Source organism: Bos indicus x Bos taurus, chromosome 6 (assembly GCF_003369695.1).
Source record: "Bos indicus x Bos taurus breed Angus x Brahman F1 hybrid chromosome 6, Bos_hybrid_MaternalHap_v2.0, whole genome shotgun sequence".
NCBI lineage: Eukaryota > Metazoa > Chordata > Mammalia > Artiodactyla > Bovidae > Bos > Bos indicus x Bos taurus.
The window spans coordinates 24,375,048-24,625,396 of NC_040081.1; the positions used below are offsets into that span (position 1 = coordinate 24,375,048).

The 250,349-nt window shown below is 38.3% G+C and overlaps 1 protein-coding gene and 1 pseudogene across 6 annotated transcripts; both read left to right on the plus strand.

The window, feature by feature from the left end:
* The first annotated feature begins 62,195 nt into the window (after positions 1-62,195).
* Positions 62,196-190,333, plus strand: EMCN (endomucin). Of its 6 annotated transcripts, none has more exons than XM_027543975.1 (12): positions 62,198-62,442; positions 104,759-104,845; positions 120,754-120,831; positions 130,439-130,549; positions 143,952-143,990; positions 166,449-166,541; positions 166,968-167,024; positions 169,358-169,453; positions 173,883-173,907; positions 175,063-175,124; positions 181,027-181,100; positions 189,794-190,333. In XM_027543975.1, exons 1-11 carry the CDS (start codon positions 62,373-62,375, stop codon positions 181,059-181,061), a joined length of 753 nt encoding a protein of 250 aa, XP_027399776.1. In that variant the 5' UTR covers positions 62,198-62,372; the 3' UTR covers positions 181,062-181,100; positions 189,794-190,333. The 6 variants fall into 6 exon arrangements, with proteins under 6 accessions (XP_027399777.1, XP_027399778.1, XP_027399779.1 ...); XM_027543974.1 differs by having other exon boundaries at positions 62,199-62,442; positions 104,759-104,878; XM_027543976.1 differs by lacking the exon at positions 143,952-143,990 and having other exon boundaries at positions 62,196-62,442; positions 104,759-104,878.
* LOC113894830 lies at positions 138,549-138,724 on the plus strand (annotated as a pseudogene).
* Positions 190,334-250,349: the final 60,016 nt, after the last annotated feature.

The following is a 250,349-nucleotide window of genomic DNA, read 5'->3' on the forward strand; positions in this document are numbered from 1 at the left end:
ACCAGGGGTATGAGTATGAAAAATGATGTGTACTTCTAAGCTATCAGCAAGCAATTGAAAATACCTTCTTTTATGAGAGGGTCAGGATGGTTTTATTTTGAGATCCGTACTTACTGATAAAATTGATTGCAGTATATGGAGGGAGAAATATTTCATTCTACTCTATCTCTGAGAGAAAGTGAAAAAAGGAAACACTGAAAATAGGAAAATATGTGTGATATCTATAGAATAGCAGATACGTAACTAGCTGAGCAGCTGAAGAATTAAATCAGAGGTATGTTTTGGCACTTTTTACAGGCGCTACTCACTTCCCTTAGATTCTTTTTCTTTTTTATCATGTAGGCCTTGGATCTAGAGACCCTTTTCTGTCCCTGTGCCTGACAGTTACAGATTGTCACTAGCAAGGCTTTTTCTGATTACAGCAGGAAATCAGATGAACACTCAGAGACCAAAGAGCAGGGAATCTGGGAATCCAGTGTAAGACTGAGCTAGCTGCCCCTGCAGAAGCTCTGAACCTGGTCTGACCCCATAACATTAGGGACTTAACCTGCCAATGTGATTATTTCTTTGCTGTAAAACCTACACCTCTGGATAATAAATCAGTTACATGGGAGGCCTGAAATTCTTATGCCCTTTCCTTCAGGACACTCGGGTCCACTCTCTTTGTTATTGCCAAGGGTAGACATCTGCCATGAGGAATTGCCCTTTGGTCTGTTCTCTATGGTCTTATAGAATCTGATTTCTATTCTTGTAGAGATTGTCTCTTAAGATAACATTGAACATCTTCAGAAGGTTCTAGAAGGAGATGGGTAGCCTATAAGTGAAGCTTTGAAAAATTACATCTCAAAGTCCGCAGAGTAACTATCACTGTGTTTTGGGTGGATGACATAGTTTGGGGGGGCCTAAGGTTTCCCTCTAATTGCCATTCATTACATTGGACCAAGACTCTGTTCCAAGCTCCAGCAAGACCTATAATGCTGTCAGCAATCTGGGACCACCCACTTGCATATCCCAGTGTAACTTAAATAAGACCAGGAGAAGGTCATTGGCTGAATTACATGCTGGTGTTTGACCACAACAGAGGCATGAGTATTAAAAGATTTCTTTATTTCTCATGATCAGATTTCCTTTTCAAATTCTTTTCTTCATAAAGAGAAAAAGAAAAAGAAAATACTAAAACAAACAAAAACAGCTCATGATATTCTATTACATCTTCATAGGAAATAAGCCATGGAGACCCAAGATACCATAGTGGGAATTATAGAATCAATTGAAATAAAAGAAAATAACACAAGTATTTTAAAATATAATTTATTAAGACCTTTCTGAAATAAAATACTATTTCAACATATATATTTAAGAAGGATTCAAGGGAATTGTTCCCATCTGTTCTTGAGGAATCTATCTGTGAGCAAGATTTAACCAACCAAGAAATGATTGGAAAAGCCACAGCAAAGAAGTTTGTGGTGATTACTGAATCTATTTATCTATGAAAACAAATATCGAGGCAAATGTTAAGATTATGAGATTGAGTAAAAATGTATATACTATAATCTGCTGTAATTAGAAAATGAGCTGAAGTTAGATGAGTAAAAGTTCTGATCTCATCTTTAACAAATAGTGAAGATACTGAGTATATTTAACAGTACCAAGGTATAATAGATATACCTGTGTACCACTACTGGATTCTTAAGGAACCTATGAAGTATTTTTAAAGTTGTGAAAAGAAAAAGAAAACTCTAAAACAGTAAAACAGACTCCAATATAAAAAATCTTAACTAAAAGTATAAAAATAAAGTATAATTTTTTAAAAATCCAAATAAATAAAATACTAAAATGGAATAAAATCAGTCATATCAGTAAGTGTAATTAGACTAAACACACGGTAGCACAAAAAAAGACTATTTAGATTTCAAAGCAAATGCTATGCTAAAACAAAAGGGGGAAGTTATGCCGGGCAAACACTAACAGAGGAGAACCGTGTGCCCCACCCAATACGAGACAAGACTTCACTCTGAAAGAAACAGAGAAATATGTGAAAGAATTTCCTTCTTGTCTACCTCTCCTAAGAGCATTGTACCCAGATCATTTCACCAGAGAATTCTAACAAATTGTAATAATGAATCTATTCTAGTGCATTACAAAAAAATGGAAGACCTTAAAAACAGACACACACATTTGTTTACATTTGCAAAATACATTTCTGTAATGCTATCCAGGAACACTAACATTGAAGGGCAGAATTGCAGAGCAGGAGGAGACAAGTGTTGGGGTTTAGAGATCTCTTCATTGTACATCCTTTACTACCAATAGGAAAAATAAATACAATTGGATAAAATTAACGTGGTCCGTGGTAGTAGAGATGCTCATTTTGTCAAAGGGCTGCACCTTCACTAGATAAAAACTAAAGGAGGTCGTATCTTTTTTCAAATCTCAAAAGACCTGCTACAGTCCAGGCTTACCTGTCAGGACCAGTCTTGACAAGGAAGTGAGGGAGAGGAGATGGTGGTCTAAATGGATCGATTCTCTGAATGCTCTCCAGGCACCAACAGGCAGAGGCAGCCTCACCGATGGCTTTACACAAAGCATCCAGACTGTCAGGGCCGAATATTCCTGGCAAAGCCCCTGGTAATCAACAATGCACCCAGAGCTGACACCATCCAAGTGAGGAGTGAATTTATTATGAAGCTAATGGAGTTTCCCTTTTAGGGACTCACCTTTATCCAGAGTATACTTGGGGACCATTTGTATGAACCATTTCTGGAAAATTAGCTAAAGTAAATCTTAAAGAGACCTGAATCTAGTGATTCTGCAACATTTTATGATGTGTTTCCTCACTCAAAAGAAATATTTACCTCTGCACCTAATTATGTATTTAAAACTTATGATTTTTGTATTTAAAAGGACTCTTACATTATGGAAGATTTAATCTCCACACAAACCTTGCCCCTGTGTATAGGCCTGCCCTTGACTGATGACAGAGACCTAGTTTAGGGATCCTCTTTCCTACTACTTTCTTAGCCAAGTGTAACAAAAGGATCACTGAGTTCAGAGAGAAGGTCAAGGTGCAGTGGAGGACAATGTGAGTCCATATGCTGTGGGCTCAGAGATTTCCTGTCCTTGGACAGTGAGAGGCTTATCTGTACACTGATGACTTTGGGGATGACCACCCTGTGGCCCCCATGAGGACTCTCCAGGCCTCTAGGATGAATTTATGACCCATTAGCAAGCAGCTAGGACAGTAAGGACCCATAGGAAGTTTTGACATATCAAATTGGGCTTCCTACTGAATTGAGCAGGTGGGAGCATTGAGTCTGGGCACTCTGTTATATCAATTAAAGAATGAAATGGAGCCCTGGACTGGTGGGAGTTGGCCATCCTAGTTATACTGAATTCTGAAATTCCATTAAGCATGCTAAATTGAGTCAAGGTGCCCCCATGATACCTTTCAGCTTACTAAACATATGGAAGGGAAAGTGGATTTAATGGGATTCCAAACATCCCAGAAACCACTTTTTTATACCAATTTCCTGGCTTTTAAAAAATTCTCATACTGTTTCTCTTTCTTTAAATCCATAATGTTTTTCCAACCAGGACAAAGAGTTGCTCTTCTGTAATGATTATTCCAGTCCTTGACTACCTTTCAGCCTAAGGATACAAAAATGTGAACTACCTACCTATTCTCATTTCACAGTGTTATATAATAGCAGAAAGAGTCCTGAACATATCACTATTTCAAAGAAAAATTAATTGAAGGAAGAAAGAAAACCATGCACAATTTAAGTTCGGTCACTGTTTTATGACAGTGAGTTCAAGTACCAGTGTAATCATGGCAAACCTTTCCCTTATTGATCAGTTAATTATAAAAAGAATGTGTATCATTTCTTCCTATACTTAATCTTCAAACAGGAAATATTTTTAAATAATTGAAAGCTTTAGCAAGATAAATATTTAGTAGGTTATTCTCAGTGACTCATGGCAGGATGGCAGGTAAGAGAAATAGAAAAAGCAATGCCAATTTTTTTTTTTTTCTGATTTTTGAGGAATTTGTGAGAAAGCATCATTTTCTCCAAGCTTCTCCACTTTCAACCCCTGGCTGTCACCTCATGACTGGAGAACTGATAATTTTACCAGGCACTGAATGTCAGAGGAGGCGGCCAGTGCCTTCTCTGGCCATGCAGGCAGGGTAACTCTCAGGTTGCTGTGCTGGGCTTAGTTGCTCAGTCGTGTCCAACTCTTTGCAACCCCATGGACTGTAACAGGCCAGGCTCCTCTGTCCATGGGATTCTCCAGGCGAGAATACTTAAATGGTTTGCCATGCCCTCCTCCAGGGGATCTTCTCAACTGAGGAATCAAACCCATGTCTCCCACATTTCAGGCAGATTCTTTACCATCTGAGCCACCAAGGAAGCCTAAGAATACTGGAATGGGTAACCTATCCCTTCCTCAGAGGATCTTCCTGACCCAGGAATTGAACCAGGGTCTCCTGCTTTGCAAGTGGATTCTTCACCAGCTGGGCTACCAGGGAAGCCCAGCTCTCAGGTTACGTGACATGAAGCACAGGCGTCCCTGCCCTGTCACTCCTTTCCCCAATGACTTGGAGAGAAAATAGCACTACAGGTGGATTCACCAGGTCCCTCCCCTGCATACACATCTTGAAAAACCCAGGAAGGGGCTTCAACAATATGTCACCTGGTTATATGTTGTATGCCAGACTTGAATAAATTTCCAGATTTCCCAATAAATTCCCAAACAATCCTACTCATTTACATAGAATTACTAAGTTGTGACTCTGAAGGAAACTTTTCTTAACTATCAATAATTAAAAATTGATAAATGTTAAAATCATAAAAGATGCACAACTAATTTATCTGTCAATTTTTTTATAGAAAATAGCATTATGAGAACTTTGTCATAGAAAGATGTATTCAAAGATTTTTTGCAGACAAGAAGTGTAGGAAAAATGTTATAGAAATGTTTTCACTTGTTAACCATTAAGAATTATGTTAATTTTCTAGAGTTTTGTGATGTATGTGGTATTGCACAGCTTTTAAAGCATATAACTTGTTATAAATTCTTTTCTCATTTTTAATGTTTACTTCCATATCAAAATTTGTAGCTATAACAGTGTTTCTTTTCTTACAGAAAGTGAAAGTCCCTCAGTTGTGTCCAACTCCTTGTGACCTCATGGACTGTAGCCCACCAGGCTTCTCTGTCCATGGGATTCTCCAGGCAAGAATTCTGGAGTGGGTAGCTATTCCCTTCTCCAGGAGATCTTCCTGACCCAGGGATCAAACCCAGTCTTTTGCAGTGCAGTCAGATTCTTTACTGTCTGAGCCAGCAGGGAAGCTACTCCCCGAGTTGTATATTCTTTAGATACCACAAAACCAGGATCCACTACATCAGGAGGGTTTGTGGCTGTTTGGATGGTGATTGGGAGTTCTTGCTCCTTGGTCAGCCTTGGTCCAAATCTTGCCCTCAAGGCTTTCTACCTATATGACTTTGACATTATCCCTTTACTTCTCTAAGTCTTGCTGGCTAAATTAAAATAATATTAGTATCTATCTCACTGGATCAGTAAGACAGTGTAACCCATGACACAATGCATATGAATGCCGTTGACAGTTCCCAGTACTTCTGTGAATGCTTGAATAGACATCAGCCTTTCTTAAACATATAAAACCCAAATAAAGCTCTTCTTTGCTCCCTCAAACTGACCTCTCTCTTTGCCTTGCCCACCTAGATTAACAATCATCCGATTTTCAGACCAAATACCGATGAGCTTCGTGCTGTATATTTAGTTTCATTAATCAACTCTATTGAATTTATCTTCAAAAAATGACCCTTAGTGACAGTTCCTCATCTCTCTTCCATCTCCACTGCCCTGGTCCAAACCACTTATGTCTCTCTCAGTAGTTCTGCAGTAGCCTGCAACACGGCATCTTGCTCCTGGATTTGACTCGTCCCTCCTATCCCAAGGCCGTTCTCTTAGCTCCCTAATGCCACTTTTAAGTCATTAAGTGGCCACTCTTCTTCTTCTGAGGCTTTAGTTGTCTCTCTATACTACTCCTAATCAACTTTTTCCATCTGCTCTATCGCTCATTCTATTTACTTTTATACATCTATCACCTATAGATTTCTGTCATTTTCACCTTCATGGGGCATATTGAACATGACTCTAGAGTCCACATCTCCAACTCGACTCTTGAAAATTCAACCTAGAGGCTGGTTCTCTATTTTTTGGCCTCTTCCACCCATTCCCCATGCCGCATGAGCCTCAAACAAAGCCATTCTACTTTGTGCTGACATGTTACTTTGGCCTGACATTTTACTTTGGCCTCAGGCGGAATCTCATCACTTAGAAATGGAAATACCTCAATCAAATTTTCAGTATTACAGTCTGTGACAAAATGGATCATGTTTTCAGTCTGTCACTCATCCCACCATTTCTTCTCTCTGAGTCCACTGAGTCTTCTAACTCCTATACGCTTGCCTTCCATCCCAGAAGTGAAGTCACTTTTCTTCTTATCCATTCTATATCCCATGACACATTACAGCAACTTTTGCTAGAGAGAAGATCTGTTATTTCAGAAGGTGGTGGTGTGCTTCCTTGTCCTTGCTAGCGACATGTTGAAAGAAATCATATAATCATGTAGACTGTGTCTCTTTAGTTTCAAAGTTCTTCTGTGGGTCTTTGATTGGCTGCTTTTATAGTTACCCACAATAATACAGATCTTCAGAATTTGTTTAGATCACCTTAACTCCTACTTTCTTTCACTCTTCAATAGTTAACCTTGTCTCCTTCACAAAGAAGGACTAAAGAATATCTTTAATTCATTCAGCAAACAGTTATTAAGAATCTACTCTTCTCTGGGCACTGTTGTAGCCACTCAGATATGTCACTAAATAAATCAGATGAAGTCCTTATTCTCGTCTTTAACTTCCCTCTGTCTATCCAAAACAAATTCAGAAAATATTGAACAAGTATTTTGAGGTATCTATTTCATGCCAGGAATTTCTCTTGGTGAAAAGAATACAACAATGAAGAGAATAAATAAAATAGTCTTTCTTCATAAAGTTTTAATTTTAGTAAGGGGATAGAAAGAAAGAGAGTAAAAAATTAATTTAAAAGGTATGTACCTAAAATGTCAGATGAGCATAGTAAGGGGTAGGAAGTAGTATGACATAGAATGTAAAGTTAATGAAATTATTCATTAAGTTATACAACTTTCAGAATTCATGTGCAATTTGTAAAGAATGAAAACTGAATAACCAACCAAACTTCAGACTCTGTACCCATAAGGTGTGTGTGCATGGTCAATCGATTCAGTTGGAGTCTGACTCTTTGCAATCCCTATGGACTGTAGCCCACCAGGCTCCTCTGTCCATGGGATTCTCCAGGCAAGAATACTGGAATAGATTACCATGCCCTCCTCCAGGGTATCTTCCGAATCCAGGAGTCAAACCCGGGTCTTCTGAGTCTCCTGCATTGCAGGCAGATTCTTTACCCACAGAGCCACCTGGGAAGCCATATACATAAAGAGAGTTGACCTAACTTAATAAACAGATGAAAAATGGGAAAATTGACTGACCCATCTCTCTTCTCTTCTTTATCCTTTCTATAAGGCCAAGGTTGAATAACAGCAGTGATGTTCAAAGGTCAGGGACCATCAGTTTTAAGGTTAACAAATATTCTAAAAGTTTTAGGTTTGCATAAATTTTGTGATCTCTAAAGTTATCATTGGCCTCACACACATTTCTAAAACCTCCCCCATCTGGCCATCTGCACCTCCTTCTCCAGCTTTCTATGCTACCAAGCAAGAGAACACAACCATCTGTGTTCAGCAAGTACACTCAGTTGTGTTACTGACAGATTTCCATGAATTTCAAATAAAAAAAAAGGAAAAAAAAAAAAAAAAAGGAAAGCAATGAACTTAATATGTTTTTCCCAACACCTACTCATCAGCTTTTTACTAAATGTCCTGAGCATATGTTTATTAGTTGCTATGTTTCATTGCACTATTATTCCAATTGAAAATAAAATTTTTCTTTAATTGTACATTTCTAAGTTTAAAAAGCTGTTATTTCTGAATAGAATTAAAACTTAACAAAGTTTTCTATACCTAGTGGAATTATGTAGAAGAATTATATTGATCTTTGGCCTCCTGGAATCCATTCAGCCTTCCTTAATGGTGCCCAGTTTTCCTCTGGGGAACCACTCCATTTTGTCCCAACCCTTAACATATGGGTTATTGTGAAGCTGACTCAAATTTCAGCCTCAACAGTGACCTGTGATACAGGCCTGGGTAAATAGAAGTCCAGTAATGGTTTGGAGAAACCTGTGTGATTCAGGCAGATCAGTAAGGTCTATGAGACTTTTACTTTGACTGCTGAGAGAGAATGAACTGCTCCATCCAACCAAATGTTGGTGAGCATGAATTGCTACTAAAACTATCCTACACTGCTGAATACAAGGTAAAACGGTACAACTTACAACACTTGAGAGAACTCCTCATTTTTAAGAGAGTCAAACAGGAACCTATCGTAAAACCTAGACATTCCATTCCTAATAATTTAGGAATAAAAAGAAATGAAAACATATATCAAAATTAAACATATCTGAATGCCCATCAATATGTGAGTGAATAACCAAAATGTGATACTTGCATTCAATGGAAATTTGCTTGGCAATGAAAAGAGCTGACTTACTGATAAATGTAACACACTTAATGTTCAGTGGGGGGGAAAAAAACTAGATAAAAAGCATGCATGGTATATAATTTAATATATTTAAAAGTATAGAAAAATGCAAGTTAATCTGCAGGGACAAAAGCCTTATCAGTTATGAGTTGTTGTCTACAGCTGGGTATGATAGGAAATATCTGTGGACCAGGGGCAAGAAGAATTTTTGGGGGGTCATGGGAATTTTTTTTTAAATTGATGATGGTGGTAATTCACAGAGTATGCAACTGTTAGCATTTATTGAATTTTGCACTTTGAATATATGCAAATAAGTTATGTCAATCAAGTTGGCTTTAAAAGTAAAAGTTAGCTCAATAATATGGAGAAGGCAATGGCACCCTACTCCAGTACTCTTGCCTGGAAAATCCCATGGATGGAGGAGCCTGGTAGGCTGCAGTCCATGGGGTCACTAAGAGTCGGACATGACTGAGCAACTTCACTTTCACTTTTCACTTTCATGCACTGGAGAAGGAAATGGCAACCCACTCCAGTGTTCTTGCCTGGAGAATCCCAGGGACGGGGGAGCCTGGTGGGCTGCCATCTCTGGGGTCTCACAGAGTCAGACACGACTGAAGCAACTTAGCAGCAGCAGCAGCTCGAAATAAAATACATTTGAGATCAGTCCGTTTTTATCACCATGTGCCAACAATCGAAATCACTTTTTGTCCATCTAAGTTTTAAACAGTTTCTCCAGTTATATTGTTATCTGTGTAAAAATTAATTCAGTGGACTCCTAGTTATACAGTTGGTTCCCAACTCTATGGACTTATTACAGACAATTGTTTGAAAGTAACTTTTCAAAGTTTTGAAATTGTCTGTGCTCACAGTTTGATCTGTGATGTACTGGTAAATGTGTTACAGTTGGATTCCTGAAGAAATAACCTTATTTCTTTGGTATCTACTATACCTTCTGTGACTAATCTCAAGCTGCCAATGTTATGTCAATGACCATGAAATTGGGAAGAGCTGCTCACGGTAGCCTCTGCACCAGTGTGAGCCTCCACAAGCACAGCACTAGGTTGGATTATCCAGTGTCTGTGGTACTCCAATCACTATGTTTAAGCATTATACCTGATAAACATGATCCCACTAACTATTTAGTCAAGGATACAGAACTTCAGTTACTTCAGTTCGTCATTCCATTTGCAAATTATTGTCTTAATTGTGCAGAATTTTCTCTTTGGAAATGCTTATTTTTATGTGTTACTTTTCTATCTTAAAAATGCTTAATGCAATTAAAAGGACTAACTAGTGTTTTCTTTTTATAACATTTAATTACGTTTCCATTTGCATAATTACATATACAAAGTTCAATTAACTAACATTTTTACATTTATGGTTCTCTTTATGCATTATTAAAATTTACTTCATTTCATGAATGTTACTGAAAATAATTTTGTTGCATAGTAGATGGTGTTAAAATATCATCCATTCCAGGTACTCAGTATAAGAAATATAATACTGAGTAGATTGATTATGTAATTCTGGAAATGTCAGATATAAGCCAAATATCATTTTAAATGAAAATTCCAAATGTGGACACAATTTTCTATAAAAATAAAAACCAGACTTCATACTAGATATATAATTTCTAACATGCATAATTATTACGCCACCAAAAATTAAACTTTAATGAAATTTGTTTCTAGTTTCTAATTCATACCGCCATGAAAACTTCTTCAGCTTTTTTTTTTCAGCTTATTTTTCAATAAAATAAATACATTGTAATTGACAACAGTTATCATCTGTTAGATTTAAAATTTTCAGCTACAAATGAATGTTATCATTTCATTTTCAGCCTTGACAAATTTTTGCAAAAAAGTTAAAATGATCTAAGGAACCAAACTAGAAAAGGCAAATTCATGTTGTATATCTCAGTCTCTAATGAAGCTCTAGACAATTTAATCCACAGAATTAACTGAATATTCCAACAATTTTTACAAACTTAAGATGAAGCTGTCTCTTGATTTTCAAAAACCGTATTTTTTCTGGAACCCCATAACAATAGATAATGTAATATAGGTCACTGTGTTAATCATTATATTAAATCACCTCACCTGTTTAATATAACCAAAATCTTTTGATGTCTGCATTTGCAGATGAGGATACTTAAGTATAGAAATTTTAAATAACTTGTTCATAGTCACAATGTTAATTTGTGAAAGCAGAAAGCGAAAATCACTGTCTAACTTTAAAGCTCAAGTTAACATGAATGCTAATAACTCTGGCATTAAATATTAAAGTGCATAGGTTGTTTCTATTTCATTTTAACTTGTGTTTATAAACCCCAAACCTTCCTGGTAAGAGATTCAAAAATTCAGAAATGGAAATTTTAACATGAAAAGGTTTGGAGTTTGCTATGATTCCAGTCAAAATTTCCTGCAAATATTCTTCTGAACTCAGAAGCAAGTAGACTTATAATTAAGGTTACTGTCTTTTTTATTTTTTTATCTCCGTCCAGGTAATCAGTGTATGACAGAAACTTACCCTGAAAATGTCATTATTTTCTAGAGTAAAGAACAGATCTGTCATGGCCATCAATTCAGAATACCATCACAATGATGAAAAGAAACTAAACCATTCATCTACTCAGTCCATTTTTTTTAAGAAAGAAAAAGACCTTGAAGATAGGTTTTCTTGCTAATGCTAGCAACTGCTGTGTGCTTCCAATGTCAATAATGTTCCTAAGTCATTTTGCAGATAGATAAGGAAAACGATGAGGAAGGCAGAGGACTGTGCTTCTGTGTAGAATTAATGTGGTTATGTAAAATTTATGTCACATTTAGGTAGTGTTTTTATGCATAAAATCCTTGAATTCAAAGTAATTTTACAGAAAAGAGGTACGTGCATGGAATATTCATTTCAATGAATTAAGCATGTCTGAAAACCTTTTTTTCCATATGAGTGAAAAATACTAGGCATTAGATGGTGGTCTGCAGTTCTAGTTTATCATTCACTAGCTAGGAAACCTGGACTAATCTCTTAGCTTTGGTTTTTCATCTGAAAAATGGTGATAACATAGAGTTCATAAGCTTAGTTGTCAGCAAAGCACTCCTCAAAGGGCAATAATAAGTATAGCTCATATTCATCGTTTCTTTACATGTTATTCTCTGCTCCTCCAGCTCTGAGTAAGCTCAATAATTTACTCCACGGTTTTGAGATACATGATGGAAATTCTTTATATTCCTCCACTCTTCAACTACTACTTACATTACTTGTTAGTGTTTAGTCATATCTGACTCTTTAGCAACCCCATGAACTGTAGCCCTCCAGGCTTCTCTCCTCCATGGGCTTCCCAGGCAAGAATACTGGAGTGGGTTGCCATTTCCTTCTCCAGGGGATCTTGCTGATCCAGGGGTCAAACCTGTACCTCCTGCATTGGCAGGTGGATTCTTTAACCACTGAGCCACCAGGGAAGTGCACTTATATCAGTTAGTTCCTCCTTAAATGTGTTGACTTATTTAATATATTCTGATATATCTACCTTACCTTATCTATTATATAAATGCTCTTCAATGCACCAACTTTTGTTCATATGCTATTATCGTGGTATACATAGCTATTTATATATTTGCTTCTCCAACTTCACTGAAAACTTCCAAAAGCAAATACTGCATGTGGTTCATTTTTCCATTTTCATCATTTTAACACTGCATCTGTTAGCAAATGTTTGTTGAATTGATGAATAAGTATTTCTTTTTTCTTTATATAGTGGTTGCTACTGTATTCTAAGAGGTATTTAAGCAATTTTGATGCTCACAATAAAATGAAGGCTAAAAATAATAAGTTTGAGCAGTAGGTATATAATAGTATAGTAATAGAGCGTACTCTAGTTGTTAGAAAATAAGTGTAAGTTTTAAGATCAGATCTTTAAATGGCTTCATTGCCAGTGAGGTATATATTTTTCAGCATCTTTCTGTAAAGTCCTCACCAATCCTCTCCAAAAATAAATTCTGTATGTAAAATGATACTGGAGTTTAAAACAGTGAGGATTTCACACTTTACTCATGCAATTTAGTCAACAGATGGTTATTGAACTTAGTCTGAACCTCTTTGTGAGGGGTTCGGGATCTTTTAGTGGGTAAGAAGGAATCTCTGCCCCTACAGAGCTCACAGGCCCCTGGAGAAGAGGGGCAAAGGGAAAAGTTGCTGACAATTACAACCTGCAATGAAGGCTGTGAAAAGGGAGCTGGTATGGCACGGTAAGGCCACAGCAGGCCTTCTAGAAGCTCTAGCAGTCACAGAAGCGCATTGTGACACTGGATTTCTCTCAAAGTGGGATCTCATTGCTTGTAATTTTCACTTTCAATCAATATTATCTATCTTAGCTCTGAATTACATTTTAATGAAATTGAATGCATCTTATGTGTGTGTGTGCTCAGTTGTGTCCAACTCTTTATGACCCCCTGGACTATAGCACGCAGGTTCCTCTGTCCATGGAATTTTCCAGGCAAGAATACTGGAGTGGGTTGCCATTTCTTTCTTCAGGGAATCTTCCTGACCGAGGGATCAAACCAGCATCTCCTGCATTATAGGCAGATTCTTTACCCACTGAGCTACCTGAGAAGGCATCATGGAGGTTCCTAACTTATTAAGATTGCTGATTTACTGATTACTCAATTATAAACTGAAAAAGTAACATTTTTTGAACTGAAGATTTTCTAATCACTAAATCCAGTGTTCTTTAGATGAAACATTTTCATCCTGAATAACTTTAGCATTGAATAGGCCTATTAACTTTTAGGTCTATAACTTTAAGAACTATTGTTGTTATTTAGTCACTAAGTTGTGTCTGACTCTTTGAAATTCCATGGGTGGTAGCCTGCCAGGCTCCTCTATCCTTGGAATTTTCCAGGCAAGGATACAGGAGTGGCTTGCCATTTCCTTCTCTAAGGAATCTTCCCGACCCAGGGACTGAACCTATGTCTCCTGCTTTGGCAGGTGGATTCTTTACCACCAAGCCATCAGGTCACCCCAAATTTAGGATGAGTAAGCTACAAAACAGTGAGAATTGGACATGGAACAATGGACTGGCTCAGAATTGGGAATGGAATACATCAAGGTGGTATATTGTCACCCTGCTTATTTAACTTATATGCAGAATTCATCATGTGAAATGAAACACAAGCGGGAATCAAGATTGCCGGGAGAAATATCAATAACCTCAGATATGCAGATAACACCACCCTTATGGCATAAGCGAAGAGAAACTAAAAAGTCCTTTGATGAAAATGAAAAAGGAGAGTGAGAAATCTGGCTTAAAGCTCAACATTCAAAAAATGAAGATCATGGCATCTGGTCCCATCACTTCATGCTAAATAGATAGGGAAACAATGGAAACAGTGACAGACTTTATTTTTTGGGCTCCAAAATCACTGCAGATGGTGATTGCAGCCATGAAATTCAAAGACGCTTGCTCCTTGGAAGAAAATCTGTGACCAACCTAGACAGCGTATTAAAAAGCAGAGACATTACTTTGCCAACAAAGGTCCATCTAGTCAAACTATGGTTTTTCCAGTCATCATGAATGGACATGAGAGTTGGACCATTAAAAAAGCTGAGCACCAAAGAATTGATGTTTTTGAACTGTGATGCTGGAGAAGACTCTTGAGAGTCCCTTGGACTGCAGGATCAAACTAGTCAATCCTAAAGGAAATCAGTCCTGAATATTCATTGGAAGGACTGATGCTAAAGCTATTGCTCCAATACTTTGGCCACCTGATGTGAAGAAGTGACTCCTTAGAAAAGACCCTGATGCTGGGAAAAATTGAAGGCAGGAGGAGAAGGGGACGACAGAGTATAAGGTGGTTGGATGGCATCACTGACTTGATGGACATGAGTTTGAGCAAGCTCCGGGAGTTGGTGATGGACAGGGAAGTCTGGCGTGCTGTATTCCATGGAGTTCAGAGTCGGACTCAGTGACTGAACTGACTGAAAACACAAAAATAAGAAACATCACAAGACAATAAAGAAAAAAATCCAGCCATATTTTTACATACAGTCAGAAAGATTCCCCATTAGAATTGTTTAAGCAGATACCCATCCACCACTTTCCTTTAACTGAATGAGACTGTATCTTCTTAATACCTTCAACTATAGAGAGCTCACACTCAGAAAGGCTGTTTTGTTGTTCAGTCACTAAGTTGTGTCCAACTCTTTGCGACCCCATGGTCTGCAGATCACCAGGCTTCCCTGTCCTCTGTCCCTCGAAGTTGCTCAAATTCATGTTCATTGAGTTGGTGATGCTATCTAACCATCTCATCCTCTGCTGCCCTCTTCTCCTTTTGCCTTCAGTCTTTCCCAGCATTAGGGTCCTTTCCAATGAGTTGGCTCTTGGCATCAGGAGGCCGTAGTATTAGAGCTTCAGCTTCAGTATCAGTCCTTCCAATGAATATTCAGGGTTGATTTCCATTAGGATTGACTAGCGTGATCTCCTTGCAGTCCAAGGGACTCTCAAAAAGGTTATCATTTCATTTTTGTATACCTTTACTCATTTTAAAGATTTCATCATATTTCAGAAAAAAAAAAATTCTAATTTCCTCTGAAACTACTAGATAAATAATCTCACCCATCTTTTTACATGATAGACCCTCCTTTACTTGCAGGCAGCTGTTATCACTCTCTTAAACCTTCTTTTCTTTAGATGAAACTTTTCGGTTCCTTTAACTATGCCTCATGATACACACTGTCCATGGTTCATCAATTCGTGCATATTGATTGAGAGCCAGACCCACAGTGAGGCAGTAGAGATACAGGAGCAATTAAAATATTCACCAATCTTCTCAGTCTTTGTATCTATCTCTTTTGGGTGAACTTTATTATGGCAATGTCTCACTTAAAATATATTTTGTTTGGTCGTGCCAGTGAATAGAAATGAGGCTGAGATGGCCATATAAAAGTTATTTTATACTGTTTTCTACAATTGGATTTGTGAGAATTAAAATCTTCTGGGACATAATTTTTTTAACATGATGTATTGTTAAGCCACAATCTTTTCTTTGTTAGCAATGAATTTTTTAAACTCAGTGTAATAAGCTTTTATATCTCTGTGAAATTTCATGTTGTGTATTTGGCCTATCAAACTTTGGTTGCATTTTCATTCAGAACCCAATACATCACCTGTTCTTCATAATTTTCTGCATCAAGTTTTTCTCTAAATATGCTTCTATGTCTTCACATATGATGTAGATTGTGCTGTATGCTCAGTTGCTTCAGTCGTGTCCAGCTCTTTGTGACCCCATGAACTGGGGTCCATCAGGTTCCCCTTGTCCATGGGATTTTCCAGGCAAGAATACTGGAGTGGATTGCCATGCCCTTCTCCAGGGGATCTTCCCAACCCATGGATGGAACCCACCCCTCCTGCAGCTGTGCAGTGCAGGCATATTCTTTACCACTGAGCCACCTGGAAAGTTAAAACATATTAAAAGAAGGGCAACAACAGAGCCCCTATGCCATATCACCAAAGACTTTTTTATTTCCCATGATCTTTTGAGATAATTTTCCACCAACAACACATAAATCTACCTGAATCATTAAACAGTAAGATATCAGAAATAGTTGTGTGAAATATTTGAGATATGTGGGCAAATACTTTTCCGAAATCATTTTAAAAATTAAATATGATATATATTTTTGGAAATCACACAGCCACCTCGTGATTACTACTCATTTTTAAGTGTTTATACATCATTGGTGATGGACAGGGAAGCCTGGCATGCTGCAGTCCATGGGGGTCGCAAAAAGTCAGACACAACTGAGTGACTGAACTGACTGACTGACAGATACATCATTGGAGAAAATTCCATTTTTAAATCTACATTGAATTTGCCTATTTATAGTTTCTGAAAAATATGTATAGATATGTTTCCCCTTTGAATGAACAAGGTATTTGTACTTTTGCAGTATCATGCTGCTGCTGCTGCTGCTAAGTCGCTTCAGTCATGTCCGACTCTGTGTGACCCCATGGACTGCAGCCCACCAGGCTCCTCCACCCATGGGATTCTCCAGGCAAGAGTACTGGAGTGGGGTGCCATTTCCTTCTCCAACGCAGGAAAGTGGAAAGTGAAAGTGAAGTTGCTCATCCGTGTCCGACTCTTAGTGACCCCATGGGCTGCAGCCTACCAGGCTCCTCCGCCCATGGGATTTTCCAGGCAAGAGTACGGGAGTGGGGTATCATAGGACTTGCTATATTTCCAATTATGTAGAATGAAAACTGGCATTCTACAACTATGCCTGCAGTTACTATTGCATTCTAGATATAACTTATATGAACTTTCACTCTCTACTTAAGAGAGAGTCATTGGATAGAAAGGTGAAAATACATGACTTCTAATGTCAGACCAGGTTAGATCCTCACCTCAGTGTCTCCATTAAATACATGGGACATCTCTGAACAGCTTAATGACTTTCCCTTAGCCTTAATATTTCCTCTTTTAAAAGTAATGATACCTCTTAAATTTCTAGAAGTACATGAGATGTGTGTGTAAAATTTCACTTGTGATCAAAGCTGTTATGTATTCAATTTACTTATTTCTATATACCCAGAGTCTGTAACAGAATGTGTAGTAAATTTCCAAAATAGTAATTTTTTAGTAAAGTAGTTGTCCATAAACATAGGTTTAATTTCTTCTTCCTTGCCTGCCTTGAGCCTGACTTGTTCTTAGCGAAGTTCTACCCAGTACACTTTGAGGATCATTGTCTTTCATATGGAAAGTAGAAGTAAAATAACTGTTGACTTGTTCTCCTTTCTCCCTTTTAACACCACAGCATGATGGCCAAGACTAATCCTTTCTTTATGATCAGTTTTCATATAAAACAGAAAAACAGACCTTTTTGGTGTCCTCAGTTATATTTCACAAACTCTAACTTATTCTGGGTTTTATTTAATATTTTTTGTAATGAATTTCCTGGCTAGAATACTTCTTTACAGTCTTCCTTTAAGTTGTGCCTTTTCTTGTATAATGTTGCATTCTTAGATAACTCCCTGTAGATCTACTCTGATTTCTTTAGAAGTCACCTCCTTTTCCTTATTTAGGGGATTATTTATGATTGAATTGTCAGAATTTGTTTTCTTACAGATTCATATCCTTTTTGAATTACCCTCTTCTTTTATGTTACTGAACAGAGATTCCTGTTTTTTCGTGAATGTTTTACAGCTACTTTTCTAAAGCCCAGTGCATACATCAGACCATACCCTGTATGTATCCTTCCTTTGATTTTATGCCAATGTTTATACACTAAAAATCAGATCTTCATTTTTTTTGAAATGATTTTCAAAGTAGCAATCCCCATAGTTGTTTCCATCACTGTCTAGAAAATGAATTTGTTAGTGAGAAGAGTCACTGATGTATCAGGTTTTCTACTTTAAATGGAATGATGATTCTAAAAGATGTCTTTATGTATAAGTACTTCAATACACTGCTGTATCTCTTATATGTTAGTTACACTTTTGTATCCCTGTATTTTGATTGCACTGTCCAACTTAACTAGCTCATCTGTTAGCTTCTAAAATAGCAGCTGCTAGTGCTTTTTTCTCCTGTCCTTTATTTTTCACTCAAATACCTTCCAAATGCATGCTAGCACAATAACCTCATGATTTTCCCTACAGTGGAATGCTACCATAACTTGAATGAGACTTGGTTGTGAGCTCTGTGAGATTCTTGTCTAAAAATGTCAGCAAGAAGATGCTGGGTAAGGCTGAAGTGACATCACCATGATCCATCCAAATTTCAGGGCTGGCCGTCAGGTGGCGATCAGATGAGCAGCTGAAGTTCACTATATAGTTTTGCTTGTAATAAACCAAGCTAGCAATGGCACCCCACTCCAGTACTCTTGCCTGGAAAACCCCATGGATGGAGGAGCCTGGTAGGCTGCAGTCCATGGGATCGCTGAGGGTCGGACAAGACTGAACGGTTTCACTTTCACTTTTCACTTTCATGCATTGGAGAAGGAAATGGCAACCCACTCCAGTGTTCTTGCCTGGAGAATCCCAGGGATGGGGGAGCCTGATGGGCTGCCATCTATGGGGTCACACAGAGTCAGACACGACTGAAGTGACTTAGCAGCAGCAGCAGCAGCAGAATTCATCTGGTGGGGAAAATACCACAGTGTTCATTCATACTATAGGTAGAAACTGGAATTCAGATATACACAACAGAGCCCTCTAGTCTAAGACAGCAGTAACGACTGCTGAGCAAGGATGAGAAAATTAGAGGCTGAAACTCTAATACTTTGGCCAGCTGATGTGAAGAGCTGACTCATTGGAAAAGACCCTGATGCTGGGAAAGATTGAGGGCAGGAGAAGGGGACAACAGAGGATGAGATGATTGGATGGCATCACCAACTCAATGGACATGGGTTTGGGTGGACTCTGGGAGTTGGTGATGGACAGGGAGGCCTGGCATGCTGTGGTTCAGGGGGTCCCAAAGAGCCGGACATGACTGAGTGACTGAACTGAACTGAACCGTATCTTCTTACCTGTGCCAGCATGCCACCTTTCTAATCAGCTCAGTTCCACATATAAAGCTTTCTTTTCTGGGAACCTTTGAGCACTGCTGGTGGAATTATAAATTGGTGTTGCCACTAAGGGAAAAAGTTTGGAAGTTTCCCAAAAAATTAAAAATAAAAGTACCATATAATCCAGCAATTCTACTTCTGAGAATGTATCCAAAAAAATGAAAACACTAACTTGAAAATGTATCTGCATCCCTATGTTTATAGCAGCATTATTTACTATAGCCAAGACATGAAAACAATCTGTGTCCACCAGTTCAGTTCAGTCAGTTCAGTCTCTCAGTCATGTCTGACTCTTTGTGACCCCATGAATCGCAGCATGCCAGGCCTCCCTGTCCATCACCAACTCCCGGAGTTCACCTAAACTAATGTGCATCGAGTCGATGATGCCATCCAGCCAACTCATCCTCTGTCTTCCGCTTCTCCTCCTGCCCCCAATCTATCCCAGTATTGGGGACTTTTCCAGTGAGTCAATTCTTCTCATGAGGTGGCCAAAGTATTGGAGTTTCAGCCTCAGCATCAGTCCTTCCAATGAACACCCAGGACTGATCTCCTTTAGGATGGACTGGTTGGATCTCCTTGCAGTCCAAGGACTCGCAAGAGTCTTCTCCAACACCACAGTTCAAAAGCATCAATCCTTTGGCACTCAGCTTTCTTCACAGTCCAACTCTCACATCCATACATGACCACAGGAAAAACCATAGCCTTGACTAAATGCACCTTTGTTGGCAAAGTAATATGTCTGCTTTTTAATGTGCTATCTAGGTTGGTCATAACTTTCCTGCCAAGGAGTAAGCGTCTTTTAATTTCACTGCTGCAGTCACCATCTGCAGTGATTTTGGAGCCCAGAAAAATAAAGTCTGACACTGGTTCCTCTGTTTCCCCATCTATTTGCCATGAAGTGATGGGACCAGATGCCATGATCTTCGTTTTCTGAATGTTGAGCTTTAAGCCAAGTTTTTCACTCTCCACTTTCACTTTCATCAAGAGGCTTTTTAGTTCCTCTTCACTTTCTGTCATAAGGGTGGTGTCATCTGCATATCTGAAGTTATTGATATTTCTCCCGGCAATCTTGATTCCAACTTGTGCTTCTTCCAGTCCAGTGTTTCTCATGAGGTACTCTGCATATAAGTTAAATAAGCAGGGTGACAATATACAGCCTTGATGAACTCCTTTTCCTATTTGGAACCAGTCTGTTGTTCCATGTCTAGTTCTAACTGTTGCTTCCTGACCTGCACACAGATTTCTCAAGAGGCAGGTCAGGTGATCTGGTATTCCCATCTCCTTAAGAATTTTCCACAGTTTTGACTTTGGCATCAGTGATGAATATATATGTATATATATATGTGTGTGTATATATATATATATGTTTGGTGTTCAGTCACTAAGTTCTGTCATACTCTTTGTGATCCCATGGATTGCAGCTCATCAGGCTTCCCTGTCCTTCATTATCTCCCAGAGTTTGCTTAAACTCATGTCCATTGAGTACATTAAGCCATCAAATCATCTCATCCTCTGTCATCTGCTTCTCCTGCCCTCAACTTTCCCAGCATCAGGGACTTTTCTAATGAGTCGGCTCTTCGAATCTGGTAACCAAAACATTGGAACTTCAGCTTCAGCATCAGTCCCTTCCAATGAATATTCAGGGTTGATTTCCTTTAGTATTGACTGGTTTGATCTCCTTGCAGTCCAAGGGACTCTCAAGAGTCTTCTCTAGCACCACAGCACTCAGCCTTCTTTCTGATCCAGCTCTCACATCCGTACATGACTGTTGGAAAAACCATAGCTTTGACTTTATAGACCTTTATTAGGAAAGTGATGTCTCTGCTTTTTAACACCCTGGCAAGATTTGTCATAGCTTTTCTTCCAAGGAGCGTGCATGTGTGTTTGTGCTAAGTTGCTTCAGTTGTGTCCGACTCTTGTGACCCTGTGGACTGCAGCCCGCCAGGATCCTCTGTCCATGAGATTCTCCAGGCATGAATAGTGGAGTGGGTTGTCATGCCCTCCTCCAGGGGACCTTCCTGACCCAGGGATCAAACCCAAGTCCCCTGCAGCTCCTGCATTGCAGGTAGTTTTTTTTTTTTTTTTTTTTTGCAGGTAGATTATTTAATGCTGAACCACCAGGGAAGCCCCTTCCAAGGACCAAGCATCTTTTAATCTCATGGCTGCAGTCACCATCCACAGTGATTTTAGAGCCCAAGATAATAAAGTGTGTCACTGTTTCCATTTTTTCCCCATCTATTTGCCATGAAGTGATGGGACCTGATGCCATGGTCTTAGTATTAATTCACTTTATTTTGTTTTATTTATTTTTTGTTTATCCAATTTTTTTTCCAGTTTCAGTTTAGTTCAGTTCAGTCGCTCAGTCGTGTCCGACTCTTTGCGACCCCATGAATCACAGCACGCCAGGCCTCCCTGTCCATCACCAACTCCTGGAGTTCACTCAGACTCACGTCCATCAAATCAGTGATGCCATCCAGCCATCTCATCCTCTGTCGTCCCCTTTTCCTCCTGCCCCCAATCCCTCCCAGCATCAGAGTCTTTTTCAATGAATCAATTCTTCGCATGAGAAGTTTAAGGTATACAGCATAATGCAATGATTACTGCATTAAGTTTAATGAACATCCATCATCTCATACAGTTAAAAAAGAAAAGAAAAAATGACAATGTGATGAGAACTCTTAGACTTACTGTCTTAATAACTTTCACATATAACATGTAGCCATGTTAATTATATTTATCACACTGCACATTACATCCCTAGTACTAAGTATTATCTGATATCTGAAATTTTGTACGTCTTGACTTCCTCCTCCTGCCCCAAACCTTCACCTAGAGAAACCACAAGTTTTTATCTCTTTTTCTATAAATTTGTTGTTTTTGACATATAATTAACCTATACCATGTTAGTTTTTGGTACACAACATAGTGATTTAATATTTCTATGCACTTCAAAGTCATCACCACAATAAGTCTAGTTATCATCTGTCATCATAAAAAGATATTATGCATTGTTGACTGTATTCCCCACACTCCACATTTCATCCCTGTGACTCATGTATTTTGTAACTGAAAATTTGTGCCTCTTCATCTCCCTCACTCATTTCTTTCTTAGAAGTATCTCTCATGGGAAATAACTGTTTATTTATTGAGAAATAAGAATTGGATGTAAATTCTAATTTATAATGTGTGTGTGTGTTTGAGCCTAATCCTAATTGAAACATTAAAACTTATTTTGCTTTTCTCTACATATTTTTGCTTGAAAAGAACAGGATGAAAACCTTTGGGAATCATTTATAGTCAACTTTTATTTTTTTTTAATTTTATTTTATTTTTAAACTTTACATAATTGTATTAGTTTTGCCAAATATCAAAATGAATCCATCACAGGTATACATGTGCTCCCCATCCTGAACCCTCCTCCCTCCTCCCTCCCCATACCATCCCTCTGGGTCATCCCAGTGCACCAGCCCCAAGCATCCAGTATCGTGCATCGAACCTGGACTGGCATCTCGTTTCATATATGATATTTTACATGTTTCAATGCCATTCTCCCAAGTCTTCCCACCCTCTCCCTCTCCCACAGAGTCCATAAGACTGTTCCATACATCAGTGTCTCTAGATCTAACTCTTTCTAACTAACTGTTCTTTAAGCATTTATGTCACATGTTGACTCTTGAAATTTTGGTTGTGCTATAAAAAATGTGTGCAATAATCAGTTAAGTGAATAGTAATTTTAAATATGATGATTTTTTTTTACATTTAAACATTGTAGCTTTAATATTATAATAATATTTATTTTAAATTGACATTCATTTGTCTAGTTTTTTGAAGTAAGTCTTTCTATAGTCCAAAATGGTAAAATTTAAAGAAATTGAATGTGCAGTCACCGGTATTAAATTTTTATAATCTTAGTTAACATTTCATTATTCCTACTATTAATAAAGAAGAAAAACAAGCCAGTGAAATTTACACAGTGATCTCCACCATGAATTAAAGCTGACAGTTAGAAAAGAGAATAAATATGGAGTGAATGCTGAAATACCCTTGGCTTATCACCTTCCTACACTGCCCGTTAAAGTTGACATAGGCCCAGAAGAATGAGCTCCTTCTGATTAGAGGAAAAAGAAGACAAGATTTGTGTCTGGGTAGATAGTGATTGAATTTTTCAGTGTTCTGGAAAATTAAAGCCTAACCCAAACATACACTTCTGTTTTGTTTCCTTTGAGACAGCCAAGAGTATGAGATAATAATTCCAAGCATTTCAAATACCAAGAGATGCTAAGACTGATGCATTGTTTCCTATTTCATGAGCTCAAGACAGGATGCTCAGCTCATAAACACATTTAAGGAGCTTTATGGGACACAAAATCACTTACACAGCACTGTGAGCCTTCATTTTTAATTCTCTTCCAAATTAATTTTTATGACTTCTCAGGGAGTCTTTCCAATTCCCTATATAGGTCATGAAATCTTGATTAAACATTTAATGAGATTCCTTGCGTAGATCCGTCTTATTTCCCAAGCTTCTTCATTCTACCATGTCTATTCTACTCAGTGGCCCATCCCTAAAATAAACTATTAAAGCAGAGTCACTACTCCTTCAAGGTTTTACAACATACAGTTTTTCAATCGTGGCCTCCATAGTTGCAAGTTGTTTAAAAATATGCCTTTAACTATTGTTGGGAGCCTCAAGGTGATAGTCACTGTGAAAGTGAAAGTGAAGTCGCTTAGTCGTGTCCGACTCTTTTCGACCCCATGGACTGTAGCCCACCAGGCTCCTCGGTCCATGGGATTTTCCAGGCAAGAATACTGAGTGGGTTGCCATTTCCTTCTTCAGGGGATCTTTCCGACCCAGGGATCGAACCCAGGTCTCCCGCATTGCAGGCAGACGCTTTACCGTCTGAACTACAAGGAAAGCCCAGTCACCGTACAGCTCAGTTCAGTCGCTCAGTCATGTGCGACTCTTTGCGACCCCATGAATTGCAGCACGCCAGGCCTCCCTGTCCATTACCAACTCCCGGAGTTGACCCAAACTAATGTGCATCGAGTCAGTGATGCCATCCAGCCATCTCATCCTCTGTCGTCCCCTTCGCCTCCTGCCCCTAATCCCTCCCAGCATCAGAGTCTTTTCCAATGAGTCAACTCTTCACATGAGGTGGCCAAAGTACTGGAGTTTCAGCTTCAGCATCATTCCCTCCAAAGAAATCCCAGGGCTGGCTCCTTCAGAATGGACTGGTTAGATGTCCTTGCAGTCCAAGGGACTCTCAAGAGTCTTCTCCAACACCACAGTTTAAAAGCATCAATTCTTCAGTGCTCAGCTTTCTTCACAGTCCAAATCTCACATCCATACATGACCACAGGAAAAACCATAGCCTTGACTAGATGAACCTTTCTTGGCAAAGTAATGTCTCTGCTTTTGAATATGCTATCTAGGTTGGTCATAACTTTCCTGCCAAGGAGTAAGCATCTTTTAATTTCATGGCTGCAGTCACCATCTGCAGTGATTTTGGAGCCCCCAAAAATAAAGTCTGACACTGTTTGCACTGTTTCCTATTGTATTTCCCATGAAGTGATGGGACCAGATGCCATAATCTTTGTTTTCTGAATGTTGAGCTTTGAGCCCACTTTTTCACTCTCCACTTTCACTTTCATCAAGAGGCTTTTCAGTTCCTCTTTACTTTCTGCCATAAGGGTGGTGTCATCTTCATATCTGAGGTTATTGATATTTCTCCCAGCAATCTGTATTCCAGCTTGAGCTTCTTCCAGTCCAGCATTTCTCATGATGTACTCTGCATAGAAGTTAAATAAACAGGGTGACAATATACAGCCTTGATGAACTCCTTTTCCTATTTGGAACCAGTCTGTTGTTCCATGTCCAGTTCTAACTGTTGCTTCCTGACCTGCATACAGATTTCTCAAGAGGTAGATCAGGTGGTCTGGTATTCCCATCTCTTGAAGAATTTTCCACAGTTTATTGTGATCCACACAGTCAAAGGCTTTGGCATAGTCAATAAAGCAGAAATAGATGTTTTTCTGGAACTCTTTTGCTTTTTCCATGATCCAGCAGATGTTGGCAATTTGATCTCTGGTTCCTCTGCCTTTTCTAAAACCAGCTTGAATGTCAGGAAGTTCATGGTTCACATATTGCTGAAGCCTGGCTTGGAGAATTTTGAGCATTACTTTACTAGCGTGTGAGATGAATGCAATTGTGCGGTAGTTTGAGCATTCTTTGGCATTGCCTTTCTTTGGGATTGGAATGAAAACGGACCTTTTCCAGTCCTGTGGCCCCTGCTGAGTTTTCCAAATTTGCTGGCATATTGAGTGCAGCACCTTCACAGCATCATCTTTCAGGATTTGAAATAGCTCAACTGGAATTCTATCACCTCCACTAGCTTTGTTCATAGCGATGCTTTCTAAGGCCCCCTTGACTTCACATTCTAGGATATCTGGCTCTAGGTCAGTGATCACACCATGGTGATTATCTGGGTCATGAAGATCTGACAGAATGTGGTCCACTGGAGAAGGGAATGGCAAACCACTTCAGTATTCTTGCCTTGAGAACCCCATGAACAGTATGAAAAGGCAAAATGATAGGATACTGAAAGAGGAATTCCCCAGGTCAGTAGGTGCCCAATATGCTACTGGAGATCAGTGGAGAAATAACTCCAGAAAGAATGAAGGGATGGAGCCAAAGCAAAAAGAATACCCAGCTGTGGATGTGACTGGTGATAAAAGCAAGGTCCGATGCTGTAAAGAGCAATATTGCATAGGAACCTGGACTGTCAGGTCCATGAATCAAGGCAAATTGGAAGTGGTCAGACAAGAGATGGCAAGAGTGAATGTCAACACTCTAGGAATCAGCGAACTAAAATGGACTGGAATGCTGCTGCCGCTAAGTCACTTGAGTCGTGTCTGACTCTGTGTGACCACATAGATGGCAGCCCACCAGGATCCCCTGTCCCTGTGGTTCTCCAGGCAAGAACACTGGAGTGGGTTGCCATTTCCATTTCCAATGCATGAAAGTGAAAAGTGAAAGTGAAGTCCATCAGTCCTGTCGGACTCTTAGCGATCCCATGGACTGCAGCCTATGGAATGGGTGAATTTAACTCAGATGACCATTATATCTACTACTGCGGGCAGGAATCTCTCAGAAGAAATGGAGTGGCCATCATGGTCAACAAAAGAGTCTGAAATGCAGTACTTGGATGTAATCTCAAAAATGACAGAATGATCTCTGTTCGTTTCCAAGGCAAACCATTCAGTATCACAGTAATCCAAGTCTATGCCCCAACCAGTAACGCTGAAGAAGCTGAAGTTGAACGGTTCTCTGAAGACCTACAAGACCTTTTAGAACTAACACCCAGAAAAGATGTCCTTTTCATTCTAGGGGACTGGAATGCAAAAGTAGGAAGTCAAGAAACACCTGGAGTAACAGGCAAATTTGGCCTTGGAATACGGAATGAAGCAGGGCAAAGACTAATAGAGTTTTGCCAAGAAAATGCACTGGTCATACCAAACACCCTCTTCCAACAACACAAGAGAAGACTCTATATATGGACATCACCAGATGGTCAACACCGAAATCAGATTGATTATATTCTTTGCAGCCAAAGATGGAGAAGTTCTATACAGTCAAGCAAAAACAAGACCAGGAGCTGACTATGGCTCAGACCATGAACTCATTGCCAAATTCAGACTTAAATTGAAGAAAGTAGGGAAAACCACTAGACCATTCAGGTATGATCTAAATCAAATCCCTTATAATTATACAGTGGAAGTGAGAAATAGATTTAAGGGCCTAGATCTGATAGATAGAGTGCCTGATGAACTATGAAATGAGGTTCGTGACATTGTACAGGAGACAGGGATCAAGACCATCCCCACGGAAACGAAATGCAAAAAAGCAAAATGGCTGTCTGGGGAGGCCTTACAAATAGCTGTGAAAAGAAGAGAAGTGAAAAGCAAAGGAGAAAAGGAAAGATGTAGCATCTGAATGCAGAGTTCCAAAGAATAGCAAGAAGAGATAAGAAAGCCTTCTTCAGCGATCAATGCAAAGAAATAGAGGAAAACAACAGAATGGGAAAGACTAGAGATCTCTTCAAGAAAATTAGAAATACCAAGGGAAGACTTCATGCAAAGATGGGCTCGATAAAGGACAGAAATGGTATGGACCTAACAGAAGCCGAAGATATTAAGAAGAGATGGCAAGAATACACAGAAGAACTGTACAAAAAAGATCTTCATGACCCAGATAATCACGATGGTGTGATCACCCACCTAGAGCCAGTCACTGTACAGGAGGGTAGTAAAGACAAGTATGAATAAAAATGGTGATTTTCTTCTCTCAAATAATTCACAATATAGTTGGTGATGTCAAAAAAGGTATTTGCAGTGTGAAGGTGAGACGAACATAAATTGCTGTGAAATACCTGGTTCACGCGTGAGTTTTGCACATCATTATTAAGTATGGTGTGGATATAAATTCACTCGGAAATGAATCTGGATTTCTCTGTTCAGTGCAGACAATACAATTAGTTAGTGCATGGTCTAATCATCTTCACTCTTCTACCAATAAGTGTGCTTATCACATATCATATATAAAAAGTAACTTTTGTTTTATAATATTATAATGGTGATAGGTATTAATATGGGTCTGGTATTCAGTATCTTGAGCATATACTACAGATATTAATGTTAAAATAAGGTAAAATAATGATGGAAGAAGAAATAAAAGCATCACTGGTATAAGAATTATAACAGGGAACAGTGAGGAGGAAGCAACTAAATCTGCCTGAGGCTGAGGAATTAGGCAAGGCTTGACTGGGCTTCCCAGGTGGCTCAGAGGTTAAAGCATCTGCCTACAATGCGGGAGACCTGGGTTTGATCCCTGGGTCAGGAAGATCCCCTGGAGAAGGAAATGGCAACCCACTCCAGTATTCTTGTCCTGAGCCTGGTGGGCTACAGTTCACGGGGTCGCAAAGAGTCGGACATGACTGAACGACTTGACTTTCACTTTCTTTGACAAGGAAATCATATTTATAGTGAGACTCAAAGAATAGACATATAGATAGACACCTAGCTAGCTCCTTAGCTAGATAATTAGATAGATAGATAGATGGGTAGGAGTTCATGGTCATGAAGAGATCGGAGAGAGAATACCCTAATCAATAAGAAGAGTAAATGTGTGAAACTGTGACAGATGTCAGGGCAAATTGGGGTATGGTGAAAATTGATTTCTGCCAAAGGAAGAGAGTCTTTATCATGCAAACAATGGAGAGTTGAGAATGTGAACTTCTCCTTTCTCTTCTTTTGTCAGAGCTGCAAAAGGATTTAAGATTTGATTGAATGTTGAACAACTCTGGTTATTGCTGTGGTTTTTGAAGGAGAAATGGCTGAAAGTATAAGACCTATTACAACACCCTTGCTAAGTATTTCACAGCCAAGAAGGTGAGATCTAGTGCTTTGGGGAAGCAGGAATGGGTTCAAGAACTATTTTAATTAGAAAGGGGGGAGAAAAAAACCCTTGGTAACTAGATAGAAGGAATAAATAAGAAACAAAAAGGAAGACTTGGTAAGTGGAGAGTCTTGATTTATTCATTCAAAATAAAGAGTAAAAAGACATAGACTTGTCCTTCCTTGGCAGTCCAGCGCTTAAGATCGAATGCTTCCATTGCAGTGGCGCATGGATTTGATCCCTGTTGGGAAACTAAGATCCTGCATGCCTTGTGGCCAACAAAAGACATAGATTTTATGGACCACATGAGATTTTAAGTGTAACTATCTATTTATAATGCCTACAGCGCATCTAAACAGGAATATCCAAAAAGATATTATAAATATTAATTGGAGCACAAAAGATGGTTACAGGTTAAGTATAATGGCTATTTTGCTGTGATAACAGTAAGAATTATAATTGAAGCTGAAGAGAGTAGACTGATAACAGACCACAAAGCATTTTTTCACTAGCCTATCCTATGTCTATTGTTTTAGGCCAAAATCACTTTTGGTAAATCAAGTTGTTTTAGTTATCTTATTCAAATAACACAGTATTAAAAGCCAGAAGATCATTGTTTGAAGAGTAGGACAGATCTTTTAATTTTCTCCATCTCAGTTTCCTGATTCACAGAATGTTTAGAATAATATTTGTTTTACTGAGTTATTGAAAAATTTGAGAAAATATAAGATGAGGGAAAAATACATAATTAAATGTGTCTAAAAGAGATCCAATTTAAATTTAAATCTAGATGTACTGAAAATAAAAGGATAGAAAAAATATACTATACAACCAGTTAGCATACAAAAACTGGAGTGGCTATATTGATAATAGACAAGATAAATGCATGAGAAAATGTACTGTAAATAGAGATATTGCATAATGATAAAATGATGTGTTTTTCATGAAGACATTGCAATCTTATGTACCTACAAAACTGACATTCATAAAGAGAAAAATATAAACAAATTCAAAATCATAGATATTTTAGTATTCAACTCACTAATTGTTAGGATAACAAAAAAATCAGAAAAAAATAGAAGATTTGATAACATTATCAATTATTTTTGAACTAATTGGCATTTATAGAATAACACTTTACCCTAAAATTATGAAACACACATTGTTTTTAAGTGGACTTAAAATGGTCACAAAATTAAATCATACACTGGACCGTGAAATAAATACTAATACATTTCAAAATAATGAAGTCATTAAGAATGTGCTCTCTCCCACACAGCAAAACTAATTTCCAATAATAATACAATTGAATAACGTGATATTTAAACACTCCCCTAAGTATGTTGAATTTAAATACAAATTTCTCAATAACTCAAGGGACAAATTAGAAGTCACAAAGAATTTGAAAATATTGTTCAACAGATAATAATAAACTACACTATATCACAATATGTAGGATGTGGCTTCAGAAATGAAGGGAAGTTTAAAATCAGTGTTGTAAGTGTCCATCTTAAGAAATGAGAAAGAAAAAGTGCATCAAACAAAAGAAGAAAAAGGGAAATAATAAACAGAGGAAATTAATGACTCACAAATATGAAAGTAGTTCTTTAAGAATATAAAAAAAATTAAATAAACACTAGCAGGATTGATTGAGAAGAGGGAAAACACAAATTACCATATGAATTACTGATAAAAGAGAGATTATCCTTCTCTTTAAGTAAGTCCATAGACATTAGACAATTAATAAAGAAATATTGTGAATAACTTAGGTCAATAAAACTGACAACCTAGATAAAATAAATTCCTTGGGAAAAAACCCACAACTTTCAAAACTGATAAAAGGAGAAATAATGTAAACAGCTTGATGCATCTCTTAATACTAATGAGATTAAATTTTTTGTACAAAATTTTAACCATAAGAAATTCAGATCCAGATGGTTTCATTGATGTTTCCTACCAAACATTTATTGAAGAAATAATATCAGTATTATCCAAAGTCTTCTGGAAAATATAAGAAAAGGGAACATATACAAACTTGTTTAATGACACATGCTTAGCTCTATTACCAAAACCTGACAAATACACTAGAAAATCTAGAGTCCATTATATCTTATGAACATAGTGACAAAAATCTTTAAGAGTAGCAAAAATAATTCAGCAATATATAAAATAAATAATTCACAATTCAGAGATGCATGTCAAAAATCAGGGAATGTAATTCACCATATGAAAGAGGATAAAGGGAAAAATATCTAAATAAGTGTAAGGAAAGCATTGAACACAATTTAAAACATATTCATCAAAAGTGAATTCAAATGGAATTTCCTCAACTTGATATTGAGCATCTGCAAAAAATACCTATAACACATCATATTTAATTGTAAAAGAAAAGAATGTTTTCTCATGAAGATAGAGGAAGAGTGTTTGGTCTCACCATTTCCATTCAACACTGTATTGGAGGTTCTAATCAATGCAATAAGATAAAGAAATATTAACCATAAAGTTTAAAGTTATTTCCCTCTTCTCAATCAATCCTGCTAGTGTTTATTAATTTTTTTTATATTCTTAAAGAATTACTTTTCATATTTGTGAGTCATTAATTTCCTCTGTTTATTGTTTCCTTTTTTCTTCTTAATTTTGTTTGATGCACTTTTTTTTTTCTCATTTCTTAAGATGGACACTTACAGCACTGATTTTAAACTTTCCTTCATTTCTGAAGCCATATTCTACATATTTTGATATATTGTAGTTTATTATTATCTTTATGGTTATGGTTTTGGTACTCTTTAACAGGTACCAAAATTGTTTACATGCAAAATCTTAAAAATTAAAAAAACAAACTTACAGAACTCAGAAATAATTTTAATAAAGTCAGTATATAAAATCAACTGTGTTTTTAATACTAGAAGCAATACATTGGAAGGGAAAAGTTAAAAACCCATTTACAGTAACATAAAAATATAAACACTTAGGATTAAATTTAGTGAAAGTTGTTAAACCACTGTACATTGAAAAATATAAAACATGAGAAAAAGTAGAGAAATGAACTATGGTCAGGGACTGAAAAACTGTTGAAAAGTAGCAATTCTCTCCATTGACCTATAGATGTAACTTAATTCCTATCAACATCCCAATAGACACTTTTGCCGAAATTTAACAATTGATTTTAAGTTTACGGAAATACAAAGGATCTTGGATAACCAAAATAATTTTTAAGAAGAACTACATGATAATAACTTCACTATCTGGCTTCAAGACTTTCTACCAGGCCACTTTAATCATGCTAACATGAAAACAAAGTGACCAGTGAAACAGGGAGAGTTATTTGCTTTTTAGCAAAGGTGCCAAGGTAATTCAACTGGGGTAGAAAAATCTTTTTAGCAAATTTTGCTTAAATAGCTGGCTAATGCATGGAAACAAACTTAAACACTTGTCTCATGGAACACATACATGCAAGTGCAATTCAGGTCAGTCATAGACTTAAATGTAAAAGTTTAAACTATTAAATTTCTTAAAAGAATAATAAAAATACTTCACGAACCTGGTGTAGGCACAGCTTCTTTCAAGATAACAGAGAAAGACTACTAATAAAAAAAACAAAATAAATTGTACTACATCAAAATTAAAACCTGGTTGACCAAAATTAGCATTAAAAGAAAGAAAAGGAAAGTCATAGACTGGGAGAAGATATTTTTAGTACATGTATCTAGCAAAGTCTTATATCCTGAATATATAAAAATCTTCTGCAAACCAATTTGCAAAACAGCAAGCAATTCAATTTAAAAATATACTTTGTTCTAGTTTTCTGTCACTGAGTAATGAATCACCCCAAACGTAATGACTTGAAACAAAAACTATTATTTATAATGTTTTGCTCATAAATCTGTAATTTGAGCAAGACGCAGAGGGGACAGCATATAACTGCTTTACAGGGGGACAGCAGAAGTGGCATGAAGACTGAGAGGAACTCAGTGCCTGGAGGTTGGAACAAGTCATCTGAAGACTCTCTTATTTACATATCTGGAAGTTGTTTTTGGATGGAGATTGCTATCTCATCAGAGACTGTTGTGCATAACATGCTGCACATGTCCTGCCCATGTGGCTGCTTGGCTTCCTCATAGCCGAGCAGCTGGGTTCCCAGAGTAAGCATCCTAAGAGAATGTGGAAGCTTCAGGTTATTAAGGTCTATTTGAAAAATTGGCACTGTTGAGCAAGTGGCATCTGTTGCCTATTATCTGGAGTAGAATCTTGAACAATTCTGCCCTCCACATCTTTGTATAGAAGTTGCCAAGGAAAATACAAGACAGTCACGTCATTTGGAGAAGAGACAGAGCTTGCTCCAGAAGTGGGTGTCTGTCTCCCACTGCCTGTGGGTTCCTCCTGGAACCCTGTTCGGGGCAGTTAGCCTGCCCACATCCTTCTTGAGCTGAAGCAGAAGGGAATCCTATACCCTTCTGCTGGGGTCCAGCCCCAGTGGAGTCAGGGGTTTCGAAGGGGAGATGGCATCGGCGATCAGGAAACAACAGCTTATTTAAATGTTAATTAAAGATATAAACAGTGGTTAAATAAGGATAGCTCAGTGAGGAAATTCAGTGGAGAAAAGAGGCTGAATAATTCGGCCAGAAGGTGAGAGAAAGAACGACATGGGGAGACCAAGCTTCCGTGAACAAGGCCCGCACTTTATTTTCCAAAGTAGTTTTTATACCTTAAATTATGCATAGAGGATAATGGGGGAAGGGGTAGAGTCATGCAGTAAGCCAGGCTTTCTTCTTGCAAATTTATCATATGCAAAAGTTTAGGTAATTTGCATCATCTTCTGGCCTGGAGGCCTGTTAACATTTTAAGACCCTTTCTTCAGAAAACTTATTTTTCTCTAAAGGTGATTAGTCAGGCGCCACCCTCCAAAAGCATTAGATAAAGTTGCATTCCTACAGGGCAAAGGTGTAGTGGGCTATAACAAGAAAAAGAATTAACTCAAGGGTCCCAGGTTACAAACATTAAAGCTACTACTTACACCAGTTATATTAATCAATACACTGCCAGAGACACAGCAGGTAAGGGATATGGAAACTTAGCAGCAAACATTGGCCCAACAAGTGAAAAACCCTTCACCAATACAATTTCTAATCAATCTTTTAACTGCTCAAAGGAATCTGTATTTAGACAGTTTAGAACATCTCATGCCTCTCACAGTTGGGAGGCTCTGAACAATCGCATGTGGCCGGAAAAACATATTCAGGCAGCCTAGAGGACTTCCAAAGGAGTTTGTAGGTTGAAACACTGTCACACCCAGGAATTATTAACTGGAGCTGTAAGCTAACTCTTTTTTTCAGAGAGAGGTAGTGGGGGACAGCCCCCTGTAAAGTCAGAGGTGTAGGTGAGAGCACAAAGCAGAAAGTAGGCAGACTCTTGTTTGGGGGGTAGATGCTAGAGAATTTCCAGGGGGACTCCTGAGGCTCGATCCCGCCTTTGCGTATGCCGAGCCTCCTTCCTCATGACCTTTGCCACGGGCGGAGTTCCTCATGCTGGCTCCCGGCACCCTTCGTGCTAGGGGCAGATATTGCAATGGTGTTGACCAGGTGCTGTAAGACATGTTTAAGCAGAAGAAAGGAATACACGTGGAGTCTGAAACAGGGACAGATATTTTCACACAAGTTGAAAAGTGCAGCACAGGCTATGAGGAAGGAGGTGTTTGGTGAGGAGGTATTTTGGTCCCAAGGCCCATTTTTATGTGACTAAGTAAGGGTCGAAAGACTGAAGGTCCAAGACTCTTTCCCAAATGTCACAATGGGTTTGCCACCATATTGGTAAAACTGTCACAGAGCCTGGATTCAATGAAAGGAGCTATAGAACCTAATGAAAGAACTGTTGATGAATTTTGGGATGGTGTATTAAATCTGCCACAGTCAACCCTCTAGACACAAATTACTAGTATTTCTTTCCAACTGAAATACACTCCTGCATACATGTGTGCTAAGTTGCTTCAGTCATGTCCAACTCTTTGTGATCCTCTGGACTGTAGCTTACCAGGCCCCTCTGTCCATGGGATTCTCCAGGCAACCCCAAGAGAAGGTTGCCATACCCTCCTTCACAGAATCGGGAATCTTCCCGATCCAGGAATGGAAGCCGCATCTCTTACATCCCCTGCATTGGCAGGCAGGTTCTTTACCACTAATGCCACCTGGGAAGCCCTTGAAATACACTTATGCCCTTCAAAAAAACCCTTAAATACATATCTCATCCATTACTTCATCAATCTTAATGTGGAAGTCCAGGATTTTAGCATCTAAATGAGATCTTGGTGGAGGCAAGGTGAATTTGTCCTAACTTCTAAATGGGGTTCATTTCAATATGAAAATCTGGGAACTAAAGAAACAAGTTACCCATCCTGTACTCCCATCCCCCGCCCATTCAAAATATACTAGTGAAAGAGGCAAAGAGTAACTGAATAACTGCTCCAGACACTTTCAAAAGGAGAGAAAATTGGAGATAAGCATTAGTTCCAGTCAGTAGGAATTTGGAGATCCAGCTGAGTGTAGGGTCAAATACTGCTCCCTGAAAATGCTTGTCTGTAGCTCATTGTTTCAATCTTTCTTTCTACTTAAAAGATTTTATGAAGCACCACCTTAGGTCTTCTTGAATTCCTAAGAGTGGGGCTTAAGGTATCAACCTGGGTCAGATCTTTGGCTCTGGAATTTTTTTTCTTACTTTGAGTATTTTCTGCCGTCTGGAGAGGCTGGGAATGAGGAACAGTTTTATTTTCAAATCCAGAAAGTCCTGGCTTCTTTACAGTTAATAGGTCATTCTTCAACTCCTTTCTTTCTTCTTACATTTTATCACAAATAAGAATACATAAAAGTGGACCTTTCAATATTTCACCTAGATATTTCTTTAGCTGTATGAGTTACGTACGTTCTATGAGATGATGTCTATTCTTGTTAACAAAGTCTTATTGTAACACAGTCGTGCACACTTGTATATGTATTTTCTATGTTTGCTTTCACACAATAAAGGAATAGTTCAGTAGTTTTGATAGAGCTCCTTGTACATCCAGATAGCTGAAAATATTTACTTGCTGACCCTTTAAGAAAAAGTTTACTGACCCCTGATAAACTGATCATGAAGTTCATTTGGTAAATTTGTCAAATTTTCTTTTTTCTGTGTTGCCTTAATTTCCAGTATTGCCACATATCTCACCAATAAATTATAAGGGTCCCCTTTCTTCCTGGTTCCAATATTGTCATAACTTTCACTGACAGCCTTCTCTTAAGCTTCTGTTTGAGGTCTTTAGGATTTTATAATATCTTTTGGTGTTTTTTCTCACCATTTAATCACAAAGTCATTGTCACATGTTTAATTTTTTTGTTATAAAGCAACTAAAATATATTCCAATGCTGCATAGCATTTCATTCTATAGCTTCGTGGCTCCAAAAAAAACAATCATTTGTTTTCCTCATAAATCTACAATCTCAGTGGAGACAGCTTTTCTCCATTCCACTTGGTGTCGAACCTGGATCTCCTACATTGCAGGCAGTTTCCTTACCATCTGAGCCACAAGGGAAGCTAAGGCAATTCAAACGGGGCTAAATGACCTGCTTCCAATATGGCGCATTCACATGAAGCAACTTGGTGCTGTCTCTTCCTACCCATAGGCATCTCTCCACAAGGTGGTGGTGTGGGTTTTCAAACTGCGCAATGGTTGAGTTTCAAGAGAGAGCATCCCCAGAAACCCAGGTAAGATACATAGCCTTTTATTATCTAACCTCTGAAGTTGAAGAGCAACACTTACACCTTACTCTATCAGCCAGGACAGGTGCTAAGTTTCACCTGTTTTTAAGATGAAATGACATACATGCCCAGTGGCAGAATGTCAAGAATGCATTGTATGAGAAACACGTGTTATGGGAGAGATTATTGTGGCTAATTTTATTTTCATTATTTTAGAAAATGTATCTGCAACGGATTTCAACAGATTCCTCACAAAACAATAGAGATGAGGGGTAAGCACACACAAAAAGAGATACTCAATGTCATTTGTCAACAAGAAAATACATAGTAAGCCACAAGACACCACTGAACAGTTGCAACCGTTTCATGTGACTAAAAACGACTGGTGACACCTCACTAAACACTGACAAACACGTGGAGCAACCCAAACTTTCGTATATTGTTGGTGAGGACATAATATGGTACAACCACTTAGGAAAACTGGCAGTTTCTTAGAAAGTTAATAGAAATTCCACACCTATGTATTTACTCAAGAGAAAGAAAATATTGTCCATAAAAGACTTGTATAAAAATCTTTATAGCTGTTTTATTTATAAAAGCCAAAATACAGGATTCAACCACTGTCCATCAACAGGAGGATGGATGAGCTGTTGTGGTATTGTGGAAGCCCCAAGGTATATTCATACAGGAATGAATAAATAAAAATGTAGTAAGTAACTGATATGTGTGACAATAGAAGTATTGTCAAAAGCATTATGTTAAGGCAAAGGATCTAGATACAAAAAAAGTACACAATGATAGTCAATAATGATAGTGTAATTAAGAACAAGTAAGACTAAGGCAGTAGAGATTAGAACAGTAGTTGCCTTTGGGGATGGAAATTAATTTGGGGTGATGAATACAATCTCTATTTTGGTCAGAGTGGTAATTGCCTGGGTGTATACATTTGTCAAATGTTACCACAGATTTTTTTGCATATAAATGCCTCATTAAAATAGTTTTGAAACTCATTGAGTTGTACACATGATTTGTGCATTTTTCTTTTGTGTTAAAGTAAAAAATATTTTGAAGAAACTTTGAGATTAATCTGTGAGATTTTTTTAAGAAAAAGTATGTAAGGTATCCTCCTACCTATGAACCTGATCACCTCAGCCTCGTCTTTAAGAGCTATATGGTTGTCCCTGAGTTATTCTTGGTAGTTTTATATACCTTGAACTTTCTTTTGGGTTCCCAGTCTCTCTGTGATTCAGAACTCTGAACTCTCAGATTTCAACATCAACTGCATCCCTTGACATGGAAATCCCAGCTCTCACTAGTGTAGCACTCTTCAAACTTTATTGTGCCCAGGAATCTTGTCAAACAACAGGTTCTGACTCAGGAGGTCTGAAGTGGGATTGGAGAGTCTATATTTTTAACAAATTTTCAGATGGTATTTCAGCTACTTATCCGGGGGCTGCCCTTGGAGTAGCAAAGCTCGCGTGCACACTGTTCTGTCTTTACTCTCTGGCTCGCAGTGCCCTGAGCTGTCTCAGGCAGGAACCTTCCTCAGCTTCTAGCACCATAAATACAAATTATGACACTACCCGCCAGACCACTTCCTATGCCAGGCCAGCCCCAGGTCGAATACTAGGGCATTTTTAACCACTATCAGCATGGAAAGTGTGTACGTATCTCATTGATCAGGGATCAACTTTTCCACTTCTGTTAATTTTCCAAATAACTGAAATTTAATCTATTCTACACTCAGTATTATTTTTATGCATCTAACTCTTTGTAAAACTCACTGCACTTCCCAAAGTCATATTCAGAGAACACTAAAAATGATTGAATCTTTCATTAGTAACTCAGAGACATTACAAGTTTGAAATGAGGTGATACTGTCTGGAGCTATTGAGATCTGTTTATCCCTCTTAAAGAGGTCCTAGACTGCCATTCTTTCTGGGCTTTGGTGCACTTTTGGAAATAGTTTTTGTTTTCCTAATTCCCTGACAGACTCTCAGCTGTTAGTTCTTATTATTAGACTTCAGCTTGCCTGACTCTAGTAAGCATCTTTCTCTCTTCCAATTGCTGTTTTGATTGAATTATAAAAATTAAAATAAATTATCAAGCAATAGTATTATTCATTTGTTTAAAACAAAAGTAAAAAGACTTGATGAGGACATAAAGCTTCCTTCTGTTAGAAGTCACTGGAGATTTAGTGTCTAACTTTCACTAATTTGGTAACTTAGAAGCTAATTTTGCCTTCTTTTTGTTATGGGCTCTGTTCTATAAAGATGTTTATTTGTATTTAGTTTGTAGACAACTTGGAATAGAATCAGCTGTGGCACTTACCTAAAATTAAGACTCTAGGGTCCAACCGTAGAGATGCTCACACATTAGATCCGGAGGTGGACCCAGGAGTCTGCATTTAGTAGACACCTTGGAGGCTTCCTGTGGCAAGCAAAATTTGAAAAACACTCTTCCTGTATAAGTGCCACCAATCAGTTGAAGATCATGGTACTTTCTTTAAATTCTCTTTACAGTTTCTCCTTTATCTCCCATCTTCTTGATTATAGCTGAGACTAAAGGCTGCACATTAGAAGACTTGTTTGTCACGATTAGGAAGTTTCTTATCACTTAATGACTCAATCTTCTCCATTTCTTCAGAGTGGAAAATCAGATAGGAATGGACTAACTTGCACATCTGTCCTCTACACCTGGTCTGTGACCCTTCAAAGTTAAACACTGACTGGGAGAACATCTCAGCTGCAAATTCACAGATCTGCCAACAAATACAAGTTTTTCCCAGATGAAAAAATCAGATGTACAACTTAAAGCTTGAACTGAAGCTCACCGTGTGGATGTGGAAACAATTTCCTTCATTCAAAATATTTATCAGATACCTAACAGTTACTAACTCTTGTCCAGTTTTTAAGAAGTCTTCTAAAAGTGACTCATCTTTCATTCTTGTCTGTCTAAAGTTTCATAAGACATCAAAAGAAATCTAAGATGTTGTCTAAAGTACAAAACAGACAAGAAAAGACATCTCTGAGCCAAATTCTGGAGGAAGAAAAGCCCTCGCCCTCTCTGTCTCTCTGTGCCCATCATCCAGAAATTGACAGCTGTAGAAGGAAATGGCATGCTCATGGTCACTACCCTCAACTTGGCTCCTGAATTCATGTGTGCCTGTTCAGTGTGTTCAACTCTTTGTGACCCCGTGGACTGTAGCCGCCAAGGTCCTCTGTCCATGGGATTTCTCAGGCAAGAATACTGGAGTGGGTTACCATTTCCTCCTTAAGGGGATCTTCCCAACCCAAGGATTGAACCAGAGTTTCCTGCATCTCCTGCTTTGCAGGGGAAGTCTTTACCACTGAGCCACCTGGGAAGCCCCCTTAGTACATTTTAATAAGCATCTGACTTCCACTCTCTGTAAAAATTCACTTATTCCACAAATATTTATTGAACTTCTGTGAGCCAGGAACTGTGTTAGCTACTAGCACAGGATACAGGAACAAATAAGCAGATTAAAAGTTCCGCCTTTTTTGCTTTTTTTTTTTACATTTACATTATAGTGGGGAAAGTAGACAGTAGAGTCAAAACAAAAATTAAGTGTATAATATGATATAATATATTATAATTGTAAGTGCTAAGAAGAAAACAAAGAAGTGGAGATAAGAAATGTTGGCAGGATAGGTGATATGTTAGTGTGACTGGGAAAGGCCTTTCTGAGAGGCAAGTTTCAAGCAAATCCTGAAAGATATGAAAAAACTAGCCACTTGAATGTCCAGAGAAAGAGAATCCTAGGTAGAGGAAATAGTGAGTGCAAAGGTCTTGCACTGAGACCATGGCTGTCCTTTCATGGTGGTCAGGAGCTGAGCGAACAAGGGAGAGAGGAGGAGGTCTCACACTGGGAGACTAGGAGGGGCAGATGTAAGTGATGTGGGGGACAACAGGTCTTCATTGTTGCTGGGTTTTTCATCTGAACCAGACAAGTCATTAGTGGGTTTGAGCAGAGTGATGTGATCTGAATTGAGTTTAACAGGACCACCCGGCTGCCACATTGAGAATACATTGGTGAGAGATGAAGGCAGAAGCAGTGTGAATGGATTAGAGGTTTTTGCAATAACCTAGGCTAGAGATGAAATTATTTCTAATTTTTAATACTGTTATCAAATTCCTAACATAGCCATTTCCTGCTCATTCTTGGTGATAATGCAGTCCACTGGTAGATGTAGAGAAAACTGATGGGAACTCCCTTAACTTTCCATCATGAACACCTTCATGTCTGCAATTGTGGTGAACCTCTCTTCCTCTCTTCTAATCACCATGAAGGAAATTATCTTCTAATAAAAGAGAAGTGGTAAAACATACTGAGTGATTACTGGCTCTGGAAATAGATGCTTGTAATATAGTTTTGTCTCCTCCACTTAAATTCTCTGTGACTTGGAAAAATTCCCTGTAGTTCTGTCCCTCAATTTCTTCATCTGCAATCTGAGGACAGTGGTGAAAATTGCTTCAACAGATTGTGTGAGAACTAGAAAAAATTATGATAGTAGATTCCTATCATTGAGAACGGAGCCTGGCACATACCTACAGCTCCATGAAACTCAGTTTCAGCTTCCATGTGTGCTCTGGAGCCCCTGTTGCCTCTGTTCTTGAAAACCACATCCCAACGATGAGTCTCTCTTTCTCCTGCATTTTCAGCATTTTCTTCCCGACAAGATCCTTTTCTTCAGTGATTAAATATGCTCATATCTCCCCTACCTTAAAAAAAAGGCCCACTGGACCCTTTTATTAGCTCGAGTTTAATATTAACCAGGAAGCCTTTTGGGCTCCCCCAGTGGCTCAGTGGTTAAGAATCCATCTGCAATGCCAGAGACCCAGGTTCGATCGCTGGATTGAGACGATCCCCTGAAGGAGGGCATGGCAACCCATTCCAGTATTTTTGCCTAGAGAATCCCATGGACAGAGGAGTCTGGTGGGCTACAGTCCATGGGGTTGCAAAGAGTCTGAGGCGACTGAAATGACTGAGCATGCACACAGCCGGGAAGCCTGTTACGAAAACTGAAGTCTGGATGCCGTTATCTGAAAAGAAAAGTGAGGCAGGGAAGGCATGAAGCAACATAAAATGAGTATTTTCAAACAGCTTCACTATTAGCTCTTTCATCTGCAGAAGGTTATTCATCAGACATGACTGTTTGACTCGTGTACTTTCTCTGGAAAGGCTACAAGAAGAAAATGTGTCCCTAGTAGTCCCGAGGAGGAAGAAAAGCGAGGGAATCCATGTGCCTGAAGGCTGTCTGGCTCTTGTTTCCCACTGTGCAGTGCCTGGTCTTTGAGGAATGAATTTCTCTTCTTTCCTTGTGGTCCAATGCTCTAGGATGCCAGAATCCATCCTGGAATCTGCTAGTGCAGCCGTGATTGTGATCCGTGCAAGTTCAGAAGTGACAGGAGACACCAGAAAATCCTCTGGTGTAACTGCTCAGCTTGGCTGTTTAAAGTAGCTGAGAGAGAGGGCCTGGTGCTCTTAGGGCAAGTGACTGGTCAGGCCCAGACAAGGAACGTATGTTGGTCAGAGTTGTTCAGCTTCCACTGAGGTCGAACATCTGAGAGGCAAGCTGTTTCAAAGGAATATGTCATAAAGTATTTACGGCTGATACAGCCTCATAGCAGCAACTTCTGCTTCTTCAGTTCTTTACAAACATCTTAGAAGAAAGTGTCTAAATACTCTGGTTACATGCTATTAACTCTGAAATCAATCTTCACCCTATATTCAACTGACTCCCATAATAACCATCAATGACTTTTGTGACCCTAAATCCAAATAACATTTTCAGTCCTTATCTTATTTGACTTTTCAGCATCTTTGTCTGCAAATTGATAATTTTCTTCTCTAGTCATTCTCTGCCCTTGGCCTCCAAGGACCTCAATTTAGAGCCCCTCCTATCTTTCTGCTTGCTGCTTTCCTTCTCATCCACTGTGACTCTTTTTTTTTTTTTTAATTTAAATTTATTTATTTTAGGAATTTAGAAAGATGGTAACGATAACCCTGTATGCTGTGACTGTTTTAAGTGGTTGAGTTCCTCGGGTGGCATTCCAGCTTATCTTCTCTCCTCTCTCTACATGCTCTTCCTTGATATCGTACCCATTCCAAGGCTGTAATTACCATGTATAAACCAGAGCTGCTTTCTACGAATCTGTGTCTTTGACCCACTCCTCTCTTCTAGCCCCAGACTAACTATTGACTGTTTATTTTTATTTGGTGTTTTTATAGACACCTCAAACTAAACCTTAATCCATACTCTAAATTTAATACTCAGTGTGCTCAAACTTTAATCCACGCTCAGCCCCACAAAGCCTCTTTTGGTTCATTGTTTTTAGTAAACAACTTGATCACCAATTTGATAATTCAGACCAGAAATCTGGGAATCATCCTCTCCCACTCTCCCTGTGTACAAATAATCACCAAATCTTGCAAATTTTACTTTCAAGATCTTTCTTAAATTTATCTAGTTCTGCCCATTTCTGTCCTAGGTCAAGTCATGTTTGCTGTGTGAAAACAACCTTATTGTTCATTTCCTGTCATGGGCATCTCTAATCTATTTGCCACACTACTGCAGTATAAGTGAGTTTTTCAAAACTGTTTCCTAGGACCTACAGCCACCTCCCAGTAATAGCTTCCATTTCCTTTCTTCTTCCCAGCTGAGCAGAAAAATCTTTCATATGTACTTGCAATCTTCATTTCCTGTTTCCCATCTCCTTATCATAATTGTCCCATTCCAAAAGAGTTTCCACCTCCCAGTAATTCCCTTTCTGTTCTCCAATTCTTTCCAGTTAAACTAAAAAACGTGCTCTTATAATTGCAGTCTACATTTTCTCACGATAGTCCCCAATCTTCTGCTCATGCATTAAACCATTCTAAGATGACTTCCATCGACATTACCTATTGAAATGTTGCTAAATCTGTGGGGCATTGTAAAGGCCTCATTTTACTTAGCTTTGTTGCAGCATTCCAGGGTGTGGGTCTTCTCCACTTTTCTTGAGACACTCTTCTTTTTTCTCTGTCAAGAAGTTTTAAACTTATTTTTTGGAAGTTCCTTTTCTCTTTGTAGACTCCTTATTCTTCACCCAACAATTAAATGTTAGAATTACTGTAGGCCCTTTTTTCCTTTTCAGTTTTATCCATTGCATTTACTTAAAATAACAATGTGTACATAACATACACATAAATTTACATCATCTCTAGGTCATGTTTTTTCTCTTATCTTCAGATAGATATATGCATGTGCTACTTATATCTCTTCTTGAAAACTCCAGAAAACCTAAAACTCAGCATCTTCAAAATCAAACTACGAGCTCCCTCCTGAAACCCTGTGTATTTTTATTGTTCTTTGTCGCTGTGAATGGCACCACTAGTCTTTGAATTCTGCAAGTCAGAGCCTTAGAGAATCATTTTACTATCCTCAATTGTTAATTCAATCCTTCATTGGGCCATCTCAATATAACCTTCTACATATCCCCTTGATTAATGTTTTCTTTCACACAGCATCAGCAACTCACTGATGCTCAATAATTTCCTGAAAACTTTTGACCCTTATGATAAAGTTCAATATCCTTATCATGGCAGACTTTGGCTTGCCCATTTTCCTAATCTCATATTGTGTTACGTCCCTCTTGCTCATTTCTCTAGCCATAATGACCTCTTTTCCTCTGCCTTGAATGCAATAAGATATTTTCGTTTCTGGGCCTTCACAGTTCCCAAAAATCTATCTTTGCTTATCTAAATTGACTCATCTTCTAGGTCTTGAGTTAATGTCTAGTCCTCAGAGAATTCCAAATTACTAGAAGAGAATTTTTTTGTTATATATTTTCATTATATAATTTACATTTCTTTTGGTAACTCTAATTACAATTTTAATTAAATAATAATTGTAATAATTAAATATTTATGATTATGTTTCTGTATTTTTTGTGTTTTTAATTCAATCAGTTCTATGGACTAAATCACACCCCTCTTAAACTCATTTGTTGAAGCTGTAAGCCCCAGTGTAATGGTATTTGGAGATAGGGCCCTTGGGAAATAATTAGGTTTAGATGAGGTCATGGTTAGATAGCATCACTGATTCAAAGGACATGAATTTGAGTAAACTCAGGAAGATAGTAGAGAACAGAGGAACCTGGCATGCTACAGTCCCTGGGGTCACAAAGAGTCGAACACAACTTAGCAACTGAACAACGACAAGGTCATTAGATTCACACCTTGAGAAGAGACACCAGAGAGCTGGCTCTTTCTCTCCTGTCATGTGAGGATGTAGTGAGAAGGAGGACCTCCACAAGCCAGGAAGAGGGTTCCCACCAGGAACTGAATCAGCAGTATCTTCATCCAGTCTCAAAAATTTCCAGCCTCTACAACTGTGAGCAATAAATTTCTATTGTTTAGGCCACCAGTCTGTGGTATTTTTTATGGCTGTTTAATCAAACTAATACAATAAATAAATGAATATTATTAATCAAATAATTTGCAAATAAGATATGCTTTCCCATCATAGATACCATGAGAGCAGGGACTAATCTGTCCTGTTTATTGTTTTATACCTGGCCCCTACACCAGTGATGGGCTCATAATAGGTATTCAATAGATATTTGCTGAACAAATGATTTAATCTTTTACAAACTGTGGCATTTTATTTGTTTGACTCTAGTTACTCTGAGACCTCCAAAACTGTTCACAAGTCTTGACCTCCAACTTGTTTTTAAGTCATGGGTTCATTTTGTGATGTTGAACCTTAATTTTTTCGTATTTTAAACCTACCATCTCTTGCTGGAGTTTTGGATACAGAATAGGAGTGTAATCAGAAAAGCACTGGACCAAGAGCAAGGTGGCTGGTTCAGGGCATGACACTCACCTAGGCAGTTTCTGAGACTTTGTCATTCAGTTACTCAGTCATGTATGATTCCCTGTGACTCCATGGAAGGCAGCATGCCAGACTTCCTTGTCCTTCACCATCTCCTGGAGTGTGCTCAAACTCATATCCATTAAGTCAGTGATGCCATCCAAGCATCTCATCCTCTGTCATGACCTGCTCCTCTTGCCCTCAATTTATCCCAGCATCAGGGTCTTTTCCAGTGAGTCAGCTCTTCGTATCAGGTGGCCAAAGTATTGGAGCTTCAGCTTCAGCATCAGTCCTTCCAATGAATATTCAGTGTTGATTTCCTTTAGGATTGATTGGTTTGATCCCCTCACTGCCCAAGTGATTCTCAAGAGTCTTCTCCAACACCAAAGTTCAAAAGCATCAATTCTTTGGTGCTCAGCTTTCTTTACAGTCCAACTCTCACATCCATACATTACTGGAAAAACTATAGCTTCGACTATATGGACATTTGTTAGCAAAGTGATGTCTCTGCTTTTTAATATGCTGTCTAGGTTTGTCATTGACTTTAGTACAGTGTTATACTAAATGAAGACTTCTCAAGTTTATTAGCATCCAACTGAATGCTTTTCTTTTACTTCAAAGACTGTGTACAAAAAAATAAAATAAAATCCAGTTATTCGGTTTGTAGATTTAGTTATACGATCTATTCATCTGATCAAGGAGTATCTTACTTGTGGTTTTCCCAGAGAGAACAGATCCCTTCTTCTGCATGATCTTGAGTTATGTTCTTAGTTAGCACCTACAGCGTAAGTAACCAAGGACAACCGATTAGACATATAAGAGAAGTTTAAAGATTTCTCTCAGAAACCCAGAGCAGGTAAACATTGTTTAGAGACACAGAGGCTTGAGAAAGAGTTATCTTTCCAAGTAGATTTGGAATCAATAGAAGTATCATTCGGCCTTTTGTGGAAACAAGAAAACAAAGTTACTGTAGAATTCTTTCACTAAGGCTTAATGATTGTCTATGCAAATTACAGTATTGAATGTAGAAAATGTCTGTTCTGCTCTTTGAAGTAGGAAAAGCCTAGGCAGCTTCTGTGTGTGTGATTTTGTGTGTGTGTGTATGTTAGAGAGTGAAATTGAAAACAGAACTGGTAGAGTTTTATGCTACATTGTACAGATTTAGAGACATTTTCCCAGGACCATATTATGTTTTAGTTGCAAATTTTAGACATTTTAACATTCTCCATTTAGCTCCCCCAGGGAGGACAAGAAAAAGATTTTTATGTGGGCTGAAGCTTATAAGAAGTGATGATCATTATTAAGGAAAGGATATAAGGTATGAAGGCAATTATTCATTTAGAATAATTCATTTAGAGAGAGAAAAAGCACAACAGATGATATATTTTAAAAGTGAAAAAGCATTAAAAATGTCACAAAAAACACACTCTGTAGTATGTATTTTCTATATATTTTGGCTTTGTAATACTTGATCACTTCTTAATATGATGAAAAATTTTGTAAGACCATTTATACAGGGAGAAGAGAAAGATAATAAGTCTTTCTCCATCTGGGTTGAACAAAATTTGTTCTAGGTTAATTCCCAGGTAACACTAGTGGGAAAGAATCCACCTGCCAGTACCGGAGACTCAAGAGACATTGGTTCAATCCCTGGGTCAGGAAGATCCCGTGGAATAGGAAATTGGAAACCCAATCCAGTATTCTTGCCTGGAGAATTCCATAGAGAGAGGAACCTGGTGGGTTACAGTCCATGGGGTCACAAAGAGTCAGACACAAATAAGTATGCACACACAGACTATATACCTGTGACTGCACACACATATATGCTTGATGCTTGTAATACTAATCCAAGAAATACTGGCAACAGGATAAATTCTATTTCTTATTATTCCTAAGAGAAAAGGAAAAATTGCATGAATATATGGCATTTATTATCTTCCTGACAGAAGGGAACAAAAGGAACCATGTATTTAGCGTGTGATTTGATGCATTTCATGATTAGAATTATTCACAAATTACTATTTGATGTTATATATTTCAGATATTGTTTTGCTTCCACAGTCCACAAAATTCCAGCACCAAGAGCTATCAAATGCATTCATATCATAGTCAGACATAGGCCTATCCATGCACAACAGAAGGCCAATCAACTCAGTGACCAGTGAAGACATTTCTGAAAGACAGTACATTGAAGCAGCTAGCCATAAATTAATAATACATAAAAGTGACTGCAAACCACACAAAATACATACCACCAACTCCTAACTAAATTCTCAACTCAATTTTCTCCTGAGCCATGTCAGCATAATATATATTCCAATGCTACCCAGCAGAAGAAAAAGGGAGACAAGAGAAAGTAAGGCCATAACCCTAACTGATGCAGTTAAAGCTTCTTCCTTTTATAAATTTTACAGCAAAACCTTAATCACTACATGCAAGCGTTGCTGGGTTTCACCCAGATGACCTTGAAATTGGTATATACAAGTGAAAATCTCTGAAGCATACATTTCATTAGCTTTGTGGTTAATCTTCTTCTGCCCCCAGACCTGTCTCTTGTGGAAGTTTCATCAATCATTCTATGGTGTTTCATGCAGAATGAAGACTGTGGAAAGACAGTAGGTAGAGAGGAAGTCTGACTTCTTGCAGAGTAGAGGTGCCACATGGCCTTTTAAGGTGCCATTAGTCCTGAGCCTCAGATTTTGTCTTCTAGAGCTTTGTCTCCTGGAATGTCATGGGGCCAGTATGCTTAGTAAAGCAAATGCTTCCATTTTTCATTATTTTCACCATGATGAAAATCAACAGAAAGAATAGGCAGTGCTCTTCCAGTAATACTCAGACAGGACTCTCATAGAGGCATGATATGTTTGGGCCACAGTGGATAAGCATCCAGCCACAATAGATCAGCGTTCAGTTTAGTAGACCCAGAAACTCAAATTTGCCAGATCTAAAGAATTAAAACAAGCTAGTTTCATCAAAGAAGCTGGTTGGAGAAAAAACACAAATGCTAATTTACTAATTTAATAGAACATAGTTACTGCTAAGGAACTGAGGCTTGCCATATGGGTCAACTTGATTTTTTTAGTTCCCCCACCCCGCAAGAGAATTCTACTTGGGTGGCAAAGGTGAAGTTAGAAGTCTATTTGGGCAACATAAAACAAAACATGGTGTTATTAAACTGATTAGACAGAATGCCATCCTAATGGAATCACACCTTGTCTCAAATTTGAGTGCTCACCAAAACACTTCTTTGGGCTTCTGGCAGCTGGTAAAGAATCTCCCTGCAATGCAAGAAACCCCAGTTCAATTCCTGGGTCAAGAAGGTCCCCTGGAGAAGAGTTAGGCTACCCACTCCAGTATTCTTGGGCTTCCTGCTGGCTCAGATGGTGAAAGAATCCACCTGCAATGTGGGAGACCTGTATTCAATCCCTGGGTTGGGAAGATGCCCAGGAGGAACAAATAGCAACACATTCCAATAGGGCTTCCCTGGTAGTTCAGAAAGTAAAGTATCTGCCTGCAGTTCGGGAGATCTGGGTTGAATCCCTGGGTTGGGAAGGTCCCCTGGAGAAGGGAATGGCGACCCACTCCAGTATTCTGGCCTGGAGAATTCAATGGAGAGAGGATCCTGGCTGGCTCCATGGGGTTGCAAAGAGTCGGACATGAACCACTTTCACAAAACACTTCAGCCAAATATAAAGGAAAAAAATCTAAACACTTAGAATATAATCATTACTTCAAAAGTTGGTGGCATTTTATTCTTGTTCTATAAATCAGGATGCAAATATAATGAATTTAAAAGGAATCATAAACAACTATTTAATGCAGTTTGAAATGTTTGAGACTGAAGGGTTCAAAATCATGAAAACTAAATATATCTTTTTAATAATCTGAACTCATTGCCCCTTGAAAAGATCAAGATAGGCTTCATTAGCTGGAGGTTTGAAAATATAAATGAAATTAATGGAATTTGCATTTTAAAGTAGCAAAAATTCTGTAAAAATGAGTTTCTGAAATATTGTTGCTGCTTTTTAAATCTTTGTTTTACTGATGTCAAGAAGGCCTACAAGGAGTAAATTAGAAACACAGATTCTTAGAGCGAAGACTGTTGGAGTGGATACTGAGAGTGAGGAGTAGGAAAGGCAGCTGCTTCCTTTTAAGATAGCAAGCACATATTTATTTTAAAAAAAACTTCTTTTTATAATGATCTAAATCAATAATTATTAACTGAGAGTAACCATCAGAATTATTGGTGTATATGTGTGTGTGTGTGTATATATATATATATATACATATATATATATATATTTCCCCCCCCCCCATATATATACCTAGTCCCCACCCTGGACTTCTTAAATAGAAATTTTATGGTTGAAGCCTAAACATATAGGTCTTTGAAAAATTCCTCAGGATGACTCTAATATTAAGATTTATGGATAAACATGGACAAAACTCTCAGTGGTATAGTGTCAGGCCAGTTCAGGATATAAGAATCCCAAACCTCCTAAGGCAGGAAATTTGGGTTCTATGGTTGGAAGTGTGCTCAGATGTAGCACTCATCTGCTTATGAAATTCATTACTATGTCATTTCCTCCGACCAAAGTCTGTGTTTGGAAGAATGGGTCGAATTGTGTCCCAGCTTTGTTGTTCATCCAAGATATTTTTATCTTTAGTTATACAGGATAGGAAAATATTAAGCCAGTATTAGTTTAATGAAGTTGAAAACATTTATAAACAATTTTTATTTTGTGGTGAAATGGAAATAATTTATTTTGAGAAGCTTGGTACAAAATATTTGCATTTTGCTAAAATTGTTTGCATTCTGGCAAGGTAAGGCATTTAATAATGGTTTTGTTCTTAATTACTAACACCCTGGTCTTGTGACTATTTGTATTACTTTTGAAACATATTCTTAATTTTCAGGAAACAAAAAAAACTGTATCTTACTTTCATATAGAAAGTAATAGGTTTTTAAGTACTTCCATTCATATCATCTTTAATTTTTGAAATAACTCTATCAACTGGATAGTTTCAGAACTTAGAACTGGCATTATCATTTTATAGATGAATGAACTAAGATTCAAATAAAAAGTTGTTTCTATCCTAGTGTCATGCAATAGGACTGGATATGAGGAATGCCAACTGCTTTGGGTAATTTACATATGCACATCTCATGTATTATTTTGATACGTGTCCATGCCCAGTCACTCAGTCTTGTTTGACTCTTTGTGACCCCCTGGACTGTAGCCCACCAGGTTCCTCTGTCCATGAGATTTCCCAGGCAAGTATACTGGAGTGAGTAGCCATTCCCTTCTCCAGGGAATCTTCCCTACCCAGGAATTGAACCTTGGTCTCCTGCATTGAAGGCAGATTCTTTACCATCTGAGCCACCAGGGAAGCCAACCAGGAAGCTCACTTTTGAAAATTACTTTTTCTGCATTTTAAGAATGAGCATTAGAGGACTTGTCCTTAGTCATAGAGAAAATGACAGCCCTAAGACTGTCTGGCCCCCCAAAGCCCATGTTCTCATGATATACTAATTCTTTTCAGTAAAATGAGGATATCTATATAATCTCTAAGAACGTATCTGGATGTCTTTCCTTCCCATCCACCTCCTGTGCCAATCAATAAGCCTTAAATTGGATAAAAAAAAGATTCCATTGCATTTTATTGCTGAAGGAAAAATGGAGCAGATAAATGTGGAGGAGAAAATAAGACTCAATATAAGGCCTTCCTGCAAGTTTGGGATCAGAACAGAGAACTCAATCTAGATGATATAAAAAATCACTCTTTGTGCATCAGCCTCTGTGATGATGGATATGAAGAATGCCAACTGCTTTGGGTAATTTACATATGTAAATCTCATGTATTATTTTGATATGTGTCCATGCTCAGCCACTCAGTCATGTTTGACTCTTTGTGACCCCCTGGCTCCTCTATCCATGAGATTTCCCAGGCAAGTATACGGGAGTGGGTGGCCATACACTAGGGTGGGTAGAAGATTTACTATCTAGTGTGAGAGGTTAATGATGTCTAAAAAGTGTGACCATTTTGGTCTTATTAGGTTGATTCAAAAGTGACTGCAGTTTCACACTGCTGAACTTTGCTGTTTGATATTGGAATATATTCTTAAATAAATGTGGTTATGTTATCCATCATTTTAATGAATATTTCACACTTTATGTTTTTTTTGCCAATGACTTATTACTTGCTGTTTATTTTATATTTATTTTAGACTAGGGAAATGATGTTATACAAAAAGCAAATTTGAGTGATTTTCTTACTAGAGTTCAAATTTGGTCATAAAGCAACAGACAACTCACAACATCAACAACAAATCTGGCTAACAAATGTACAGTGCAGTAGTGGTTCAAAAAGTTTTGCAAAGGAGGCAGGAGCCTTGAAGATGAGAAGCTCAGTGGCCAGCCATTGGAAGTTGACAACGACCCTTTGAGAGACATCATCAAAGCTGATCCTCTTACAACTAGAGAAGCTGCCAAAGAACTCAATACTTAACACTCTATGGTCATTTGGCATTTGAAGCAAATTGGAAAGGTGGAAAAGCTCAATAAGTGGGTGCCTCATGCTGTTGTTCAGTCACTAAGTTATGTTCAATGCTTTGTGACCCCATGAACTGGAGCATGCCAGGCTTCTCTGTCCATCACTATCTCCCTGAGTTTTCTCAAACTCATGTCCATTGAGTCAGTGATGCCATCCAACCATCTCATCCTCTGTCACCACCTTCTCTTCTTGCCCTCAACTTTTTCCAGCATCAGGCTCTTTTCCAGTGAGTCAGCTCTTCACATCAGGTGGCCAAAGTACTGGCGCTTTGGCTTCAGCGTTAGTCCTTCCAATGAATGTTCAGGGTTGATTTCCTTTAGGATTCACTCGTTTGATCTCCTTGCTGTCCAAGGGACTCTCAAGAGTCTTCTCCAGCACCACAGTTCAAAAGCGTAAATGCTTCAGGATTCAGCTTTCTTTATAGCCCAACTCTCACATCCATACATGACTACTGGGAAAAACATAGCTTTGACTATATGGACCTTTGTTGGTAAAGTGATGTCTGCTTTTTAAAACACTGTCTGGGTTTGACATAGCTATTCTTCCAAGGAACAAGCGTTTTTTAATTTCATGGTTGCAGTCACCGTCTGCATTGATTTTGAAGCCCAAAAACTTATATCTGATGCTGTTTCCACATTTTCCCCATCTATTTGCCATGAAGTGATAGGACTGGGTGCCGTGATCTTAGTTTTTTGAATGTTGACTTTTAAGCCAGCTTTTTTCACTGCCCTCTTTCACCTTCAAGAGCCTCTTTAGTTCCTCTTCACTTTCTGCCATTTAAGTGGTATCATCTGCATTTCTGAGGTTGTTGATATCTCTGCCAGCAATCTTGGTTCCAGCTTGTGATTCATCTAGCCACCTAGCATTTTTGCATGATGTACTCTGAATATAGTTACATAAGCAGGATGACAATATACAGCCTTGATGAACTCCTCGAGCTGACTGCAAATCAAAAACATTGTTATTTTGAAGTGTCACCTTCTTTTATTCTATGCAACAACAATGAACCATTTCTCAATTGGATTGTGACATGTGACAAAAAGTAGATTTTATACAACAACCAAGAGTGACCAGTTCAGTGGTTAGACCCAGAGGAAGCTCTAAAGTGCTTCTCGAAGCCAAACTTGCACCCCAAAACATTCATGGTCAATGTTTAGTGGTCTGCTACCCGTCTGACTGAAGCGACTTAGCAGCAGCAGCACCCGTCTGATCCATTACAGCTTTCTAAATCCTGGTGAAACCATTACATCTGAGAAGCATGCTCAGAAAATCAATGAGATGCACCAAAAACTGCAATGCCTGCAGCCGGCATTGGTCAACAAAATGGGCCCACTTCTCCACAACAATGCCTGACTACGCATCACACGACCAACGCTTCAAAAGTTGAACGGTTTGGGCTATGAAGTTTTGCCTCCTCTGTCATTTTCATCTACCCTCTCCCCAACTGATTGCCATGTCTTCAAGCATCTCTACAAACTTTTGCAGGGAAAACACTTCCACAATCATTAGGAAACAGGAAATCATTAGCACAGATCTTTATGCTACAGAAATAAACAAACATTTCTCGTTGGCAAAAATGTGTTGATTGTAATGGTTCCTATTTCGATTAATAGTGGTGTATTTGAGCCTAGTTATAATGATTTAAGATTCATGGTCTGAAACTGCAATTACCTTTTCACCAGCCTAATAATTCTATCAAATCAAGATTTTCAAGTGAAGGTAATAAATATAATTCTCCTTTGTTCAAAATAGCCTTCAGTAACAAAATAAACTTGAAATCTAAGTGGCTTAATAAAATAAATATTTATGTAAGACTCATATAAATTCAGAACAGGTCTGTGTTGTTGGAGATGGAGGGCTTTGCTTCACACAATTACCCAGGGACACAGACTGCTCCATCAGGGATACACGGTCTCAAAGGTTGCCATGGAAGGAAAATAAACACATAGAGGACTCATATGGGCTCTTCTATGCATCGTCCTGGAAGTGACATGTTACTTTTGTGTAAAGTCTCTGTCTAAAACTAGTCACATGAGCCTGCGTAATACAGGGGTCTAGATGTTCATTAAAGTCTTGGCTACAAATTTCAGCTGGTTTTGGCTACAGTCAGGGTGGAGGGTATAGAATTTCATAATCTGAGAAATCTCTTCACAGGTTAGTAGAGTGCTGTTCTGAGATACAGCATCCAAGGGAAGACCAAACTGAAACAGCAGGTAGGTAGAGGCCACCCACTGGATACTGGGAGAGAATGACCAAAATGAGAATGAAATAGACACAGAGTAAGCAGCAGTTTCTTGAATTCCTGGGGAATAGCCCCAAAGACATTAGTAAGGTAATTCTTTCACTGAGTTAGTTATGTGTAAAGAGTGCTTTATTAAGAGGAATGAACCAGTACAGACACTATTTCTAATTTTAAGTTTATATGTTTCTATGAATACAAGAGAGCTGTGCCTGTAGCTGGCTTTCTTTATATGGAAAAAAATAAAGGAGAGAAAGAAACAACCCAGATTGTAGAGAATTAATTTCAACTTCCATTTGTCTGGAAGTTTGGAAGGAAGAAGTAAATAAATCACCTCATCATGCTTTTAAATTGTTTCAGATCTGGTCCTATGAAAGATTCCTTTGAGTATTACGAAATGGCCACAGAGATGAACAATGCAAAAGGGATTTGCTAAACTGAAAATAAGAACTAAAATGGGTAGGGAAAAAAAGGAGCAAAATCTGAATAGGTAGCTTAGTTAAGCCGGATGGAACATATATAAACAGTGACAGCACTGAGATGCCATTCACTTTCATCACACTTTTGTATAAATATATCTGTAAAAAATCCTTGGCATATACTGCTCACTCATTTTTATTAGGTGTCATTTGACATAAAAAAAAAGAGTATTTCCCTAAGATACTATTTCCAGCACACCCAAAATAAGACATCAGAGCAGAAATCTTGGACATGGAGTATGTAGTAACAGCTGAGCTAAATGGAAAGTTGAGTAAATAATGAAGTACTTTATATTTGCCTGTTTATTTCTGAGTTCATTTAAATATTCCAGAATTCCAAGGAAGTAGCCATACCTGTGCTTCATTAGATATAACTCGATGATTTATCTTTCATTTATTGCCCAAAAGTTCTGGTAAAAATCTCATTTCTTTGTTAATATGATCTATATAATTAATGGGAAAAGATCCTTAAGTTCAGTTTTGTATACAAAAAGAAATCAATTTATGGCAATGATTTTCAGAGCTCCTTAAGGGACATGAGGATGAAAAATGGTGATTGAACTTTTTAACAAGAGTGATCCAACAGGAGAACATTTTTACAGAATAATGAACTGCAGTCATTTCAACTGTTGGATATGCAAATTCATTCACCATTTGTCAAGGTTACTCCTGAAAAATGATGACTTAAGAATTTGTTCTAAAATAATTTTTTGTAAATCTTATCTATGAGCTACTGTGTTTTTATGATTCCTCCATATTTATGTTCTTGTATATCAAGAATTACGAGATTGAACCCTATCAAGTTGGTGTGAAGTGAAAGAACTGTCTTTATATGTTGAAGTGTAAAATTGTAATGAACCATTGAATAGTTATTGGAAGGACTGATGATGAAGCTGAAGTTCCAATACTTTGGCCACCTGATATGAAGAACCCACTAATCAGAAAAGACCCTGGTGCTGGGAAAGATTGAAAGCAGGAGAAGGAGATAACAGAGGGAGAGATGGTTGGATGGCATCACCAACTCAATAGAGATGAGTTTGAGCAAACTCTGGGAGATAGTGAAAGACAAGGAAGCCTGGTGTGCTGCAGTCCATGGAGTTACAAAGAGTCCAATATGACTGAACAACTGTAAACAACAATTGTAGAATGTAAAAAATATGTTCTTTGCAAGCTTTAAAAATCAGCTTGCCATGTCTCCTTTTTCATTTGAGGAGCAATAATATAGCATTAGCCTTGAGACACTACGAGTTGATTACTAGAAATACAGGAAGTGAGGAAGATATTTTACTGGCATTGTTGTATAATGTGTTAATCATTCAGTCATGTCTGACTCTTTGTGAACCCATGTGCTGTAGCCCTCCAGGCTCCTCTGTCCATAGAATTCTCAAGGCAAGCACACTAGAGTGAGTTGCCATTCCCTTCTCCAGGACCCACTATTGATCCTCATATCCATTTTGGCTTTGCAGGAGAGGGACTTAATATCTTTAGTACGTGAGTCTGTTTATCTTCAGCTCTTTTCTCAATACCTTCAGGAGATACTCCAATTACCATCTTAGATAGTGTTGAAAGTGTTAGCCACGCAGTTGTTTCCAACAATTTTTGATCTCATGGACTGTATAGCCCACGAGGCTCCTCTGTCCATGGAATTCTCCAGGCAAGAATACTGGAGTAGGTTGCCATTCCCTTCTCTAGGGGATCTTCCCAACCCAGGGATTGAACCCAGGTCTTCTGCATTGCAAGCAGATTTTTTACCATCTGAGCCACCAGGGATTTCAGATAGGGAAGTAACAAAAATAATTTGTTAGGTTCTATACCAGAGAACAGACCTGATATTTTTAAAAATCTGAAAAGTGCAACGTGAAATAAAATCCTGAGAAAAAGAGTTGAGACTCTGTTTAATCTGCTCTTGACAATATTTTGGAACTTTCATCATCTGAATACTTTTTTGCAAAGTGGTTATCACTTTGGAATAATACAGCTTATTTAAAAATCTTATTTAAAAATCTTAACAACATGAAAATATACCATTGATCTAAAACAATTTATTTCAGCCTAAATTACAAGTTTAAGGTTTATTTGCTTTAATATACAATTTTAGAAGACCCTGGAATATGACTTAATGAGGCTGAGTAACTCAGTAGAGCCACCGAGGACTAAAGGAAGGAGGTGGGATTTGAACACAAGATCTCACGCTCTTTGCCAGTTCATGATCACTTTTTGGTCTTCCTACTTCTTTAGGTTATTTTATTCAGTGACAAGCTGGCAGAGAGGAAGAATCAAGTATGGAAAGGAAGTTTAATTTGGGGGTTCAATCATGATGACGGCTGAATAAATCTTTTCAGTACCACACAAGTTAACATACACTCATCAGTGTTGGAGTCTTCATTATACAACTTATTCAGTGTCAAAGAAGTCAATGGCTGACTTTAAGAAGTGCTTGTAAAGAGTTCTGAGATTGCTTTTGTGTGACCCCACAACAGCTTATCTTTCTGATTCAGCAAGGAATACAGAGGACAAATTGTGGAAAAAAAGAAAAAAGAAAAAGCATCTTTTCATCTCTCAGGTTAAGGTGGTTTAGGTCTCTTCCCAGGTTTTCTTTTATTAAAGCACTCTTAAGCCATAGATTATTAAGTAATTATCTAGCTTTCAAATAATTAAAGCATTCAAGTAGGTTAGAATACAAAATGTTTTATTAATATTCTGTCAAAATATTAAATTAAACAAAAAGTATCAGATCATACAAAAACTTTGTTTTGTTTAAAGATAGAAATAATGTTTTGCTCTGAGAAACTTTTAAAGAAAAATAAACAATTATGAGATAAAAACCATCTGCAGCTCACTACCAGGAGATAAGCACTATTAATATTTTCTATTATATATATATACATTCATGTGTAGGTATATATGCATATGTACATGTAAATGCACAGGAACATGCAAGAAAATATCATGAATGTGTTTCCATATCCATAACAATTTCTTTGGTATTTTGTGGCAAAATATTCTATCTTATTCCATAATAATTAATGTTGACAAATGTTTATAATAACATAAACTTTAATGAGCATCTTTATTTTTAGATTAAATTCCTAAACATATCATTGCAAGTTCAAAGAGTATGGTTCTTTAATACAGGTGTATGTTGTTTTGGTGAATCAAGAACTTTGATGTATGTTGTCAGGTTACAACCACCTGAAAAATCATATACTAAGAACAAGACAGTAACTTTCCTTAAATTCTTTTAAACTGGGACCTGTCAGAAAATATACCTAATTATATTGGGAAGGCAAAAAATAAAAAATGTTATATCTTGAACATTGTTATATTCTTGAACATCCATTCTTTGTGATTTCTACTGAGATAAATATGCTTTTCCATTTGTTGGCCTTCTGTTTCTTCCATGAAGATGTTATTTTGTCTGTGTTTAAGGTGCAGAGTCATTGTTTTATTATTTATTAGCAAGAGGTCTTTACATATGAAGAATTAAAATATTTATTATGTATTATTTTTTACAGGCATTAAAATTTGCCTTTTCATCTTATTGTGTGTTGAACCAAAAATATTTTACTTTCTATATAAGAAAACAAATCAAAACTTTCTTTTAAGAACACTTCTTTTGGTTTTATGCATAAAATAGCCTCTCTACTCTAGTTACATACACCTATTTCTCTTTCAGAATGTTATAATTTTGATTTTTACATTTAAATTTTAACATATAAGATAGTATTTTGGTATTTGAAGTAAATAGATAACTTTGATTTTTTAAGATGGTTATAACTTGTTCAGTCACTTAGTCGTGTCAGACTCTTTGAGACTCCATGGACTGCAGCACGCCAGACTTCCCTGTCCATCACCGATTCCCAGAGCTTGCTCAAACTCACATACATCTAGTCAGTGATGCCATCCAACCATCTCATCATCTGTCATCCTCTTTTCCTCCTTCCTTCAATCTTTACCAGCATCAGGGTTTTTTCCAAGGAGTCAGTTCTTCACATCAGGTGGCTGAAGTATTGGAGTTTCAGCTTCAGTATCAGTCCTTCCACTGACTATTCAGGACTGATTTCCTTTAAGATTGACTGGTTGGATCTCCTTGCAGTCCAAGGAACTCTCAAGAGTCTTCTCCAACACCACAGTTCAAAAGCACCAATTCCTTGACACTCAGCTTTCTTTATGGTCCAACACTCACATCCATACATGACTGCTGGAAAAACCATAGCTATGACTAGATGGACTTTTGGTGGCAAAGTAATGTCTCTGCTTTTTAATATGCTGTCTATGTTGGTCATAGCTTTTCTTCCAAGAAGCAAGCATCTTTTAATTTCATGGCTGCAGTCACCATCTGCAGTGATTTTTGGAGGCCAAAATAATAAAGTCTGTTACTGTTTCTACTGTTGCCCCATCTATTTGCCATGAAGTGATGGGACCGGATGCCATGATCTTCATTTTTTGAATGTGGAGTTTTAAGCCAGCTTCTTCACTCTCCTCTTTCACTTTCATCAAGAGGCTCTTTAGTTCTTCTTCACTTTCTGCCATAAGGGTGGTGTCATCTGTGTATCTGAGGTTACTGATACTTCTGCCAATCTTGATTCTAGCTTGTGTTTCATCCAGTCCAGCATTTCACATGAGGTAGTCTACATAGAAGTTAAATAAACAGGGTGACAATATACGGTCTTGACATACCCCTTTCCCAATTTGAACCAGTCCATTGTTCCATGTCTGGATCTAACAGTTGCTTTTTAACCTGCATACAGATTTCTCAGGAAGTAGGTAAGGTGGTCTGGTATTCCCAGCTCTAAGAATTTTGCACAGGTTGTTGTGATCCACACAATCAAAGGCTTTGGCATAGTCAATAAAGCAGAAGTGGATGTTTTTTGAATTCTCTTGCTTTTTCTATGATCCAATGAATGTTTGCAATTTGATCTCTGGTTCCTTTGCCCTTTCTAAATCCAGCTTGAACATCTGGAAGTTCATGTACTGTTGAAGCCTGGCTTGGAGAATTTTGAGTATTACTTTGCTTGCGTGTGAGATGAGTGTAATTGTGTGGTAGTATGAACATTCTTTGGCCTTGCCTGTCTTTGGGATTAGAGTTAAAACTGACCTTTTCCACTCCTGTGGCCACTGCTGAGTTTTCCAAATTTGCTGGCATGTTGAGTGCAGCACTTTCACAGCATCATCTTTTAGGATTTGAAATAGCTCAACTGGAATTCCATCACCTCCACTAGCTTTGTTCGTAGTGATGCTTCCTAAAGCCCACTTGACTTCACATTCCAGGATGTCTGGTTCTAGGTGAGTGATCACACCATCATGGTTATCTGGGTCATGAAGATCTTTTTTGCATAGTTTTTCTGTGTATTCTTGCCACCTCTTCTTAATATCTTCTTCTTCTCAGATCCGTACTGTTTCTGTCCTTTATTGTGCCCACTTTTGCATGAAATGTTCCCTTGATATCTCTAATTTTCTTTAAGAAATCTTGAGTCTTTCCCATTCTGTTATTTTCCTCTATTTCTTTGAATTGATCACTTGTAACTTGTAAAAAATTGCTAATGAAATAATCCATTCTACTCATCACGTTTACTGTATGTTAAATTAGCCTATATCTACTCTCGATGCACACACACACATATGGGCAATGTATCTGTGTCTATGTAGATAGCTGTATATAGATTGTGTTTGTGCTTTCTGTTTTATGCCGTTGATCTCTGTAACTTGTTGCAATCACCACTGTTTCAACAAATTGTTTTACCTTAAAAGTACCTTCTCATCAATTAAGATGAAACTGACTCACCATATTACTCCTAGTTTTCCATTTTTTTTGCCAAGCCATTTAAAAAAGTATTTCTCGGGTTTTGTCTTTATTTTTCTCAGCAACAGGACTTATCTTTTAAATATACCTAATTTTCTATTATCAAGCTTTCTTCTAATAGGCATCTAATTTTTTTCACAGAAATGCCTTGCAATCAGACATCAAAATCAAAGAAATAAAAATTTTGTTGCATCCCTGCAACAGTGATTTTAACCAACATCAGAAGTGACCATGAAAAAAAAAAAAAAAAAGAAGTGACCATGAGCGCTAAAAATGCCAGAGTTAAAACAGAACAAGGAGCAGGAAGTGAGGTAATGTGAAGTCTCCACTGTGAGTTCTTGGCCACACCCCAATTTATTTCTGGAAAATGCATGTAACATCTATTCACATACATTGCTATCTTTATACTGTCCAGGATATGCTAAATTGAGTAACAACTCCAAAGGCAGTCTGTTTTAGAAAATTACTTAGAAGGGAGAGTAAAATTAGGTTTTATACACAAAATAGACACTTGGAGGCTCTTCTGGGACTTGGTGTAACTTAGGATAAAACAAGCTAGTGTTTTATGATGTTTTGATCAGTGACTTGTTCTAACCACTCTTGTCATGAGTCCTGCCCAGCACCGTGCAGCCGTGAAATGTGTGTTCTCCTTACGAACAGGTAGAGTTGTAATTTGGGAATAGTTTTCTTGGTGGAGCAGATGAATTAGTATTGATCCATTGACACTCTTTTGTCCACAGGGCTTCATGCCTGAAGGTATATAAAAGGATGATTGGCTGAGATTAGATATGCAGCCTGTGACTGGGGAGAAGTGTAGAATTACTTGGCACACACAGGGATTTTAGCCAGGACTGTGGCTGCATTACATGCTTTAATCAATTGCTGCTAACATCAAAGAGATCCCTGATACACTGAAGATCTTGCCTGATTGGTATTCTGGTCCAAGGACTCCATCTCTCTCAACCTCACTGATTTGTTACAAGAGCATTCTACCCACCCCAGCAGTGCCTTTTCAATCACATTTCCTGGAGAAGAGTATCTGTGGAGTATTATAAGTAATTTTTCCTTTTCCTTCATCAGATTCCAACAATAAGACTAGGAATGACCAGTGGGCATTCACATGATTTTACTTAATTCTATGAGAAATATCCTGAAAAACTTCCTTGGCCATTAAATAAGAGGTCTTTTCCCTTACTCAGAGCATGATCTAATTTCATAAAGTTTTCCACTTATCTCCAAAAGATGGGCTTCCCTGGTGGCTCAGAGGTTAAAGCGTCTGCCTGTAATGCGGGAGACCTGGGTTCGATCCCTGAGTTGGGAAGATCCCTTCGAGAAGGAAATGGCAACCCACTCCAGTATTCTTGCCTGGAGAATCCCATGGATGGAGGAGCCTGGTGGGCTACAGTCCACAGGGTCACAAAGAGTCAGACATAACAGAGCGGCTTCACTTTCTTTCCAGAAGGTGGCCTTTACTAATTTGGCTTTCAAGTTGGAAAAAGAGAAGTCGATTCCTTGTGAATTCTGCTTTAAAATTTAACCCTCGGGCAGTTAAAGCCTCTTTATCCAAACCGAGTCACCCCTTTATAATCACTCCAAAACACACTTTCAAAACAAAAGTTAGAAAGCCTGTATGATCCATTCTCAAGAAAGATCTCTTTCTGTTCAAAACCCATCCTGACCTTTTTGTTGAAGAAGAACAAAATAATGTAGTAACAAAAACACAAGTGGCTGCCAAAGGAAGAGGAAAAAAAAAAAGAGTTCCTGTAAGGGACTGAAACAATAAATCTCCTCTCTGTTGAACTCCCAAAGGGAGTGTGTGCATTTCCTCCCGTTCTTTATCAGAGCCTCCGAAATAAGTAGGAATGGGCAGTGGCTGTTCACATCCAGCACACCTTTTCCATTTGCTGAGGCCCTGCCAGGCTGGGAGGGTGTTGTCCCTGCCTGATTCTGGAGAGAGGAGCCGCTGTGACCATCCTCGGGCACTATGAAGCTGCTTCAAGGCACCATCTTTTGTCTTCTTCTGTCCAGTATTTCTAGCAATGATCAAATCGCAGGTACCGTTTTCTCTGGTTTTTCTGATGGTGTGGATTAGAAACCACCGGTCAGACGCTCTGAGCCTCAGTTTACCTTCAGGGAGTTTGCCCTGAAATGCAGATGCAGCAGTGCATTTGCTGAGTTGAGTGTGTGTGTGTGGCTGGAGAGTGCACGGAAAAGGCTCCACAGAGAGGATGCTTGTTTTCACTGAAGGAAAACGTTTGCTGCAGCAGCGGCCTTCCAGTGTGTTCCATGGCATCCTAAAGGTGCTGAGTATGTACAGTAGCCTTTTTGGGAAGTCACAATCTGAGGATCATATGCTGGTTAAAAATGGGCTATTTCTCAAAAATGTACTTTTTTCAGATGTAAGTCTAGATATAAGAAGGTTATCATGTATGGAGAAAGGCTGTAATAATCAGAAATGTTGTGTTGCAGTTGCTGGCCAATTATTTGTCCTAACTGTTTTCTGGCTCTGATAAATTGAGAGGTTGGATAAAACTCCCTGGGGAAGTGAATCTTAATATCTTGAGAGGGGAGGGTGAGAAAGGAGGAGAGTCACTTGATTAAAGTGTATAGCACATATCTACACATGTATGTACAATATTTTGCATAACATTTCAGGGAATTTATAGACATTAAAACCCTACTGATTGACTGCAGAATCTGAAACTTAGATAAAGGATATATATATATGCACCTATATAAGCCCTGACTATATTAATAACCAGTTGCAAGAAAGGATTACATTTGACTTTTAACCCTTCCAGAGAGATTTACTGTAAGTAATTAAATTTAATCAATATTTATTAGGCTCCCACCATGTACTTGGCAGTAAAAGGTATGCAAAAATGAGGAAGACATTGTCCTTTCCCACAGTGGTAAATACACAACTGGGAGAAATAAACACATAATTCTAACACAAGACAGATTTAATAAGTGCAAAAACCAAAATACAAAATGCTATCATAAAAGAACACAGTTGAGACACATTAATTCTGACTCTGAGGAGCCCTGGAAAAAAAAAAAAAAAAACCTCAATTCTAATTTTATTTTTCCATGCCCTCCTCTAGGGGATCTTCCTAACCCAGGGATCGAACCCAGGTCTCCCACATTGCAGGTGGACTCTTTACCATCTGAGCTACCAGCACAGCCCTTAATTTTATTTTGCATGTGCTCTTTTCAAAAGTCCACTGATTACAAAATTCCAATTTGCAGTGATTATGTAAGAAAAAATAAACAGACTCCTTCTTGAACAATATTTATCTTTAATTTCTCAAAATATGTGTATACATTTAGGACAAATACCCAAACACTACAAAGTCACATACAATTGATTACAGCCCATCTGGGAGCTTCCAGATTTAAGTTGCAATGGGTATTAAGACCAAAAGTTAGCTTAGATGATTTACAAAGTTCTGATTTTTTTCAGAACAAAAATTATTCATGAGGTGACACAGAAATCAGTGCACTAGCTTATAAGTAACTCTGCAGTTTGCATGGGAGAGATTGATCAGAATCGGTGCTATGAGAAACACTGCTTATAAACACATGTCAGGTCAATGTAAATTCTGAACGTCTGAGTTCAGCTTCTTGCCATCCCAGGTCTGCAAACATCAATAAGTACACTACGTCCCTTGCATTGTTAAACTCTGGATTACATGTATTTTTGAACGCAAATTGGAATAGAATCCATAGAAGCAGGCTGCAAAACCTGATTGTAAGGAAGATGGAAATGTGAAGGATAACCCAGAGATGACCTGGCAGGGTTTTTTTTTTTTTTTTTCTGTTATGGTCATGTTAAGAAAATACCAAGGTCTGTTAGCTCACTGGCAATGATACCAACCTCTCTGTTAGTAGTATCTTCTTTCTAAGGAACTTTTAACCCAACTGAAATAATTTTTCATTTGAGCAGAGACAACAGTTACATAATGACTATCTGCTTCAGCCTCTGTCAATGAGTCTTTGTTAATTTAAGGCAAATGTCTGTAAAATCTACCCCATTTATCCTAGAAAAAGAAGCACTAGCTCCAGAGAGCATAAACTGACCAGCTGAGTGCGGTCCAGAAGGAATTGGAAGAGATTTTCCCATCCACGTATATGATTTTGCTGCACCTGGTTCTGCCTGTTTTATGTTTTCCTTCCCAGATATGGTACAGGAAATGAAGCATTTCCTAAGCTGATTTATTAAGTTCTTTTCCTAATCCCCTGTACCGGAAACACATTGATTTCAAAGCTTTATATGTTCCCCAAGCTTAGAATACTTAACATATTTCATCAGCAGGGTTGATTATAGGGGTACAGAGGGAGGCATTTCATCTGCCTTAAATTCACAAATTGTCAAGAAGGTCCATGCTTTTTTTTTTGGCATGGTAATTTATTCCTAAATAATGATCTTTCAGAGAAATTGACTATTTTTCTTTTTCTTTCTAATTTTTTTGTCAGTCTCAGATTTAAATAAATATAGTCTTTTGTACTCTTTGTAAAAATCAAGGAAATCTTTCTGCATGGCAGTGAGTGACTTTTTCTATTACTTCGTTGGTGGTATAATATTTTACAATCTCTAATTTGGAGATCTGTCTATTGAAATATGTATGGGAGCTTCCTGAAAAGGAACTGTCATTCTTTTTCAAGATTTTCTAAATTGTATTTAAAACTGAACAGACCCCTACAGTGGCTTTTAAGCTCCTCTGGCTTTTAAGTCTAGATCGATGAGTTTTTGACTGTCAGGAATGAGAAAAATTAAATGAAGAAGGAGTCCAAGAAAAAGGAGGCCCTGGAAGTAATTTATTTTTCAAGTGTCATTTGCCTCTTTGAACTTTGCATTAACTTAGGAAAGATTAAAATGTTCAAGGCTTTTGCAAGCAGGGTAAACATCACATTATTGGTATCTAAAGATGAATTTAACTGCTTGTTGAAATTTATTTGTTAGGGGTTGAACATTCTATTTCACAGAGAAAAAACAGATTGAATGCACTATAAGACAGATCCTATGCTAGATGCTGGGGCTTATAGAGATCAATAAGACTCAACTCTTGCCCTAGAAGGGGGGAAGAGAAGGATGAGTCACATAGTTGGCTCATCCTGCAACCCTAACTCTAATCCCAATTTATAAGTTTGATTATATTAGAAGTCTTAAGTAGTAAATAATGTTTATGGAGAATTCACAACTAGCTTAGTTTAGAGTGTAGGAATATCAACAAAGGCTTCACACAAAACTTGAAAAACTGGAGATCCTGGATGGGTGAAATTTCTGAGTCAGAACTTTAAAGCACTATGTTCTTGTCTAGAAATATAAGGAGGTGACAGGTTGGACAGAGGTTAAGTGCTGGAAATATAGTCTCAGAATATGTTGAATGCCAAGGTTAGAAACATTGACTCAGATAGTTAACTATTTTAAAGACTCTAAATGTGTTTGAACATGAGAATTATATATTTGGGGCTATCAGTTGAGAAGATTAATCTGTCAGCAGGATAAAAATTAGACTATTATAGTCAGGATAAATAAAAACTAAAGAAAATGGTGCAAATGGTATTAAAATCAATAAAATGAAAAGAAGGGTCAATGAAGAGCTTTAAGGAGGTAGACAGTTTGTGATTTGACATTATTGACTGATTATGAGAGAAAATAACTGAGACGTAAAGAGAAAGTTATTTGAATAACAGAAATAGGGAAATAGATTGGCACCAGGGCTGGGGAAAGATAGGAGGAAATGATTTAGGTGAATTTGATTTTGGGCATGGTGAGTTTGAAATCCTAATAAAATACTCAAATAGAGGTGGCCAAAGATAGATTAAATTTGTCTGGTGGGTAGTTGCCCACCTGTGCCTGGAGGTGATGGTAAGAAATGACTGTTCTTTACACTTGTTTCCCAAGAGTTTTCAGTCTTGTCCTGCGCAGTGGAAGATTAGCAACATAGAGAAGCAATTTACTTCTCTTCTGAATGCTGATATTTATAACTGACTTGTGGCACTTATTTTCATAGTCATTTGTGTGCATATCTCCTCTACCAGACTACAAGCACCTTGAAAGTAAAGGTCATATTTATTATAACTTGTGTAGTAACAGTTCTAAACATAAGGATATAATAAGCTGAATGAATACCTAAATGCATGACATATTACTCTTTTTTTTTTTTCATTTTTAATGTCTTCATCAGATAATCACTTGTTTATGACCTTGTTTTGTGAAAGGGCTTCCCAGTGGCTCAGAGGGTAAAGAATCTGCCTGCAATGCAGGAGACCTAGGTTTGATCCCTGGGTAGGGAACATTCCCTTGGAGGAGGGCATAGCAACCCATTCCAGTATTCTTGCCTGGAGAATCCCCAGGGACAGAGGATATTGGTGGGCTACAGTCTATGGGGTCATATAGTCAGACATGACTGAGCAACTAACCACACATCTTATCCTTGTGAAAAGGTTATGGACAGGTATGAATCACAGAACATAACATGAAAACAAGTGGATTATTTTGATTCCTGGCTATGTAAGTGAGCACCAAATATAAGGAAAGGGGCTTCTTATCAAAGTAAGTCATTTCCAGACTGTAGCGGAGGAGATGATAGGGATAGGTAGGTGACCTAGTACCAGCTGATAGTAATTTACAGCAAATCTGGAAGGATAAGCTACTCTGACCATAATCATTGGGAGAAAGAATATCTAAATAGAGCTGATTCTGTTGGGTAGGCCAAAAACTTCATTTGGATTTTTCTGTAAGACATTATAGAAAAACCCAAATGAATTTTTGGCCAACTGAATGCTTCGTCTCTTTTTTGGATGTCAAATATTTTATGTAATATTTTCTTAGAGTTATAAATATTCTAGGAGAAACCTTGCTCCTCACGTCTCAAAAATACAAAATGGCTTTTTTTCTTAAAGCAAAGTTCACAAAAGAGAATTTGGAAGAAAATCAAATAAATATCATATATCATTAATTCATATGTTATTTTAGGTAACATTTGAGTTACTTCTCAGATTATCTTACAGATTAAGACCAGATTATCTTACTTATTAGTGCTTCTTAGACACTTACCAATAGAACTTACCTGAGATGGGTGACCTATTGTAAAAAGAGTGAACCAATGTGGAAACAAATTCAATGGAAAAAGTATTCAGTTTCCAAGCCATTTATTTTGCATTTTTTCTTTACTCCACTTTTTTTTTTTTTCCATCAATGATCTCTGTCTAAAAATAGAAGTGGTCATTCTAGAATTTTTATTTTCAAGAGATTCATAACAGTTGTTGTCAGCAAACTGTCTGGCAGTTTTATCTTGCTGATCATAATTATTTATATATTGAGGGAAAAAAAATAAGCATCTGAAGGTTTCAGAGAGCTTCTAATTTACTGGATAATTGCCCATCCTTTCCTTTTCATTGATGAAGTTGTATTTCAAGCTTCAGGGAAATACTTCAATTTGCGAGTAATTGTCTAATCCAAGTTCTTTATATTCTTTTTGTCTTGGTCATTACTTTCCAACTTCCTCTTCACCTTTGAGAACAATTTGAGATATGCTTTTCTAAACACTGAATGTCAAAGCAGGAATTTACTCTAAGCGACATTCCATTCAATTCCTGTGTAATGAATGTCTCCTTTCCTGTTACCGAATTCCTGTGGGTCACTATAGCTCTATCAGGTTAGGATAATAATGCCTGTGGAGTGTTTAGAGAAATTCTTTTAGTTGACAAATAAGATCTTTTTGCTACTGTTGCACATCAGCAGTAGCATAGGAAACATTAGTGATGTCAGTTACATTTATAGAGGCCGCTATATGATTCCACAATTTCAGCAACCATAAAAAAGTAGTTTTCTAAACATCAATAGAGATTTTGTGTCTTGTGGCATGACATATCAGTAGGGATAATCATAACAAGTCTCTAAATAGAAGCAGCTACCAACATCCTCCCTGGATGTGTTTAGTCTAACCATTGCTATGGCAACCTGTCAGGTGTAGCTTGACAGTATCTTGTCTCACATGAATGAGTATCTCTTGCTTTCCTGTCTGCTGTTGTTCTGATCCTAAGGCATGCTTCACTTACAGAGCCCTGCCTGGCACGGTTGGGTATCTGAGCTAGACGTATAAGAGCCTTTACACTCTAGCCTTTGCCAAAAAAAAGAATGGGACCAGTGAACGCTTTCCTTTTCTATGGCTGCTCCAGTTTCACCGTTTTAGTTCTCTACTCTTCCTGAGATTACTTTCCTCTACAAACTGTACACAAACCCTTGTTTGGCTCTGCTTTTTGAGGAAGCCAGGATTTATAATTTTTTGATGGGAACATTTTGGTTTGGATGATAATGTATACAAATTATACCAGAATTTCTCTGATACTCTAATTGATATTCACTACCTTTCCTCCTCTTCACTTCAAGAAAAAAAAAATCTAAAAAGCTTTTGTTGAATAAGTTAAACAGTATTCCAAGCAGGTCCTTTTCTAAGGCAATCGTCTGTCTATATAGTCAGTAATGAATTATATTGTAAGGTCGATAGTCAAAATGTCAATGACATTGATTTTTCTCTTAATGTTCTGTTCATCTGAAATGTGGCTACCCACTCCAGTATTCTTGCCTGGAGAATTCCATGGACAGAGGAGCCTGGTGGGCTACAGTCTGTGGGGGTCACAAAGAGTTGGACACGACTGAGTGACTAATACTTTCACTTTCATCTGAAATGTAAAGTGATTTTTATTCTGTTTAGTCAGTCATATTCTGGCCCCAACCTAAATTAGTTGTGTCAAAACCCAGAGAATGGCGATCACACTGGGTCTGGTCTAAGTTAACCCAGATAAATATTGTCACAACATCTACTGACATCTACTGTTTGTGGTGGCTGGCACTTTACATGCCTTCTATCACAACATTTCAAGGCCTGTTTTATCATTTCCATTTTACTGATTATAACACTGAGGCTTGGAGAGAGTTGAAGTTATCATAGAGTGATAGTGCTTAAAATCAGAGAACATTGTTCTTCAAAATTTCCCTTCTAGCTTGCTGTCCTCCAGTGTAGTGCAACTGCAATAAGTTGAGTTTTTCTAACTGAAAAGATTAAGGGTAGAGACTCACTACTTGAGTAATTTAAAAGCACTGCTGCCTCTCATAACACCTTCAGTACTTGTAAATGTTTGCAATGAAAGAATTTCTACTTAGTGATAATTAGCCTCTGAATATCCTGAATTCAATTAATTATTAATGATTGAGTTGAAAGAAATTTTAGGCATTTCCCTACCTACCCACTATTGTGTTGGTTGAAAAAAATGTTCTTTGTTCTAATATAAATATCAGTGAAGCTAATATAGGACTTAAAAGAGAAGGAAAGAAGTGAAAAGGAAATAACTATTAGTAATTAATTACCTAGTGTCACATTTATAATTCTTCTGGAGCCAGACAGTCTGGATTCAAATTCCAGCTCTGCCACTTACTTTCTGTGTGAACTTGGGCAAGTTACTTAACCTTCAACTTTCTCAGCTATAAAACATGGATGAATACAGTCTTACCTCATGGGGACATTAGAAAGATCATGTGAGGTAATATACATAAACACCAAGAATAGTATTCCAGTGTATAGTGACTCTATGTTTTACTGAACTTGAGAACTCAGAATCCTACATTTTATAATATCCCATTCCTTAGATAAACTACTTCATTGCCAAGTTGATTTCAATCTAGGATCAGCAAATATTTAAATATTTACAATGTGGATTCTCACAAAGAGAAAAATCAGCACATAAAAAATTTTCACAATGGAACTGATGTTGGATTGGAATATGATTGCCAGTTATGTTCTTAACCACATTATATACAGGCACAATTTGACATATACAAACTGGTGTATTATCTAGTATGCCTTTAAGATTTGTAAGTTATTTAACTCCATGTATAAACTAATCACTCAAATTAATAAGCAAAATTGTATATGTATTTAATGAAAATTCTAACTTTTCAGACTGAGATTGTCAACTTTCTCAAATATGATTTCCTGTCTTAAAGTATTGAGCATTGATTACTCTGAGAGGTGGGATATGTTGGTGGAAGGAACTTTGGTCTTAATGTGAGAATCAACTTTGGATCCAGCTTCTTAGTATGCTGCTGCTGCTGCTGCTGCTAAGTCACTTCAGTCATGTCCGACTCTGTGCGACCCCATAGACGGCAGCCCACTAGGCTCCTCTGTCCCTGGGATTCTCCAGGCAAGAATACTGGAGTGGGTTGCCATTTCCTTCTCCAATGCATGAAAGTGAAAAGTGAAAGTGAAGTCGCTCAGTCGTGTCCGACTCCTAGCGACCCCATGGACTAGAGCCTACCAGGCTCTTCCGTCTATGGGATTTCCCAGGCAAGAGTACTGGAGTGGGGTGCCATTGCCTTCTCCAATGCATGAAAGTGAAAAGTGAAAAAAAGTGGGCCAAAATCCTATATGCTTGTTATCTTCAGTTTCTATATCTAAAAATGAGAAAAACAATCATTGCTGACAGAATACTGCTGTTAAATGCTAAGTGGAAAACCTATTTTAGATGCTCTGTAGGTCATAAATCACTATTAAAATTTAGTTATTAATATGCAACCTAATATTTAACTCATGAAATCAACAGATGAAGAACACATTTCATAAATTTGAGAATTCTTTCTAACTGGCTGGGCCTTTAACTGCCAACCCATTATAACTGTTTGAATCATATATCTTTAAATATGTTTATGGCTGCTACACATTCAAATTACCATGTGTTGAAATCATACCCGAGTTATAAAAATCACACACACAAAACACAGGAAATCATTTGTATCACACATTGAACTTATTTTTAACTGAAGTGGGAAAAGAAATTATTTTGTGTGTATATGTTTGTGTGTTTGTATATGTGTGGTTCGAACCGTGAAGTCAGACCTCCAGGGAATTTAGAAAGTGTCAGGACATACATACTGAACTCTCAGACACTTACCCTGGGGAGCTGAGGCCACTCCTGCAGTTGTCAGCTCAAGGCTATTGTGACTATCCCTCTATCCCACAATGAGACATCCCCTAATTATCCCTCCTTCCAAAAATCCAGTGGGTTTTTTTTCTTTAATTTTCTTTTAATTAATTTATTTTTTAATAAAGGATAATTGCTTTACAGAATCCTGCTGTTTTCTGTCAAACCTCAACATGAATCAGCCATCAATTCAGTTCAGTTCAGTCGCTCAGTCATGTCTGACTCTTTGTGACCCCAAGAATCACAGCACGCTAGGCCTCCCTGTCCATCACCAGCTCCCGGAGTTCACTCAGACTCACATTCATCGAGTCAGTGATGCCATCCAGCCATCTCATCCTCTGTTGTCCCCTTCTCCTCCATAGGTATACATATATCACCTCCCTTTTGAACCTCCCTCCCATCTTCCTTTCCATTCTACCCCTCTGGTTCATACAGAGCCCCTATTTGAGTTTCTGAGACATACAGCAAATTCCTGTTGGCTATCTATTTTACATATGGTAGTGTAAGTTTCCATGTTACACTTTCCATACATCTCACCCTCTCCTCCCCTCTCCCCATGTCCGTAAGTCTGTTCTCTATGTCAGTTTCTCCATTGTTTCCCTGTAAATAAATTCTTCGGTACTATTTTTCTAAATTCCATATATACGTGTTAGAATACAATATTTATCTTTCTCTTTCTGACTCACTTCACTCGGTATAATAGGTTCCGGGTTCATCTACCTCATCAGAACTGACTCAAATGCATTCCTTTTTATGGCTGAGTAATATTCCATTGTGAATAGGTACCACATTTCTTTATCCATTCATCTGTTGATGGACATCTAGGTTGCTTCCATGTTCTAGCTATTGTAAATAGTTCTTCAGTGAACAATGGGATATGTGTCCTTTTCAGTTTTAGTTTCCTCAGGGTATATGCCTAGAAGTGGGATTGTTGGGTCATATGGTGGTTTTATTCCTAGTTTTTTAAGAGATCTCCATTCTGTCTTCCATAGTGGCTATATCAATTTACATTCCCACCAACAGTGCAAGAGTGTTCTCTTTTCTCCACACCCTCTCCAGTATTTATTATTTGTAGACTTTTTGATGATGGCCATTCTGACTGATACGAGATGATATCTCATTGTAGTTTTGATTTGCATTTCTCTAATAATGAGCACTGTTGAGCATCTTTTCATGTCTTTGTTACCCATCTGTATGTCTTCTTTGGGGAAATGTCTGTTTAGGTCTTTTCCCCACTCTTTGATTGGGTTGTTTGTTTTTCTGGTATTGAGTTGTATGAGCTGCTTGTATATTTTGGAAATTAATCCTTTGTCAGTTGTTTCATTTGCTATTATTTTCTTCTATTCTGAGGGTTGTCTTTTCATCTTGCTTATAGTTTTCTTTGCTGTGCAAAAGCTTTTAAGTTTGATCAGGTCCCACTTGTTTACTTTTGTTTTTATTCCCATAACTCAAAAACTATGAGATGAGTCATAGAGAATCATGCTTTGTTTTATGTCCTCCAGTGTTCTGCCTCTGTTTTCCTCTAAGAGTTTTATAGTTTCTGGTGTTACATTTAGGTCTTTAATCCTAAATTATGAGTTTATTTTTGTGTATGGTGTTAGGAAGTGTTCTAATTTCATTCTTTTACATATGGCTGTCCAGTTTTCCCAGCACCATTTTTTGAAGAGGCTGTCTTTGCCCCATTGCATATTCTTGCCACCTTTGTCAAAAATAAGATACCCATAGGTACATGGGTTTATTTCTGGGCTTTCTATCTTGTTCCATTTGTTTATATTTCTGTCTTTGTGCCAGTACTATACTGTCTTGATGACTGTAGCTTTGTAATACAATCTAAAGTCAGGAAGGCTGATTCCTCCAGCTCCATTCTTCTTTCTCAAGACTGCTTTGGCTATTCGGGATCTTTTATGTTTCTATATGGATTGTGAAATTTTTTGTTATAGTTCTGTGAAAAATGCCATTGGTAATTTGATAGGGGTCACATTGAATCTGTAGATTGCATTTGGTAGTATAGTCATTTTCACAATATTTATTCTTCCTATCCAGGAACATGGAATATATATCTCCCTATTTGTTTATGTCATCTTTGATTTCTTTCATTGGGGTCTGATAATTTTCTATGTACAGTTCTTTTGTTTCCTTAGGTAAGTTTCTTCCTGGATATTTAATTCTTTCTGTTGCAATGTTGAATGATATTTATTTCTTAATTTCTCTGATTTTTCATTGTTAGTATGTAGAAATGCAAGTCATTTATTTGTATTGATTTTTGTATCCTGCAATTTTGCTAATTCACTGATTAGCTCTAGTAATTGTCTGATAGTATCTTTAGGGTTTCCTATGTACTCTATCATGTCATCTGCAAACAGTGAGAGCTTTACTTCTACTTTTCCAACCTGGATTCATTTTATCTCTTTTTCGTCTCTTATTGCTGTAGCTAGGACTTCCAGAGCTATGTTGAATAATAGTGGTGAAAGTGGGCACCATTGACTTGTTCCTGATCTTAGGGGGAATACTTTCAGTTTTTTACCATTGAGAATAATGTTTTCTGTAGGCTTATCATATATGGCCCTTAGTATGTTGAGGTAGGTTCCTTCTATGCTCATTTTTTGAAGAGTTTTAATCATAAATGGGTGCTGAATTTTGTCAACAGCTTTTTCTGCATCTGTTATCATATGGTTTTTTATCTTTCAATTTGTTAATATGGTGTATCACATTGTTTTATTTGTGTATATTGAGTAATCCTTGCATCCCTGGAATAAACTCAACTTGATCATGGTGTATGAGCTTTTTAATGTGTTGCTGAATTGTGTTTGCTGAATGTTTGTTGAGGATTTTTACATCTTTGTTCATCATTGATATTGGCATGCAGTTTTATTTTCTGTTTTTTGGTGTCTTTTTCTGGTTTTGGTATCAGAGTAATGGTGGCCTCTTAGAATGAGTTTGGAAGTGTTCATTCCTCTGCAATTTTTAAAAACAGTTTTAGAAGGATAGGCATTAGCTCTTCTCTAAATGTTTGATACAATTCTCCTGTGAAGCCATCTGATCCTGGGCTTTTGTGTTTTGGGAGATTTTTGATCATAGCTTCAATTTCAGTGCTTGTAAATGGGTTGTTCATAATTTCTATTTTTTCCTGGTTTAGTCTTGGGAATTTGAACTTTTCTAAGAATCTGTCCATTTTTTCCAGGTTATCTATTTTATTGCCATGTAGTTGTTCATAATAGTCTCTTATAATCCTTTGTATTTCTGTATTGTCTGTTGTAGCCTCCCCTTTTTCATTTCTAATTTTGTTGATTTGATTCTTCTCTTTTTTTTCTTGATGAGCCTGGCTAAAGGCTTGTCAATTTTGTTTATCTTCTCAAAGAACCAGCTTTTAGTTTTATTAATCTACTATGCTTCTTTTATTTCTTTTTCATTTATTTCTGCTCAGATCTTTATGAGTTCTTTCCTTCAACTAACTTTTTTTTTCTTATTTTTCCAGTTGTTTTAGATGTAAAGTTAGGTTGTCTATTCAATATTTTTCTTGTTTCTTGAGGTGGGATTGTATTGCTCTTACAACTACCTTTGCTGTATCCCATAGGTTTTGAGTTGTCATGTTTCCATTGTTATTTGTTTCTAGAAATTTTTTAATTCCCTTTTTGATTTCTTCAGTAACCTGTTGATTATTTAGAAATGTGTTATTTAGTCTCCATGTATCTGTTTCTTACAGTTTTTTTTTCTTGTAATTGTTATCTAGTCTCATAGCATTGTGCTCAGAGAAGATGCTTGATATGATTTCAATTTTCTTAAATTTACTTTGTGGTTTGATTTGTGACCCAAGATGTGGTCTATCCTGGAGAATGTTCCATGTGCACTTGAGAAGAAGGTGTATTCTTCTGCATTTAGGTGGAATGTCCTGAAGATATCAATGAGATCCATCTCATCTAAGTATCATTTAAGACTTGTGTTTGTCATTAATTTTCTGTTTTGATGATCTGTCCATTGGTGTGAGTGAGATGTTAAAGTCTCCTACAATTATTATGTTACTGTCAATTTCTCCTTCTATGTCTGTTTCTGTTTGTCTTATGTATTGAGGGTTTCCTATGTTGGTTGCATAAATATTTACAATTGTTATGTCTTCCTCTTGAATTCATTCCTTGATCCTTATGTAGTGTCCTTCCTTATCTCTTGTAATATTCTTTATTTTAAGGTCTATTTTGTCTGATATGAAGATTGCTACTCCAGCTTTCTTTTGCTGTCCATTTGCATGGAATGTATTTTCCATCCTCTCACTTTCGGTCTAAATGTGTCTTTAGGTCTGAAGTGGGTTTCTTGTAGACAGCATACATATTGGTATTGTTTTTGTATCCATTTAGCCAGTCTGTGTCTTTTGATTGGAGCATTTAATCTGTTTACATCTAAAGTAATCATTGATATATATGTTCCTATTGCCATTTTCTTAATTGTTTGGGGTTGATTTTGTAGATCTTTTCCTTTTGTTGTATTTCTTGACTATGTAAGTCCCTTTAACATTTGTTGTAAAGCTGGTTTGGTGGTACTGAATTCTCTTAACTTTTGCTTGTCTGAAAAGCTTTTTATTTCTCCGGCAATTTTGAATGAGATCCTTGCTGGGTATGGTAATCTTGGTTGTAGATTTTTCCCTTTCAGTACTTTAAATATATCCTGCCATTCCCTTCTGGCCTGAAGAGTTTCTGCTGAAAGATCAGCTGTTAAGCATATGGGGTTTCCCTTGTATGTTACTTGTTGCTTCTCCCTTGCTGCTTTTAATAATATTTCTTTGTGTTTAGTCTTTGTTAGTTTGATTAGTATGTGTCTTGGGGTGTTTCTCCTTGGGTTTATCCTGTATGGGACTCTTTGTGCCTCTTGGACTTGATTGACTATTTCCTTTTCCATGTTGGGGATATTTTCATCTATAATCTCTTCAAAAGTTTTCTTGGACCCTTTCTTCTCTTCTTTTTCCAGGACCCCTATAATTCAAATGTTGACATGTTTGATATACTCCCAGAGGTCTCTTAAGACTATCCTCAGTTCTTTTCATTCTTTTTACTTTATTCTGCTCTTCAGAAGTTATTTCCACCATTTATCTTCCAGGCTCACTGATTTGTTCTTCTGCTTCAGATATTCTTCTATTAATTCCTTCTAGAGTATTTTTAATTTCAGTAATTATGTTGTTTTTCTCTGTATGTTTATTATTTAATTCTTCTCAGTTCAGTTCAGTCACTCAGTCGTGTCTGACTCTTTGCGACCCCATGAATCGCAGCACACCAGGCCTCCCTGTCCATCACCAACTCCTGGAGTTCACTCAGACTCACGTCCATCGAGTCAGTGATGCCACCCAGCCATCTCATCTTCTGTCGTCCCCTTCTCCTCCTGCCCCCAATCCCTCCCAGCATCAGAGTCTTTTCCAAAGAGTCAACTCTTCGCATGAGGTGGCCAAAGTACTGGAGTTTCAGCTTTAGCATCATTCCTTCCAAAGAAATCTCAGGGCTGGTCTCCTTCATAATGGACTGGTTGGATCTCCTTGCAGTCCAAGGGACTCTCAAGAGTCTTCTCCAACACCACAGTTCAAAAGCATCAATTATTTTGGTGCTCAGCTTTCTTCACAGTCCAACTCTCTAGGTGGTAATTCTTCTAGGTGTTTGTTAATTGATTCTTGCATTTCTCCATTTTGCTCTCAAGGTTTTTGATCATCTTTACTATCATTATTCTGAACTATTTTTCAGATAGTCTGCCTATTTCCTCTTAATTTATTTGGAGTTCTGTGTTTCTGGTTTGTTCCTTTGTTTGCGTAGTATTTCTCAGTCTTTTCATTATTTGTTTTTTAACTTCTTGTGTTTGAGGTCTCCTTTTCCCAGACTTCAAGGAAAGTTGAATTCTTTCCTTGAAGAAGGTTGAATTCTTTCTTCCTTTTGGTTTCTATCCTCCTAAGGTTAGCACAGTGGTTTGTGTAAGCTTTGCATAGGATGAGATTTGTGTTGAGTTTTTGTTTGTTTGTTTTTCCTCTGATGGGCAAGGCTGAGTGAGGTTGTAATCCTGTCTGCTGAAGATTGGGTTTGCATTTTTGTTTTTTTTGTTGTTTAGGTGAAGCATCCTGCACAGGATGCTACTGGTGGTTGGATGGTGCCAGGTTTTGTATTCAAGCGGTTTCCTTTGTGGGAGTTCTCACTAATTGATACTTCCTAGGGTTAGTTCTCTGGTAGTCTTGGATATTGGAATCAGTGCTCCTACTCCAAAGGCTCAGGCTTGATCTCTGATCAGGAATGAAGATTCCATAAGTGGTTTGTTATGGTATTAAGTGAGATTAAAACAAATATCCAAAAATGAGAAACCAAAGATGAACCCCATACAAATGGCAGTTACAAAATCAGGCAAATGATAATTAAAATAATGGAATATACACATATACATATGCACCTATGAGCAAAGTCAAAATAGTCCAACAAAAATAAAGTACTGTAGGTAGACCAGGCAAAGAAATAAAAAATTATATTTACCAGTTAAGAAGAAAACTAACTAAAGCACAAACTGGAAAAGAAAACTAAACAAGATGCCAAGTGGGGAATAAAACAATGAAAACAACCTAACAAATATGTTGAGAGGAAAGAAAAGAAAGAAAGAATAGATATCCAAAGTTAAATAGAGGTAGATAAAGAAGGTTTATATACATTAAAGATTAGCTGCAAGGGGGAAAGAACAGTAGGAAAGGCAAACAAAGGAATAAATGTAGAAAAAATAGGTTTAAAAAATTTTAAGTTATAAAGAGAAAAGACAAAAAAAAGGGGGGGAGGAGAAAAGAAAAAAGGGGGGGGAAAAAGGAAAACTCCACAGAACTGCAAAGTGCAACACAGAGGCAGAGGTTTATAACAACAATAAAAAGTATGACTGAATGTACACAGATAGATATACACCCATAAACAAAATCAAAACAGTCCAACAAAAATAAAGTACAATGGATTGACCCAGTGAACAAAGGAAACCAAAAATTATATCTACAAGAACAAAACTAACTAAAGCACAAACTGGAAAACAAAACTAAAGCAAGGTGCCAACTGGAGAATAAAACAATGGAAATAAAACTAATAAATATATTGACAGGAAAGAGAGAAAGAAAAGAAAGAATAGATATGCAAAGTTAAATAGAGGTAGATAAAGAAGATTTATATATGTTGAAGATTAACTGCAAGGGGAAAACAACAGTAGGAAAAGAAAACAAAGGAATAAATGCAGAAAAAATAATAGTAGGTTTAAAAAATTAAAATTAAAAAAAAAAAAGAAGAAGAAAGGGAAAACTCCATAGAACTGAAAAATCCAACATAGAGGCAGAGGTTTATAAGAAGTATAAAAATTGTGACTAAGGAAAAAACAAAGCAAGCTCAAAAGCTTAATTGGATTTCTTAGTGCCAATAAAATTGACAACTACAATACAGGGGGGTGGGGAAAGGGGGACAAATCCAAAAGAATCTACAGAATAAGTCAAAAAATAAGAATAATAAATGTTTTTCTTGAGTCAGTGCTGTCAGAGTCCTTTCCCTCGCTGGGAGTCACAGTCCAGCTCACCTCCCTAGGATGCCCTCCAACACTGCGCTGGTCTCTGGACCTGCTGTGGGGGCAGCTCAGATTCTAATCTGGTCCTACTCCTGTGTGTTCTTGCTGCCAATATCCGCAGCTATCAAAACTAGTGCCTTTTCTTTTGTGGGAGTTCTCAATGTCCTTTTATATATTCCATAGACACAGTCTGTCTAGGTGATCATGTGGATTTAGTCTGCAGCTTGTACAGCTGGTAGGAACGTTTGGGGTCTTCTTCCTTAGCCACACTGCCCCTGGTTTTCAATTGTGGTTTTATTTCCACCTCTACATGTGGGTCATCCACTGGAGTCTGCTCCTGAGGCTGCCCTGGAGGACTTGGGTTTGGTCCTGTGAGGGCCAGGTGTGGAGGTGGTGCAGCTGCTTGGGTCTCAGGGGTTCTGGCAGCACCAGGTACTCAGGGGGATTAGAGGCTAGGGCAGCAGGAAATATAGTGCTCTAGAAGAGTATGACAACCAGAATTGGTCAATACACTCCAGTATTCTTGCCTGGAGAACCCCCTCTCTGACAGAGAAGCCTGGCAGGCCACAGTCTACAGGGTCACAAAGAGTTGGACATAACCAAAGCAACCCTGTGCACATATATGCAAGACTTTTTTTTTTTTTCATGTAGCAGCTCTGCCCCAGTGAGAGTTGAGAGTAAAGATGGCACAGCTGCTTGACTTGTGGGGACCCTGGCAGTGCCAAGTGTGCAGGAACACAGACTGACTCTGCCACAGGAGTTATGGCCCTATCAGAGTCTTTTTTTGAGCCTCTTGTAGCTGATGAGCAGAAGGCCTCTTTGGCCAGTCTTTCTCCGTAGCTCTGCCCATTAAGGCACTTAGAGGGCTCCCTTGCCTGAGGTCCTTCTCTGTTGTTCGGCACATCAGGCACATAGAGGGGCCCTCCAGGCTGGGGTCCTATTTTGTAGATCAGTGCTTCAGGCACTTGAAGGGGCACCCTGGGTGGGGTCCTACTCTGTAGTTCAGTGCATCACGTGTTTGATGGGCCAGCCTCTCTGTTGTTCAGCTGCTGATGCTGGCGTGTGGGGAGAGAGTCTATGGTGATGGCTCCACCCTTTACATGTGACTTAGCTGTACTGCCTTGCTTTCATGGCTGCCTGGTTTTCCTCCACTGGCATTTCCCACCACAATCTCCTCCCTCACATCCCCTCAATCTGTCTCTCTGCAGTCAACAGCAGCCCTCACCCTGGGATTGCTCCACAATCCAACTCCAGCTCCCAGCTGCTGTGCCTTCCAGGGGACCAGCGTTCCTGTCCAGTATATGTATGGCTGCAGCAAGGACTGTCTGATTCTCATTCCATTTAGGCTGCCACAGATCAGTTTTTTCACTCTCAGCCTTAAATGTTTCTCCTCTAACTCAGACAGTTGCCCCTTTGTGGGGATCAGACCCCTGCTTCAGTTCCCCCACCCACCAAGGGCAGGTGCAGTCCTACTAACACTCCTGTTTTTCCCCCTAGTTCCTTTATCCTACCGAGTTTTGCATGGTTCTATATACTCTTTTCCACTGGTCAGGTACTCATTTCTGCTCTCAGCTGGTGTTCTGCATGCACTTCTGTGTCTGAAGGTGTATACATCAGGAGATCTATCCATGGAGAGAGATGTACCCCATGTCCACCTATTCCTCCACCATCTTCGTATCTCTGCAAATCCAGGTTTAAAAGTGAGAATCATCTTTTTAAATGAATAGAATCAACTACTTTAAAAGTTTAGTAATAGTAATTGCATTATTGTGATGAAGATAATTAAATTATATGAGTCAATAAGCTTTTCCTTATTTTTCATTTTCTAACAGTCTCATTTGTTGGGTACAAGTTTTATATCAAGGTTTAAAACTCTACAGATTTGCAAAATAGAAGAAAGAAAAATGACAGTGCTATCTATTACTTAAAAACCTGTTCAATTCAGTTCAGTTCAGTCGCTCAGTCGTGTCTGACTCTTTGCAACCCCATGAATTGCAGCACACCAGGCCTCCCTGTCCATCACCAACTCAAACTCATGTGCATAGAGTCAGTGATGCCATCCAGCCATCTCATCCTCTGTCGTCCCTTTCTCCTCCTGCCCCCAATCCCTCCCAGCATCAGGATCTTTTCCAGTGAGTCAACTCTTCACATGAGATGGCCTAAGTATTGGAGTTTCAGCTTTAGCATCAGTCCTTCCAATGAACACCCAAAACTGTAAAAACCTGTTAGTAGACTATTACAACCCAACAGAATATAGATCTCTTGGAAGCAAAGACAGCATCTATTGATTATGGTTTTTTTCTGAATATTTGTCTTTGGGCACACGGGTGATGCTTACTAGTTCTTGCTTTAATTTGAAAACCTATATTTCTTAAAAAATCAGCAGAGTTTAAAATAGCAAGGCATTCCTGGATTTGTTTTCAGTAACTGAAGGACAGTATTTTTTTTATCCAAGGCCTGTGTTGGGGAGAAGCTGTGTGTGTCATTTTGGGATACTCTCTTGATTGGCTCAACTTGTTTGATTTGCTTTATGAAGCTGACCTGCTGTCTTTTTGTTGTATAAATAGCAGAAAGCGCCTGCCTTTAGTTTATATTGACTGTCCAAATCACAAAAGAATGGAGTAATTATCTGAATGCAAGTATTGAATCATTCCTTTGTCTTGCTCACAAGAAAAAATTGATATCCTATTATTCTGGGCACCGTTCATCAGGTACTCCTGAATCATTTAGGTCAGACTTATCCTCACCCCCATTATAAAATTATAGAAATTCAAGACACACTAGTTACAGATTTCACCTTTCCATTTCTGAAGGCATCGTTCAGAATGCTGAATAAATAACTTTGTCCTAACTAATCCATTTTAAAAGTAAAGTCATCCAATAATTCAGTTATTCCTAGGTTTTAAAATTATCACTGATCAATAAATAATCAAAAGCTCTGAGGGCACTTGACATGGGACTAACAGCTTTTTACTTTGTCAAGTAAGACACAGAAATCCTACAATGTATATACTATTTGTGAGTGTATTTCATAAGGAAAGGCTTGTTGTTGTTCCACCCCTCAGTCATGCCTGACTCTTTGGAACCCCATGGACTGAAGCATGCAAGGTTTCCCTATCCTTCACTGTCTCCCAGAATTTACTCAGATTCATGCCCATTGAATTGGTGATACTACCTAGCCATCTCATCCTCTGTTGCCCTCTTCTTCTTTTGCCTTCAATTTTTAGAAAAGAAGCTTTCTTCATTAGAAAAGACCCTGATACTGGGAAAGATTGAAAGCAAAAGAAAGCCTACTTTATACATAGGTCTATATACTTGGAATTTAATACTGTTCTTATCCTTTCTTCTCATTGAACTCTGGCTGGTGTCACAGGCCAACTCTGTGCAGTTGTGAGGGGTGTACTGTCCTCTGAACCAAGACTCATTGGTTTTAGTCACCAGTGACCATGGATTCACTGCGTGACTGAGCCAAGCAATCTTTTAACCTCTCAACACTTTCATTTCTCCATCTATAGAATGATGCAGTTTGACTAAATGGTACTGAAGTTCTCTTTCAGATCTCCAATTGCATTATCTTACTATAACATGCAGTTTCTGTGTATTTAGCCTCAAGTTATCTTGCTTCATTTTCATTCTGTTATTGCCAGATATGTTCATTCTGGAGCAAGATATCCAATTCTGTTCCTTAATGTTTACCTCCTTCGGGAATTTTCAGCTAGGACTATTAGAACAGATCTGCTTTGCATGGAGAAGAGCCAATTCTCTGCCATGAGCAATATTTCTCAGAGTGCACAACATAAAAGACATTATCCCCACCACGTTTTTCTACATGGCATTATTTGTACTTGGTTTGGATGAGGGAGGGATAGAAAAAAAAAAAGGACTGAGAGAAAGAGAGAGGGAAACTCACATCAACAAAAGATTGAGAGTAAAAAGAAGGTTAAAAGAAATTGAGAAAGCGATTGAGAGTGGGAGAGAGAGCCTTTTTGAAAGAGAGCCTCTTCTCCTTGGAATGGAAAAAAGGTCAAGAATGACATGAATGAGACCAAACTTCAAAAGGGAGGAGTTATATGCATACGTGAAAACATCTACTTCTGCTTTATTGACTACACCAAAGCCTTTAAGTGTATTAATCACAACAAACTGTGGGAAATTATTAAAGAGATGGGAATACCAGACCACCTTACCTGCCTCTTGAGGAACCTGTACGTATGTCAAAAAGCAACAGTTAGAATTGCACATGGAAAATGGACTGGTTCCAAACTCGGAAAGGAGTACCTCAAGACTATATTGTCACCATGTTTGTTTAACTTATATGCAGAGTACACCATGAAAAATGCTGAGCTGAATGAAACACAAGCTGGAATCAAGATTTCTGGGAGAAATATCAATAACCTCAGATATGCAGATGACACCACCATTATGGCAGAAAGTGAAGAGGAACTAGAAAGCCTCTTGAGGAAAGTGAAAGAGGAGAGTGAAAGCTGGCTTAAAACTCAACATTCAAAAAACTGAGGTCATGGCATCCGGTCCCATCACTTCACGCCAAAGAGATGGGGAAACAATAGAAACAGTGACAGACTTCATTTTCTTGGGCTCCAAAATCACTGCAGATGGTAGCTGCAGCCATGAAATTAAAAGGTGCCTGCTCCTTGGAAGGAAAGTTATGACCAACCTAGACAGCATATTAAAAAGCAGAGACATTACTTTGCAGACAAAAAAAAACTTAGTTTAAAAAAAAAATGAGAAGGGGAGGGAGATTGATGGACAGATGGAGAGACATTCTAAACACTCTTAATGATTTGGGAAGAACTTCTCCCATAGGCCCTCTATTGACTCTTAAGACCTGAGACTTTGTTCTTTCTTATCATTAAATCTCTGGCCAGGTCCTCATTCATCCATCCATTGCTTCTTTTAAATGCTGAAATTTTTCAAAACCTATCAAATATTTCATTTAATCTTTACCATTACCCAGGGGATTGGACAAAGCTAGTATTATTTGTGCTCATTATCAGAGGAGAAAAGCCTAAGGACATGCATTTTGTGACTCAAACCTCAATGTTTATTACTCATAAGAATCACCCAAAGTATCTATTAAAATATTTTTTTCCTAATGCTCACTCCCAGTGATATCCAGACCACCCCCTTTGAGTAACACCCAGAAAAATATGTTTCCAGTAATTAACTGCAGATAATTGTGGCACACTCATACATTGACACGCACTCCGGGAAATCCTGGAGTAGACTCAAATTGTGACTAGTCATCTGAACTCTTTTCACTGTCGCTTACCAGCAGGATAACCAAAAGTGTTTATCTTTCAGAAAAGTGCTAGGCTGTAGTACCTTCAGGGAAAATTTTGGTTTTAATTCAGTGTAATCTACTTTTTTTTTTTTTGCTCATGCTACTTTAGGATAACAGGAAATTTGACTTGGCCAAGACAAATATTAGTGGAAACATTGAGATCTCCCTGGTCACATAGACTCAAATTTCAGCTTTTTTAGATCATCTCTTTATAAGGAGATACTCTTCACTCTCAATTCATTGTAAGATCTTATTGCTTTCAATGCTACTATTCATTTCCCTTCTTTTTCATTGACACCAAAAGACCATGAGCTTCTGCTGAATAGGCTGCTCAAGAAAATTAGCCTCCTTGACTAATGGTTTGATTACAGAAACAGATAGAGTAATCCTATCGAAGTTTCAAGTGGGGTCAGGATGTGTTTGATAATCCATAGAGCCAGAGGAGTTTGAGAAAGTAGGGAGGATGAAATGACTAGCATTGGAGCATGAAGAAAAATGGAGAAGCTGTGAGGCTACAAATCTGGCCTAATTTTACAGGAAAAATTCTAGCATTAGAAAACGACTAACTGAAATCTGTAAACTGGTCATTATCATGCTCTTACTTTATAAATCAGGATAGGAAGAAGTCAACAGCCTCTGCTCCAGAGTTTCACAAGCTAGAAACATCTAATATCTAACAAGCAGACGTGTGTTGTTTGGCCACAATGTTTTATGGCTGCACGCATGTGTGCTAAATTGCTTCAGTCATGTCCAAATCTTTGTCACATTATGGACTGTAGCCCGCCAGGCTCCTCTGTTCACAGAATTCTCAGGCAAGAATACTGGAGTGGGTTGCCATTCCCTCCTTCAGGGGATCTTCCCAACCCAGGGATCGAACCCACTTCTCTTATGTCTGTGCATTGGCAGGAGTGTTCTCTACCACTAGCACCACTTGGGAAGTCCATTTTATGACCACAGGATACTGTTTAAAAATCAACAAGTTTTACAAAACAACAAAGAAATAAAGAGAAAGTCTTATTTTCAGCTCTTTTGGTAACTCTGGATCTCGTATTTCCTCACAGCAGCATTCGGCTAAACTGGAGTCACAAGTGCCTCCTTTAAGTTGGAAGATGGTCTCATTCTTACATACCTACATGCTCTTACACCCTGAGCCTCTCATTTACTGCTCTGCCAAACTCCTGTGGGCACCAGGTTAATCCCTTCACTTGTTTCCCGAACCTGTAGGATTTCATCTAAGTGCTGGGTGTGCAAAGTTATCACTGTGTGTATGGCTGTTCAATGGATTTTTTCTGGGACAATTTTCTACAACTAACTAGACTTGCCAATTCAGCCTCAGAATTTTAAAGACATTCAGGTCATCATTTTTAAAATTTTCAGTAAGGAATAATGCTTTTATTACTATATGCTGTAAATAGTTAACCTAATGCTGATTGCTATTCATGTTTCATAGTGTTCAGAAAGCATAAAACTTAGAAAATAATTTAAAGAATTTAGAAACCACAAATCATAGAATGTGATTAAAAAGCTACTTTATTTTATTTCCCATCCCATCTTTACAATTTATTTGATGAACATAAAATTCCTGCCCTTGATAAAAATATTGAAGGCCCATGATTTTTTGCAAGTATACAGCTGACATCAAAACCTGCTAGGAATATTATAGGAGAGGAATACTGTACCAGTTTCATTATTTTAAAAAAGATTTTAAAATCCAGTAAAATATTTAAAATCCAGTAAAAATAAAATATTTAAAAGTAAAAAAATCCTTAACTGGCCCCAAGTTGGGATTATATTAACAATATGAAATTGGTTTAGCACTAGGACATCAAACAATATAATTTACCACAATGATAGAGTGTGTAAAAAAATATATCTGAACACGTGCAGGAAAAGCACTTTTAAGAATTCAATATTCATTCTTTATTAAAAAAAAAAACACATTTAGGAAACAAGACTATAGGGGATTTTCTCAATCTGATACGGTAGCTTCAAAAACTACAACAATTACCATGCGCAATGGAGAAATGTTAGCTTTCCCTTTGAGAATGAGAATGAAACAATCTTGTCCAGCAATGCTACTTTTATGAATGTTGTACTAAATATGCTAGCTAGTGCAGTAAAATAAGAAAATAAAAATCAATAATTAGAAAAATAAAGGCAGCTATTAAGTGTGTGTATATATATATATATACACACACACACATATATATTTGAATTACTTTGCTGTACTCTTGAAACTAATTGAATTGAACTGAAAGTCACTCAGTTGTGTCTGAGTCTTTGCAACTCCTTGGAATTCTTCAGGCCAGAATACTGGAGTGGGTAGCCTTTCCCTTCTCTAGGGGATCTTCCCAACCCAGGGATAGAACCCAGGTCTTCCGCATTGCAGGCAGATTCTTTACCAGCTGAGCCACAAGGGAAGCCCATTGAAACTAATACAACATTGTAAATCAATTATAATTTAAATAAATAAACAAAAGAAAGACTATCCTTTGTAAGTCATTCTTTCAAGTAAAAATGGTGATCTGTAGAAAAAACATAAAGTTCAGTTTATAACTCAAATTGCATAAGTGCTTTTCCTTGAGACACCATTTTACTTGGTATTCTGCTGAAGAGTTTTATGAGTACTTCTCATTTTTGTCACAAATAATGATAAAAAAAAGATGTGTATTTAAATAATAATTAATAACTTTTACTGTAAGAGATTCTTAAGTGGGAAAAAAAAAGAGAAAACCTTAAGAAATATTAAGAAAAAAGCTATGGAGAGAAATGTCAGCAAGCTTTTGTAGCATTTTGTGACAAGCACAACCTTGTTTTAGCAAATAAATCTCTGTTGCCATTAATCATACACTATTTGTGGGTTCTCCATTCCCCTGAAACTCTAGAACACATCCCTTTATGAATAGGGAAGACACTGGATACTTGAAGTTCTACTTTAGCTGTTATTGCTTTCCTCTCGGTCTCATTCTGTTACACTCTTAATGCAGGTGTCATTCACCTTTACCTATTTAGGGTCAGAGCCTTCCAAGTAAGACTTGCCTTTGCTCAGGTTTGTCCTCTTGCATTGAAGTAGCTTTTTGTAAAATGTTTTTACCTGGAATTATTAGGTTGGCCAAAAAACTCATTTGGGTTTTTCCCATGATATCTTACAGAAAACCCTGAAGGAATTTTTGGTCAACCGACTATTTAGTAGTCAGAGGCATTCATCATATTTAATTTAATATGAGTTGATTTGTAAATATACCCCACTAGAGTGAAGGCTGACTTGACCCGCATATCAGTGCACCTCAAGATCTCTGGTCTCCCCTGGTCCTCTTTGTGAGGCTAGAACTGCGCTTCTGAAATCTAGATTGAAGCTTGCTGTATATGCTTCTCGGTGATTCAGACAGGCTGTCATGAAAGGAAACAATGTTTAATCCTCTTTAGGACTTGCTGCTGCTGCTAAGTCGCTTCAGTCGTGTCCAACTCTGTGCGACCCCATAGACGGCAGCCCACCAGGCTCCCCGGTCCCTGGGATTCTCCAGGCAAGAACACTGGAGTGGGTTGCCATTTCCTTCTCCAATGCATAAAAGTGAAAAGTGAAAGTGAAGTCGCTTAGTCGTGTCTGACTCTTAGCGACCCCGTGGACTGCAGCCTACCAGGCTCCTTCGTCCATGGGATTTTCCAGGCAAGAGTACTGGAGTGGGGTGCCATTGCCTTCTCCACTTTAGGACTTAATTTCACTCAAATTCAACTTTCTCTTGTATCCTTCTAATTCAGTGTAAGAGAAGTACTTTTAAAAATTTAACCATTTTTAAAAACTAATAAAACATTTAATAAAAGTATTTATGAGTAAAGCCATGTGCTTTGTTTTCTATAAAATCATTTCAGCATGGTACCACATCTGACTATATAACTTAACAACAATAATGCCATATTTGCTTATTAATTAAGATTTTACAAAGTACTTTTTATATACGTTTATCTCTATAAAACCCTAAAAGGCAGGCAAAATGATAGATGTTGTTTTCAATTTATAAACAGAATTTTAAATACTTAAGAGTTTTGTTGTTGTTTGTTGTTGTTTAGTCACTAAGTCTTGTCTGACTCTTTGAGACCCCGTGGACTGTAGCCCACCAGGCTCCTCTGTGCATGGGATTTCCCAGGCAAGAATACTGGAGTGGGTTGCCATTTCCTTCTCCATGGGATCTTCCTGACCCAGGGATCAAACCCGTGTCTCCTGCATTGTAAGCAGATTCTTTACCACTGCATCACTGGGGAAGCCCCTAGTCATCTTTGGACTTGAAAATAATCCAGCAAATTTTGAGCAGTTTGGTAGCCAGCCTCCATGATGGCCTCCAATAATCCTTCCCTTTTGTATTCAAGTACTTGGATGGCTCATTCTCACACTTACTTAAAATTGAATTGTGTGACTCTTGGAAATCAGTGGAAATGTCGTGTAATTTCTAGGACAAGGAAGTAAAAGACATATGACTTCTGCCAAGGTCTCTCAGATTGCTCTCTCAGGGAGAAGCCAGCCATCTTGTTGTGTTGTGGGAACAGCCAGGCAGAAATTCCCAGTGGAGAAAACCTGACCTTCCACTGACAGCCAGCACCAAGTCGTCAGCAAGGGGAGTGAGCCACCATGTAAATGGATCTTCCAGATCCATCAAGCCTCGAGCTGATGGCAGAAACTGTGAAGACAGTAAATAATTGTGGTTTAAGAGCTGTGCTTAGGAATAATTTGTTGCACAGCAATGAATAGCTAATTCAAGTGTTATCCAATAAAATTTGTAATAAATTCAAGCTTTTGATATAAATTTAATTGATATTTACATGAACAGAATGAGCACCCTGTATCAAGTGAATTTTTCCCAATTAGCAAGGTAAATTCTTTTCTCTTAAGCTACATTCACAGTAAATGTTTGATTAATATTGGCTGAATTTATTTATATGATTCATTATTTACTTGCTTCATAAAGCCAGAAACATGTTTAGGATTATATGCCTTGACATATATCTCTTATATGCCTTAATGAATTAAATTCGTTAAGTCAGAGCTTTAAATTTACCATTGAATAAATGGTACAGATAAAATGATGCTTTATGACCATTTTACAATACTATATTACTACTAGCAAAAATAATAGTAGTAAATTTTATAAATATATAGTTTTTTTCTATTCTTCCAACATAGATAAAAAGTTATGCATTATAATTATGGAAGTTATCATGTTTTTTCATGGCAGATATATTTTACTAATTACTTTGGTTTATAGTTATCATTGTGTTTCCTGAGGTACTTATATGAAAATCATTTGTTAATGAACTGCATTTTACTAACTGAGTATTAGTAAAAGAATTACTGATTTTTTTTTCATCTAGTGAAACAAAAAAGTGAAATTTTAAGGTGAAATTCTTTTAACTTTCATTCGCATATTGGGAAATTAAGTTAAAGAGACAAATGATATTAAAGAAATAAATTTGAAAAAGATTAAGTTAGTTTCAGATATTGTTTCCTCAGATTAAACAGTGTATCATTCCAACTCCTTTTTCTTCTCCTCCCGGAATTCAGTTTACCTCTCTACTCACATTAGTTTCTGTTCTTTGATAATTTTGCTCCTACTTGTTGAGACTGCAGAGATGGAAATTGAATTCATGTTGTAATAAGAATCTAACCACTCTTAAGCAAAATAACGATAGTTACTACTTAGTTGTATATAATGATCTCACCATACAGTTTTATCTGCAAGTATAATTTTAAGATAAAATATCATACGAATTATTCACTTCTTGCTTGGGATTTCCTTTGCCTTTACACCTTTTCTTGATGTATTTATTCTGTACTGTTTACTAAATTCGTACATTTTTTGCTTTTGTTGTTTTGTTGTTCACTTTATATTTATTCCTATTAAACTTTGTCCTATAAATGAATAATAATTTATCTAGTTATTTTTCAGTGTATATTTCCTTACTATTATCCAAGATCTTAAAAATGTAGCTCAACACACTATCCTTTAAAAACCTGATTTTGATTTTAACTGGATTATGATAGGCTGTATGGCTCCCTTTTTATATACAGTTGATCCTTAAACAACAAAGGTTTGAGTTATGCAGGTTCACATATATGTGGATTTTTTAAATAGTAAGTACTATAGTCCTACAAGGCTTCTCACATGGCACTAGTGGTAAAGAATCTGCCTGCCAGTGCAGGAGACTTAAGAGATGTGGGTTCGATCCCTGGGTTGGGAAGATTACTTGGAAGAGGGCATGGCAACCCACTCCAGTATTCTTGCCTGGAGAAGCCCATGGAGCCTGGTGCACTTTAGGCTCACAAAGAGTTAGATACAAATGAAGCAACTTAGCACGAACGCTTGCATAGTCCTACACAATTGGAGTTCAGTTGAACTGGTGGCTGCAGAACCTCAAATACAGAGGTTACGGAGGAACTTCAGATCAGGAGGGAAGACTATAAATTATGTGCAGACAGTACAAGGGATCAGGACCGCTAACCCTCTCGTTGTTTAAGGATCAGCTGTACAGCATTTTCTCCACATAGGCTTTCGGGACGTTAATGAATTGTTGATCACCTATTCAGTCCTTCGTTTATACCTATATTATCAGTAATGAGCTTTGGGCTCTTTTGACCTTGATTCTTAAAGAAAGATGGGAATAATACATGGTGGCATGAGGTAAAAAAACGAAGGATAAAAATGGAGTCAAGGTTGACTTTCTGTCATATGGAAAAGCTAAAATTTAGTACATTCAAAATAATTTAAGACTTATTTAGTGGCTTTTACAAACTTTCACCGAGAGCAGTATTTCCAGGTACTTGAGATAATTTTAGGCATCAGTGGAATTAAACAACATTAACTCAAATCTCCATGATACTTATAGTTATCTAGGTGTATGTTTGGTGTTATGTCTTTACTGTCCTGTAACATTCACAAATTTCACTTTTCAATATAAGGAGAGAAGGACTCAAGCATAGAAACATCATAGTCAATGATATCTTTATGGAATATGACTTTTGTCATACTATTTATTTTTATAGTTAAGTTTAAAATGATTTTATTTTAAAGAAAAAGAGTAAAGAAGTAACAGTAGGTAAAGAATATGAATAAACTCATAAAGGTGGCACAGGAGTGAATGAAAGTTTGGACACACTTTCCAAGAGATTGAAACTTAGGAGACTGCTACAGCCAACCATGGCATTTCCTTTTGTCAGTTTCTTTTTCTCCCTTGAAACCTGCTAAAATGGACAAGAGTTTTGAAGATACTTTGATAGTTGGTAAGTGACTCTTCTGAATTTAGCAAAGACATTTCACTTCAACCTTTATCACCCATGAAAATAGGAAGTGTAATACTTTCAAGTGTTACAGAAGTCTCGCTGGAAACAATAAAAATGCCAAGAGCATAGAAAATGCCCCACAAATTTTTCCCAGATTTTGAAGTGACCCTATATTAGAAAAAACTCATAAATCCCAGTTTATGAACCATAAATTCAACACTGTTGAATTCACAAAAAAAAGCAGAGGCATGTTTATTAATAGTAATAAAGCATAAAGGAATGATTTCCCAATAAATTTAAACCCAGAAATTTTATTTCAATATGAAATTTCAATAGTAGATAGTATGTTCAATATAAATACAACCCAAGTTTTACTTTCTTTTTTAGCTAATGATCTATTTAAAGTGATAGATTAATTATAATAGTCTGAAGATTCTGGCTAGTCAGGTAAAACTTAAATTTAGCATATAAAAAACAGCTAATAAGCACCTATTGTCAAGTACGAGTAGCAGGAGATACACAGATGAATGTTAATGTTATCTATTAGAATTGCTTGAAAATTGATTTTTCTGGTATATTTCACATAATAATTCTAAACTAATTAAAAAATGTTTAGTTATACAGAGCACTGTATTTCTTAAGCATGTTGGATAAAAAACTAATTATATGTTTATAATAATGCAACAATACATCTATTGGTTTTCTTTTATTAATATTGCTGTTAGGAAAGTAAAATTTAATTGTTCTGGCATGAATTCCTCTTTAAAACTGGAAAAAATCAGTTTACAATAAATTCAACTGTAATCTAATGGTAACTTTCATGGTTAGAAAACACTTAATATTGGTGATATCTCAAATCTAAGTAATTATCACTGCTGCATTGAAGTGCTTGCTCTATAGCTCCAAAGTCTATTCAAATCCTGCCATATTTGGGAAGCAAACAATTTATAGCCAATTCTGGATTGATTTGCTATAGAACAAATTTACCATTGTCTTCTGCCATAAACATATAATTGTGACTCAGAAAATTTGATTCTGAGTCTAGTAAACAGCACTTAATAAAATGAGAATAATTTTATATAACAAGGATGGCTCCTGGATATATCCACCTTTAATATAAAAACATGCTCAGACTAAAGACTTACTTGCTGCTCTGGGAAAAAGTCCATTGCCTCACATTTCCTCAAATACTTCTGGGTGGAGAGAAGATTAAGTTTCATCTTTATTTCCACCTTCCTGCATCCACTGAATCTTGTCCTCTATTTGGTTCCTTGTGACATTTTCTTCATCTTTGCACTGGCAACAACCAAAATGTAATTCCGCATGCTTTCCTGCATGCCCAGAAAGACCCACTTAACTAGAGTCTTGCTGGATATTTCCAGACTTCATGTGGAGTGCATGCCAGCATGCTGCATGCATAGGTGACTTTATGCGTAGGGAGGGGGGCTTTACAACAGAGAGGTGCAAAGTTAAGGATAAGTTTTAAATACCTCCATTCTTAAAAGGTTTTAGATGCTTCACCTTCTTTCTTGGCCTATTCTCTCTTCTCTTCCTCTAAATCTTCTGCTCTCTCACCCTCAAGGATTAAAAAGAACAAATCATTTCTGCTTTCTTGGAAAGACCAATTAAGTTCTCGCTTACAGCTCTTTCAGTTTTGGGTATCCTTCTGAATTTCCAAAATCACTTCTTACAAGGGGACAGGTGAATATTCGTTCCTGTGCTAGTGCTAAGTCGCTTCAGTCGTGTCTGACTCTTTGTGACCCTATAGACCCATAGCCTGGCAGGCTTCTCTGTCCAGGGGATTCTCCAGGCAAGAATACTGGAGTGGGTTACCATTTCCTCCTCCAGGGGACCTTCTCAACCCAGAGATCGAACCCACCTCCCTTGTGTTTCTTGCATTGGCAGGTGGGTTCCTTACTACTGGTGCCACCTGGCAAGCCCAAATAAGATAGAAAACTTTTCCATCCCAGTCTTCATCTTGGCATTTGGGAAAGGAATTTGGAGAGGTTCATTCTTCTTATTAAATTTTAATGATATTATACAAAAGGGTACTACTTTCAAATTATAAGGCGAATGTGAGTCAACTGAGAAATAAGAATATATACTTTACTTCTTGCTCTCCTTCTCTTTAAATATGGATGTCCTAATTTCTTCCATTGTCAGCAAAGCAGATACTTCCCAACCAAGCTTTGAAAACATATTCTGTAAACGTGTCTGTTGCCCACTATTAAATAACAAAAATCTGTTGCAGTGTTCAGTGTAAGCTCTCTCTCTTTCCAAAGGCTGCATCTGTCCCACAACATGCAGAGTTATTTTTAAATGTGTTAGATTTAATTAGCCCACTACAAGGGACTCTTTTGATGGCATCCTGAAGGAGTGTTCAAATATTTTTAATTTGGAAAAATATACCATATAAAAGCTAGAAGGCTAGTCTCCAAAACAAGGAAGTAGACACCATGACTTCTTCTCTGTTCTTATAGAAATACATGATGGGCATCTACTGGGCATGTGGTTCCATCCGAGCAAACTGAGAAGTTTTTCCATCTCCAGTGTGGAAAACTGTGGAGAAACAGATTCACAGGAGGAAAGATATGCTTTTATTCTAGCACTTGGAACTGGTACATATTGGAAACAAAGGGCTGTAAATCCCCTGCTCTGTTAAGTCTTTGCTTATTTGTTTCTGATTAAAAGTATGTCACGTGTGTTTAAAGACTGTCCTTCACTATTTGCAGGGAATGAATAAGACAAGGTATCAAATTCTGGCTCAGCTTGTAATCCTATATAAAACCATTAGTCAAATGAACAAGATTATACTGTTGTTGATACACCATGATCCACAAAGTAGTGGTCCTCCAATGTTTTGAAAGTAAATCCTTCATTTACATGAAAATTGTGAACTACCTTCCCAATAAGATAATAAATGGCACCCACTAGTTGAGAAAACAGAATGCCGCTAAATATTAGCATGCATGTGTCTGACTCTGCAACCCCATGTATGTGTGCTAAGTTTGCAACCGCAAACATGACATTGCAGTTCTAAGACTAGCCAACGTAAAGGAAAAGAACATGAAAGATGGGATTAGAACATCTGAATATAAACTAGGCTCTAACACCTTCTACTCTGAGTCTTGACAAGTCACAATCAGACCTCGATTTCTTCATCTATAAAATGGAGATAATAGTAGTGTCTGTTCTACTGTTCTATGAAATTGTTAAAATCAAGTGATATGAAAGCAATTATTATTACACATGCTTAATTCTTGGAATGTCTATTATTTAAAGTTGTTTGTCTATTCAGATCATTCTTTTTAGGGCAAGAAAAGATTGTCTTTGAAAAATCAAACAACCTTGATTTTTCTGAAGATAGAAATAAACTTTTGTCCTCTTATTTTACCCCTTAATAACCGAAATTACCATCTCTCAACAGATATAAATTAAAAACATTTAAAATCAGCTAGAGAGTTTTTCTTTACATTTAGAGAAGACAAAAGTAAGAGTTAATGAAATAATAAACATGACATCTCAAATTCAGGCAAATATCATTTTCCAGCTTCAAATGCAATATTGTAGACTTCTTACAAACTCAGCTGTCACTAATCGAAAGTAGACATAAACACACATACAGACCTACACATACACTCTGTTGAGAAGTTGTGTAGCTTATTGTATATGAGCTCTGTTCATTCATGTTGGTATTGGTTTTATCTATGTAAAATATTTCATCATTTGCTCTTCTATGTTAAAAAAGAACATTCCAACACAAAGTAATCCAAATATCTATTTCAAATTTTGTCTTTCACTTTTTCACTATTTCCAGGTAGACTAACACCTGAAGGGAAACATATTTTGACCAGGTAACATTTTCAGATTGCATATCGAGTTAGTCATTTTGTCCCTTGTAATACAGAAATCATTTGGGGACTTAGATTTCTCCCAGGTGATGAGTTTATAACTTCATGAAGCCTTTGTATATAACTTCTGAAGTACAAGCCTCCTTCTTGGTATGTAGAAATGCAACTTACATTTTATTATTTGTCATAATGGATATTTGCATTATAATTTAATCTTAGAAGTAATATAATTTTGTAGCTGAAGAAACTCTATTCAGCAGACACTTTTCATAGAGAGGAAACCAAGGCCCAAAGCGGCGAAGTGGCTCACGCAGCGACATCATTAGCTGATGTCACAACTGCAGAGTCCCTGTGTCCTTCTACTTCCCATGGTGTCATTTCTTGCAAGTCGCTCTTCTAAACTAATGTCACCTGCTGGAGGAGAATGTCTAGCGAGACCTTCCCTGTTGCCGAGGAAATGCCAGGAGGGCCTGTATCAAAGACCCAGGATTTCAGGTGGTGACAGTCTAAGCTCAGAGGAAAGCTGGGGGTTTCCGAATCACAGAATCACGGTTCTTCTCTGGAGTCAGAGCAGAGCACGGCAGGAGGAGTCTCGGGACGGTTGTCTTAGAGCCCAGGAGTATGGCCAGGTCACTTCTTTCCCTGAATACTCCCATTCTTATAAATATTAAAATACAACCTTTGCCTTTTTATACCTCAAAGAGCTGACACACCTCAAACCTGGTACAGCATATAAAAAGTCCCCTTATAATAGAGTCTGCAATCATGGAGCCTGATCTTTAAAGAATCACAGTTGTTTTGTGAAGGAAAAATACCTGCAAACTCCCATAATTTCAAACCTGACACCTGGATGAATGGAGAAAATTTGCCTTGGGAGCCTCCTTCCGTTTGTCAGCCAAAGCACCTTGGATCCGCGGGTCCGTTTTGCAGATATTATTGTTTTCTGTTGAAGAAACTCAACAAGTGCAATGCTGCCTTCCTGTCCTCCCCAGAGGGGCCAGGTGGCTGAGACACCTGTCCATGCCGGCACCTGCCAGGCCTGGCGCTCCCTCCCCACCTCACAGATGGCTGGCCACCTGAGGAGATTCCTCTGTGGGACAGAGCTCTCGCCCACGTATCTGCATGTTTTCTTCCTGTCAGAGATGAGGTTTTCTTCTTAGCCCCCAAATTCATTCCACCTACGAAAGATAAGCATTCTCAAACCTTTTGCGTTCGCTATAGTATTTTGTTAGCTTTAATAGAAAAAATACTTTAAACTTCAAATCCTTTTTTTTTAAGAGTTCCCACTAGTTCTAATGCTTTCATTTAAAATGAAATTTCCCTGTTTTCCTCTCCCAAAAGATTCTACTTTTAAGTGTGTAATATCCTCCATGCCCCATTGCAGGCCTTATATTGTACAGTCTCTTTTTTACTTGACACTATTGACCTTCCCCTTCTTTTTGAATATCCTAACTTCTTTTTCTGCCGTGAAACAATTTTTATTTTTTCTTTCCTTCTCGTGCAAAATTATCTGATTCCTCTTGAAATCTGTTCCACCAGGAGAAGGATTCTGTTTATCCCAGACACATAGAGACATAGCCTTACTTTGATTTCACTGAACTGGCATACAGCAAACTAAACAGTACTGATTATATAGCACCACTAAAAAATAATTTTATTGATTTATTTCATTATTTTAATGAAGGCCGCACAGGCCTCCATTGCTGTGCGGGCTTTTCTCTAGCTGTGGAGGGCAGGGGCTACTCTTGTTGCGGAACACAGGAGCCAGGGCACACAGGCGTCAGTGGTTGTGACTCCCAGGTTCCAGAGCACAGGCTCGGAAGTTGCGGCACATGGGCTTAGCTACTCCATGGCATGTGGGATCGTCCTGGACCGGGGACTGCACCTGTGTCTCCTGCATTGGCAGGTGAATTCTTTACCACTGAGCCACCTGGGAAGCTCCAGCAACATTTTTATACAGCACCTTGACATAACCTTACAGTTGTTTCATATATGTGTAGCTTGGGTATCAAAATAAAGTCTAAATTCTTCTAGGAAAAAGGTATTTTTAATTTTTCTTAAAATAGACAAATGTTTGTTGAGGTAAAAGTCTCATTGGCTAGTAGCTTACTTACGCACTTCATATAGAAAATATTGAAATTATCAGACCAATGCAGATAGAAGAAATCATCATGTAATAATTGTTTTCTTTAAATTGAGGAAAAAAATTAACTGTATTTCATTTGGTTAGAAGTAGGCCAAAGTGACCTTTGCTGTGTCAAAGGGCAATGTGTTGATATGACACTGATAATTAAAAGGAATCAGTCCCTTATCTTTCATGAAGGTTCTGTTTTGATGAGAATATAGAAAGTGGTATCATATTTCATGTATTTATTGTTTCTATATTAATATACAAATATATTTTACTTATCTATGTATAAATTTGTAATATACCGTATTATATAACTAATATTTTAACATATTTTCATGTGTGAGGGAAAACTGAAATTTTCCACTTAAACTTTGTTAATTCTTTGTTACTTCTTTTCAGACAAAGAAGATATAGGGTACAATATTGAGCAAAAATTATGCTAGCTATTACTGACAAAGTACTATGAAAAGGGACCTTCTCACTATTTATAACATCCAGATTTATGCATTGCCATCACATATAAATATAAGAAGTGGATCTGTATTCATTATAAGCTATAATACATAGTGAAGAAGCATCTGCAAGTGATAAATGAAAATTGACAATCATTTTATTTCAATATATAATCTGTAAAAGTTTCCAAAAGTCTAAGGGGTGATATTTATAGGAAGTGGCATTGCATGAAGACAATATGAAATAGTAGAAGCAATACATTCTAAGTTACTGAAATACAAAGTTATCTACTTTACCTTCAGTCCCAGAAAGCAATTAATCTAGTTTATTAAGTTATTACCTAATAATGGTATTTTGAAGGTTTATAAAGAAGCCATTCTGTTTTCTTAAAGAACTTAAAACCTTCTGAAGTTGTCTTTATGGTTAAAACTGGCTAAGAAAAAATATTTTCTCAAATAATTCAAAGGAAAACTTCAGCAGTGTCTCTGCCACAAGTGCATTCCACACACACAAATAGTAGAATTAGAGAAGGAATTTAACTAATTGGTGCCTTGATCTTTGAAACTCCCTTAAATTCATACATTTTCTAAGCTGTAAAATGTATGGATTCTATTACATTAGGATATTTTTCTAAAGTTTTTTCCAGGTTTCAAGTTGTAGAATTTTAAGTTACCATCATTCAGTGTTTGTGTTGATCTAGAAAAAGCGAGATCAGTCTTTAGTAGTGGATTTTCAGTGGACTTTAGACACAGACTTGGTAGGGGAAAAAGTAGATGGGGAAATAGTTTTGAAACAGAGCAGAACCCTATGGTCCTTACTCCCCCACCCCCACCCCCTCGCCTGCCTTTTGTCTGTGGAAAAACTTTAGCCAAACAATAAGTTTAGTCAGAGAAGTGAGAACATGAAGAAACAAAGGAAAACAGTCCAATAAAATGAAATAATAATAGTTTAGTCATTAAGCATAGTTAAGGACCTCTAGTTCCTCCTCAAGGGCCATAGATAATATTCTGAGCCATATCCTGTGAGCTGTCTTATAGATACTGAAACCCCCACCAGGTAGAAGAAAGTTAATTACATTATGACCAGATTGTAACCATGACATGTGGCAAGAGTGTGGCAAGAGGTGCCACACTCTGGAGAACTGGCCTCAAAGAAATGAGAACAAACCAACCCTGGAACTGAAGACTAACTGTACTTAAAACAGCCCCGATGACACTGGTCAGACCATAGATGACCAATTTCAAGATGACTGTCAGAGTCAGCCATACTGTTTCTGCATGTAGTGCCTTTCTTCCGTCTATAAAAGCGCTTGCCCATTGATTGTCAGTGTGCAGGGAACTGGGGGGTGGTAATCGACCTTTGGACAGGAGTCCACCTTCCCCTCACTGTGGATTGTCAGCACCCGAGATAAAGCAAACTTTCCACCAACCTTGCCTCTTTATTGGCTTTTGAGCGGCAGGCAACTGGACCCCCTTACTTTTGATTACAGTTGCTCATTATGAGGATGGATGAAATTCTAACTCTCAGAGATTATTTGTGAGTTACCTATAAATGTAATTACAAAACATGTTAAGAAGATTGGAATCAATGATTTGATCATTTGAAAACAGGAGAAAATAGGATACCTGGTTTCTAGCCATAAACTGAATTCTCAAAGTTCTTATATCATAATTAAAACAGTGATTGTCATTAAAATCCCAATAATACTTCATTCTTTCGTAATGTAGGAAGCTGGTGCTTTGCATCCCTTGCGCTCTCTCAGTGTAAGTGTGTTGGGTAGAGTGGAATGGGGATGGAGCACCATCTGTTTCTCTCAAGAGCAGTACTCTCTGGTTTGGCACAAGCAAAGCCATGAAGCACAGGTCTCCTTGTTAAATTTATCTTTAAACATTTTGGAAGTAAAGAGAGAAAAAATGCTACCTCACTGTGTCCTGTGAAGAGAAAATACTTCAGAAAAAACCATTTCCCTCAATAGTTTAGTATAAGATCAAATCAGACCTAGAATAAATTTACAGATAATAGAGTAAAAGCATAATTGATAGCTATTCATACCCTGGTCAATAAAACTTTAGTAGAAGTGTGTATCAGTCACTCAGTCATGTCCAACTTTTTGTGACCTCATGGACGGCAGCTCACCCAGCTCCTCCATCAGTGGGATTCTCCAGGCAAGAATACAGGAGTGGGCTGCCATTTCCTTCTCCATTAATGGTGGTAGTTAGAATAAATCTTTTCCATCATATCAGGAGAGAAAATTTCTATTTGCAATTTTTTTTTTAACTCAGTAAATCTCTTGTTTTTATTTTTCAATTTTAAACACCTTTAAAAGATTAGAAATATCCTTTGAAGCTTTAAGTCTAATATAGAAACATCTTATATGTTTGTTTATTTATATATACATGACAGTATGAATGCTTGTTATTAAAAAGAAAAAGTGAGATATTTTGTCTCTTTCTTCATCCTAAGCACATGGAGTCAAAACATCAGTGTGTCTAGTCACTTCCACACTTTCAGTATGACATCTTGTCAGAGGCAGAAAGAAGGTAGAGGGGAGTGTGGCTTGGCATGAATCCACCACGCCGTGGCCAGATGTGTGATGGTTAAGAGTATCTTCTCTGGAGTCAAGGGTGTCTGTACTGAAATTCCAACTGTCTTACTTCCCAGGGTGCAATATGAGCAAGCTGCTTACCATGTTTGAGCTTCAGTGTCCTCACCTATAAGATGGTGATCATAAGAGTATGAGCATTGTAGGGTCTTTGTTAGGATTAAATGAGATAATCCACAGAAAGTACTCACATGCTACCTGGAACATAGTGATGCTCCATATTTATATGGGTTATTTGTCAATCCTTGCCAAAAGAAGAAATGCTCTCTGTTGAACAATCTGAAGAACTGGTAATGGAGACAGTAATGAGTGCTGGGAAATCAGTGGCCAAAGGTGTAGAAGGAAGAAGACGAGGAAAAGCCTTACATTATATCTCAGTCTTCCTAAATGAACAGTGAAAAAAGAGAGAAACAATAGAATGGGAAAGGTTAGAGATCTCTTCAAGAAAATTGGAGATCCCAAGGGAACATTTCATGCAAGAATGGGCATAATAAAGGACAGAAACTGTAAGGATTGACAGAAGCAGAAGAGATTAAGAAGAGGTAGCAAGGATACAAAAGAACTATACAGAAGAGGCTTTAATGACCCAGATAACCATGATGGCATAGTCACTCTTCTAGAACTGGACAACTGGAATGTGAGGTCAACCAGCCATGTAATTAAAAGATGCTTGTTCCTTTGAAGGAAAGCTATGACAAACCTTCTGCTGCTTCTAAGTCACTTCAGTCGTGTCCGACTCGGTGCGACCCCATAGACGGCAGCCCACCAGGCTCCCCCGTCCCTGGGATTCTCCAGGCAAGAACACTGGAGTGGGTTGCCATTTTCCTTTAAAGAGCAGAGATAACATTTTGCCAACAAACCTCCATGTAGTCGAAGCTACGGTTTTTCCAGTAATCACGTATAGGTGTGAGAGTTAGACCATAAAGAAAACTGAGGGCTAAAGAATGGATGCTTTTGAATTGTAGTGCTGGAGAAGATTTTTGACAGGAGATCAAACCAGTCAATCCTAAAAGAAATCAACCCTAAATATTCATTGGAAGAACTGATGATGAAGCTCCAGTACTTTGGCCACCTGATGTGAAGAGCTGACTCATTGGAAAACACCCTGATTCTGGGAAAGACTGAGAGCAGGAAGAGAAGGGGGCAGCAGATGATGAGATGGTTACATAGCATCACCGAGTCAATGGACATGAATTTGAGCAAATTCCAGGGGATAGTGGGATGCAGCAGTCCATGGGTTCACAAAGAGTCACTCAGTGACTTAGCAGCAAATATCTCAATCTTACTGTGTTAATTATGTGGTAGAAATTTGTGGCTAGAAATTTCCCTACTAATTTGCTTCAAACTATACATGTGAACTTACTGATTTCACACGACGACTTCAAGAGGGCCAACGACATTGGTAAACACAGAAATGGGAGCTTTTAGTTCAAGTTCAACTAGTGGCTTCTCATTCTCTGCCCTCCTCATTTCCCAATCATGTTTTCTACGGTTGAATTTCCTTTTGGTCTCTTCCCATTGTTCCAAACAGACTTGTAGGTAAAGTCCCATGTCTCTGGGTTGGTATTCACAATCCTTTATAATCTGGTCTCCAGAATTTTACCAGATACATCCACCAAGTCTTCTCATAGCAATAGCAGTTCAGCCAAACAAACCTCTTTGCATGCCCTCAAATCCCTCTCATTCCCCCATTTCACACCTTCACTCATGTTCTTTCCTCTTTCTTTGTGAACATGTTACTCACTCTTCAAGCTCCAGCCCCTGTCAACTCTCCCATGAAGTATTCCTTACTCATGCCAGAAGAGTAGTCATCTTCTATAAATTCTTGCCTCAATTTTTCTTGTCCCAGAGTTTTCCAATTTTTAGCTGGAATCACTGTAAGAAATACATTTTGCACTGGCACACATTTCATTCAGACATACACCACACACACACACACACACACACACTCCTAAGCAAAAGCTTCATGAAACAATACTTACTCTCATTATTTACAAAACTACTCTAATGTTGTCTCTTTTCTCTTTCATTTGGGGGAAAAGCTCTTACTGCAATGCATTTATCTTTAACTGTTTAATAACCCAAAGTTTGAGAAACACTGTTATACACATCTCAAACAGAGTATTCTTTGCAATTTATTGTGTACAGATATACTCCCTACCATATTAAAATCTCCTTAAGTGTGATACTGTTTGGTACAACATAAAGTCTTTCACTGTCTTTAACTATGCTTTTCATATTGGCTACCAGTGTGTGCAGAAGCAAAAAGGAAAGAAGGAAGGAAAGAATGAAGTAAGGAAGAGAAAAAAGAAATATGAAAAATATCTCTGGAGTTGTAGATTATACTCAGAAATTAAGGTTGTTTTATATTTAGCAAGTCAAAGAGAGAAATCATTCAAGCTATTTACAGATGAAATTCCTATCCAAGTAGTATATGCTTCTGTGAATAACTTCTTCTTCAATCTCAATTTAAACTTAGAAATTAGTATTATATCATGGGCTCTAGGGCAAAAAGAAAGATAGCAAAAACAAAATGACTAATTAATAGAGCAAAGGTAACTTCATATGTGCTGTGTTCCTTTTATCTGCTAGATATTGCAAGGTAGGAGGGAAGGGTAGTAAGACCAAGGGTGTGAATGTATCTCCAGAGGTGAAAAAAGCTTTGATTCGGTTTCGGTAAAGCCTGTGAAAAGGCAATGCTGTTGTTCCTGTGTGTACAGAGCATGTCAGTATATGCTCAACATGTCAAGCAATTTCTGTGAGCTCTTTGTAAACAAAGTCAGAGCTAAGCACTAACACTCCCAAGCCCCTCCAATCTATAAAACGAAACAGGAAGAACACTCTTATCTTGTGACATCTCAAATATTACTTTTCACTGACTTTCAAGATTATTGTTTTTTCCTCAAATTCAAAGAGGAAAATTTTGAATGAAATTTAAATTTGACGAGTTATACGAAGGACATGCATTTACTGTAATGACATACCCAATTTGACTGGAGTTTGAACAAAAGTTTTTGTTATTCAGAGTCCACCCTCTTATCAACATGCATTTCTCTGACTCTATATACAACTGACCTTTGAACAACATGTGTTTGAACTACTTGGATCCACTTGTATGACTGTATGTTTGTGTGTATGTGTGCTCACTCGTGTCTGACTCTTTGTGACCCCATGGACTGTAGCCCCACCAGGGTCCTCTGCCCATGGGATTTTCCAGGCAAGAATACTGGAGTGGGTTGCCATTTCCCTCTCCAGGACATCTTCCCAACCCAGGGATCAAACTCGCACCTCTTGTGTCTCCTCCATTGGCAGGCAGATTATTTACCACTGCACCACCTGGGAAACACCATATGCTTTTATAAATGTTAAAAAATTACAGTAATATTGTGTGAAACAAATCTTTCCATAGATCACTGAGAAGCCCTACATGCTTCACTTTAAAAAATAATATTGCAATGGATGTTTTAAGAGTTATTGTAAGACAGTGACTTTCTATTGCCAAAAATAATTATTAAAAATAAATATATAATATATATAACATTGTATTGTCTTCACTTCTGTGCTTTTGATTATTACAGTTGAGAGAAATAAATGATTTTAAAAGGCAGATTTATGGTGGCTCTATTGCCAAGAATTTAGGCTTGTAGCAATTGTTGAACTTTTTAATCTATTGTCTACTAATATATTCCAAATAGACAATAAATTTACATATATAGTTAGACACACACACATCTATCTATCTATATCTATATACGTATATACAGAGAGAGAGAGAAAAAAGGGGGAGAGGAGAGAAAGAAAAGAGAATGCTATGTTCCAGGTAGAAATGAATTACTACTGAGATTTTTTAGTATTTAGTAACAATAACTTGCTATAAAAACACTTGGTGAACACTGCCCAGAGAGTATTTGTTTAATTATTTCACTTGACAATGTTACTTTAGTTGGCTTAATTAAGTGTCAAACTTACACACGTATTCCTCACTGGTTTTGTAAGATATTATTTTCTTTCAGAACAACAGACTGCTCCTGCAATCATCTTAAAAATTCATGCCATTGGTGAGAAGCTGATGGAGTGAATGAATGAATAATGAACTCAAGGTTGAATTCTTTTACAATTAGAAAATTAATTCCAAAACCATACATACAATTTATTTTGTTTAAATATACTAGAATGTTTCTCAGCAAAATAAATGTAAATTTTAATGAAACTACTTTAACACAATTTTTTTTTCAGACACCTCAGCAACAACCACTCCACTATCAACAACTTCTGAAATAAATCCAACTCCACCAACAAGAGATACAAGAACATCACCAAATGATAAGAATTCAACAGGTGAACTATCTATTGAAGGTAGGATTAATTTTTCATGAAATTTACTCTAACTTTAACAATAAAATTATCACCCATATAATTTAATCATAGGAAAATTATTTGGGAATCTTTTATCTTTGGTATGAAAGTCTGGGTTATTCCCCTATTTCAAAATGTATGTGTTATTTTGGATTGAATACAGAGCCCTGAGATCATAGTGGACTTCTTTTTTTGAATCACTTTTTGTTTGAGAATGGTCTTATTGTGAGGGTTATACATACAAAGTTTATTTTTAGAGAAGAAAAATTATCATTCTCAGTCACAAAAATATCTTTCTAACTATTCCAGTTCCCCACGTAAGCAGCACAGCTAACATGGTGGAACTGTATTAATAAGAGACTGATTGTATTAGTTACATTGGGATGATAATTGATATAATCAGTAAATTTCAGTAGCAGTGTCATCATTATGGTTACTGGACTGAGTGACACCTGTATCATGTTTTATGACTCTTGGTATTAAAGAAAATTACCTTATCATCCATGAAAAATAAAATGAGCCATTAGGATCATTCAGTTAAAAACTCAAGAGATCATTAACACAGCACATAATGCCTTGTCTATCCTGAAGAAAACATAAAATGAGGCATATCATTTGGGTCCAGGAAACAGTGGAGCAGAGGAAATAGAAATGTTTGTTGATTACCTATGGGCAGAAATATAGTTAGCATGCTAAGGTAACAGAAAGACCTAAAAATCATGTACCCTAATAAACGGAAATCTCCACTGCTGTCTTTCTTGCCCTCATATTCCTCGTTTAACTTCCATTCTAAGACATACGGAAGATTGATAAGGGCTAGTTCACTGGACTTGAATGTGATGGTGATACTCAAGAGAAAAGGGGTATTATGAATATAGTTCATTGTTTCCAAACTGTCTAATTCTAATGTGAAACCAAACCAACCCTTAGAACTTCTTTACCGAACCAAGAGAAAGTATTACATTACACATTGAGGGCAGCACAGAGGATTTATTCTCAAAATGTGGTACAATCTGCATTACCAACAAAGGGAAACTCCAAATGACAGTCAGGTAGCCAGGGACCATGAGGCCTTCAACCAACACTCCACAGTCTGAATTATTTCATTTTTTTATTTTAATTTTTACAAAGCATATCTCTCTCTCTCCATATATATAGATGTGTATATTTTTATATAAAGATATATATATAATAAAATATAATATTATATATATATACATGCTGCTGCTAAGTCACTTCAGTCGTGTCCGACTCTGTGCGATCCCATAGATGGCAGCCCACCAGGCTCCCCTGTCCCTGGGATTCTCCAGGCAAGAACACTGGAGTGGGTTGCCATTTCCTTCTCCAATGCAGAAAAGTGAAAAGTGAAAGTGAAGTCGTTCAGTCATGTCTGACTCTTAGCGACCCCATGGACTACAGCCTACCAGGCTCCTCCATCCATGGGATTTTCCAGGCAAGAGTACTGGAGTGGGGTGCCATTGCCTTCTCCAATATATATACATATATATATGTATATATATATATATATAAAATCTCTATCTCTATCTCCCTTCAATCTCTCTGAGTTGCCAAATGAGTCCTTGGCTTAAAATTGTTTGATTTTGATTAAACATATTACTTTTGCAAGCAACAGTGTGAAAACATTAGTCACTCAGTCATATCCAACTCTGCAATGCCATGGACTGTACCCCGCCAGGTTCCTCTGTCCATGGAATTCTCCAGGCTAGAATACTGGAGTGGGTAGCCATTCCCTTCTCCAGGGGATCTTCCTGACCCAGGGATCAAACCTGCATCTCTCACACTGCAGACAGATTCTTTACCATCTGAGTCACCAGGAAAGCCCCTGTAATCAATAATATCCCCCCAAAGAACCAGGAAACAGAGAAGATAAGTGCAGATGTTGCATGAAGTCCCAAAGAGTTAAAGTTCCACAGTTTTTCTGTTAACTACTTGGAACATATGCTTTCTAAGTGGGAAGATCCCTAGCCTGCCTACAATGGTCTATGATGAATAACACTGTCTAAATAATATGTAAGTGATCATGGTAAGTGATCATGAAAGGGTGGAGGTGGAGGTTTCACTGAAAGAATCCAGAATTGTAATTTGTGATACCAAGAATACATCTTACCTTTTTCACTTGAAAGGGAAATTCTATACCTACTCATGTGAAACATAATGGGGGAGACCTTTACATCAACTTTACCTTTGGTGGCTCCTGTCGAGGGACACTTGATAGAACAGTTGAAATCATGTGTACACACACACACACACACACACACACACATTTCTCCTATTTCCTTTTGAGGGACATTTTTCAGATGCTTACTCCTTGGAAGAAAAGTTATGACCAACCTAGATAGCATATTCAAAAGCAGAGACATTACTTTGCCAACAAAGGTCCATCTAGTCAAGGCTATGGTTTTTCCAGTGATCATGTATGGATATGAGAGTTGGACTGTGAAGAAGGCTGAGCACCGAAGAATTGATGCTTTTGAACTGTGGTTTTGAAGAAGACTCTTGAGAGTCCCTTGGACTGCAAGAACATCCAACCAGTCCATTCTGAAGGAGATCAGCCCTGGAATTTCTTTGGAAGGAATGATGCTGAAGCTGAAACTCCAGTACTTTGGCCACCTCATGCGAAGAGTTGACTCATTGGAAAAGACTCTGATGCTGGGAGGGATTGAGGGCAGGAGGAGAAGGGGACGACAGAGGATGAGATGGCTGGATGGCATCACTGACTCAATGGACATGAGTCTGAGTGAACTCTGGGAGTTGGTGATGGACAGGGAGGCCTGGCGTGCTGGGATTCATGGGGTTGCAAAGAGTCGGACACGACTGAGCGACTGAACTGAACTGAACTGAACTGATTACCCATGTAATAAAAACTAAACTAATCTGTCTGTTTTTCAAAAGTTGTCCAAGTAAGTTTTAAATTATTCACATCCAATTATAAAAATGGTAATAGACTAGAATAGTTTTACTTTTTTTTTTAATTTTTATTATAAAGATGTCCATATGTACCCACAAATAAAGAATACTGTAATTCATCTCTCAGAATCAATAATCATCAAGCTTTTACCCCATTTGCTTCATTTTTCTTTTTCTTTCTCCTTCTTTCCATCCTCCCACCTTCTTTCCCTCTTCCCTGCTTTGTACCTCCCTCATCCTTCCTTCCTGCTTCTTTTCTTCCATTATTCCCTCTCTCTCTCTCTTTGTATTTTGCTTTTGGATATTTTGAAGGCAATTCAGACTGTATGCCATTTTACCTCTGCACACCAAGAGTGCATCACAAAAAATAAGAACATTTATTACAAAGCTACAGTGGAAAATCCATGGATGGAGGAGCCTGGGTAGGCTGCAGTCCATGGGGTCGCTAAGAGTCGGACACAACTGAGTGACTTCACTTTCACTTTTTACTTTCATGCATTGGAGAAGGAAATGGCAACCCACTCCAGTGTTCTTGCGTGGAGAATCCCAGGGACCGGGGAGCCTGGTGGGCTGCCATCTATGGGGTCACACAGAGTCGGACATGACTGAAGCGACTTAGCAGCAGCAGCAGCAACAGTGTCATCAAATTTCCCAAATTAATAGTAATGAATTAGTATCATTTGAAATCCATTTCAAAGGGCTTTAATGGTTAAAATCTAATAGAACAGTGGGAGAAAAAAGAAAATGAGTACATTCTGGGGTCTCTGAAGAAACCAGCTGAAAGAATGATGGTGGAGAAGAGATGAAAAAGGAAAGACAGATTCTGCTGTCCACAAACTACTGGGATCCAGGATGAGAAACAGAAAGTCTGGCATGGTGGAAGAGATGGGTGAAGACATTGGGCAGCTGGGGATCCACTGCAGTTGAAGGAAAATGAGGGAACAAGAGTGGAGAAGAGAAAGGAACTCCTTCTTATCTGATTTACTTTATCACCACTTGTATATTAAGGGCATAAGTTAGTTGGACTTAATATATTGATACTGCCTGTGTTCCTAAAAACAATGTACTTAGTACACAGACGAAGAACAGACATTGGAAGGACTGATGCTGAAGCTGAAGCACCAATACTTTGGCCACCTGATGTGAAGAGCCAACTCATTGGAAAAGACTCTGATGCTGGGAAAGATTGAAGGCAAATGGAGCAGGGGGCGGCAGAGGATGAGATGGTTAGATAGCATCCCTGACTCGGTGGACATCAATTTGAGCAAACTTTGGTAACTAGGGGAGGACAGAGAAGCCTGGCGTACTACAGTCCATGAAGTCTCAAAGAGCGGGACACAACTTAGTGACTGAACAACAACAAAGAAGACCATGGAAAATTGGCCTCAAATTCTCATATTCTGACCAGTGTATCAGGATATACGGCTTTCTCTTTTCAGGCTTGTGAGGGGTTTTGTATGTTATCTCATTCTTCAAAGTAACCACTTTTAAATTATATAATAGTACCATAAAAAGTATATCTATAGTGAAATCATTTTTATTCCCCATTCCTCATGGCCACCAAGATCATTTTAGACATAAAGGATTTACCAAAAAATACACCATGGAGAAACATTTTTATTTTCATTTTAAGTTGTCCCAATCAAATATTCTTCTTAAAGGTCAAAAGATAGTTGATTTAAGTGTTCACATTTATCTAAAATACATACATTTTCTTCCTTATGACAATGGCAGAAATTCTATCATCAGAAAAATGGAAAATGCGCAGCCAAGATAGGAATCCTTGCAGTGAAGTAGTCAAGGTGGCACAGGTGCTGATAGAGCTTTGCCCAGAGCAGGCTTGTTTTCAGAAGTTTACTCAATTAGAGAGATGGGATTTGATCTATTTCTCGATGTGTATCACATGTTCTGCCCATTTTACTCAAAGGCCAAATGGCCAGGGTTAAAATCAACATTTGGTCAACACTGAATATCATCATTATAAAAGGAAATTTTAAAAATAAACCTGCAATTTCATTATTAAAATGTAACTATTATTCAACATTTTAAAAACACTTTATAGTAAGATATTTTAACAAGCTGAATCATAACGCAGAATAAAAATTCTCAGCACGGATACTTCAAATTTTTGATACTAAATAAACATTCAGTTTCAATTGAGGTCAGTAGAGAGACCAGGGATTTGGGGCCATTTCTTCCCTATAGGAGGCCAGTTGTGGTGGTGTTTAAGATGCACTTATGCTCTAGAAACAAAAATAAAACTATAAAGAAGACTTTTAAAAGGCATTCTTGTAAATTTTCTTGTATGATTAACGGGGGAAAAAATAGGCTTGGGGACCACATTTTTCTCCATATCTTTCCCTTTTATCCATTGTCTTTGTATTCTTTGTGAAGTTTGAATTTAACTTGAACTACTTGGGATATCTCTGTTACTTTTTTTTTTTCCTTTTTATAAAATTTCAAAGTAGTAAAGGTGACATTTTGCTTGTAGTTTATCTTCACAAGTTATGACATGTTCCAAAATTAGACACTTTCTTGAAACACTTGTGTTCTAAATAGAATTAAACACAACTCTAAAAGGTTATTTTGGAAAATATTATGAATGATAGTTTACTAAACCACTTTTCACAGAGTAGAATTATATTCTTATGATTTAATCTTTTATAAACATTTGTTGACTCAAAATAATATATTCCTGAAAGATATATATAGCTATGCATGTTAAGTCATTTCAGTCGTGTCTCTTTGCTACCTTGTGGACTGTAGCTGACCAGGCTCCTCTGTCCATGGAATTCTCCAGGCAAGAATACTGGAGTGGGTTGCCACGTCTTCCTCTAGGGGGATCTTCCAGGGAATCTTCCTGACCCAGGGATCAAACCCATGTCTCCTGCGTCTTCTGCACTGCAGGCAGATTCTTTACCCACTGAGCCATCTGGGAAGCCCCAAATATAGATATAATCTCTTAATGTTCCTATTAAATTCAGTCTATTTCTTTGGTTAACTATTATATAGTATTATTAATTTTGTGCATATAATTGACAGACATAACAATCCTCATTAGATATTGCAGCACTTTAATTTTGCAATAATAAAGATGCATCTGTATTTCAGAATTTTAACATTCTTAGCACATGAAAAAAATTTTACTAAAATGCTTACCCATATTTGAAAATGAATACTTATACATTAATAATAAATCTAAAGTACACTAAGCCTCTTATGTCAAGCATATTGTTACAGTGACTGTATATAGAGATCATCAGCATCATCACAAGATCACTGTTCACACACAAGTCCCGGGAACATCAGAAATGTACAACCACTTAACTCTTCTATTTTCTAAAGACCAAGATGAAACAGAAGCCAAATAGATTTCTGATGAATACTTGAGCCAAAGCTCAAATTTGTTCCATCTCTTCCCACTATCAGACACGATAGGTATAAAAGAAAAAGATCCAGAACTTCAGAAACTCAAAGATGATACACATTTTTTCTGTTTACCATTATGTGTCCTAATTATTTTCTGTAATCATCTCTGTGTCTTCGATTTTCAAGCAGTAAATGAAATATATGCCAATAAAACATAATGACACAATGATAATCATTGTGTAAAAATTAATTATAGGAGTTTACAGATTCCTTTATTATTTATGGTAAGAATTTAATTAAGGTTATTAATGGTACCAAGAATAGGGATGAAGTGAAAACAAAGGCACTGTGTTTGGCTGGAGGGGACACTTAATTTATATTTTTAACATCTTTACCTTAAAAAGCACACAAACAAGAAATCTTTACCTTAAGGTATTGGGATCATGTGAGTGGACAATGCAAAAATCTCAAACCTAACTTTCAGCAATAACATTTCTGTTGTTGGTTTCTTCTTTTACAGTTATAACCACATATTGAGTGTAGAAAAATCTTAGATAGTCTCAATTGCTCTCCACATTATAATGCACAGAATCTGCCTATTACAGTCACTTTCCATTGCTGCTGCTGCTAAGTCTCTTCAGTCGTGTCCGATTCTGTGCCACCCCAGAGACGGCAGCCCACCAGGCTCCCCTGTCCCTGGGATTCTCCAGGCAAGAACACTGGAGTGGGTTGCCATTGCCTACTCCAATGCATGAAAGTGAAAAGTGAAAGTGAAGTCACTCAGTCGTGTCCGACTCTTCACGACCCCGTGGACTGCAACCTACCAGGCTCCTCTGTCCATGGGGTTTTCCAGGCAAGAGTACTGGAGTGGGGTGCCAGGGCCTTCTCCGTTTCCGTTGCTTGAATAACCTATATTCCCTAATAAACAGTGAAGAAAGAGGAGTAAGCAATAAACCAAACTTTCAGCACCTGCTTAGAGGTGTTTGTCCTCAGCAACCCTCCAAAGATCTTATCTTCCTCTTATGGTTCCCTCCTGTATTCCAATATTCAGCTCCAGCCAGCTTACCTTTGAACACTTTCCCTGGACCAGGGTTTTAAAGTATCATGTAAACAGTGCAGAGCTAAATAGTTCCTCCCTCAAACACATCACGCATATGTGTATAAGAACCAAGATTTTATAAATGTCACATAGTAAAAGTACAGCCTGTGCCCTATTCGCAAAAGGACATTCTAACACGCTTTAAGAAAAAAGGGAATGCTATTATGAGTAGTGAATCAGTCAGTTGTGTTCACTACTTAAAGGAGATCTTTATCCTTCGGTTGGTCCCTCTATCCTGTATGAGTGCCATCTTCCCTGAAACAGCATTTACTACATGCCTACTCTGTGCCAGGAAGTTTTCTTCACGGTAACATAGGCGACAAAGATGACTAAGAGCCAGCTGGAGCATGTGGTGGCTGCAGGGAGTGGGAGGAGGAGCAGGGAAAAAAACCGAAATGTCTAAGACTTAGATACTGCCCTCCAAAGCCTTGGAGATGGCCTTGAACACAGTGGGAATTCAACATTTCATAAATGAAAAAAAATTAATTACAAGAGTTTGCAGATTCCTTTATTATTTATGGTTATTAGAAGTTTCAGAGTCATAACTAAGTCAATAAAATTAAATGTTATTTTGGAGAAAAAAATCATATTACTCCTAGGTCCTATTGACCAAGTAGTTTTTCTCACTAGGAAAAATAAAATGATTTTAAAGCATTTACTTTTACAACTTTTTTGCATGTTTCAACATACCCAGGTAACAATCTGCAATAGAAATCTGCTTTGGAGGCCTGTTATACAAAAATGTGTGTGAAATGTGTGTGTGTGTGTGTGTTTACTGGGCCACCTAAGCATTCAGTAATTATATTCCTTAAGGAGGACAAAAATGGGAAATGGAAAAAGTAAAGCTACACAAAAGTTTCAGTTCAGTTCAGTTGCTCAGTCGTGTCCAACTTTTTGTGACCCCATGGTCTGCAGCATGCCAGGCTTCCCTGTCCATCACCAACTCCTGGAGCTTACTCAAACTCATGTACATTGAGTCGGTGATGCCATCCAACCATCTCATCCTCTGTCGTCCTCTTCTCCTCCTGCCTTCAATCTTTCCTAGCATCAGGGTCTTTTCCAAGGAGTCAGTTCTTTGCATCAGGTGGCCAAAGTATTGGAGTTTCAGCTTCAGCATCAGTCCTTCCAATGAATATTCAGGACTGATTTCTTTTAGGATGGACTGGTTGGATCTCCTTGCTGTCCAAGGGACTCTCAAGAGTCTTCTCCAACACTACAGTTCAAAAGCATCAATTCTTCAGTGCTCAGCTTTCTTTATAGTCCAACTTTTACATCCATACACGACTACTGGAAAAACCATAGTTTTGACTAGAGGGACCTTTGTTGGCAAAGTAATATCTCTGCTTTTTAATATGCTGTCTATATTGGTCATAGCTTTTCTTCCAAGGAGGAAGCGTCTTTTAATTTCATGGCTGCAACACCATCTGCAGTGATTTTGGAGCCCCAGATAATAGTCTCACAGTGTTTCCACTGCTTCCCCATCTATTTGCCATGAAGTGATGGGACTGGATGCCATGATCTTAGTTTTCTGAATGTTGAGTTTTAAGCCAACTTTTTCACTCTCCTCTTTCACTTTCACCAAGAGGCTCTTTAGTTCTTCTTCACTTTCTGCCATAAGGGTAGTGCACCTGCTTATCTGAGGTTACTGTTATTTCTCCCGGCAATCTTGATTCCAGCTTGTGCTTCCTCCAGCCCAGAGTTTCTCATGATGTACTCTGCATGTAAGTTAAATAAGCAGGGTGACAATATACGGCCTTGATGTACTCCTTTTCTGATTTGGAACCAGTCTGTTGTTCTACGTCCAGTTCTAACTGTTCCTTCCTGACCTGCATACAGATTTCTCAGGAGGCAGGTAAGGTGGTCTGGTATTCCCATCTCTTGAAGAATTTGTCATAGTTTGTTGTGACTCACACATCCAAAGGCTTTGGTATAATCAATAAAGCAGAAGTAGATGTTTTTCTGGAACTCTCTTGCTTTTTCTATGATCCAATGGATGTTGGCAATTTGATCTCTGGTTCCTCTGCCTTTTCTAAATCCAGCTTGAATGTCTGAAAGTACTCGGTTCACATACTGTTGAAGCCTAGCTTGGAGAATTTTGATCATTACTTTGCTAGCATGTGAGATAAGTGAGTGCAATTGTGTGGTATTTTGAACATTCTTTGGCATTGCCTTTCTTTGGGATTGGAATGAAAACTGACCTTTTCCAGTCCTATGGCCACTGGTGTTCTCCAAATTTGCTGGCACATTGAGTGCAACACTGTCACAGCATCGTCTTTTAGGATTTGAAATAGCTCAACTGGAATTCCATCACCTCCACTAGCTTTGTTTGTAGTGATGCTCCCTAAGGCCCACTTGACTACACATTCCAGGATGTCTGGCTCTAGGTGAGTGATCACACCATCATTATCTGGGTTGTGAATATCTTTTTTGTATAGTTCTGTGTATTTCTTGCCACCTCTTCTTTTATCTTCTGCTTCTGCCTTGAGGAGATACCTCAGGTCCAAGGGCAAAGGAAAAGCTCCAGCAAGATGGTAGGAGTGGTGAAACCGTGATTAGAATCAAACCCCATACCCACCAGAGATGCTCAGAAGGCTCAAACAAACATTGTGCGCACCAGGACCCAGACCCCACAGAGACTGAGACAGAACTGTTTGAATGTCTCCTGCAGAGGTATGGGTCAGCAGTGGACTGTTGCAGGGGCAGGGGCTCTGGGTGCAGCAGACCTGGGTGTGGCATAAGCCCTCTTGGAGGAGGCCACCATTAACCCCACCGTAGAGCTGCCAGAACTTACACAGGACTGGGGAAACAGATTCTTGGAGGACACAAACCTTGTGCGCACCAGGACCCAGGAGAAAGGAGCAGTGACCCTACAAGAGACTGACCCAGACTTGCCTATGAGTGTCCAGGAGTCTCCAGTGGTGGCGTGGGTCGGCAGTGGCCTGCTGCAGGCTGGGGGCACTGAGTGTAGCAATGCATTCATGGGACCTTTTGAAGGAGGTTGCCATTATCACCTCCACCATAGTTTGGCCCAAGGTAAATAACAGGGGGGGAACACAGCCCCACCCATCAACAGAAAATTCGATTAGAGATTTACTGAGCATGGCCCCGCCCATCAGAACAAGACCCAGTTACCCCTCAGTCAGTCTCTGCCTTCAGGAAGCTTCCATAAGCCTCTTACCCTTCTCCATCAAAGGGCAGGCAGACTGAAAACCACAATCACAGAAAACTAATCAATCTGATCACATGGACCATTGCCTTGTTTAACTCAGTGAAACTATGAGCCATGCCATGTAGGGCCACCCAAGATGAACGGGTCATGGTGGAGAGGTCTGCAAAACGTGATCCACTGTAGAAGGGAATGGCAAACCACTTCAGTAGTCTTGCCTTGAGAACCTCATTAACAGTAAGAAAAGGCAAAAAGATAGAACACTGAATGATGAATGCCCCAGGTTGGTAGGTGCCCAATATGCTACTAGAGATCAGTGGAGAAATAACTCCAGAAAGAATGAAGAGAGAGCCAAAGCAAAAACAACACACAGTTGTGGATGTGACTGGTGATGGAAGTAAAGTTCAATGCTGTAAAGAACAATATTGCATAGGAATTTGGAATGTTAGATCAAGGCAAATTGGAAGTGGTCAAATAGGAGATAGCAAGACTGAGCATCGATATTTTAGGAATAAGTGAACTAAAATGGACTGGAATGGGTGAATTTAACTCAGATAACCATTTTATCTACCACTGTGGGCAAGAATCCCTTAGAAGAATTTGAGTAGCCCTCATAATCAACAAAAGAGTCAGAAATGCAGTACTTGGATGCAATCTCAAAAACGACAGAATGATCTCTGTTTGTTTCCAAGGCAAACCATCCAATATCACAATAATCCAAGTCTATGCTCTGACCACTAATGCTGAAGAAGCTGAAGTTGAGCGGTTCTATGAAGACCTATAAGAACTTCTAGAAATAACACCCCCCCAAAAATGTCCGTTTCATTATAGAAGACTGGAATTCAAAAGTAGGAAGTCAAGAAATATCTGGAGTAACAGGTAAATTTGGCTTTGGAATTCAGAATGAAGCGGGGCAAAGGATAATAGAGTTTTGCCAAGAGATTGCACTGGTCATAGCAAACACCCTCTTCCAACAACACAAGAGAAGACTCTACACATGGACATCACCAGATGGTCAACACCGAAATCAAACTGATTATATTCTTCGCAGCCAAAGACGGAGAAGTTCTATACAGTCAGCAAAAACAAGACCAGGAGTTGACTATGGCTCCAATCATGAACTCCTTATTGCCAAATTCAGACTTAAACTGAAGAAACTAGGGAAAACCATTAGACCATTCAGGTATGACATAAATCAAATCCCTTATGATTATACAGTAGAAGTGAAAAATAGATTCAAGGGATTAAATCTGATAGAGTGCCTGAAGAACTATAGACAGAGGTTCGTGACATTGTACAGGAGGCTGGGATCAAGATCATCCCCAAGAAAAAGAAGTGTCAGATCAGATCAGAACAGTCACTCAGTTGTGTTTGACTCTTTGTGACCCCATGAATCGCAGCACGCCAGGCCTCCCTGTCCATCACCAACTCCCGGAGTTCACTTGGACTCATGTCAATTGAGTCAGTGATGCCATCCAGCCATCTCATCCTCTGTCGTCCCCTTCTCCTCCTGCCCCCAATCCCTACCAGCATCAGAGTCTTTTCCAATGAGTCAATTCTTTGCATGAGGTGGCCAAAGTACTGGAGTTTCAGCTTCAGCATCATTCCCTCCAAAGAAATCCCAGGGCTGATGTCCTTCAGAATGGACTGGTTGGATCTCCTTGCAGTCCAAGGGACTCTCAAGAGTCTTCTCCAACACCACAGTTCAAAAGCATCAATTCGTCAGCGCTCAGTCTTCTTCACAGTCCAACTCTCACATCCATACATGACTACACGAAAAACCATAGCCTTGACTAGACGAACCTTTCTTGGCAAAGTAATGTCTCTGCTTTTGAATATGCTATCTAGGTTGGTCATAACTTTCCTGCCAAGGAGTAAGCGTCTTTTAATTTCATGGCTGCAGTCAACATCTGCAGTGATTTTGGAGCCCCCCAAAATAAAGTCTGACACTGTTTCCACTGTTTCCCCATCTATTTCCCATGAAGTGATGGGACTGGATGCCATGATCTTCGTTTTCTGAATGTTGAGCTTTAAGCCAACTTTTTCACTCTCCACTTTCACGTTCATCAAGAGGCTTTTGAGTTCCTCTTCACTTTCTGCCATAAGGGTGGTGTCATCTGCATAGCTGAGGTTATTGATATTTCTCCCGGCAATCTTTATTCCAGCTTGTGTTTCTTCCAGCCCAGCGTTTCTCATGATGTACTCTGCATATAAGTTAAATAAGCAGGGTGACAATATACAGCCTTGATGTACTCCTTTTCCTATTTGGAACCAGTCTGTTGTTCCATGTCCAGTTCTAACTGTTGCTTCCTGACCTGCATATAGGTTTCTCAAGAGGCAGGTCAGGTGGTCTGGGATTCCCATCTCTTTCAGAATTGTCCACAGTTTATTGTGATCCACACAGTCAAAGGCTTTGGCATAGTCAATAAAGCAGAAATAGATGTTTTTATGGAACTCCCTTGCTTTTTCCATGATCCAGCAGATGTTGGCAATTTGATCTCTGGTTCCTCTGCCTTTTCTAAAACCAGCTTGAACATCAGAAAGTTCACAGTTCACATATTGCTGAAGCCTGGCTTGGAGAATTTTGAGCATTACTTTACTAGTGTGTGAGATGAGTGCAATTGTGCAGTAGTTTGAGCATTCTTTGGCATTGCCTTTCTTTGGGATTGGAATGAAAACTGACCTTTTCCAGTCCTGTGGCCACTGCTGAGTTTTCCAAATTTGCTGGCATATTGAGTGCAGCACTTTCACGGCATCATCTTTCAGGATTTGGAATAGCTCAACTGGAATTCCTTCACCTCCACTGACTTTGTTCATAGTGATGCTTTCTAAGGCCCACTTGACTTCACATTCCAGGATGTCTGGCTCTAGGTCAGTGATCACACCATCGTGATTATCAGGGTCGTGAAGATCTTTTTTGTACAGTTCCTCTGTGTATTCTTGCCATCTCTTCTTAATATCTTTTGCTTCTATTAGGTCCATACCATTTCTGTCCTTTATCAAGCCCATCTTTGCATGAAATGTTCCTTTGGTATCTCTGATTTTCTTGAAGAGATCTCTAGTCCTTCCCATTCTGTTGTTTTCCTCTATTTCTTTGCACTGATTGCTGAAGAAGGCTTTCTTATCTCTTCTTGCTATTCTTTGAAACTCTGCATTCAGATGTTTATATCTTTCCTTTTCTCCTTTGCTTTTCGCCTCTCTTCTTTTCACAGCTATTTGTAAGGCCTCCCCAGACAGCCATTTTGCTTTTTTGCATTTCTTGTCCATGGGGATGGTCTTGATCCCTGTCTCCTGTACAATGACATGAACCTCATTCCATAGTTCATCAGGCACTCTATCTATCAGATCTAGGCCCTTAAATCTATTTCTCACTTCCACTGTATAATCATAAGGGATTTGATTTAGGTCATACCTGAATGGTCTAGTGGTTTTCCCTACTTTCTTCAATTTAAGTCTGAATTTGGCAATGAGTTCATGGTCTGAGCCACAGTCAGCTCCTGGTCTTGTTTTTGCTGACTGTATAGAGCTTCTCCATCTTTGGCTGCAAAGAATATAATCAATCTGATTTCGGTGTTGACCATCTGATGATGTCCATGTATAGAGTCTTCTCTTGTGTTGTTGGAAGAGGGTGTTTGTTATGACCAGTGCACTTTCTTGGCAAAACTCTATTAGTCTTTGCCCTGCTTCATTCCGTATGCCAAGGCCAAATTTGTCTGTTACTCCAGGTGTTTCTTGACTTCCTACTTTTGCATTCCAGTCCCCTAGAATGAAAAGGACATCTTTTTTGGGTGTTAGTTCTAAAAGGTCTTGTAGGTCTTCATAGAACCGTTCAACTTCAGCTTCTTCAGTGTTACTGGTTGGGGCATAGACTTGGATTACTGTGATATTGAATGGTTTGCCTTGGAAACGAACAGAGATCATTCTGTCGTTTTTGAGATTGCATCCAAATACTGCATTTTGGACTCTTTTGTTGACCATGATGGCTACTCCATTTCTTCTGAGGGATTCCTGCCCGCAGTAGTAGATATAATGGTCATCTGAGTTAAATTCACCCATTCCAGTCCATTTCAGTTTGCTGATTCTTAGAATGTTGACATTCACTCTTGCCATTTCTTGTTTGACCACTTCCAATTTGCCTTGATTCATGGACCAGACATTCCAGGTTCCTATGCAATATTGCTCTTTACAGCATTGGACCTTGCTTCTATCACCAGTCACATCCACAGCTGGGTATTCTTTTTGCTTTGGCTCCATCCCTTCCTTCTTTCTGGAGTTATTTCTCCACTGATCTCCAGTAGCATACTGGGCACCTACTGACCTGGGGAGTTTCTCTTTCAGTTTCCTATAATTTTGCCTTTTCATGCTATTCATGTGGTTCTCAAGGCAAGAATACTGAAGTGGTTTGCCATTCCCTTCTCCAGTGGACCACATTCTGTCAGATCTCTCCACCATGACCCGCCCATCTTGGGTTGCCCCAAGGGCATGGTTTAGTTTCATTGAGTTAGATAAGGCTGTGGTCCTAGTGTGATTAGATTGACTAGTTTTCTGTGAGTATGGTTTCAATGTGTTTGCCCTCTGATGCCCTCTTGCAACACCTACCGTCTTACTTGGGTTTCTCTTACCTTGGTCGTGGGGTATCTCTTCACGGCTGCTCCAGCAAAGCGCAGCCATTGCTGCTTACCTTGGACGAGGGGTATCTCCTCACCGCCGCCCTTCCTGACCTTCAACGTGGGGTAGCTCCTCTAGGCCCTCCTGCGCCAGCGCAGCCACCGCTCCTTGGATGTGGGGTTGATCCTCCCGGCCGCCGCCCCTGGCCTTGGGCATGGATTGCTCCTCCCGGCCGCCGCCCCTGGCCTCTGGCGTGGAGGCAAAATGGTTGTCTGAGGAGGCCTTACAAATAGCTGTGTAAAGAAGAGAAGCAATAGGAAAGGAGAAAAGGAAAGATATAGCCATTTGACTGCAGAGTTCCAAAGAATAGCAAGGAGAGATAAGAAAGCCTTCCTTAGTGATCAATGCAAAGAAATAGAGGAAAACAATAGAATGGGAAAGACTAGAGATCTCTTCAGAAAATTAGAGATACCAAGGGAAAATTTCATGCAAAGATGGGCTCGATAAAGGACAGAAATGGTATGGACCTAACAGAAGCAGCAGATATTAAGAAGAGGTGGCAAGAATACACAGAAGAACTATACAAATTTTACCCAGTATCTATAGAAAGATTTTCACCTTCAAATTAGACTTATTTTTATTTATTCCTTGACCAGCGAGATGAAATTGTAACTAATAATAATGTCATCTATCTTATCAAATTAGGAACTTCCAGCAAGGAAGCCGCACAAATGCCTCATCCGTTAACACCGTCTCCAGTAACCCCCAACACTAAAGGTGATGGTGAGTAATGGCCATTTGTTTTGCCACAAGTTTTCTTTTATCATTCACATACCATAATATTCAGTGAGTTTTAGTATATTTATAAGCTTGTGTAATCACCTGGAACATTTTCATCACCCCTAAAAAAAACTCGACATCTATCACAATCACTCCCCATTCCACCCTTCCTTTAGTCCCTGGCAACCATTACCCTACTTTCTACTTTTACAGATTTACCTATTCTAGAAATTTCATATAAATGGAATCATATAACACATGATCTTTTGTGTCTGGCTTCTTTCACTTAGTATAATGTTCTTAGGTTCATCCATGCTATAACATGTATCTGTAGTTCATACTTTTTTATGACTAATTAAATGTCATTGTGTAAACAGATCACATTTTCTTTATTTATTAGTTGATGGACATTTGGGTTGTTTCTACATTTTAACCTATTGTAAATAATGATGCTAAGAACATTTATGTACATGTTTTTGTGTGATCATGTGTTTTTATTTCTCGGGTATTGTCCAAATTTTATAAACAAAACTTGAATATTTTAAATAGAGTTGATGGGCCAGAAGAGGGCCCTCTTCTGGGTCAACAGCAGAGCCCAATAGGAAGAATGACCCTCTTCTTTCCTGGCAATGACTCAATGAAAAGCCATACACTTTTGTTTACTATAGCCATTCCCACCTCTTTTTCCCCTCTATAAAACTGTTGTTTCCTTGGTGTGCAGTAACTTGCACGTGGCTCACCATGGTCGAAGACTCTGAATTGTAGCTCTCTTCTGATCCCAAATAAATGCATCTTTGCTGGAGAAATATCTGGCAGTCCATTTGTTTCAGGTCAACAATGAACAGCTTGACGTGTAATTGTGGAGTCACATGGTAACACTATGTATAACTCTGAGGAACTGCTTTCCAGAGCAGCTGCATTATATTAACTCCCACCAGGAATGAATAAGGGTATCAGTTCTTCATTTTCTAGCCAATACTGTTGTCTCTCATTTTTGTCATACCCGTTCTAGTGAGAGTGAAATGCTACCTCACTGTGGCCTTGATTCACACTTTCCTATGGACTGATAATGCTGAGTATCTTGGATGCTCATGGATCATTTATATACCTTGTTTAGAGAAGTATCCGCTCTGTTTGATTCTTCACTATATTTTCCAGCTCTTTATTAAACTTCTCACTGTGATTCACTCCCAAGTTCATTGAGCTTGTCATTCTTCTCCCAAGTTCATTGACCATCTTAATTATCATTACCTTGAGTTCTTTACAATGTAAATTACTTATTTCCACTTAATATCTTTAGTTGTGGAAAATCTTTTCTACTAGTCATTCAGAGATAGTTTCTCTGTAAATAGTTGTAATTTCATTGTACCTGTAGACAGAGGTGAGCTCAGGATCTTCCTAATCCATCATCTTGTTCACACCTTAGGTTGTATTATCATTTTTAAATATTATTTTAAAATTATTATTTAAACAGAATGAGTTTCAGAGAGGTTAAATGACTTAACACAAAAGTTCAGATTCATAATAACAATTTGCAATTTGAAAGTTAGTCTTTTAATTTCAATTTTTTTTCTCCATTGAACTAATCATAATCAAATATTATCTGATGAATAAATATTATTATTTTAACCTCAACCATTACACTTGGATATTAAATAATGAGCCTTTCAGGTATTAACTGCTTATATAGCATATTTTTCTTACAACACAGAATAGTCACATAATTTTATAACTTTTTACCTTTCTTCTGTTTTTGGTACATATTCTGATTATGCTTATAGGATTCTTTTCCCTTTGGGTGAGATTGCCAACCTGCTATGAATGGTTATTTATTTTAGGTTGCTTCTTTAAGTGGATAACATGTATATACATACATAAATACACACAACAAATTTATTAGAATTCTGTTTCTAAAAGGGTAAATAAGTCCAAGTAAAAGGTGATATTCCTGGGCATTGTGTAGAAATAGTATTAGCATATCAATTTCATAATAATGAAAGCTCTTATTATTTCTGCCTACTCTGATCTTGTTCATCTTACTTTTAGTGTGGACAGACAAGGTCTGATTTTCAGTTTAGTTCAGTCACTCAGCCGTGTCCTACTCTTTGCGACCCCATGAATCACAGCACACCAGGCCTCCCTGTCCATCACCAACTCCCGGAGTTCACCCAGACTCACGTCCATCGAGTCAGTGATGCCATCCAGCCATCTCATCCTCTGTCGTCCCCTTCTCCTCCTGCCCCCAATCCCTCCCAGCATCAGAGTCTTTTCCAAAGAGTCAACTCTTCGCATGAGGTGGCCAAAGTATTGGAGTTTCAGCTTTAGCATCATTACTTCCAAAGAAATCCCGGGGCTGATCTCCTTCAGAATGGACTGGTTGGATCTCCTTGCAGTCCAAGGGCCTCTCAAGAGTCTTCTCCAACACCACAGTTCAAAAGCATCAATTCTTCGGTGCTCAGTCTTCTTCACAGTCCAACTCTCACATCCATACATGACCACAGGAAAAACCATAGCCTTGACTAGATGGACCTTTGTTGGCAAAGTAATGTCTCTGCTTTTGAATATGCTATCTAGGTTGGTCATAACTTTCCTGCCAAGGAGTAAGCGTCTTTTAATTTCGTGGCTGCAGTCACCATCTGCAGTGATTTTGGAGCCCCCAAAAATAAAGTCTGACACTGTTTCCACTGTTTCCCCATCTATTTCCCATGAAGTGATGGGACTGGATGCCATGATCTTCGTTTTCTGAATGTTGAGCTTTAAGCCAACTTTTTCACTCTCCACTTTCACGTTCATCAAGAGGCTTTTGAGTTCCTCTTCACTTTCTGCCATAAGGGTGGTGTCATCTGCATAGCTGAGGTTATTGATATTTCTCCCGGCAATCTTTATTCCAGCTTGTGCTTCTTCCAGCCCAGCGTTTCTCATGATGTACTCTGCATATAAGTTAAATAAGCAGGGTGACAATATACAGCCTTGATGAACTCCTTTTCCTATTTGGAACCAGTCTGTTGTTCCATGTCCAGTCTAACTGTTGTTTCCTGACCTGCATACAGATTTCTCAAGAGGCAGATCAGGTGGTCTGGTATTCCCATCTCTTTCAGAATTGTCCACAGTTTATTGTGATCCACACAGTCAAAGGCTTTGGCATAGTCAATAAAGCAGAAATAGATGTTTTTATGGAACTCTCTTGCTTTTTCCATGATCCAGCAGATGTTGGCAATTTGATCTCTGGTACCTCTGCCTTTTGTAAAACCAGCTTGAACATCAGGAAGTTCATGGTTCACATATTGCTGAAGCCTGGCTTGGAGAATTTTGAGCATTACTTTACTAGCGTGTGAGATGGGTGCAATTTAAGACCCTCATTATTAAGGCAATAGTTGTCTAAAATTGTTTGTAATTAGAATCATTTCCTCATAAAATCTTTTGAGAAGTCCAAAACGTGAATATATCAAACAAATAAAAGTTGGGCTGCTGAGTTTGAAGCCGTGTAGTGGTGGAAAGCTCAGAGTGGACTGCTGGCTGTTTCTCTCTTACCATCAAAGACAGCCTGCAAGGCTTCCCTACAGAGCCCTTCAGGCTTTAGTGGTACAGTTAAAATTTACTGAGGTAGTCATTATTTTGTTTACTTAAATTCTATTTATAGTAAAATAAAAAATGAATCTGTTCTACAACTGGAAAGCAAAGCATCTCTTTTTCACCCATCACCTGACCTGGGAATGACCTCATTGGTAATCATGAATTAGAGTTTTCAAAAGGGGCAGCTCAAGTGTTGAGAAATTTTTAATGTCCTCATAAATATGATTGCTGCTTTTCATATGTAACACCTTATGAGTAAATAAGATCAACAGATATGAAAAAATAAATAAGAAACTCCTATCAGTATTTGCTATGGCTCTAAGAAACACGGTTAAAATAGAATTTAAGGGAATAGAAAGTCAACATCCATTTATCAGTGAAGTCTCTAAGAAAGAATGAAGAGATTAGAAAATTACGACATTGCTCCAAGGTCACCAGATATCTCAGCCCACTTGACTTGGGTGGTTGCTGTGTGTGCTTAGTCACTCAGGTGTGTCCGACTCTTGCGACCCCACGGACTGTAGCCCACCAGGCTCTTCTGTCCATGGGATTCTCCAGGCAAGAATACTGGAGTGGGTTGCCACGCCCTCCTCCAGGGGATCTTCCCAACCCAGGGATCCAATCCAGGTCTCCCTCTTTACAGGAGGATTCTTTACCATCTGAGCCACCAAGGAAGCATACAATGCAAAAAGCCACTCTAAGTAAGTACAGATATAAGTTTATTCCTGACCTAGGATCAGTCTCAAATTCCTATAAGCACTTACCTTGGGAAATTGAGTTAGAGAATAGAGAGACTTGGAGACACCTAAACACCCCATTAGGCCAGCCCTAAGCAACAGGGATCTCTCAGCCATCTGCTCAGCCTACTTTTCTAGGGTTACTGTAGGTGGTACTTGACGATTTGGCAAGAGACATGCTAAGCACACCATTCCAATAGACCCTTAAGGCCTACCTTAGTCCAGCCTCTAAATAATATAGACAAGAAAAAGGAAATATAATATTTACATAAAAATAGACATTCTCCTCTTCTTGTATTCCCCTGGAAGCTGTATACATTGCTTCCTTGCCACCATTCTGTGCTTCTCTGGAATCTTTGGGGACCCATCAGAGTCTAGTTTCATTATCTGAGTTCCTCTTCCTTTGGCGTGGGTACTGGAAGACATGTTACCATCTTAGGGTTTTACAGTGTACAATAACATTTATAAAAATTCTTGGTAATCCAAATACATTCATTTGATGTTTTTTAAAAAATCTATGAAGCTCCTAGTAGTTTGACTATGGAAGTATTTTTTAACATAAACAAAACATACCAGAGTATTAGTATTCTATAACATATGTTTCAGTAAATGTTAACTGTCAAAAATTCACTGATCCCATATTCTATTTCTGAAGACAATGTGACCACACAAAAGATTTTGTTATGTGCATTGGATACTGTAAGTCAAATTATGTAATTTCAAAGGAATAAAGCTGCTTAATCCCCTTCCCTGCACAAGTTAACTCCATAAATCCTCTCTCTCAAGTCAGTCTGCTATAAATGCACCTTAAATTCCTAATATAATGTCCACATTTATTGTTTACTCCCCCAGATTTAATCTCCCAAAACATACAAAATGAATCTCACATTGATAATACCAACACAGATTATAAAACAGCCCATATTCCTCACACTGATTCTACTTAGTTCTAATCAGTGGTCTAACATAAGACTCTGGTTGGAGTCAAAGTCTCTCCTCTACGCTTACCCTCTAGTACTGATAAGACTTTCTCAAGTATCTGTTATATTAGATTCTCTTTATCCTTAGTTAATTATTGTATAAAAATTTCTTATATTTTGTCTTCCATGCGTTCCACCTATTGCTGTTGTTGTTCAGTTGCTAAGTCATCTCTGACTCATTGTAACCCTATGGAATGCAGCATGCCAGGCTCCTCTGTCCTCCACTATCTCCTTGAGTTTGCTCAAACTCATGTCCATTGAGTCAATAATGCCATCTAACCATCTCATCTTTTGTCATCCCCATCTCTTCCTCCCCAAAACCTTTCCCAACATCAATATCTTTTCCAATGAGACGGCTCTTCGCATCAGGTGGCCCAAGTTTGGAGCTTAAGCTTCAGCAACAGTTCTCCAATGAATATTCAGGGTTGATTTCCTTTAGGATTAACCGGTTTGATCGTGCTGTCCAAGGGACTCTCAAGAATATTTTCCAGTACCACAATTCAAAAATATCAATTTTTTGGCTCTTGGTCTTCTTTATGGTCCAACTTTCACAGTCGTACATGACTGCTGGGAAAACCATAGCTTTCACTATACGGATCTTTGTCATCAAAGTGATGTCTCTGCTTTTTAATATTCTGTCTAGGTTTGTTATCCTTCCAAGAAGCAAGCGTTTTTAAAATTTCATGGCTGCAGTCACCATCTGCAGTGATTTTGGAACCCAGGAAAATGAAATCTGTCACTGCTTCCACTTTTCCCCCTTGTATTTGCCATGAAGTGGTGGGACCAGAGGCTGTGTTCTTCCTTTTTTACAGTTGAGTTTTAAGCCAGTTTTTTTCATTCTCCTCCTTCACTCTCATCAAGGGGTCCTTTAGTTTCTCCTTGCTTTCTGTCATTAGAGTTATATCATATGCATATCTGAGGTTATTGATATTTCTCCCAGCAATCTTGACTCCAGCTTGTGATTCATCCAGCCTGGCATTTGTAATGATGTACACTGTATATAAGTTAAATAAGCAGCGTGACAATATGCAACCTTGATGTATTCCTTTCCCAGTTTGGAACTAGTCTGTTGTTCCATGTCTGGTTCTAACTATTGCTTCTTGACTTCATACAGGTTTCTCAGGAGACAGGTAAGGTGGTTTGGTATTCCCATCTCTTTCAGAATTTTCAAGTTTGTTGTGACAGACACAGTCAAAAGGCTTTCTCATAGTCAATGAAGTAGAAGTAGCTGTTTTTCTGGAATTCCCTTGCTTTCTCCATCTCCATGATCCAGCAGATGTTGGCAATTTGATCTTCTCTGATTCCTCTCCCTTTTCTAAACCCAATTTTACGTTTGGAAGTTCTTGGTTCTCATACTGCTGAAGCCTAGCTTGAGCATGAATTTGCTAGCATGAGAAATGAGTTCAGATGTATAGTAGTTTAGACATTCTTTGGAATTTCCCTACTTTGGATTGGAATGAAAACTGACTTTTTCTAGTCCTATGGCCACTGCTGAGTTTTCCAAATTTGCTGACATATTGAGTGCAGCACTTTAATAGCATCATCTTTTAGGATTTGAAATAGCTCAGCTAGAATTCCATCACCTCCACTAGCTTCTTAGTGATGCTTCCTAAGACTCATTTGACTTCAGACTCCAGGATGTCTGGCTCTAGGTGAGTGATCACACCATCATGGTTATCTGGGACATCAAGATCTTTTTTGTATAGTTCCTCTGTGTTCTTGCCACCTGTTCTTAATCTATTCTGCTTCTGTTAGGTCCATACCATTTCTTTCCTTATTCATGTCCATCCATGCATGATTGTTCCTTTGATATCTCCAATTTTCTTGAAGAGATCTCTAGTCTTTCCCATTCTTTTGTTTTCCTCTATTTCTTTGCATTATTCATTTATGAAGGCCTTATCTCTCCTTGCTTTCCCCTGGAAATCTGCATTCAGTTGGGTATATCTTTCCCTTTCTCCTTTGTTTTTCACTGTCTTCTTTCCTCAGCTATTCATAAGGCCTCCTCAGACAACCACTTTGCCTTCTTGCATTTCTTTTTCTTGGAGATGGTTATGGTCACTACTTCCTGTACAATGTTATGAACCTCTGTCCATAGTTCTTCAGGCACTCTGTCTACCAGATCTAATCCCTTGAATCTATTTGTCACATTCATTGTATAATTGTAAGGGATTTGATTAGGTCAAACATGAATGGCCTAGTGGTTTTCCCTACTTTCTTCATCTTAAGTCTGAATTTTGCAATAAGGAGCTCATGATCTGGGCCACCGTCAGCTCTAGGTCTTGTTTTTGGTGACTGTATAGAGCTTCTTCATCTTTGGCTGGAAAAAATATAATCAGTCTGATTTCGATGTTGACCTTCTGGTGATGTCCATGTGTAGAGTCTTCTCTTGTGTTGTTGGAAGAGGGTGTTTGCTGTGACCAGTGTGTTCTCTTGGCAAAACTCTGTTAGCCTTTGCTCTGCTTCATTTTGTACTCCAAGGCCAAACTTGCCTGTTATTCCAGGTTATCTCTTGACTTCCTACTTTTGCATTCCAGTCCCCTATGACGAAAGGGACATCTTTTTCTGGTGTTAGTTCTAGATAGTCTTGTAGGTTTTCATAGAACCATTCAACTTCAGCTTCTTTGGCATTAGTGGTTGGTGAGTAGACTTTGATTACTGTGATGTTGAATGGTTTGCCTTGGAAATGAACTGAGATCATCCTGTTGTTTTTGAGATTGCACCCAAGTACTGAATTTCAGATTCTTTTGTTGACTATGAGGGCTATTCCATTTCTTCTAAGGGATTCTTGCCCACAGTAGTAGATATAGTGGTAATTCTCTTAAGTAAAATTTTTGGCATTGTAGCCCAGCTATTCCATTTTCTGCTCTTCTCTTTCTATTTTTATAAACTGGTAGCCCCTCTCATCTTTCTTAGCTACATATTCTTTTTTCCCCCCATCACCAAGACTACTGAATCTGCTTCATATTAGAGAATTTTTTAGGCCATCAGGATAGCTTTTTCATGGTTTCCAATTTTAGCTCAGGAGAAGAATTCTCTGAAGATTTATGAAGAAACCCTGTTCTGATGTTTTTCAAGCATCTTCTCTTGTAGTTCCAGTGAAAAGCAAAATCTTTATCCCCATGTTCCTCCATCCTCAAGTATTGAGTTTCTGTACCTTTCCACTTCCATGCTATTGCAAAGATCAATTTCTGCTTTCCTGCTGTAAGAATAAGACATTTCTTTACTTCCTCAAATATTTCCCTTTTAATTTAATACTTTAAGATTCTTCTGAAGTTTTGCCCATTTTCACTCATTCTTTCTCATATGCAGCATTAATCCTTAGCCTATGTTCAAATTTTTTCACTTTCCTTGACATATCAATTCCTAAAGCCTTTTTCATTGGAAGACACATTTACCCACCATCTGTGAGGTCTTTCTACAAACTATCAGCTTCTCCAGCATGAATCTCTCAAGTGTACTAAGAATCTGCAGTACACTGTAGATGCTTAATGCCACAGAATGAAACCTGATTGGCGCTTCTGGAAGGTACCCACAGTTCAGGCTTCCAGGCCTCTTTGTGATAAAAATCTATTAAACTGCATTCCCCTCATTGCCAACCAACACCATATCTAGCTAACAGTAACACTAGTCCTGTGCTGTACTTTGAAAAGCCTTGAGGTCATCGATCATTTTGTTTTATAATATTCATGCAAATATAGATGATTTAAAATATCCCAATGCTATTTTTGAAAACTCAGCTTATTTTTCTTTGTTTCTTTGTTGTTAAATTTCCTTCCCCCACTCCCCAAAATGAACTAAATATAATTAAAAAGTTTATTCTATTCACTTCCTGTCATCTCTTTCCTCCAAGCTACCCCACGTACCTGAAAATTCTCTCCTAGACAGCATGAGAGCCATGGTACCATTTTCAACTACTACTACTGCCTTACCAACCCCTTTCTAGGGTAGCTGAGAACTAGTTTCACATCGGAAAAATTTGGCTTGCTCCCGTTATGTGACCGTGGGAAAATTCTATAACTTTTCTGAGTCATACACAAAATTATGATCATATTTACTACTTAATTCATAAAATTACTATGTGATCAAATGAAATAACCTATATCAGACAAATAGGAGAGTCTAATCTCCCTTCACTTTAAAAAATGTAATTAACTGACTCACCAAAAGGTAGATATCAAAACACTGAATTTCTATACCTTGATCAGAAGACTTTAAGTAGCTAACCTTCAAGTTGTAACTGGATGTTTATATTAATATTAATGATACAGTCTAGTGATTGATTACACCCCTGATGACTACTCATTCTTTTTTCATAATTAGGAGCTAGCACCGAAAGCATCATGGAGACCAAGTTGAGTACTACAGAAGCAACAGTGATGAGTCAATCACTTTCAAATGCTGTTTCCACATCACAAAGCTCCGACTCCAAGAGTAAGTACAAGAATCTGTGCTGAAATGTTCAGTTCAGTTGCTCAGTCGTGTCTGACTCTTTGCAACTCCACAAACTGCAGCACACCAGGCCTCCCTGTCCATCACCAACTCCTGGAGTCCACCCAAACCCATGTCCATTGAGTCAGTGATGCCATCCAACCATCTCATCCTCTGTCGTCCCCTTCTCCTCCTGCCCTCAATCTTTCCCAGCATCAGGGTCTTTTCCAACGAGTCAGCTCTTCACAACAGGTGGCCAAAGTATTGGAGTTTCACCTTCAACATCAGTCCTTCCAATGAACACCCAGGACTGATCTGCTTTAGGATGAACTGGTTGGATCTCCTTGCAGTCAAAGGGACTCTCAAGAGTCTTCTCCAGCACCACAGTTCAAAAGCATCAATTCTTCGGTGCTCAGCTTTCTTTATAGTCCAACTCTCACATCCATACATGACTACTGGAAAAACCATAGCCTTGACTAGACAGACCTTTGTGGACAAAGTAATGTCTCTGTTTTTTAATATGCTCTCTAGGTTGGTCATAACTTTCCTTCCAAGGAGTAAGTGTCTCTTAATTTAATGGCTGCAATCACCATCTGCAATGATTTTGGAGCCTAAAAAAATAAAGTCAGCCACTGTTTCCACTTGTTTCCCCATCTACATGCCATGATGTGATGGGATTGGATGCCATGATCTTAGTTTTCTGAATGTTGAGCTTTAAGTCAACTTTTTCACTGAAATGTTAAACTAGTATATTGGATAGAACTAAACTCAGAAAGTTTTCCAGCCCACATTTACAAAAGAACCATGTCCCACTTATATTCTTCCTTTGTTGTTATTGCTGTTGTTTAGTTGCTAAGTTGTGTCCAACTCTTTTGTGACCCCGTGGACTGTGGCCAATCAGGTTCCTCTCTCCATGGGATTTCCCAGGCAAGAATACTGGAGTGGTTTGCCATTTCCTTCTTCAGAGAATAATCCTGACCTAGGAGTCAAACCCACATCTGTTGCAATGGCAGGTGGGTTCCTTACCACTGAGCCACCAGGAAAGCCTGTGTTCTCTCCTGATCTCCACAAATAGGACAACGATTTGGCAACTTTGCTTTGTATGGTGACACTCTATCCCTCCATAGCTGCAAATAAGTGGATGCCAAGGAGGATCAGGTCAAGCCTGGGTGATAATCTATGATATCATCTAACAGAAAATGGTAAGATTGGCCAAAGCATCAGACAACTTTGATGAAATAGGAAAAAAAATTAGAAAGGAACAAATTGTTAAAACTGACTCAAGAAGTTAGAAAGACTGAAAAGACCTAAAACAATTTAAGATTCTGCATTAAAATTTTAAATAAAGAAAGTTCCAAGCAGAATGGCAAAAATTCTGAATTCTATAAAAATATTCTCAGAAGTAATACTAATTTTTCTCAAACTCTTTTGTGACATAGAGGAAACTTGGGACAAATAATTATCTGAGGCCAGTATTACCATAACACCAAAGATAGAAAAGGATGAAAAGAAAATGCAAATAAAACTATAGACCAATATCCTTCATGAACACAGACACAAATATCCTTAATACAATATTAGAAAAAATCAGTAACATATGAAAAGTGATAAAAACATGAACAAATAGGATTCACTTAGGAATGCAAAGTTGGTTTAAGATATGAAAATCAAGTAATGTAATATACCATCTTAGTAGAATCAACAAATGTAGAAAAAACATTTGACAAAATAAGATTCCCACTCAATTAAAACTCTCAATTAGCTAGAAATAAATAAAACTTCCTCAAACTGATCAAGGATATATATGAAAAATATATAGTAAATGTTTTACTTAATAATGAAAGACTAAATACTTTCCTTTTAAAATCTGAAACACAACAAAGATGTCTACTCTCACCAGCACTATTCAAAATTATAACTGGAGTTTGTTTATTAAGATTATAAATAGGTAGATAGAGATAGAAACATTCATCCAGATTGGAAAGGAAGAAATAAAAGTGTTTTTCTCAGCAAACTACATCATTATCTATATAGAAAACCTGAAGATTTCACAATAAATCTACTAGAACTAATAAAGAATATTCTATACCATTCATATTATGTTCTATACCACAGGAAATAATTCCATTCATAGTAGCCTCACAAATAATGAAATATTTAAGAGTAAATTTAACAATAGAAATGCAATATTTGTACACTAGACTAGAAAACACTTCTCTGAGAAATTAAATATCTAAATGGAAAAATTTCCGAGCTGGTGAACATGTGAACATTTGTTCACAGGAGAGGACATGGAAGCATCACGTCCTTTCCCCATGCCTTGCCCTGTGCATCTTTCATCTGGCTGTTCCTGAAGTATATCCTTTTATAATTAGTGATCTAATGAGGTAACTGAAAGTGAATCATCAAGAAAGATTGTTTCCATCAGTAGGGCTAGTGGAGACCAGAATTAACAGCTTAGCATTTCTGATTCCTTGCCCTGTGTTCTTTTCTTTATTCCATGCTGCTACCTCCATAGGTTTTTTGTCGTAGGTCAAATAGTCACATGAGCAGAACTGAACTAAGTCAGGCTAGTCAGTGATACCTAGCACATCATCTGGAGGGGCTCTAGTGGGTTCTAGGACTCTAAAATGGACACATGGATCAGTTTCCAGGCAAGAGGAGCAAAAGGACTAAGGGACCCCCAAAACCACAGCAGAGCCGAACCCCTTCTGATCACAATCTCTGAATATTCACACTGTGGAGTCTGGCATCGGAGCACATCTGGGAGACATGGCACATATAAGCCAGCAGGCCAGACACAGCAGGACAGGGAGGGGAAGGCAACTTGTGTGCTTTCACTGTGATGCACACATGATTTAAATAATTCATTTATTTTAGCATTATGTGAAAAGACCACTTGTTAGTTTTCATGATTTAGACAAACCCACTAAGCATCAAAATAGAAAAATTTTCATTAGTACAATTACATCTGCTGCTTGAGCAAAGACATCAGATTTTGAAACATTACCACCAGTGTGAAAGTGCTAATGAGATGGAAAAGTGACATCATTTTGATTCTGACTTTAGCCACACAAAGCCATTTTCAAGGTTCAAAAGAAAGAAGAAATTGTGGTGGGGGTGTGTAAAATGTGATTTCAGTTGCTGCTATATGTTTAAAAAATTTTAAAAGCCTGTGATATGTGTTTTGAACATTTTCTTGTTTTATACTGTAATAATCTACCATCAATTTTCAAAACAAATATATGTTTCTAAGTATATAACCATCAACAAAGACAGAAATAGAAAATCATTAAATGCAAACAGAAGACACTTTACCTAACCATATGTAAATTGTTAATAAAGCACACAAAAAATGCAAAAATAATCCAAGTTCTTTAAACAACATAGTCTTAACTGCACACCCTCCCCAGAAGAATGGATAAAGAGAGGGAGAGAAAAGAAAAACACTGAAAAGAAACCCTGAAATTCACTTGATGAGTTTGTTTTATTGAAATGAATATATTAGCTCTAAATACTTGGTATAAGTGAAAAAACAGATAAATGTGTTCTCAAGATGAAAAGGGGAGATACAAATACAGAATGGGGGAAGGAAAGTTAAACACTGCACTATCAGATTGAAACTTAAGGCATCAGCATAAATTCATGATTAAAATACAAATATGTATGTAAAATTGCAAAGAATATAAAATAAACAGACATTACATGTTCATAGTTTGGAAGACGATGTTTTAAGATGGCAATTCTTCTCAAGTTGATCAGTAACTGATAAAATAGTCAATGCAATTCCTATTAGAATAGCAGACAGTTTTTTTTTTTTCTAGAAATTGATAAGCAAATCCCAAAATATATATGGGCTTCCCCAATAGCTCAGTTGGTAAAGAATCTGCCTGCAATACAGGAGACCCCAGTTTGATTCCTGGGTTGGGAAGATCCACTGGAGAAAGGATAGGCTACCCACTTCAGTATTCTTGGGCTTCCCTTGTGGCTCAGCTGGTAAAGAATCAGCCTGCAATGTGGGAGACCTGGGTTTGATCCCTGGGTTGGGAAGATACCTTGGAGAAGAGCACAGCTACCCACTCCAGTATTCTGGCCTAGAGAAGTCTGTGAACTGTATAACCCATAGGGTCGCAAAGAGTCGGACACAACTGAGCAACTTTCACCTTCACTTTCAAAATATATATGGAAATGAAAGTGACCTAGAATAGCCAAAACACTTTTGGAAAAGAACAATGTTGGAAGACTCAACCACCCCCAACTTCAAAACTTACTCTAAAGCTATAGTAATCAAAACAGGGTATGGAGTTAATGAGTGTTAAGAGTAGCATTATTCATAATTGTCAAATGCTGCGAACAACTCAAATGTCCATTAATTGGTGAAATAGAATATCTCATTGGATTTTCCATTTGAAATGCATTTGGAATGTTCCAAAACATGGGATATCCATATAAGACAGTACCACTCAACAGTTTGAAGATACAAAATACTGATGCATGCTGTAACAGCATGAATCTCAAATACATTATGCAGTGAAAGAAGCCTTTCACAAAATACAACAAATACAATTCCATTTCTGTGAAATATCCAGGATATTTTTTATGGGGACATAAACCAGATAAGTAGTTGCCTACACCTGAGGACCAGCCTGGGGACTGACTGCAGAAAGGCTCAAGGAAGTTTTTTATATTGAAGAAAATGTTCTAAAACTGGATTATAGTGATGGTTCAATGACTCTATAAATTTACAAAATATTATTGGGTTGTATACTTACAATGAGTGGATTAAGTGGTGGGTTTTCAGATAAATATTCATTTAAGAGCAAAAAGAAAATGTTGATCTAGGCCAATCAAATTTCCTTCCTGGGTAATCTGAACTGAACTAGAAAACCCAAACAAACCAAAAAGCAGGGGGGACTGGAGTAGCTCAGGGTTAGTAGAGAATCTGAGATGGCCATGGTGATTTGTGCGCTTGCCTCTGGCTTCAGGAGGCTTGAGTTGGCAGAGTCAGTAGAGAAGGCTACTGACTATAGAGAGACTATGTGGGGAAATGGAGAGATCCCATGAGCAAGGTTAAGTTGTTCAAGAGACATGGAAAAAGTAACAGGACCTGGAGCTCTTCTGATTCCTGACAGATCTTTAGTTGCAGTCCACACGTATCTCCACAAGTACTTCCCTTATCCTGGCCTCCGTGATTTGAAGTGATCTGTGTGTTTAGTAAAAATATCCTAACTAGAAAAGCTACTAATCATCTATAAGAGCCTTATCAAATCCTGCTCATTATACATACTGGATGCATTTTTGGCGTACCCAGAGTCCTTAAATGGAGAAGGGAATGGCTACCCACTCCAGTATCCTTGCTTGGAGAATCCCCATGGACAGAGGAGCCTGGGGGGCTACAGTCCCTGGAGTAGCAAAGAGTCGGCCACCACTGAGCAACTGAGCACATAGTCCTTAAAAAGACATCGCTACAGGTGACTCAGTCTCCAAGTCTCTTCTTAGGAGACCTCTAAGCACTGTGGACACTCAAGGCTCACTCTTGTCTAGAAGCATGTTGGTAATATCCATTTCCCCCCTTTCTATTGTAATCATCTTAGACATGACATGAAGAAGGTTATTTAGGAGAAGTCTGATTCCACACCATAATTGTAAACTAATAATTGTATATAGTTAGTCACCATGTAGAGAAATTTGAAGAGGAGGGTCATTTTTCCTTCATAACAAGAACATTTCTCTGTGGCAGTGTTTTGGGTTCTGATAAGCAGAATTTATATGGTAGACAATATATGTCTGAAAAGTACCTTTGGCAAACCAAAACCTCATGCATTTTATAAGTGCCCCAATACAAACAAGAATAAAAGCGAACTATGCGTCTGCTAAATGTGTAACAGTTGACGATTCATCTCCTTCTTAAGCATATGAGCAGTGGGTGCTTGAATAGTGACCTTCAGAGAAAGGCACTGTGGGGACATTGTCTCAAATTCAGGCTTGATTTTAGAGTAGAGAGGAGTCATGAGGTCTGTTGACAGGGAAAGACAGCCTATTGCTTTCTCCTTCTGGGGATTCTGACTTAGCTAGGGAGAATATGTGTAACAAGATTGTAGGTAGGAGACATTGAGATGGGCAAGTACCAGTACCTAATTCTACTAAAGCAACTGTGGGTAAAATGAAAGTGAAAGTGTTCGTCACGCAGTCATGTCCAACTCTTTGTGACCCCATGGGCTTCTCTGTGGAATTCTCCAGGCAAGAATACTAGAGTGGGTTGCCATTCTCTTCTCCAGGGGATCTTCCCAATTCCAGGATTGAACCCGGGTCTCCCGCATTGCTGGCAGAGGAAGCCTCAAGTGTATGGGTAAAAATACTTCTAAACAATTTGCCATGTCAGAGCCTCTGCTACCGCAGAAGATATAATATTACAGACTTGAACTCTGAAGGGAAAAATCTGACTTTTATTAATTAAAAATAAGTAACATTTATAAGAAATTAGTAGGTTATTTAGTCAAGGGTTAATAACATTTATATGTAACAAATAATTTATCATGTATGTTTTCCTTTTGCATAATCTATCCTAGTTTAGTATAGAGTTTGTTTTTAATACAAAAAGCATATATAATTGTATAAAGATCAAGTAACCACTTCAGATATACTACTGGTTGAACATGAGAATGGCTTCTGCACAAGCCTGTACTTTTCGAGGCACCACACCCTTCTTTAAAGAAATGGTCACCCCAATTATGCCAAGAGGAAGTTGGCTTATTGTATACTAACAATGATTCTGAAATCAGATAAAGAAAGTGGAAGGGTTAGCAAACTTACTTAGTCGTGTTTGACTCTTTGTGAACCCATGGACTGTAGCCCACCAGGCTCCTTTATCCATGGAATTCCCTAGGCAAGAATACTGGAGTGGATAGCCATTTCCTTCTCCAGGGGATCTTCCTGACTTAGGGATTGAACCCAGATCTCCTACATTGCAGGCAGACATTTTACCAACTGAGCCACCAGGGAAGCCCTTGAAATCAAATAGCTTAGATTCAAATAATAGCACAACCATTTATTTGGACTTTGGCCTTTGGTAAGCTGTTTAACTTCTCTGTGCCTCAGTTTCCTCATCTGTAAAATAGTTGTATGACTACACTTTTACAGGATTCTTGTGAAGATTAAAAGAGATAAAATAATATGAAGCTTAAAACAGTGTCTGAAAAGAAAACAATACATTTTAGTTATTAATATTATTTTGGTACTGATAATCCTTACAAAAGCCAAGCAAAGACGGTATTTATGGTATCAGTTTCACAAATAAGGAAACAAGTTCAGAAAGATGAAATGACTCACCCAATGTTAAAAGATGTAATTCAAACCCTGTTTTTCTCGCCTGAAACTCCATAAATATCGATATACCACACTTTCTCTCATTACAAATATTTCACATAAAGGATCTGAAGGAATTAGAAAGCGGGTAGCTTTTAATTGGGTGCATCATATGCTTGACAAACAGAAGTTCAATCAGTATAACACTGACCAACTGACTGAATATAAACCTGGGATTCTCACCAGAAACCTGGGATTCGCACCAGAGTGGTTCTCATGCTGTTGCCAACCATGCCAGATTTATTCCTGACCATGTGATTTGTTCAACCTGTCTTCCTCATCTGTATGGTCATTCTTTCTTCCCCTTGTCCTTCCTCGAACTGATTATTAAAATTCTACGCAACCATAAAGAACCTCTACAAAATATCACCTCAGTATTTCCCACACCTTAATGAGGTTTCCAGATATATGTACCATCTGCACTATTATTCATTTAGTACTTTCTTTAAATGGATGCACTTTTTAATTCTTAAATTTGTTTGAAAAGGAAACCATCATGAATGAAAAACCAGTTTGAATTAGTATAAGCAGAAGCTAGAAAGTCTCTGTGATGTAAGCAAAATAAAATAAAATTCTCGCTAGATTTTGTTGCTTACCAAAGGCTCTGAGTTTTAGCCTTGCTTAATAAATAAATCAAATACTTACCTGGCAGGGGAGATACTGGTATGATGAAGGTGATTTTCACCTCCCCCCACTGCCTCCCCCGCAGCGTGGCTTATCTATCACACTTCGGATGTGCTGACCCCTGCAATTTCCACAAAACTTGACTGCATAATTTGTGGTTGTAGGGGACTGCATTTGCACTTTTCCCTGTGTGGTGGAAAAAAAGATAAGTACATTCTAGGTATTAATGACATATTTGCATCAAATTGAAATTTTGAAACTTCTTCATTGAAATAAACTCACAAAAAAATTGAAAATAATTACTTTCTCACTGAATGTTTCAATCTTATTTAACGCCACTTTCCAGTATAGAATCTCTCATATAATGCTATGCATCTCATGCTTTGGAAAAGTCTAATTTTTCTGATCACTCAGGCTCATTATTTCTTTTGTGAATGGCACCATTTATCTATGACATTTATCAGGGAACTTAATTGCAATGTTTCTTACATGCTATTTAATTAGTTTGTATCATTTCATGTGGGCAGATAAAAGAGGAATTCTCAGGAGAACAAAGTCTTAGTCACACATCACCATTTATCCAAACCAGAACTAATCTTTCGTACGATGACTCAGTCAATGCTTTGTTGGGGGAATGGGGGATGGTATGTATGAGGGGGAATGAGAAGAAAAATTTTAATTGGTCATAGTAAATTATTTTTAAGCAAATCAGTAAAGAATTATATATGGGAACAACTACATTTTTTTCCTGGGACTTTAAATGATAAATCATGTTCTGTAGGTAATTATATACAGCTATATATAGCTGGAAATACAATGGCTTTTGTAAGATAATATTTAGCAAAGTTACTTGTATTATTGCTTAAGCTTTCTATCTTAAAAGCTGATAGTTTAAGCAAGGTTTAGTTTGGGATTAAATTGTGGATTAAAGTTTAGCATTTTGAAGTTCATTTGCATTTCATAAGACTTCAGTTTCAAGCTGAACTCAACTTCAAACTTCAGTTTCAAACTCAACCAAGAGATTTAAGTTGCCGAACACCCTGATTAAGGATTTGGTCTTTACTCAACAACTAAGTTTGAGACTAGGTTAACAGAATGTACTACACTCATTTCTATTTAACTTCCACTTACTCAGCAGATAAAGAATCTGCCTATAATGCAGGAGACATGGGAGATGCAGGTTTGATCCCTGGGTCTGGAAAATCCACTGGAAGAGGAAATGGCAACCCACTCCAGTATTCTTGCCTGGGAAATCCCATGGACAGAGGAGCCATGCAGGCTATAGTCCCAAAAGGTTGCAGAGTCGAACACAACTGAATGACTAAGCACACCTGCTTCCTCTCCAGATCAGAATTTGGCCTTTTCTTAAAGCATATTTGCATTATGAAACTTAAACACACACACACAGGAATAATTACAGATGTCTTCACTTTTCATTAGTTTCCACAACTTTAGCCACATTCCATAGCATTCATCTCTATTCAGATTTTATATTCACAAAACTGAGTCGAAATTTGAAAATAGAATGCCGTATGAAGTTTTATTATCTTCAAAATAATACATCCTTGATTTCAGGATAAAAAGGTATATATTTCCCAGTACTGATTAAGTATTTAAGATTTACAGAATTTCCTTCTCAGAATAACAATATATTCATTCATATAGAAATATCTGGACCTCTGAAGACTCAAGTAAAGGGTTTTGAATTGCTATTTTTTTTTCACTATTGCACTACTTCTTAAGGCATAGTCATTTTTATTTTATGTAATATGTCCCTGAGAAGTCATTATGCATTTTTGAAGGATGAAAAAAATGCAAAAAAGAATAGTCAGGAGGCTTTGTCTGATATGAGTTTAAAATTGTTCATTCTCCATAAAGTCTATCAGCAAGAAAGATTATGACCTTATATTAAAAGCAGGAAGAACAAAGGTTTTGATTTCGTTTATATTCTAATCCTCTGGCAGCTGATAAATATTTTAACTGCATCCTCCAAGTACAGCATTATGCCATGTACAAAATTATTTTAACTAGTTATGAAAAGTAGAAATTAATTACATAAGCTTTCCACTCAGAACAGTTTATTGGAAAAAAAAGCTGTCTCAGTAAAAGAAGATGGACCTTAGAACCAACGGACCTGAATTATAATCACTGTCCTCCCTTTGAGAACATAGTTTCACTTCTTTACTGCAGATGTGCAAAATGAAAATAATAACATCTTTCTCATAGACATCAATGATTAATATATGGAATTGATCAGAAGAGTTGCTTCAAAAATAGTAGCTATCATTATCCAACTAGCAATTTTTAATAACACATTCATTTTGCCTTAAAAATTGAATTCAGTAGGTAAAATTCGTTTTTATTTTTATTATTATTATCAATTATTATTTTATATTATTATTTGTTCATTCCCTATGTTTTTACCAGAGACCTAGTATGGATACTATGGACAGACCTAGTATGAAGAAGGCAATGGCACCCACTCCAGTACTCCTGCCTGGAAAATCCCAGGGACGGAGGGGCCTGGTGGGCTGCAGTCCATGGGGTCGCTAGGAGTCGGGCACGACTGAGCGACTTCAATTTCACTTTTCACTTTCATGCATTGGAGAAGGAAATGGCACCCCACTCCAGTGTTCTTGCCTGGAGAATCCCAGGGACGGGGGAGCCTGGTGGGCTGCCGTCTATGGGGTCACACAGTCAGACACGACTGAAGTGACTTAGCAGCAGTATGGATAGTAGATGCTGAAATTATGACTCTGAGTAAAATAAGAAATCTCTGTCCTCCTGGACTTACATTCTAACAGGAAACAAAGCCATTTAAAAAAAATAAATGTCCCTGGAGTGATAAACTGGTGAGCAAACAAAGAATCATGGTGGGCTGAGATAGAGGGAAATGAGAAGACAGCTTTCAATAAGGTGGTTGGAGAAGACTTCTCTGAGTGGTGACACCTGAACAGCCATGAAGGGTGAGAAGGAGCCAGTGTAGGCCTGAGAGGACAGCCCACAGGCTTAGGGCCAGCAGGCCGTCTGAAGCAAGGGATCCCTGGGACATTTATCTACCATGGAGACACGAAGCAGGCTGTGACAGCGGGAGTGAATTGAGGAGCAAGGCAGAAGCCATGTCCTATGGAGAACCGCTAACTGTAGTGAGGAGAGGAATAAGGAGCCATTGGAGTAGTGAAATGTAAATTTAAAAAAATTTTTCTAGGTGGCTGTTACACATACTAAGGAGAGAGATATAGGTGCTAGATGAATAGTAGTCAATTGAATGGTGAGGCATATGTGGAATATATTTTGAAGCTAGGGCTGATGAGGTGAGAAAAAAAAAAATGAATCAAGAAAAAAAAAAGAAGAAAGGCCACTACTTTTTGGCTCATGCACCTGGGAGGCAATGGTACCATCAGTTCAGTTCAGTTCAGTTCAGTCGCTCAGTCGTGTCTGACTCTTTGTGACCCCATGAATCGCAGCACGCCAGGCCTCCCTGTCCATCACCAACTCCCGGAGTTCACCCAGACTTAAGTCCATTGAGTCAGTGATGCCATCCAGCCATCTCATCCTCTGTCGTCCCCTTCTCCTCCTGCCCCCAATCCCTCCCAGCATCAGAGTCTTTTCCAATGAGTCAGTTCTTCGCATCAGGTGGCCAAAGTACTGGAGTTTCAGCTTTAGCATCATTCCTTCCAAAGAAATCCCAGGGCTCATCTCCTTCAGAATGGACTGGTTGGATCTCCTTGCAGTCCAAGGGACTCTCAAGAGTTCTCCAACACCACAGTTCAAAAGCATCAATTCTTCAGTGCTCAGCCTTATTCACAGTCCAACTCTCACATCCATACATGACCACAGGAAAAACCATAGCCTTGACTAGACGGACCTTTGTTGGCAAAGTAACGTCTCTGCTTTTGAATATGCTATCTAGGTCATAACTTTCCTTCACAGACATAAAAATGAATGAAATAATGCCACTTGCAGCAACATTGATAGACCTAGAATGTATCATGCTAAGTGAAGTCGGACAGAGAAAGACACATGATACTGCTTATATGTGGAATCTAAAACAAAAAGCTACAAATGAACTTATTTACAAAATAGAAATAGACCCCCAGACATAGAAAACAAAGCTGTGGTTACCAAAAGAGGGGAGAAAGGGGAGATAAATTAGGAGTCTGGAATTAAGATATATACACTATTGTATATAAAATAGATAATAATGAGATTTACTGTATAGCACAGGGACTTATGGGCTTCCCTGGTGGCTCATCAGTAAAGACTCCACCTACAATTCAGGAACTACAGGAGACACAGGTTTGATCCCTGGCTCAGGAAGATCCCCTCGAGGGGGCATGGCAACCCACTCCAGTATCTTGCCCGGGAAATCCCATGAACAGAGGAGCTTGACAGGCTACAGTCCTTGGGGTTGCTAAGAGCTGGACACGACTGAAGCAACTTAGCACTCAATATTTTGCAATAACCTATAAGGCAAAAATCTGAAAAAGAGTATATTTAGATATAAAACTGAATCACTGTGCTGTATACCTGCAACTAACGCAGCATTTTATATCATCTCTACTTCAGTTTAAAAAAAAAAAAAGTTCTGTTTGGGGCATGTAAAATTTAAGATGCTGTTAAGACCGTCAGGTGAATATACAAAGGAAGCAAGTGGATGTTTGTATCCACCATCATTATTGGGCTTCTATTTATCTCAAATATTTCTATATTTTTTAATGTGGAAAATCTTGATTCGTGGTGCCAACATTCAAGTTTGTTGAAATGATATTTGATTATAATTCTCTCAAGCGATTTTACTTGTAGAAAGCTCTTCTGAGCTCTATTCCCTTTAGAGGAATTTCTTAAATTTCAAAGGTATCTGTCTGAACCATCCTGAATCTTCCTCAGATCAAGAGATGTGCAATATCTTAGTAGGAGTATGACATATGGCAGTGCCACTCATGAAGCACCCACTGAAGTTTCGGTAGTCTTCTGGATTCTCTTGGCATATTCAGGAAGTGGGGTTGTACCAGATGCCCCAAAGGAGGATGCAGCGAACTTTGGCTCACAGGCCAAATCCAAGCCCCAGTCTATTTTTGTAATTAAAATTTAATGAGAATATTGCCATACCTATTCTTTAGATATTACATATGGCTGTATTCACACTACAATAGCAAAAGCTGAATAGTTAGTAGAGACTTATGGCCCACAAAGCTTAAATGCTATCTGTCCCTTTAAGAAAGAGTTGACTGACCCCTGCTCTGAAGTTTCTTTTATTCAGGAAGCCTCATGATTTGGTGACTTGAGGAAAATAAATCAGAAATGAACTAAAATCTCTATGCATTTACCACCTGAAACAATTGTGAGAGTAGATATTTGATATTCAACGTTTAATTTTAGCAATTTTCTTTCTTTCTTTCTTTCTTTTCTAAAGCTGAGACTCAGAGTTCAATCAAAGCAACAGAAACACCAGGTAAGTTCATTTTCTTTTGTCTGAGAATATTCCTGAGTAAAATCCCAAGAAGGAGACAAAGTAGATCAATCAGTTTGAGGACAGGGTTAAATAGTATAAAAGAAAATATTACATGGCAACTAAAATATTTAGGAAATCTTGTGTTTAAAAAAAAAAATGCAGACAAGGAGAATATGCAACAGTGTGTCTGAGTGCTCTGGGGCTTGGGTTAGCGGAACCAGCTCTGGGAAATGCATAAAGCTTGTGGAATGTTCCTCTCCCAGAACCTAGTGTTCCTGGTCTGTTTGTGTGGTCAGCTTGCCCCCTCCCAGAAGTATAGGGTGTGCTTTTGCTGTCGTCTCTACTTTCTAACAAAGCCTGGTCCTGGCATCCAAAGAGATGATGTTATAAACCACAGTTAACAGTCTAAAATGCTATCACTTTGAGAAGCACTCAAGCTTTGCCATCCTTAGTTTTAAGCTGAAAAAATTTTGGATGATGGAGCAATGGAAATTGGAGAAGATTATTGGCAGAGGAAAATGGTCATGTTGAATCTTCATACTGTTTTGAAATTGTAATTATTTGGAGATTTTTATTTTCCTAACTCCTATCTGGTACATGTATAAGTGACATATCTTTTAGGTTATCAATATTAACCACCTTTGCTATATACTAAATGAGAAATATGTGAAATAAACCTAGGAGATCATGAAACTTGTTTTTTTTTTTTTTTGGACCAGAGAAAGATTTACTGCAGAGCTGAGCAAGGAGAACAGGTGGCTAGGAAATACAGAGATCATGTAACTTTTTTTAAAAAATGGAAAAATAAAGCCATGAAAATTATGAGTGACTCTAATATTTTCACAGCAAACGTCCTAAATAGTCATCATGGTCTACCCTCAAGAATTAGAAATGGGAGTTATATGCTTTTAAATTTGAATTATTTATCTTCTACATAATATATCAAATAACAAAGGAAGTTATTTTTATATTGTTAACTTTCTCTATTTCACCTCATCACGGTATTTTTTATCCTTTATTTCCATCTACACAGTCTAGAAATGCATTGGAAAAAGCCTTGGGAAAAACAAAACATAAAAATAGTTCATCCAGGCAAAGAGGGCAGCTTTGCATTGGCTGATGCTTTGCACTGTTCTGGAGAAATACTGTCCCCTGTTTCATGGATTGGTTATCAAGGAGGAGTTACAGATGGAGGAGAATAGGGAGGCTGCCAAATTGTCAGCTCTTTTTAAGGAGAGACCAAAGCATCTTTTATTTTGTTTAAAAGTTTATTTACAAAATTCCAGCTTTAACTACAATTGATTTTTACATGTAATGAAAAGCACTTTTAGATTTTAATTTTGAATTATAGAAACTAATTCTCCTAAAATAGATAATAGACAAACCATTGATTTGAACAGTGAATTAGAAAGAAATATGGCCGATTCTATCAACTGCAAGAAAGGTCAGTCTTAAATTTCAGATATATGGAGGGCTAAAGCCTAAATCCAGGTTCACTTTAAAAAAATTAACAAATTTCCCCCATCTTCCTTAAAATAATTAGTATTTTTCTTTTAGGTAATGTTGAGGTAAATGTTTAGGTAATGTTGACAGAATGTGGTCCACTGGAGAAGGGAATGGCAAACCACTTCAGTATTCTTGCCTTGAGAACCCCATGAATAGCATGAAAAGGCAAAATTATAGGATACTGAAGAGGAATTCCCCAGGTCAGTAGGTGACCAATATGCTACTGGAGATCACTGGAGAAATAACTCCAGAAAGAATGAGGGGATGGAGCCAAAGCAAAAACAATACACAGTTGTGGATGTGACTGGTCATAGAAGCAAGGTCCGATGCTGTAAAGAGCAATATTGCACAGGAACCAGGAATGTCAGGTCCATGAATCAAGGCAAATTGGAAGTGGTCAAACAAGAGATGGCAGGAGTGAATGTCGACATTCTAGGAATCAGCAAACTAAAATGGACTGGGATGGGTGAATTTAACTCAGATGACCATTATATCTACTACTGCGGGCAGGAATCCCTCAGAAGAAATGGAGTAGCCATCATGGTCAACAAAAGAGTCCAAAATGCAGTATTTGGATGCAATCTCAAAAACAACAGAATGATCTCTGTTCGTTTCTAAGGCAAACCATTCGATATCACAGTAATCCAAATCTATGCCCCAACCAGTAACACTGAAGAAGCTGAAGTTGAACAGTACTATGAAGACCTACAAGACCTTTTAGAACTAACACCCAAAAAAGATGTCCTTTTCATTATAAGGGACTGGAATACAAAAGTAGGCAGCCAAGAAACACCTCGAGTAACAGGCAAATTTGGCCTTGGAATACAGAATGAAGCAGGGCAAAGGCTAATAGAGTTTTGCCAAGAAAATGCACTGGTCATAGCAAACACCCTCTTCCAACAACACACGAGAAGACTCTACACATGGACATCACCAGATGGTCAACACTGAAATCAGATTGATTATATTCTTTGCAGCCAAAGATGGAGAAGCTCTATACAGTCAGCAAAAATAAGACCAGGAGCTGACTATGCCTCAGATCATGAACTCCTTATTGCCAAATTCAGACTTAAATTGAAGAAAGTAGGGAAAACCACTAGACCATTCAGGTATAACCTAAATCAAATCCCTTATGATTATACAGTGGAAGTGAGAAATAGATTTAAGGGCCTAGATCTGATAGATAGAGGGCCTGATGAACTATGGACTGAGGTTCATGACATTGTACAGGAGACAGGGTTCAAGACCATCCCCATGGAAAAGAAATGCAAAAAAGCAAAATAGCTGTCTGGGGAGGCCTTAAAAATACCTGTGAAAAGAAGAGAAGTGAAAAGCAAAGGAGAAAAGGAAAGATATAAGCATCTGAATGCAGAGTTCCAAAGAATAGCAAGAAGAGATAAGAAAGCCTTCCTCAGTGATCAATGCAAAGAAATAGAGGAAAACAACAGAATGGGAAAGACTAGAGATCTCTTCAAGAAAATTAGAGATACCCAAGGGAACACTTCATGAAAAGATGGGCTCGATAAAGGACAGAAATGGTATGGACCTAACAGAAGCAGAAGGTATTAAGAAGAGGTGGCAAGAATACACAGAAGAACTGTACAAAAAAGATCTTCATAACCCAGTTAATCTCGATAGTGTGATCACTCACCTAGAGCCAGACATCCTGGAATATGAAGTCAAGTGGGCCTTAGAAAGCATCACTATGAACAAAGCTAGTGGAGGTGATGGAATTCCAGTTGAGCTACTCCAAATCCTGAAAGATGATGCTGTGAAAATGCTGCACTCAATATGCCAGCAAATTTGAAAAACTCAGCAGTGGCCACAGGACTGGAAAAGGTCAGTTTTCATTCCAGTCCCAAAGAAAGGCAATGCCAAAGAATGCTCAAACTACCACACAATTGCACTCATCTCACACACTAGTAAAGTAATGCTCAAAATTCTCCAAGCCAGGCTTCAGCAATACGTGAACCGTGAACTTCCTGATGTTCAAGCTGGTTTTAGAAAAAGCAGAGGAACCAGAGATCAAATTGCCAACATCCACTGGATCATGGAAAAAGCAAGAGAGTTCCAGAAAAACATCTATTTCTGCTTTATTGACTATGCCAAAGCCTTTGACTGTGTGGATCACAATAAACTGTGGAAAATTCCAAAAGAGATGGGAATACCAGACCACCTGACCTGCCTCTTGAGCAATTTGTATGCAGGTCAGGAAACAACAGTTAGAACTGGACATGGAACAACAGACTGGTTCCAAATAGGAAAAGGAGTTCGTCAAGGCTGTATATTGTCACCCTGCTTCTTTAACTTATATGCAGAGTACATCATGAGAAACGCTGGGCTGGAAGAAGCACAACCTGGAATCAAGATTGCTGTGAGAAATATCAATAACCTCTGATATGCAGATGACACCACCTTTATAGCAGAAAGTGAAGAGGAACTCAAAAGCCTCTTGATGAAAGTGAAAGTGTAGAGTGAAAAAAGTGGGCTTAAAGCTCAACATTCAGAAAACAAAGATCATGGCATCTGGTCTCATAACTTCATGGGTAATAGATGGGGAAACAGTGGAAACAGTGGCTGACTTTATTTTGGGGGGCTCCAAAATCACTGCAGATGGTGATTGCAGCCATGAAATTAAAAGACATTTACTCCTTGGAAGAAAAGTTATGACCAACCTAGATAGCATATTGAAAAGTAGAGACATTACTTTGCTAAGAAAGGTCCATCTAGTCAAGGCTATGGTTTTTCCTGTGGTCATGTATGGATGTGAGAGTTGGACTGTGAATAAGGCTGAGCTCTAAAGAATTGATGCTTTTGAACTGTGGTGTTGGAGAAGACTCTTGAGAGTCCCTTGGACTGCAAGGAGATCCAAGCAGTCCATTCTGAAGGAGATCAGCCCTGGGATTTCTTTGGAAGGAATGATGCTAAAGCTGAAACTCCAGTACTTTGGTCACCTCATGCGAAGAGTTGACTCATTGGAAAAAACTCTGATGCTGGGAGGGATTGGGGGCAGGAGGAGAAGGGGACGACAGAGGATGAGATGGCTGGATGGCATCACTGACTCGATGGACGTGAGTCTGAGTGAACTCCGGGAGTTGGTGATGGACAGGGTGGCCTGGCGTGCTGTGATTCATGGGGTCGCAAAGAGTCGGACACAAGTGAGTGACTGAACTGAACTGACTCAACTGAATACACATTTAGTCTTTGACTAGAACATTCATAGCTCTCACATTTGATATTTTCTTTCATACAATGCATCTGGCTTTAATTTCCATGAAAAATTATGTCTTTACCACTCTCTTCAAAAATTATTGTTAAGGGTCTAGCAATTGGTAATTGTTTTATGTAGGATCTTTTTTTGGAATTCAGAATAAGGCAACTGTATATAAAATATGAATTATAAGCAGTTATATGTAGATATGGACTTCTCTGTTGGCTCACATGGTAAAGAATCTGCCTACAAGGCTGTGGACCCAGGTTCAATGCCTGAGTTGGGAAGATTCCCTGGAGAAGGAAATGTATATCAATTCCAGTATTCTTACATGGAGAAATCCATGGACAGAGGACCTTGGCAGGCTATAGTCAATGGGGTTGCAAAGACTCAGACACAACTGAGCAACTAATACTTTCTTTTTCTTTTCTATATGTAGATACGACATTCAATTTTATATAATAAACATACAAGAAAGGTAGTCACAGTTAGATGGACATGATTGATCAAGGTCAGAAGACATGTCCATTCATTTCATTCAATAGTGCAAAGGTTGTATGAATGGACAGCTGTGTTTAGTAATGCTAAGCATGAAGAAGAATTCACACCCAATATCTAAAACATGTAGGAGAGTAAAATTTCAACTGCCCACTGTAACATACCTGGTAAGATTCCAAGTTTAGTATAATCCCCTGCTAAATATACAGAAGGATATATTCAACCAATCACTGCTAACCGAGGCATTCAATCTTTGTTCTGTTCCATCACATATAGCACTAGCTAAGATTTTGAGTGATACATGGAGCCTGCCATGAAGGGTTACTAAAGACTAGTCAATATAATAAATAACTATAATAACTCCAGCAGTCATATAGTGTCAGTGATAAGCCTCAGATAACCTTACATTAGGATCAGAGGAGGGAAAGAATTTTTTTCCCTTTATCTGTGGTAGCATACACTGGGTGAGATAAAAGCAATTTAAGAAAGACGAGAAACAGTTTCATGAAAAAAGTGGTCTTCTAGCTGCCAGATTTTTGTGCCTACTTGATTTTTTAGCTCTGAGTTCAGAGCTAATGAGGATATGGAAAGACCCACTAAAAAGTGATGAAAGACTGTTTATTCCCTGGAGATATATGCAGACATTGTGTGTGGCCATTACAACAATTTAAAGCAATGATAGAATTCACTTTTGTTTAGCCTTATCATTTTCCCACAGACAGGCAGAGCTAATAACTTGTCCTTGAAAATTAACCTTTTGATTTCTTTGTAAGAGATGTCAGCTCAAAGAAAAATGGACCAATATGCCTCAATATATTGGGAAAGGAATAAACCATTTGCCCATAATTTCCTGAAAATACAACTATATTTGTCCAGGTTTTCCACAGAAGCAGAACAAAGAGAATATACATATATAAATATGTATTTATATAAACATATGGAAATCTCTAAAGAGATGTATTATAAAGAATTGGCTCAATGTATTACAGAGTCTGAGAAGTCCTGAGACCTCACTTGGCAAACGAGATCCAGAAGCAGGGAATGCATGGTGCACTTCTAGTCCCAGTCCAAAGTGCTGAGACCAGAAGAGCAGATGCTGTAAGTTCCAGGCTGGAAGCTGGAAAGCTCAAGATCCAAGAGGAGACAATAGCTCAGTTCAAAGGCACGGAAACACTGATATCCCAGCTCAAGGCAACCAGGCAGAAAGAATTGCTTCTTACTCCAGGAAGCCTTTCTGTTTGCGTGTGTGTGCGCATGCTCAGTCATGTCCATCTCTTTGCGCCCCCGTACAGGCCTCCAACTGATTGGATGAGAGCCACCCTAATAGAGGTCATATATTTCACTCATCTACTGATCTGAATATTAATCTCATCCAAAAACACATTCACAGGCACACCCAGAATAATGCTTGACCAATACCTGAGAGGCAAGTTCAATCCCTGGGTTGGGAAAAATCCCCTGGAGAAGGAAATGGCAACCTGCTCCAGTATTCTTGCCTGGGAAATTCCATGGACAGAAGAGCTTGTTGGGCTATAGTCCATGGGGTCACAAAGAGTCAGGTAAAACTTTGTGACTAAACAACCATATCAAATATCTGAGAACCCCATAGCCAAGTCAACACAAAAAATTAATCATCACAGCATTCTCATTGTGACCAGCACAGCTTGCAAAAAATTTTATTGTACACATCTTTCATTTCTCAACTGTGTTTCAGGACCTCAGTTGTTTTTTAGACATTAACTTTTTTATGGAAAATCAGAAGCTAGTACAGACAACTGCCATCAAAATTGACTACTGGCCTTTGGAAAGGAGGATTCTCTGTCGTGATTCATTCATCATGCTTGAATGAACAAGCACAGGCATTCTTATGCAATGCCTGGAGTTGGTTACTGGTAAATTCATATAATGTGAAACATGAACTATTTTATACAGAGGATTACTTACCTGAATATTCTAACTTTGAATGACAGAATCTTGATACTATTGTTCAGTTAGTAACAGTTCAGTTAGAATGTACTCAACAGTTCAGTTAGAATGTACTCAAACTAGAAATATAGCCATAGCAAATGATATCCTGAGTTGTTTTAGTAACTTGGAAATTTTATGATGTTTAAAAATTAGCTGTGAAAAAAATAACTCAGTTATGGAATGAGAAATAGAAATTAGCTTAGGGCCTGGCATAAGCTTCCACTTGGGAAATTATATGAACCTATAAATCTAGGTATGGCTAAGTGGTTTCTCCTCTGGTTCAAGGATCTGATAAGTCTCTGAGAAGTGCTCAACCCTGTTCTTGAGACTCTCTAGTCTACACTGAACGGTCATAAAAACTCACAATCTTGGACTTCCCTGGTGGCGCAGTGAATAAGAACCCACCTGCCAAAGCAGGGGCACAGGTTTGATCCTTGGTCCTGGAAGATTCCACATCCTATGAAGGAACTAAATCCCATATGCCACAACCACTGAGCCTGGGCTCTGGAGCCCATGAGCCGTGACTTCGGAAGCCTGCACCTAGAGCTGTGCTCTGCAACAAGAGAAGCCACCTCTATCAGAAGCCTCTGCATCACAGCAAAGATTATCCTCCTCTCACCACAACTAGAGAAAGTCTGAGAGCAGCAAGGAAAACCAAGAACAACTGAAAAACAAGCTAACAAACAAAAACCTCAATCTCAACTGATTGGCTAGCCAGCACTCACTTTAAGAACCGACACATTTCAACAATATTGCTAAGGATGTGAGCTCCTCCAGTAAACTCTACAACGTGCTCTCTGTTAATACATTAGGAAGAATTCTCTCTGTCTCCTTGTATGTTTCTGCAGAGTCTGGTCTAGCCACTGAAGAAAGAGAGGTTTAGTTTCTCTTGGTATAAAGAAACCTCTTGATTGGAGAATAAATTGAAATAGGTGATACTGCTGCTAAGTCGCTTCAGTCGTGTCCAACTCTGTGTGACCCCATAGACGGCAGCCCACCAGGCTCCCCCGTCCCTGGGATTCTCCAGGCAAGAACACTGGAGTGGGTTGCCATTTCCTTCTCCAGTGCATCAAAGTGAAAAGTGAAAGTGAAGTCGCTCAGTTGTGTCTGACCCTCAACGACCCCATGGACGGCAGCCTACTAGGCTCCTCCATCCATGGGATTTTCCAGGCAAGAGTACTGGAGTGGGGTGCCATTGCCTTCTCCAGAAATAGGTGATATTTCATGTAATAAAAATAAAGATGCACTTATAACTCATTGTTACTGAGCAGCAGCAGCTTAGGCAGCATAGAGTCGTGGTTGACAGACCAGAGTCTAGAGTCTGCATTCAAACCCTGGCTCTGTGTGACTTTGGGCAAATTATTTAAGCTCTCTGGGCTTTAGCTTCCATTATATGAAATGATAATGTTGTTAATATAGTAGTGAGTATAAAGCCCTTAGAACAATGCATGGCACATAGTGTCCCATCAGTTCAGTTGAGTTCAGTTCAGTCGCTCGGTCTTGTCCAACTTTTTGCAACCCCATGGACTGCAGCATGCCAGGATTCCCTGTCCATCATCAACTCGCAGAGCTTGCTCAAACTCATGTCCATTGAGTCGTGATGCCATCCAACCATCTCATCCTTTGTTGTCCCCTTCTCCTCCTGCCTTCAATTTCCCCCAGCATTAGAGTCTTTTAAAATGAGTCAGTTCTTCACATTAGGTGGCCAAATTATTGGAGTTTCAGCTTCAACATCAGTCCTTCCTTCCAGTGAATATTCAGGACTAATTTCCTTTAGGATGGACTGGTTGGATATCTTTGCAGTCTAAGGGACTCTCAAGAGTCTTCTCCAACAACCACAATTCAAAAGCATCAATTCTTCCATGCTCAGCTTTACAGTCCAACTCTCACATCCATACATCACTACTGGAAAAGTCATAGCATTGACTAGATGAACTTTTTTTGGCAAAATAATGTCTCTGCTTTATAATATGCTGTCTAGGCTAGTAATAGCTTTTCTTCCAAAGAGCAAGCATCTTTTAATTTCATGGCTGCAGTCATCATCTGCAGTGATTTTGGACCCCCCAAAAATAAAGTCTGACAGTGTTTCCATTGTTTCCCCATCTATTTGCCATGAAGTGATAGGACCAGATGCCATGATCTTCGTTTTCTGAATGTTGAGCTTTAAGCCAACTTTTTAACTCTCCTCTTTCACTTTCATGTAGATGCTCTTTAGTTCTTCATTTTCTCCCATGAGGGTGGTGTTACCTGTGTATCTGAGGTTATTGATATTTCTCCCAGCAATCTTAATTCCAGCTTGTACTTCATTTTGCATGATGTACTCTGCATATAGTTAAACAAGCAGGGTGACAATATACAGCCTTGACATACTCCTTTTCCTATTTGGAACCAGTCTGTTGTTCCATGTCCAGTTCTAACCATTGTTTTCTGACCTGCATACAGATTTCTCAAGAGGCAGGTCAGGTGGTCTGGGATTCCCATCTCTTGGAGAATTTTCCACAGTTTGTTGTGATCCACATAGTCAAAGGCTTTGGCATAGTCAATAAAGCAGAAGTAAATATTTTTTGGAACTCTGTTTTTTTAGTGATCCAATAGATGTTGGCAATTTGATCTCTGGTTCCTCTGCCTTTTCTAAAACCAGCTTGAATATCTGGAATTTCATGTTTCACATACTGTTGAAGCCTGGCTCGAAAATTTTGAGCATTACTTTGCTAGCATGTGAAATGAGTGCAATTGTGCAGTAGTTTGAGCATTATTTGGCATTGCCTTTCTTTGGGATTGGAATGAAAACTGACCTTTTCCAGTCCTGTGGCCACTGCTGAGTTTTTCAAATTTGCTGGCATATTGAGTGCAGCATTTTACAGAATCATCTTTTAGGATTTGAAATAGCTCAACTGGAATTCCATCACCTCCACTAGCTTTGTTCGTAGTGATGCTTTCTAAGGCTCACTTGACTTCACATTCCAGGATGTCTGGCTCTAGGTGAGTGATCACACCATCGTGATTATCTGGGTCATGAAGATCTTTTTTGTATAGTTCTTCTGTGTATTCTTGCCACCTCTTCTTAGTATCTTCTGCTTCTGTTAAGTCCATGCCATTTCTGTCCTGTATTGAGCCCATCTTTGCATGAAGTGTTCCCTTGGTATCTCTAATTTTCTTGAAGAGATCTCTAGTCTTTCCCATTCTATTGTCTTCCTCTGTTTCTTTGCACTGATCACAGAGGAAGGTTTTCTTATCTCTCCTTGCTATTCTTTGGAACTCTGCATTCAAGTGGGTATATCTTTACTTTTCTCCTTTGTTTTTCACTTCTCTTCTTTTCACAGCTATTTGTAAGGCCTCCTCAGACAGCCATTTGCTTTTTTGCCCTTCTTTTTCTTGGGGATGTTCTTGATCCCTGTCTCCTGTATAGTGTTACAAACCTCCATCCATAGTTCATCAGGCACTCTGTCTATCAGATCTAATCCCTTAAATCTATTACTCACTTCCACTGTATAATCATAAGGGATTTGATTTAGGTCATACCTGAATGGTCTAGTGATTTTCCCTACTTTCTTCATTCTAAGTCTGAATTTGGCAATAAGGGGTTCATGATCTGAGCCACAGTCAGCTCCCAGTCTTGTTTTTGCTGACTGTATAGAGCTTCTCCATCTTTGGATGCAAAGAACATAATCAGTCTGATTTTGGTGTTGAACATCTGGTGATGTCCATATGTAAAGTCTTCTCTTGTGTTGTTGGAAGAGGGTGTTTTCTATATCCAGTGCATTCTCTTGGCAAAACTCTATTAGCCTTTGCCCTGCTTCATTCTGTACTCCAAGGCCAAATTTGCCTGTTACTCCAGGTATTCTTGACTTCCTAGTTACATATTAAAAAGCTTCTCGATGTTTTCTGGTCATATTATCCAAATTGTGAATTTAAGGTAAGACAATGTATATATTTGGGGAGAGAGATGAGAATAGTCTAAAACTTTCAGAATGCTGCAAAAATTTCATTTATCTCATTGCTAATGATGCCGTTAGCAAGTAAAAGATGAAGTCAACTCACTTAAAATCTCTTGGTTGCATGGCTTTATGGAAAGGAAACGGAAAGGGTTTTGAGTCATGCTTGCCTTATGTTTTAGCTCTTCCACTTCTTGTCAGATGTGTTACCTCATCTCTGTGAGCCACAGTATCTCTATTTACAGTACAGAATAAAAATGTTTAAGAATAAGGTAAGTTAGTGTGTATGGAAGTAATTAGCACGGTCCATTTATTCTTTGTATATTTATATCATTTTCTGGAATATAATAACTATATTAAATCACAAAATAAAATATGTCCTCCTTATACATATATTTCTATGGTTACTTAAAGTAAACAAATCTCTAGTCATGGTTACTACTGGGTTACAGGGTGCTGTTACCTCTGGTTAGTTATGCTGATGACCCAAAGCAAAATGAAAGAAATTTGAGATAAATTGTTTTTGCATAGCTTAAAGAATACAAGTAGGTCAGAAAGTTAAGGTCTGATGAGAGAAAAAATTAATTTTTCTCATGTGAAGGCAGGAAAGTTTCCTTTAAATATTTTGCCCATTGAGTACATGAGGTGTTCCATTAAGGGTGAAAATGCAGACTAGCAAGGACAAAATCTGGCTTAAAAGGAACCCTGATGAAAAAAAAAGACTTAAAATCTTAGAGCTAAAAGTCACCTCGGGGCAGGGGGGAAAGAGTCAATTCTGAGAATCCCATACAGGCTATGCAGGTAAAGGAACAGCTGACTACAAAAGTAACATAATTTCAGAGAATCAAGAATAGAAGAATAGAGGAAATCTGTATTTTGTGAAGATAGTTTAACTCTGATATCAGAACTTGACATAAGTGACAAAACCACACACCAATTTTACCTACTACTCTTGGCATCAAAATCCTAACTTATTAAAATGCTAATTAATGATTTATGAATAGTTGCAGAGACATTTCCCATCTCTAAAAAAGCTTAGCTTTGCTTACATTTTTGTTCTTTTAAAGTAAGTCAGGTTCTTCAGTATAAGAAATGCTTGCTCCAGATGTTCTGTATATACAATGGAATATTACTCAACCATAAAATAATGAAACAATGTCATTTACCGAAACATGGATGGACCTAGGGATCATCATATTATGTGAAGTAAGTCAGATAGAAAGAGACAAATATCATATGGTATGATGTATATGTAGAATCTAAAAAAAAAAAAAGATACAAATGAACTTATCTACAGAACAGAAGTAGAGTCACAGATATAGGAAACAAACTTATGGTTACCAAAGGGACTAATGAAGGGTGTAGGGAGAGGTAAATTAGAAATTTGGGATTAACATGTACACACTCAGTTCAGTCGCTCAGTCGTGTCCGACTCTTTGCGACCCCATGAATCGCAGCACACCAGGCCTGCCTGTCCATCACCAACTCCCAGAATTCACCCAGACTCACGTCCATTGAGTCAGTGATGCCATCCAGCCATCTCATCCTCTGTCATCCCCTTCTCCTCCTGCCCCCAATCCCTCCCAGCATCAGAGTCTTTTCCAATGATTCAACTCTTTGCATGAGGTGGCCAAAGTACTGGAGTTTCAGCTTCAACATCATTCCTTCCAAAGAAATCCCAGGGCTGATCTCTTTCAGAATGGACTGGTTGGACAGTACTATATATAAAATAGGGAAACAACAAGGACCTACTGTGTAGCACAGGGAACTATACACAATATCTTGTAATGACCTGTAATAGGAAAGAATCTGAGAAAGAACATATATATATTTTTTGTTTGTAGGTGTATATAACTGAATCACTGTGCTGTACACTTGAGACTAACACAACATTGTAAATCAAACACATGTCAACATAAATAAATAAATGAAATTAGAGGAAAAGCATTAAAAAAATAAAAGTGACCTCAGGGATCATGTCAGCATACTGCCTTTCAAAACACAGGGTGGGACCAATTATACTCATAGCATTTATTGACTGAACTGCTGATGTGCCGCTTACCTATATAATAGATCATATTCCACTCTTATAATGAAAGCCTAGAGTAAACCGTGCTCTCCTTCCCTGAATGTCAGGATGCTCAGAATCAATTCTTACGGCCAACATCAGCAACCGTATTGATGCTTGGTATTAACTCTTAGAAGGAGCTTATTTGTTTCTCCATTTGCCATTGCTTCGATTTCTTATTTCTATTTTATTCATCTTATGCTATATATCATTACTTAACTAAAATTAAAAGTTTGAGAAAGCCATAAGGGACTCCTCCAGCTCAAGTCCCTCCTCAGAGAAGTCCATAGTTCCCAGGGGGAGGATTGCTTTCGTATCCTTGCCAGGCTCAACCACTGGCTGGGAGCTGCCTGCAGGAAGTATGAAACCAGTAAAAACACAAGGATGGAATTCAGAGAGCAAGTGGAGAACTTCAGTCAAAATTTATACTATCCGTAGTTCGCCTTTGATGACGCGCATTCTCGTAGTCATCAGAGAGCCCTGGGACAGCAATAAGGTGTTCTGTCTTAAAAACTTTCCATAATTTATCTAATAAGTCGCTTCAGTTGTGTCCAACTCTTTGCAACCATATGGACTGTAGCCCGCCAGGCTCCTCTGGCCATGGGATTCTCCAGACGAGAATACTGGAGTGAATTGCCATGCTGTCCTCCAGAGGATCTTCCCAACCCAGGGAGTGAACCTGCATCTCTTTTGTTTCCTGCATTGTCAGATGGGTTCTTTACCACCAGTGCCACCTGGCAAGAGCCAAATGTGTACCATAGTCAGATGCCAATAGGGTAAATTTGGATATGCATTATTACAATAGACTTGACTCTGCAGGTCTCTTTATTACAACAGAGTTTGTTCCAAGGGTCTCTACCTCAAACAGCCTCCTCCGAGTTCTAGCTTGAAGTTTGCAAACTAAATTTAAGTCATAACATATCAATAATCTGATATTGAATACAGTCAACAAAAGTAAATGTCTAAGAGCAAATTTATATCATCTAAGAGCACCATACACTCACATTTAAGTGTCTGCAGAGTCATATACTTTTATACTTAGAAAATCTGAGAAAATTAGGTAAATTGACTTTGCTTGAAAGTCACAACTCTCTAGGTGCCTAATCACAATTTACTTATACTACAAATATTATATTATTATACTGTTATAAAATAATCTGGGCTTCCCTGGTGGCTCAGATGGTAAAGAATCTGCCTGCTAATGCAGAACCCTGTGTTTGATCCCTGGGTCAGGAAGATACCCTGGAGAAGAGAATGGCAACCCACTCCAATATTCTTGCCTGGAGAATTCCATGGACAAAGGAGACTTATTGACTATAACCCGTGGGGTTGCAAGGAGTCGGACACCACTGAACAATTAACACTTTCACTTTCATAAAGTAATATATTAATATAATATAAATTAACATGTATATTAAACTTCTATATTCAGTTCAGTTCAGTAGCTCAGTCGTGTCCGACTCTTTGCCACCCCATGATTGCAGCATGCCAGGCCTCCCTGTCCATCATCAACTCCCGGAGTTCACTCAGACTTACGTCCATTGAGTCGGTGATGCCATCCAGCCATCTCATCCTCTGTCGTCCTCTTCTCCTCCTGCCCCCAATCCCTCCCAGCATCAGAGTCTTTTCCAATGAGTCAACTCTTCGCATGAGGTGGCCAAAGTACTGGAATTTCAGCTTCAGCATCATTCCTTCCAAAGAAATCCCAGGGCTGATCTCCTTTAGAATGGACTGGTTGGAGCTCCTTGCAGTCCAAGGAACTCTCAAGAGTCTTCTCCAACACCACAGTTCAAAAGCATCAATTCTTCAGTGCTCAGCCTTCTTCACAGTCCAACTCTCACATCCATACATAACCACAGGAAAAACCATAGCCTTGACTAGACGGACCTTTGTTGGCAAAGTAACGTCTCTGGTTTTGAATATGCTATTTAGGTTGGTCATCACTTTCCTTCCAAGGAGTAAGCATCTTTTAATATCATGGCGCAATCACCATCTGCAGTGATTTTGGAGCCCAAAAAATAAAATCTGACACTGTTTCCACTGTTTCCCCGTCTATTTCCCATGAAGTGATGGGACCGGTTGCCATGATCTTCATTTTCTGAATGTTGAGCTTTAAGCCAACTTTCTCACTCTCCACTTTCACTTTCAATTGCAGCACTGTTTATAATAGCCAGGACATGGAAGCAACCTAGATGTCCATCAGCAGATGAATGGATAAGAAAGCTGTGGTACATATACACAATGGAGTATTACTCAGCCATTAAAAATATTTCATTTGAATTAGTTCTAATGAGGTGGATGAAACTGGAGCCTATTATACAGAGTGAAGTAAGCCAGAAGGAAAAACACCAATACAGTATACTAATGCATATATATGGAATTTAGAAAGATGATAACAAAAACCCTGTGTACAAGACAGCAAAAGAGACACTGATGTATGGAACAGTCTTATGGACTCTGTGGGAGAGGGAGAGGGTGGGAAGATTTGGGAGAATGGCATTGAAACATGTAAAATATCATGTATGAAACGAGATGCCAGTCCAGGTTCAATGCACGATACTGGATGCTTGGGGCTAGTGCACTGGGATGACCCAGAGGGATGGTATGGGGAGGGAGGAGGGAGGAGGGAGGAGGGAGGAGGGTTCAGGATGGGGAGCACATGTATACCTGTGATGGATTCATTTTGATATTTGACAAAACTAATACAATTATGTAAAGTTTAAAAATAAAATAAAAAAAAAAGAGGCTTTTGAGTTCCTCTTCACTTTCTGCCGTAAGGGTGGTGTCATCTGCATATCTGAGGTTATTGATATTTCTCCCGGCAATCTTGATTCCAACTTGTGTTTCTTCCAGTTCAGCATTTCTCATGATGTAGTCTGCATAGAAGTTAAATAAGCAGGGTGACAATATACAGCCTTGACGTACTCCTTTTCCTATTTGGAACCAGTCTGTTGTTCCATGTCCAGTTCGAACTGTTGCTTCCTGACCTGCAAACAGATTTATCAAGAGGCAGGTCATGTGGTCTGGTATTCCCATCTCTTTCAGAATTGTCCACAGTTTATTGTGATCCACGCAATCAAAGGCATTGGCATAGTCAAGAAAGCAGAAATAGATGTTTTTCTGGAACTCTCTTGCTTTTTCAATGATCCAGCAGATATTGGCAATTTGATCTCTGATTCCTCTGCCTTTTCTAAAACCAGCTTGAACAACTGGAAGTTCACAGTTCACGTATTGCTGAAGCCTGGCTTGGAGAATTTTGAGCATTACTTTACTAGCGTGTGAGATGAGTGCAATTGTGTGGTAGTTTGAGCATTCTTTGGCATTGCCTTTCTTTGGGACTGGAATGAAAACTGACCTTTTCCAGTCCTGTGGCCACTGCTGAGTTTTCCAAATTTGCTGGCATATTGAGTGCAGCACTTTCACAGCATCATCTTTCAGGATTTGGAGTAGCTCAACTGGAATTCCATCACCTCCACTAGCTTTGTTCATAGTGATGCTTTCTAAGGCCCACTTGACTTCACATTCCAGGATGTCTGGCTCTAGGTCAGTGATGTAACCATCATGATTATCTGGGTCTTGAAGATCTTTTTTGTACAGTTCTTTTGTGTATTCTTGCCACCTCTTTTTAATATCTTCTGCTTCTGTTAGGTCCATACCATTTCTGTCCTTTATCAAGCCCATCTTTGCATGAAATGTCCCCTTGGTATCTCTAATTGTCTTGAAGAGATCTCTAGTCTTTCGCATTCTGTTGTTTTCCTCTATTTCTTTGCATTGATCACTGAGGAAGGCTTTCTTATCTCTTCTTGCTATTCTTTGGAACTCTGCATTCAGATGCTTATATCTTTCCTTTTCTCCTTTGCTTTTTGCTTCTCTTCTTTTCACGGCTATTTGTAAGGCCTCCTCAGACAGCCATTTTGCTTTTTTGCATTTCTTGTCCATGGGGATGGTCTTGAACCCTGTCTCCTGTACAATGTCACGAACCTCTGACCATAGTTCATCAGGCACTCTATCTATCAGATCTAGGCCCTTAAATCTATTTCTCACTTCCACTGTATAATCATAAGGGATATGATTTAGGTCATACCTGAATGGTCTAGTGGTTTTCCCTACTTTCTTCAATTTCAGTCTGAATTTGGCAATAAGGAGTTCATGATCTGAGCCACAGTCAGCTCCTGGTCTTGTTTTTTTGACTGTATAGAGCTTCTCTCCAAGGCAGGGGCAGCGGCCGAGAGGAGCTACCCAAACTTCTATATTAACTATATATATAATTAACATACTAGTATCAACACTTCTAAAGAATTTTAATTTATTTTTACTCATTTAATTTTCACAACACTATGATGAAGAAAAATTATAATCACCATGTTTTTATTTTGAAATCCAATTTTATTATTGATTTTTCTGATCACAGAAATAGCACATACTCATAGTAAATATTTTTAAAATAACCTAGGTTTAGAGAAGTATATAATATTGTAAATAGTTAAAATACTCCATAAATGTTATCACTTATTCTCAGAATAATTTTTAACATGTGATATATCTTCTTGCATATTTTTATATTCTTTGGTAACATTACTAATATTGATATTTTATCAAATGCAAGATTAGAGTACATGTATTTTTAAACTCATATTTTTCACTTCAGTCAGTTCTGTTCAGTAGCTCAGTCGTCTCCAACTCTTTGTGATTCCATGAATTGCAGCACACCAGGCCTCCCTGTCCATCACCAACCAGCAGAGTTCACTCAAACTCATGTCCATCAAGTCGATGATGCCATCCAGCCATCTCATCCTCTGTCGTCCCCTTCTCCTCCTGCCCCGAATCCCTCCCAGCACAGAGACTTTTACAATGAGTCAACTCTTCGCATGAGGTGGCCAAAATATTGGAGTTTCTTCAGCTTTAGCATCAGTCCTTCCAAAGAACACCCAGGACTGATCTCCTTTAGAATGGACTGGTTGGATCTCCTTGCAGTCCAAGGGGCTCTCAAGAGTCTCCTCCAACACCACAGTTCAAAAGCATCAATTCTTCGGTGCTCAGCCTTCTTCACAGTCCAACTCTCACATCCATACATGACCACTGGAAAAACCATAGCCTTGACTAGATGGACCTTTGTTGGCAAAGTAATGTCTCTGCTTTTGAATATGCTATCTAGGTTGGTCATAACTTTCCTTCCAAGGAGTGAGTATCTTTTAATTTCATGGCTGCAATCACCATCTGCAGTGATTTTGGAGCCCCCAAAAATAAAGTCTGACACTGTTTCCACTGTTTCCCCATCTATTTCCCATGAAGTGATGGGACCAGATGCCATGATCTTCGTTTTCTGAATGTTGAACTTTAAACCAACTTTTTCAACTTTCCTCTTTCACTTTCATCAATAGGCTTTTCAGTTCCTCTTCACTTTCTGCCATAAGGGTGATGTCATCTGCATATCTGAGGTTATTGATATTTCTCCCGGCAATCTTGATTCCAGCTTGTGTTTCTTCCAGCCCAGCATTTCTCATGATGTACTCTGCATATAAGTTAAATAAGCAGGGTGACAATATAGAGCCTTGATGAACTCCTTTTCCTATTTGGAACCGGTTTGTTGTGGCATGTCCAGTTCTAACTGTTGCTTCCTGACTTGCATATAGGTTTCTCAAGGGGCAGGTTAGGTGCTATGGGATTCCCATCTCTTTCAGAATTGTCCACATTTATTTTGATCCACACAGTCAAAGGCTTTGGCATAGTCAATAAAGCAGAAATAGATGTTTTTCTGGAACTCTCTTGCTTTTTCAATGATCCAGAAGATATTGGCAATTTGATCTCTGATTCCTCTGCCTTTTCTAAAACCAGCTTGAACAACTGGAAGTTCACAGTTCACGTATTGCTGAAGCCTGGCTTGGAGAATTTTGAGCATTACTTTACTAGCGTGTGAGATGAGTGCAATTGTGCAGTAGTTTGAGCATTCTTTGGCATTGCCTTTCTTTGGGACTGGAATGAAAACTGACCTTTTCCAGTCCTGTGGCCACTGCTGAGTTTTCCAAATTTGCTGGCATATTGAGTGCAGCACTTTCACAGCATCATCTTTCAGGATTTGAAATATCTCAACTGGAATTCCATTACCTCCACTAACTTTGTTCATAGTGATGCTTTCTAAGGCCCACTTGACTTCAAATTCCAGGATGTCTGCCCTAAACATCTTTTTAGACGTGGAAACTCAGACACAGAGTTGAAGTGCCTTGCCTAAGATTCCACAGCAAGTAAGTGCTCAAGTCACATTTGAGCCCAGGGGCTCAGTCTTCAGAATTGTGCTCTTATCCATCCACTGCACGTCTCTTGTACCTCCTCTGCTGATATTGCTTTAGGAGTAATGTGGGATAGTAAGAGTCTCAGTGAGATCCACAAAAGTTATCAGCTCTGCATGTATCATGGCTCCCTCCATCTTAATTGCAGAAAGAATCACAGTAAACTGACAATTTATGAATTCAGCCAAGACCTGTCATTTTATCAGTGTGTTCATGCTAATGGACAGGGTTTCTCAAATTATAAGTTAATTCCCTTTAAGTGGGTCATGACTAATATTTTTTAAAAAGAAGTAAAAGAGTTTAGAAAACACAAGAAGGCATTCAGTGTAATAGAGGTGAAGTGTGTTTGTGTGTATGTGTGTGTATGTGTTGATTTTTTAACTAAAGGTAGTGGTTATAAGAAAAAAATTAAATATTTATTCAAGGAGCCAACATATCCCCTTTTAAAAATATTAATTCTAGGGACTTCTGTGGTGGTCTAGTGGTTACGAATCTGCCTTCCAATGCAGGGGATTCAGGTTTAATCCCTGGTTTGCCAACTAAAATCCCACATGCCACAGAGTGGGGCAACTACTGAGCCCCTGTGCCATGTGCCAAATAAATATTTTTTAAAAAGGAGTTAACCCTATTGCCCACCTGTGGATCATTAGCAATAACAGCACTGGATACTACTACTACTACTAAGTCTCTTCAGTTGTGTCCAACTCTGTGTGACCCCATGGACTGCAGCCCACCAGGCTTCTCTGACCATGGGATTCTCCAGGCAAGAACACTGGAGTGGGTTGCCATTTCCTTCTCCAATGCATGAAAGTGGAAAGTGGAATTGAAGTCGCTCAGTCATGTCCGACCCTTAGCGGCCCCATGGACTGCAGCCTACCAGGCTCCTCCATCCATGGGATTTTCCAGGCAAGAGTACTGGAGTGGGGTGCCATTGCCTTCTCCCAATGGCACTGGATAGTCAACACATTTTAAGTAGAAAAGCTTGGAGTTTCATCTGATCCAGATATATTATACTCAGAACTGTAGCCACCACTTAGCCTGCCTATGAGAAGGTAATAAGGTAGAATGTGGAGTGTTGAAAATTAATCCTTGGGAAATCCCAGGAGGATTAATGCCTTTGGTTATTTAATCAGCCATCTTATTCTCTACCAACACAACCAAAAGAGCATTCATCTTTACTAGAACACTTGACACTGGTAAAAGCAGCTAAGTACCAAGCTTTCAGCTATTTCCTACTCTTATCTTTAAAATTCCTTTTTCTGCCTGCTCAGTGCACTAGCCTGACATTTTTCTTTGTTCTTATGGGCATATATCTAGCTTCCTCCCACAGATCTCTTGCATAGAAAGAACTGTACAGACTCTTAACATTTTTCTTCCCCCACGGATGTCAGAAATGCATAAGCATGCAGTGCGTGCTGGGCTGTGGGTGGCAAAGAGAGAAAGATCCCAGGCAGTCACAGGCAACATCTATTTCTTTTATGTACTTGTACATGATCTTCATATTCCTAAGGGGCCATAATTAGATGACTCTTACATCATCTGAGCAGTCAGTTATACTTTATTGCACACCCACTGTGGTCAGAACTCCATGTGAATGGTGGGAATGATGGCCCTCACACTCCAGGAACGTGCAATGCACTATAGAGACAAGGCAAACACGTGTGATTAAAAGATACTACTTCATACTTGAAGAAAAATAGAATGATTTTTCAAAATCTTTTCCAGATACAAATTACATTTTATTACAGATTCATGAGAATAAATGCTGTACACTTAGAAAACATTTAATTATCTATATTTCCTTGAAATTTATTGAGATTTATGAATTTTGAATAATGCATTTTTATTTATTATTTTTTTGTTTGAGTCATTCTGATGAAAGATGGCAGATATTCACCCAAGCCAACAAATAATAACAATCTAAAAATAATATTTTCCATGGAAAAAAAGAGCAGTGGACATGCATCCAAGCAGCAGTCGCTCTGGAGAAACCAAACGAGTATAAATCACTGCTGAGCTTTCAAGATAAAAATGAAGGGATCTTCCATCATTTTTTCCCCCAGTTCTTCCAGTCAGAGCCTCCATTGCAGTCTTTCTCCTTGACCACTAAAGAACACTATAAACTGCATTTCTGTTCACTTTAAGTATTTATAATAATAAAAAAAATCAGTATCACTCAAAGTTGTAATATCTAAAATGTGACCAATGCTTTTGCATTGATTTGCATCCCGTCCCCTGGTGGCTCAGACAGTAAACAGTCTGCCTGAAATGCAGGAGACTGGGATTTGATTCCCCAGTCAGGAAGAACCCCTGGAGGAGGAAATGGGCAACCTACTCCAGTATCTTGTATCTTGCCTAGAGAATTCCATGGACAAGGGAACCTGGTGGGCTACACTCCATAGGGTCACAAAGCGCTGGACACGACTAAGGGCTTCCCTAGTAGCTCAGACTTAGCAGCAGCAGCAGCAGTAGCTCACATGGTAAAGAATCTGCCTGCAATGCAGGAGACCCAGGTTCGATCCCTGAGTCAGGAAGATCCCCTGGAGAAAGAAATGGCAACCTACTCCAGTACTCTTGCTTGGAGAATTCCATGGACGGGGGAGCCTGGTGGGCTCAGTTCATGGGATCTCAAAGAGTCAGACACAACTGGGTGACTAACTTTCAACTTTCACTTTTCAAGAGACTTACACCTCTTACAGTAGGTGATATGGGCTATAGTCTAAAATGATAAACTTGTTCAAGTTTTATTTCTGGCCAGTTCTTGAAGATATAATACTAACACCCAGGCTTTGTCATGCCAAATTTAATCATCTATACAGGAGGAACACATGATTTAATGTACAGTTGTTTGTATCCCATTATTCAGTGATAAACGGTTTTTACAGATCATCCAAAATGCCAACGTTTTGAATCTGCAAAGAAATCCAGAAAGAAAAGTAAATAATATAATCTGACTCTGACTCTAGATTTATTATTTTCCTACAGTTAACACTTCACCACCAGAAGCATCATCTTTCAGAACCGCTACATTATCCTCAATATCAGTTACAAGTGCAGAAAACATCTCCCCGTCTCAAGGTATGAATTCTGTGTGCATGAGAGGAAGCTTGCTTTGCTTGACTACTCCTCACCAAGAAAATGTCACCAATTTAAAAAAACAGACTACTGAGATATAACTGATAGAGAAAACCAGACTGCACATTCTCAGAACGGGAGGGGGCATGAGGAGACTTTTGGAGGGGATGGCTGTGTCTGTTACCTTGATTGTGGGGATGGCTTCACGGGTATGTGCTTGTGTCCAAACTCTTCAGACTGTATACATTAACTCCCTACCAATCTCAAGTCATAACACAGGACTCTTTCAGAATGAGATAAAATGTTTTCACTCGAAGCTTCATACCTATCCATCACAGAGGCTACCTACATAGAGAGTGGGGAGGTGAGGGAAGGCTTATGAGGACTGGCACACATTAACCTAAGCTGACATTTTTTTTCTTAAAATAGTAGGCCTTGAGAATGCAAAAAATGCAAGTGCTTCTACAACCAGCCCCTCTTATTCCAGTGAGTAACACATATATCTTCATTCAATGCAGTAAGTAGATCTGCAGAATGTTTGAATGTCACCAGTAAGGGAAAGGATTCAACTATAAACAGCCTTTTCTCAACTTTACTTAACCTGCAATCCCATTATAATCCCATATAACTGCTTCGAAAGTTTTCTTCTATTGAATCTTGTTTTAATAAATACACTTTGAGCATTTTTTCCCTTACTTTGCTGCTGCTGCTGCTGCTAAGTCACTTCAGTCGTGCCCAACTCTGTGCGACCCCATTGATGGCAGCCCACCAGGCTCCCCCGTCCCTGGGATTCTCCAGGCAAGAACACTGGAGTGGGTTGCCATTTCCTTCTCCAGTGCATGAAAGTGAAAAGTGAAAGTGAAGTCGCTCAGTCGTGTCCAACTCTTAACGACCCCATGGACTGCAGCCCACCAGGCTCCTTCCTTACCTTAGTGCCAAGCAATTACCACCAGAGGTCACAGTGAATTGATGGGGCTAGCCTCAAATAAGCCAAAATGCACAGGCAGAGATCTCCATAAAAATGAAAATTCACCTTTACAGAACTTTATCTTAATGTCAAAAACAGCCTTTTAAGAAATTCTCCATTTTAGCAAAAACATATATATATAATCTTATAACATACTGTATATACTAACACTGAATAGAGAGGATATTCATGAATTTCCCTGGAAGTTAAGAATAAGATGAATATATATATATATGCAGCTGTGATGAAAAAAGATTGTCTTAGGTTTAGGTAAAGTCATCCCATTCAAGAAGTCAGCACCGCATTTATGGAGCTGCCGTGTCATGGCATCTTTATTTCAGGATGCACTAGTGACCACATGCAAGATCTAATATGAACCCAGCAAGACCTGCTTAAAACAATTATTTAACCATAACAGTGAAGTGTAACCCACCCTACAAATGAATTGCAGAGCTATTCTCAACCCCTGATAAATATAAGCATTACATATGCAAGTAGATGAGAACACCTGACTAGTAACTGTAACTTCTGTATCTCTACTTAAATTCCTGTGACAGCTTTTTCCTTTCATCACTCTTGTTTTAACCTGGGAAATCACTGCCAGACAAGAAGGCAAATTCTAAAACACACAGCAAAACCCCTCTCTTAATAAGAACAGGAAAAACTCACCCTAATTACTACGGCAGCAGCACCACGCCCACAAGTAGACATTCATAAATACACACATATTTCTTAGACCACGTTGTTGCACTGTAATATCCATTTATATTCAGTTATGTTCTAATTTTCAGATATTATTACATAAAGATATTTGTGATTTTCTTAGGAAGTCAGCTTTATGACCAGAGTATTTTCAATAGAACCAGTAAGAGATATATCTTGTTTTCTTTTAGTTTTATTGAGATACAATTGACATACAACATTGTATAAGCTTAAACGGTACTTACATCATAAAACTTATCACAATAGTAAACATCTATCATCTCATATAGATATAAAATTAAAGAAATATAAAAATATTGTGATGAGAATTCAAGATTTTGTTACTCTCTTAACTTTCATATATAACATTTGTTGTCTTTCAGTCACTTAGTCGTGTCCAACTCTTTGTGACCCCATGGACTGCAGCTCGCCAGGCTTCCCTGTCCTTCACCGTCTCTCAGAGCTTGTTCAAACTCATGTTCTTTGAGTCAGTGATGCCATCCAACCATCTCGTCCTCTGTCATCCCTTTCTCCTCCTGCCTTCACTCTTTCCCAGCATCAGGGTCTTTTCTAATACGTCAGCGCTTTGCATCAGATGGCCAAAATGTTGGAGCTTCAGTTTCAGCATCAGTCCTTCTAATGAATATTCATACCTACAGCAGTGAATATATAACATACAACAGTGTTAATTATTAATATATTTAGCAAGTTGTACATTATATCCCTAGTACTTTTTATCTTCTAATTAGAAGTTTGTGCTTTTGACTCCCTTCATCCAAACTATACATTAGTAGCCTCAATGTAAAGTAGCGAAGAATATAAAGCATGCGTATGTGTCTGGTTCTAAGGGACATCGTCTGTGTGGTCAGTCTCCCATTTCCTCATTCCTTCAGTCACCAAGAGAGTCTTCCTTAGATTTGGAGTTTTATTTCAGAAAGGCTACAAGACTGACATCAAGTGGGTACATCAGAAATAACAACTAAAGCATAACCCATGAATCAGATATATCTTCTTTGCTTAAAATGTAATGTTTTTAATAGAATGATGTTTAAAGAAGAAAGGAAGCATGCATGCTTTCTCTCAGTTCATAAACCATGTGTTGTGAGATTCAATACCCACTGTAACTGACAATGTCTCCAATACTTTTTAGGTATTATTTTGCCCATTGTTATTGCTTTGATTGTAATAACACTTTCAGTCTTCGTTCTGGTGGGTTTGTATCGAATGTGCTGGAAGACAGACCCAGGTAGGTAACCATGTTTTGTTTCATTTTGTTTTCCTAAAAGGAGAATATGGTTGCTCAGCCTAAACTTGAATTTAAACTCTTAGTGAGAGAGAGGAAATGTACGCAAGAACGAGATGCTATATTGGTTGATCACAGAAATACAAAGAAAGGGTAGGAATCAATTGAGTGCTGGTGAATGTAAGGAATTAACTACTAATGGTAGGTGGGGGCTTCCCTGGTGGCTCAGATGGTAAAAAAAAAAAATCTGCCTGCAATGCCAGAGACCTGAGTTCTATCCCTGGGTCGGGAAGATCCACTGGAGAAGGGAATGGCTACCCACTCCATCATTCTTGCCTGGGGAATTCCACGGACAGAAGAGCCTGGCAGCCTACAGTCCATGGGGTCACAGAGTCGGACACGACTGAGTGACTAACACTTTCACTAATGGCAGATATTATAGAATACAGGCACATTCTTTTTAACGAAAAAGCCCTAGTTTTGTGGCTGGTTGGGGAGTATGGTACTAAAGATGGCATAAAATGACATGCCTTAGCTATAGTGAAGACTTGTTCCATTACCATGTAACAGAATAAAGAGAAATACTGGGACCCATAATTTCCCTGTGGGACCCATAATTTCAAGAAGAGTGTTTTGTGTCTTATTTCCCTCTTGGGAGGCACAGCTTCCTTCCTATGAAGGTGTCTTCCAGGACTGTTGTGTTCTACTAATTTAATTAGTTCTTCCAGATTGAACACTATTGCCATTTTTAGAGGGATTCTAGTTCCACAATTCTTTGTGATCCTCCTTAATCTCTCCATTAGCAACGAAAAGTCTTGCTTCTTTCATTTGATATGACACGGCCTTCTTTTACATCCTCACTGTTTGTTTTCTTCTTTTTGCTGTTTCATCTTCTCCTCCCTGCTTCTTGAATATTTATGGCTCCCCTAATTGCATTTTATTTTAAAGTGTTTTTAAAAATAAACTTTTAACCTTAAGGATAGATTTAGGTTTACAGAAAAGTTGTGAAGATAGTTGCAGAGAGTTCCCTTAATAATAATTAATAATACCTTTATTATTAAACTCTTACATTAGTATGATATAATTGCCACAATTAACCAAAATTGATATATTATTAACTGAAATCCCCATTTTATTCAAATTACTTTCAATCTTTATTCAGTCTTTTTTTCTGTTCTAGGAACTTGAGCACTCTTCATTGGATGCTTGTCTAAATCCCCCTTCAGTTCCCAGAAACTCGCCTATGTTACCTTAAACTTTTATCTGTCTTCTCATTTCAGACACCTTCCTGGTTGTATTAATATAATGGAGCTCCATGTATTCTGCTTCATCCATGTTATTCCTTCTCCTAGATTGTCCAGCCCGCTGCTTAACTTTTATAATACACCTAATCACCTTCTTATTCATTAGGATTTACCTTAAAAGCAGATTTAATCTATATTTTTTAAACATCTCATCTCTTTAAGCAGAGTAGAGTGTTTTGACTCTGTAGAATTTGACTCTATAGATATTATTTATCACATTATAGTGTAGTTACTTCTGTATAAGCCTACTTCCTCTGCAAGTCAAACATCTTATTCTGTTTAGGCTGTTGTAACAAAAATGCTGTAGACTAGATGACTTAAACAACAAAAATTTAATTCTCACAGTTCTGGAGCCTAAGTTCAAGCAAAGCACCATCAGATTTGACGTCTGATGAACACACTCTTCCTGGTTTTTATACCTGCCTGTGTCTTCACGTGGGAGAAGGGACAACAGAACTCTCAGGGTCTTTTTAACAAGGGCACAAAGCCTTTCCTGAGGACTCTTCCCTCATGACCTAATTGCTTTCCAAAGGCCCAGCATCCTAATACCATTATATTGGGCATCAAGATTTAACATATGAATGTTAGACTAGACTAGACTAAGTCGCTCAGTCATGTCCGACTCTTTGCTACCCCATGGACTGTAGCCTACCAGGCTCCTCTGTCCATGGGATTTTCCGGGCAATAGTACTGGAGTGGATTGCCATTTTCTTCTCCAGGGGATCTTCCTGACCCAGGGATCGAACCCAGGTCTCCTGCATTGTAGACAGGCGCTTTACTGTCTGAGCCACCAGGGAAGTCTGAATGTTAGGGGAACACAAACTTTCAGTCCATAGCATCAGACAACCCCTCCAAGTCACAAACTACATATCACTCACGTTGCATTGTGGGTAACACAGAGCAGAGAGAGCCTTACTGAATCTTGTAAATTTTAGTGAAATAAAACCTTTCCTTTCCTCACTTTAATTCTAAATAGTTCCCTAATAGAACTCTACCTAAGACTCATAGACTGTTAAAAGAGTAAGAATCACTCATTTTTATAGCATATATGAGCCATGCTCTTTCTCGGTTGCCGTGTGGACAGCGTGCCCCAGGACACTAATGAACGCTGCTCCTGAGGCCAGTCCCTGACCCTGCAGGGTGTGGACAGCTTGGCGCCTGTGCCTGACAGTGCAAAGGGAAGTAACGAGATGAAAACAGCAGTGTTCATTTTAGCTCTTGCTGGAAAATAAGAAGAAAACAAATCAATGTCTTTCCCTTTGGGAGTTAAGTGAATAAACTTCTTAATAATGTCTGAACTATGTTTCCTCACTCAGTTTCCAGAGGGGAAGTAGCATTTTTATAAACCAGTTTGATTTCTCTAAGTTCCTAAACCACCAATCAGGAAATCAACCAATCAAGTGGAAAACAGAGAGTGCTGAGTATATAGAATAGGAAAAAAATTTGTAAAAATTTTGTGAAACTTTTTTTGTAAAAAAAAATTTTTGTAAAACTTTTACAAAGCAGCATTCATTTGTAAAAATACTGTGTACTGAAACACTGCTTTGCATAGGGAGATTTGTAAATAAATTATTTGAAAAGTTGGTGATGATGAACCATACCATTTAGGAAAAAAACGTGTAAGATTCCTACCACTATGGAATTATTCTGAAGACAGGGAGTAGTTTATAACCAAATTGGGCAGTTGGACAATTAGCCAAATCCATTTGATTGTTGTCAGCTTTGTTTTCTACACAGAATTTACAGCATTGTTACCTTAAATTAGCGCCATAAAACACCTGCAGTTAATCGCTCTTCAAGTATGTGGGTGAGACTTCATTAAGTTCAGAAAATTCGTAAACCCACTCTACTCTCTGGAAGCCAACATAAATCAGAGGTTTTTGTATGAAACTAAACTTACCTGGATAATGCTGACAGTAGTGTGAACCTTAACCCTACTGAGAATGGCATATATGCATGAAGTAATCTGCTGGTGTGCTTCTGTCTGCTAGTGAACCCATATTACAGTCTTCTAAGGAAAGATATTAAAGCAAGCATACAGGAAAATACCTGTTCATCCTGCAACAAGGCTATGAGCATTACAGGTGATATCATATGTAACAGTTATAGTGGGAATTTTTAAATATTGTTAAAACATTTAACTGATGGTAGGAAAGATGAAGTTAGATCTAGTTGGTAAACAGCATATGTTGGAGTATCTTAGCCAACGTGACAGAAATAGAAGTAGCCAAAACTTGAGTGGAAATCAAGGTCTTTATAAGATAATAATGGTCAAAGTCAGGAGAATGATATTCAAAGGCATATCCTGATGACCAGAGCTATCTTAGATGTGAAAGGAAATCTAAGAGATAAGAACCAGTAGCCATGGAATAAATCACAGCAAAATCAGGAAGAAAGCAAGGACTTTAAGCAATTCCATTAACTATTTTGACTAATAGGCCATAGATTAATGCAAGTTTTGACCAGCACCTCCTGCTCCAACGAGGCTATGGTCCTATGCAAAATGAATCACCCTGTGTTCACAGTCTAACCAAATGCTTGTGGAACAGCCTGGCAAAGCAGGTGGAAGATTAGCTGCAGTTAGTAGCCTCAGTGACATTTTTCAGGGTACTTTTGAGAGGCTGAATCCATGGGCTTCAGATGCAATTAGAAGCAATATCTGCCTTGTGGCTCACAACAGATATGGAGATTTGGGTCCCCAGAAAGAGCAACGTATAAAGAAAAGCCAAAAAATCAATTCTCAGTTCTGAAAAGGTAATTCAAGACTTTGAGGCTAATTTGTTTTCAGAGATATTGAAATAAATGGAGACAGGTTTTGGTGTCTGTGGAATGTGTGATAATAGATAATATTCCACACTGTGCTATGAAACGATAAGGTTAAAATCAGTCCAGAACCCAGTTCAGTGGAGTTGGCCTATTTGAGACTAGACCGTGAATGTATTAGCTGTGACTGAGGAATGAGTGGTAACCATCTCCGAGGAAATGATCAGTGGGACAAGGAATAGGGGGAGAGATTAAAAAGTTAAGAATTGGCTTTAGAAGCATCTTTGCATAGAAAGTGGCGGGAGTCTCAGGGTTTTTGTAGCCAAGCTGTTAGCAATTCTAATAACAATTTCCTCATCTCCTAGGCACACAGGAAAATGGAAATGAACAGTAAGTAACTCTGCATCATTTTTTTTTTTTTCTGGAAGCTCTATTTTTTACATAAGGAAAAGCATTGATCCTCTACTCATACTTTTGTTTTTTAAAGCGTTTGGGTAGAAGGTACAGTATCTGGGATTTGGCCACCTATTTGTCAGGGAGCTTTCTCTATTCAAAAGAGAAATCCCAACAACTAAAAGAGAAGATTCCTCTTAAGCTTGGATAAAGTGGTAAAATTACAAATAAAAAGTTGAAAAGGAAGATAGAGGAGTGAATACAGCCATGAGGAAAAAAATCATAGACAAACATATCTAGATTTTTAAAATAGCTTTCCCATAGAAATTTTCAATATGCTTCTCACAATTAGGTAAAATCGTGCCTACACCTTGAGAGAGCTCTGAGTGGCTTTACTTTAACAGCAAATGGTTACCCTGCTTGGGCTTGATTAAACAAACAAAGCGGTCCTTAGCAATCCAGTCAAGCGCTACAATCAAGATGCGGCAAAGAGACACACTATTTTAATGTCAAAACCAAATTCTGTGTTTTCTGTGTTGACCTGTCTTTATAGCCTGCTTAATTGTGGGTGTTTTTGTATATTCACTGGGTCATAAACTTTAAGAATAATGTCCCTATACCACCTGGCCTTCCAAATTTAAAGTATAGGTTCTTGAAATGTCCAAGGAGAGGAACTGGGGTTTGAAACTATTTTGAACTGAGAAGGGTTAGGTGGGAACTCTTGTTGAAATAGACAGTTCAGACACTACACCGCAATATCCACGATCCCATGAAAATGAATGTCCCCAGAACTCAGACCGGTCTAAAAGGTTTGGAAACTCTTCTATGTCTTCCTCCTCACAATTCAGAAATGAAGGCACGTGTAAAATGGACTCTGAGACAAGTGTTTCATATGACCCATTTTGACATTTAGTTTATCTGATGATCGTCACTGTAACAGAATGAGAGAGATTTATTGACTTGATTCCAGAAGTGAAAGTGCTTTAAAAGTTTGTGTCTGTATATGAAGAGACACAAGTTTTGCAACAGAAACACCTAAAAATATACATGTATATGTATTTTGTCTTTCTGTTTATATTATGTTTTCTTTGTTTCACAGATATGTAATACTAATTACTGTGGTATTAACTTAATGTTTTCTGTTTCAAATAGACCTCAGTCCGATAAAGAGAGTGTGAAGCTTCTCACTGTTAAGACAATTTCTCATGAGTCTGGTAAGCTCCCAATATGTTGATCAGATGAAAAATGGTTATTTCAAAATCTAACTTGAATTTTGTTTGTTACCACAATAAAAAAGCATAACTTCTTTAGAAATAATTATTAACCCCAAGAAATAAAGAAATTCTCCTATGAAGGAAAAGTGAGCCCTAGAAATATCATTTGGGATAAGATATTAGACTATCTGACTTTGATAGGTTGCATGTAGATGTATTCTAAAGAATGAGTGATGACTAGAGGCATTTTCTATCCTGCAGTAGTGGCAGAAAAAACATTAAGCATGCCACGGGTTTTTTTTTTTTAAGTATTGTTGTTTTGTTATTTTTGGTAATGGCTGTGTATAACCACTTGGAACTTGGATTCATCAATTAAAATGTAAATCATATCTTGTATCATTTCACATCATTTTAATTGAGCTTCTCAATGAGGACAAAATACAATTCTCTATTGATATAGTTTATATTTCTTTTTCCAGTTTCTTAGGTTTTGATTTTGTTTGGTTTGAAATGTAAAAAGTTTTTCAACATATAGATATGATTTGTATGAGTTATATTTGTATCAAGAATAATGAAAAATGGGATGCTAGATAGCTTTTAAAAATTAAAAAAAAGGCAAACTCCTTTTTTGTACTGAGTAGACCAAATATTTAAAACTCCAATATTTCAAAACAAGAAAATAAAAAGTAATTTTAGTTTTACAAAACAATCTAGGTGGCTCTAACAAATATCAAGTTATATCCAAGATACTTAAAATATTCAACCACCCAATTTTACCTATACAAAGTAGTCCCAGAATACATGTTATGTTAAAGTGAAAGATATCAGATGATAAACATTGTAAATATATTGCAGAAAACAATTTTGTAAAACAAAAGACTAAATATAGTCCCAATTCAAGAGCAAGATATCAAAGACTGATAGGGGTTCCAATTTCAGGTAGAGGATTCAAATTAGAACAAATTACAAACAAGAACTGAGAAGCAAGGGCACCCAAGATCTGCAGAGACATGGCCAAATCCCTCATGTGAGCATTTTCCTGAGACTTTCAGTGTTGTATCTTTCTGTTCTTTATTCCCACATTGTTTTCTTAAAGGTAACGATCTGAATGAGTGAAAGAGTAAAATTCATTCACAGGATACTTGGAAACCACTCACCAGTTTCTCCTAGCTATTCACCAGCTTTGACTAAGTAGCCAAGCCTATTCTGCTTGGTCAGGAAGGGACAGGCCAGAAGCCTGAAAGTGAACTAATCATGAGTAAGCTCATGGAGGATCTGGAGCGTGATCACACTGTTTATCAAGAAAAGTTCTCAGAATCTGCCTATATCTTGTAAGCTGCATCACAGTAATTTCATGCACTCTCCTTTATTTCTTGGGAAATTTAACCAAATTGCTCGGCAGCTTCTGGGGCTCTCCAAGCTCTGAGCTAGAAGCCCCTGGAGGGAAGCCCATAGCTGTTTCAGGGATGAGGGGGTTAGGATCAGGACCACCTGGTCTACCAGGGAAATGATAATTGACACCAGAATCAAGACTTTTGGAAGGGGAAATTGCCAGAGAACCTTGTGCTTCTTGGTTGCAAATTTGCTGATTCTTCTTTAAAGCCCAGGGATAATTCTGTATAAGCTGATATCACCCACTCTCATAGTAACTGCAATAATAAGTGGGTAAACCATGATGGGATGGTTCAGAAGGCCCTTAACTCTCCAAACTTCCTTTTCTTCAGAAGTAGCTTTTCTGGTCATAGGTCTAAGGAGGAAATATTACTATGGAAATAAAAATGTCTAGTCTTTGGTACTTTTATTTCTGCCAATCTCAAGTTAGGAAGCACATCTCTTTTAATAAAATAACTTCTCAAAGCTCAACCTAGCTGATTATAGAAAATATTTGGTAATAGAGCTAAAGTGAAATTGGTGACTCAGAGTTGATTTCAATAGCCTAGAACTGATAATCTAAAACATACTGCTTTCCAAATGCTTTTTGTACTACCACAGTTTTTATTAAACTTGATTAAAATCTCTCCACCATTAACAGGACTTGATGGCTTCTGAAACATCTGAAAACAAATCTCTTTCCATCTCTTCCCATCTTTCGAGATTTATTTGAATATTCTTTCTTTATAAAATTATTCTCACCACACTCAAAGGAAGTTACAGTATCATAATTATTTTTACCTAAATATCCCTTCCCTAATAGTTACATCTTTCCTAAAATATAACTAGAATAAGGTCTGAAATAATTATAAAAATAAAGTCTAAATTTCTATCTCATATATAAAAAATTTTAAATATTTAAAAAATACAGAAAAGAATTTGATAGAACAAATATGTGACTACCCACCATTCAGAATTTATGGTTGTTACTTTTCATGGTATTTGCTACATGGCCTAAGAAACGTACCAACAAACATACGTTAATTAACACACCAAGGTTAGTAACATGAAATTTGAGCTTCAGTGGTCTTAAGAATTAATTGGATTAGTCAAAGGTCAATTTATAAGCTCCAGTCTTGTATCTCAAAATAAATTTTGCCATTTTAGAGGTCAATAAATCATGTTTCCAAGGAAACAGAGCTCTGTAGCAACCCACCTTCAGGGAAAATGCCAGTGGATACTAAACTTCCTGGGTTTTTATAAGCCTCTATGCTTAATGGTTATTGTTCTGAATGTTTTCTCCAGATAAAGCAGTTCCTTGCCCCAAATCTTCCTCCTCTGATTGTCTTGATGTTTATCCATCCATATTTTCTGATTCCTCTAAGTCTGATCTTTCTCAACCAGATATTTTTGTTGAAAATGTAGTCCATAAATGTTTAAAGTTTGATTATTTCAATTGGGAGCTTTCTTTATTGTAAAAGAAAAAGCCTGAGTATACATGAGAATGTGCTTTCAGAAAAAAAAATAAGCACCAAACATAGCAGATCATGAAGCCCTGTATAAGAACATATAAGATGCCTCTCAGATTTAATTAAAAATCTTGCCAAGTTAAACATCACCATGATTGATTGCAAAATATACATGTGACATGAGGCATTTTAAACTGATTCCCACTTACACCATGTGTCAGAAAGTTAACATAGGTTATCTCATTTTTAACATGTAAGGCTATAAAAATATGAACAAAATTGTCTAAATTAAGGAATACATGATTCCACAAAAGAAAGGAAACACAGTAACACTGAATTTAATTTCAAAGTATTACTTGATTTTGAACCTTTTGAAGGGATAAAAAGCAGATGTGAAATCATTACAATTTTCCTTTTCTTAGAAAACACTGATAAATTTGTATTATCTTATATTAAGTTCCAACACTTCAGCATGCCTTCCATGATGTGCCAGATTTCTCTTGCTCAATTTTTGAACCATTTAGTATTAATAACACAAACTCTTCAGATGTCACTCACCTCCTACCCGCTGTCCTCCTCCGTGAACTAAGGAGAGACAGCACCTTGGTCTTCTTTGTCTTTCCCACCTGCCCCTCCTGACCATGGTAATAATGCGGTAATTACACATTATTTATATATTGTTAGTATACCAGCACTAGTTAGTATGTTATGGTAATTATTCATTAAATATATACTTTTCTGTTTATTTTTACAAATAAAAGTTCATTTATAAGTAGAAATGAACAAAATTGTAAAGATGAGCAAAAGATTCATAGATGTATAAAGCCATACAGAGATTCAAAATCCATCTTTTTAGCCCTTCAATTTTGACTCAGTCTCTGATGAAGGTGAAAGAGGAGAGTGAAAAAGCTGGCTTAAAACTCAACATTCAAAAAACGAAGATAATGACATCCAGTCCTATCACTTCATGGTGAATAGATGAGGAAAGAGTGGACACAGTGTCAGATTTCATTTTCTTGGGCTCCAAAATCAATGCGGACGGTGACTGCAGCCACTAAATTAAAAGACACTTGCTTCTTGGAAGAAAAGCTATGACAAACCTAGACCGTGTATTAAAAAGCAGAGACAGCACTTTGCCGACAAAGGTCTGTATAGTCAAAGCCATGGTTTTTCCAGTAGTCATGTTTGGATGTGAGAGTTGGACTATAAAGAAGGCTGAGTGCCAAAGAATTGATTCTTTCAAATTGTTGTGCCAGAGAAGACTAGCACCCTCTTGGACCCTCTTGAGGGTCTCTTGGAGAGCAAGATCAAACCAGTCAAGCCTAAAGGAAATCAACCCTGAATATTCATTGGAAGGACTGATGCTGAACCTGAGGCTCCAATACTTTGACCACCTGGTGTGAAGAGCCAACTCATGGAAAAAACCCTGATACTAGGAAAGATTGAGGGCAGGAGGAGAAGAGGGCAACAGAAGATGAGATGGTTGATTGGCATCACTTACTCAATGGACCTGAGTTTGAACTAACTCTGGGAGATAGTGAAGGACTGGGAAGCCTGGCATGCTGTAGTTCATGGGGTTGCAAAGAGTCAGACATGACTTAGGGACTGAACGACAACTGCCTTTGCACTAAGGCTTCCTTGCCTGTCCCAGATGTACATGGTCTTTCCACTAACTGTTGATTTGGCAAGTCAGCATGCACTGCTGCCTTGGAATATTTCTTAATGGCTTCAATTGCCATTTTAATATTTGACCTCAATATGCATAATGTAGAATGGAGAAAACAGAGAATAGAAAAAATTAAAAATTACTTATGAGAGACAACCTGGCATCAATACTGGCATTTCCTTCCAGTTGTGTTTTTCTAGGTATAATTGTATTTTGTTTGCTTTTACCATATATGTCATCATTATAAGTATTATTAGAATCATATAATTATTTAATCTCTTCACACTTTCTATTCCCAGCTAGACAGACTGTGGGAGTTATTAAGGGAGATATTAACAATTGTAGTAATTTTCATATGAATTGTTTATGTGACTTCTGGTGGATGGCAGGGGTTCAATAAATGTTTCTTTTGTTTACTTCTTATTCCTGTACTTTATAGCCATGGATTCCAGGAGGTGCTGTGCCTTTTGTAAAATATGCAACAGTGAGCAAAGCATTGTGCTGGGCCGGGAGCTATGAGGGCTATTGCTCAGAGCCAGACATTTCTTGAAACACAAAATTTAAGGAGCTATTGAAGGGTAATCCCAGGTTTGTTCTTCTTAGATCTCTGGTACTATTATCCCCATGACAGTGCAGGTAAGAGATGAATCAGTTGAGTCCCCAGAAGATGGTCCTAACTGGCAGATAAAAGCCAGAGCAAAGCAATGACATTTATTCTCAAAGCTGGAGACCTTGACCGATATTGGTTTTGTAAAGCATGACTGATGTTGATACTTGAATCTACATGAAAGACACAGGTAATGTGAAAGGCTTTGACCACAGATTCAAGAGCACATGAAAATGCTCATGGTCTTTCAGCTTCGCATCATCCTAAGTTAATATTTATCTTTATATCAGATGATGGAAAAACGCTGTTATTTTGAGTAATGTTCCCTACACTGCTTTGTATGTCATCAAAATATTCATGTAAGCCTATAAATTCATTTTCACAAAACTCTCACTGAATTATTTAAACAGAGGAACCTTGAATGTTTTTCCGATAAAATGGCACTTTAAATATATGACATAGTTTTGCTTAGGCAGAGCCAGCTCATGGACCAAGCAAAATTCAATAACTCGTTCTCTTGGGTGCCTCTCTTGCTATCACCTCCCAGCTCACACCATCTACCCGCAGGGAGCAAGTCAGCATCACTCCTCTAGGATAAAAATAAACAATGGCCAAAAAAAGCTCATAAATCTTGGTGAAGGATTTCCAGGCAATAAATACCAAGAGGTAAATTGTGGCTCTGATGACATTCTTGAGGGGAAATTGGACTTTCCTTGGAAAAAAAACAAGCTGAGAAACTTTTATTTTCATCCTTATTCACTCTCTGAGCAAAACATATCTTGTTTTTAGGGGAGCACTCTGCACAAGGAAAAACCAAGAACTGACAGCTTGATGAATCCTCTCCACACCTGGGCAATAAATATGTAAGTTTCCTAATTTCATTCACTGAGATACTCATTAATATCTGTTTTGTTAGCCTGCTGCAGCTCAGATTATTTTTATACTTTTATAACCTGAAAAGTTAATGGCTTGTGTCAGTGAAACCATCATTTTCTATTTGTCTAAAAACGAACACGAAGAACACTTGCCAGAGAATTAAATGTCTTGGGGGCTGTAGAAGATTTCTTCCAGTTGTCCTGCCTCCCTCAGGGACAACGCAGTCCATTCTTTCTGCCTTTCGGTAGTGCTCCCACATAGCTGCTCTTTGCCTCTGTCCGGGTCAGCATATGCACACTTCCAGTGGCAGTTAAACAGGGTTCTATTGCTGGGGAAGGATTGCAGGACCCCAGATGACTGTGCTTACAAATTTGCGATTTACTGTGAAAAAAATAAATTGACACCTCAGCTGCCGAAAGGTAAAGAAGCACATCATAGTCAAAGGTTGGCTCAGGGCAAGGGGTCCAGAGATGCCAGATGGGAGATCCAATTGTGCTTCCTCTGTAAGGACCATGCCCAGGTGTGCTTTCTCTGTGGGACTAGGAACGATGGGTGTGCACACAAAGCACCTCAAACGAGTGATCCAAAACACGCTCTCAGCTGGGAGTCTTATACCTGGGTACTCAGGAAGGCACATTCTTGCTGCATAACTAGAGGAGTGAGAGAGCCTTCCAGGTGTCTCAATGAGACCAGTGCAAAGTCTTCAATCTCATTACACTCATTGTTAATCAATGAATAATTGAAAGCTCTCAAACCTCTGGATATGAGCAACTGCCATTCTGTGTGAGCCATGCTTTGACCAGGAGTCCATGCAATGCAAGTGTATGTCTTACTACAGTAAAACAACTCAGGCCGATTTCAGGCCTGCTGGAGTCGACCTTTCCGGCTTAGCATAGGATGGTCTTTTGCCTTTCTACAATTGCATAAGAAAATTTTCTTCTGACTTTAGTTTTCACAAGAAACATTAAGTACATGCCCTCACAGCGTCTTATAATTTTTAGAATCTGCAGAAAAATTTACTTTTTGGTAACTAACGGTGAAAAAAACAAAGGACAAATAGGTATATGCCCTGAATTGGCCTGACCGCAATGGTAGTCACTCTGGGTAGTGTCCAGGGGAGGGGAGTATATCACTGTTATGTCCACTACCTAGGTCTACTTCCTAGCACAAGTTCAATGCTGTTATGGATACTCAGCCAGTGTTTACTGAGTAAATGATGCTTCTTTGGCTAAAAGCAGGAGACATCCAGACATATATATCCAGGTCAGAACTTCATCCTTCTCTAGTCAGCAAAAGGTAGGTTAGGATGAGAGAGGAAGCTCTTCCAGATGCAAGATTCGAGAAGCTGAGAAGTTAGAAATTCACGGAGAATGTGTTCAAGCCCTCACCAGTGCATGGAAAGCTTCCTTCCATACCAGCTACAGTTCCTTTGCAATCCTGTGCCTATTGAAAAACAATGCCTTCCAGATTATTAACATGCTCAAATCTTGGTAACTAATTGTCCACTTTGGAGGAAGATGAAGTGTTCAGTTGGAAAGAAAAAGAAAGAAAAGTCTCTATATAGGAGGCAGCCTCAATACAGTCTCTGTACAGAAAATAAGGACGAGTGCTGATCCAAACAAGCTCAACAAAATGAATTATCACCCAATTCCTGTTCCTTTCCACTTTTGTACTTAAAAATATCCCTAGCCTCTAATCTCTTGTCTTTGGATTTGCAGAAGTAAATAATTTCTGTTGCCTTTCTGAGTAATTGTGAAATTACATAACAATGTTCTGAAGAGTAAAGATGAAAGTAATGGGAAGAAACATGCTTGACATTGGTCAATTCTATTGTCTATTTGTCTTACCCTTTTTCATTTTATTTCTCTTGAATCATTGAACTTTAAATGTAGTAACCAGTAATTGCTTTCTAAAGTATCAACTAGAAATCAAATATCGGCTCAGAAATTCAAGATAAATAGGATACATTTGTGGCTCAGGGGTAAAGAATCCACCTGCAGTGCAGGAGACACAGGAGGCGTGGGTTTGATCCCTGGGTTGGGAAGATCCCCTGGAGGAGGGAATAACAATCCACTCCAGTATTCTTGCCTGCAGAATCCTGTGGACAGAGGAGCCTGGCAGGCTGTGTACCACGGACATGCTTCAGTCGTGTCTGAGTTTTTGAGACCCCATGGACTGTAGCCCACTAGGCTCCCTTGTCCATGGGGTTCTCCAAGCAAGAACACTGAAGTGGGTTGCCCCGCCCTCCCTCAGAGGCTCTTCCCAACCCAGGAATGGAACACGTGTCTCCTTCGGCTCTTGCATTGCAGGCAGATTCTTTACCACTGAGCCACCAGGGAAGACTGGGCTACAGTCCATAGGGTCACAAATAGTCAGACACAACTGAACCAACTTAGCACATGCATTTGAACTAGAAGTTGAAAAAAGAAGCTGAGAAGTCTTTGGATCTGTAGGTAACAGCAAACACTTATATGGACACATTAACTCATGTTAAAAATGTTCATCTCAGTATAAATGTCTAGATGTATTTAAAGCCTGCTGTTTCATATAATGATCATTTATTTAGTGCAGAGTATTATATTTAATGGAATTCCAGAATACCTTTCATCTATGATCATTGCCCTCTCTGTGAAGTTTGTCTAGTGAGAACATAAACGCACACACAAGAAATAAGAAAATAATTAAGAGAAAAAGATTTAAAACTACATGGCATGATTGATACACTTCATCACTTCAGTCTAGTTCTAAAATCTGAGACCTTCATGTCAGCAAGAGGAAGGTCAGTAAGAGTTTCATAAAATATTATCCTTTCATTGCATATTTATTGCTACATTTAGGAACCATAATTTTTCAGAATAAGAAAATGATTATTTTAGTTTAAACTTTCCCTGTATAATTTACTTAGCTGATACCACCCTCAAAATGGCTATTCGTACAAAACAACTTTTGTTAAGTTTCAAATTTTAGAAATATATTAGCTGTATGTATTTCTATACATATTTGTGCCCTTTTACAGTGCAAATATGCTTTGTTATCTTCTTCTTAGATTGATTTTCTCATGATTAATTAGGAGTGACAGGGTGACATAGCTAAAGGAATTGATTTGCTGTTATATAGAACTTCTACTTAGGTCAGAATTTCTACACAAAATGCAGAGCAGGAAAGCAACATCTTTTTTCTTATTGATGCCAACAAATAGTCTGAAAAAAAAAACTGGTTAATAATGAGTGTGAAGGATCATTAGCTAATATTATTTATGAAAGTGAAAGTTACTCAGTTGTGTCGACTCTTTGTGACCCCATGGACTATACAGTCCATGGAATTCTCCAGGCCAGAATACTGGAGTGGGTAGCCTTTCCCTTCTCCAAGGGATCTTCCCAACCCAGGAATTGAACCCAGATCTCCCACATTCAGACGGATTCTTTACCAGCTGAGCCACAAAGGAAGCCCAAGAATACTGGAGTGGGTAGACTATCCCTTCTCCAGTGGATCTTCCTGACCCAGGAATTGCACCAGGGCCTCCTGCATTGCAGGCAGATTCTTTACCAACTGAGCTATAATGTTATCTATACGTTGCTGTTAGTCGCTCAGTCGTGTCTGACTCTACAACTCCATGAACTATAGCCCACCAGTCTCCTCTGTCCATGGAATTCTCCAGGGAAGAACACTGGAGTGGGTAAGCTATTCCCTTATCCAGGGGATCTTCCTGACCAGGGATCGAACCCAGGTCTATGACACTGCAGGCAGATTCTTTACCATCTGAGCCAGCAGGGAAGGCCATATCTATATGGGGGAAATGTATAAAGAACTTAATGTAAAAGAAAGACAGTAGAAGAAAATTTAGTTAGGTTTTATTATGTGTCTGATTAAGAATTTTCAAACCATGAAACAATACAAGAAAATTCAATTTCCAAGACAGAAATTTCTACTACATCATGACTTAAAATTTTCAAACGTGTCATAAAGAAAACCATAAATTGGAAAACACTTGCCATAAATACGAGACCAATTAATTAATATTCTAAATACCCAAAGACATTTATACAAATTGGAAAATTTTTAAATGATCCAAGGCCATGAACAGGCAATTCATAGAGGAGAAAATAGAAATGGTAATATAAAATTATAACCTTCAATTTAATTGAGCTTTATTTTTCCAGTATTTAAAAATCATACTGGTGAAACAGATAATTTCATATGCTGCATTTGACAGCATAAATTGGATTAATTGGATTAATCTTTTTGAAGAGCAGTTTGGTAATATTAGCTAAGAGACTTAAAATCTTCACATTTGTCACCTAGTAACTTCACTTTAGGAAATTCTCATAAGGAAATTATTGAAATATTATTAGAAATTAGCATACAGAGAATAGCAGCAAATGTTTAGAAACAGTGTGTCTAATGGTATGGAAATTTCAAATAAATTATTTTTCATCCTATTGATGACATTACACAGCTAACAAAAACAAATAACTCTCAAGATAATCTTTTAATTGCACATAAACATGTCTTTCCAACTGTGGTGTTGGAGGACTCTTGAGAGTCCCTTGGACTGCAAGGAGATCCAACCAGTCCATCCGAAAGGAAATCAGTCCTGAATATTCCTTGGAAGGACTGATGCTGAAGCTGAAACTCCTTTGGCCTCCTGATTTGAAGAACTGACTCATTTGAAAAAAAAAACCTGATGCTGGGAAAGATTGAAGGAGGGAGGAGAAGGGGACAACAGAGAATGAGATGGTTGGATGGCATCACTGACTCGATGAACATGAGTTTGAGTAGACTCCTGGAGTCAGTGATGGACAGGGAGGCCTGGCACGCTGCAGTCCATGGGGTTGCAAAGAGTCGGACATGACTGAGTGACTGAAATGAACTGAACTGAAACAAACTGAAACATGTCCAAGATATAGGGCTGCCTGCCAATGCAAGAGACACAGGTTCAATCTCTGGGTTGGAAAGATCCCCTGGAGAAGGAAATGGCAAATCACTCTGGCATTCTTGTCTGGGAAATCCTATAGACAGAGGAGCCTGGCAGGGCTACAGTCCATGAGGTCATAAAAGAGTCGGACACTACTGAGTAACTAAACAGCAACAGTGTCCAAGATAAATCTTAAATGAGAGGGAAAACAATTTTAGAATTGAACAGAAGTCCTTTTAATTGTTCTGAGACCAATCCTATGCTGTAGAAGGCAGGGGACTGGCTGCCACCTGGTCACTCCCTCGCCAGTAGTTCCCCTGTCCATTCTGCTGTGAGTCACCTACCCATTTAAGATATGAGGGGAATCTCAGATCAATAAAGAACCAGGAATAAGCAAGACCAGTAACTTGTATGAAAGTCTCTTCCCACAGATCTTCAACAAAATGGAATATTACCCGTTTCTACTTTTCTCCCAGATATAATTCACTGTACTTTTGTAATTTTCTAAATGATACCCTTGATAATCTAAAAGCATCTTCATGAACTTCCGGAAGAGCTTAATATGTTTTTCAATTATTTTTCTTACATTTAAAATGAATGATGAGGGCTAGAAAGAAAACATCACAAGTAAAAAGAGATTTATTTTCCAATCCTAGTCTATAGCCCTGAACGAATTTCTTTATAATGCTTTACACTGTGTTCAACATCCATAAAACCAGGACAGAAAGGTCTTTTCTCCTAAAACCATTGTGCTCCTCTGTTTATAAAGTACTGTCGATATGGTTAAAGAATCTAACATGATATTTTATTATTAAAGCAATCATTAATTTTTTAAAGAATCACAAATATACAATATTTAGGGTTGTGAAAGATTCCATGACCATAAAGTTTTGTATTATCATTGAAGCTGGCACACTGAGTTTTAGAGGGATTATAATGTTGGAAAGAAAGTTTATGCTGGTATTGTATAGACATTCAAACTGGAACATCAACTAATGAATAAAATCATTAATGAAGCAAGCAAAAATCTGTTTCTTGAGAAAGACTGTCAATGTGGAATACACTCTGATGACAACCCCAGTTTGTTCCTATTGTTGATTTCTGATCTTTAAGGAGAAAAAATTATCAGTGCCACATTAATCCTGACCATTATCCTACTCACACAAATCAAAATATTTACCTAGCTGATCTATGGTGCAAACACTTAGCTTCACTTGGAAGCTCACCTACAGAGGATTATGGTTCAGTTGAAGAAAAAAGCGACAGAAATCTTACTCTGCTAAGTACTAGACCAGATATTAAGAGGAACATGACATGGTTGCTGTCCTGAAGAAGCTTAGACTCGTGGCAAGATATACAAATAAGATCATTTTAGCAGAATATGGTAAATAAGACAGTAAAGAATCTGCCCTCAATGTGGGAGACCAGGGTTCAATCCCTGGCTCGGGAAGATACCCCAGAGAAGGGAATGGTAACCCACTCCAGTATTCTTGCCTGGAGAATCCCACAGACAGAGGAGCCTGGTGGGCTACAGTCCATGGGGTCACAAAGAGTCAGACATGGCTAAGTAACTTTCACTTTATGTAAAGATAGCCATAGTACCTTGAAGTTTAATGATAAATTTCTCAGAGAATTTAGTATTTAAGTTGAGATTTACAGGATAAGAAAAAAAGTGGCCTAGGTTTTTCTAGACACAGGGAGCAGCATGTGTAAATGCAAAGAATTGTGAAACTGCATGGGGTATGGAAAATTTTATAGAAAACTGTTTACCCTAGAGCTGTTCTTTCTGTATGTGCTGCAGGGTCAGTGAACCGTTAATTCTGTTCCACAATGAGATTAAGTACAGCCTCTGAGTGTAAGCATTTAAAATTGTTATAGCGATCTGATATTGCTTCAACATTTTACTCATGTGATTTTATTTTAAAAAATACCAGTTTGCAACTGATTAGAGATGTTTAAAAAAGCCAACCTGGTCCATAGATAATGTGGGAAGCACAGTTCTAGAAGATAGAGCTCAGTGCCAGCAGGGCTGATGAGTGAGGGTGAAGCAGTTGAGGGTACCAGATCATAAGGGGTTGGCTAAGCTACAGTGTACAGGACTCCACATGGAGAGAATGAAATGCTTTCTTTTCCTAGGCAGAATAAAATCAGATTATTTCCTTTTTATTAATGCCGTCAAGAAGCCATTTATTCATTTCGGGAGACTCTCTGACCTTGAATGTAGAACACACCCAGGAAATTAGTCCAAAATCTGAGAGTGCGGACTGTTTCTCAGTCATCCCAGTAATCGCTGTACTTCTTCTAGAATTACACCATGCTCTTGCCTGGGCTGGACCATCTGTCGGCCACAAGTACTCTGGAAGGACATTAGAAATGCCCTGCTTTAAAAAAAAAAAAAAAAGAAAGAAAGAAATGCCTTGCTTTACAGTCATTTCCGCAGACTAAGGCTTGACATGGACCCTCTGTCCACTCTTGGCTCTTCAAAGCATCCCCCAAACCATGGCAACTAGTGTCCATCTTCCTCCCAGGCAAGGCAGCAGTGCACTGGTTCCTACCAAAGGCCCTGCCTCCATCAACCACACCACGAGGGAGTAAAATGCAGGTCTCCCCCCTGGTCCCCCTGCCCACCCCCAACCCCACCGTGTCATTCTCCTCCCAGATTCCAGCAAACCACCGGCATTGCCACCAGCAGCATGAAAGGGCACCTAAGCCTTCGATGTGGGGGGCGTGTGCCCCTTTCCCAATTAAAGCACAGAAACTTCAGGCTTCTGTTCCTTTTCAGACCAACACAGACAGTTGTTTCTGTACTGCAAATGAGAAAACCCAAAGTAATAAGCTAAAGCCTTCCTGTGAAGGAGAGGTGGAGAGTGCCCCTTCATTCTCCTCCCTGATAAGTACACAGCAGCAAAGCATGAAAGTTGCCAATAAATTTCATAACATTGTTACCCCAGGCAACAGTCCTTGAATGATGTCCCGTTAGTGATAGGGTACAGCGAAGTGTTTTAATCAGAAGACGAATATGGTGAGATTTGTGCTTGAAACACATCACTGAGTATTTAATGTGGAAGATCAATTCAAGAGTGATAAGACTAGAAGCAGAGAAGTCAGAGGGCTATTGCAGTTCTGACTATCCCAAGTCTGTAGCTGGAATGGAAATGAAGCAGCAGTATGGAATAGAGAAGTGTCTGGAAAATAAAATTCTCCAGAGGTGGTGATTGTGTGAATGTAGGCATTGTGGGTAAGGACTATTAGGGGTATAGATTATGGCTGCACTTGTAGCTTGATTGTCTGCATGGATTGTGGAGGAAAGAGAAAAGGTTGGAACTACTGAGCAAGAGGGAATAGGTTTGGGAGGCACTCTAGTGGGTTTCCTTTCAGACTTGTTGAGGTTGAAGTGCTTCTGGGACATTCCAGTGACTCTATATGTGTGTGTGTTAGATGCTCAGTTGTGTCTGACTCTTCACAACCCCATGGACTATAGCCCACCAGCCTCCTCTGTCCATGGAATTCTCCAGGCAAGAATACTGGAATGGGTTGTCATTCCCTTCTCCAGGGGGCCTTCCCAACCCCAGAGTTGAACCCAGGTCTCCCACGTTGCAGGCAGATTCTTTATTGTCTGAGCCAGCAGGGAAGCCCTTTCAGTGACTCTACTGGGTGGAAAAATTCAGCTGGTCACTAACATTTCTTACCAAGTGATGGTCTTCCTCCAGCATCTCTGCTCCTTCCCTTTCTTGTAATCTGAACTTGTTTGTTTCCCCCCAACAGGCTTACTCTTCAGCTTCAATGCTCCATGGGGAGAAAGCCCTGTGGAATCAATCCTGACTGCCAATCCTGCTCGCCAGTCACCTGTCCCAATGAAGTGATGTCCAGATGACATGCAGTAATCTAATAGAATCAGAAAGAATCATGCGGCTCCCCTATCCTCTAGGATGTGAAGAAGTACATTACCGCATTTTATAGGAATACTATGTTCCTAGGAGAGTGGATTTTAGGAGGGGCATCTGTGAGCAGTTAACCTGACAGACCAGCAGGTGGTTTCACTGATGAAATCTGTCCCTTCAATTTAAAGTTTTCAGAACCAACAGTTTTCATCCACGGAGACTTTTCTATTTTTTCATTGTTCTTATATTACCTAATGTTTGTATTTATTGTTTTCCACTATGTTAACACAGGGAAAATTCTCAACTGTATTATTAAATATTGGGTCAAAATCCTGCCTTGCCACTTTGTACATAAAGATATTTTATTTGTACTTTCATATGTTGCTGTTAATAAATAATTACTGTACTCAACACACTAAAAATATCATAATGTGACTGTGAAAATGGTAATAGTATTGTCTTCCCATAATTATGAGTATTTTGGGATTGATTATTAGAATATGAGAGCTCACTAATGAAAGGCATCTAAGAAGTGAGAAAGGGACAAAGGATTCACACACTAGACCCTGTTCATGGGAAGTCAATTTACCATCTCTTTGGTATTTCTCTTTGTAATTCACAGTATGTGACAAGGATGTAAGGGCATTTATGACACTCTGTACTGCATTCATTAAGAAGATAACAAGACTGAGACTTTTCATACATCATTTGATTGATACTCTCTCTGTGCATATTTTATTTCTTTTAGAAATATAATGATTTGTTCTAGCAGTCATTGTTAAATCTCCAGTTTATATCAACATTTCATAAACACATAATTATTATATTATTTTTCAGAGTATCACTTTCCTAAAAATACCATATGATTATAGCTACCATTCCATTGGGGTATATTGTTCAGTTGAAAGTTGAAAGCTGACGGATTAACCTTGACCACTCCTTGGACACAAGGGATCGAAACATCATGTTGGTTGAAGTCCTTTGGAAAGCTGTGGAATGCACAAATTGACAGTGGCAGCTCTGTAACTTTTATGATTACATAAGCTGATTTCCCAATGCCTCAGCAGGTAAAGAATCCACCTGCTAATGCAGGAGACGAGGATCCCCTGCAGGAGAACATGGCAACTCACTCAATATTCTTGCCTGGAGAATCCCATGGACAGAGGAGCCTGGCGGGCTATAGTCCATGGGGTCACAAAGAGTTGGACATAACTGAAGCAACTGAGTACACAACAAGCTTATTTCAGCATTAAATTATCTTAGTGAAAAGAGGACAATTTAGTGGAGAAAGAAGAGCCTATTTAAACCTACCTTTTACAATTGATTTTTTTGCAGTGTATTTTAAAATGGTCAGCATTAAGGATTATGTAAATAATCATTTTGGTTTTCACCTCTCAATATCTGGGCAGCTTCTAATCAAGGAAATCAGAAAGCATATTTGCATTTCTGACTGGTGTCTCTTTATGTTTCTTTGAGAAGAAAAATGAAGTAAAAAAAGTAAAAGAAAGCAGGAGGGTATGCGTGTGTGCTAAGTCGCGTCAGTCGTGTCCGACTCTGTGCAACTCTATGGACTGTAGCCCGCCAGGCTCCTCTGTCCATGGAATTCTCCAGGCAAGAATACCGGAGTGGGTTGCCATGCCCTCCTCCAAGGGATATTCTCAACCCAGGGATCAAACCCGTGTTTCTTATGTCTCCTGTACTGGCAGGTGGGTTCTTTACCACTAGCGCCACCTGGGAAGGCAAATAGAGTATAGAAAAAGGCAAAGATCTCCAATGCATACACTTTCCCTTGAGAGGTGCTTTGCCCATGCTCAACTCTACTCTAGAAGTCTTCAAATGGGCGCAACAGTGGCTAGAGCATGCCAAGCGTGGAGCATTTGTCTTTAAAAGGAAAATATCCCAACACCCCTAGAATGCTTTACAGAGGTCCTCAGCAAAAAGGTACAAATTCTTCTGCAATTTAAATTACTACAAGTGATATGTTATTCTGGCTTTTATAAAAATCATTTTCTTGACCTTTGATAAAGATTGTTGGGAGAGAGTTTATAAGGATCAGGAAAAGGGAAAGCTTTTTAATCATAATGAAAGGATGAAATTTATTCTAGTTCAAGAATTATACATAAAGAACATGATTTATACTTACAACTATAGCATTAAATCTTTAAAAAGTCAAAGTGATAAGAGGATTGAGGAATTTGCAGAGATATTCAGGACATTTTGTAATGTCAATCTCAGAGGTAATGTCTGCATTTTTATAAGTCAACTTGAACTTCTGTTGAAATAGGATATTTGGTTTTCAAGCCAAAATTATCTTTAGCCATATGTGTTTTAATTATATGATTTAGATCAAAGGCAAACCTTTCTATGCATTTGTTCTGCACGACAATATGAATATAATTTAAGTCTGTCAGTAGTCAAAACAGAAACAAGAGCTAATTAACTGCTGTCATCTGAGAATAAGCGGATGTTGTTGGCTGACACCCTGGTTGTGATCAGCCAGCAGAGAAAGACTTCTAAATTCCCCCTGACTGAACTGAAATATCCCCTTGCAATCTGATAGATCTTGAGGATCATCTTTGGACAATGATAAACTGCATGCTAGCTTTTCCTAGTTTTTCTCTACAAAGCCCTTCTTGTGATCATTCGAGATTTTATGGGGTTCTAAAAAGAAAAGTGGATAAATCTTTTAAAACTTGTGCTTTGAGTGACAGTCTAAGAACTATGAATTTATTCATTATTGCCTAGAATTAAAGATATCATCATTGGGATTAATTAACTAGTAGGGACCCTGAACTGAGAATATATCACACATTACCTACAAATCTTCCAGTCAAAATTTCCCCACAAACAAGACTTCTCATGTATCCTTGAATAAGTTTACTTTGTCCTTTCTTCAAGGGGATTTATCCTATGGGCTTGAATACACATTTTTCCTGTTCTGGATACTTTTTAAAGGAAAAACAGTTTTGATAAATAATGGGGAAAAACCTATCTTGTCCATCAATATTACATTCCTAAACTTGAATTCAGAAGTCTACCCAAGTATCATTGGTTGGTGTCTGAGGCACTGTGCTAAAGCCTGTCACTGTGTCCAGGCACTGTGCTAAAACCTTCACATTCATTATCTCGGGTAATAGAACAGTACTGAGACACAATTTCTAATATTAAATTATTACTTGTATTATTATTTTTTATCAGCATCAGCATATTTGTGTTAGATACGTAGAAACCAAGACAGAAGAATAGCTTACCCAAGATTGTACAACTAGTAAACGGTAAAAATTTGGATTCCACCCTAAATCCCAAATCCTTTCTCTTCATCACTTTACCACTCGGTCTTTCTAATCTCAATTTACTTATCTATAAAAGGAGTGAAAGCATTGTGCTCCTAGATATAGTTAAAACAGGGGCCACTTTATCATTCCTTTATAAACAAAGATGACAAAGTCATGCATTAATCCCAGCAGATATCCAAAAATGCTACCAAAATTAGGAAGTTAATTTGTGAACAGTTGCAGAATGTAAGATCAATATACAGAAGCAACTGAATTACTTAGTAGCCAAAAAAATGAAAATTAACATATACCATTTACACCATTGCCAGAAATATAAGACTCTGAAGGATAAAGTTTACAAAATAAGTTCACTCCCTGTACACTTAATGGAGAAGGCAATGGCACCCCACTCCAGTACTCTTGCCTGGAAAATCCCACGGACGGAGGAGCCTGGTAGGCTGCAGTCCATGGGGTCGCTAAGAGTTGGACATGACTGAGCGACTTCACTTTCACTTTTTCGCTTTCATGCATTGGAGAAGGAAATGGCAACCCACTCCAGTGTTCTTGCCTGGAGAATCCCAGGGGCTGGAGAGCCTGGTGGGCTGATATCTGTGGGGTCACACAGAGTCGGACACGACTGAAGTGACTTAGCAGCAGCAGCAGCTGTACACTTAAAACTGGCAAATTTCTAGGGGAAATTAAAGCATAGTAAATCATGGATTAAAAGACAATATTATTAAGATGTTCTATTCAAATTTATCTACAGATTTATTACAGTTTTAGAACAAATCTAGTTTTCTTCTTTGTAGAAATCGATGATTCCAATGTTTATATGGATAAATAAAATGGACTTAGAATAGTTAAAATATTTTTTAAAAGCATAAAACTGGAAGACTCACACTACTGGGTTTAAAGACTTATTTCAAATCAAGACTGTTTAGAACTGACCTATGAATTGAATTTAATCAATGAAACAAAATAGAGATTACAGAAAGAATTAAATGTATGCTTTCCCCATATATACACATGAAAATATGGTCAACTGTTTTTGACAAGGATGCCACAATAATTCAATGGGAAAGGACAGTCTTCTCAACAAATTATTCTAGAATTCAATGTGCAGAAAAAGCAAAGCTCAACATTTACCTCATACTGCTACTCTAAATGCGTCATAACCTTAAACATTTAATCCAGACCTATAACATTTGCATTCTTTAATGTTGGTAAAGACTTCCTAGACAAGGCCCCTAAGGCCCAAATTAAAGACAATATGGTAAGTCAACCTTTATCTAAACTAGAAATTCTGCTCTTCAAATGAACATTAATAAGCTGAAAATGCAAAGCCAAAGAATAGGAGAAAATATTTACATTATATTTGTCTGACAAATGGCTTATATCTAGGACATAAAGGAGACTCAAAAAAAAAAAGAAGAAGAAGAAGAAGTCAATCTACTGAGAAACAGAAAAAAATTATGAAACGACAATTCACAAAAGAAGATAATCCGATTTTCTGATAAGCACAGGAAAAGATACTCAGTATCATTTAATCATCAGGAAAATGCAAATTTAAAACTCCAGTGATAGAAACTAAAGCAGTATGGAGGGTAACCTCTAAGGAAATTAATAGATTATAACAGCGTTTATAGTTTCTTTTCCAGCCTTGTGTGTTGGCTGATCGGTCGTGTCCAGCTCTATTCGACCTCATGGACTGTAGGATGTCAGTCTCCTCTGTCCCTGTGCTTTTCCAGGCCAGAATACTGAAGTGGGTTTTCACTACCTTCTCCAGGGGATCTTCCCGACCCAGAGATTGAAGCCATGTCTCCTTTGTCTCCTGCATTGCAGGCAGATTCTTTACCCACTGAGCCATCAGGGAAGCCTTGTAGTGGCATAATTGACAAATAAAATTTGTACGTAATATTTAGAGTGCATAATATGATGATATATATGTGTGTGTGTGTGTGTGTGTGTGTGTATGCGTGTGTGTGTGTGTGTGTGTGTATAGTATATAGGGCTTTGGTTTCTGGTAAAAATAGTTAAGATGTAATCTCTTAGTAAATTTCAGTTATACAATACAGTATTATTAACTATAGTCACTATGCTGTATATTAGATCCCAAGATATATTCATCTTATGCCTTAAAGTTTGTACCCTTTAACCAACATTTCCCCATTTTCCCTACCCCATAGTTTTTGTAACCACCATTCTACTCTCTGGTTCTATGAGTTCAACATTTTTAGATTCATTATATAAGTGACATCACACAGTATTAATTTTTTCATTATCGTTTTTATTTAAAAAATAAATTTCATGGATTTATGACTAAAAAATAAAACTGCAGTAAGATATCACTATATATCCATGAGGTAAGGAGGTAAGTCGCTTCAGTTGTGTCCGACTCTGTGCGACCCCAAAGACGACAGCCCATCAGGCTCCACCTTCCCTGGGATTCTCCAGGCAAGAACACTGGAGTGGGTTGCCATTTCCTTCTCCAATGTATGAAAGTGAAAAGTGAAACTGAAGTCGCTCAGTCGTCGACTTGGCGACCCCATGGACTGCAGCCTACCAGGCTCCTCTGTCCATGGGATTTTCCAGGCAAGAGTACTGGAGTGGGGTGCCATTGCCTTCTCCAAGGAATAGCTAAAATTACTAAGGCCGATAATGCCAAGTGTTGATGGAAATATGGAGAAACTAGAGCTCTCATACACTGCTAGTGGGAATGTAGCAATTTGGAAAACAATTTAGCAGACTCTTCCTGAAAGAAAGTTTAAAAATTAAACGTATACTTCTCATATGACACAGCATCTCTATTCATATGCATTTACCAAAGACAAGTGAAAACATGTGTCCTGGCTATTCAAAGATCTGTAAACAAATGTTCATATTAGATTTATTCATAATAGCCAAAAGCTTCCAAACAAATTATGGTATGGTCACACAAAGGAATACCGCTTAGAAATAAAATGGAACAATTTACTAATACAACAAAAGCAACAGAAAAAACATTATGCATTATGCTGTAAAAAAGAAGCTATATATAGTAGAATGCATACTTTATGACTCCATTTATATAAAGCATTAGAAAAGAAATTAGATCAGTGGCTGTCTTGAGCCAGAACATAAGGGAAATGCCAACAAAGGGAATTTTTTGAGATGAGAGAAGTTTCCATAGTTTGATTATGGTGTTGATTATATGTGGATACATATTTTCCAATCCTCAAGCTGTAGACTTAAAATGGGTGTATTTTATATGTAAAATATACCTTAATAAAATAGACTTTATATTGTTTAATTATTTTTAATAATTAGTGATATTATGCATCTTTTCATGTGCTTTTCGGCCATCTATATGACTTTTTTGGATAAATGTCTATTTAGGTATTCTGCTCATTAAAAAAAAATTTTTTATAGTTGAGCTGCTGATCTGTTTGTATATTTTGGAGAAAATTCCTTGTTGATCACATCATTTGAAAATATTTTCTCCCATTCTGTGAGTTGTTTATGATTTCCTTTGCTGTGCAAAAACTTTTAAGTTTGATTGTATCTTAAGCAGACTTCTCTAGTATCAGGGTTTTGTGGTATCTGTGTACCCCCTTGTTCAAGGCCTGTGTGTATGTCTCTGTGTATGTGTTTGTGTGTGTAATAAAGGAGAGAGTTTCTTCAGTGTGTTGGCAATATACTATCAGAAGGCTTCTCATCCTGCTTTTATAATACAGTACATTAATGTGTTCATTTAAATTATAAATGTAAGTACAGTTCAGGATTTATAGGATTTTTCTTGGAACTAAAACTGAAATAAAGGCATTAAAACAAAAACTGTCAGCCACTACATTGCTATTCCCATTGCAATGCCATTTAATTATCTCAAAGAGTTTGGATGATTTGATTGATTAGAAGAGGCACAGATGAGATTTTTGCTGGCTTTGCAGTAGAACCCACTTATTTGCTGAGTGTGGTACCACTGTTTGCAATATGTGTGTTACAAGAGGTGGGTTTTAATTAATATGTGTATTATCTAAAAGCTGTAGTTTAGGAAAGTATGGAACTTCACTTTAGCATCCTTGGCAGATGTGCCCAGTCTCAGCTCATTATTGTTGCTAGGATATGACCCACTTCCTGAGACTGGAATGTGTTTTTATTTCAAAAGAAGACTAGTTCCTCAAATCTGATAGCTGAGCTTCCCACTCTGTGGAGGTTCTGGGTGTGAAGTGTAGAAATGAAGTTGAACTGCCTGGATAGAAAAATGTGGGAAGATTTCAAAGGTTGAAGTTTTAAGAAGTATGTGTGGGAAGAGAATAGAAATTGAAATCACCTGTTAATACCAAATGTTAATAGTTATCATTATCATCATCATCCTCAATAAAGCTATTTTTAACCACCTATTAGTCCAAGGTATTTTTTTGACACCAGAGTTACCATAGACACCATAAGTGATAATTCTAGGTGCATATTGTATAGAAGGGTTCCCAAACTCCAGGATCTAATGCATGATGATATGAGGTGGAACTGATGTAATAATAATAGAAATAAAGTGCACAGTTTCTAAAGTTGAACAGTTCAATGAGAACCTACAAGAACTTCTAGAACTAACACCCAAAAAAAGATGTCCTTTTCATTATAAAGCACAGGAATGCAAAAGTAGGAAGTCAAGAAATACCTGGAGTAACAGGCAAATTTGGCCTTGGAATACAGAATGAAGCAGGGCAAAGGATACTAGAGTTTTGCCAAGAGAATGCACTGGTCAGAGCAAACACCCTCTTCCAACAACACAAGAGAAGACTCTACACATGGACATCACCAGATGGTCAATACCGAAATCAGATTGATTATATTCTTTGCAGCCAAAGATGGAGAAGCTCTATACAGTCAGCAAAAAAAGACCAGGAGCTGACTGTGGCTCAGATCATGAACTCCTTATTGCCAAATACAGACTTATATTGAAGAAAGAAGGGAAAACAACTAGACCATTCAGGTATGACATAAATCAAATCCCTTATGATTATACAGTGTAAGTGAGAAATAGATTCAAGGGATTAGATCTGATAGACAGACTGCCTGAAGAACTATGGACAGAGGTTCGTGACATTGTACAGGAGGCAGGGATCAAGACCATCCCCAAGAAAAAGAAGTGTAAAAAGGCAAAATGGTTGTCTGAGGAGGGCTTACAAATAGCTGTGAAAAGAAGAGAAGTGAAAGGCAAAGGAGAAAAAGGAAAGATATACCCATTTGAATGCAGAGTTCCAAAGAATAGCAAGGAGAGATAAGAAAGCCTTCCTTAGTGATCAGTGCAAAGAAATAGAGGAAAACAATAGAATGGGAAAGACTACAGCACTCTTCAAGAATATTAGAGCTACCAAGGGAATATTTCATGTAAAGATGGGCAGAATAAAGGACAGAAATGGAATGGAACTAACAGAAGCAGACGATATTAAGAAGAGGTGGCAAGAATACACAGAAGAACTATACAAAAAAGACCATCATGACCCAGATTAATCATGATGGTGTGATCACTCACCTAGAGCCAGACATCCTGGAAATCGAAGTCAAGTGGGTCTTACAAAGCATCACTACAAACAAGCTAGTGGAGATGATGGAATTATAGTGAAGCTGTTTCAAATCATAAAAGATGATGCTGTAAAAGTGCTGCACTCCCAAGTTTTCCAAATTTGCTGGCATATTGAGTGCAGCACTTTCACAGCATCATCTTTCAGGATTTGAAATAGCTCAACTGGAATTCCTTCACCTCCACTAGCTTTGTTTGTAGTGATGCTTCCTAAGGCCCACTTGACTTCACATTCCAGGATGTCTAGCTCTAGGTCAGTGATCACACCATGGTGATTATCTTGGTCATGAAGATCTTTTTTGTACAGTTCTTCTGTGTATTCTTGCCACCTCTTCTTAATATCTTCTGCTTCTGTTAGGTCCACACCATCTATGCCCTTAATTGTGCCCATCTTTGCATGAAATGTTCCCTTGATATCTCTAATTTTCTTGAAGAGATCTCTAGTCTTTCCCATTCTATTGTTTTCCTCTATTTCTTTGCATTGATTGCTGAGGAAGGCTTTCTTATCTCTCCTTGCTATTCTTTGGAACTCTGCCTTCAAATGGGTATATCTTTCCTTTTCTCCTTTGCTTTCCATTTCCCTTCTTTACACAGCTATTTGTAAGCCCTCCTCAGACAGCCATTTTGCTTTTTTGCATTTCTTTTTCTTGGGGACGGTCTTGATTCCTATCTCTTGTACAATCTCACGAACCTACTTCTGCTTTATTGACTATGCAAAAGTCTTTGAGTGTGTGGATTACAACAAACTGTGGAAAATTCTTAAAGAGATGGGAATACCAGACCACCTGACCTGCCTCCTGAGAAATCTGTATGCAGGTCAGGAGGGAACAGTTACAACTGGACACGGAACAACAGACTTGTTCCAAATCCGGAAAGGAGTACGTCAAGGCTGTATATTGTCACCCTGCCTATTCAACTTATATGCAGAGTACGCCATGAGAAATGCTGGGCTGGATGAAGCACAAACTGGAATTAAGATTGTCAGAAGAAATATCAATAACTTCAGATATGCAGATGACACCACTCTTATGGCAGAAAGCAAAGAAGAACTAAAGAGCCTCTTGATGAAAGTAAACAAGGAGAGTGAAGACATTGGCTTAAAAGTCAACATTCAGAAAATTAAGATCATGACATCCAGTTCCATCACTTCACAGTAACTAGATGGGGAAATAGTAGGAGCAGTGACAGACTTCATATTTTTGGGCTTCAAAATCACTTCAGATGGTGACTGCAGCCATGAAATTAAAAGACATTTGCTATTGGAAGAAAAGTTATGACCAACCTAGACAGTATATTAAAAAGCAGAGACTTTGCCAACAAAGGTCTGTCTAGTTAAAGCTATGGTTTTTCCAGTAGTCATGTATGGATGTGAGAGTTGGGCTATAAAGAAAGCTGAGCGCTGAAGAACTGATGCTTTTGAACTGTGGTGTTGGAGAAGACTCTTGAGAGTTCCTTGGACTGCAAGGAGATCCAACCAGTCCATCCTAAAGGAAATCAACCCTGAATATTCATTGGAAGGACTGATGCTAAAGCTGAAACTCCAATGCTTTGGCCACCTGATTTGAAGAACTGACTTCTTAGAAAAGACCCTGGTGCTGGGAAAGATTAAAGGCAGGAGGAGAAGGGGACAACAGAGGATGAGATGGTTGGATGGCATGACTGACTCAATGGACGTGAGTCTGAGTGAACTCCGGGAGTTGGTGAGGGACAGGGAGGCCTGGCATGCTGCGATTCATGGGGTCACAAAGAGTCAGACACGACTGAGTGACTGAACTGAACTGAAAGGGCACAATAAACGTAATGTGCTTGAAACATCCTGAAACGCTTCCCTCCTCCCAGTCCGTTGAAAAACCATCTTCCACATAACCCATCCCTGGTGCCACAAAGGTGTGGGACTCACTGCTGGATGGATGATACACGTAGCTTAAGAGGAGAGCTCTTTATGACTTACTGCTAACATATATGGGCAGGTGACGTGAAGTGATTAAACTGCAAACCCAGTATTATGTGGCAATGCCTGTTCTCCAAACTGTGTACACTGGGCACAGAGCACAGGCATGAAATGATGAGCTCTGCACGCGAGGGGAGCTGGGTTCCATCAGTTATCCCCTCAATTCAGAGATGGTGATATTAAGGTTTGGGAGAAGATTAAGCAAAATCATGCATGCAAATCATTGAGCACAATGACTAGCATATAAACAAGCATGAAAACAATAACTTCAAAACAGAATGAGATTAAATGTAGCAGAGGATGAATACAGACTAATAATTAAGTGTATGAAGCTGGAGCATAAATATAAGCCACTTTCTGGAAAATTTGGCCTCTCTTTCTATAGGCATTGAAGAAACTATAAATGTATTTCAACCAAGTAGAATCTTAGGGAGGCAAGAAACAGTTAAAGGATGATGCAGCATCAGATCTTCTTATTTTGCTTTTTAAATAATTTTTTAATGCTGAAAGGAAGGAAAAGAGCACAGTCACAAGCATTTCCAAAAGAATATATGTGATTTCGATACTTAGAATAACTCCTTTGAGTGGCACAATTTAACCACATGAGATTATACTTCCTTTTCTTGATTTATTTTAGGGGATAGTTTCAGTCAAAAATTAAGAAAGGCTACCTTCTCCCTGCTAAACCCAGTTAATTAATAATGTATTTTACTAAAGAGATAAAAGGTTCACACCATTAAGATATAAACATTAATCTAAAGATTTATAGAAAAGGCCCCTTTATTTGCTATTTGACTCAGTATTAGTTAATAATCAACTACTACTCACACTTGATTCTCAAATTTCAGTCACTTGAGTCTCCCTCCTTAATTGTTTCAAAGGCCTGAGATTTACTGTAACTCACCCCACCTTACCTCCATTTTAAAGGGGGTGGATTTTTTAAAATTGATTCATCCAGGATCAAGATCAACTAGTCACTAGATATGTCCTTTAGGGTAACTGCCAGCTTCTTTTATTCCAAGGCAATAGACAACAATAATAACCAATTACAATCTGTACTGGCCCTTTATGGGCTTTGGGAAGGAAGTTCCCGTTATTCTTTAAAAAACACTGAAAAGTTTCTTATAGGCAAAAATTCTTATGAAAGTGCAAGCTATGATAACTTAAGGTCATCTTGTACTGTAATTATCATCTTATACATAAACTTGCCACAATAACCTTGGAGATCAGTTGGATTGGTATTACCATTTTCCCCCTTTTTATGTATATGGAAACCCATTGTCGAATCCCAGCAAAATAATTTATTACTAGAGAATATGCAATCTGTTTATAAGTGGCCAAGAAAGCTTTGGCGGTAATCCGGATCTTCTGACTTTTAGTTCAAAGCCATTTCCATCACAGAAGCTGAAATTTATCTTTCCCTAGACTTGAAAGATCAGTTAGCCTACTGACCTTGCCGGAAATGTAACTGTGACAGCTAGATTACCAAAATTGTCATTATGTCAACAAAAAGTTATTTGGTCAAAGACTTAAAGAGCAAATTTTCTTAACAAAAGTTTAGCTTCACAAGAAAAAAAAAATTTAATAGGTACTCATTTGGAGATATGTATAAGTGAAGAGGAGCTAGAAAGGCTCTTGATGAAAGTGAAGGAGGAGAGTGAAAAAGTTGGCTTAAAGTTCAACATTCAGAAAACTACGAAAATGGCATCTGGTCCCATCACTTCATGGGAAATAGATGGGGAAACAGTGGAAACAGTGTCAGACTTTATTTTTCTGGGCTCCAAAAGCATTGAAGATGGTGACTGCAGCCATGAAATTAAAAGACACTTACTCCTTGCAAGGAAAGCTATGACCAACCTAGATAGCATATTCAAAAGCAGAGACATTACTTTGCCAACAAAGGTCTATCTAGTCAAGGCTATGGTTTCCAGTGGTCATGTATGGATGTGAGAGTTGGACTGTGAAGAAAGCTGAGTGTCAAAGAATTGATGCTTTTGAAGTGTGGTGTTGGAGAAGACTCTTGAGAGTCCCTTGGACTGCAAGGAGAGCCAACCAGTCTATCATAAAGGAGATCAGTCCTGGGTGTTCTTTGGAAGGAATGATGCTAAAGCTGAAACTCCAATACTTTGGCCACTTCATGTGAAGAGTTGACTCATTGGAAAAGACTCTGATGCTGGGAGGGACTGGGGGCAGGAGGAGAAGAGGATGACAGAGGATGAGATGGCTGGATGGCATCACTGACTTGATGGACATGAGTTTGGGTAAATTCCGGCAGTTGGCGATGGACAGGGAGGCCTGGCGTGCTGCAATTCATGGGGTCACAAAGAGTCAGACACAACTAAGTGACTGAACTGAACTGAACTGATTATCAGAATTTTCTGGGCTAATAGAATGATTAAAGCTCACATATTCACTGACATCTAGGCAAATTATATCACTAGACTCACAATCCTATGACAGTTTTTCCATACTCTAAAGCAATACTATTCAATAGAAATATGAGTCATGTTATTTAAAGTTTTCTAGTAGTCACATCAAAAACTAGAAAAAGATGAAATCAGCTATTTATATATATATATATATATATATATATATATATATGTATATATATTTAACTATGAAAGAAACATGGTCTTTTCTTCAAATGAAGTCTTTGAAATCAGGTGTGCATTTTACCTTTACAGTCCACCTCGATTAAGACTTGCCACATTTCAGATGTTCAATAGCTACCATGTTTCATGGCTACCATATTGAACAGCACAAGCTGACAGAGTCTAGGGCCCCCAATCCTGAAATCTAGTAACTCTAATACCCAAAACTGAACAGGGAGATCCAGGAGACAGAGCAAAGCTGTAAAATATCAAATAATTCAGAACCAGTGCTTAGTGACGGAATCAAATGTTTTTCAAGATATACAGTTCTTCAAAATAAAGTATTGTCTATATGATCTTATTAAAGGAAAACCATGCTAAATTTTTTTATTAAAGAAAAACCATAAATCAGTTGCCTTATTGGATACTCCCATTCTTCAGTTTTCTTCTAAAAAACATTACAACTAGGTTTTTAAGTTTAACATCTTGTATGTGGACCCAGCAAATATTTCTGCTTGGTATCGATAGCGAGATAACTACTAAGAATATAGTTAGAGAGGGCTTCCCTAGTGGCTCAGTGCTAAAGAATCCACCTGCAATGCAGGAACCGCAAGAGACACAGGTTCAATCCCTGGATGGGGAGAATCCCCTGGAGGAGGAAATGGCAACTTGCTCCAGTATTCTTGCCTAGGAAGTTATACAGACAGAGGAGCCTGGTGGGCTATGGTCCATGGAGTCGCAAAGCGTGACTAAACAACAATAACAAGGTAAGACCATTTTCAATTTTATCACCCACTCAGCATGTTGCAAATTCCTAAAGAGCAACCACCTGTGAATCAACAGGGGCTTATCATTCTCTTGCTCTTAAACGATAATGCTTCCTCTTACATTGATCTATGTGTTCTGTATTCAATTTTTTGCATCTGCATTGAATTTATGAATCTTTTGTCAGTGCATGCACAAATTAGGCAAACCAAAAAAGCTTTTCCAGTCATTATCACTCTGGCTTATGATCTACCACCAGTCTGAATGTATTATCATCCATGAATCCTAGGTGAAAATTATCATCAGTGACCCATGCATGGGTAACTGAGCTTTCAAAACCCTTCCAGTTATTTTCCATCCTCCTATTTCAATCACAATTAACTATATGCAAATCTCTGACCATTTCAGACCATGGCTTTTACTATCTTCCCCAGAAGTGCTCTTTATTTTAGATCACCATCCTCCATAACTCTTAGTCTTTATTCTCTTAAGAACCAAACATAACTCAAATGTTGCTCTTTCTGGGTCTCATTGTACATTTTATATAACTCTATCATATCTCAAATTGATTGCAACTATTTTAATATAAATTATATTTGTATATTTAATCTGTGCTCTTCATATTTACATATGTATGTACATATGTTTAGTCACTCAGTCATGTCTGACTCTTTGTGATCCCATGGACTATAAGCCTCCAGGCTCCTCTCTGTCCATGGAATTTTCCAGGCAAGAGTACTGGAGTGGGTTGCCATTTCCTACTCCATGGAATCTTCCTGACCCAGGGATTGAACCCACGTCTCTTGTGTCTCCTGCACTAATCAACAGGTTCTTTACCACTGCACCATCTGGGAAGCCCTGATGGCTCATACAGTAAAGAATCATGTATACATAGCCACTTCCAAAACCTCATTCCTCACGGGACTGGAAGGAATTCTACCCTGGCATAGAACCAACCTAAATTGGCACATACAATGCATTCCAATGCATACATGTGGAATGAATGATTGATCTTAATACAATTTCTGGCATATCAAAGTTCCCAGGTCAAGTCATTAGCCTATGTTATAGTTTTAGCCATCTTACTAGGCGGGGAAGAAATAAAATTGGCCCTGAGATTTCCGATTAAGAGAGGAAAACCTAGTTGAAAATTTCTTCTGGCTAATTGTCCTTGATACATTTTTTCCTAATACCCCAGTAAAATAACAATGGTGACAGCTATCCACTTATTCAGTTCAGTTCAGTTCAGTCACTCGGTCAGGTCCAGCTCTTTGCGACCCCATGAATTGCAGCACGCCAGGCCTCCCTGTCCATCACCAACTCCTGGAGTTCACCCAGACTCACATCCATCAAGTCGGTGATGCCATCCAGCCATCTCATCCTCTGTCATCCCTTTCTCCTCCTGCCCCCAATCCCTCCCAGCATCAGAGTCTTTTCCAATGAGTCAACTCTTCGCATGAGGTGGCCAAAGTACTGGAGTTTCAGCTTCAGCATCATTCCTTCCAAAGAAATCCTAGGGCTGACCTCCTTCAGAATGGACTGGTTGGATGTCCTTGCAGTCCAAGGGATTCTCAAGAGTCTTCTCCAACACCACACTTCAAAAGCATCAATTCTTCGGTGCTCAGCCTTCTTCACAGTCCAACTCTCACATCCATACATGACCACAGGAAAAACCATAGCCTTGACTAGATGGACCCTTGTTGGCAAAGTAATGTCTCTGCTTTTGAATATGCTATCTAGGTTGGTCATAGCTTTCCTTGCAAGGAGTAAGTGTCTTTTAATTTCATGGCTGCAGTCACTATCTGCAGTGATTTTGGAGCCCCCCAAAATAAAGTCTGACACTGTTTCCACTGTTTCCCCATCTATTTCCCATGAAGTGATGGGACCAGATGCCATGATCTTGGTTTAGATTAATTATTTATTGTGAACCTAAGATATTCCAGACATTGTCACAAGTAAAATGGCAAGACATAAATAGTTATTGCCCACTTAGAGGCAGAGAAAAGAATAAAACTCAGACATTCACTGAAAATTAGAATTAAAATGATGAAATGGGACTGGAAAACGTCCCCCACACACATTATGCTTCTGAAAAAGAGAGCAAACCTGTTTTTCTGAAAAGCAAGATAATGGAAAGAAAAATATATTTTTATTCCCTCACTGCTTGTCCCACTCAAAAAGAGGATATGACCTAACTAAATACTGAGCATGAATCCTGCATCTGCGTGGATTCTATTTTTTGAAGCCAGCAAGATGGTATTCTCATGTTTTCTCTTCCCCAAGACATCTTGCCTCTCTTTCAATAATACCTCCCTATTCTCCATATAGAGATTGCAACACTCAGAGAACAACAGGCTTAATAGGAGGAACAGGTCTTAACTGCATGCATAAAAAGAGTCATAGGAGTGGAATTTCTGAGTTTTCTCTTTTTCATCTAGTTTGTGGATTCAAATTATTACAGAAGGAATTTGGAGTGGGTAGCTGGAGGAAGGGTGTCACAGGATTAAACCTCAACAGGGTTCATCAGGCAGAAGGCTGCCAAACTCCAGAAATGGAAATGGGAACTGTATAACAGTTTGTTCTCTTGTCATGCACATGAGAAGATTGAACAAACACTCAAGTACGTGGTGAGTGAGAGGAAGTTGGCCTATATATTGGATGTGATTATAAAACCCAGGTATAGATCCATTTCCTTCAAGGAAGAGTAAACATAAGCTAGTAAAATACAGCCTATGAAGAAAAGCTGCAGGACAGAGAACAAGATGGTGAAGTAGGTGGCCATGGAGTACATCTCCCTCCGTGGATACATCAGGAATACACCTTCAGACACAGAAGTTCATGCAGAACACCAGCTGAGAGCAGACAGAAGTACCTGACCAGAGGAAAAGAATATCTAGAATCATTCAAAACTTGGTAGGATGAAGGACCTAGGGGGAAAAAACAGGAGTGTTAGCAGAACTTGTCCTGCCCTTGGCAGGTGGGGCAACTGAAACAGGGGTCCAGTTCCCGAAAGGGGGCAACTGAGTCAGACAAGAAACATTTAAGGCTGAGAGTGAAACAGCTGATCTGTGGCACCTTAAATGGAATGAAAATTAGACAGTCCTTGCTACAGCCATACATACCCCCAGACAGGGATACAAGTTCCCTAAAAGGTACAGTAATTGGGAGCTGAAGTTTAGGGATGGTGGAGCAATCCCATGATGAGGGGTGCTATTGACTGTGGAGAGATGGATCAAGGGCATGTGAGGGAGGAGTTTGTGGTGGGAAATGCCTGGGGATGAAAGCCAGGAAACCATGGAAGCAAGGTGATACTGCTGAGTTACAGGTAGAGGGTGGAGCCATCAGCATAGACTCTCTCTCCCCACAGGTCAGTATCAGCAGCTGAACAATAGAGAGGCTGGCTGATCAAGTGCCTGACACAGGGAACTACAGAGTAGGACCCCACCCAGGGTGCCCCTTTAAGTGCCTGACATGCGGATCTGCAGATTAGAACTCCAGCCGGGGGGCCCCTCTATGTGCCTGATGTGCCGAACAGCAGAGAAGGACCACAGGCAAGGGGGACCTCTAAGTGCCTGAATGGGCAGAGCTACAGAGAAAGACTTAGCCAAAGAGGCCCTCTGATGGCCAGCTACCAGGTGCTCAAAAAAAGACTCTGATGGGGCCATAACTCCTGCAGCTTTAGTAGTCCATGTCCCTGCATACTCAGTGCTGCCTTGGTCCCCGTGTCACAAGCAGCTGTGCCATCTTGATGCTCAACCCTCCCTGGGGCAGAGCTGCCACAGGCAAAAAAAAGTCTTACATCTATGCACACAGGGTCCCTTCAGTCGTTTTCAACTCTTTGCGACCCTGTGGACTGTGGCCTGCCAGGCTTACCTGTCAGAAAAAGGGTGGTTCTCTGCCCTCACAGCAGGTCTAGAGATCAGCACAGTGTTGGAGGGCATCCTTGGGAGGTGAGTTGGACTGTGACTCCCAGTGAGGGAAAGGACTCTGACAGCACTGACTCAAGAAAAACATTTTTTATTTTTATGTTTTGACTTGTTCTGTAGATTCTTTTGGATTTTTTTTTCCATTTTTTCTTTTTCTTTTTTTTTTTCCTTCTTTTTTTTCCCCTTCTGTGGCAATTGTCGATTTTATTGGCACTAAGATACCTAATTAAACTTCTGAGTTTCTTTTTTTTTTAAGTCACACTTTTTATTGTTATAAACCACTGCCTCTATGTTGGGCTTTTGCAGTTCTGTGGAGTTTTCCCCCTTCCCTTTTTTTTTTCTTATTTATTTTCTCTCTTTTTTTTAATTTTAATTTTTTTAAACCTATTATTATTTTTCCTACATTTCTTTTTTTGTTTGCTTTTCCTACTGCTCTTTTCCCCTTGCAGTTAATCTTTAATATATATAAATCTTCTTTAACTACCTCTATTTAACTTTGCATGTCTATTCTCTTTCTTTTCTTCCTCTCCTGGCAACATATTTGTTAGTTTTGTTTTCATTGCTTAAGTCCCCACTTGGCCCCTTGTTTAGTTTTGTTTTCCAGTCTGTGCTTTAGTTAATTTTGTTCTTAACTGGTAGATATAATTTTTGGTTTCCTTTATTCACCGGTCAATCTATTGTACTTTATTTTTGTTGGACTGTTTTGATTTTGCTTATGGGTGTACATGTATATGTGTATATTCCATTATTTTAATTATTATTTGCCTGATTTTGTAACTGCCATTTATTTGGGGTTTATCTTTGGTTTCTCACTTTTGGGTATTTGTTTTAATCTCACTTAATGCCACAACAAATGTCTTGTGGAATATTCATTCCTCACCAGAGGTCAAGCCTGAGCCTTTGGAGTAGGAGCACTGATTCCAAGATCCAAGACTATCAGAGAACTAACCCTAGGGAGTATCAAATAGTGAGAACTCCCACAAAGGAAACCACTTGAATACAAAACCTGGCATCATCCAACCACCATAGCACTCTGTGCAGGATGCCTCATTTAAACAACAACAACAACAAAAAAAAAACAAAAATACAAACCAAATCATCAGCAGACAGGATTACCACCTCACTCAGGTTTGCCTATCAGAGGAAAAACAAACAAACAACAACAAAAAAAAACAAGCACAAATTTCATATATAGTATGAAGCTTACACAAGTCACTGGACCAACCTTAGGGGGGCCGAAACCAAAAGGAAGAAAGAATTCAACATTAAAGCCTGGTAAAAAGAGACTATAAGCACAATAAGTTAAAAAAAATGAAAAGACAGAGAAATAGTGCACAAATAAAGGAACAAACTAGAAACACAGAAGTCCAAATAAATGAAGAGGAAATAGGTAAACTACCTGAAAAACAAAATCAGAATAATGGTAGTAAAGATGACCAAAAACCTTGAAATGGAGGATGGAGAAAATGCAAAAATTGAATGGAGAAAACACAAAAAACTGAATGGACAAAATGCAAAAAATCAATTTAAAAAGACCTAGAAAACTTATGGAATAAACATATAAAGACAAACAACACAATTGCTGAAATTAAAAATATTCTAGCAGGAATCAATAGCAGAATATCTGAAGCAGAAGAACGAATCAGTGAACTGGAAGATAAAATGGTGGAAATAACTTCTGAAGAGCAGAATAAAGTAAAAAGAATGAAAAGAACTGAGGACAGTCTCAGAGACCTCTGGGACAATATCAAATGTACCAACATTCAAATTATAGGGGTCCCAGAAGAAGAAGAGAAAAAGAAAGGGTACAAGAACATTTTTGAAGAGATTATAGTTGAAAATTTCCCCAACATGGAAAAGGAAATAGTCAATCACGTCCAAGAGGCAGAGTCCCATACAGGATAAACCCAAGGAGAAATATGCCAAGACACATACTAACGAAACTAACAAAAATTAAACACAAAGAAAGAATATTAAGGGCAGCAAGGGAAAAGCAACAAGTAATATACAAGGGAATTCCCCTACACTTAACAGCTGATCTTTCATCAGAAACTCTGAAAACCAGAAGGAAATGACAGGACATGTTTAAAGTACTGAAAGGGAAAAATCTACAACCAAGATCACTCTACTCAGCAAGGATCTCATTCACAATTGATGGAGAAACAAAAAGCTTTACAGACAAACAAAAGTTAAGAGAATCGGTACCACCAAACGAGCTTTACAACAAATGTTAAAGGGACTTATATAGTCAAGAAATACAAGAAAAGAAAAAGATCTACAAAATCAAACCCCCCAAATTAAGAAAATGGAAATAGGGACATATATATCAATAATTACTTTAAATGTAAATGGATTAAATGCTCCAACCAAAAAACACAGACTGGCTGGATGGATACAAAAACAAGACCCATATATATGCTGTCTATAAGAAATCCACTTCAGACCTAAAGACACACACAGACTGAAAGTGAGAGGGTGGGAAAAATATATTACATGCCCATGGAAGTAAAAGAAAGCTGGAGTAGCAATTCTCATATCAGACAAAACAGTCCTTAAAATAAAGAAGATTACAAGAGATAATGAAGCACACTACATGATGATCAAGGGATCAATCCAAGAGGAAGACATAACAATTGCAAATATCCATACACCTAACATAGGAGCACCTCAATACATAAGACAAACACTGACAGACATAAAAGGAGAAACTGACAGCAACACAATAACAGTAGGAGACTTTAACACCCCACTCACCAACACCAATGGACAAACATCAAAACAGAAAATTAATAACTAAACACAAGTCTTAAATGATACATTAGATGAGATGGACATCATTGATATCTTCAGGACATTCCATCCAAATGCAGAAGAATACACCTTATTCTCAAGTGCACATGGAACATTCTCCAGGATAGACCACATCTTGGGTCACAAATCAAACCTCAGTAAATTAAAAAAAAATTGAAATCATATCAAGCATCTTCTCCCACCACAACACTAAGAGACTAGAGATAAATAACAAGAAAAAAACTGTAAAAAACACAAACACATGGAGATTAAACAATACATTTCTAAACCAACAGGTTACTGAAGAAATCAAAAGGGAAATCAAAAAATTTCCAGAAAAAAATGACAGCAGAGACAAGAAAACTCAAAACCTATGGGATGCAGAAAAGCAATTCTAAGAGGGAAGTTTATAGCAATACAATCTTACCTCAAGAAAGAAGAAAAACATCAAATAGACAATCTAACTCTACACCTAAAACACCTGGAAAAAGAAGAACAAAAAACCCCCAAAATTAGCAGAAGGAAAGAAATCATAAAAATCAGAGCTGAAAAATTGAAAAAGAAATGAAATAAACAATAGTAAAGATTAATAAAACTAAAAGCCGGTTCTTTGAGAAGATAAACAAAATTGACAAAACTTTAGTCAGACTCATTAAGAAAAAAAGAAGAATCAAATCAATAAATTAGAAATGAAAAAGGAGAGGTTACAACAGACAGTGCAGAAATACAAAGGATTATAAGAGACTATTATGAACAACTATGTAGCAATAAAATGGATAACCTGGAAGAAATGGACAGATTCTTAGAAAAGTTAAAATTTTCAAGATTAACCCAGGAAGAAATAGAAATTATAAGCAACCCAATTACAAGCATTGAAATTGAAGCTATGATCAAAAATCTTCCCAAAAACAAAAGCCCAGGAACAGATGGCTTCACAGGAGAATTCTATCAAATATTTAGAGAAGAGCTAATGCCTAGCCTTCTAAAACTCTTTCAAAAAATTGCAGAGGAATGAACGCTTTCAAACTCATTCTAAGAGGCCACCATCACCCTGATACTAAAACCAGACAAAGACAACAACAAAAAAAGAAAACTACATGCCAATATCACTGATATTGTGCAAAAAATCCTGAACAAAATTTTAGCAAACAGAATTCAGCAACACATCAAAAAGCTCACATACCATGATCAAAGTTGAGTTTATTCCAGGGATGCAAGGATTCTTCCATATACACAAATCAATCAATGTGATATACCATATTAACAAATTGAAAGATAAAAACCATATGATAATCTCAATAGATGCAGAAAAAGCCTTTGACAAAATTCAGCACCCATTTATGATTAAAATTCTTCAAAAAATGGGCAAAGAAGGAACCTACTTTAACATAATAAAGGCCATATATGATAAGCCTACAGCAAACATTATTCTCAATGTTGAAAAACTGAAAGCATTCCCCCCTAAGATCAGGAGCAAGACAAGGGTGTCCACTTTCACTACTATTATTCAGCATAGCTTTGGAAGTCCTAGCTACAGCAATAACAGAAGAAAATGAAATAAAATCAATCCAGATTGGAAAAGAAGAAGTAAAGCTCTCACTGTTTGCAGATGACATGATACTGTACATAGAAATCCCTAAAGATGCTATCAGAAAATTACTGGAGCTAATCAGTGAGTTTAGCAAAGTTTTAGGATTAAAAAATCAATTCACAGAAAACACTTGCACTTCTATATACTAACAACGAAAAATCAGAAAGAGAAATTAAGGAATTAATCTCATTCACCATTGCAACCAAAAGAATAAAATATCTAGGAATAAACTTGCCTAAGGAGACAAAAGAACTGTACACAGAAAATTATAGGCACTGATGAAAGAAATCAAAGATGACATAAACAGATGGAGAGATATTGAATGTTCTTGGGTAAAAAGAATCAATATTGTGAAAGTGACTATACTACCAAATGCAATCTACAGATTCAATGTGATCCCTTTCAAATTGCCAATGACATTTTTCACAGAACTAGAACAAAAACTTTCACAATTCATTTGTAAACACAAAAAACCCTGAATATCCAAAGTAGCCTTGAGAAAGAATGGGGCTGGAGGAATCAACCTTCCTGACTTCAGATTATACTACAAAGCTATAGTCATCAAGACAGTATGGTACTGGCACAAAAAGAGAAATACAGACCAATGAAACAAGATAGAAAGCCCAGAAATAAACCCACGCACCTATGGGTACCATATTTTTGATAAAGAAAGCAAGAATACACAATGGGGCAAAGGCAGCCTCTTCAATAAATGGTGCTGGGAAAACTGGACAGCTACATGTAAAAGAATGAAATTAGAACATTTCCTAACACCATACACAAAGATAAACTCAAAATTTAGGATTAAAGACCTAAATGTAAGACCAGAAACTATAAAACTCTTAGAGAAAAGCATTGGCAGAACACTCAGTGACATAAATCAAAGTGAGATCCTCTATGACCCACCTCCTAGCATAATGGGAATAAAAAGAAAAGTAAACAAGTGGGACCTGATTAAACTTAGTACCTTTTGCACAGTAAAGAAAACTATAAGCAAGGTGAAAAGACAACCCTCAGAATGGGAGAAAATAATAGCAAACAAAACAACTGACAAAGGATTAATTTCCAAAATATACAAGCAGCTCATACAACTTGATACCAGAAAAACAACCCAATCAAAAAGTGGGAAAAAGACCTAAACAGACATTTCTCCAAAAAAGACCTACAGACGGCTAACAAACACGTGAAAAGATGCTCAACAGCACTCATTATTAGAGTAAAGCAAATCAAAACTACAATGAGATATCACCTCACACAGGTCAGAATGGCCATCATCAAAAAATCTACAAACAATAAATGCTGGAGAGGGTATGGAGAAAAGGAAACCCTCTTACACTGTTGGTGGGAATGTAAATTGATACAGCCACTATGGAGGACGGTATGGAGATCCCCTAAAACGTAGGAATAAATCTACCATATGACCCAACAATCCAACTGTTAGGCATATACCCCAAGGAAACCAAAATTGAAAGAGACACATGTATCCTATTGTTCATTACAGCACTATTTACAATAGCTAGAACACAAAGCAACCTATGTCCATCGACAGATGAGTGGATAAAGAAATATGGTACCTATACATAATGAAATATTCAGTTCAGTTCAGTTCAGTTCAGTCGCTCAGTCGTGTCTGACTCTTTGCGACCCCATGAATCACAGCACACCAGGCCTCCCTGTCCATCACCAACTCCTGGAGTTCACCCAGACTCACGTCCATCGAGTCAGTGATGCCATCCAGCCATCTCATCCTCTGTCATCCCCTTCTCCTCCTGCCCCCAATCCCTCCCAGCATCAGTCTTTTCCAATGAGTCAACTCTTCGCATGAGGTGGCCAAAGTATTGGAGTTTCAGCTTTAGCATCATTCCTTCCAAAGAAATCCCAGGGCTGATCTCCTTCAGAATGGACTGGTTGGCTCTCCTTGCAGTCCAAGGGACTCTCAAGAGTCTTCTCCAACACCACAGTTCAAAAGCATCAATCCTTCGGCACTCAGCCTTCTTCACAGTCCAACTCTCACATCCATACATGACCACAGGAAAAACCATAGCCTTGAATAAATGAAACTTTGTTGGCAAAGTAATGTCTCTGCTTTTGAATACGCTATCTAGGTTGGTTATAACTTTCCTTCCAAGGAGTAAGCGTCTTTTAATTTCATTCAGCTCAGTTCAGTTCAGTCGCTCAGTCATGTCCGACTCTTTGCGACCCCATGAATCACAGCACACCAGGCCTCCCTGTCCATCACCAACTCCCGGAGTTCACCCAGACTCACGTCCATTGAGTCAGTGATGCCATCCAGCCATCTCATCCTCTGTCGTCCCCTTCTTCTCCTGCCCCCAATCCCTCCCAGCATCAGTCTTTTCCAATGAGTCAACTCTTCGCATGAGGTGGCCAAAGTATTGGAGTTTCAGCTTTAGCATCATTCCTTCCAAAGAAATCCCAGGGCTCATCTCCTTCAGAATGGACTGGTTGGATCTCCTTGCAGTCCAAGGAACTCTCAAGAGTCTTCTCCAACACCACAGTTCAAAAGCATCAATCCTTCGGCGCTCAGCCTTCTTCACAGTCCAACTCTCACATCCATACATGACCACAGGAAAAGCTATAGCCTTGACTAGACGGATCCTTGTTGGCAAAGTAATGTCTCTGCTTTTGAATATGCTATCTAGGTTGGTCATAACTTTCCTGCCAAGGAGTAAGTGTCTTTCATATTCATGGCTGCAGTGACCATCTGCAGTGATTTTGGAGCCCCAAAAAATAAAGTCTGACACTGTTTCCATTGTTTCCCCATCTATTTCCCATGAAGTGATGGGACCAGATGCCATGATCTTCATTTTCTGAATGTTGAGCTTTAAGCCCACTTTTTCACTCTCCACTTTCACTTTCACCAAGAGGCTTTTTAGTTCCTCTTCACTTTCTGCCATAAGGGTGATGTCATCTGCATATCTGAGGTTATTGATATTTCTCCCGGCAATCTTGATTCCAGCTTGTGTTTCTTCCAGTCCAGCGTTTCTCATGATGTACTCTGCATAGAAGTTAATAAGCAGGGTGACAATATACAGCCCTGACGTACTCCTTTTCCTATTTGGAACCAGTCTGTTGTTCCATGTCCAGTTCTAACTGTTGCTTCCTGACCTGCATATAGATTTCTCAAAAGGCAGATCAGGTGGTCTGGTATTCCCTTCTCTTTCAGAATTGTCCACAGTTTATTGTGATCCACACAGTCAAAGGCTTTGGCATAGTCAATAAAGCAGAAATAGATGTTTTTCTGGAACTCTCTTGCTTTTTCCATGATCCAGCGGATGTTAGCTATTTGATCTCTGGTTCCTCTGCCTTTTCTGAAACCAGCTTGAACATCAGGAAGTTCACGGTTCACATATTGCTGAAGTCTGGCTTGGAGAATTTCAGCCATAAAAAGAAATGCCTTTGAGTCAATTCTAATGAGGTGGATGAACCTAGAGCTATTATACAGAGTGAAGTAAGTCAGAAAGAGAAATGTAAATATTGTATACTAACACATATATACAGAATCTAGAAAAATGGTACTGAAAAATTTATTTGCAGGTCAGCCATAGGGAAACAGACATAGAGAATAGATTTATGGACATGGGGAGAGGGGAGGAGAGGGTGAGATATATGGAAAGAGTAACATGGAAACTTACATCACCATATGTAAAATAGATAGCCAATGAGAATTTGCTGTATGTCTCAGGAAACTCAGTCTTTGTATCAAACTAGAGGGGTAGGATGGGGAGTGCGATGGGAGGGAGATTCAAAAAGGAGGGGATATATGTATACCTATGGCTGATTCATATTGAGGTTTGACAGAACACAACAAAATTCTATAAAGCAATTATCCTTCAACTAAAAAAAAAAAATGAAAAGCTGCAGGACAGGAGAATAGAACATGATAAGACTCAGAGGACAGCAAAGGTCTGAAACTGATTTACCCCAAGAAGCAGGGCATAAGTTTGGAAAAGAGCAAGTCCCCCATGACACAAGAAACCAGCAGTAACTGAATGGTTAAGAGGCAATGAAAGTATGTGAGCACAGTGGTTTAAAGATTCCAAGGGAACCAGATTGAATAGAGGAATTAAAATTCTCTTTTGAGGCCATAAATTGTAGGGAAGATTAAAGTGCCAACACAACATTGTAAAGCATTTATTCTTCAATTAAAAATGTTTTAAAATAAAAAAAAAAAGAGTATGGAAGAAAAAGGAACAAAAAGACAGCCTAAACAAGGAATGAGAAAAGGTCTATAATAAATACAGAAAATTATTTTTTATGAGAAAAGAAAAATCTGTCCAATTCTATACTAATACATTTAAAATTTTTGATGACATTGATTACTTTATAGGGAAATATAAACAGCATAGATATACTCAAGAATAAATTTAACAACATGAAACGGCCAAGAATGGGATTTCTTCTCTTCTATGTACATTCCTCCTGCATAACCAACTGGAGGCCAACACTGGTGTGCAGTCAGTAAGGAAAGAAGGCCTCCTTCTGTTCCCCAGCCCAGCAGACCAGAGTTCCCCAGTGGAATGCAACGCCAAGCCATGCTCAGCACAAAGTGCTGCAGTCTTTCCTTTGGTGCATGTGCGCCTTGATGCCTGGGGAAGAAGAGTGCTGAGATTGGAAGGGGGTTTACCTCCTCCTGGGACTTCTTGAGCAACACTCTAATAGCCCAGTCTTGTTGTAGGTTATTAAAACATCCAAGTGCACTCCTCCTCCTTCATTTGTAATTGTGTTCTGAATCCCCCCCTCTCTTCCCTCATTAAGATGAATCAGTTTGCTAGGCCTGGCATAACAAAATACTGCACACAGGGTGTGCACACAAGAATTTATTTTCTCACTATTTTGGAGGCTGGACGTGCAAGATGAAGGTGTCAACAGGGTAAGTCTCCTCCGATGCTGCTCTCTTTGGCTTGTAGATGATCGCATTTCTTGCTGCATCCCTCATGTCTGTTTCTTTCTGTCCTAATCTCTGCCTTCTAAAGATACCAGTCAGACTAAACCAGGGTCCACCCAACAGCCTCATTTTAACCATAATTACCTCTTTAAAGACCTCATCTCCAAATACAGTTACATTCTGAGGTACTGGGGCTTAGTACTTCAAAATGTGAATGTTAAGAAGAAAAAAATTAGCACATAATAGATGTTTTCAAACAATGTAAGTATTATGAGTTTAGGCTTCCCAGGCACTTAACCTATGACCGTTCACTGGAATATCTACTCCATTTTCTCTGATCTTTATTTGTTCACATGTGACTTTGAGCAAGTTGCCTATGGAGATCAGATTTCCTCTTCTATAAAATAAAGGGATTTGACTAGATATGACTTATGGTCGTCAAGCCTCAACAGAATCAGGATCCTAAGTCACTGCATATACATTCTGTCAGGTGCTAGAACGAGAGGCTAAGAGGCTGGTGAGGAAAGTGTCAGAGCTCAAAAGAAAGGTAGAGCCAAGTGTCCTCATGGAGAAGAGCCCTCCAGCCCTCTCCTCCCTCCAGCCCTACAGGGGTAGGAAGCAAGATAAAAAGAAGGTACACCTCTCCTGTCTTGATCTCTAAGATCTCAAGAAGGCTGGCTATACCCAGCCAGATGTGGCTTCCTCATTTTTCACAGATATATTGAGCATGAAATTTCATTGCTATCTACCAACCTACATAAATACATGCATAGAACTTCCTATGTATATTTACAGACTTTGCAGTATTTATTTGGCTAATGCATTGTTTGTTGTTTCACTTTTTCACTTTCAACAATCCCAGAAATAGGATGCATCTTAAAATCACTTTGGCCCAGCAGCAGTCATAATGGAGCTGTTACGGCCTGGGTATGTATATACAAACTCTTGAGGGATGAGTATGAATTTTTCAAGAAATTCTCAGAGACAATAGTAGATTATGTTTTTAAGATGTGTTATCACCAATGCTCTTGACAGCACAGAGGGTATTTTAGGGGTGGGAGGTGGGGCAGAGGAAAAAAAAACTAAACTAGATGTTAAAGAATAAATCTCACAATAATGGGAATGGATTTAATGCCACTGAAATATACATTTTAAAAGGTTAAGATGCTAAATTTTATGTGATGTATATAGTTCATCAGAGAAGGATATGGCAACCCACTCCAGTATTCTTGCCTGGAGAATCCCATGGACAGAGGAGCCTTGGTGGGCTGCTGTCCATGGGGTCACACAGAGTTGGACATGACTGAAGAGACTTAGCATGCAGGCAAAAAGTTCATCACAATAAAAATAAAATAATCAGAAGAGATTCTGAATATGAAGAGGTTTAGGAAATGTATTTACCAATTTATCCCACTTTTCCTTTAAGTACAAGAGTGATATGTGATTTAAAAAAATAAAAACAAACCTATGTGTACACAAGACTGCATGCTCAGTCACTAAGTCATGTCTGACTCTTTGCAACCCCATGGACTGTAGCTCCTCTGTCCATGGGATTCTCCAGGTGAGAATACTGGAGAGGGTTGCCAGTTCCTTCTGGAGGGCATAAGCAATGTCTTCTATTAAATATAGAATAAACATGCTAAATGTTAAAAAAGCATCATGTCATAGTTTATTTAGAGGTTTTTTTTTCTTCCTATCGGTAGATGAAATACTACTGTGTCTTATAATCAATGCATCTTCGATTTGAGATCCTATTATGTGTTGGACACTGTAGTAAGAGCAGAGAATATGGAATGAATGCAAGCCCTGCCCTTCAGGAGCTTACATGATTTTAGTATACAGATATTAAAATATATGGTAAGAAAAATAGTTAAGAGAGTTGAGTTCTACAAGTCAGGACTACACATGCTCTTGGAGCATACATCAAAGAGATCTGATCTTGTCTGAGGAATCATGGAAACCGCTTTGGAGAAATGACCCCTAGGCTAGGACAGAAAAACAAGAAGGAATTAGGCAGGAGCCAGGAAAGTGTATTCCTCACAGAAAGTGTAGCTAGCCCTGTTAACTAAGTTTATATAGTTATATAAACTAACTTAGGCGAAGGAGAGATGATGGGAGGAGACAGAGCCAGTTTCGGTAGGGGCTGGATCACACCCAGGCCCAGGTCTTCCCAGGTTACCCAAGCTGTGGGTCTGTGTGTTCAGAGTGGCAGCTTGAGGGGAGTTATACTCTGCACCTGCCACTTTATTCGTAGGTTGTAGGGATCTCCTCTGGGTCTTTTTTAGTAAACCCTCTGTGATGCTTCACAAATTCCCCTAAAAGGCAAAGCTGCTTTGTCTGGCAAGAACTCTGCCTTAATTGAGCTTTTTAAAAAGCTGCTGCCCAATTGATGCCTTAAAACTCCAGCACTTCAAGAAGGTCCTAATATTTTTTGTACGTTGGTCTATGTTGCGTGTACTGTCTTTTCAGTCAACTCATTATTCTTAAGTTATGTGGTGCCTAAACAAGATGTTTCTCTATGAAAAGAAATTTCCTTGAAATTGTAGTTGAAATTATTTCATCAGCCAAGCAGATTAGTCTTTGAATGAGGTGTGTGTTCTCCTAAGAAATTTAAAATATTATACACAGTATCTACATTAGCCATTTATACTTGGTTATATTTCAATGTTGATGTGATTGATTTATTTGCATAGATTTTGGCTCCATGAAAGAAGACAATGCAATAACAACAAAAATAACCATATTGTCTTGGATAGTTAATTTTACACAGCAACTTGACTGGGCTGCTGGGTGCCTAGATATTTGGTTAAACATTGTCCATTGGGGTTGCTATAACAAAAAAGCACAAACTGAGTGGCTTATAAACTACAGAAATGCATTTCTCACAGTTCTGAAAGCTAGAACTCTGAGATCAAGACACTAGGAGATTCAGTGTATTTTGGGGGTATGCCTCCTAGACACCGTCTTTTTCCTGTTACCTCATATGGTGAAAGGAGGAAGGGATCTTTCCGGGGTCTCTTTTATAAGTGTCCTAAACCCATCCATAAGGGCTCCACCCTCAGAACCTAGTCATCTTTCAAAGAACCACCCCCCAACCTCCTAATAGAGTTACCTCAAGATTTAGGATTTCCACATATAAATTTTGTTATTTTTGTTCAGTCGCCCATTCATGTCTGAATCTTTGGGACCCCGTGGACTGCAGCACGCCAGGCCTCCCTGTCCTTCACCATCTCCCAGAGTTTGTGCAAGTTCATGTCCATTGCATTAATGATACCATCCAGCCATCTCACCAGGTAAGACAGGTAAGATGGTCTGGTATTCCCATCTCTTTAAGAGCTTTCCACAGTTTATTATGATCCGCACAGTCAAAGGCTTTAGTGTAATCAATGAAACAGAGGTAGATATTTTTCTGGAATTCCCTTGCTTTCTCTGAGATCCAGCAAATGTTGGAAATTTTATCTCTTTGTGCCTCTGTCTTTTCCAAACCCAGCTTGGACATCTTTAAGTTCTTGGTTTATGTAACACGGAAACCTAGCATGCAAAATTTTAAGCATGACCTTACTAGTATAGGAAATGAATGCAGTTGTCCTAAATGCAGTTAGCACATTCTTTAATACTTCCCTTCTTGGGAACTGGGATGAGGATTGACCTTTTCCAGTCCTGTGGCCACTGCTAGATCTTCCAGATTGGCTGACATATTGAGTGCAACATGTTGATAGCATCATATTTTATGATTTTAATTAGCTCTACTAGAATTCCATCACATCCACTCGCTTTATTGACAGCAGTGCTTCCTAAGGTCCACTTGACTTCACTCTCCAGAATGTCTGGCTCTGGGTGACTTACCATATTAATTTTAGAGGCACATAAATAGTCTTTTACAAACATTATTTCTAAGTGTGTCTGGGAGAGTCTTTCTGAATGTCAACACTTGAGCTAGTAGTCTGAGTAAAACAGTTCACTCTGAATAAAATAGAAAGCTGATAAAGAACACTTTCTACTTGACTGTTTTTGATCTGGCACATCGATCTGCTTTAGACTCAGACTCAGGTTGAAATTTACACCATTGGCTCCCCTGGCTATCCATCTCTCTGCCTGCAAATCAGAGACTTATTTCGCAACTCTACAGTTGCATAAGGCAACTCCTTATAGGTCAAAATCTATTCTATTTTTTGCTACATTTATATAATTTGTTCTGTTTCTCTAGAGAACCAAGACTTGTTCAATAAATAACAAAATTGGAGCCCTTAGTAAGTCCCTGGTGGTGAAATAAGGTCTTTACAAAGTCCAATTAGCTTTGCAAACAACTGTAAAGTAGATACTAGTATTATCTCCATTTTGCACATGAGTAGAAATTGAAGCTTAGAAAGGTCAGGTAGATTTCCTAATGTCAGCTAGTTTATTCAAATTTTCAGAACCAATGCAGTATAATTATTTTTCAAACACGAATATAGTATGTATGCTGAGCATGGCTCTAAACATTATCCAAATAATGCTCATTTAAGACACACATACCCCATTTTTCACTGCAGCACTATTTACAATAGCTAGGACATGGAAGTCACCTAGCTGTTCATCAATGGATAAAGAAGATGAATGGATAAAGAAGTTGTAGCACATATATACAATGGAATATTGTTGTTGTTGTTCAGTTGCTAAGTCATGTCTGACTATTTCTGACCTCATGGACTGCAGTACACCAGGCTTCCCTGTCCTTCACTATCTCCTAGAGTTTGCTCAAACTCATGTCCATTGAATCAGTGATGCCAATCAACCATCTTATCTTCTGTCACCCATTTCTCCTCCTGCCCTCACTCTTTCCCAGCATCCAGGTCTTTTGCAATGAGTCAGCTCTTCACATCAAGTGGCCGAAGTATTGGAGCTTCAACTTCAGCATCAGTTCTTCCTATGAATATTCAGGGTTTATTTCTTTTAAGACTTACTGGTTTGATTTCATTGCTGTCTAAGGGACTCTTAAGAGTCTTCTCCAACACCACAATTCAAAAGTGTCAGCTCCTTGGTGCTCAGCCTTCTTTATGGTTCACTATTACATCTGTACATGACAATTGGTAAAACAGTTGCTTTGACTGTACAGCCCTTTGCCAGCAAAGTGACATCTCTGCTTTTTAATACACTATATAGGTTTGTCATATAGGTTTGTAATAGCCTTCCTTCCACGGCTGCAGTCACTGCCCATAGTGATTTTGGAGGCCAAGAATATAAAATCTGTCACTGTTCCCACTTTTTCCCTATTTTCCATGAAGTGATGAGACCAGTTGCCATGATCTTAGTTTTTTGAATGTTGAGTTTTAAGCCAGCCTTTTCACTCTCCTCTTTTGCCCTCATCAAGAGGCTCTTTAGTTCCTCTTCTCTTTCTGCCATTAGAGTGGTGTCATCAGCACACATCCTTCTCCTGAACCATCTTAGGCAATGCCTCCACAATGGAATATTACTTAACCATAAAAAGGGACAAAATCGGGTCATTTGTAGTGATCTGGACCTTTCAGACAGTGTGAAGTAAGTCAGAAAGGAAAAATATTGCATATTAATGTGTATATATGGAATCTAGAAAAATGGTACTGATAAGCCTCTTTGCAGGGCGGAAATAAAGACTCAGATGTAGAAGATGGACTTGTGGATGCAGCAGAGAAAGGAGAGGGTGGAATGAACTGAGAGTAGCATTGAGATATGTACACTATCGTGTGTAAAATACATAGCTAATTGCAAGCTGTTCTCTAACACAGAGAGCCCAGCTTGGTGCTCTGTGATAGTCTAGAAGGTTGGGACGGTTCAGAGTGGGAGGGAAGTTCAAGAGAGAGGGGATATATGTGTACATATAAATGATTCATGTTGTTATACCACAGAAACTAACACAATACTGTAAAGCAACTACCTTCCAATTAAAAAATAAACAACCACTACAAACCCAAATACTAATCCTTTCAATGGTCCAGTGGGGCAGACATAGAGATTGAGTAATTTACCATGGAAGAGTAGAACCAGGATTCAAACCCAGATCATATGGCTTCAAGTTCTGAACCTATTCATGTTCTCAGTCATTAAAGGCCAGACTAGCCAACAATTTCAATTTTATGAATTATCAGGTTGATGTTCTTGGTGTTCTGTGTGTGTGTGCTCAGTTATGTCTGATTCTTTGCAACCCCATAGATTATAGCCCGCCAAGCCCCTCTGTCCACAGGATTTTCCAGGCAAGAATACTGGAAGGGGTTACATTTCCTTCTCCAGGGGATCTTCCCAACACAGGGATCAAACCTGCATCCTGCATCTCCTGCCTTGGTAAGCAGATTCTTTACCGCACGCCACCTGGGAAACCTTTATGTTCTTGGTAGAATCATTTAATCAGAATTAAACTCTGAACCTAAATTTTCTAATCTATAAAATACCAACTACATAGTTCTTACATGAGCTATTTTAAAGATCAAATGAGATGATAATCTCATTATTATTTTAGTACTTATTGTGATCATGCTTAATCCACAACTTCATAACTATTATTATTGTCACTAATTATATTAATTATATGTTATCATTAATCTGATGATTAACACTCACAGTATGGGTTCTTCATTAAAAGTATTTCACATTGTTACTATTTTTAAGAGGCTCTGTGTAAAGGACAATTTGTCATCTATTACTGACTACTCTGGTTTGGCTCTGTCTCAGCACTCAACAAGAACAAAGAGAGAAAGAAGGACAAAGGGATCAGGGCAAGTGCCAAGAAACAAAGAAATGGCTTGGAAATCCATTCTGAGTCGTGGATGGCTCTCAAGAGGGAGAGCCAAGGTTTATATTGCCACCGTCCCAGATCCTTGTCCAAGAATCAAGGCCATTTTCTGCCATTTTTTCTTGAAGTTTGGAATAAAAATACCAAAGATGATCTAAATGGGTCCAGTCTACATCCTTTCTTTGAGAGAAGTATAATCCAAGTGTAATATACATGTTCAGGCAAGAATATTAACAGTGACCTCAAGTACATAAAATACTAATCACAAAATACTGAAGTTCACCACCAATTAAGCATAATCATGAAAGTAAAACCTTACCATCTCACTTCAGCTGTAGAATACCTGGACATTTGATTGACTGACCTCATACCTGGGTTTGTTCTCAGAATCATGGGACCTTTATCAGTTCTGCTTCCCTTTTTCCAACTCCTACACGTCTGGGAAAACTTCAAGGTATTTTTCTAGCTGAAGTCAAAACCTCAGCTGGCTGCATGCAACATTTTTTTTTCCTCATCAGCTCCCACTCCAAAAGGCCTTAATCCAAAAATGAGAGTTGCCATGGTGACTCATTGTAGTTGCTAGAAGGTTTTGCAAGATGCAGTCATCCTCTTGTTACATTTCCATTTTCAAATTTCCAGCAACATGAACAATGAAGTTTTCCTTTGTTAGAATGGGAAATGAAGTGCTTAGCAAATTTGTAAACAAGTGGTAGAGATCTGGGGAGTGGGCACATGAGACGCTGCTGCTGCTGCTAAGTCACTTCAGTCGTGTCCGACTCTGTGCGACCCCATAGACAGCAGCCCACCAGGCCCCGCCGTCCCTGGGACTCTCCAGGCAAGAACACTGGAGTGGGTTGTCATTTCCTCCTCCAATGCATGAAAGTGAAAAGTGAAAGTGAAGTCGCTCAGTCGTGTCCGACTTAGCGACCCCATGGACTGCAGCCTACCAGGCTCCTCTGTCCATGGGATTTTCCAGGCAAGAGTACTGGAGTGGGGTGCCATTTCCTTCTCACTGGATCCCCACAAAAGAGAGCCTTGAATGCTGATGGCAAGGCAAGTGTCTCTAAAGAAGATACCAATTCAGAGCACAGAGTCTCCTGTGCTTTTTAACTTGAAATGGACTTTTCAGTTTCCAGAGGCCTAAATAAGTGACTCATTATGCCAAAGAAGATCTTTCATATGAACTGAAAGACCAAGGGTCCACAAACCATGGCCCACAGGCCAATCATGCCCTGCCATTTGCTTTTTAAATTAAGTTTTATTGGAACACAACCATGTCCACTCTTTCATGCGTTGCCATGGGTGCTTCTACTGTACAATAGCAGAGTTCTGTGGTTGCAGCAGAAAGCATGTCACCTATGAGCACAGAACATTTGCTACCTTGCCCTTTAAAAAATGTTGGCCAATCTCTGCTAATGGGCTGGGAGAGGCAAAGGAGTTGAGAGAGTGAGAGGGTGACCAAGCCCACTTTGAAATTCCATTTGAATGTTTGCTTCTTGTCCCTTGCAAGTGTGCTAAGTTGCTTCTGTTGTGTCCACCTCTTTTGTGATCTCATGGACTGTAGATCATCAGGCTCCTCTGTCCATGGGATTCTCCAGGCCAGAATACTGAAGTGGGTTGCATGTTCTCCTCCAGGGGATCTTCCTGACCCAGGGATAGAACTGGCTTCTCTTATATCTCCTGCATTGGCAGGCAGGTTCTTTACCACCAGTGCCACCTGGGAATCCCCTTAATTTTTCCCTAATGCATTATTTACATTCAAATCTAGAGCTCTAAACCATGGAAGAAAATCTCTTTACCTTTTGTTTCAGCTCAGGTCCTCTAAGGAGCAGTTTGCCAACACAGTATTAGACCTGTAAGAGGTTCATTGGTGAAAATCCTTTATTTAGGGCAAAGGGGAGGATGCTGGAAAAGCCAGGAAGCCCTCAGGAGGGTATAGCAGGTCTGAGCCCTGTGGAAGGAGAGAGGAAATGAAGGAGTTCTGCTAGGAGGGGTCTAAGACCACAACACAGCTCCAGAAGTTCTGGGGCAAACCTAAAGAGAGTCTGCAAGCTCAAGTCACCCACAAGGAGAGTCCTGCCATCACAGGAACAGCCTTGCCAAAAGCAAGCCCTGTGCAAACACAAGGGAGGATTTGGAAGGCAGCAGTGGGACAATGCATCCATTCCACTCCCCATGTTAGATCCAAGCAGTGCATTTTCATGGACCTCACCTGCCTCGTCCTGTTATTTCAAATCATACTCCCAACCTGTGCACAATTGTTGAGAGGCCAATGTGCCTACAGAGCACAACATTAAGTATTGTGATGGGGAAGAAGAACACAAAGGATAAAAAATTCACTAAGTTCAAAGCAGTGGGAAGATCACTTTTTAGAACTGTTGGCAGATGGACAATGCGATGATCTCTGGCTTTCCTAGCAATTGTTTGTTAGGTCCTCAGAGCGTCTGAAAAACTCCCTTCCTGACTTAGTTAGGAGCGCTCTGACTCGCTGGACCTCAGAACACAGGGTGTGTATTATCCTGGCTCTCTGATGGCTGTGCTCTAGGCTTCTCTCCTCTGCTGTTTAGATAGAGCGCATGCTGACGGAGGAGAGGTATGAAACACACGCAGTGGAACCAATGTCAGACTGCTTTCATGTTCCTGACTATTATTCCTGCTTTACTGGAAACAAGCAGAGACGAGAAAGGGATTTTAAAAAGATGAATCCCTATAATATTACTTCACAAGGCAAATGCTTGGCAGCTTCATGTCTTTTCTTTCTTTCTGCGCCCAACTTCCTCTTGTTAAAATTTGACTGAAGAGTCGCTATGACCACCAGTTGAACACTAAAAATGATACAGCCCAGATTCACTCCAAGAATGCCAAACTCTCGTTAAATAAACATGTGAGTGGACCAGGGTTAATATTTACAGTGTATTATTGCTGTCTCTTCAAGCAGCTTAAAAGGATGAGCTGGAGTCTCAAGAATTTGTAAATTACTGTTTTAAAAAAATAGAATTCTTCTGGAATACACTTTAGTTTCAGAATTAAATGACACCTTTCTTCCATGAAGGAAAGTCAATAGGTCGGTCTCCTGTCATCGTTTTCTTACTGATACCTTGGAGATCAAACCAACACACCCAAATGTTTGTTCATCTCGAGCCTTTGTCACCTTTCTCAAGCCTGTGTCTCTCACTGCGTTTGACAGAGCCCTGTTCGTGCTTCTCCCTCCAATTCTAATTATAACTAGGAAGAAAATAGAGAAAAGGACAAAGAACTTTCTGTTTCCTGAAAGTTAACAGCCTGGTCCCTTTCAAAGGCTCCTATCTCTGCTTTATGATTTTCTTGTCTCAGCAACAACTTTCCTAATAGTAATTTGCTGATAGAAATTCTTGCTAAATTCTATAATAGAAAGAAAGCTCCAAGTATCCAGATTCTAATTTATCAACCATTATACAAAAAGCAGTAAGAACTACATTCATGAGCTTTGTATTTGCAAATATGTTTTTGAGGTCAATCATACATACCTTATGTAAGATACAGAATTTACTGATAAGACTAATTGGGTTAAAATGCATTCTAAAGTTGGACCTCCCACAGTCCACCACCCACAGCACCCATCCCAGGAGGAGGAAGGGTGTGGAATTCAAATTTATGAAGATAAATAAAACATGAATAATTTTAAAAGATCATAATTAAAGTTAATAAGTGATTACAGCTGTCAATATGTAGAGAACTCTCCCCTTAATTAATATATTTGATGTTATTTCTCACATCCTATTTTAGAAGAAATATACATATTTGTGGGCTTCCCTGGTGGTTCAGTGGTAAAGAATCCACCTGCAATGCAGGAGACCTGGGTTTGATCCCTGGGTCAGGAAGATCCCCTGGAGGAAGGCATGGCAGCCCACTCTAGTATTCTTGCCTGGAGAATCCCATGGACTGAGGAACCTGGCAGGTGGCAGTCCATGGGGTCACACAGAGTCAGACACAACTGAAGTGACTAATCAGCAGCAGCATACATATCTGTGCCCAAACATACATACAGTTGTAACTATTAATAAATTACTGATTAAAGAGAAATCAACAGATTCTTCTCCTACGCTGAATTCTCTCTCATTTGAGGTCAGTGGTTGACAAAATTTTGAATTCCTTCATGCTCTTGGAATTATTTTTCTTCTTTGTGCCCCATGTTTTGAAACCATCTACCAATCAAAGGAATGGACTTAATTAAATAAAAATTCATTTTTTTTCCATTTCTGTTCACCAAGGAACATGTAAGTATCATCAGAGCTTTCATATAGCTAGTTGATAGTAGCTTATCAACATGAGTTGATAAAATTGTAGCCCATAGATGAGAGACAAGTTTTATGCAGTTGCTGAAGCAGCTTTACTGTCAGTAGGCTTACAGTTTCCATAAGGTAGTTTTAAAAAATAATGAACTCCGCCAGCAAGTCTTCGTTACTAACTTCATAAATCCCTGAAGAGCTTGGGACATTGTTGAGAACAGTTATTCCAAGACAGAGGAGCTGTTTTTCAAGCTTTTTCCCACTCCAATATCCAGGAGTCACAACCCACTCTTACAAGTAACTATTGATCACAGTGATAGATTATAGCTGTTCCGTCCATGGATAGGGATGCACCAAAATCTTGGGGAGAAAGAGGGCCTGTTGAGACGAGAGAATGTGCAAGTTGAAAAAGTGTCATGAGTGACTCATACTACCTTCACATAACCCCCTGAAAACAACTGCTTTTGTTGTTGCTGTTCAGTAGTTAAGTCGTGTCCAACTCTTTGTGACCCCACGGACTGCAGCACACAAGGCTCTTCTGCCCACCACCATCTCCCGGAGTGTGCTCAAATTCACGTCCGTTGAGTCAGTGGTGCTAGAAGTGATATAATTTCTCAATAGAAAGGCAGTTTATATATTCAGTTATGAAAATTAAACCCTTTTTATGAATCTGAGATGAGGCTAGATTACTGTGGGAATTCATATGGCCTGAAACATTAGTTTTTCTGTATTTTAGAACAACGAAGTAACAACTTTCTGTCGCTTCTGAAGACCGATCACTCTAAGAATGCACACTGCTCCAGAACAGAGACTGAGTTTGGTGGGTAGAATATCTACCCCATTCTTAGCACTCAAATATTAGTCAACACCCTTTAAAAGTACAGCAAAAAGTCGGGTACTGCAGCCAAATTTCAACACAAGTTCCTTGGCATGCTCCTTTCCTTCCAGCTCCTGGGTGGCCTTTTGCTTGGGAGGCAGATGCTGAGACACAACAGCATCAGGACACACACTAAAAGTGGGGGGCAAATCTTCTTGTCCCCTTCCCTGTGATTATGAAAAAGGCCTCCCAAAGTTAGCATTCCAAATGAAACTGTAAACTTGAAATCCACCAATCTATTTTGAAAATGGTAGTCTCAGATATACATGAAACTGATTTTGTTGAATTTTGATAATCTGCCAGTGTCTTCATCATATTTTCCAGGGAGCTTATTATTAGCTGTACTCAAAGTACATGTACACCTTGAATACATTAGAGTAATCCCCATAGCTTTGTCTTTCAAATGGTTTTGAGCTAGAGCTTTGGCTAATTTTATTTTCCAGTGGAAGTCTAACCCTGCCAAAGACTCAAAGTTGGAAGTATTCCCAAAACCAACCCTATTTATTTTCAATACATTATCTTACTTAATAGAGTTTTGATAAACATAAGGATTGCACAGGGTTTTAAGCTTGTAGCTTATGAAATAAGTTTCAGGTTGTCAATACTTTGCATTCAAGAGGATAAGAAAGATATAGCACAGAAGGAGCTAAAAACATGCAGAAGGTAGCATAAACAAGCTGACTTCCAAATTGAACAAGTAATTATGTTTAAATCTAAATAACAAAAGGGCTATTATTGAAATGTCTTATGTCCACTGGACTTTTACATTAGTATCCCCTGCATAGACGACATAATTATACAGAAATGCATTAGAATAACAGACTACAGGCCACATATGGCACTGAAGCTTCTTCATTAATCTGAAACTGTTTTCACACATAAGTAAATTGCTAAGACACTAGATAGTTAAATAATGGCAGATTGAGGACTTGGAGTTTGATTTTTTTTGCATTACAAAATCTAATTCCATATGAAGGTCCAAAATGCTTTTGATCTTTGGTCAAAAATTATGAGATTGGAATTTGGAGTAGTAAATCTGGGCTGGGAAGAACACAGAAGAACATAGAAAGTAATGGTATAGGCCGAGAGCTATTTATTGTATGTGCTGCGGTTGTACTACTGTGTGACTTGTCAGTCTCCTCAATCTGGGAGAAGTTGTTGAACTAAAGTGTTTTAAAACAAAATATCAAATATTAGTTGTCAATAAAAGACTGAGCCCATGTGTTATGGAATTAAAAATGACATTGGCCACTCCAAGTCTACCTGATGCTCTTCCTCCACTTTGGAAAGAGAATTGAAAAGCATTTTCTTTAAAATCAGACATTTTGGGTGCAATGTCAAGTCCTCGATATAATTATATTTTAGAGATTTACTAAAATCTTATGAAGTTTATTTCATTTATTAGCATGTGACCTAAGTCAATTCAAATGTCAGTACAACTGTGACAATTAACCCTCCAAAGAATGATGCTTCATTAAAATATATTTAAAATATAAAAAAAGAGTAAACCTAAAATATACTTTAAAGCACCTAGTACTAACTGCATTGTGCTGATATTGTTTTTTTATTTTTTTTATTGTTGGAGTATAATTGTTTTACAATGTTGTGTTAGTTTCTGCTGTACAACAGAGTGAATCAGCTATATGTTTGCATAGATCCCTTCCTCTAGAGCCTCCCTCCCACCCCCACCATTCCACTCCTCCAGGTCATCCCAAAGCACCAAGCTGAGCTCACTGTGCTTCCTACAAGCTAGCTATTTTACACATGGTGGTGTTGAAATTGGGTTGTATTAATATCCTCTATGAGTTCCCTGAGGACCCTAATAATATCTTATTTACTATTAACATTCACAGACCATTGTAACTCTACAATCTTAGATCCACATAGTATTTAGTATAAAAATCTGTGTTCAATTGAACTGCATTCATTTATTTCTAAATGGATGCACAGGACTAGGCACAGATCAGACGCATGCATTCCAGTGCAGAAATAATCAGGAAAGTAAATCAAAAGGGGATCTGTTGCCATTTTCTGAGGACAGTGATGGCTCACATGGAGCGGAATTAACTGTCCAGTAAAACCTGCTCGAGTACAGAAGTGACGCTGAGAAGCGGCTTCACAGGCACAGATCACATTTCCCAGCCTCTGCTGCAGGTAGGTGGCAGAAGATGATTAACCCTCACTGGATTTCTCTGTGTGTGAGAAATAGCATCTCTTGCGCTAAGCAACTGAATTTTGGTGCTTTCAATTATTGCAGCAGCTACTCTGAACCTAATAGAAACCACAAAATATCCCTGTGCCTACTGGTCTTTTTAATGAAACTTTGTACACAAACATTGTTTTCTCCTGGATACACTGAGCTGGTAAAGTTAACCTTAAGTCCCTCAGGAGTTGCAACACTGCTTTTGAAGGACTGTATTATGCAACAGGATTTGCTACTTTAGGCTGAATTCACTATATCAAAGTGACTGCTCTGACTTTTCTGCTGGTGGCAGATCTTTGAAGAGCTTATTCCAATCTTTAAAAAAACATCATTATTTTTCTCTTCAATCAAGCACACATAGATGTCTCCTCACTTTCCTCTTTCTCTTCTTTCATTCTCCTTCTGTCACCTACCCCTACTTGGATTCTATAAACAATTACAGAAATGTCTCTTTCTCACCAAAATCCCTAATTAAAAAAAAAAAAAAAACTTAATTTACTTATTTTAATTGGAGGCTAATTACTTAACAATACTGTGGTGGTTTTGGCCATACATTGACATGAATCAGTCACGGGTGCACGTGTCCCTCCATCCTGAACCCCCCGCCCAGCTCCCTCCCCACCCCATCCCTCTGGGTTGTCCCAGAGCATCGGCAAAAGCCCTAACTTTGACTGCTCTTTTTGTAATCGTTATTTTCTATATCTGATGAATTATTGACAACTGAAGAAGCAAGAATTTGCTTGGATTTTACTTACGATTATGTTGAATTCCCCACTATATTTAAAACATAGGGGGATTTTTTTTTAATTAAAAAATAAAACAGGGAATGCAGGCCTGTCAATGATATCACCTACTGGAAAATATTACTGTGGTGCTGATCCTTTAATAAGACGGTAAGTAGGCCGCCTTTGGAAACTGGAGTCATTCTTTGATATTATAAAGATGTACAAATCAAATTTCCTTTGTACATATTCAGCACAAGTTCAGATTTATGCCTTTAATAAAGCACAGCAGTGATCTGGTTGCATATCTGAACACTGACAATGTGCAATAGAATTTTCCCTGTGGGTGCTATTTGCCTGCAAGCCATAAGAGGAAAAGGCTGCATGGTCCCCATAGAATAAAAACATTTTCCAAAATCCTGCTGGATAAGTCAATAGTGAAATGGACTTCTAATGAGGAATTGGGTCGTTAGAAATTCTGTGATCATTTTATCTGCAAACATTTGTTGTTGGCTAAATGTTATCAGACCCAAGAAATGATAGTATCTTTACTATTTGAAGGAAATCTGGTTCCCTTTATACTATGAAACTCTACCCAGTAATTCCCGACTAGCTCTTCTAATCAATGAGCTGTGCCTAGCACACACAGCTATAGTACTAGCAGTGGGATCTAAGGCCCTGAACATCTCAAGGTAGATGATAAGATTCTGTGTAATTTTGGGAAAGCTTACCTTTCTAGTTCTATCGCTCATGACACATGCTTCCCTCCACTTTAGCACACAGACACACGTGCACACTGCTCTCCAAGTCTGTGAGCTGTTAGCACTTACTGAATATATTCTTTTTTTAAAATATAAATTTATTTATTTTAATTGGAGGCTAATTACTTTACAATATTGTATTGATTTTGCCATATATCAACATGAATCTGCCACAGGTGTACATGTGTTCCCCGTCCTGAACCCCCCTCCCACCTCCCTCCCCGTACCATCCCTCTGGGTCATCCCAGTGCACTAGCCCCAAGCATCCAGTATCATGCATCGAACCTGGACTGGCGATTCGTTTCATATATGATATTATACATGTTTCAATGCCATTCTCCTAAATCATCCCACCCTCTCCCCCTCCCACAGAGTCCAAAAGACTGTTCTATACATCTGTGTCTCTTTTGCTGTCTCACATACAGGATTGTCATTACCATCTTTCTAAATTCCATATATATGCGTTAGTATACTGTATTGGTGTTTTTCTTTCTGGTTTACTTCACTCTGTATAATAAGCTCCAGTTTCATCCACCTCTTAAGAACCGATTCAAATGTATTCTTTTTAATGGCTGAGTAATAGTCCATTGTGTATATGTACCACAGCTTTCTTATCCATTCATCTGCTGATGGACATCTAGGTTGCTTCCATGTCCTGGCTATTATAAACAGTGCTGCGATAAGCATTGGGGTACACGTGTCTCTTTCAATTCTGGTTTCCTCGGTGTGTATGCCCAGTAGTGGGATTGCCGGGTCATAAGGCAGTTCTGTGTCCAGTTTTTAAAGGAATCTCCACACTGTTCTCCATAGTGGCTATACTAGTTTGCATTCCCACCAACAGTGTAAGAGGGTTACCTTTTCTCCATACCCTCTCCAGCATTTATTGCTTGTAGACTTTTGGATAGCAGCCCTTCTGACTGGTGTGAAATGGTACCTCATAGTGGTTTTGATTTGCATTTCTCTGATTATGAGTGATGTTGAGCATCTTTTCATGTGTTTGTTAGCCATCTGTATGTCTTCTTTGGAGAAATGTCTGTTTAGTTCTTTGGCCCATTTTTTGATTGGGTCGTTTATTTTTCTGGAATTGAACTGCAGGAGTTGCTTGTGTAGTTTTGAGATTAGTCCTTTGTCAGTTGCTTCATTTGCTATTATTTTCTCCCATTCTGAAGGCTGTCTTTTCACCTTGCTTATAGTTTCCTTTGTTGTGCAGAAGCTTTTAATTTTAATTAGGCCCCATTTGTTTATTTTTGCTTTTATTTCCAATATTTTGGGAGGTGGGTCATACAGGATCCTTCTGTGATTTATATTGGAGAGTGTTTTGCCTATGTTCTCCTGTAGGAGTTTTATAGTTGCTGGTCTTACTTTAGATCTTTAATCCATTTTGAGTTTATTTTTGTGTTTGGTGTTAGAAAGTGTTCTAGTTTCATTCTTTTACAAGTGGTTGACCAGTTTTCCCAGCACCACTTGTTAAAGAGATTGTCTTTTCTCCATTGTATATTCTTGCCTCCTTTGTCAAAGATAAGGTGTCCATAAGTGAGTGGATTTATCTCTGGGCTTTCTATTTTGTTCCATTGATCTATATTTCTGTCTTTGTGCCAGTACCATACTGTCTTGATAACCGTGGCTTTGTAGTAGAGCCTGAAGTCAGGTAGGTTGATTCCTCCAGTTCCATTCTTCTTTCTCAAGATTGCTTTATATTTTTATATAGAATTGTGTTAGTTCCAGGTTGACTGTCCTTTCCTCCAGAAAGCTTTCTCTCACGGGTTTCGTACTCTGAGAAGAATGACACAGAAATTACTCTGCCAGGAGATTTTTTTAGAGCATCCTCTTAGGATCAATATGTGATGGAAGAAAGAGGAAAAAAACAAGATTGGACAGAAGGGGAATTAAGTGTGTGTGTGTATGTGTGTGTGTGTGTGTGTGTGTGTTCAGTAGCTCAGTCCTGTCCGGCTTTTTGCGATCCCGTGGACTGTAGCCCGCCAGGCTCCTCTGTCCATGGGATTCTCCAGGCAAAGATACTGGAGTGAGTTGCCATCTCCTACTTCAGGGGATCTTCCTGACCCAGGGATTGAACCCACATCTCTTGTGTCTCCTGCATTGACAAGCAGGTTCTTTACCACTGAACCACCTGGAAAGCCCCAGGGGAAGTATAGCTATGATAAAATATCAGAAGAAACCTGAGCTGACTCCAGGGGGAGTTTTGAAGCTGACCCTTAAGTACTGTCCTGAGCTGGGAAAGAAGGTCAGGAATTTATAGCCCAGGTCCACCAGGCACTGGACACAGAGTCCCCAAGGCAAGAGGCATAACCTTAAGTGAGACAGCTTTCAACAGTCAAGGCTGTATATGAGGGGGGCTTTGTGCCTGGAGGACTCTCAGCGATTGATGGGATCCATCATCATAGCATTCACTACACAATTCCTGTTGCTTCACTCATATCCACTTCTTTAAATGAAAATACTTCATACCAAACTTCAAGGAATGCAACTAAATCGCCATGTAGAGAAAACTGTGTAGACTTAAATAAATAAGCTAAGACTCCGGAACAAGAAGTTGGAAGATAAATAATTTCAAACAAAGAGAAGAGAAGATATTAACAAAATGGAAAACAAATATATAATGGAGAAGTTCTACAAAGTCACAAGTCATTGAAAAAGCTGTTAAATTAGGTTGATGGAGAGAGAAAGAAATAACCAACTTCATCATGAAAAAAGCTGACATTATTACAGATTTTATAGAAAAAATGTTTTAATTTGTAAGAGATAAATTCTTAAAACACTTTAAATAATTTGTAAAACATTTTAATATTGAATTACTCAGGTCACTAATTTGAAACTTTCTACCACAAAAACTCCAGGTCCAGGCTGTTTCATTGCTGAGTTCTACTGAACACTGAGAATATATCTAATGTACATAGACTCTCCCAAAGAATTAAAAAAAGTGTTTCAATTCTCAACTGATTTTAAGAATTAGCATTGCCTATAAAGAAAATCCAAGTAATGTCAGTAAAAGAGAAGAGAGTGACAGGCAATCTCACTCAAAAGCAAAGATACAAAAAATTTATAAGCAAAGATACAAAAATTCTAAAGTTCTCAACTCAGAAGCAGCAATATTCAAAGGAATACTATATCATGACAAAAGTGGGTATTATGTTCATCATAAATTTGGTTTAACATTGGAAAATCAGTTAATATAAATTTTTTATGATAAGTAGCCATTAAAGATATAATTCATAACTTCTAAAATAGTTGAAGCAAATGAGAGAATTTTTTGAATCTTGATATATTGAAGAGGACAGAAAAGAGTGGAGGAAGGGAAAAGCATTGGAATACAAGGAAACACAAAATAAAATTGTGGAAATCATTTAAAATATATCAGTAATCATTCCATATGCAAAAGCACTAACTTGCCAGGTAAAACAGAAAATTTGTCAGATTAGAAAAACTGACAAATCAAGAAATAGTAGTACCAGCATATTGTTTAAGTATGTAGAATAACAATAAGAACTGAAAATAAAAGCCATACTAGTTGCCTCTGAAAAGCTGAACTAGGACTAAGAAGCAGTGGAAAAAGCAAGTTCCTTGCAGTTTAATTTTTTTTTTACTATGTGCTTGGAAATATCTATATGTCACTACTAATATTTATGAATACTTAGGTATCATCTACTGCCAGATATTCCAAATATTTTCTCATTTTAAAAGATTTTTAAAATTTGTTGCCTTCTTTTTAACGAGTTTGAGTTTTAGTCCTTCCAGGAAATGGCAACCCACTTCAGTATTTTTGCCTGGAAAATACCATGGACGGAGGAGCCTGGTAGGCGACAGTCTATGGGATCGCAAAGAGCGGGACACGACTGAGCAACTTCACAATTGCCTTATAACTATGGAAACATCTCCAGGGAGCTTTAGAAGAAGCAAAGTCATATTCCTTTTTGAAATCAAATTTCCTATAATGAATTGTTGTTTTAAAAATACGTTTTCCTTATTTGCTGACCAGGATCATATATGTCAAAGACACTGAAGTTTCTCTGGTAATTTCAGAGACTCAAGCAAAAACACAGGTTAAGGGTCTTATTATAAGTAAGCCCAGTGATAATCACTGAAGCCCTATATTTAAGTGAGTAGCTATAAATCAATTGGTTTATCTAAATATCCTATAAGAAACTTTCCAAGAAGTAGGATCTAAAATGCAGAATATGAGCAGAGTGAGGATTCTGTATAAAACATATATGTTTACCAGTAATTTCTCCTGAATTGTGGGCAATTGGTCAGAGAGACCTGATAAAGGAACTTTTCTATTCTCTTTATTTAGGAAAAAAAAGTGTATATTTCTATCAATAGAACATGTTATAGATGAAATATGGTACATTTTAAACAATGATAGAAAACATGTATAATGCTTTCTACATGCCATATCCTCTGAGCTGAGTGATTTTATACCTAATTCATTAATATTCACAAACTATGAAAAAGTTGCTAAAATTATACCCATTTTATAAATGAGTACGGAGAAGGCAATGGCACCCCACTCCAGTATGCTTGCCTGGAAAATCCCACGGACGGAGGAGCCTGGTAGGCTCCAGTCCATGGGGTCGCTAAGAGTCGGACATGACTGAGAGACTTCACTTTCTCTTTTCACTTTAATGCATTGGAGAAGGAAATGGCAATCCACTCCAGTGTTCTTGCCTGGAGAATCCCAAGGACCGGGGAGCCTGGAGGGCTGCCGTCTATGGGGTCACAAAGAGTCGGGCACGACTGAAGTGACTTAGCATAGCATAGCGTAAATGAGTAAACTGAGAGGAGGTGTTAATATTTTTCAAATTCACCCAGGTGGTAAGAGGTGAAGCCAGCTTTGGACACAGAACCATGGCTGCAAAGTCTGTGCTCTTAGCCACTGTGATATAAAGATAACACATAAACATTATGGAAAGCTAGAAAGGTAAAAGAAAAAGTCATCCATAATCTCTTATATAACTATTGTATATTTCGTAGTCTTTCTATCTTTTCTATACTCATGATTTTGTAACATAATTATTAGAGTACATATTCTGCACTTGGTTTTCATCAGTTAACATATCAGAACTATTTTTCAATGTTTTGTATAATTATAATTGAGTTTGAAAGTGAAGGTGTTAGTCACTCGGTTGTATCCAACTCTTTGCAACCCCATGGGCTGTAGCCCACCAGGCTTTTCTGTCCATGGAATTCTCCAAGCAGGAATACAGGAGTGGGTAGCCATTCTCTTCTCCAGGGGATCTTCCCAACCCAGAGATCGAACCTTTGTCTCCTGCATTTTAGGCTAATTCTTTACCATCTGAGCAAGTTTATGCATTCATATTATTCAATCCTATGGATGAAATGGGGCTTCCCTGGTGGCTCAGATGGTAAAGAATCTGCCCACAATGAGCGAAACCTGGGTTTGATCCCTGAGTTGGGAAGATCCCCTGGAGGAGGGCATGGCAACTCACTCCAGTATTCTTGCCTGGAGAATCCCCATGGACAAAGGAGCCTGGTGGGCTACAGTCCATGGAGTTACAAAGAGTCAGATACGACTGAGCGACTAAGTACACATGGATGGAATGTTTCATTTATCTGCTCTATCACTGGACATCAGGTTGTATCCAGTACTTTCCTACTGTATGTGTATATAAGCCTACCTTCGGCATCTTTATGGAAGCAGATTTTGCCATGCTTCTAATTATTTCACTAGGAAATATATCCAGATGTGGAATTATTGAGTAATTAAGTGCAAATTCTATAATCTACCTTTATTTTTTTCTTTTTTTTAATTTTATTTTATTTTTAAACTTTACATAATTGTATTAGTTTTGCCAACTATCAAAATGAATCCACCACAGGTATACATGTGTTCCCCATATAATCTACCTTTAAAAAAATCTAAAATGTTTCTAATTTTTCTTAAGCACTCTGTGTTACTAAGTTGTTAATTCTTAAAATCACTGATAAACTAAATCCCAACATTTCAATTCTCCCTTGCAAATAGGTTACTGTCAATTACCCAGCAGCTCCACATGGAGCTAACAGATTAGAAATCCCAGTTTATAAACTTATTAAAAATCATTGATCTGAACATTTTTGAGTCTGGTAATAATGTTATCAAGTTACTTTATTTTGGCACATAGACAGAAGAATACAATTTCTGCCAGCACAACAGAGTCCTTTTGTTTTACTAGAGAAGATGGAAATTGATGATTTTTATCACTTTAAGAAGATTCTGTGGAGAGGTTGCCTAGCCATGGCTGGACCAAGCAAAGATACTTTTAAACTATACCCATTTTAATTGTATTTGCTCTGTTCTAAAAGCTGAAAACCTAGAACTCCAAAAAGCTAGGTATGTTAACTAGTTTTTTTTTTTTTGAATGTTCTGAATTACTGAACCAACACATACTCACACAGTAAACACCTTTTTGCTCTAAATCTAGTATTTTGTGAAATTATAGGAAAACAATTTTAGAATTGGAAAAGAACTTAGAAATACTCATTTTGTCCACTCATTTTATAGATGAAGAAAATGAAGCTCAGTAAGTTTAAAACAGTTTTTTGCTTTTTGGCTTTTTTTTTTTAGATTTACATGGGGGATTAATGGAAAAGTCAGGCTAGAACTGAATCTTCTTATTCCTGTTTCCTCTCTGTGTCTACTTTTGATATTGGAGAAATGATACAGTGAAGTTTGAAAGGATTAAATCTAGAAAAAGAAAAGGCCTTTAATCACAGGAATCAGGCCCCATTTATATCAAGAATATAGGATATTGAAATCTTCAGTAGAGGAGAAAATGTAGGTTAACAAATTGTTGATGTGTCTTGGTCATCATGTGGCCAGGATCACATGGCCATAATGTTAATTTAGGTCACAGAATATGGGAAGGATGGTCTAGTATACAGTTAATGATAATGGTCTTTCTCAAATTATGTAAAGTACAGTTTATTGTTAAACTGTTTTTAAGTAATATTTTCTTCTCAAGGGAATAATTCATTAATGTAGGCATCAGCTAATCTTTTTAATTACTTAAAGTTAGGTAATATTATCTGAGGCGAAGACCTGGCTGAAAGTTTAAAGAGGCTGTACCATTAATGTAATAAAGTGCTACTGAGTGTAACCTGTGGACCAATAACATCAGCTTCACCTGGGAGCTTTTTAAAAACACAAAATTCAGCCCCATCTAGACCCACTGCAAGTAGAGTCCAAGAATTCATGCCTTCACAAGCTCTCCAGGTGATTCTCATGCATGCTAAAATTTAAGAAGCATTGCTCTAGTGTCATTTTCAACCTTTTTTGCACATTGGGATGACATCAGGTCAGACCAGATCAGATTAGTCGTTCAGTCATGTCCGACTCTTTGCGACCCCATGAATCGCAGCATAGGAACCTTTAAAAATATTTATGCCAGACTCCCATCCCAGATTCATATTTAATTGCTCTGGCGTGTAGCCTGGGTATTACTCTGGTTAGTATTGACACTCCAACAATTCATTTAGAGCATTTCTGTTGCTTCTTCCTTATAAAATTATTGAAAATAGACTCAGCCTACCCAGCTCTGCCAAGTTTAGAACAGGTGTCTGCAAAATGACTGGATACAAGTAACCCCTGGAAGATAGGCATAAAGTATTAGAACCTTTTATTAGTATTAGAAGATTTTATTGAAAATATAATAATACTGTAAAATTAATAAATATCTTTACACATATATATACATACTAAATAGCTGTAATTATCAAAGTTCATGATATAGAATGATGGTTTTCGAACTTCAGTATGCACAAAAATTACCTAGAGAGCTTCTGGAAACACAGATAAATTCAAATATCTTGAGTTTGAGTCCAGAAATCTAACACTATAAGCTATACCCCAGATGACTCTTATGTAAATACTCCATAGACTACTTTTTAAGGAACACTCATTTAGAGCCAGGCTTTGTTTCAGTTAGAATAAAAATAGAGAGAGTTATCTGGAAAGCCGGAACACACATTCAGGGCCTCAAGGGTCATAGGACTTCAGTGGGATCATCATATTTAAAGACATGAACCTCAGTGCTGAATGATATCAGCAACTCAAAGGGAATAGTTCCCTGGGGCCAGCCCTGGTTACAGAGATAGCTATGTAACCAGGAATATCAATGAAGAGATTGAGAATGAGAAATATAACTCTTAGGCAGACTATAGTGGTTCTTACTGGTTGCATTATAGTCCTGCAGAAAACCAGTGGAATGAAAAATTATAAATTTGCTTCTTTAGCCTAGAATCATAGTAAGGAGAAATAATTATAGTTTGAAATTTTAACAGTTGCTACCTTCGAATATGATAGGTGATATACTGCCAAGAATATGGGAATAGTAAGATCAAATATAAATTATATAAAAACAGAAATTAAAATAGAGATTGTCAAATTGTACATGAACAAATCCAACTATATACTTCCTACAGGAAACCATTTACAAATAAGAAAAATATGTAATAAGATGTAATGCATATTAATACTAATTAAAAAAACTGGAGTTAGACTGCTTTGGAACACTAGATTGCTATATGCAAAAAAATGAGCCTATATCTTTATCATACACCATATACATATAACTGAAAATGAATTATAGATGTAAATATAGTGGATTAAATTTTTAATCTTCCAAAATATAGAAAACAAATCTTCATGATCTTGAAGCAGGAAAAGAGTTGAAAGAATGTAAAAACTATGAAGTATTTTTAAATGTTAACTTATATCATTAAATTAAATATTTTTCCTCCTCAAGATACATCATTAAGAAGATGAAAAGACGAACCACAGACTTGGAAAAAATATTTGCAAAATCTATATCTGATAAAGACTTTATATTTTAAATATACAGAGAATAATTAAAAGATAATAACTGAAAGACGTACGACCCAGTTTTTGAAGGGGAAAATATTTAAAAGGAAATTTCACCAAATAAATGTTTAGATGCTTAGCATCACTGGTCATTGTTTTCTCTTTTTTTAATTTTAATTGGAAACTAATTACTTTACAATATTGTGGTGATTTTTGCCATACATTCATATGACTCAGCCATGGGTGTACATGTGTTCCCCATCCTGACCCTCCCTCCCACATCCCTCCCCATCCCATCCCTCAGGGTCATCCCAGTGCACCAGCCCTGAGCACCCTGTCCCATGCATCGAACCTAGACTGGCGATCTATTTCACATATGATAATATACATGTTTCAATGCTATTCTCTCAGATGATCCCACCCTCGCCTTCTCCCACAGAGTCCAAAAGTCTGTTCTTTACATCTGTGTCTCTTTTGCTGTCTCGCATATAGGGTCATTGTTATCATCTTTCTAAATTCCATATATATGCATTAATATACTGTATTGGTGTTTTTCTTTCTGACTTACTTCGCTCTGTATAATAGGCTCGTTTCATCCACCTCATTAGAACTGATTCAAATGTATTCTTTTTAATAGCTGAGTAATATTCCATTGTGAATATGTACCACAGCTTTCTTATCCATTCATCTGCCAATGGACATCTAGGTTGCTTCCATGTCCTGGCTATTGTAAACGGTGCTGCAATGAACACTGGGTACACGTGTCTCTTTCAATTCTGGTTTCCTCGGTGTGTATGCCCAGCAGTAGGATTGCTGGATTGTGTGGCAGTTCTATTTCCAGTTTTTAAAGGAATCTCCACACTGTTCTCCATAGTGGCTGTACTAGTTTGCATTCCCACCAACAATCACTACTCATTGTTTAGTGGAGTAAGTTGTATACGACTCTTTGCGACCCATGGACGGCAGCACGCCAGGCCTCCCTGTCCTTCACTGTCTCCTGGACTTTGCCCAAACGCATCTCCATTGAGTTGGTGATGCCATTCAAACATCTCATCCTCTGTTGCCCACTTCTCCTTCTGCCCTCAATCTTTCCCAGCATCAGGGTCTTTTCAAATGAGTTGGCTCTTCATATCAGGTGGCCAAAATATTGGAACCTCAGCTTCAGCATCAGCCCTTCCAATGAGTTTTCAGGGTTGATTTCCTTTAAGATGGATTGGTTTTATCTCCTTGCTCTCCAAGGGATTCTCAAGAGTCTTCTTCAGCACCACAATTCAAAAACATCCATTCTTAGCGTGCTCAGCCTTCTTTATGGTCCAGCTCACACATCTGTATATGACAACTGGAAAAACCGTAGATTTGACTATACAGACCTTTCGGCTTTCTAATATGCTGCCTAGGTTTGTCATAGCTTTTCTTCCAAGGAGCAAGCATCTTTAAGTTTCATGGCTGCAGTCACCATCTGCATGGATTTTGGAGACAAATAAAATAAAGTCAGCCACTGTTTCCACTTTTTCCCCACATATTTGCTATGAAGTGATAGGACTGGATGCCATGATCTTCATTTTTTGAATGCTGAGTTTTAAGCCAGCTTCTTCACTCTCCTCTTTCACCTTCATCAAGAGGCTCATTAGTTCCTCTTTGCTTGCTGCCGGAAGAGTGGTATCATCTGCATATCTGAAGTTGTTGATATTTCTCCCAACAATCTTGATTCCAGCTTGTGATTCATTCAGTCTGGCATTTCATATGATGTACTCTCCATGGAGGTTAAATAAGCACTGTGACAATATACAGCCTTGTACTCCTTTCCCAATTTTGAACCAGTCCTTTGTTCCATGTCTGGTTCTAACAGTTGTTTCTTGAACTACATACAGGTTTCTCAAGAGACAGGTAAGGTGGACTGGTAATCTCATCTCTTAAAGAATTTTCCAGTTTGTTGTGATTAACTCAAAGGCTTTAGTGTAGTCAATGAAGCAAAAGTAGATGTTTTTCTGGAATTCCCTTGCTTTTTCTATGATCCAACACATGTTGGCAATTTGTCACTAGTCATTAGGGAAATGCAAATGAAACCACAACTAGATATATAATACACAATATAATAGCTGAATTTTAGAAAATTAACAATACCAAGTACTATGGACAAAGATGTGCAGCAACTTATATTCTCATATATCACTGATTAAAAGGGAAAATGGTACAATAACTTTGGAAAACAGTCCAGCAGTTTCAAATAAAATTAAATACATATTACATGACCCAGAAATCCTACTCTGAGTTATTTCCCTCCCTATGAAAATAACCATACATGAAACCAAGACTTGTCACAGACATTCATACTAGCTTTACTCATAATAGCCAAACATTGGAAGCAATTCAAACTTGTCAAATACTGATGGAAAAGCAAATTGTGCCATATCCATAGAATGGATTACCACCCAGATGTAGAAAGAAAGGAATTATTGGGTTGGCCAAAAAGTTCATTTGTCTTTTTCCATAAGATATTACTTACATAGGCAGCAGCATGAATTAATCTGAAAAGCATTTAGAATTCTAAATAAAATAAAGGAGACATAGAAAACTGATTGATTTAATTCATATGAAATTCTAGACTATGACAAAGCAGTACTGACAAAAATATATCACTGATGGACAGGAGCTGGGGCTGAGGATCTGACTAAAAGACACACAGAGGAACTTGCTGAGTGATGACATGTTTTATACCTTGATTTGGCAGTGGACAGTTTCATAATAGTATACGTTTATAAAACTCATCAAATGCTACAATAAAATGGGTGAATTTTATCACATGTAGATTATACTTCAGTGCAGTGTAAAAGAAAAAAAACTAAAAAGATGGTTGGCGTGAAACTGGCCGTATCATATATGCCTTTCTTCTGGCCATAGAGATTGTTTCATGAACTGTCCGTTTTATCTGAGACAATCGAATGAATATCAGTCCTGCCTTTATGTCACTGTGAGGGGGAGCCGTCCCGAAAGGAAGCCATGGTCTATGATTTCACACTTAATCCTTACAAATATCCTAAGATATAAGTATTATTATTCCACTTTATAGATAAGAAAAATGAGGGTTAGAGAGATTTATTTTCCCAGTCATGTAACTAGCAAGTGGTAAAGCATGGCCTCTGCCTCAGTTCAGTTCAGTTCAGTCACTCAGTCGTGTCCTACTCTTTGCGACCCCATGGACAGCACGCCAGGCCTCCCTGTCCATCACCAACTCCCAGAGTTTACTCAAACTCATGTCCATCGAGTCGATGATGCCATCCAACAATCTCATCCTCTGCCATACCCTTCTCCTCCTCCCTGCAATCTTTCCCAGCATCAGAGTCTTTACAAACAAATCAGCTCTTCACATCAGGTGGCCAAAGTATTGGAGTTTCAGCCTCAACATCAGTCTCTCCAATGAACACTCAGGACTGATTTCCTTTAGGATGGACTGGTTGGACCTCCTTGCAGTCCAAGGGACTCTCAAGAATCTTCTCCAACACCACAGTTCAAAAGCATCAGTTCTTTGGCACTCAGCTTTCTTTATAATCCAACTCTCACATCCATACATGACTACACGAAAAACCATAGCCTTGACTAGATGGGCCTTTTGGCAAAGTAATGTCTCTGCTTTTTAATATGCTGTCTAGGTTGGTCATAACTTTCCTTCCAAGGAGTATGCCTCTTTTAATTTCATGGCTGCAGTCACCATCTGCAGTGATTTTGGAGCCCCCCAAAAAATAAAGTCAGCCACTATTTCCACTGTTTCCCCGTCTATTTGCCATGAAGTGATAGGACTGGATGCCATGTTCTTAGTTTTCTGAATGTTGAGTTTTAAGCCAACTTCTTCACTCTCCTCTTTCACTTTCATCAAGAGGCTCTTTTAGTTCTTCTTCACTCTCTGCTGTAAGAGTGGTGTCATCTGCGTATCTGAGGTTATTGATATTTCTCCAGGAAATCTTGATTCCAGCTTGTGCTTCATCCAGCCCAGCATTTCTCATGATTTATTCTGCATATAAGTTAAATAGTCAGGGTGATAATATACAGCCTTGACGTACTCCTTCCCTAATTTGGAACCAGTCTGTTGTTCCATGCCCAGTTCTAACTGTTGTTTTCTGACTTGCATACAGATTTCTCAAGAGGCAGGTCAGGTGGTCTGGTATTCCCATCTCTTTCAGAATTTTCCAGTTTGTTGTGATCCACACAGTCAAAGGCTTTGGCATAGTCAATAAAACAGAAATAGATGTTTTTCTGGAACTCTTGCTTTTTCGATGATCCAGCAGATGTTGGCAATTTGATCTCTGGTTTCTCTGCCTTTTCTAAAACCAGCTTGAATATCTGGAAGTTCACGGTTCATGTATTGCTGAAGCCTGGCTTGGAGAATTTTGAGCATTACTTTACTAGCGTGTGAGATGAGTGCAACTGTACGGTAGTTTGAGCATTCTTTGGCATTGCCTTTCTCTGGGATTGGAATGAAAACTGAGGTGCCAAATCTCATGCTTATAGCTATTTCAAGGGAAAAAAGAACACAACATAGATGTATAATTTTAGATTTTTCATATACTATTGAAAATATGTTACTGTGACAGCCAGGACAATATCTGTATTCTCAATATATATAACTAAAAAGACAATTTTGAAATCACATGACACTTGTTCTAAAACCATAGTATATGTTGATACAAATTGCTATTGTTACCGGTTATACATGCATATTTACTAAGCTCTTAAAGATCCCATGGATGGAGGAGCCTAGTAGGCTGCAGTCCATGGGGTCGCTAAGAGTCGGACAGGACTGAGCGACTTCACTTTCACTTTTCACTTTCATGCATTGGAGAAGGAAATGGCAACCCACTCCAGTGTTCTTGCCTGGAGAATCCCAGGGACAGGGGAGCCTGGTGGGCTGCCATCTATGGGGTCACACAGAGTCAGACACAACTGAAGCGACTTAGCAGAAGAAAAGATCATTTAAACTGCATCAATAATAATACAGATTGAGAAAATAGTTGCAATGAAGCAAAAACAAATCAGGAAAACTGACTACTTTGTTTCACATAAGAATTTCATACACATAAACAAGCTCAAACACACATAGTCATTTGAGATGCCCTGCATGGATGGTGACATGAAAAAATTGGAAAAACAGGACCCTCCTCGGGTCTGTTGAGGGAGAAAAGGATCACAGTGTGTTATATTTAAGCCTCCTGACTGAAGTAGTTTATGGCTATATTCTGAGTGGCATAATGATTTGAATGTCATTGTTATACAAAGGAAAATGCTTTAAGTTTAGTGGTACTGTGGCCATTATGTAAATATGATCCTTCTGTATCTAGCCTAGTCTAGTTTGCAAAATTAGATATGCCCAGCCATGTTTCTGAAACTCTCTAAATCATTCTACAGTAAATACAAATCCAGAATTACTGAGAGAGAAAAGCTGGAAAAAATCTAATGTCTGAAGCTGAGAAAGAAAATATCCAATGTAGAAATACATTTTCTTCAAGAGAATGGCAACACTATAAATAATTATGACCAAAAGACACATTAGAATACAATACCTAGGTATATATGTGGACATTTTTGACCTAAAGAAACCAACCCATTGTGTTCCCAAAGCAAAGAACTTTTGTTCTTTTACATTTAAAATATCAGCATTATTAGAAAATCTCTTATTTAGAAACAAGGAAATTAGAAATTCCTTATTTCAGGTTGAAAAGCAATTTGCACTTAACCAAAGTCATTCATCTTTATATACTCAATAAAGTATCGCAAGGCTTCAAACAGTACATGAACTGTGAACTTCCAGATGTTCAAGCTGGATTTAGAAAAGGCAGAGGAACTGGAGATCAAATTGCCAACATCTGTTGGATCATAGATAAAGAAAGAAAGTTCCAGAAAAACATCTACTTCTCCTTTATTGACTACGCCAAAGCCTTTGACTGTGTGGATCACAACAAACTGTGGAAAATTCTTAAAGAGATAGGAATACCAGACCACCTTACCTGCCTCCTGAGAAATCTGTATGCAGGTCAGGAAGGAGCATTTAGAACTGGACATGAAACAACAGACTGGTTCCAAATCAGGAAAGGAGTACGTCAAGGCTGTATATTGTCACCACACTTATTTAACTTATAAGCAGAGTACATCGTGCAAAATGCCAGGCTGGATGAAGCACAAGCTGGAATCAAGATTTCTGGGAGAAATATCAATAACCTCAGATACGCAGATGACACCACCCTTATGGCAGAAAGCGAAGGAGAACTAAAAAGCCTCTTGATGAAAGTGAAAGAGGAGAGTGAAAAAGTTGGCTTAAAGAAAGTGAAAGAAGAGAGTGAAAAAGTTGGCTTAAAGCTCAACATACAGAAAATTAAGATAATTTTGCATCCAGTCCTATGACTTCATGGCAAATAGATGGGAAAACAGTGGAAACAGTGGCTGACTTAATTTTGGGGGGCTCCAAAATCACTGCAGATGGTGACTGCAGTCATGAAATTAAAGATGATTGCTCCTTGGAAGAAAAGCTATGACCAACCTAGACAGCATATTAAAAAGCAGACACATTACTTTGCCAAAAGGCCCGTCTAATCAAGGCTATGGTTTTTCCAGCAGTCATGTATGGATGTGAGAGTTGGCCCATAAAGATGGCTGAGCACCAAAGAACTGATGCTTTTGAACTGTGGTGTTGGAGAAGACTCTTGAGATTCCCTTGGACAGCAAGGAGATCCAACCAGTCAATCCTAAAGGAAATTAGTCTTGAATATTCATGGAAGGACTGATACTGAAGCTGAAACACCAATACTTTGGCCACCTCATACAAAGAGTTGACTCCTTGGAAAAGACCCTGATGCTAGGAAAGATTGAAGGCAGAAAGAGATGACAACAGAGTATGAGATGGTTAGATGGCATCACTGTCTTGATGGACATGAGTTTGAATAAGTTCTGGGAGATGGTGATGGACAGGGAAGCCTGGCATGCTGCAGTCCATGGAGTTGCAAAGAGTCAGATATGACTGAGTGACTGAACTGAACTGAATTTATTGCATTTTCAGATCAGATCAGATCAGATCAAATCAGCTGCTCAGTCGTGTCCAATCTTTGCTACCCCATGAATCGCAGCACGCCAGGCCTATCTGTCCATCACCAACTCCCAGAGTTCACTGAGACTCACATCCATTGAGTCAGTGATGCCATCCAGCCATCTCATCCTCTGTCATCCCCTTTTCCTCTTGCCCCCAATCCCTCCCAGCATCAGAGTCTTTTCCAATGAGTCAACTCTTCCCATGAGGTAGCCAAAGTACTGGAGTTTCAGCTTTAGCCATCATTCCTTCCAAAGAAATCCCAGGGCTGATCTCCTTCAGAATGGACTGGTTGGATGTCCTTGCAGTCCAAGGGACTCTCAAGAGTCTTCTCCAACACCATAGTTCAAAAGCATCAATTCTTCAATGCTCAGCCTTCTTCACAGTCCAACTCTCACATCCATACATGACCACTGGAAAAACCATAGCCTTGACTAGACGAACCTTTGTTGGCAAAGTAATGTCTCTGCTTTTGAATATGCTATCTAGGTTGGTCATAACTTTCCTTCCAAGGAGTAAGCGTCTTTTAATTTCATGGCTGCAGTCACCATCTGCAGTGATTTTGGAGCCCAGAAAAATAAAGTCTGACACTGTTTCCACTGTATCCCCATCTATGTCCCATGAAGTGATGGGACCGGATGCCATGATCTTCGTTTTCTGAATGTTGAGCTTTAAGCCAGCTTTTTCACTCTCCACTTTCACTTTCATAGAACAGTTATCATTTCTTGACCACATAGCATGTTCCAGGCCTTATTCTAAGTGCTGTATGAATTCATGTAATCCTTGTGATTTCCCTTATGAGTTAAATAGTATTATTATCCTCCTTTACAGATGAAGAAACTGAAGTCCAGAGAAGTTAAGCTGTCTGGAGTCACATAGCTGTCAGAAGTTAAAGACAGGATTTGAGCACAGGCAGCCTGGTTACAGACTTCCTTGGTGCCTCAGATGGTAAAGAATCCACCTGCAATGAGGGAGACTTGGATTCAATCCTTGGGTTGGGAAGACCCCCTGGAGATGGGCATGGTGACCCACTCCAGTATTCTTGCCTGGATAATTCCATGGATAGAGGAGCTTGGCGAGTTACAGTCCATGCGGTCACAAGGAATTACACATGACTGAGCAACCAACACATACACAGGCAGGTTATAGATTTTTCACACTTTATAACTACTCTGGGCTAATTCTTCCCTAGGTATGATATTGTGTGTCGGGGCGGGGTGGGAAGGAGGCATGCCTTATGGGTATGTGGGAGTACTTTGACAGTTCAAAAAATTTTTACAAAAAATTTACCACCATAACCATTTTCAAGCATACAGCTCAGTGGCATTAACTACATGCATATCATTGTGCAACCATCACCACCCTCCACCTCCAGAAATCTTTTCATCTTGTGAAACTGAAACTGCATCCATTCAATAACGACTTCTCATTCTTTTCCCCTTCCCTCCGACCCCAGCCACCATCATCCTACTCTCTTTCTAGAAATGAGATCACGGTAGGTACCTCATAGAAATGGAACGGTACAGTACTGTTCTTTTGTGACCAGCTTATTTCACTTAGCAAGATACCCTCAAGTTTCATCCATGTGACAGCATGCGTCAGAATTCTTTTCTTTTGAA

Excerpts from the sequence above, each read along its gene's own strand:
- EMCN (XM_027543974.1), top strand. The coding sequence starts at position 62,373 with ATGAAGCTGCTTCAAGGCACCATCTTTTGTCTTCTTCTGTCCAGTATT. Across the intron at positions 169,454-173,882 it reads GTGCTGGAAGACAGACCCAG|GCACACAGGAAAATGGAAAT; the intron begins GTAGGTAACCAT and ends CTCATCTCCTAG. Across the intron at positions 175,125-181,026 it reads GACAATTTCTCATGAGTCTG|GGGAGCACTCTGCACAAGGA; the intron begins GTAAGCTCCCAA and ends TCTTGTTTTTAG.